At 51.7% G+C, this 232139-nt stretch overlaps 6 protein-coding genes, 1 long non-coding RNA gene, 3 other non-coding genes and 1 pseudogene across 38 annotated transcripts; 7 read left to right on the top strand and 4 right to left on the bottom strand.

The window, feature by feature from the left end:
- Positions 1-13313: 13313 nt before the first annotated feature.
- On the top strand, positions 13314-52575 carry Mmp17 (matrix metallopeptidase 17). 2 transcript variants are annotated; one of them, XR_012443399.1, is made up of 11 exons: positions 13314-13460; positions 21150-21282; positions 21493-21622; positions 22407-22690; positions 23346-23522; positions 24612-24711; positions 25561-25643; positions 25722-25874; positions 28469-28726; positions 29426-30882; positions 52203-52575. XR_012443399.1 is itself a non-coding variant. In XM_020181223.2 (10 exons), the coding sequence occupies exons 1-10, from the start codon at positions 13314-13316 to the stop codon at positions 29707-29709; spliced, it is 1749 nt and encodes a 582-aa protein (XP_020036812.2). In that variant the 3' UTR covers positions 29710-32047. The 2 variants fall into 2 exon arrangements, 1 of the variants encoding a protein (XP_020036812.2); XM_020181223.2 differs by lacking the exon at positions 52203-52575 and having other exon boundaries at positions 29426-32047.
- LOC141418770 (uncharacterized) lies at positions 20430-25726 on the bottom strand. The gene is made up of 2 exons (XR_012443400.1): positions 24041-25726; positions 20430-22766 (listed from the first exon to the last, which is right to left on the bottom strand). It is a non-coding gene; the product is annotated as an uncharacterized lncRNA (long non-coding RNA).
- Positions 52576-53534: 959 nt separating the features above from the next.
- On the bottom strand, positions 53535-53666 carry LOC141419106 (small nucleolar RNA SNORA51). Its single transcript, XR_012443770.1, has one exon. It is a non-coding gene; the product is annotated as a small nucleolar RNA SNORA51 (small nucleolar RNA).
- Positions 53667-55557: 1891 nt separating this feature from the next.
- On the top strand, positions 55558-81214 carry Ulk1 (unc-51 like autophagy activating kinase 1). Of its 5 annotated transcripts, none has more exons than XM_074061197.1 (28): positions 55558-55715; positions 56178-56270; positions 56351-56392; positions 65828-65860; positions 66061-66097; positions 68352-68525; positions 68620-68693; positions 68942-69043; positions 69895-69953; positions 70040-70122; positions 70523-70573; positions 70955-71043; positions 71676-71823; positions 72335-72395; positions 72596-72685; positions 73038-73148; positions 73476-73621; positions 73742-73828; positions 74207-74475; positions 75346-75539; positions 75868-75977; positions 76080-76223; positions 76887-77050; positions 77192-77364; positions 77439-77557; positions 77946-78103; positions 79057-79221; positions 79293-81214. In XM_074061197.1, exons 1-28 carry the CDS (start codon positions 55605-55607, stop codon positions 79329-79331), a joined length of 3126 nt encoding a protein of 1041 aa, XP_073917298.1. In that variant the 5' UTR covers positions 55558-55604; the 3' UTR covers positions 79332-81214. The 5 variants fall into 5 exon arrangements, with proteins under 5 accessions (XP_073917298.1, XP_020036809.1, XP_020036810.1 ...); XM_020181220.2 differs by having other exon boundaries at positions 55559-55715; positions 76857-77050; XM_020181221.2 differs by having other exon boundaries at positions 55559-55715; positions 76857-77050; positions 79086-79221.
- LOC141419132 (small nucleolar RNA U13) lies at positions 60615-60716 on the bottom strand. Its single transcript, XR_012443792.1, has one exon. It is a non-coding gene; the product is annotated as a small nucleolar RNA U13 (small nucleolar RNA).
- A 5070-nt stretch (positions 81215-86284) lies between the features above and the next one.
- Positions 86285-97553, top strand: Pus1 (pseudouridine synthase 1). Of its 3 annotated transcripts, XM_074060634.1 has the most exons (7): positions 86313-86362; positions 86655-86776; positions 87315-87525; positions 89767-89904; positions 92523-92625; positions 95858-96549; positions 97244-97553. In XM_074060634.1, exons 2-7 carry the CDS (start codon positions 86697-86699, stop codon positions 97289-97291), a joined length of 1272 nt encoding a protein of 423 aa, XP_073916735.1. In that variant the 5' UTR covers positions 86313-86362; positions 86655-86696; the 3' UTR covers positions 97292-97553. The 3 variants fall into 3 exon arrangements, with proteins under 3 accessions (XP_073916734.1, XP_073916735.1, XP_020036814.1); XM_074060633.1 differs by lacking the exon at positions 86655-86776 and having other exon boundaries at positions 86285-86362; XM_020181225.2 differs by lacking the exon at positions 86313-86362 and having other exon boundaries at positions 86603-86776.
- Positions 97554-99332: 1779 nt separating this feature from the next.
- Ep400 (E1A binding protein p400) lies at positions 99333-203428 on the top strand. 21 transcript variants are annotated; one of them, XM_074060723.1, is made up of 57 exons: positions 99333-99459; positions 105775-105924; positions 108235-108298; positions 111993-113357; positions 114866-114976; positions 128778-128868; positions 130509-130616; positions 131091-131476; positions 133509-133805; positions 134621-134806; positions 137559-137699; positions 138195-138273; positions 139519-139568; positions 140007-140064; positions 143541-143630; positions 147088-147195; positions 148772-148962; positions 149189-149366; positions 153094-153230; positions 155365-155534; positions 155838-156012; positions 156121-156257; positions 159576-159762; positions 161176-161342; positions 162712-162881; positions 163710-163952; positions 165693-165857; positions 167212-167370; positions 168277-168371; positions 168824-169077; positions 170168-170370; positions 170457-170626; positions 172081-172277; positions 173439-173550; positions 173863-174006; positions 175795-175953; positions 176117-176200; positions 176615-176749; positions 177079-177123; positions 177210-177363; positions 177790-178031; positions 178195-178368; positions 179617-179664; positions 181078-181214; positions 181335-181391; positions 183675-183753; positions 183870-184130; positions 185256-185301; positions 185393-185502; positions 192827-193034; positions 193154-193386; positions 194873-195088; positions 196075-196270; positions 196579-196703; positions 198528-198674; positions 200028-200105; positions 200752-203428. In XM_074060723.1, exons 4-57 carry the CDS (start codon positions 112026-112028, stop codon positions 201022-201024), a joined length of 9498 nt encoding a protein of 3165 aa, XP_073916824.1. In that variant the 5' UTR covers positions 99333-99459; positions 105775-105924; positions 108235-108298; positions 111993-112025; the 3' UTR covers positions 201025-203428. The 21 variants fall into 21 exon arrangements, with proteins under 21 accessions (XP_073916824.1, XP_073916823.1, XP_073916828.1 ...); XM_074060722.1 differs by lacking the exon at positions 108235-108298; XM_074060727.1 differs by lacking the exon at positions 108235-108298 and having other exon boundaries at positions 196096-196270.
- LOC141419078 (U6 spliceosomal RNA) lies at positions 109182-109301 on the top strand (annotated as a pseudogene).
- On the top strand, positions 171664-171795 carry LOC141419122 (small nucleolar RNA SNORA49). The gene has a single exon (XR_012443782.1). It is a non-coding gene; the product is annotated as a small nucleolar RNA SNORA49 (small nucleolar RNA).
- A 2772-nt stretch (positions 203429-206200) lies between the features above and the next one.
- Positions 206201-210710, bottom strand: Ddx51 (DEAD-box helicase 51). Of its 2 annotated transcripts, XM_020181238.2 has the most exons (15): positions 210395-210710; positions 210140-210282; positions 209630-209780; positions 209245-209390; positions 209090-209161; positions 208831-208937; positions 208616-208724; positions 208382-208527; positions 208058-208256; positions 207868-207983; positions 207678-207794; positions 207390-207491; positions 207147-207210; positions 206917-207051; positions 206201-206674 (listed from the first exon to the last, which is right to left on the bottom strand). In XM_020181238.2, exons 1-15 carry the CDS (start codon positions 210696-210698, stop codon positions 206648-206650), a joined length of 1938 nt encoding a protein of 645 aa, XP_020036827.2. In that variant the 5' UTR covers positions 210699-210710; the 3' UTR covers positions 206201-206647. The 2 variants fall into 2 exon arrangements, with proteins under 2 accessions (XP_020036827.2, XP_020036828.2); XM_020181239.2 differs by lacking the exon at positions 207390-207491.
- A 33-nt stretch (positions 210711-210743) lies between these two features.
- On the top strand, positions 210744-215778 carry Noc4l (nucleolar complex associated 4 homolog). Its single transcript, XM_020181229.2, has 15 exons — positions 210744-210945; positions 211064-211184; positions 211670-211776; positions 212315-212422; positions 212715-212864; positions 212964-213063; positions 213208-213242; positions 213551-213601; positions 213680-213791; positions 214061-214121; positions 214354-214464; positions 214608-214768; positions 215022-215104; positions 215421-215534; positions 215616-215778. Exons 1-15 carry the CDS (start codon positions 210757-210759, stop codon positions 215733-215735), a joined length of 1623 nt encoding a protein of 540 aa, XP_020036818.2. The 5' UTR covers positions 210744-210756; the 3' UTR covers positions 215736-215778.
- The last annotated feature ends 16361 nt before the right edge of the window (positions 215779-232139 follow it).

A 232139-nucleotide genomic window follows, 5' to 3' on the forward strand; every position in this document is an offset into this window, starting at 1 on the left:
CTGTCCCTTGGCCGGTGAGGCCTTTGATCTCACAGTGCGCACACAATGGGCCCTTCAGGTGCTAGTCCTGACTCCAGAATCAGGGACCTGCTGGCCTGGCCTGCCTGGGTTGAGTTCAGAGCAGCGCTTTTGTTCCAACACTCAGGAAACAGGTCATTTAGCCCTCTGTACCAGTCAGACTTCACTTTTAGCTGAGCCAGTATGGCAGAACCCAGAGACAGTATCTGGTTTCCTCAACATAGGTTCCTTCCCGGAGCCCTGCCCTGGTCGTGGAGCTCCCACACAGGACACATGAGCCCACTGGAGGCACATGTGGCTGGGCAGATAAAGTCGGGGGCCTGGGTAAGGTAGGCCTGTAGGTCCTCAGCAGCCTAGCCAGGTTCCTCCATGCACTGCAGTACCTTGTAGAAGTGCACAGTGCCTACCTGTTCTTTCCGCAAGACTGCATCAGCCACATCAGTTCCTAGACCCCTGCTTCTTCCTTCCCAGTGCTCATGACTGCATTGTAGCTACAACCCACACTGAGTGCTGAGGAGACCTCACAGGGCTTCCTGTCTGATCTGATTGGTCAGTTCAGCAGGGACAGTTCCTTGGACAGTCTGCAAGGCATGCCCCGGGGATATCTTCATACAGATGTCGTCTTTGCTCCAAGGACCCTTAGAGGCAGCATAAGTGTGAAGAGGTGAAGTCCTGACCAAGAAGGCACAAGCTTCCATCTTGACACTGACACCTTCTGTAAGGCCTCAGAGCCCTCAAAACGAGTGCCTTTCCATGTCCTCACCCGTTCAGCAGGATTTCACACTCGGCTTTGCCGAATTGGAAAGATGAAAAGACCTTTAAACTTGAAAATGCATTGCTTTTGCTTTTTGTGGCTGGCTATTTATGTATTCCTGTTGAGTTTCTAACCTAATTGTGACCACTCTACATACTAAGGAAGCAAGCTTTCTGTATTATTTTGTAAATGCCTTTGACTGACCCTGGCTCTTCTCTGGCTTTATCCATGGTTTTTCGCATGGAAATTTTTATTGTTACCGCCCTGTGTGTTTATGATGGCTTCTAGGTGGAGTCTCACTGAGGACAGTTCTTTCAGTGCCATGGCCACTTCTGTGTTTTGCATGGAATCCCCTTGTTTTGCTGTATCGTGCCATGGAGCAGGACCAGGCTTGTGAACCAGGATTAAGAGCCCCCTGGTGGGGGCTATGATGTAGCACAGTGGTAGAGCACTTGCCTAGCATGCACAAGGCCCTGAATTCGATCCCAGCAACAAAAAAGATAAAAAACCAAAAAAAAAGAAAAAAAAAGGTCACTGGTGGAGGTGTCATTTGGCGCAGGACTGTGAGTCACTCCTATCCTTTCTAGAGATTTTCTTTGGAGCCAAGCCTCCAGGGTGACACTACACAAGCTTCCTGGTATGTTGGTTTAGAAGTGTCCTGGGACCCTAGGGTGATGCCTGTCCAGGGCAAGTTCCAGAAGACCCCAGATGAACAGCTGTGTGTAGACCACTATAGCAGGGGTGGATGGAACCTGCTCTGGCAATACCCAGAGCAAAACACTGGATTGTTCAGGGTCCACATAACCAACCTTACAATGAGAGTTAGAGCAGACCCTAGGCTCCCCAGCACTCAGTGGCCTTCTGTCCTGGGCCTGCCTGAATGCTTTTCCCTTGCTTGTCCACACACTAGCCCTGAGTGGCTCTGGAGGTGGTTTGAGTTCCAGAGACAAACCTTGAGCCAGACAGAACCCTGTCCCAAGTAAAGCGGCCCCCACCTCCGTGGACTGGAGACCAAGCCTCCCGAGAGAGCTTGAGGGAAGTGGCTTGCCCTGAGGCTGGAGTGGCAGAAGCCTCGCCCCACACATACACACTTCTCCCACTGAGTCTCCTCGTCTGTAAGCAGTTGACCCAGGCTCCAGGGGGCTATAGGTGGCTTGCCTTCCTGTGTCACTCTAGTGAGTAGGGAATGCACCGGGAGGGCCCGCCAAGCTCCCACACAGCAAACGATTCCAGCCCTTCTCCATCCTCTCTCAGATCTGTAGTGGATTCAGGTTCCAGGGAACTGCTTCCTATGGGTACAGTATGGTCCCCAGGCTGGGCACACTGGCTCCCTGGTGTGTCCAACAGGGGTCAACCCCAAGAGAAATTGGGGTGCTACTACCTTGATAAAGTGCAGGGAGGCTGGCTGCAGGAGCCCATAGTTTGCTGCACTCCATAATATAAGATCCAGTGTTTCCACATGCGCTCTTCATTCTGGTCCTGGCTAAAAACATGGGAAAGCCCAGGTCCCAGGAGCCCAGTATTGGAGCCACTGTCCCATGAATCTACCAGGGTCTGGAACCTGTGCTCAGGCACGGAGTTCCCCTGAAGGCTGGCCTGCACTATCTGCATCACAAGCACTCAGGGCTCACTTGGGCAGTGTGAAAAGTTGCCTTAATTACAGGCTCATCACCGATTCATCGTGGATGGCTTGGGGAGCATGAACGGCAAGTGTTGATGTGGAGGACTGAGAAAGTAGTTCAGGGGGCTTCTTGCTTGCCAGGGCCTCACACTCTGGAAACTGAGACCTCCCAGTCATCACCGTGGACAGATCACACTGGGTTTTGAGGCCATGGCAGAAATGAGGCCTAGGTGATGCATTCACCAACTTGGGAATGACCCAGGTTCCCTTTTGGGTATAGCAGTCTTCCTAGCTCAAAACTTTGAAGTAGCCAGACTCTAATCCAAACCCCAGTCCCCCTGCCCCAGCCCTGTCAGCTTCCTTCAGACAGCTCTGCTTTGTGTGTCATATGTCCCCAGCTCCTAGGAGCGAGAACCAGGCAGCCTAGGGTTCAGCACATCAGAGAAGGCTGCTCTCTGCAATCTATGGCCTCCCACTGCAGCCACTCAGTGAACAGGCTTGTGGTGAGCGAGTCCCTTGCACAAGCATGTCTCTGGGCTGGGGCGCTAGAGAGAATGGCCTTGGCAAGTCCTGGAGAGGGCAGTGGGGAGGTGACAAGTGGGCAGGTTCCAGAGAGACAGGAGAGAGGAACCGTGAGTGACACTGGAGGGGGCGAGCAAGAGGAGGGGGAAGAATGAGCCATGCTGGTGGGTAGGGGTGAGGAGGTCAGGAAGAGCTGGTGGCCAGCTGGTTGCAAAAAAAGCCATGGGGACAATGTGTACACACCTGCTTCTCGCTCACCAGAAGACCCCAGTACCAACAAGCACACCCAGGCCTATTCTTCAGGAAAAGGAATCAAAGGGGAACTGGATGGTTGGTTCCAGGGCCACGCAGGAAATCCATAAGATGAGCCTGGGCACCTCGTGGGTCCAGAAAGTAAAATGTGCCCCAGATGATAGAAGCCCACTCAGGTGGAACATATCAGAGGGACTCAAAACCAACTGAAAGAGCTTCCCACCCCACCCTAGAGCAGGAGAGTTTGTAATTAATGTAGCATTAAATTTATGCAAAATGTAAGTCAATATCCACAAGTCCATGCTGATACAGAAATGACTGCAGAAATAAATGTGGGGACAGACAGAGGGAATGCTAACACCACGACAGCACAGGCCTGGGTAGATGTCCTCACGTCCGTGCGCAGCCAGAGCACAGGTGGTCCCCAGGTACAGTGGTGCTGCTTAATGACAGGGTAAGTTCCAACAGGTGTTCCTGTGTCAATTTCATCCCGCGCAAACAGACATGATGGAACGTAAACTGTAACATCACCAGGTCGCACAGTCTCACAGGACCACTGAGCACAGTCCCTCGTTGCACAGCGCGGACATGGCTGCGATTTGTACGGCCGGCATCACCTCCTTCAGAGAGCACAGGATGGATGGAGGAAGAGCGGCCGCACAGTGGAGACTCCCACAGACACTAGCCAGGTTGTCGTGGTCAACACCAACTACGGTGAGTCACGTACCCTTGATACATGAGTGTGGCCCTGTACCTCTGGAAACAGCCCGACCCAGGCTATGAGAAAAACATCAGACAAATCCCAGTTAAGGGACATTACAAAACCTGCCAGTCCTCGAAGCTGCCGAGGTCAGACACACACGGGAAGTCTGGAAAATTTACACCTAGGAGGAGGCAGGACGCTGGACGTCGTGGAGTCCTGGGCTATTGGGGAAACAGGAGTCCTGAGCCCGTGTGGGCCTTCAGCGTGCCGTGCCAACACACAGAAGAAGGTAGGAATCAGGTCTGGGAACTTTTCTGTTGTCCACAATTTTTCTGTAAATCTAAAGCTTGTATTTAATTCTGAACTTAGAATTTTTCTTGTATTAAAAAAAGAAAGAAAGCACACACACAAACTGCCTTCTAAAAAAGCAGCTGACAAACAAGGGACACCTGTGCACTGGCTGTCCAGGTATGAGGACAGGTATGAGGACATCCACCCGACCATACCATCTCCCCTGTCGTGTTTCCCCAGGGCTCCCGTGATCAGGCTTCAAAGCTAATTTTCCAAAATGCCTTCTGAAATGTTAGTCAAGTGTTTCCTCTGCAGCAAACAGCTGAACGTGGAGGTTGACAATTTAAGAAAGCAATATTTGTTTACTTTAATAAAGTCAAGGTGGAGAGTTTTGCTTCCTTTTCTCACTACCGTTCAGAGTAAGCACTTCTGGGACAACACACGTTAAGCCGCTCTAAAAGGCATATGAATAATGACGCCTGCGGTTCTAGGTTGAGCTCTGTCGACCACTGATCCAGGGATGTGGGCAGGGAGGGAGGACCTGCAGCTGCCCGCTGAGAGTGTCCAGGGGTCTGTGAGGTCAATACATTGACCAGGGCATCTAACTGAAGCCAGCACTCAGGCCTGCAAGGGAGCACGGCAGCCAGAGGGGTGGAAGGCCCAAAACAAAGGGGAGCATGTGGGAGGCTGGGAATTTGAGATGCTCCCAAGGAGGTACCAGGAAAGCAGAGCATCACCTGGCAAGAAGGGGACCCACGGTACTGTCCGCAGTAGCCAAGGTGGGTAGTCACGACCCATGAGCATATCCACAGGTGAGTGAGGACGGAATGGTCTGTCTACACCGTGGAATACTATTCAGTCTTAAAAAAGAGTGGAAATTAACACAAGCTCTGTCAGGGATGGACTGTGTCATGCTGCAGAAACCAAACCATCACTAAGAAAAACACTGCATGGTCCCACGTACGAGGTCCCAAGCGTGAAGCCCATAGAAACAGACAGTAGGATGGAGGGGGTGGCACTTGAGCCACTCTGCCGGCCCTTTTGTGTGTTGGGTATTTTTGAGATAGGGGCTCAATTTTTTTTTTTTTTGACTCTGGCTGACCACAATCCTCCTGATCTCTGGCCACCGGTACCCAGCTAACCACAATTTTTTTTAAATGTTAAGTCAACAGGAGGCTTAGGACCTGGATCGAGGTGGGTTTGTGGCAGGGACCAACTGTGTGTTGACATAGAAACAGAACTTTGGAGACAGCGGGGTGAGGAGAGACAAGACCAGGGCCAGGGTCAGCGTGGGGACCAGAGGTCAATCTAAAACGGTGACGTGGGCCAGGCACCCCCTCACGGGGTACTCAGGCCCATCTGACTTGGGTTTTCTGTCACACCCAAAGAGCACTGAGTGGAATTCATCCTTGAATGGAATTATGTCCCTCAGGCACAGCCTGTGACCTGGGCGCAGGTCAGGCAGGTGCTCATGTGGCACAGGCCCGAGCTTATGATCAAGGATGGCGCCTACAGAACCGCTACCTACCAGGACTGGGCCTCAGTTCCCCTAGAACCTTCTGAGTCCGGTGTCCCAGACCCACAGACAAGGCCCATTGTCACGGTCAGCAGATGGTGAAACAGCTTAGAGGACCCTCCTCTCCCTGTGGCACAGGGGCAGAGTTTAGCACTGTTGGAGCCTGATAAATCCTGTTAACTCACTGTTAACTCTAGTGACAGGCCTCATCCCAGGCACCCTTTAACGCTTATTTTTCCTCTAAACAGGCTAACACACTGGGGCCTGGGTGATTGACTCTGATTGACAGCTGTCACACCTTCCCTGGTGCCAGCTGCCTTGAGCACAGGACTGTCCGTCTCACAGCCGGCTGGACGGTCCTCATGGCAGCCCTGCTGCTCTGAACACTCCATGGACGTCTGAGGAAGCTGCACGGCCACCACAGCTGCTGGCTGCTGAGGCCCAGCTCTGGCTCCCGAAGGCCCCGTCCAGCCATGACTGGCACACAGCTTGTGCCAGACGTTTTGTCATCCCAGCCTGGGGGAGCTCTGGAGGACCTGCAGCCATTTCCACCCAGGCCAGAGGGGGCGCCCCTCCCCTGGTGGACCAGAGGAAGGAAGGGCTGTGATTGGTGCAGGTATGCATGCATGTGTGGGTGTGTGCAGGTGTGCGTGCATGTGTGGGTGTGTGCAGGGGTGCATGCATGTGTGCGTGTGTGCAGGGGTGCATGCATGTGTGCGTGTGTGCAGGTGTGCACGCATGCGTGCAGGGGTGTGTGTGTGTGACACTGGGTTTTGAACTCAGGGCTTCACACTTGCAAAGCAGGCACTGTATTGCTGGAGCCACACCTCCAGTGCATTTTGCTCTGGTTATCTTGGAGAGGGTGGTTTTGCAAACTATTTGCCTGGACTGGCCCCCAACTGCAATTCTCCTGACCTCAGCCTCCCAAGTAGCTAGGATTACAGACGTGAGCCACCAGCACCTGGCATTGGTGGTGTTTTCTTGCCTATTTTTCGTCTTTGTCATTAGCAAAGCAGAATGAGCTGGTAGCACAAAGAGTAGACGGTGATGTGGCAGCAGCAGTGGCAACGGCAGCAGTAACGAAAAGGGTTTGTCTGAGGACTTTCAAAGAGCGGCTAGGGCAAAAATGACTGGGGGCAGAGGTTGTGGAGGTAAGGGACAGTGAAAGTAGACAGAAGGCAAGAGAGAGTGGAGAACCAAGCCAGAGACAGGAAACTGCAGGTTCTGGACACAGGAAGAATCCAGGAGCTGCCAAACGTTAAGGGCCAAGAATTTCAAGACACCCAGGCCTGACACTGCCCACTGTGGCACTGAGGGTCTCAGCACCCACGGTCCAAGCAGGAGCTGTACACTACAGGTGCTGCCTGCTGCTGCCGCCAGCTGCTGCTGGAAGCCCAGGATTGCAATAGCTGCCAAGTGCCGGGTCACTGGAGGTGACAGAACAGGTGCAGAGGTCCTGAGGCCAGACAAGGGGAGTAGGTGGGAACAAGGGGTAGGGGGGACTTAGGTGGGCTGGGGAGGAACTGGGATCTGTCTTTCAAGCACAGTAGGGTTCCTCTGCAGGGTCTGAAGTATGTGGTAGCATTTCACTGGCCTTTGCAACAGACGACCCTCTTTTGATGCAGGGATCTGCCTGGAGGAGGCGAGGGTAGAAGCAGGGACCAGCTAGAGGGTGTCTTAGCTTCTGGGGCTGCCATGTCAAAATGCCACAACCCAGTGGGCTAGCAACAGAAGGTCTCAGTCTGAGACCACGAGTTCAAAATCAAGGCGTGAGCAGATGGCTCCTTCATACGCTCCAAGGACAAATCTCCTCTCTCCAGTTCCTGGTGATGCCTCATTCCCGGCATTGCTGGGCTGCGTCACATCATAGCCGCTTCCATCCTCATTTTCATAGCTCTCCCTCCTGTGTGACTTCTCCCCCCACTTTGTTTGGTTCTGTTTTTGAAACAGGGTCTTGTTATGTAGCCCAAGCTGGCCTTTAACTTGGGCTCCTCCTGCCTCTTGCCTCCCAGTGCCGGGATCACAGCTGTGGGCACCACACCCAGCTCCCAGCTCTTTTATCAGGACACCTGCCATGGATTTGGGGACCATATGGATAATCGCTCATCTTGAGATCTTTAACTTAATTACACCTGCAGAGACCCCATCCAAATAAAACCACATCTGCAAGTTCAGCGGACATGAATTAGGGGAGAAGGGGACTCGCCCCACTACAGGAGCGCTGGGAAAAACTCCCAGAATTCAGTGGACAGAGGCAAAATAGCTCTGGAGAATGCTCCAATAACCAGAGTTGGCAGAGCCCAAGAAAAGGAAGAATCTGAGTCCAGAGCCCCTGGACCTGGCCATGCCTGCAGCTGGCCATGCCTAAAGCCTGTTTTCCAGCTTGAGCTGTGTTTCTCTGGGATACCAGTAATTGTTTCCCCTCCCACAGGGGCCACAGGCAGAGGGGAGGACCAGAGACCTTTTCTGGATAGAAGATGAGGCCATGTATGTCACAGCCCCTTGCTGCAGTTACACTGTCACAGGTGACCACGAATCCATGGGGATCAAGTTCGTTTTTTTGTTTGTTTTTTGAATTGTTTTGGTGGGACTAGAGTTTGAACTCAGGACTTCACACTGGCGAAGCAGGCGCTCTACCACTTAGCCACACCTCTGGTCCATTTTGCTCTGGTCATTTTGGAGATGGGGTCTCAGGAACTATTTGCCCAGGCTGGCCTTGAATCATGATACTCCTGATCTCAGCCTCCCAGGCGTTACAGGCGTGAGCCACCTGCACCTGGCAGGAACCAAGTTTTTTAATGTGACCTCTAGCTGGAACACCTCCCAGCCAGTCCAACACATGTAAGGAGGAAGAAACCCAAGTGGCTGGGCGAAGTGCTCCCTGGGGACTCAGGACATGCTCCAAGATGGAGGCTCAACCAGGGGCAGCTCTGGAACCCAGAAGGGCCGGACACCAGCGGCCCTGTACACCTGCCCCAAAGCACACTCCTGAGACCCCTGCCCCACAAGCTCGGGCCTCACCCTGCCGACCTGTCCAGCTGTGACTCCTGCCCTCGTCCTCCTGGGTGTCTGTTGTGGGCTGGCTGTCCTGGCCTTCCAGGATTTTCCAACTTCAAATCCTCAACTCCAGCTGTCAGGTGCCTCAATCACAGGTCCTGGGGTCAGGGCCTGATGTCCCCCCATGCTCCACAATTGACTCTTCCTGGGCCCACCCACTACCACCACGCGTCAGCACGCATGGTCCCTGCTGTCCCCCCACACCTGTGCCTGCGTGTCTTGGTCTGGGTCTCCTGAAGACCCCAAGCAAGGAGTCCAGCGACAATGACATAACTAGGCATGCTGCCTGAGAACCTAGCCCAGCATAGATGGGAAAGGGTGATGGGGAAGGTGGAGGCTGCGGGGGTGTCAGCGCTGCCCAAGGACAGGAGGACCTGTAGCACCTCCCATCAGTATGAGCTCAGGGCTGCCAGGCATGGAGTGTCCCAGGCACTGGGCTTCCCAGAGTCCTGAGCTAAGTAAGACAGAGAGCAGCAGGTGCAGGTGGACAGGGCACCTGGGAGCCAGGTACCACGCGGGGTCAGATGGGGTCAGCCCAGACAGTGAAGGCTCAGGGTTCTGCCCAGCTCTAATCAGGGCTTCTCTTCACCTCCTGCCTGAGGCATCACCTAGCACATCCAGAAGCTCTCTGCCCTTGCACACACGTGAGCACACGCTCCCCGGGTGGTCCCAGAAAACCTACAGCCAGGGGTGTCCTTCCAGCAAGCCCCTACATGCATCACACACACAGACACACACACCCCTCCAGCCAAAGGTCCACGGCTGTCTCTGATTGGATGATGAGGGTCACATGTCCACCCTATGCAAGGGGGGGCAGTGCTGGCGCAAAGAAGTGGAGTCAGTTTCACTAAACCCTGGACTGCAGGGACAGAGAGGGGCCTTCGTTAAGGAAATGGAAGGTGCTATAGTCAGAGTGAGGAGAGTGGACAACAGGCAGGGCTGAACCCGAGCTCAAAGGCTATGTACAATACCGATGTGTACCAGGCGCTGGCAGCTCACGCCTGTAATCCCAGCTACTCAGGTGCAGAGATCAGGAGGATCGCAGTTCCAAGCCAGACCAGGTGAATCATTTGTGAGACCCTATCTCAAAAACACCCAACGCAGAAAAGGGCTGGTGGAGTGGCTCAAGGTGAAGGCCCTGAGTTCAAACCCCAGTACTGCAAAAAAAAGAAAAAAAGAAAAAAAGATAGATAGATGAGTGTGTATACGTGGCAAATATAAATACAGGGTTTTGCTTGGGGGAGGGGTCCTACTTTCCGCTTTTCTTCTCATGATTTGGTTTTTGCTCAGCAGTCTGACTGTGTTCCGGGGTCTAATACATTCTTCCTAGAGTCAGTGTGGGACTGGAGGAGTGGCTCCACGGTAAGGCGCCTGCTTAGCAAGCGTGAGGCCGGCAATTCGAACCCCAGTTCCACCGAAAAAAAGAAGAGCATCTGATCACATACAGAGTGTGTCCCGGATCTTTTCTCCAGTCCTCCTGATCTCGCCTCCTGAGTAGCTAGGATTACAAGCAGCAGTCACCTGCACCCGGACGCATCTTGGATTTTAGTGGCCTTCCAGGGGCAACAGGAGCACAGACAGCACTGTATGTCCTTGGCACACAATGACACACGATTTGGGTGAAGTGCTGTCTTGGTGCTTGGACTCTGCCCACGTTCAAGGCCCAACATGTGGTAGCAGCTTGAAGGGACCCCTGGAGCCTCGATGTCACCCACACCCCACCATGGAGTGACACATCCTCCCCAACTTCCAGCTAAGCACCCTGGGCACACCAGCCACACGTGGACCTTCATAGGAGGACCAGGCCTGCCCAAGGCCCGTCCCTAGGTTTGCTCAGCCACTGTCACCGGGGTGTCACTCTGACTACTGGTTAGCTCTCACTGAAACCTCTTTCCGGCACCACACACACCGCCAACCAGTGTTCCCTCTTCAAATCTCAAAAGCAGTAAGAACTGGTCAGGCAGTGAGTGGGGCTGGCCGGTACATTATATCCTTGCATCCTCTTGATCCAGCCTTACCTGCATCCACTCTCCCACACTGACCTCAGCACCTCCACCTTCCTCAGGAAGTCCCTCTCAGACAGGCTGATCAGTTTGTTCCCATCCCCCTGATCCCAGGACTGGTTCAGAGATGGACACATGGCTCACATCACCTGGGGAGAGGCAGCCTCCAAAGACTGGCCATAGAAAGACTGGCAGTCTAGACTGGACAGCCAAGCCGGGTGGATTTGGCTGTCATTGTGCCAAATCCACACCAGAAGATCTGGTCGTGTGTGACCTGGTCCAGACTCGCCTGATGTCAGCCTGCTCTGGACGTTCAGAAGAGCCACTGATTTCCTCTCCTTCACTGAGGTGGTTCTGCATTGGCACCGAGCAGTCCTTGTGCACTTGACCAAAAGTCAGGATGTGCCTGTGAAAGGCTCCTGGGCACCTGCAGTCTCCATCCTTCTTCACCACAAAGGTCTGAAGCAGGGCCACAGCAGCTCTGAGAACAACAGGGACAGGAGGGGCCACAGCTGGGTCAGGAGAGGGGAAGGCAGCACGACCACTCGATCCTCATCTGGCTAGGGCAGGGGCGCTGCTCCCTCAGCCCAGGTGTGCCCAGTGGAAGCCGCAGAGCAGCCCTGACAGCAGCAGTGTGATGGAGGGGAGCTCAGTGCACCCCAGCAGGTGGAAAAGCTATGAAGGGGAATGGATCTGCCTTCAAACTGACCCCTGTCGTCCTCCAAGATCTGGGCACAGCCTGACCCAGGCAGCTTCGAGTCACTTCCCCCACAGTGTCACCTGCTAAGGGTCTGATTCTGACCCTGCCACCTTCCAAAAGTTACTTAATTCCCCCTCTGGGCCTCAGTTTCTTTGTGTGCAAACTGGAAGGAAAGCTTGTGCGCAGCAAGGAAAATTTATTTCCATGCCCAGCTCCCGTAATTGTGAGCTATTCATCTTCTCCCTTCCCAGGCCGCCAGCGAGGCCCAGGGCTCCAACCGCAGCACCAAAACACAGACCTGTGCCACCCAAGACCGTCCGCATCAGGTGCTTCCAGGAGGTACCAGAAACTGCCACGCTCTCAACCGTACATGGAGCCCCGCACCCTCTGTCACCACCACCTCCCTCTCGCCCCTCCCACACTCACCCCTTTTCACATTCAACCCTCCCACGCTCACCCCTTCTCAGGCTGACCCCTCCCGCACTGACCCCCCCATGCTTGCCCCTCCCACGCTCACCCCTTCTCACTCTCCCCCCTCCCACGCTCACCCCCCCCCCGTACTTACCCCTCCCACGCTCACCCCTTCTCAGGCTGACCCCTCCCGCACTGACCCCTCCATACTCGCCCCTCCCACGCTCACCCCCCCGTACTTACCCCTCCCACTCACCCCTTCTCACTTTCACCCCTTCTCACTCTCCCCCCTCCCACGCTCACCCCCACCACGCTCACCCCTCCCATGCTCACCCCTTCCACGCTCACCCCTTCTCAGGCTGACCCCTCCCACTTACCCCTTCTCACTCTCCCCCCTCCTACGCTCACCCCCCCATACTCACCCCCTCCCACGTTCACCCCTTCTCAGGTTGACCCCTTCCGCACTGACCCCCCCATGCTTGCCCCTCCCACACTCACCCCTTCTCTCTCTCCCCCCTCCCACGCTCACCCCTCCCATACTTACCCCCGGCATTTACCCCTTCTCAGGCTGACCCCTCCCACTCACCCCTTCTCACTCTCCCCCCTCCCACGCTCACCCCCCCATACTCACACCCTCCCACGTCACCCCTTCCACGCTCACCCCTTCTCAGGTTGACCCCTTCCGCACTGACCCCCCCCATGCTTGCCCCTCCCACACTCACCCCTTCTCACTCTCCCCCCTCCCACGCTCACCCCCCCCATACTCACACCCTCCCACGTTCACCCCTTCCACGCTCACCCCTTCTCAGGTTGACCCCTTCCGCACTGACCCCCCCCATGCTTGCCCCTCCCACACTCACCCCTTCTCACTCTCGCCCCCTCCCATGCTCACCCCCCCATGCTCACCCCCTCCCACGTTCTCAACTCCGCACAGCCCCCGCTCACCCGTCCCACATTCACCCCTTCTCACCCCCTCCCACTCTTACCCCCCTTCCACCCTCTCCACCCCACGCTCTCGCCCTCAGGCTCCGCGGCCCACGGGCTCCACCATGCGCCCATCGTGCGCGCTGCGGCGGCCTCTAGGTCCCGAGTGACCGAGAACCCGGCCTCAGGCTCCGGGGCGCGGGTGGGGGACTGCGGTCGGCTCCGCGAGGGTGGTCAGGACCTCTGCACCCCCGCCGGCTCGCTCCGCTCCGCTCCGCTCCTCGAGGCTGTCCGGAGAACCTCCCGAGCGCCTTACGGCGCGGACCTGCCGTCCGGGTGCGGGCCCTTTAAGGTGGTGGGCGGGGCAAGGACTCATTAGCATTCATTAGCATGGCCCCGCCCCGGAGGCGGGCGGGCGCGCGACTCAGTCCGGCGGAGCGGAGCGCGGAGCTCGGAGCGGGCGCGGAGCCGAGTGGGGCCCGGAGCTGGCGGGCGGGCGCGGGGACCCTCGCCACCCCGCCGACGCGGCCCGGACAGCGACATGGGGTGCCGCGCCGCCCGGGGACCCGGCCCGCCATCCCCGCCGCGCCCCGCGCTCCGGCTGCTGCTGCTGCTCGCGCTGGCGGCCCGCGGGGGCTGCGCCGCGCCCGCGCCCGCGCCCCGCGCCGAGGACCTCAGCCTGGGGGTGGTGAGTGCGCGGTGGAGGGCGGGACGCTGCGTGGTGCCGGGGGAGACGAGAGAAGCCCACCTGTGCACCTCGGCGTGGTGCGGGAACCCGGGGCGCCCTGGACCCATTTCCTAGGCAGGGAAACTGAGCCTGAGGGCGCAGGCTGACGCTTGCAGGTCTGGAGGGCACCGGGTCCCTTCCCCGCCCCGCGCGTCCGAGGGCGCCGTAGCCGCAGGCGCCCTGGACGTGGTCGCCCATCCGGAGTCCGGGTGCCCGGCTTGGAGCATCCCACAGGGGGCTCCTGGCGGATGGGGACCGCGTCACAGCCACCGGGAGCCGCGCGCCGCGTGTGCTTCCCGACTGGAGTCGCGGAGGGCAGGGGCGCGCGCCCCGAGCCGGGGAAGCGCCGGGGCCGCGCATGTAAGGCGCCCGGAAAACCTGTGCTCCCCGAGTTTGTGAGTGTTGGGGAGCCGCCCCCAGCCCCCCACTGGGCGTGGATCTTGGCTCTGTTCCCCTGCGCTTCCTCCGCGAGGGCGGCCCGCCTTGTCCCACCTCGGCTGGTTGGGGGGACCCGCGGGCATCCCAAGGCCTCCGGTCCCCCCAAGCCCGGCTATCCCAAGCTGAGCTGGGGAGCCCTGCTAACCGCCGCACCGGCCTCGTCCCACACCTCTGCTGTCTGCCCGCCGGGCTGATGTCTCCTGGAGCCCGGAAGGTTTGGGTCAGACTGTGGTTCAGGCCACCGCAAGGCCCGCGAAGCCCGGCGAAGGCGCAGGCAGTGGGTTGAGCCCGCTCATGATGAGGGCCCTGCATGGGTCGCCGTTGTCCACGGAGATCCAGGGACCCGGGCCAGGGGCAGTCTCCTGCCCAGCACAAGTGCCGGCCCACGCAGGCAATCTCCTAATGGGGTCCTGGCCAGGGTCCCTTTCCACGGGCCATTGACATTCGGAGCTCCCAAACCTTCCAGCCCAGGCAGGTCGCCCTGATGGATTTCAGAGACTTGGACGGCACCTGCAGCCGCTTGTTTGGTAGGACTTGTCCCAGGGTCGGGTGAGAAGAGGGCAGTGATACCATCCCTCCTATCACTTCAGGTACCTAGGGAACCCCAGGAGCTACTTTCTGCCTTCCAAGCAGCGTCTAAAATAGGGGTGTCCCACACTCCTGCTCTGGGTGCCTTCATAGCTGGGGTTTCCTGGCACCCCGCCGCGGTGCGCACTTTGGGGCGTCCTGTTCCAGGGTCCTCTTCCAGTTCCCAAGGCGCTGGAAAAGGTGGTAGTTTTGAGGGCTCACGGAGATGGGATCAGTGCCTGCTGGGCAGTGGAGCCCCTGGTCCAGCCAAGTTGCTTGATCACACCCGGGGCAGTCGGGAAGTTTTGCACAGCCCCGGGCCGACAGGTTGGCCCGTGCGCTGGTACCTGTGTGCCTTGCCCCGCCCCCCGGCTTCTGGGTTCCTAAGCACCTGCAGGCCCCACATAGCAAGGGACGCGGCCCCAGCCTGGCCAGAAGTAGCAGAGCCCTGGTATCCACTCTGTGGGTAAAAAGGATGCCAAACTCAGAACCCTGTCCAGGACCCTCCACCCAAGACAGGCGGGACCCTCCCTGGTGTGGGAACCGTGTCTGGCCTGCTGCTTCTGTCTTGGTGGGGGCCGCCCTCTGGTGGCCCTCTTGGAGATGACACCTGAGAACAAGGGGCCCCGGGGCTGGAGGCCGTGAGAGGTGGGCGGGACCAGGGGGTGGGGGCTCCTTGACGCCCCTCCTGACCGCCCTCTAGGGGCAGCAGAGCCAGTATTTGGGTCTGGGCATCAGCTAAAAGGGCCCCTTTGTGTGTGCCACCAGGCTGTGCCAGACAGCGCTGCGCCAGAGGCCGGGAGGGGCCTCCCAGCCCGGCCCCAGCATGGCCTGTGCATAAAGCCTGGACCGAGGCCTGAGGCCAGCGGGTACAGACAAGGATGGCGCGCAGGCCGTGCTGGAGAGAGGGCAACAGGGGGTGCTGTAACCTCCCAGAATTGCTGCGCACAGCTAAGTAGGCCTGGGTTGCTCATTCAGTTTCCTGAGTCAGTAATGCCCACAGCAAAGGGTGCCGGCCCCAGGAAGGTGCTGCGGGGGAGGGGGTGAAGGGAGTCACATCCTGAGGATCCTTCTAGAAGCCAGCTGGGCACACCCAAGCCGTGGGTGTGTGGCTGGAGTTTTCATATGTTGGCATGCAGCAACCATCTCTGTGCCCTGCCTGGGAGAATGTTCTGCAGACTGCCTGAGTCTGCTGCTTCTCTCCGTCACCGGCTCTTACTTCACTGCACAAATGTCACATCCCATAGCCAGGCATGGCACAGACATGCGGGCTGTTTCTAGTACAGTGCCAGGATCCCGTATGCTGCCGTTTTCAGTGTCTGAGGGATCCTGCTGGAGAGCTGCTGCTGGGGGCAGACTCCAGAGTCAGCTCATGGTGGCAGAGTTTGGCAGTCAGCCCTCCAAAGCCTCTACTCCGAGTTCTACTCACACCAGCGAGGTCCACATGCAAGAGCAGAGTCTGGCTTTCTTCACTCAGGTGCACACCACCGCTAGGCTGCTGCTAAGACTCGGGGTGGCCCAGGCTGATGGTGGTGACGGGAGCTGGGGTGTGGAGCCTGAATGAGCTGGGTATCAGCTACTCTCCTGTCTTGGCCACAGCCAGTGGCTTCTGGGTCCCTTTGCTCTCAACTTCACGCACACAACCTGTGGCCCCAGGACCTGCATCCTTGCCCGACTTTCCCAGGGATGTCCCTTTGCACCCAAACCAAGGCAGCCAGGATGGTTAAACAGTTCCCCGAGAAGGAGAGCGTCTTTATGTCCCCTCAGCCCGTGACCTCATAGTCATCAGGACATGTTTTCCTGACGTAGCCCATTAACACAGACAGGTTCTGGATCCCCCGGCTGCTGCTCACCTGCTCTGTGACCTGGTTAATTACCAGCTTCTGTCTCCTTGTTTGCACTCTCCCAGCTCTCAGGCAAAGGGTGGGGAGGCTGGCACGAGTTTGGGACCTTGGTGGGCCTTTCTTGGGAATTCCCAGGGGGTACTTTGAGCACCTCTGGGTCTTGCCTCTGTTGACAGTGAATCTGAGCTCCCCCAGTGACACCTAAGTCCTTGTTCTGGGTACAGGTCAGTGCCCAGCACATGAAGGGGACACTTCTGTCACGTGCTGGCTGTGAGCTGCTGGGGCCCGGGCACAGTGTGGCTCCCTGCAAAGATGGGAAAGGGTGATGTGGCAGCTGCAGACATTGTGTCCTCTCACACTTGGAGTCAAGTCCCACTCCATTCCTGGCTGCCAGGCCCTGCACTGCCTGCTCTCCATCCCCCTCCAGCCTACCAGCCCCTTCCTGGGCCTGGGCCTGCTTTGAAACCTTTGCAGTTGCTGTTTCTACTGCCATGGATATCCAGGTATCAGGTCACCCCAGGACCTGAGCAACCAGGTCACAGCCCCTCCTTCAGGTCCTCTCCTCCCTCATAGCTCAGTGCCTGCCTACAGGATGGCCTCTGAAGGCAGACCACCAGGTTTCCAACCCCAGCTCTGTACTTACTGACTGCATGACGGGGTCAGTGCCTGGGCATTCTGCCTCAGTTTCCTTGTCTGTAAACTGGAGATAGCAGTAGTGCCCACTTGCGGAGGCTAGTTCACAGCTGTGGACAAGGGCATTAGCAAGTAGAACAGCTCTGTCCTCCTGTTGACCCTCAGGGGTGTGGGGAACATTGGCTAGTTCATGGCTCAGTGGCCCTTAGTTGTCAGGATCTCTTAAAGTGACTGTGTGTTCACTGTGTGCTCAGTCTTTGTCCTTCGTCCTCCCCTCCATACCATCTACTACTGGACAGGTCTGCCCTGGTCTCCCCAGCGCCCCACACACTGAGTGTTTGGGACAGGCACACAGGTGGGCAGAGGGAGATCTGGGGAGACACTGGGTGTCGGGTCACCCTAACCGCCATGCAGAGGAAGCTAAGGCCTGGCCAGTGCCTTTTTATTTTTTTAAAGGGGCCACATAGCCAAGTGGGTCAGACACAAGGCCGGAGCCATCACTGTGCACTGTGTGTGACCCTGGACCCCCCCCCCCCGGATGTGGAGGTTCTGGTGACACTGCCTTCCCAGGGGCCTGAGGGCTGTGATGGAGGTAGGGTGGAGAGAGCGAGGAACAGTTAGCCTGTGGTCACTCTGACCTCTGCAGCTATACTTATCCAGATTCTTGGCAGGTGTGATGCCCGCCAACAACCTCACACCTGATGTCCAGTGGGGGGGAGGGGAGGAAAGAGTGTGAACTCAGCCACTGCCCTGCCACGTCTTATGCACCTGTTTCCGCCCCTGTGAGATGGAGCTGAATCTCCCCAGGCTGGTGGCTCAAGTCAGAGAGGAGTGAGGAATGAGCTATGGCCTGGTGGTGGCCCGGCAGCTGGCAGGTGGCCCAAGCACCAGGGCAGCCCCTGGAGGCTCCTGGGGCCATGGACATTGTCCACCCTACCAGGGCTGCAGGCCGAGCTACAAGGGCACCAAGAGACAGTTAAGAAATCATGCAGCAGCCCCGGGGTGGTGTCTGTATCTATAAATTTGCTAAAATCATCGGAGGGGATTTTATGCTGTGTACATTATGCCTCGTTAGAGCTGTAAAATGATATACATTGTGTCAAATGGTGATAAATGTTACAGTGAGACAGGAATCAGCCCAACGTGAAACTACAAAACTGGAGGGGCTGGTGGCACAGAGCAGGGTGTAGATGGCATCTGCGGGCAGTCGCCTGCTTTCCCGTGTCCCTGGCCTCAGCACCTCATCTGCAGTAATGGCCCAGCTTGCAGGGGGACGGTGCAACATACCAGACACAGGATGGACCCCCTGTTCACCCCTCCTCCTGGCATCACCCCCTCCCCAGTGGCCTTCTGGAAGGTTCACCCTGTCATTGCTCAGCCTGCCTGCTGCAGCCTCTGTTGCCCTGGAGACAGCGGTCTGTCTCCGTGGTGACAGAGGAGGGAGGATGCAGGAAGCAGGCAGTCCAGGACCTCCGAGTGCAGCACCAGCTCTGAAGGTACTGGGGGGCAGGGGCTGGGGTGGGGTCACCAGGAGATGTGGGAGGTCTGCACCCCCAGGGGACAGAGCGGAGAGGGGCATGGCGGGGAAGGGTTGCTTGTTATGAGGTGTTGGCTAAGCCCAGCCCGTTCACAGGCTCCCAGCCTCTGGGTAGCTTTCCTCAGCCTGGCAGCCCAAGGCCCCTCGGCCTACTGCCACCCCACCAGCCTGTTAGCCTCGTTTGACATTTCAAATGTGTTAATCACCAGGCCAAAGTAACAGTATTACCGCGGGCACTTGAGGGCCCCTGAAGTGGGAGGACAGGGCATGGGGCTGGGCTGCAGGGACTTCTGTCTGCATGTCCATCTGAGGCCTGCAGCTGTTGGTACCCTGAACCCCAGATCAGCTTCTCCCAGGATGCTGGGCCCTGACCTGTAGGGCCTCAGGCTTTGTGGTGCCGGTGACATGGGACAGGACCCTGGGATTGCCAGTGCAGCCCCCAGCTCAACCTGCCTGTGTTGAATCCCATTCTATGCAGCCATAAACTGCTGTCCTAGCTGACAGGTGGGGAAGGCCCAGGAGGGGCAATGGTCTTCCCAAGGACCTTAGCACCCTACATGGACTCCCTGGTAAAGGAAGGAAGGTGCTCCGCACCTGACATCAAATGGAGTCTGGGGAAGCGCCAGAGGTACCAGGCCGTGGCAATCATGATGCCCTGTGGCCCTGTAACTGGTGGGCTTAACAAAAAGCCGGTACCGCAAAACGAACAAACCAAACACTGGAAAGGAAAACTGCAGAATCAAAACTTTCAAACGTTGCTGTTGGAGTGGCTCAAAATAGTAGAGCACCTGCTTAGCAAGTATGAGGTCCTGAGTTCAAACCCCAATAGCACCATCACCACAAAAAAAAACCAAAAAAAAAAAAAAAACTTTCAAACGTCTGTAAAACCGTTTTGCGTGCAAAATGTGTGCCGTCAAAATGTGTGTTTCACAGGGAATTCTCTCCGGGCATCTGAAGCAGCAGCAGAGTAGGAGGTGCTCAGCCTGTCCTGGGGTGATGGATGTGGCTTGTTCCGGTGTGTTGTGGAAGACAGGGGCAGAGCCCAAAGCTGACGGGGCAGGTCTAGGCCAGTGTCCCGGGCACAAGAGCCTTGGGATACCTCAGGCAGATGTCAGTTGTCACTCCAGGTGCTGCCCTACCGCAGGTCCACTGGGAGGGCTCTGCCCTTGGTTCATGGGTGTCTCCAGCTTTGCACGCTCACGGGCCTCCCACTGAGGTGCAGGGAGGTTCTGGGAGGTGTAAATTATGGAACACTGGGAGTAGCCAGTGTTACCTGGAGAGGAGGACCAAGCTGCTCTACAGGTATATTCAGATTCTATGCAAATCACTGAAGCTTTCTCTCCAGGTCAGTGGGGTCAGTGTGGCCTGTCCCTGACTGAGGCCTTGGAGAGTGTGGGGAGGTGGAGCCCTGTTCCTGCCACACCTGCCAGGCCACGAGCCGTGGTCATCACAGCTCAGGACAGGCCAGACAGGGGCTGCACACTTTCAGGAGCTGTGGGACCTGGAAGCTGCAGAAATGAGTCCAGAGAATTTTTTCAATGTCCATCAGAAAGAAAGAGGTCAGCAAGTTGAACCCCCAGCATGTCACCCGTGGTGTGTGCCTTTCTCAAAGCAGGTCCAGGTGAGAGGTGGGGCTCAGAGAGTACCTGGACCCCATCTTGCACCACCTGTAGATCTGCCTGGGTCACAGGCACAGTGACTTTTATTGTACCAGCACGTGGGTCGAGCGCCACCTGGTGGTTGAAACTGAAGCTGTGGGGGGAGGACTGTCCCCATGAGGGCAGAGACCCTTTTCAGCAGGTGATCCCTGACTTTAAATCCCTGACTCCGCTTTTTTAATCTTGGTGCTAGGGTTTGAACTCGGGGCTCACACTTTCCAGGCAGGAGCTCTTACCACTTGAGCCACTCTACTTGGTATTTTTGAAATAGGGCCTTGCTTTGTTTTGTTTTGTTTTGTTTTGTTTTTTGCCTGCTTTGACCTCAAACCATGATCTCCCTGATCTCTACCTCCCAAGTAGCTAGGACTACAGGTGTGAGTGAGCCACTGGCACCAGCCTTCTGTTTTGCTTTTTTATTTTGTTTTTGAGGCGGAGTCTCAAGCTTGTTTTGGTAGCATGTATACTAAGACTAAAGTAAGGTTTCACACTAACTTTGCCAGGGCTGGTCTCTACCTACACCACCCAAGTAGCTGGAATTACAAGAGTGAGCCACCGAGCGAGCTAGCCTAATTCCACTTTTTTCCTTTTTTTTTTTTTTTTTTTTTTGGCAGAACTGTGATCTGAACTCAGGGCCGTGCACTCGATAGGCAGGTGCTCTACCACTTGAGCCATGCCTCCTACTAATCCCACTGAAGTGTTTCCTGGGCATTTTGCTGCCTCAGGAGGAGGAAGGTGGGGCAGGGCTGCTGTGAGCAGTTGTACAGGTTATGCACTGCACAAGCTCACCTCATGTAAGAGGTGTCAAGTTTGTTAATTGACTGGAAAAGAAGCTAAGAAAGGTCCTTGGGGTGGGGCTGGGCAGTGGTGACCAGGGCTGGAGACGCCTGGCCTCTGCAGCAGTGTGGGCCCAAACAGGCTCCTCGTGGGGTGGAGCTGTGCCCTGGCCATCCCTCACTCTTCTCTTTGCCCCCAGGAGTGGCTGAGCAGGTTCGGCTACCTGCCCCCAGCTGACCCTGCAACAGGACAGCTGCAGACACAGGAGGAGCTCTCCAAGGCCATTGCCGCCATGCAGCAGTTTGGTGGCCTGGAGGCCACTGGCACCCTGGGTCAGTTCTGTGGGAGGGGCAGGAGACACCGTGGTCCACACCCCACCTGACTGCTCGGGCTCTGCTGCTGACCACAGCCGGCCAGGGCCTGGATCTTGAACGTCCTCAACCCTAGTTGGGGGTGGGGGCAGTGGGAAGGGCTCACCCAGAGACCTCAGGTGGACCTGCCGGGGCCCCAGCCCTGGCTGCTGACCTGCACCCAACCCACAGACGAGGCCACTCTGGCCCTGATGAAGACGCCACGCTGCTCCCTCCCAGACCTACCCCCTGTGGCCCAGGCACGTAGGAAGCGCCAGGCTCTGTCACCCACCAAGTGGAACAAGAGGAACCTTTCGTGGAGGTGGGTGTGAGCCAGGAGCAGGGTCCAGCAGCCCAGCATCTTGGTGCACTAGAACCCTAAGCCTGCCGTGATGTGTTCCCACCCACTGCGGTTTACTCTCAAGTGCTCTGGAAGCCAGAAGTCCAGAGTCAGGGTGTGGACAGACCAGTCCTTTCTGGAGCCTGAAGAAGGACCTGTCCTCAGCCCTCCATCTCCCACCTCTCCTTCTGCCTATATGTGACCGTCCCCTCCCTGGGTCTCTGTGTCTCCTCTCTGATTTTTTATAGGGCTTGGGGCCCACAAGCACATCCAGTCCTTGCCTTAGTTGCAGAGGGAGACACCCTCATTCCAATCTAGGCCACGTTCTGTGGTTGCAGAGGGTTCGAATTTGGTGGGACACTGACCCAGCACACTTGAACTGACCCTGTCTGCTGTCCCCTGGGGCCAGAGCCAGGTCGGAGGGGCTCAGCTGGGGCAGGGTAACTGGTGAGAAGATGAGGTTTGCAAGGGGCCAGGGACTAATAGATATCAGGCACCTGTAGGAAACTGACACTGCTGCTTGCCCTGGCGTCCCAGCCCCTGGACTCACCTCCCTCTGTGACCCTGTCCATGGTGGGTGAACTCCTGGTGTCTTCATGAGGCACCAGATCTGCCTTCTGGGGACAGGAGAAAGGCAGAAGGTCAAAGAATACCTCCTCTTGGCATGGGCACCCCAGCTGGGGAGGGCAGGGTGTCACCAAGAAGGGAGGCCCCAGGCAGGCCCCTGTGTTCCATGGCCTGAACCTTGGTCTCACCCCCACTCCAGGGTCCGGACGTTCCCACGGGACTCACCACTGGGCCGGGACACAGTGCGAGCACTCATGTACTATGCTCTCAAGGTCTGGAGTGACATCACGCCCTTGAATTTCCACGAGGTGGCAGGCAGCACCGCCGACATCCAGATCGACTTCTCTAAGGCTGACCACAATGATGGCTACCCCTTCGACGGCCCTGGCGGCACCGTAGCCCATGCCTTCTTCCCTGGCGACCACCACACTGCTGGGGACACGCACTTTGATGATGACGAGGCCTGGACTTTTCGCTCCTCAGGTACGCACGGGGCTGGTGCTGATGCTAGGGTACCTCAAGGCCTTCAAAGCCCCTGTGGACCCTACAGGCTCCAATGCTAGAAAGAGACACCCAGCTCTGTAGGACTGAGATGTAGCTATGGACCATAATGCAAAACCCCAAACCGTGTTACTTAGGCTGTGTTGTCTGCCCGGCCTGAGTCAGCCAGTGCCTGAGACCTGCTGGGCTGTGCCAGTCACCCAGGCTGACCCGGGACATCCATGGTCAGCCTGGCTAGGCCCCTTGCCCATCCATGGCCAGGACACCACAGGCCTGCCTGGGGGCCCCTAGCCTGCCTGTGGCCAGGGCACCGCTGGCCGACCCTGGCTGGCGCCCCTCACTGTTGACTCTCCCTGGTACTGGGAGCCCAGCACGCATACAGAATCTACCTGCGATACGAGAGCCTTGGGAACCCAGGTGTCCTGCAAATCCTGAAATATCCACCGTGGGGCCATGTCCCCTGTGTCCCCTACGTGAGGGTAACAAGAGCCCTCCAGGAGAAAGGTCCTACAGAGCCTGAAGGACCCTGCAGTGCCCACTGACAGGACCAAATCCCCCTGCAGGCAGTGCCACTGCGCACAGTCCTACAGCTCAGGAGGGGAGTGTCCCCTGGCTCACGTGGCTCCAATGTCCCCAGATGCCCATGGGATGGACCTGTTCGCAGTGGCCGTCCATGAGTTTGGTCACGCCATTGGACTGGGCCATGTGGCTGCCTTGAGCTCCATCATGAGGCCGTACTACCAGGGCCCTGTGGGCGACCCCCTGCGCTATGGGCTTCCATACGAGGACCGGGTGCGCGTCTGGCAGCTGTATGGTGAGTGTCCCTGGAGCCAAACACAGGCTGCCTGGACGATGGGGGAGGAACCATGCACCCAGGTGGTTGGTGAGCTCTGCTCACAAGCTGCGTCCTCAGCTTCTGGAACCATATGGACCGCGCTGACTGCTAGTAGAATAATGGGGATGGTGGACACACAGATGGGCCAGGCTCTCTGCCTTCCCACATCACACCTGGGGACCCCAAATGCTTACAGTCTCCTGACAGCAGCAGTGATGGAACCCCAAGCCCCAACACTTCCAACTCTGCGAGAGACAAGGTACCACCCCACATACAGAGAAAACACAGGCACCAGCAGTCAGGATAACCCACAGAACCATACAAAGCCAAGACAGAAGCAGTGTCTGACCTAGGACCCCTTCCTGTGGGACCCACACTGCAAGCGCTACCCATCCAGTTCCGTTACTGTCCTCACCCCCACCCTTCCAAAGGGGACCCTAGGCTGTTAACTGCCCTCCCCCGTCTGGTCGCCACGAATCCGAAGTCTGAGGGTTTACCTTTTTGGACACTTGGTAGAATCGTGCAGTGTGGGTCTGTGTCTGGCTTCTTCCTTGGATGCTGTTTTCAGGGTTCTGTGTGTTGTGGGGAGTCAGACTTGGCCCCTTTTCCCGGCTGGGTAATTGTATCTGTCTCTCATCTGGTAGGGGGGGGATCCCCCTTGGCTCTTGGGAATGGTGCCATGAACGGGGACACTTGAGTCCTCAATGGACCCCTGCTGTCTCCTCTCGGCCGTGCACCCAGGTGGTGGGGGACCCCCCGCCCCTGCCCCGGCTCTCGGAAATGGTGCCGTGAATGGGAATGCTGAGTTCTCAGTGGATCCCCATTGTCCACTCTCAGCTGTGCACCCAGCTGGTGGCCCTAGAGCTACTTTGCTTCCCAATGCATCTTTGTAGCTCCTGGCCTTGCCTAGCTGGTCCAGTCCCTCCTGGACACCGGCTCCATGGGGTGGAACCAGGTTGATTCGCCTGTCAGCCCAGCAGCTAGGCTCCCTTCTTGGGGTTCCTAGAGGGACTGGTAAATTAGCAGGGGTGGACCCCAGATTCAGTGTGGTTTTCCTTATCTCCACAGGAGTGAGGGAGTCTGTGTCCCCCACAGCACAGCTGGATGCTCCAGAGCCCGAGGAGCCTCCCCTCCTGCCAGAGGCCCCCAACAATCGGTCCAGCACCCCGTAAGCCATGGTCCTCATCACCACACACTGGTCTGCATGTCCTCATCCAGCACTGCCCTTCCCAGACCCAGCTGCCCCCAACATGGCCCAGAGTCCTGAGAAAAGCGCTGCAGTGTGCACTGACCCTGTCCTGTGTGATATTATGATACCGTGTTCTCTTGGGGTTTTTGTTTAAGTGTTTGGTTTTGGTGGGACTGGGGTTTGAACTCCAGGCCTTCACCTTGAGCCACTCCACCAGCCCAATTTTTTGTGATAGGGTTTTTCTAGATAGGGTCTTGTGAACCATTTTCCCGGGCTGGCTTTGAACCACAGCCCTCCTGATTTCTTCTCCTGAGCAGTTAGGATTACAGGCGTGAGCCACTGTTGCCCTGCTCTCACTGCTTCTGATTGAGAGTGGGCACCCACTCGTGAGGACGTTCCTCCGTTTCTCGAGCTCTCTGCCTGAGGACGTTAAGTTGTCCTGACTGTTAGTTATTATCAGTAGTGTTGTGAATTCCCTTTCTGAGGAACAAGGCTCAGAACTGGAATTGGGACCCCATGCCTGCAGTCATCTCTGTGGTAGATAGGGCCCAGTGGGCCTCTGGGGTGTGACACCCAGTCTCTTCCCACCGGTGGCCTGTGCCAGTGAGACTCGCCATGCTGTGTTCTGAGACTAGGCCTTTTCCCACTTGGGAAGGGGCAGAGGTACTCGTTCTAATTCTCTCTCCCACCAAACACCATGATGGCAGAAGCTGCAGTGGGTACGTGTGTTCCCTTGAAGGGTGCCTGTGCCTGTGGTTCTGGGTAGTCCCACTCTAGCGACGACCCAGGTCTGGAGCCTCCCAGCCCACCCGGCTCTCTGCCTCGCAGGCCCAGGAAGGATGTGCCTCACAGGTGCACCACCCATTTCGACGCCGTGGCCCAGATCCGGGGAGAAGCCTTCTTCTTCAAAGGTAGCACAGGGCCCAGGGGTGGGGCAGGGGGAAACACAGAGGGACAAGCCCCCTTCAGACACTCCCTTCCATCCCTAGGCAAATACTTCTGGCGACTGACACGGGACCGGCACCTAGTGTCCCTGCAGCCAGCGCAGATGCACCGTTTCTGGCGGGGCCTGCCGCTGCATCTGGACAGCGTGGACGCCGTGTATGAGCGCACCAGTGACCACAAGATTGTCTTCTTCAAAGGTGAGTAGGTCTCCCCATGCCTGCAGCCTCCCTGCCTCCTGCAGTCTGCTGGCTCTGCCAATGGTGGCTGCAGGAGGCCGGTCCCATGGTTTATCCCACTGGTCTAAAACACAGCACGGAGCAGCTTGCTCATTTGTGAGCTTGACGGATGTGTATTAAGCACCCACTGTATGCTGTGGTAGATAATGCAGGTATAACACAGAGGACACACAGGCAAAACCCCTCCTTCGTTCTAGTGGGGGCAGCAGGGAGCTCTGACAATAGCCAGAATGTTACCTGCGGGTGGTGTTCAGCACCACGAGAAGGAAGAGGTGACAGTGGAAAGCAGCCTGTTAGGGAAACACTCAGCTTAGGGAGCTGAGTCCGGGAAGCAGAGTCCAAGCCGGGAGAACAGCCAGTGTGAGGCCCTGCTGAGTGCAAAGCACCAAGAGGGCAGTGGTTGGAGCTGTGCAGGGGGCTAGGAGGAGCAGGGACAGGAAAGCAGGTGTGCACACAGCTGCCTCTACCTCTGTGACCCCACCCCAGCTCTGAGGAAAACCTGCAGCCCTTGTCACTTAGTCACTAGGGGTCATTTCTCTTGCATCCACATCTGAACCAGGAAAAGGAGAGCCAGGGTGGGGAGTAGGCGGGTGTGAGCTTCCTGGTCCCCTTCCCTGGAGGAAACAGGAACTCACCTCTCACAGCGGCGGGTCCAGGTCCTGAATCAGAGTGGCCAGGTGGCTTCCTGGGGCTTGAAGGAGCCTCTGTCCAGCCTCTCCAGTTAGGCCAAGCTGTCCTCCTATCTCTTCCTCCACCTGGGTTACCGTGAGGTCACCAGTCACCGACCGAGGCTAGTCCATCACAGTCCCTTCTGAGCCAAAGAGCCTGCAGGGACTAAGGCCACAATTCTGAGGTTCCAGGGTGGGGGTGCAAACTTGGGGTGATGCTGTTTGACTCGGTGCACCAGCTACTTCCACAAGCAAGGGAGGTGCTGACCTTTGAGGAGGTGGAGACGGTCCTCAGGCTTGCTCTGTAACCACTCCTCCCTTATTCACGTCACCCAGCCAGCCTTTGCAGGCCTGAAGCTCAGGGACCCCTCACTCAGGCTGGAGGCTGCCCACGAGGACCTGTCCGAGCAGCAGGGGACAACATGTGTCTAGCAGAGTCTCTGGATTTATGTTGCTTATATTTTGTGTCTGCTTCCTGGAGAGTCGCCTTTCAGAAATAAGCCATGCCTCCCAGGACTCCTGAGGTTTTTCTTTCTTCCTTCACATTCGTCCTGCCCTGGCTTTTTCTCAGCTGCTGTTCTATCCTTTTTTTTTTTTTTTTTGCATTGCTGGGATTTGAACTCAGGGCTTACACCTTGAGCCACTCCACCAACCCTTTTTTGTGATGGGTTTTTTCAAGATAGAGTCTTGCAAACTGTTTGCCCGTGCTTTGAACTGCGATCCTCCTGAGTAGCTAGGATTACAGGTGTGAGCCACAGACACCCAGCTCAGCTGCTCTTATTTTTGGTTTTTTTTTTGTTTGTGGTACCGGAATTTTGAACTCAGGGCTTTGCACTTGAGCCAACCCCCCTACTCCCCTGCTATATATTGGAGACTGTCAAAATTTATTTTGCCAGGCACCAGTGGCTCACACCTGTAATCCTAGCTACTAAGTAGTCAGAGACCAGGAGGATCACAGTTCAAAGCCAGCCTGGGCAAATAGTTCACGAGACCCTATCTCAAAAAAAAACCCTTCCACAAAAATAGGGCTGGTGGAATGGCTCACGGTGAAGGCCCTGAGTTCAAACCCCAATACTGTAAAAAAAAAAAAAAAAAAGAGAAAGAAAAAAGGAGCATCCAGTCTGGTGTGTATAAAGTCACTGTGGTGGTCTGGACAAAACGTGAAGCAGATTTCTCCCTCATGTTACTATTTCCTGTGTGGCTAGGAGAGAACCCTGGGGACAGACTGGAGGCCACATGGGCCTCCTACCCACAAGGTCATGTTAACTCCTCCCTCCTTACAGGTGTGTTTTTTGTTTGTTTGTTTGTTTTTTAGTATTTGGAATTGAACTCGGGGCCTACACCTTGAGCCACTCCACCAGCCCTTTTTTGTCTTTTTTTTTTCAAGGTAGGGTCTCCTTAACTATTTGCCTGGGCTGGCTTTGAACCGAGATCCTCCTGATCTCTACCTCCTGTGTAGCTGGGATGACAGGCCTGAGCACCAGCATCCAGCTTTAGCAGAGGGTTTTTAAGAGTCTTGCTTCTGTGTAGAGTCTACAAAGGTGTGAAAACCCCACTCGTCACTAGGCCTCTGACGGAGTGCCTTGCTGATCGTGGGGAACTGGAGAGGAAGAACAAGCATCTCCGGGTGGTCAGATGTTCCCTTTCTGTAAGTGGCCGCCAGAGCACAACTTGGGGGCACACGGAATGACCCATGCCACACACACAGTAGGTGCTCAGTAGACTCCTAGGCACTGTGACAGGTGGTGGAGGGGGACGGGGACCATATGGTGGTTGCTGTGCCTCCCACACCTGGGCAAGGGTGACGGGCACGGGGGAAGGCAGGGCTGGAGCCCCTGCCCTCGGGTGGGCCGAGCCCCAGCCCATGGCTCTTTCTCTTGCCCCCAGGAGACAGATATTGGGTGTTTAAGGACAATAACATAGAGGAAGGATATCCGCGGCCCATCTCCGACTTCAGCCTCCCGCCGGGCGGCATCGATGCTGCCTTCTCCTGGGCCCACAATGACAGGACTTATTTCTTTAAGGACCAGCTATATTGGCGCTACGATGACCACACGAGGCGCATGGACCCTGGTTACCCCGCCCAGGGCCCCCCGTGGAGGGGTGTCCCCAGCACACTGGACGACGCCATGCGCTGGTCTGATGGTGAGCGCCAGGTGGAGGCAAGGCTGTCCAGCCTCAGTTTCCTCATCGGTAGAACAGGGGTCACAGTGGGGTTGTTGGGAGGAACTGCCCAACCGTTGCCTGTCAGCGTGAGCACTGAGGACCCCTGACCCTCAGGAATCTATACCCTAACTCATGAACTTGACACCCCACACTCGCCATGCCCCATCCACCCTGGGTTTGTCTGCCTCTTCCCTGCTCACTCCCTCCACCCATACCCGCCTCCTGCTGCTTCTCCCATACACACTGGACCTGACCTTCCCCAGACCCCCACGACCCTGCCCCAGGCTCGGGCCCCAACGCGCAGCTGGGAGGGAGCTTTCCTGAGCTTCCTGGCTTCGTGTCCCCAGGCTCTGCAAACCCAACCACACGGAACTTCCCTACCCAGAGCTGGTTCTACCAGGCCAAGTGGGTGTCTCTGCCTTTCAGTGCTATGCTTTTACTACCCAGAACAGCCAGGCGCAGGGTAGATCCTGGATAAAAAACCCAGTAAAGGAAAGAAACTTGAGGTCACCATTCATCCCTGCCTCCCACAGCTCCAGACCTGTGTCAGGGTCTGCGACAGGCATAGCCCAGACAGACTGACCTGGCTACGGTGACCTCAGGCTCCCACCAACCCTGCACTCTGGTATCCCGCCATCCTACTGGGGCACCCAGGCTCAGCTTGCCTCTTCTCTGCAGGTGCATCGTACTTCTTCCGTGGCCAGGAGTACTGGAAGGTGTTGGATGGCGAGCTAGAGGCAGCACCTGGGTACCCACAGCCCACTGCCAGGGACTGGCTGGTGTGTGGCGAGCCCCCAGTGGGGGCAGATGGTGCAGACCAGCCTGGGCCCCAGGGCCACAGTGGTGCACAGAACGGCTTGGCTGCATGTTCCTGCACCTCGGCTGCGCACAGACCCGGGCCATCCACACCGCAGCTGCTACTGCTGGGGCTGTCCCTGCCTCGTGCACTGTGGGCACCCTAAAGCCAACGCTGGCCGTGAAAGACAGAGGAGCTGCAAAGGGCAAGGGCGCCCAACCAGTGACCGGGGGGGACGCCGGCATGTGCCGTGGGTGTGTCCTTCTCTGCTGCCGGGTGCCCTGTGGCAGATTCGCCTTGCACTACTTCCTTCTAGTCACCTTGCATTGCACTGTCATCCCACTGGGGCCTGCAGACCAGGAGCACAGCCAGGGCCTCCCCTGGGACTGGACGGACAAGTGACCTCACTGGGCATGGGAGTGGCGCCAACACCCTGCACTTGGGGTGATGGGACTGACAGAAGGTCTTCCCACTGTCCACTGGAACCTTCCTGTGCTGGGCTTCCCAAGTCCTCCAGAGACCATTGTGTCCAGTTCGTCCATGGAGACGAGGAGTCTCCAAGTGCCAGATTTCACCCGCCCAGCAGTCTGACCCGGTACCACCTTCCGGGAGCCAGAGCCAGCTCCGTTTGCATGAGGGAATGCCGTGCACACTCAGGACCTGTCTGCCACGTGCACGGAGCCAGACCCCAGGATTAGGATCAAGGCCTTGTCCACCCAGCAGGCCGCCAGCCTGGCCCACTGTTCTCACCCCAGGTTTGAGTGCAGGATCCCAAGCTGCTGCTGCTTCCTTCCAGACAGACAGAGCATGGGAGGTTGCACACCCTTTGCCTCCCGTGCCTCCCCCTCCCCGGCCAGGAGGGACCTACCTTCTCTCTGGGTGCTCTGACATGGGGACTTTCAGAGACATCAGTGTCCCTGGGTCAGCCTACCACAACCGTGCCCTTCACACAACCGCAGACTTCCCGCAGGGCCCCGAGGCTGAGTCCCTCTGGCTTAGGCCCATCAACCTGCTCTCCCTGGGGCTGTGGAGGGGTCTTCCAGCACCTGGAGCCGAAGCGAGGTTCAGCCAGGAAGAGGAGGATGGCTGGCGGTGAGCCACAGGTCCCAGGCAAGAAAACATCTCTGCACCTGTGACAGGTGGAACAGTGACGGGTTGTGTTGAGACCTCAGAGCAGCCAGGCGGGCGGTAGCATCGCTACCTGGAGCCATGCCAGTGTCACCTCTTGGCCTTGTGGAAGTAGGAGTTGTGGAGGAGAGCTGGCTCCTGAGTGACCAGAAAGGGCCTCTGATCAGGGGACGGAGGGAGGAGATGGAGCCCACGCTGCTCTGATCTGAGGGTAAGCAGCCACAGGGAAGGACCTGAGGTGGGATGGGGGCCTTTGCAGGGGAGAGAATGAGTCCAAGGGCAGGGCCACCCATGTAGGCTCAGAGAAAGTAAGGCACTGAGTTTGTTCCAGGCGTGACGGGAAATTAGCGATCACACACCACCAGCCATGTGGAGAGCAGGCGCCATCCCTTTCACAGGTGACAGAGGCTTCATTCCCCACTTCATACTTTCAGGTGCCCAGTGCAGAGAGAGGCTAGCCCAGAACCTGCTTTGCTGACCCCAGGGCTGGACTTGAGCTTGCCCTGAGATGAGAAAGAGGCTACAGAGCAGGCAGGCTCCCGGCAGTCTCTATGCTTCCCTCACCAAGCCTGGCCACACCTGTGTCCATCTGCCCACCATCTTCTCCCCAGAGCCATGAGCAGTTCCCGCCTTTCAGCCCAGACAGGACAAACAGGTCCAAGGCTCCCTCCCACTCATGGGGCCACCCTGCTCTGCCCTTCACCAAGCACGTTCCTGTGTTGTCCATGTTGTCCTGCAGGAAGGAGCGTCTTGTGCAGCTGGGCGGATGGCCCAGCAAGGGTCCTGAGGTCCTCTGTCACGTGATAGTGAGAACCAGGCCTGCAGGCCAAGGACCGTCCTGCTCCGGTATCTCACTGTCATTTTAAAGCCCAAACTCTAATAAAACTTTTCTACATGGACAGTGGTAGAGCACCTCCCTAGCTTTTGAGAGGCTCTGGGTTTAATCCCAGTGCCCCCCAAAAAATCTTTTCTACCCTTTCTGTCTTGGGTGATGAGGTAAACAGACACAGGGGGTCCTCTCGGAGTGAACCAGAGGTCGGGAGGGTTAGAGCAGGATCCTCTCTCAAGGACACAGTCCAGAGATAACCTGGGACTATCAGGCTACCAGATTCTCAGATCCTAGCCAGTGTCCCACAGCAGCTTCTCCAGGGAAGACCCCAACCCAGTGGCACAATGCTACAGTTTGTTCTTTGGCTGCCATGGCTGCTTGGTCTCTCCTGACCCCTGTGATCTTGGCACTCGTGAAGGTGGCAGGCCAGTGCTCCATGTTCTGCCCGTTTGGAGCTCCTTCAGCGCTAAGCCAGGTTCTGTGTCTTTGGTAGTGACATTCAGGATGGTGTGCAGTCACTGATTAAACCCAGAGATCTCACAAAAGACCTCCTGGTGCACAAGGTCGGCAGTGCTTGTTTCCTGGGGACACCCAGTTCCCGTTCACATGTGGCCACCACCTTGCTGTGTCCCCTCATGGCAGAGAGGGGGGTTTTGGGCCCTTCCTCCATTTACAAGGCACCATCCCACGTTCTCATTGAGCCCTAAGCACTAACAGAGACCCCACCTGCCAACACCATCACTCTGGGGACAGGGGATACATTCAGCCCATAAATGTAAGACAAGGTGGACCACAGTGCGAAGCTGCACAGCCAAAGCATGAAGAATGGAGCCACTTTCGGTCCCCCACCCCTTCTCCATAGTCCCCTGGGGTTCTCAGGTCGCGCCAAAGGGAAGTCACAAGAGTGGCTTGCATTGCCAGGCACTGATCAAGGCTGTACAAAGACACACTGGTCTGAATCCTTATAACAACCCCAAGAAGGGAGAAGGTGGCTACTTCCACACCCCACATAAAGAAACTGAGGCCTGAGGGGTGGAGCTGCTGAAGACCAGACCTGTCCGTGGGTAACGGGGGAGCCTGGACAGACTGATGGCAAGCAGGTTCCAGCCACCTGTTCCCCAGACGACTGAGACTGCTCTGCACTGGAATCCTAGAATGCCAAGCGGTACCATCCATGGCTGGAGCCTCCTCCCAGTACCCAAGGTTTCAGGGTGCCACGTGGGCCCCGAGCACAGCTATGAGCTGCTGTCGCACACCACGCTGTGTGTCTAGGCAGGACAGGAGGACCTGACCATGTCTGGAAATGTGAGGGAAAAGCCCAATGGACAAGCCCCAGTGCCAGCTACCTGCTCTCCCCTGGTCTGGCTTGGGAGCGTCTGGTTCTTGGGAGCATCTGCACTGTGGATGCAGGGTGAGAATCCAGAATTTAGGGCCAAAGCAGCAGTAGCCCTGATCTGTGTCTCTCCCCATTTCTGTCTCCCTCTCTCTGGTTCTTTCTGTCTCTTGTTTCTCTACCCATCTCTCTCTCCCTGTCTTCTCTCTCAGGATCTCCTGTTGCAGCTGTGTTCAGATAGCTGCAGGGCTGACAGGGCTGGCTTCTGTGCCCATCAATGCCATCTCTAGACTGGAGCCTCCATGTGATATGGGCTTCCCCATAGCTTAATGGCTGAGTGCTGTGTGAAGGTGCCTAAAAGTATCCATAACCTCCCTGTCACTTGATTACTCACTCAACAAACACTGAAGAAGCCAGGCAGAACATACTGTTGCCAATCTGTTGGGTGGAGTCCTTTTGCTCTACTAGCTAAGACTCATCAGAAGATAAATAGAAGCTTTCCGTGGGCCCCTGAGTGACCAAGGGCCAGGGGCTGAACTGGTAGAGCCAGAGGCTCACAGCTCCAAGCCCTGAGAGCCGGGGGCCACTGCTACAGGCTTTAGCAGGCAGAGACTCGTGGCTGTGGACGCTCAGGCTGGAGGCTGGTCGCTCTGGGCTCCAACCTCCAGTGGCCTGGGCGCTTGGCGGCTATTGCAATCCTGGGCGTCCGGCAGCAGTGGGTGGCCCCTGTAGTGTCACAGCTCCTGAAGGATCTTGGGTGCTGAGACCCCCAGCTAATACAGTAATCAGTGTTACAGGTCCAGACGGGTTCTGGGTGCTGGTAAGCTCAACTCCCAGGCCGAGGGTCCTGGGAGCTCTTTATTTCTCTTGCTGCCCCAGCTTCCTACCGCTCTGCAGCTTCTCACCTTCCCTGTCCCTGGGCTTTGACGTCCCCGTCTCCTCTTCATGGTACCAGCTCAAAAGCAGGCAAGCCCATTCAAGAGCAGCCTTAATTGGCCCTACAAGTTGAGCCATAAAAACAGCAACGGGATAGGATGCATCCTGCCTGACTTTCAGAGCGAGCGGCGCAACCTGCTTATATAGGGCAGAAGGGGGCGTGGCAAGGCTCTTTCCACCAATCACTGCTGTTCTGCAAATGAGGGACTTGTATTTGCACCAATCACAGACCTTCTGTCAGGCCAGCTGAGGAAGTGCGCCCCCTCTGGCCTGCATGAGAATAGCTGCAGGGTGATTTGCAGGGCCCACGAGCAAGCTCTCTGGGGTAGTCGCCCGTGAAGGAAATCTTCCCCGTGGTGGTCCTCTGCAGCTGAGTGACTTTGAGGTGTCCCAGCTGCCATGAGGGGAGGCGGCTGGCTGCAGGAGAGGGGCTGCAAGGCTGCCAGGAATAAGGGAAGTGCCTGTCACGTCAAATGGCTGCTCTTCACAGTCCTAATCGTTCCCAGACAGCATCAAAAGTATATAAGGCCAGGAGCAGCGGTGCACATCTGTAATCCCAGCTATGCAAGAGGCCTAAGTAGGAGTATAGCAGTCTGAGGCCAGCCTGGGAAAAAAGTGGGAGGCCCTATCTGAAAATTAAAGCAAAAAGGGCTGGGAGGGGGGCAGGCACCGGTGACTCACGCCTGTAATCCCAGCCACTCAGGAGGCAGAGATCAGGAGGATCGCAGTTCGAAGCCACCCTGGGCAAATAGTTCTTGAGACCCTATCTCAAAAATACCCAGCACAAAAATTGGGCTGGTGGAGTGGCTCCAAGTGAAGGCTCTGAGTTCAAACTTCAGCACTGCAAAAAAAAAAAAAAAGTGGAGGGGGTCTGGGGGCATGGCTCAAGTGTTAGAGCACCTGCCTAGCACGTGCAAGGCCTTGGGTTCAAACCCCATATATACGTACCTATGGGTGTTTTCTATAAAGATTTAACACAGAGCTAACAACCCTAATTTAACAGTGCTTAACCCTTTCCCCAGGAAGAGCTGGGTCCCTTTGCTCTGTCTCCTGTTGACTATGTAGGAAATCACTAACAATAAGGAAAATAAGTCAGGGAATGGGGCTGGGTGTGTTCGTTGGGGGCAGGAGGAGGTGACCTGACTGACCCGGGGGACCTGTGTGAGGCAGGGGAGGTGCAGGGAGCCACACACCTTATGAAAAAAGCCTGGGGTTTTCTTTGAGGTCACAGGGAGCCACTGCAGAGGCAGGACCCCTCTGCCTGCCGTGTTGAGAACACGTCCTCTTTTCCTCCAGGGAAAGAGGACGGTGGCTTGGATGGGAGACGAGTCACCGCCTGGTGTGTCTAGAAGACAGAGCCCACAGGATGCTGGGAAGCAGGGCAGGAGTTAAGATCTCAGGGAGGACCGAGACCATGTTCAGGGTGGCTAGAAGGAGGGGCTGCCATTAGGGCTGGTGGGAGGGTGGTTTGGGGGCGACTGAGGCCATGGCGTTTTCAGGCGGGGTTGGAGAGATGTTACTGTAGACTTCTCCCACGGAGAACCACAGACCACTTGTTCCACAAGAGCTTGGAAAGTGGACAGTCCCCAAGCTGAGATGGAAGCTGGGTCCCTTCCCTGACTAGCAGAGGTGACCCTAGAGGACTTGCAGGGGGAGCTGAGATAGCCCCTGACATCTCTCCTGGGGAGGAGGAACAGGAAAGGCACAAAGACCATGGAGACAGATCTGCTCCACAAATGGCACCCACAGCCTGTGCGCAGACAAAACCTCCTGGAAGGAGGCCTGCACTTGTGTTTAGGTAACAGCAGGTAAACAGCTGCTGCCTAATTGGTGCAGGGAGTGGGCCGCACAGAGTGAAGGCGCAGAAGCAGGTACTCCTCGGAGTCCTCACCTGCAAGAGCAGACAGGACCCAAAGACAAGCATCCCAAGTGATATACAGGGCTTGGGGAGCAGAGGGAAATGTGAGTAAGCAAAGGTCACAGGGCATGACTACAGGGTGACCCAGGAACCCCCAGGGGCCTCTGCAGGGTCTGGAATTGTCCAGCCTGAAATCCGACCTGTCACCTGTGGGTGAGATGGCCTTGGGCGGACATTGCATCACCCAGGGAGGCTCTGATGCAATCCGTTCCCACCTTGCAGCATGGCCTGCCCTGCCCTGACCCATCTGGACTCTGCCCTCCCAGTGCCCAGCCACGCGGGCCTCCAGCTGCCCTCTCCCTCAGGCAAGGAGAACTTCAGCCCTTCAGCCCGTTTCTACCTTGAACTTGCTGGCTGGTGCCCGGAGAGCCATCCTTTGGGCTTCCCTTCCCTGTTTGCCAACAAAGCAGGAGTTTTTGCTGAGAGCAGATCCCCCATCTGACTCTTGCATTTCTTGAGTGTTTGAATTTTCTTAGTTTTTAGACAAGGTCTCCCTGGGTAGCCCAGTGTGGTCTGGAACTCCTGGACTCAAGTGGTCCTCCTGCCTCAGCCCCTGAAGTGCTAGACACAGGTGTGCCCCACTATGTCCAGCTGACGCTTGTACTTTCGGCGGCACTGGGATTTGAACTCAGGGCCTCACACTTGCTAGGCAGGCACTCTACCACTTGAGCCGCTCCACCAGCCCTTTTCCTGTTGGTTTTTTTCCAGATAGGGTCTCTCAAACTGTTTGACTGGCTTCGAACTGTGGTCCTCCTGCTCTCTGCCCCTCCCGAGTAGCTGGGATGACAGGAGTGACCACCAGCACCCCGATCTTGTGCACTTAACAATGTGACCTTAACTCTCCGGCTGTAACAAGTGTGACAGTCACCTGGGCTGCTGGATTCCCTGCAATGTGTGTACACCTGGCACAGAGTAGTACTTCGCTGAGTCAGCAGTACAAACTTTTTTCACATGAAATCAGGATGTGTCTTAAAATTGACAATGGGTCAAAGTTCAGGGGGCAGCACTTTGTTCTCCACTGGTCCATAAGTTAGGGAAGTCTGTGGATGGATGGCATCAGTTGTGAAACGATGACACGAGTCACAAAAGCCCATTGAGGCAAAGGCCCTGAGGGTTCATGGACGGGAACCGGTGTTTAAGCAATTCCTGGGACTGGGGCCTCCATGTGCCCCGAAGAATGTCCCTGTAGCCCTCGGGCCCTGGGCTACCTGTGGACTGGGCCGTCCTGTGGTCTCAGAGGCTCCGTGGAGCCAGCAGACAGTCACAGAGGTGAAAGATGGAGAGTGAAGACCCAGCGAGGCCATCTCCCAGGACACGTGACTGGCTGGGACACTCTAGACCCCCGGGGGATCCCTGAGGAGGTAGCATCTGAACGGGGACCTGTCCTCGGGAAGGAGCTAGCCATCAAGGGCCTGGGGAGGAGCATTCCGGGCTCAAGGAGCAGCCCCGGCCCAGGCATCAGATTGCGGCAAGCAGGAAGACGCCACAGTTCAGGGTAGCAGCCCAGGCCCTGGAGCACAGCGGCACGGCTGGGGTCCAGCCAGGCTGCAGCCCCAGGGTTCAGATGCACCTGCCCGCCTCAACAATGCAGTATGTGCTGGTGGCAGAGGACAGGGGCAGCTCGGTGGGAACTGGAAAGGGCAGGGCACCTTGGAGGGGCGTCTCACAGGTCAATCTCACCTCTGACTGACCCTTTGAAAGGTGCCACCCGGGACACCAACCAGTGCCCAGTAGAAACTGGCCAAGCATCCCTCCAGGTAGAAACGGCTAGCCAGGCTTTAGGCCCAGTGCTGGAGGGAAACTCAGGCCCATTGCTCAGCAGAATGAGATGGACAACTCCAGACAGAGGCTTAAGGGCCATGCCCAGCTCCCTGCATGCACAGCAATGTCACTGTGAATGTGACCTCTCTGGGGACCTCATATGAGCGGGGTCACTCATCTTTCTGTACAGTTATTTTACTCAGCTTAATGTCCTAAGGGTTCACGCACATTGTAGCCTGTATTGGCTTTCTTGGGGGGACAGTATCAGAGTTTAAACTCAAGACTTTGCTCTTGCTAGGCAGACGCTCCACCACTTGGGTCATTTCACCAGCCCCAGTGCTGCCTTTTCAGGGCTGAAGTATATCCTGCTGTATAGATGACCGTATCATTTTGCTTACGGGTGGTTTCTCCCTTTGGACTTTTGTAGGTAACCCTGCTGTGAACACGTGTGTGCATGGTTGTGTTGCTAAGTTAATAGGCTTTTTATTTCTTGGAGCAGTTTTAGATCCATGGCAGAATTGCACAGAAAGTGCAGAGATCTCCCAGGTAGCCCCTGTCCTCATGCACAGGACCTCCCTCAGCATCAAGAGCCCTCACTGTCACTGTCACCCAGAGTCCATAGCTCACACTGGGGCTCACTCCCAGGATTGCACATTCTATGGTTTGGAGAAATGCACAATGACAGGTTACATGCAGAGTAGTGACCCTGGCCTCTGGGCTCTGCCTCCCCGCCCTCCCTCCTCTAGCCCCCGTCAAAGATAAATGAGGTCTTTTTCCTGTGTCCCTGGTTTTGTCTTTCCGAGGACATCCTGGGGTTTGAACTGTACGGTGAGTGGCTCTTCAGATTGGCTTCTTTCACTTCGTGAAACTCATTTAAGGCCCCTAAGCATCTTTTTGTAATTTGCTTTTTTTTTTTTTTTTTTGCTGGGACTGGGGTTTGAACTTACGGCTTCATGCTTGCAAAGCAGGTGCTCTACCACTTGAGCCACACTTCCAGTCCAGTTTGCTCACGTTATTTTGGTGATGGGGGTCTCGTTAACTCTTTTCCCAGGCTGATATCAAACTGCAATCCTCCCGATCTTAGCCTCCCAAGTAGCTAGGACTCCAGGAACGAGCCACCAGCACCAGGCTTCCTGGCTTTTTCTCACTGCTTTTCAGCACCTAATAAGCCCCAGTGTCTGGATGGACCACAGTCATTTATCTGATCAGCACTGAAGGAAAGATGGGACATTGGGGGAGGGGGCAGGCTGGCCCCACCTGTCTGACCCCACCTGCCCCTCTGGTCTCTGGGCAGCCACAGAAGAGCTTCACCCCAAGCCTGCTGGACAGGTTTGTTGCTCAAAAATGAAAATGCCAGGGACTGCCTTTGCCAGGAGCCTGAGCAAGTCCCTGGCTCTCTCCATTAATTGGCAAGAAGGCACTGCAGGTTGAGACCAGACATAGGGCCCTCTGGGGGCCCAAGAGAGGAAGGGGCTCCAAAGGCCCAGCCGGAACCTAAGGAGGTCACAAGTCCCCAGGAGTGCAGAGCCGAGTAGACAGGAAGCCACAGGACTGCCCTCCCACTGTCACCCATCCTAGGCAAGGTGACATGCCACATGGGCCAAGTTTCTAACTGCCAACAAGGGTAGAGTGACAAGCCCAGGAGGTCTGGAAGTGCTCTGTGTGTTTACAAAAATGGTTTCCACAAGCAGCTGGTGAGGACAGATGCCTGTTTTATTTCACAGTCATACAAATGCCCTGTCCCCATTAGGTGAGATCAGGGCAGGGGTGATCCAGGGACATCTTCCTGGAGAAGAGAGATGTTAACAGTAACACTGCGTACTAAGACCAAACTGGCCAAGGCTGCGGCTGTCAGGTGACCCCAGGGGAAGGACAAATTCCACACCCCACAGGGCCAACTGAACACTTAAAAGAGGCTCCCAAACGGCTCCTCAGGGTGGCCCCCTCCTCACCCTCAGCACACAGCAGCGGGCCAGTTAGTCCTCTGGCTCGGCTGAGCATGGTGGTGCACGCCTGTAATCTCAGCACTCAGGAGGCTGAAGCAGGATGATTTTGAGTTCCAAGCCAGCTTGGGCCAAATAGTGATACCCTGTCAATAGCAACCACCACAGCACAAAGAGAGGGGGCTGGCGTGGGAGGAACAGCACCTCAGGACCCACCCCAGCGATTAGAGATGGGGTTCCTCTCTGGACCAAGCTCCATCCTTCGTCCCCAGTCCCGCACTGGGGACCTCTGGCAGTCCAGGGCCACCTACGAGCTGCCTGCGTGTGCATGCATTCAGCGGGTGCTTTCTCTGCACAGAGGTTTGTGGAGCGCCACTCTGTGATCAGGTGTCTCCCTGGCACAGCACAGTTTGGGGAAGTTGGCCCCCCGGGGGGGCCTCCATCCTGGCCTCCTGCCGGGATGGGAGCCCTGCATTTCACAGAAGAAGAAATCGGCTAGGGGAGAGGGCACAGGCCCAGGGAGCTCCGGTAGGCAGGAATTCTCTGCAACCCCTTGGCACCAGGACCCAGCATCGTTCCGTAAAGTTGAACTTTGATTCTTTGCTATTCTGCCACCCCACCTTAGAGGTGACCCCAGATTGGTTCGCAGCCTCCCTTAGGAGGCAGCATCAGCACCACGAAGGCCTCGCTCCCCACGGCTTCCTCCGGTTCGCCCGAATCCCGGTTGTCAGGACACATCGGGGCAGATCTCAGGTCTCAGGTCACCGGGCCGAGTTGCTGCTGTTCATCACAGCTCAGGATGGATCTGACTACCCAGTGTCTTCACATCTGCAGTGGCTACAAGATTGTCCAAAAACAAAAGCAAGATCGTGACTCAGGCAGACACACAAGTGAAGAGGCTGATCGAGGAGGGGCCAGGCAGATGTCGTAAAGCTGGGCAAGAAAAGAGAGCGTTAAAAGGAGTGGAGCAGAGTCTGTTCCCCCAGGCGCACACACACACACACGCGTGCGCACGCGCACACACTCTGCAGGGTGGGAGGGATGGTAATTGAACGTGTATGGATAGGAACGTGCTGTTGGAGCCGCGTCCTGGTGCACACGCCTGTAATCCCAGCTATTCAGGAGTCAGAGATCAGGAGGATCGTGGTTCGAAGCCAGCCCAGGAAAATCGTTCGTGAGACCCTATCTCGAAAAAGCCTTTGCAAAAATAGGGCTGGTGGTGTGGCTCAAGGTGAAGGCCCTGAGTTCAAATTCTAGTACCAAAAAAAGAAAAAGAACGTGCTATTGAGCTCGTCCCCAGTGGCTCACGCCTGTAATCCTACCTACTTGGGAGGCAGAGATGGGGAGGATCGTGCTTCAAGACCTCTTCTGCAGGGTTGGCAGATCGGTTCAGGTGGTCAGGAATCTGCCTAGCAAGCATGAGTCCCTGAGTTCAAACCCCAGTGCTGCAAAAAAAAAAAACCTCTTGTCCAAAATAATCACAGCAAATGAACTGGTGGTGTGGTTCAAATGCTTTACAAGTGCAAAGTCCTGAGTTCAAAACCCTGTCCCACCAAAAAAAAAAAAAATGTGCTGTCTATCCGGTCACCAGCAACTTGCTTTGAGTTGTGAAATGGCTAAAAAACACAAAAACCTGGATGTTTGTCAGCAATTTACAGGTTTTCCTTGAAGCACAGATTTTTTTTTTTAGAGTAGATACCGTTGTTACGAAGCTAAAATAAAAGAGAGAGAGAGAGAGAAATAAAGAAAGGAGAAAAAAAGAAGCCAGGCTCCATGGGTCACATCTATAATCCCAGCTACTCTGGAAGTAGAGATCAGGAGGATTGAGGCTCCAGGCCTCAAAAAACCCAACACTTAAAAGAGCTGGGGCTCCAGTGGCAGGGCACCTGCCTCACAGGACTATCATCCTTGTACTCAGGAGCCCGAGGCAGGAGGAGCACGAGTTCGAAGCCAGCCTCAGCCTGGGAAAAGAAACCTGGAAATTGTGGAGTCCATCCATGCTCCCATACTTAGGCGTGTGCAGTGCAGGAAGGACTTTTTTTGTGTGCTGGGGTTTGAACTCAGGACCTCATGCTTGCTGGGCAGGCCCTCTACCACTTGAGCCACTTCGCCAGCCCCAGTGCCTGCTCTCGCCAGTGACTTCTGCAGGACTCGTTGCACATAACCTATGGTGACCGGATGGGGACTGACAGCCGGGAAGGCTGGCAGCGGGGAGCTGCCGGGGTCGGGAAACACTGCATCCTGAACTGCGGGGGGTGGTGTTTGTGAAACAGAATCAGGCCAGACCTTAACACCAGTGTGCTTAACTGTGGATCAGTGTCACCTCGATTAGATTAAAGGTGGCAAGGGGCTGGCTGGGTGGTGCTCGTCAGTAATCCCAGCACGCGATAGGCTGAGGTTGCAAGGAGATTATTTAGGCAGGAATACCCTGAGTACTTTTTGTCCCCCGTACTGTGTTTCTTCTTCAAAGAAAAATTACAATCTCGAGAAAGAATGGAGTTAAAAACCAGGCATGGTGGCACCCGCCTGTAATCCCAGTACTCGGGAGGTGGAGGCGAGAGAATCTCGAGCCCAGTGCCAGCATGGGCTACATAGCAAGTCCCTGTCTCAAAGAACGAAAGCAAGCCAACCAAAAAAAGGTAGTTGAACGAGCACCAGATTTCGTCATCGTTAGCATTTCAGTTTGGTGACTCATATTTTTATCTTTGCTGCAGCAATTTTAAAGGAAAACAAAGACGTCAGGATGTATCACTCCTGAGCACTCTGCATTTCACTGTAAGAAGAGACCATTTTCCTACAAAACACTCACAGTTACCCTTAAGATCTCTCCACACTCGTCCAGGGTCAAATGGACCCGCTTGTCCACACAAAAGTGCCTTACTCCGATTTGCTTAAACAAGAACCTGGTCCTCGCCCAGCTCAGCGGCTCACACCTGTAATCCCAGCTACTTTGGAGGTGGAAATCAGGAGGGCACAGCTGGAGAACAGCCCAGGTAGAAAGTTAATGAGAGGAGACCCCATCTCAGCCACTAACTTGGGCATGATGGTGTGTGCCTGTCATCCCAGCTATGTGAGATCCTGGTCTGAGACTGGCCCCAAGCAAAATGCAAGACCTCATCTGGAAAATAACTAAAACAGTAAAGCATATGGTTCAAGTGGTAGAGAGCCTGCCGAGCAAGTGTGAAGACCTGAGTTCAAACCCCAGTAATTCCAGTACTGCCAAAAAAAAAAAAAGGAAAAAAAGCTGACCAGAACCAGGTGTTGCATTTGGAAATCTGCCCTGCAACATCCCTTCCTTCTCCCTCATCCTCCGCCATTTTCTTTTTCTTTTTTTATTTTTTTGGTGGGACTGGGGTTTGAACTCAGGACTTCACACTTGCAAAGCAGGTGCTCCACCACTTAAGCCTCACCTGCAGTCCATTCTGCTCTGGTTATTTTGGCAATAGGGTCTCCAAAACAGCCCGGGGCTGGCTTTGAACCGTGATCCTCCTGATCTCCGCTGACCACCTGGCCTCTGCTAGGTGCTTCAAATCAAGTAGCCCAAGGTGAAAAGGTTGACAACAGCACACCGGGAACACCCAGGCTGAATCACAGATGGAGGGTGGGCCGGCCCGCAGGTGTGAGGCGCGGGGCTTGTCCAAGGAGGAGGCTGGCGTGGGCGGGGAAGATGCTCGGAAGGTGGATCAGAGGCCTGATGGTGACTGGCCGGGTGACTGAAGGAAGGGACTCTTGCCGGACATTCTGGTGAGCGACTGCCCGGCCCGTGAGTCACTGGATGGGCGTGAGTTACGTGCTCTGAGCGCTTCACCTTGGCAACTCAGTCCATGTGCTCAGGATGGCCCGGGATGGCGGGGTGTGTCTGTCCGGATAAGCCCGCTACCAGCCCATAACAAGCAGCTCCAGCAACTCACGCATGGCCGGGTGCTGCTGGCCCACCCCTGTCATCCCAGGTACTCAGGAAGCAGAGATCAGGAGGATCACGGTTCGAAGCCAGCCCCAGCAAATAGTTCAAGAGACCCTATCTCGAAAAAAAATCCATCACAAAAAAGGGCTGCTGGAGTGGCCCGAGGGGTAGACCCTGAGTTCCAGCCAAATATAAAAGAGCCATGCAGGGTAGTTTGTGCTCCTGTGGCCTGTCCCTGCAGTGCTTGCTGGGGCTCTGCTAAGTGTCCAGGTCATCCCCACACACCAGCCAGAGCTCACACGGGACATGGAGCCCAGCACTGCCAGAGCAGCTGGAGAGCTGGGCGGTCCAGCAGCTGTGTCCCCCGTTCTGTAGGTGAGGAAACCAGTTTAAAAAGAAGAAAAGGAAGCTAGAGGTAGAGCTCAAGTGGCAGAGCACCTGCTTTGCAAGAGAGAAGCCCTGAGTTCAAACCCCAGTCCCGCAAAAAAAAAAAAAAAGGAGGAAAGTTATGCTGCCCATTATTGGAAAGCAAAATGGAGCCCAGTGTCTCCGGCATCCTTTCTCAGCCACCTTCCCTAAGTCAGGGCCTGTCCCCACTCACCAGCTGCTATTATTTTATGGTACTATTTTATTTTTTCTAAGAACTTACTGCATAGCTGGCCTCCCAAACGCAACGCCCTCGTGCCTCAGCCTCCAGAGTACCGGGATTACAGGCACGTGCCGTCATGCACAGTCAGTTCTCTGAGATGCTATTCACGTAAGGTAAAAGTGCTTACTGAGCACATTCCTTCACAATGCTATGCGCACCATTTCCGTCTTGTTCTGGGGCATTCCTGTAGGCTGGAGCTGGAGCTCAGTGGTAGAGCATTTGCCTCCCATAGGCACAGCCCTGGGTTCGAGCCCCAGCCCCACAAAAAGCAACCAACCACCAAACATTCCAAATGAACGACCTCCAGAAGTGTTATCCACACACACTGGCCCCGTCTTCCCCCAGGCCCTGGAAGCCACAAATCTGTCTCTGCATTTACCTAGTGTAGACGTCTCACATAAATGGAACCGAGACACATCAGATCCTCCTCTCTCCGGGGCACTGGGGCAGGACTTAAACACTGTTAGAGCACAGTTAAGCACTGTTAATGTTAAAACCGGCTCTTTTTTTTTTTGGTGGGACTGGGGTTTGAACTCAGGGCTACCTGTTTGCAAAGCAGGCGCTCTACCACTTGAGCTGCACCCTATTGGCCCAGGCTGGTCTCAAACATCCTGATCTCAGCCTCCCAAGTAGCTAGGATTACAGGCACCAGTCACTAGCTCCCAACAAAAGACTAACATTTAGGGCTGGGGTAGTGGTTCAAGCAGAGTACCGGCCTAGCAACAGTAAGTAACCATTTTTGTGTTTCTTTTTCTTTTTCTTTTTCTTTTTTTTCAGTACTGGGGTTTGAACTCAGGGCCTACACCTTGAGCCACTCCTTTTATGGCGATGGGTTTTTTTGAGATAGAGTCTCGAGAACCATTTGCCCGAGCTGGCTCTGAACCTCGATCCTCCTGATCTCTCCTCCTGAGTAGCTGGGATTACAGGCGTGAGACGGGCACCCAGTTATTTTTCTTTTAAATAAGCTGAGGTGAGGTGCAGGATTCCACTGTAATACAGTGCTGGTGGGTTGTAACTTGGCACCATCTCTGTCAAGGTGACCTGCCCACTGCTGTCCATCTTTTGCTGGGAGTTTGAACTTAGGGCCTTGAGCTTGCTAGGCAGATGCTCTGCCGCCTGCAGCCCTTTTCGCTTTAGTTATTTTTCAGACGGGATCTCATGCATTTTGTCCATGCTGACTTCAAACCTTGATCCTTGACAGGCGCTGCTGGCTCACGCCTGTCATCCTAGCTACTCAGGAGGCAGAGATCGGGAGGATCAAGGTTTGAAGTCAGCCCTGGACAGATAGTTCATGAGGCCCTGTCTCAAATATACCCTTCACGAAAAAGGATTGGTGGAATGGTTCAAGGTGTAGGCCCTGAGTTCAAACCCTAGTACAAAAAAAAAAAAAAAGCAAAAACCTTGATCCTTCAACCTCTGTGTTCTGAGTAGCTGGAGTTAAAGGTGTAGGCCATGGTGCCTGGTTCTTTGTTTATTTTTGCTGTAGTAAAATGAGGAAAATAAATCAGGTGCTGGTGGTTCACGCCTGTAATCCTAGCTACTTGGGAGGCTGAAATCAGGAGGATCACCATTTGAGGCTAGCCTGGGCAAATAGTTCAAGAAACTCTTCCTTCAAAATAACCAGAAAAAAATGGAGGAGTGGCTCAAGTGGTAGAGCTCCTGCCTCGCTAGCATAAGGGCCCTTAGTTTGTACCTTGGTGGCACAAAAAAAAGAATAAATAAAGGGGGATCAAAGAGGAGCCACTCCCCCTGGAGTTCCAGTCACCAAGCTGGAGCAACTATTTACTTGGCTTTCCAAGAAATCAAGATTAGATTGATAACAGCCAGATTTCCCCAACTGGCTGACAATGAAGTTCGGTCTCCCTTCATCCTACACCCTCTAATCCCTACAAAGGAAACCAGTTATTTTTCTTTTCTGTCCCTGCCTTACAAAGAAAGCAACTGAAATGACCAATCTCCCTCCCTCCCTTCCCTTTCTTGTTTTGCTCTTGGCAGAACTGGGGTTTGAACTCAGGCCCTCATGCTTGCTAGGCAGGCGCTGTACCATTGAGCCAATCCACCGGCTTCTTTTCTTTTCTTATTCTTTCTGGGTTTTTTTCGGTACTCGATCAGTCCTTTCGTGTGATAGGGTCTGGCAAACTATTTGCCCAGGGCTGGCTTCAAACCTTGATCCTTCTGATCTCTGCCTCCTGAGTAGCTAGGATTACAGGCATGAGCCACAGGCGCCTGGCTTTTCTTTTCTTTTCTTTTTTTTTTGGGCGGGGAGGTGGGACAGGGTTTGAACTCAAGCCTTCACACTTGCAAAACAGAAAACAGGCACTCTACTGCTTGAGCCACACCTCTCTTGTGTGACGTCTTAAAGGCACACAGAGCCATGCTCCTGGGCAGGGGTCCATCAGGGAAGGGCATGGGGTCAGTACCAGGACTGGGGCACCTCAGAGCCTTTCTCCCTTCCCCCAGGCCTCTGGTTTCTAGGCCAGAGCCCTAGGACATCCCTCCCTCTGCCTTCCTGTCCTCCCAACCTGGCAAACCTGCTCTCCTGCCTCAGTGGCACCACCATAAAGTCCACACCTAGGCAGGTCTCCTGAGGAGCCGCCTCCCTCCTCCCAGCACCCAGCCAGCCAACCCCCAGCGTTCCTCCCGCCCTATTCTATGCTCCATCTGCACAGCCACCCCTGGCTAAGGCCACTGTTATCTCTTACCTGGACCAGTCCACAACCCCATAACTGAAGCAGCATCACCCTTTCTCTCCACAGCCTCCCTAGCAGCCACAGGACCTTTGCACTGACCCACTCTTTGTCAAAAAGTAGGTTGGCACTGGCATATCTACTAGCTGCTTTCCCCGACTTCCGCTGTCTCTTACGAAGCCACTCCCTCTGGTCAGTCTGGACTGAGCATTGCCATTGGGAACTTGAATGGGAGAGTTACATCTTTACTTTTGCTAACCTCCAACAAAAGCATGGCGTTCACTCCAGATTTCTCTAGGCAATGATCCAGAAAGGGGCAGCACCTGCTCTGTAGCACAAACACTACTTTATTTTCTTCATAAATTATCATTACTACAATTCTCCATGTTTGTTTCTAGATAGAAGAATGTTTTCTTTTCTTTCTTTCTTTCTTTTTTTTTATTGGCAGTACTGGGGTTTGAACTCACGGCAGTTTTGAGCCATACCTCCAGTCCATTTTGGTCTGGTTATTTTGGAGATGGGGGGGGTGCGTCTCATGAACTATTTGTCTGGGATGATGTTGAACCACAGTCCTCCTGGTCTCAGCCACCCAAGTAGCTAGGATTACAGGCACGAGCCGCCCGCACCTGGCTTTTTTTTAAGGACAGGATCTCTCTCGGGCTGGGAGTATGGTCAAGATGTATAGCGCCCGCCTGGCAAGTACAAGGCCCTGTGTCCAAAACCCTGTACTACCAAAAAAAAGGGGGGGCATCACAGCTCGGGTGGACCTGGAACTACTGACTGTCTACCCCAGTTGGGTCTTAAATGTGCCATCCTCCTGCCTCAGGCTCTGAAAGTTGGAATTACAGGAGTGTACCACTATGCCCTGCTTTCTTTTATTTTTTAATTCCCTCTACCAGGATGTAAGTTCTAAGACACAGGGACCTTGAATCTGTCATTCACTAAAAAAAGATTCAGGAAGCCAGGTGCTGGTAACCCTAGCTACTCAGGAGGTAGAGATCAGGAGGATCAAGGTTGGAAGCCAGCCCCAGGCAAATAGTTTGCCAGACCCTATCTCAATACACCCTTCACAAAAAGAAGTAGGGCAGGTGGAGTGGTTCAAGGTGTAGGCCCTGAGTTCAAGCCCCAGTACTGCAAAAAAAAAAAGAAAAAAAGTCACACAAGGCTTGACTGACCCATTGCCTGGGGCCTGGCCACTGTGTGTCAGGCTGAGTCACCCAGCAAACCACAAAGGCCTTGTGGCATCCTGCTCAGAACTTCTGCAGGGACCAGGGTGGCCATCTGCAGCTCTGGTCAGCTGAGGGCTCCTGCAGTTACTGCTGAAGTTCATACGTGGCTTGGAGGCTCCGGGCTCTGCATCCCTTGCTTCATCTCCGTCCAGGACATGCTGGCCTGGCCCCAGCCCCGCACTGGCAGCACTCTTGGATCTGGTGTGGAGAAGCCTGGTTGAGTGGGTGTCTTCTTCCACTCAGGGACTTGCTGGGCAATGGGCGGAGCTCAGCAAAAGCAACTTTACCAAAAGCTTCCCAGGTCCCCTTCCTCTGTCTGCCCCTCTTCCTTGTCCTCATAAACGTGACTGTTGTGAAGGAGAGTCCGTGGCTTTGCACAATGGTCTGCCACCCTCCCTCTCCGGTCCCATCACCCCAAGAGGACACCCTGTTACAGTCTGTGGAACTGGTAAGGAAACCCACCACCAAATGGGCAGCAAAGGACACTGTTACCCTTGGCCAAGAAGCAGGGAGGTGGAGTGATCAGGAAGGGACAGGTTAAAGAAGGAGGACTCTTCGTGTCTTTTCTGGGGTTGGGCAGAGATTTTCCCTGAATTTGGGCACCATCTTTTTCCCCTGCCCCACGGTGTTGGGGTTTGAACTCAGGGTCTTGCTCTTGCTAGGCAGGCACTCTACTACTCGAGCCACACCTCTAGTCCTCTTTTTGCTCCTTTTATGGTTCTTCCCATTGGAAGACAGTTGTCAACTGTCCTGGTGCTGGGGGTATCATTTAGCATGCAGAAGAGATTCTAATAGAGTCAGAGGTCATTTGGTGGTCACTCACAGCCCTCTTAGATCCACCCAGTTATGGCTGGACCACCTGAGCAGGGATTCTGGCCTTCAGGCACCCTGCCCTCAAAGATAAACAGGATTAGGGTGGGGTAGACATTCAGCCAGGTCACCCTGGCAGCATTCAGAAGGCGCCCATCAACATCAGGACCCAACCCTTCCCTCTGCTTCTGACTTCCAGGATTCCAGGAATCTAGGCCTGCTGACGTGCGGGTCTGGGGAACTGCAAGACAATGTGGATGACTTCTTTGTTTTGGGTGCTGGGAGTGGAACCCAGGGCAGGGCTTTGTATAGGTTAGGCAAGCACTGTACCACTGAGCCACATGACTGGAATGGCACATTAGAGGTCCCTTTGCCTCTGGCTTCCTTTGTCCTGTTTTTAGGTATTCACTTATTTTTTGGGGTGCTGAGGGTTGAACCCAGGGCTTCACACATGCTAGGTAGGCACCTGCTCTATCACTGAGCTACACCCCAGCCCCAATTCAGTGAGTTTTGACAGACCTCACAAACTCTGGATGGGTATCAAAACATCTCCATGGTCCCTTCAACCCTTTCCCAGTTAAACCCCTCCCCAAACAGCCAGCCACGTAGCTCCTGGAATCTCAGAAAGTGGAGCCACAGTGCAGGGGAGCCTGAAGTTCCCTGTACCCCTAGTTAGGGTGAACAAAAAGAAGCCACTTTAGAATTAGACACCCCCCCAACATCCTTGCAGGCAGCTTACTGACACTCCACCACCCACTGGAAGGTCCACATGTAGCCTCAAGGAAATGACAAGCCACCACCTCACCAGGGGTTCTGGAGCTGAGCAACCTACCTACTTAATTACCACTTATCTCCTCTAGCTTCTCTGAGCAACTTATCTACCTAGTTACCACTTATCTCCTCTAGTTTCCCCTAGCGATGGTTGAGTCTACTCTGGGAGAATTTTCCCACCCAGTGAGATTTCCCCTCAAGACTGCTCCCCTACATCCACTCCAAGTCTGTGGGCTCCAGCTCTCTTGCTGGGGTTCCCCTCCACAGGGCTCCTTCCTCAACAACAAACCCTGTGCTGGCGTTTGAGCTGGCTCTCTGCCTCTTCCATGCCTCTTTCCTTCCTAAAGCTAGTAACACACCCTGGGCTCTTCTGGTTGCACGTGTGTGCACACCACTCCTCTCCCCATGTTTCCTTGATGGACTTTCGGGCTGTGTCTAGGGCTAGACTATTAATGAATATAACCCTAGGCTGGGAGTGTGGCTCAAGTGGTAGAGTAAGCACTGAGTTCAACCCCCAGTACTGTCTAAATAAATAAATATCCCAATTGGTCTGGGCGTGGACCAGCAAGTGGGTCCAGAGCCCACCCAGAAGTGACGCTGGACTCACCTCCCTCGAGCCCTCAAGCTGCTACCACCCCAACCTCTGGGAGCCAGCAGGCAAATTCCCTCCCAGGCTGAGGACAGGAGCAGGACTGGCCCGTCCTCCAAGGCTCTCCTCCCTTCCAGCCTGGCTGCCTCCAGTTTTCTTCCCCAGCAGACACCTTCCTTTGTTTAACTGAGTGGCCTAAGTCCCTGGGATCCAGCCTGAGGCTCAAGGGAGCTTTTCAATCCCGCCCCCCCCAAAGCAAGATCAAGAGAGCAGGACCACATTTCAGCAGCCTTCCCAGGGCGGGGCTTGGCTGGAATTAGGTGGGGAAAGGGGGGGAGGCAGGTGTGGTTGGAACGGACGTTTTGTGTTCTACTTAATCCCCTGAGACTGTGCTCTGCCACAGGTCCTGTTTTCCACGCCCTGCTCTACCAGGGGCCTGGGCAGCACTAGCCACTGAACCCTTTGCTGACCTGCCGTGGATACATCCCCGCTTTCAGGGTGGGGAAGAGGGGTTGGGATGGGCGCCTCAGCCCAGCCAGCAGTGCTTTCAAAGCAGATCACCCCTGGGTCAATGAGGGCTGGGTAACTCCCAGGACAAAATGATCTCAAAACTGAAATGAGGGTGCAGCTGGCCCTTCACGGCCCTTTTCTTGATAGGCCCACCACGGATTGCGTCATGATTGTGGAATAAGGTTGGCACACTTTCTCACTAAAGGTCCTAAGTGGTAAAGACTTGGGGTTTCCTGGCCACTGGCCTTCTATTGCCTCCACTCACCCGGACTAGGTGAGATACCAAAGTGTCCCAGACTTCAGCAAATTCTGTCTGGGTCTCAATAAAACTTTACTTTCTAAAGCAGGCACTATCTATAATCCTAGCTACTCAGGGGGCAGAGATCAGGAGGATCGTGGTTTGAAACCAGCCCGGGCAAATAGTTGGAGAGACAAAGGGCTGGTAGTATAGGCCCTGAGTTCAAACCCCAGTACCGTAAAACAAAACAACTCCACCCCATTAAATAAAAGAACGCTCAATGGTAGAGCGCTTGCCTAACATATGGATTGGTTCCCGGCACTGCACACACACACACACACACACACACACACACACACACACACACTAAAGAAAGAAAGGAAGGGAAAAAAAGAAAAGAAAAAAGCACCCAAGCTCTTGAGTAGAAGCTTCTCCAGTAGGATGCACAAATGGCCAATAAACACAAGAAGTTACACACCATTAGCGACGGAAATGCAAATCAAAACCACAGTAAGATACTTCACGCCCATGGCTACTATTTTCAAAAGACACAGAGGGCTGGAGATACAGCTCAGAGCTAAAGTGCTTCCCTGGCAGGCGTTGAGGCCTTTGGTTCAGGCCCTACAATGCGATGAATAAAGACGAAAAGAAAATACCAGCATTGCTGAGGAAGAGGAGAAATGGGGACAGAAAATGGTGCAGGGGCCATGGAAGTGAGGCTGTTACCAACAGATGAATTATCCTGGGTGGGGAGGAGGCTCCAGCCAGGTACTGGGTAGAGCACTTGCCTAGCAAGCGGGAGGCCCCGAGTTCAATCCACAGTACCGCCACCGCCCCAATTTTTTTTTTCATATGATCCAGCAATCCCATTCCTGTCCACACATCCCAAAGAACGGAAAGCAGACTGTCAGCGTGGGGTTTTTGCACACCCATTTTCATAACACGGTTATTTATCTACTGGAAGTAACTGGAAAGTAGAGTGCACTCTCTCCACACAGAGGAATATTATTCAGCCTTAAAAAGAGATGAAACTCTGCCAGGCACTGGTGGCTTATGCCTGTAATCGTAGCTACTCAGGAGGCAGAGAGCAGGAGGACTACAGTTCAACACCAGCCTGAGCAAATATGTTGCTAGACCCTATCTAAAAAAACCCAAAAAGCCAGCACAATAAAGGGGCTGGTGGAGTGGCTCGAGCAGTAGAGCACCTGCTTAACAAGCATGAAGCCCTGAGTTCAAAAACCAGTACTGAAAGAAAGAAAGCGTTGCCTAGCACAGAGCAAGTGCCTGTGGTAGTTGTACTCTGTAAAGTTGCTGTGAACACTGAATTTACCAATGCTGAGCGACTGTTTCTGACCATTGCAAATTTAGTTGCCTGCTGCCGGTCAGTGTACAACCTTGTTTTGTGTTTCTTTTTCTTTCTGCAGTACTGGGGATTGAACCCAGGGCCTCCAGCATACTAGGCAAGTGTTCTACCACTTCAGCTAAGTCCCCAGCCCTTGTGTTATCAGCAAACGGTGTTCTCAGAAGATCTTGGTCCTTGTGCTCCAAATGGAAGACACCAAGCAGAGCACGTGGGTGGGGTGAAGCAGAATAGCTTTGTGGAGGGAAGGGGAGTCACCCATCCTGCCAGGTGAGAGAAGGGAGGAAGAAGGGCCAGGGTCTCATATTTGAACTTGGAGGTGGGGAGACGTTTATGTTATCACCTGGCTCCTCTCACCTGTGGGCTAGGGGAGGAGCCCTTGAGCCAAGAGGGGGAGTGGCCACAGACTATTCCGAACCTAGCCTGCCTTACTTGTGTTTTTCCTTTCCCGAGTAATTAATCAATTAAAGTTGTTACTAAAATTGTATGTAATTAAGCCATGTGTGTTTTCTTTTTTCAGTGCTGGGGATCAAACCCAGGGCCTGGTAACTTGCAAGGCAAATGTTCTCCCACAGAGCTGTATCCCCAGTCCTGTGTTTGCTGGGAGAGGGTAAAAGAAAAAATCAATGCAGATGCTTTCTTCCCTAGTTGGGCCCATGACTTTCAAATGCAAATCCCATTTTGCCATCCCACCCTGTCCTGACTTCTTACCAGGATCTTAGCCAGGTGGCCCAGGCCTGGCAGTTGGGTGGGCTCCTGAGGGCCTGGCTTGCTTCAGGCAGTCTTGGCCCTGACATCTGGATTCTTACCCATCTGTTCCTCAGTGTACAATTACCCTGCTTGGCCACTTTCTCCTGTTCACTGAAGTGAGAGGTCCCCAGGGCAGGGACTCTGTTTTCTGCTGTGGCAGTCCCTGCACTCAGTGCACAGTGTCTGCTTGCTTTAGGAATTCACTCTGGTTATTTAATTGTTTATATGAGGACCAAATGCGGATGTCTGGAATGCTGTGGCTGGCCACATGGCACCTACACCAGTGCTGGGCCAGGAGACCTCTGTCCCTTCCAGCCCTGGTGAACTGAACTCTGGCTCCAGTCCAGGTAGAGAACCCTGTGCTGTGGAGCTTGCTGTATGGACTAAGTGAGGTGAAGGGCTCGGGGTGCAGCCCATGGGTTCCTCTCAGAGTCAGGCCACAGCGGGTTGGACTGCCTTGGCAGCCAGGAGGTCCTGGCCCGAGAGCCTGTGGCTGCAGCTGTGTTTCCCTATTACTGAAGGCTGTAATCAAGCATTTTAGAGGGAAGTGATTGCAAGTAACTAGTACATAATAGCCTCCTCCTCACCTCCAGTACTGTTCTCCCAAAGCTATACTGTTGACACCTTTTTTTTTTTTCCTCCCACCCCATGTCTTCCCATTCACAATACAGATCAGGCTTAGGGCCTGGGCTGAGGTGTACATGGGGTGGGTTTACTTTCCCTTCTCTTTCTGTACAGTCAGTTTAAGAACACAGCCCGTGGTGAGTACCAGTAGCAATTGACAGCTTCTTATATGAGTGAGAATTCTGGCTGTTTGTCTTGCTGGCTGTGTGACTTTGGGCATATTACCTAACTTGTCTGGGCTTCAGTTTTCTCCTCTGTAAAATGGGGTATAATAGCAAGTTCCTCATGGAATCATCTTGTGGGATAACTCAATTAATATCTGGCTGGGTACTGCTGATTTACGACTGTAATCCTAGCTACTCAGGAGGATTAAGGGTCAAAGCCTGCCCTGGGCAAATAGTTCTGTGAAATCCTACCTTGGGGAAAAAAAACCCATCACAAAAAAAAAGGGCTGGCAGAGTGGCTCAAGGGTTAGATCCTGATTTCAAACCCTGGTATTGCAAAAATAAATAAATAAATAAATATACAAAATCAATTATCTGGAAAGAAAAAAAATCTGCAGAGAAATAGAAAAACAGCAATGCTCTTGGATTATAAAATAAAACTATAGTAATATAAAAAATATTACCTAACCTGTGAAAAGGGATGGGTTACCTGCCATTCTGCTTATAAAAGTGCATATAAGGCGTCAGGTCCAGAATTCACACACCCTGTGGTTACAGGTCACTTAAAACTACAGATACTAGCGTAGTATGCTCTTCTGCACATTTTTTTTTAAATGCTGGGTATCAAGCCCAGGGCCTGGCACTTGCAGGCAAGTACTCTGTTGCTGAGTTACATTTCCAGCTGTTTTTGCTTTTTTTGGAGACATGCAGCCCAGGCTGTCCTTGAACTTAAGATCCTCATGTCTCAGGCTCCCAAGTGCCAGGATTACAGACATACACACACCACCACTCCTGGTCCTGTTCTGCGTCTTGCCTCCACTTAATTATACGGTTCGGAGAACATTACGCTTGAGCAAGTAGATGTTTAACTCTGTGTCTATCTATGACCTGTTTATCATGCCATGGGACAGGCACGCCATACGTGGTCTATCTTTTCCTTTCTGGCAGACTTGGGGCTCTTTCCTAGGTTTCAGTGCAAACTTTTTGGCTGGCGATTTGGCATTGTGGAACGTATCTTAATCTCGGAGCTGGGGATGGAACCCAGCACGCGTTCTACCGCTGAGTTACATTGGAATTCATACGCATATCCTGTAGGGCGGCCATTCTCATTCTACCCAGTCTCCAGTCCTAAGGTCCATCTGTCACGTCCCACGTATTCAGCGACTTGTAAAGAGCAAACAAGCGACCCGGGCAGCCACCGGACAGCAAAGACAGACTGGAAAGACAGGAAGAAAGCCTCAGGGCAGGGCGACCCCCGCACACACCCCAGCAGGCTGGGCTATCCTCCTCCACCCGGGCCCCGCCTAACGCAACGGACACGCCCACCACAAACCCCGCCCAACGAAGACCACGCCCACCCGATAAGGCCCGCCCCGCTGATGACTCCACCACCTACGAGGCTTCGGGCTCCTTCAGGGTCCGCCCCACCAAGCCCCGCCCACCACCAGTTCTACCACCCACGAGGTCCTGGCCCCGCCCCCTAAAGACCCCGCCCCCTCCAGACCCCGCCCCCGCGCAGTGCGGCTGCGCCGGCGTCTCAGGCTCAGAGGCCCTGGCGCCGCGGCTCTTTTGTTTCCCCGCCAGGGCCGGAGCTGTAACCGCAGCCTGTGCGGGGTTGAAGCTGGAAGTCGGTTCGGAGTCGGCGTCCGGTCGGAGCCACAGTCGCAGTCGGAGTGGGTTCGGATTGTCAGCGTCGCGAGGCCGCCGCCGCGGACGCCGAGGGAGCGCGCCGCCAGGCCCGCGGGCCCGTGGGGCTGGGACCCGGCCCGGGCCTGCCCGATGGGGCGCGCGGCCCCGGCCATGAACCCGCGTCCGGCCCCGCGCCCCCGGCCCCGCGCGCCCGGCCCGCCCGCCGCCCGCGTCTCTGCCTGAGTCCCGCGCGCCCCGGCCCGCCGCTCACAGGCCCGCGCCCCCGGCCCGCGCGCGCCATGGAGCCCGGCCGCGGGGGCACCGAGATCGTGGGCAGATTCGAGTTCTCCCGCAAGGACCTGATCGGGCACGGCGCCTTCGCGGTGGTCTTCAAGGGCCGCCACCGCGAGGTGAGTGAGGCGCCAGCCCGGCCCGCAACCCCGGACTCTAGCTGCGAGATCCCGTAGGGGAGCCCAGCGTGGGAGCCCATCTCCGGGGCCCCTTAGCTGCCCAGGACTCTATCCCATTGGGGACCCAGTCCAGTACCCTACCCCACTCAAAACCCAGCCCTAAAGACCCACCTGCTATCCTGGTTACAAAACGTACATGGGACCCCAACCTAGGACTCCTACCTTGGGACCCCAGCTGGGGAGGGGGTCGTGGGGGAAGTCATCCTTGTCCCTAGCCCTGGAAATAGCCTTGAAACTGCACCTGGGCTCTGAGCCCCCAGCCTAGTCAAGAACCCTACCTGGCCTCCTCTGGGACCCCCGCTCCCCCCACCCCATGACCCTTATGTGAGCCATCTCAGGCCATGTGTGTGGCCCCAGCCTGGGGAGTGACCCTAGCCCTGAAGGTCCATGCTTGGTTTTCAGAAGCATGACCTGGAGGTCGCGGTCAAGTGCATTAACAAGAAGAACCTCGCCAAATCCCAGACTTTGCTGGGGAAGGAAATCAAAATCCTTAAGGTGAGCCGGCACCTTGAGGAGGGAGGAGAGGCTGGGCCAGCTCTGGCCTTGCTTATGAGAAACTTGGATTTTTGTCCTAGGAACTAAAGCACGAAAACATCGTGGCACTGTATGACTTCCAGGTAAGGCCACCAGCAGCTGCTGCTGCTGCTGTGGGAGTGGGGGAGGGGTGGTGTCACTCTCCCAGGAAGGAGCTGGGTGTCTGAATATAGACATGGGATGTCTCTGGTCTGGCCAGCTTTAAGGCCCTGTGGGACCCCAGAGACCTCATCTGTGGCTTGTCTTCTACTAGGTGTTTTGCAACCCCCTAGCTTTATTGGCTGTCACAGACACAGCAGTGGATGTGGGAGGCTTGTTGCCCTGACCCTGTGGTATATCTTCTCCGTTCAGAGTGGCCTGACTCTGGGAGCTCCCCTTCCCCATGTCTGACCCAGTGGCCCTGACTTAGTCTGGTGTCCCCGGCAGGCCCACCTGTCTGGGCTGGCCGGTTGTTTGTTGACATTGCTCCAGTGGCCTGGCATTGGCCGGTCTCTCCTGCGTCAGACGCCGGGAGGGGGAGGGGCCGCCGGAGATTCTTTCTTGCTGGCTGTTGGGACTGGGCCTGCTGGACTCAGCAGCCCATGAGGCCACCTCAGGTCTGTTTGGCCCAGCAGGCAAGCTGGCCGGTCGGCCATCCTCCGTGCTGCTCCCAGGCCCCTGAGCCTATCGGTGGTAGGGGCTGGGGGCCCTGGCTGCCTGGCTTGGGGACCAGGAACCTGAGGCAGGTCTGCCAGAATGCTGACTAATGGTTTTGAAACCTGTTTACTGGGGCCACGGGACCAGCCCTGGCTGAGGGAAGTTCCCGGCGCGGGTGTCTGTGTTTTGGTGGCCTCCTCCTTCCCTCAGCTGTCAGCTTTACTGTGGCCTTGGGGTTGTGACGTGTCATGAGGTGACATGTGGGCAGGGCCCAGGCCCAGTGTGACCGGGAGTACCTGGAAATCGCCAAAGACATTGTGTTCTGGGTCCAGGAGACTGCTCTTCCTGCCTGTCTTCCTTTTCCCTCCTCCCTCCCCCGGGTCCCTCCCCTTTTTCTCCATCCTATCTCCTCCATTCTTCCTCCGTGCTCTGAAGCTCGTGAGTCTCATGGGGACCAACAGCAGAGAGATGGGTTTGTTCTGCCTGGGGACAGACCCTCTGGCCCACACCACTGTGCTCCCCTCCTGGCACCCACATTCCTTATCTGGGCATCTACAGGACAGGCCCTCTGGGACTGGACAAATAGTGGATTGGACTCCAGGGATCATCTCCATAGCCCCTGAGCTGACCTGGGACCTACACCTCCCTCTGATGTTCTTCTGGTCCCTGCTCCATCCAGTTGGTCACACACCTGATTGTGGGCATCTGCCACTTCCTCTAGTGTTGCCAACACTATGGCTTCCTCTGCTCAGAGGAAGTGCTGAGAAATGCAAGCCGTAGCCTCTCCCTGGGCTCCAGGGACCAGAGCTTCTTGACTAGGTCTCTGTCCACTCTTACCATTGATATACGGGGATTTCTGTCTGGCATCCTTTTTTTGAGGGGTGGGGAGGTACTGGGGTTTGAACCCAGGGCCTCAAGCTTGCTACGCACGTGCTCTATCACTTGAGCTATTCCACCAGCCCTTTTTTGTGCTGGGTATTTTCATATAGGGTCTTCCGAACTATTTGCTCAGGCTGCCTTCAAACCTCCATCCTTCTTATTGCTGTCTCCTGAAGAGCTAGGATTACAGGTGTGAGTCACCACCACCCTGCTCTGCCCTTTATCCTTAAGACATATTTGATATGGACACCAGGGCCAGAAAAAAGGACTTGCTTTTAAAAATGAGTAATAAATGATTTGCCTAGAAAGTTCCCATATACCGCAGGAGAGTGTGGTCAAAGGTTATTCTCCCATCACTGGGCAGATGGAGTTTCACTGCCCTCTCCTTGAAGGCTTCTGGGTCTTAGGAGGACCATCACTATAAGCACACCACACCTGCTGTCCTCCACTGTGATTTTTTGCATTTGAGAATGTCTTCGGGGAGGTGAAAAGGCTCTGTTTTTTGTTACACTCAGTCCACATCAGAAGGGTCCCATGTTGATTTTCTGGAGCAGCCATCTGGAAGCTCAGTGGTTCAGAGCCATACTGCGGCAAGGCTGGATGACCTGGTTCCGGTCCTGGCTCTGCCATGCATGGGCTGCATGCATCTTGACCTCTTCCTCCATCTCTTCCTCTATCAAGTAGAGGCCATGAGTTATGAGGCTTGGATAAAAGCATATTCTCTGAGCCAGGCGCCGGTGATTTATGCCTGTAATCTCAATCTTAACTACTCAGGAGGCAGAGATCCAGGAGGATCGCAGCTCAAACCAGTCTGGGCAAATTGTTCTGGAGACCCTATCTTGAAAGACCTTTTTTCAAACAAGAAGGGCTGGTGGAGTGGCTCAAGGTGTAGGCCCTGAGTTCAATCCCCAGTACTGCAAAAAAACAAAAGAGAAAAGGGCATGTTTTCTGGTCCAGGGCCCACCTTGGAGGTGTTGGGTGCCATCATTGTTGTCATTCTCGTCATCCTCATTGTTTCTGTGTTGCATGGCTGGTGGTTTCTGGTTGATTTCATCATACCACCTGTTGATGGGATGTGAAGCTATTCTGGGATTCTGGCAAGTCTACATGTGATCATGCTGACTCCAGCTTTTTTGCTACTGTTGGTCCACAGGATGGATTCCTAGAAGTAGGATTCCTGGGCAAGAGGTGTGTCTATGTGATGTGGTTTGGGTGGCTGTTGCCAAATTGCCCTCCAGAGAGGCCATGTCAGTGGTTGCTCCCTCATCCCTGCGGGGAAGTCAGCTTTCAGACTTGTCCTGGCCAGGTAGGATGGTTTGAGTGTTGGAAATACACCCTCTGATAGATGTTTCCAACAGGCTCTTAGCCCTTTTCCTCTTGAGGCTGGATGAGATGGAGGTAGTGGCCTAGGCCTGAGTCACACTCCCTGTCTCTGAGTCCTGTGAGATGTTAGCTCAGTAAACTCTCAGTACCTCCTTTCTACTCCTGAAGCAAGGTAGTTTGAGTTGATGTGTGTTAGGTGTGTTGAACTGTGCCTGCTTAATAGAAGTGCTGTATTAAAGTTACTGTTACTGATCTGTACATCTTTATATTTTATATTTTAAGAAATTAGTTCTTTTATGATAGCTTGCAAATAGAGTGTCCTCCTTGTTATTTGTCTGTTGAGGTTATTTTTTTTCCCTGTGGTGCTGGGCATTGAACCCAGGGTTTTGTGCATGCCAGGCAAGTGCTATCCTACTGAGTTAAACCTCAGCCCTCTGAACCCTTTCTGAGTCCAACAGACCTGTGGAGAGGCAACTGGGACACCTGACCTCCCTCCGGAGGTCAGGAGGGGTGGGCTCGCTTTCATTTCAGTGCAGTGTGCAGTGTCTGAATGTTCTCATGCTGAGAGAGCAGGCGCTGCCTGAACCTAGGTATTGAGCTGTGGACACAGACCCAGAGTTTGCCAATGTGACAGCATTTCAGGGATGACCACCTAGAGACTGGTTCTCTGCAGCCATATACCTTGCTGGGTTGCCTGGAGGTGATTCACCCAGGTCTTGAAGACAGACCAGCTTACTGAATTCACTGCTGGCTGATGCCTGGGCTGAGGGGGTTTCCCGCAGTGACCACTGTGTTCTGGCCTTGTGTGATGGGGACTTGGCTGTGACCCCTTTCCTAAGAGTGGATGGGCTGCCAGGCCAGCCCTCCAGGGGGAGTGATGCAGGCTGAGGGAACTCTTGGATTTGTGCTCCAATCATGGCTGTGTGGAGGCCTCCGGGACCAGGCAGGTCTGTACATCACCTGCAGAGTTGAAGTGATTTTTCTGTTTGTGTTTTATAGGTTTTTGTTTTTGTTTTTTTCTCTCCCAGCACTGGGGCTCAGGGCATATACTTTGAGCCACTCCATCAGCCCGTTTTTGTGACGCGTTTTTTTCGAGATAGGGTCTCATGAACTGTTTGCCTGGGGCTGGCTTCGAACTGTGATCCTCCTGATCTCTGCCTCCAGTCATGAGCCACAGGGTCCTGGCTTTTGCTATTGTTTTGTTGTTGTTGTTGTTGTTGTTGTTGTTTTTCCGTGTGCTGGGGTTTGAACTCAGGTCTTTGTGATCTCAAGGCAGGCACTCTAGGGCTTAAGCCACTCCTCCAACCCTGTTTTTTGTTATTTTTCAGAATATCCTTATGTAGCCCAGGCTGACCTTGAATTTACGATCCTCCTGTCTCAGCTTCACCCAGTGCTAGGACTACAGGTATGTGCTACCATGCCTGGTTTAACTTTGTTTCATTAACTTTTTTTTTTTTTTGGTGTGTGTGTCAGAAGAGTAATGAATCAGTGTCATCCCAAGGGTTGAGAGAGGCACATTTCACACAGGTGTGATGACCTTGACTTCATGCTTACAAACCACAAAAGGGCTGGGTTTTTTTGTTTTTTGGCGATACTGGGATTTGAGCTCACGGCCTTACTCTTGCTAGGCAAGTGTTCTATTGTTTGAGTCACTCCACCAGCCCTTTGTTGTGTTCGAAATTTTCGAGAGGGTCTCACGGAACTATTTGCCCAGGCTGCCTTCAACCACGATCCTCCTGATCTCTGCCTCTTGAGTAGCTGGGATTACAGGTGAGCCCCAGTACCCAGCTGGTTTTTGCTGTTTAAGTTGTATATGACAGATTGGAGACTACAAAGCTCATGATGAAATGCATAGTGAGCTGCTGGTAGATAGGCTGCCCTCTGAAGCCACCTGTGTCCCTTGTTCTCCTCTCTTGTCTTCCTGTCTGAACTGGGCTCTTGACCCCTGCCTGGCCAGTCTTTGAACTTCCTGGAAGTGGAATCTCAGCCTTTGTTTGAGGGATATTCTGCCTCTGTAAGCATGTAATCCCTGCAGCGGGACTGTTCCCTGATGTTGGTGCCCCTCCTTGGATGGATGGTGGGGTCTTATCTTGGTGGCGGAGAGACCTGCTGTGGTAGGTGTCAGTGCACTGGCCAGGGCTGCTGGTCTCAGGAAAGACTACATGTGGACTTATGTTCCTGAGGACTGCATGCTCCCCTGTACTGGCTGCCTCTAGTGTTTCTGAGTGGAGTATTGCCCTGTGGCTTCTTGGAGGGGTCAGATCTCTACCCTACCGTGGCTGGTAAGCAGCACAGGGCTCAGGGACCTGCCTGGCTCTGCCGCTGAGCTCCCAGCAGGGCCAGTGATATCAAGGGGGCAGGAATAAGCAACAGTGGGCAGTTGCTGGGGGCCTAGGGCCAACGTGGGTGGACTTCTTTCTCTGGTGGGTCCTTCCCTTCTGGGATCTGTCCAGAGACCAGCTTGAGAAGGCTCAGTAGCCATGTCTACTGAGGCTGTGGCCCTGCCACCATCTGCAGCCCAGAGAATTAAGTAGGTCAGAGCCTGCCAGTGGTGTGCCTGCCATCCCAGAGCAGTGTTGGCGGAGGGTGGGAGCGGGAGCCTATTGAGCAAAGCACCTTTGTGCCCCTGGATGCGCTGCCGCCTACATGCCTGGATGCCTGTGCAGCTTCCCTGCTCCAGCAGACCATCCCTGTCCCCAAGGCTCTCCTTTTGAGGGATTTGTTGTGTCTATGAGAGGTCTTTGTTCATAGGGTAGGATTAACCAACTCCTTCAGGAGAGCACCCAGCAGAGGGGTCTGCTTTGTATCTGAAGCCTTGCTCTGTCCCGCTGCCAACTGTGACCTGCCAAGGGATGGCACCTGCCTGCTAGGTGGGGTCACATGCTGGGAGCCTGACGTTTCCACTGACAAGGTGTAGCCTGCTTGCTGCCTCTGTTAGGGTTCCTGAAAACCTGCTCTTGAGTGAGACATGCCTGCAGATACTGTCTGCCAGCAGTCTCTGGGATTGTGTGCTTGGCCTTTTCAGAAGTCTGTGCTTAAGGGTCCAGCAGGGTCCCTGCACTCCAAGGGAACTTGTGAAAACCAAATTTAGCTGAGCAGAGGCTGAAGAGATGGAACCCGATGCCTGTCTGGGTTCTGGGTTCTGTTTTCTGGGTTCTGTGTGGGCCCACGGGTAGAGGCAGGTCAGCTGTGGCCACTGACGCTGTGCTCTGGCTTCTGCCTCCCACTCTGGTCCCAGAGAATGCCATTTTCCACAGGGAGGGTGGCCCCAGGTGTACATGGTGGAGGGAAGAGGGAGGGCTTGGGACAGGCTCAGGCCTGCTGCTTTCTTGGAAAAGCTCCCCACCAGGCATCTGGCCCAGCTGGCGGTGTGGCTTGGCCCCACCTCCTTGTCCTTGGCAGGCTGGAGCAGGGTGATGGCGCTCTCCCAGTGGCTGTGTAGTCCCAGACAGCTACTGGCTTGACATGGCACAGGCCGAGAGATTGCGAGCCGGTGTGTGAGCCAGCTTGCCTGGACTGGCCCTGCCACTTTGCAGATTCTTAGCCTTGGTTTTCTTGTCTGTGAAGTGGGCCTAGTGAGCATCCCTGTCGCCTGGGTTACTGGGGGAATCATGGAGTTCCTTGAGATCTGATGAGGTACGAGGAGTAGGCCCTATGAATGCTTACTGATAGAGGACTGAGGCCCAGAGCCTAAGGGCCTGTCTAGAGCTGCTGGTCCAGGGGCAGTGGGGGAAGTTGATAGGGGGCCCTGTGTTGGGTCTCCTGAGGCCTTGGATGCTTTGTGTTGAGGTGGCCCCACCCTGCCTCATAGCTCCTCTGGGTCCTGTGCCCAAGAGCACCTTGTGGGAGAGGCTGACCAGGGACCAGGCCAAGTAGCAACATTGAGTGGGGTTGACTGCTGCCTAGCCCAGGGCAGTCTGGAGAATGGAAAGAGGCTGGATTGCCGGGACTTGTGCCTGCTGGGAGTCCTGGGGTCAGCCCACCAAAGTTTTAAGGAAGCATGAGCACAGTCTAGCACAGCAGGGTGGTGTGGGGGCAGCTGGAGGGTTCTCTAGGAATGCAGGCCTCTAGGGGGGGTGCCATCTGTGAGCCCCAAGGAGTGAGACCAGGAGCCTGGGGGTGGAGCTATGGCCCTAGCACTGGAGAGCAGTGGCTTTGTGAGGAGAGATAGGCAGGCACCCTGTGATGGGGTTGTGGGGGAGAGCCCTGGCTAGGATATGGGCATTGTGGGGAGCATGCAGGGCCCAGGGCCTCCTGCCAAGTTTCATGGGCATGAAGGGGACCTCATGTGAGTCTTACCTTTCTGGGGAGGAAGGAGGCTGCTTTGGGATCTCATAGTCCCTGGGTGGAAGATAAGAGGCCCCTGGCTCCGGCAGTCCTGGGTGTGAGCTCTGCGGGGAATGGCCCACCCTGCACTTATGTCTCTTCAGGTCTGTCTCTGTCCTTGCCACTGTCCGTGTTTGTCCTGGCTCACTGGGTAGGTTTTGGGCTCTCGTGGGTTAAGTCCTGGAGAGAAGGCTGATGATTAGGACAAGTCTGAGTCTCCACTCTGTCACCCTCCAGCTGTGCCTATTCTAGGGCAAGGGGCCCAGTCGTCCTGGTCGCCCTGGCTGTGTGTGGAAGCTTCCTGGAAAGGAGTGGGTGCTGCTGCTGCCTAAGCTGTTTCTGGGTCATTATCTTTATCACCTCCTGCCTTGCCCTACGCCCTCTCCTGGCTCTGACTCCTGCCAGGTTGTTGCAGCCTCTGGCTGTCCCTCTATCCTGGTCCCTGCCTCTTTGAGCCTTGCCTCTGCCTCTCAGTGGCATTAGAGCTCCACCTGCCTCTGTGTTATCTCTCCTCCGCAGCTGGCCTGGAAGGTGGAGGTGGGAGGTGGAGCCAAGGCCAGGGCTCCTTGGGTCACTTCACCTGGGGCGGGGCAGGCAGGTTCAGACAAGGACTCTGGGACAGCGGCATATAAGCACTGGTCTGCCCCGCCTTTGTGGACTGCCTGTTCAGCTTCAGGTTATGAAGCCTCCTTGCCAGGATGCACCTCTCTCTGGAACCTGGGAGGATAGGGGGCAGCACAGTGGGTCGTGTGGAAGCTGACCACCCCAAGCGCACCCTCAGCCTGCTTCCTTGCCCCCCACCCCTTTCTCTGGCACAGCTCTTAGTGCATCCTGTTTTGGCTGCAGGAGGTGAGCTGCTTATATTCACAGGGACTAACATGTCACACAGCTGGTATGTCACTCAGCTTCTGTCTGTTCCCCTAGGAGTATGTTCATATGTGGCCTTGGTCTTGGGAATGAACTGGGCAGGGGTCCTAGTCCTGCTGGCATGGGGACAATCTATTGCATGTCTGAGGGCATGCTTAGGACCTGGTGTTGACACGTGGGGCAGGGTGGCAGCTGGCTACTGGCGGGTGGGCTGTGCAGCCTGGGGTTGAGTGTGTCTGACTCCCACAGGCCTCTGATAAGCGCTCCTCCTGCAGCCCCCTCATAGTTCCTGCCCCTTCTGCTTCTAGAGCTTCGGGGTTTGTGGGTGCCAGCCACGTAGGTTTTGTAGTTTGAGGGACTACAGTTTGAAGTCTCTGTGAGGTGGAGTGTTGATCCCCTCCTAGAGTGTCCTGGGATTGGGGGTCGTAGTACATTCTGCTAGGCTGCACGAGGGAGACAGAGTGACAGGGGAAGGGCTCCCTCCTGAGGCTCCCAACTCCCTGTGCTCTGCTGGTGGAGCTGCCCTCCTAGGGAAGATACTGCCTACAGCAAGAATCATAGGCTGACCAGCACTAGCCTGTCTGCTTTGGCCCCTGGGCCTCAGTTTCCTCATCCATGAGACACTAGTGAGTGTGGCTCTTCTGGTTACTATGAGGAGTGGGAGGCACTGGGTTTAGAGCCTGGCACAGATGTAGGCTGCACCAACCAGCTGTGAGGAGGGTGCTGTTTTCTGGGCACCAGGTCAGGCTGCTGTGGGCTCTTGCTGAGTTAAGGAAAGCATGTCGCTGGTGCTGGAACTGGGGGTCTGTTTGAGTGGATGGCTGAGCAGTAGAGGGGGAAGCCAGGATGCCTTCACTGAAAGAGATGAGGCCGGGACAGGCATCAGCTTGAGCCTACTAGGTGGGGTCCGGGCAGCTGGATCCTGGCTGCTAACTCAGCCTGGCAGCCACAACTCATAATTTGTTGGTGTCTTTGATTCTGGAGCTGGAAGTTACACAGCTCCTGGCCTTGAGGCGGGGGCGGGGGGGGGGTGGCCGTCAAGGTCAGCCCATACCCTGGCCTGGACCCTTCCACTGAGGCTCTTCTTTGCCAGGAGTCACCATTCACAGGAGACAGGCCACACCCACCAGCTTAGTGCCAGGACCCATATTGCCCTCACACTGACCAAGACCTTCAGGCTTGGGGTCCATGCTCCACTCAAATGGTCCTCATTGGCTGCTGCTCCGTCACTCTGGTCCATATTTCAGATGGCCACGAAATGCAACCTACACCATCCAAAATCAACTTGGCCACAGGTGCCCTTTCTCCCAGGTGTTGATAAGGCTAATTCCTAACCCAAAGGGGCCACCAGGGCCTGACTGTGTCCACTCTGCCTGAAGCCTTGTGAGCAGGTGGCATGTGGAGAACTCTGTGGTTTGGAGCACCCAGAATCAGTGCCCCAATGGCATTTTCTCCAAGTGGCTCATGGCCTTTTCTCTGTCTTGCAGGAAATGGCCAATTCAGTCTACCTGGTCATGGAGGTGAGTTCTGGAGGGCCAGGCATATATCCATGGCATGTACCACAGAGGGAGGCAGATGGTGGGCTAGGGAGCAATGAGCATTGACCATTGATGTCCCCTGCTGGAGGTGCCCAAGGGCTCAGGGAGCAGGCGTAGGGGAGGAGGCAGATAGACTGAAGGGTCCCTAGCCACACTCTGACCTTGTTGCTGGTCTTTTGCAGTACTGTAACGGCGGGGACCTGGCTGACTACCTGCACAGTGAGTGGACACAGCACAACCAGGCAGCACTGCAGCCTGGGAGGGTGGCCCAGTGTAAACCACCTCCTGCTGATTGTGGCCTTGGGTCTTTCTCAGTTGTAAATATGAGGAGCCCCTGCCGTTTTTGACTGTTAGCACTCTGTCATCTGTCCTTCCACAGCTACTTATTGTTTCCAATGAGATTGGGGGTGGCTGTGACCAGACGGTTAGAAGTCAGAGGGTTCACTCTGTTTGAGGGGAGGACAGGGCAGGGATGAGCAGCAACGCTCAGGGCAGAGCCAATGAGGTGGCGTGGGTCAGAGCAAGTGTTGTGGGGAGGGGGTAGTAGGGGGTGGCAGGGAAGGCAGCTTTTGGCTCACGTGGAGTTGAGCTGAGTGATTGTATGGGGGGAAAAGCATTCGAATAGAGGAATTGGGAGGAGGGTGCATATAGCCGATCAGGGGGGCTGCCAGGAACAGAAGGGCCCAGGGACTATACTGGGGAGGACAGTGAATGGGTGGGCTGTGATGGGTGGAATTGACAAGACTCCTGAGTGTTGTGTGGTCTCTTCATGAATGGCGAAGGTGGACCAGGGCATTAAGTGAGTAGAGCATCCACAGAACCCTTCCAGAAGCTGTGGGTCCCAGGTAGTGGGAGTCAGGCAGAGGCTTGGCCTCTGGCCTGAAAACCTGGAGGATGGAGTGGGGTTCTCCATCTTTGTCTCTGGGGCTACTAACAGAACCTGGTCTTGGGAAATTGATACACAGCAGGGATTGATCACTTCCAGTCATGGGCTGCAGAGGCCCCAGCATCCCTGATTGATGACACCTTTGTGCTGAGGTCTGTGGCCCAAAGGGCAGACTGCTCTCTCAGGATGCCTTATAAGGGCGAGAATCCCAGAGGCTCACCTCCTGAGGGCCTCATCATGTAGGGGACAGACATTCATACCCTAACTGTGGGGGTAGCCTTTTTTGCTTTGGGGTCTCCTCCCTTTGCTGGGGGACTCTGGACACCTTCCCAGGCAAGGACACTGGCTAGTACTGGCAGGTCAGACTCGATCTTTGATGGCCCTATGTGAGTCTGCTGGGATAGTGCCCTTTGGGTGAAGGTCAATCAGGAAGCAAAGGGGTGTTGGTCCCTGTCTGCTAAGTATTTGCTCTTGTCCTCTGTAGTGAACATGCAGCCCACTGGGCCCATGAGCTTCAGTGATTAGGCTGTTCCTGGCCAGTGTCCAGGCTCCAAAGGTGTCAGGTTGGTCCCAGGCCAGCCTTAAGTACCACCTGCCTGCTTGGAGGGAGGGAGGCATGAGGAGGCCCGGTGGCTTCTCTCAGGGTTGGCAGGTTACATGAGGGTGTTTGGGAGCGTCTCTGTAGTGAGCATAAATATAGGCCCCTTCTGGCACTCCCCCAGGGTGAGCCTGGCTCCCAGAAGGGATTTAGGGGCCTGGATATTAGTATGAGGTGAACATCAGGTCTCTCTTGGGTGTGCCTCTGAGGTGTGTCTGCAGGGTGTGTGTCTATATCTTTTGAGGTGAGTGTCTTTGGGTTTCTCTGCCTGCCTGGCTGTGGGTGGCTGTCCTTAGGCTTTCCTACTTGGGTACCTGGCAACTGAAAGCCACTGCTGCTGCTGCTCCCTCCCAGGGGTTGTCTTACATCTCTACACCAGTCCTAAACCACATGGTGGCTCACTGGGGCCACTGGAGCTACCTTGGACATGAGGCTTCCCTGCTATCCTGAGCCCATTGCTGGTGAAGGCATTGTCTTCTCTGTCTCTGCTGTGCCTGCTCCAAGTTCACCTGCCAGCCACAGTGGGCCAGAACCCTGGGGACATGTCCCCAAACCAGTGGCTGGCCTGGTGCTTGCCTTAGGGGGTGAAGAAGACACTAGAAGGTTTGCATGGATGATCATAAACTGACAAAGAGGAGCAGGGCTGTCAGGAACACCGACAGCCAGCTGCTTGGGGCGACATGGAAGGGGAAAGGGAGATGAAAGGGACATGGGAAGACGTTTTCCTGCAGAACCAGCAGGTGGACTGAGGGGTTGCAGGACGAAGGGCTGCTAGCCCCTTCCAGCCCACAGGAGGGGATGGATTTGGCTGCTTGCAGGGATGGTCTTACCTGTGCTGTCTGCCTGGCGGGGCCTCTGGTGGGAGTCCCAGTGGGCCAGCAGTGGTGCCTCTGGATGTGCACACCTGTCCCTGTTGGGTTCTTCTCTGTGCACCTGGGAGTGTCCAGGGGAGTGCCGGCTTTGCTTGCTGAGCCCCCGTCTCCCCACAGCCATGCGCACCTTGAGTGAAGACACCATCAGGCTCTTCCTGCAGCAGATTGCTGGCGCCATGCGGCTGCTGCACAGCAAGGGTATCATCCATCGGGACCTGAAGCCCCAGAACATTCTGCTGTCGAATCCTGGTGGACGCCGCGCTAACCCCAACAACATCCGTGTGAAGATTGGTAAGCCTGTGGGGGGGCGGACCCTGGGGCCCATCGGGCGGCCTATCTGCAGCAGCCTGAGTGGAGGCTGTCCTGTTGTGTCTCTGTCCTGCAGCTGACTTCGGGTTTGCCAGGTACCTACAGACCAACATGATGGCGGCCACGCTCTGCGGCTCTCCTATGTACATGGTGCGTGGCCCTCGGTCTGCCCGCGCCCACACTTGCCACCTTGAGCAGGATAGGTTGGGGCTCCTTGTAGGGTGTCCGACCCTCGGGTCAAACCCTGTGTGCAACACTGAGTCCGTCCTGTAGCCTGGTTTGTGTGGCAGCCAGTGTGGTGGTGGGTTTATCAGGCCTGACTGCTGATGGGGTGCTGTGTGTTTCTTGCCTGCACATGTCCCTCTGCCTCAGCCCTGATCTATGTTCTGACCCTGCAGGCCCCTGAAGTCATCATGTCCCAGCACTATGACGGGAAGGCTGATCTCTGGAGCATCGGGACCATTATTTACCAGTGTCTGACGGGGAAGGCCCCTTTCCAGGTGAGCAAGCGCCCCCAGCCCAGAGGGTGTGCGTTGGCTCATGGAAGTCTCATGTGTTCTGCCTGCTGTGCCATCTCCAGCTCCCCACCATTCAGACACTTGCAGTCCAGAGAGTGGCCTTCTTACACAGGGCAAAGGCCAGAACTGCTCTGGTTGATCAGTTGAGTGTCACCTCTGTCTCCACCCATGTTACAGACCAGTGCCTTGTGTTTGTATAAGCTGGTCCTCCTTGACCATCTCTTTCTGAATGCTAGTTGTGTCCCTCTAAGAGGTGTTGTGACCCAGGCATAGGGTGTACACCCATCTGGAAAGCAGGATCCCGTGTCATAGAAGGGCCCAGGACCGTAAGCAACCCAGCAGGGTAGGGCTGTGTTTCCTAAAGTCACCCTGAGCTTTCCCTGCTGACCTGTCTGGTGCGGTTCCCAGCAGCCTCCAATGACTACCCAGGTCATTGGACTTCATCACCCACCCACCTCTGTTCCTGGGATGGCAGCCTTTCGGGCTCTCAGCATGTCCCAGCAGGTGGCTCAGTGAGGGATGTCCTGAGGGCCAAATGACCCCAAGCTCCTGGAATGCACAAAGTGCCCCAGCCAGCCCACCTTGAGTTGGAGCGGGTCCAGTGGCTCTGTCTAGCCCCCTGGCCACCCTATACAGTCAGTCCTCTGAACTCTGGTTGGAGGCGGAGTGTGGTCCGGTGTGTGGACATGAGCACGTGAGCTGGCCAGTGGTCCTGGCTGAGAGTCAGCTGGGGAGAAAGGCTCTGAGACCAGACACTGGCAAGTCTTGCTTAGCCAAGTTGATGCAGGAGGCAGGAATGCAGGGAGCTAGCTCTCACACTGCTGTCTCCACAGGCCAGCAGCCCTCAGGACCTGCGCCTGTTCTACGAGAAGAACAAGACACTGGTCCCTGCGTAAGCATCCGTTCCTGCTTCCCAGGTGGGTCCACTTAGGCACTTTACCAGTCTCAGTCAGCCCCATCTTCTTTTGCCCTGCCCAGCATCCCCCGGGAGACCTCGGCTCCTCTGCGTCAGCTGCTTCTGGCTCTCCTGCAGCGCAACCACAAAGACCGCATGGACTTTGGTGAGTGCTTGGTGCTTGGCCTCCTTCAACCCCACCTCCTCATCGCCCCAACCACTTGAAGCATTTGTTTGGGGTGGGGCCTGTCTAGGTTCACCTGTTGTCACTTTTCTTCCTCATTGGGCACTGCCTCCTCTGTAACCCTGCTCGAGCATGGGCACTGCCTCTGACCAACCTTAGGCCGGCCTAAGTGTGCAGCCTAGCTCTCTTGCCATGACTGCTGCTAGCCTCCAGAGACAGCAGCCAGTGGGTGTCCCAAGTACCCCAGGGTCTTTCTCCAGCAGCAAGGCTGTTAGACCCCAATGTCACAAGTGGTGGAGCTAGCTGGGGCTCCATCTCTGCTCCCCAGGGAGCTGGGTCCTGGCCCTGGGGGTCCTGAGGAATCAGTGCCTTCTTCCCACAGATGAGTTTTTCCGCCATCCCTTCCTGGATGCCAGTGCCTCTGTCAAGAAGTGTGAGTCCTCTGGGGGTCCCCGGGCTCTTAGTGGGGCCTGTGGTTTCCTTCTCCATGTCTGTAGATGCCTCTTGCTATGATTACCTTGAGCTGGTGCTCTCCCTTGGGGAGGGTGGTAGGAGGTGCTGTTACTTGTCACAGTGGTAGTGGTAACAAGGTGGGGACTGCCTAGTGCTGGTGCAAATCATAGCCATCGGGGATAGCTGGGCAGGGAGGTCCTTGCTTGCCCACCCCTCACACTACTAAGGGTGCAGGGAGCAGTGCTGGGATGGGCTATACTTGAGCTTGTCCTGTCCCTGGGCTGGCCCTGCTGAGCAGCCAATGTCCCTGCACTGGGAGGGGATGGAGTTTCCTTGCAGACTGATCCTTGCCCCTCCCCAGCCCCACCTGTGCCTGTGCCCTCCTACCCGAGCTCGGGGTCCGGCAGCAGCTCCAGCAGCAGCTCCACTTCTCACCTAGCCTCCCCACCGGTAAGTCAAGTTGCTTCCTCCAGCCTGCCCAAGTTTCTGCATTTAAGTCCTGAGAGATGGAGGTTATGTCTGTGAAAGTAGGTGAACAGCTTTTGGTACGGCAGCCATGGGGTCTTTTCCTAAGACCCTCACCCAGTGCAGGCCGATTCCTGGGATTAACCCTGCCAGCTCCCACTTGGACCCCCAGCGCCCCTCCCAGGGCTGGGGAGTATTGGCTTCCCCTCTTGGTGGCGTCAGTTACAAGACCAAGTCTTTGAGCATACCTCAAGGTAGGGCTTGAGCCATGTCCCATCAGTCTGTGGCCTGGCTCCAGGATTATTGTTGGTTCAGCCTTGTGCCCTCTGACCTCTCTCTAGGGGACTGTGCTTATCCCTTGGGAGGTACGGCTCTTTTCAGAGCCACGTTGAGCACTGTTGCCTGTTCTGTGAGATCTGAGTAGAACTTAGCATGATGTACCCTGGGCACTGAAGGACCTGCCATTGGCTGCATCCCCACTGCCTCCACATCCCTTGGTTTGCTTTTATAAAAGATGCATCACAACCACCTGAGCTATCCAGGGTTAGGATGGGATTGCCTTATCAGAGTCTAGGGGATCCCGCTCCTAGCTCACCAGCCTTTCCTCTGTCCTCTAGTCCCTGGGAGAGATGCCACAGCTGCAGAAAACACTGACTTCCCCTGCTGATGCTGCTGGCTTCCTGCAGGGATCCCGTGACTCAGGCGGCAGCAGCAAGGACTCATGTGACACGGATGACTTTGTCATGGTCCCAGCTCAGTTTCCAGGTTGGCCTGCTATGCAGGCAGAAAGTCCTTGTTATGTTTATAGTGGGGAGATTGATTGTAGGAAATGTGTGACATGGACCCTGTATATGTGCGCACATGTGAGTGAGGACATGGCCTGTGAATGAGGTTGGGGGTCTGACCTGTTTCTATCATGGGCAGTTGGGATGGCATCTTTGCCAAAGGTGGCATGGTTGGAATCATGACCCCCTTGTGGCATGACCCCTTGGGGAGGGTCAGCTGGCAATCAGTGGTCCCGCCTCTTCTCCAGTTTTTTTCTGCATACCTCCCTGTTCTTGTCCTGTACCTCATACTGGAAGCTTCCCTCAGCACTGTGTTTGCTGAGTGAAGATAAACAGACCCTGTGGGGCAGGCCTGGATGGGCAGCCATCCTTCCTGGACTCTATCCTCTGTCTGGGGAGTAAAGAGACATGGGTGCAGGCATGGGGAATTGGGGTTAGGTGGGCCTGGAAGAGTGGAGATGCCTAGTCCAGATGCCATCTCCTACCTGTAGGTGACCTGGTTGCTGAGGTGGTCAGTACCAAGCCCCCGCCAGACAGTCTGCTATGCAGCGGGTGAGCTCCCCAACCCCTCTGTTTAAGGAAAAATGGGCCTTCAGAATGACTGGCATCATCCCGGTCTTGTGTAACCCTAGCCTGGGGTGAGGCCATTCAGGAAGGATTAGACCTGCTGTGTCCCCTAAAGGCTGGGGTGAGGGAGGGTTTGGGGTCTGCCATGTTGTTCTGAAGGTGTCCCTGTCCCTTCTGCCCACTAGGAGCTCACTGGTGGCCTCTGCTGGCCTGGAGAGCCACGCCCGGACCCCATCTCCCTCCCCAACCTGCAGCAGCTCTCCCAGCCCCTCAGGGTAAATAGGGGCCAGGTGTCGTCTGGGTTTCCTTTTAAGGGACTGCCACCATCTGGAGGCCCCATCCTTGATCAGACTTGGCTGGATACCAGGACTGTCTGATATCCCACAGAAGGGCTGTTGACAGGAGGTGATGGGGAATACCAGTGAGGACCATCCTGCTCACTTGTGGGGTGGGGGCCAATAGTGCTGTACATGAGACCTTCACAGCAGCACCTATGGTGCTGAGCAGATGCAGGGTGGGAAAGCCAACTCTCTTTAGGTCTGGCTGTGGTCTGGGGGCCTTTCCCCTAGGGCATCTGGGCTCCCACCAGGCACCATCTCCAGTGGCCCATCCTGTCTCTTCCTATAGCCGGCCTGGCCCCTTCTCCAGTAGCAGGTCTGGCGCCTCTGTCCCCATCCCGGTCCCCACTCAGGTGCACAACTACCAGCGCATTGAGCAGAATCTGCACCCGACACCCCGGTGAGTGTCCCATGATCTGTGGCGAGAGCCCCAGCACAGCCCTGGGCTGTGGGGCATTCGTGCGTGAGCAGGTGTACAGTCTCGAGTCTTTTGACAACGTCAGGTGTCCTTAGTTCACAGACACTATTAACTCGGGCAGGCAAACTTGCCAAACCTCCCATAAAGTGCATGGGGGGCAGCTCCAGCTTGTAGGGGCTGTGATCTGGGAGGTGGAGTAGGGGAAGTGACTCCTGATGACACTTACTGGTAACGGCTCAGGGAGGAGCTGCACAGCATTGCTGGGCATGGCACAAGGTTGGGGCGTCACTGTGCTGGTCTTGTCTGCAGGTCTTCTGCCCTCCGCAGATCGGGCAGCACCAGCCCCCTGGGCTTTGCCAGAGCCAGCCCTTCACCCCCGTCTTATGGTGATGGAGCTGTCCTGACCAGGAAGTTGTCCCTGGGTGGAGGCCGGCCTTACATGCCGTCCCCTCAAGGTAAGCTGCAGCTCACAGCCTCTGAGCGTCTGTGGCCCTGCAAGGGCGCCCTCGGGCAGTGGGTGGGGCATGCAAGGAGAATCCACTGTCTTCTGGCCTAACCCTGGCACTTCTTCCAAGTGGGGACCATCCCCGAGCGGCCGGGCTGGAGCAGGGTGCCTTCACCACAAGGAGCCGACTTGCGGGTCGGCAGGTCCCCGCGTCCAGGTAAGTGCCGTCCAGCTGTGGGCCTGAGGATTGGGATGGGTGTGCAATAGGTGACCTCCCTTGTTTGGGCCCTCTTCATGTTCTCACAAGTAAGAAAAGTAGGGAGCCGATGAAACTGCTTCACAGCCTTGGGGATGTGAAGGACACCAGGTGGCTGGGGGCCCCTTCTCTACAGCTGTGTGGCCTTGGTACATTTCTTAGCCCTTCTGTGCCTGTTTTCTCAGGTGGGATGTGGAAACTAGATCATGGTCTCCTGGGGTGCTGTTTATGGAACAGGGGGTCCAGAGAGTGGCCACCTCAGAGGCAGCTTGTTTTATGTGCTTTCCACTTGCCTGCTGAGGGCCTGGAGGGTAGTAATGAAGACTGTCCCATCCCCAGGCTCTTCTGTGCCCGAGCACTCCCCCCGCACTGCTGGGCTGGGCTGCCGCCTGCACAGTGCCCCAAACCTGTCCGACCTGCACGTTGTGCGCCCCAAGCTGCCCAAGCCCCCCACGGATCCGCTGGGAGCTGCCTTCAGTCCCCCCCAGGCGAGCCCGCCTCAACCATGCCCTGTGCTGCAGTCCTGCCGGCCCTTGAGAGGTTCGCCCAAGCTGCCTGACTTCCTCCAGCGGAGTCCCCTGCCCCCCATCTTGGGCTCCCCTACGAAGGTAAAGCTTCCAGTAGCACCAAGCTCAAGGGAGGAGATGGTGGAAGAAGGCCAGGTCCCAGTGTCTCATTACCCTTCCTGGTCCCGCTCAGGCTGCCTGGGGACATACAGTGGGACAGGTAGTGGGGTAGGTCTCACAGAGGGCCAGGCCCTCCATAAGAGGCTGCCACATCTGGTAACTGCACCTTCCCTCCGGGAGGCCTTGACAACAGGGCTAGACTGCAGACCACCTTCCAGGAGCCCGGACTCTGCAGCCTTTTGGCTCAACCATGGCTGCTTCCCTGTGGCAATGTGGTACTGTGGCAGAACTGGCTGTTCACTGAGGCGTGTGGATGAAGTAAAGAAGTCTCAAACCAGGTGTAATGGTGTAGTCCTGCTGGCCCCTGTGTGGGTTACACCTGTAATCCCAGCACTCCAGACCCTGGGGTTTGAGGCTAGTCTGGGATGCACTGAATCAAAAAAAGAAAAAAGTCTCAGAAATCCATACTGCTTGAATGTGGTAGAGCACCTACTTGGCAAGTACGGAGCCCTGAGTTCAAACCCCAGTTCCACCAAAAAAAAAAGAGTTCCATATTGTCAGCCTAGGGAGGTTGTGTGGTCCATGCCTGTTGTCCTGTCTGCAAAAGGTGACCGTAAATATCAGCAGCTTCCTAGAATTGTAAGGGCCCTGAGTGTGTGCGTTATGCTTGTGAGCATTGTGTGTGCAGGTGTTGATCGTGTGGCGTGATGTGTTGTGCACGTGTGAGCGCACGAGTGAGTGTGCACGTGTGCTTGGCCTCAGGCAGGTGCGGCACAAACCCTCCCCGCTATGGTGTGTTGTCCTGGGCGTGCTGACAGCCCAGGTGTTCTCAACATTGTCCCTCCTTCCTAGGTCATACCCTCATTCGACTTTCCCAAGGTCCCTAGCTCCCAGAACCTGTTGACCCTGTTAGCCCGGCAGGGCATGGTGGTGACACCCCCTCGGAACCGCACATTGCCTGACCTCTCAGAGGCTGGACCTTTCCAGGGTCAGCCGCTGGGCTCCGGCCTGCGGCCCACTGAGGACACCCGGAGCCCCTTTGGCCGGTGAGTGGGGTGGTATAGGAGGGTTGTGACCCATGCTGTCCCACCTTCAGCTTCTGACCCACTAATACCATCCTGTACTGTTGTGGCTGCCCGGTGTGGCAGGTGTCGGGGGCCCGCCCCAGTGTTGCTCCCCTCCTGAGGCTCAATTTCCTTGTCTAAGATGGAACAATGGCGACACTCGTCTTTGGGGGTGGGCCTGAGGACCTGTGGGCTGGTTAGGCTGGAGCCAGCACCTTGTGAGGTCTAGCGTGCGTGGGGCAAGCAAGGATCCACGCTGCTGAGCCCCCCACTACCAGATCATTACTGCTCACACCACTGCTGCCATCAGGTCCTTCAGTACCAGCCGCCTTACTGACCTGCTCCTTAAGGCTGCATTTGGGACACAGGCCTCAGACTCGGGCAGCACGGACAGCCTGCAAGAGAAGCCCATGGAGATTGGTAGGTGAAGGGCCTTCTGGGGCGGGAGTCGGGGGGCTGCACTGAGGATGTGTGGGAGGTGGAAAGTCCCAGACCAGGCCCTGAGGCTGCCTTGTCCTCCAGCACCCTCTGCTGGCTTCGGAGGGAACTTGCACCCAGGAGCCCGCTCTGGAGGATCCAGCAGCCCGTCCCCAGTGGTGTTCACCGTGGGCTCTCCCCCGAGTGGGACCACACCACCCCAGGGACCCCGCACCAGGATGTTTTCAGGTAATGGTCGTGGGGCTCAGGCAGCACCATAGGGTAGGGTTCATTTTAGTTCAGGGTTGTTTTGTGTGTTCTCCACCCCCAAAGCCTAGGTGTGGGCACCCTTATCAGGGCTGGGGGTGTGGCTTGAGGCCTTGAATGCAAATCCCAGTACCACCAAAACAAAAACAAATGAACAAACCAACAACCAAGTGGTGTTCCCTGAATGAACAGCACCTAGGACACTGGTTTCCTTATCCAGCTGCTTAAAAAGGCTGTCCTGTTGGCCAGGGGTGTTTTGCTCCATGGGGGCTCCTGCCATCTTTGTAGTCAGGGTGCTGGCTGCCCTACCTTATACCCCCAGCATCCTCTTTCTCCCTGGTGCACAGGCTGCCCCTTCACTCCTCAGCTGCACTGCTCTAGCTGCCCTTATCTCCAGGCAGATCTGGGGGCAAGTGTTGGGGAGCCTCAGGCATTCCAGGGTGGGGTCTCAGCTGCTCTGGCCAGCTGTGTTTCCCTGTTACCACGTTAGGATGAAGTGAAGTATAAACCAAGGCACTTCTGGACCCTGGGAGTCAGGGGAGTCCAGAGGGGTAGAGATTGAAGAGTTAGAAGTGGCCTTGGCTGCTGTGTCCCTTACCGGCAGTCTTTCCACAGTGGGCTCCTCGAGTTCTCTGGGCTCTGCAGGCTCTTCCTCTGCCCGCCACCTGGTGTCTGGGGCCTGCGGTGAGGCCACCCCTGAGCTCCCTGCACTGGGCCATTGCTGCAGCTTTGCTGACCCTCTTGCTGCCAACCTGGAGGGGGCTGTGACCTTTGAGGCACCTGACCTCCCAGAGGAGACCCTCATGGAGGTGAGGCCAGGGCTCCCCTTTGGCTGGAGTTTGCGTGCTTCTGGTGGAGGGCTGTGTATCCCTGGCAGATCCCATCCTCCCACCTCCCCTTGCGTAGGCATCCACATCTCAGCCCCCTGCCTGACCTTTGGTTTCCCCCAGCAAGAGCACACGGAGATCCTGCACAGCCTGCGCTTCACGCTCGCGTTCGTCCAGCAAGTCCTAGAGATTGCAGCCCTGAAGGGCAATGCCAGTGAGGCGGCCGTGGGCCCCGAGTACCAGCTTCAGGAGAGCATGGTGGCCGACCAGATCAGCCTGCTGAGCCGCGAGTGGGGGTGGGTGTTGCCTGAGGGCAGGGAGGGCGGCAGCCTGGGGCCTACACTGCCTCTCACCTGCTCACTGCCCTCAGCTTCGCGGAACAGCTGGTGCTGTACCTGAAGGTGGCGGAGTTGCTGTCCTCTGGCCTGCAGACTGCTATTGACCAGATCCGGGCTGGCAAGCTCTGCTTGTCATCCACCGTGAAGCAGGGTGAGTGCTGTCACCCATGCAGCTGAGCTTGAAGCAAGGCAGGGTGGGAGAGCGGAGACCACAAAGGCAGATCCAAGCAGAGAGAGGAGCACCTCCAGCTGGGGTACAGAGGCCTCTGCACAGCCCTGTGCTGAGCACAGAGGACATGGGGTCATACGGGACAGACAGCAACACTGGACGTGATGCTTAGCCAAGGGGTAGGGAATGCTGGGGACTGGCTGTGATGAGGACAGTACGTGCTTACTCTTCCCTCCCCATGTCCCCTGCAAGTGCCATCCAGGCTGCTACCTGTGGGGTGGAGTCCGTGCGCCTTCTGCCTGTGGATCAGCTGGTCTCTGCAGCGGGTGCTGATCCCCCGCCCCCAAACCCCTTCCTCCTCCCTCCACAGTTGTGCGCAGGCTGAATGAGCTGTACAAGGCCAGCGTGGTATCCTGCCAGGGCCTGAGCTTACGACTGCAGCGCTTCCTCTTGGACAAGCAGCGGCTACTAGATGGCGTCCACAGTGTCACTGCTGAGCGGCTCATCCTCAGCCATGCCGTGCACATGGTACGGGCAGTAGGGCTCTGTGGGTATCTGGCTGTGTGGCTCCTCCTTAGGCATGCTGGGCCGTGGCACGGTGCTGTAGCTGCAGCCTCCTGAGGGCCCTGGTGACCAGGTTACTGTGCAGTTCCCCAGCCCTCAACCACTCTTCCCCGAGACTCCCCAGCTAACATGAGAGAGGCCTAGTCTCTAACGCTTGCCATAAGTCAGCCTCTGAAGCTCTGTGCAGGGCCACACAGCCTTGAGTGTGAAGCCTGTGGCTGCCAGGGTGCCTCTCTGCTCAAGGCCCCAAGACATTGCCTCTGGTTTTTTTTTTTTTTCCTTGTGGTACTGGGGTTTGAACTTAGGCCCTACATACAGGTTGAGCCACCTCCAGCCCTTTTTTGTGATAGGTTTTTTCCAGATAGGATCTTGTGAACTGTTTGCCTGGGCTGGCTTAGAACCTTGATCCTCCTGATCTCTGCCTCCTGAGTAGCTAGAATTACAGGTGTGAGCCACCAGTACCCCGCTAGGCCTCGGTTTTGAGATAATTGGTACTTGTAACAAATGTGTCTGTCAGAGGAAAGCCATGGGGGCAAATCTACCTCCCCCTGGGCAGGACTGGCCACTTGCTGCTGATACTTTGTGCTGTCACCACAGTGGCAGGAACAAACAATACTGAGTGAGTGCTTTTGAGCCTCACGGCCAGCACCACCACACTGACTGACCTGCAGTGGGGTTGAGGGCCACCGCCAGACCAGTCAGACAGCACATGGCCACACAGGGCTGAGCTGCTCGCCTGGCTCTGCACATCTACAGTTCCTAACTCCCTTGCTGCCTTGGCCATGTGGGCATAGCATTGCTTGTGCCCTCCACACGACAGCGCTCTCTGCTTGTCTACTACTGTGTGAGGTGTGCTGAGACTGGCTGGCCACTGGCCGCCGCCCTGGAGCCAGCCTGTGCTTTTGGCCCTTTGTCAGTGTCACGCCAGCTCAGCCCCTGCCTGCAGGTGCAGTCAGCCGCCCTGGATGAGATGTTTCAGCACCGTGAGGGCTGTGTGCCACGCTACCACAAGGCCCTGCTGCTGCTGGAGGGGCTGCAACACATGCTCACGGACCAGGCTGACATCGACAGCATTGCTAAGTGTGAGTGTGCCCTAGCCCGTGGCCTGCGTGGGCAGGCAGGCGCCTCCCAGCTCACACTGTCCCTCTCACAGGCAAGCTGTGCATTGAGCGGAGACTCTCGGCCCTGCTGACTGGCATCTGTGCCTGACCCTCTGCTGCCTGGCCGACTGTGTCTGAGGAGCTGGACCCTCTCTGCAAACGCTGTAGGGTGGGCTCTGTGTGCTGGCTGCACCAACAGGACAGGTCTGTCCACCTCAGCGTTAATTTGATGGTGCTGAGACTGTTGCCAGTCAGCTCCAGCATGGATGCTGGGTGGAGCTACGGCGTCTGAATCCTACAGCCTGGCGTAGCTCTTGCTTCCTTGGCTGCCTGTCTCTGCTGGCAGGTGGACTGCAGGATGCAGGGGACGGCTCCCTTGGTCTGCTGGGGTTGGAATTTTTGAACTTGTCTTCCCTGGCTGCCTCCTCCAGCAAGCAGGCACAGAGCCAAGAGGTGGCAGGCTGGCATATGTGGGCATCCGCCACCTTTGAGAGCCCAGGGAAACCTCAAGGACAGGCAGGGCCCTGAGACTGTGTTGCTGATTCCAAGCCAAAGGGAGCTTTTTCTCATGGCTCACTTGCCCTGTTACCCAGGAAAAGGGGAGTGGTCTCCCACCCCCCGCGACCCCATCCCACCATCTCTCTAGGAACCTCTCCCTCTGAGACCAGCCGCCCAGCTTTGTAAGTCACCTAAGCACTTTATGCAGACAGACTGGAGAACTCGGCCCCATAGCGGCCAATAGCGCAGACCGCTGGGAAGCCAGCTCTTGCCTTCCCAGGTGTTGGACGTGTGCAGATACACCTGCATCCTATATAAATAGCCCCAAGTGCACCACTGCCTGTACCTGGCCCTTGAAAGGGAGATGGACAGGCTCACCCACCAGAGAAGAGACAGTCCTCGTATTTAAATGTTCTTTTAGGGACAGTCGGTATGAAACACGAGCTTTGTAAACACAACAGCTGTTGTAATCTTCACACTTTACTTCTAAAATGTGTCTTCTTTTTTCCGCAGCTCATTTTTTCTTTAAAGAAGGAAACTTAGTTGTTTAAGAAATTGCTTTGAAAGGGTGGAGGACAGGTTAGAGTGGGACAGGAAGGGTGTGGAATTGCCACAGATGCCTAGCTGCCAGAGGTGGTGGCAACCAGATGTGTGGCTGAGGGTGTGACAAGGCTGCTGTCCAGGCCACCTGCTGAAGTGTATGTGTGCATCTGTGGCTGGCTGTTTCCCCACTGTCCTGCTCTGTGGGGTGGGCAGGCAAAGGGGAATTTGCAACAGGAAAGATAACACATATGCAAAACCTCCCCACAAACTTTCCAGACCGCCTAGATGGCAGGACTCTTGCGCCTGGTGGCCTTTGGGGTCTGTAGGCCTGTCTTCCGGGCTCCAGGGTGGGTGCAAGCTGGACAACTGCCTGGGCCTCTCTGGTCTGCCAGCCCATGGCTCAGCTTAGCTCTGCCCAAACCTACTTGAATGTATCTTAGTGTCCACGGGAAAATGTGGGTCTGTGGTTCCCCCAGCAAGGATTCAAAGTCACATGCCACATACACAAAACACGTGTGTTTTCTTTGCAAATACTTGAAATATTGCCACTGTGCTTGGACAAACGAGCATACATCGCCAAGACTGATTTCCTTTCTCATTGCCCCACAGCCACCTTGCTGCATGTAAGTAAGTGTTGTATTTATTGCTTTTTCCGACTGGGATTCAGAGCTCCAGGGGGCCAGGTGCAGGAGGTGCCTCGCCCACCTCCTGGGCCTTGGCTTCCTGGTGGCCATGTGCGTGGCTGCTTGCGTGTGCTTTGAGCAGAATCTCTTCTCCACAAGGTAGTAGTGCCCAGCCCTCCATCTTTTAAAATGAATTTTGTGTGAGTCCCCCCCCTTTTATGTTTCTCTGTGTAAAACCAATTTAAGGAAATAAACCGTTCAAACCCCAGTGCCACCAAAAAAAAAAAAGGAAATAAACCTTTGGAATTGTTGGTGTGGTGTCACTGGTCACCCTCATTACTTTGCCACTGTTCTTCGTGTCCATCTGTGCAGGATGGCCTACGTCACTCAGCGAGGCAAGGACTCTCAGGGACAGCCGGGTGGATTTGTTGCTGAGTCCTTCCTAGCAGGAAGCAGCCTCCACCACCAGGCTAAGGGGAGCAGGGGGCCTCTCAAAGGTGACAGCAGGCAGTGCAGCGCCTGGAGTGCAGCTTTCAGTTTTCTCAGAGATGCACCGGGAGGATATTTCATGGCGCCCCCAGACCACTCCCTCAGTCGCCTCAGTGGGAACCTTCTGTGGACACGTGCAACACACTCCCTCTTTTTTCGGAGATAGTTCTTGAACGCCTGTGTAGGCAAGCCACCCCCACCTCAGCCTGGGGAGTCGGTTCTTCCCTGGGGCTGCCTCACCAGCTCTCCTTGAACCCTTGGTCTTATGCATGCTTTGGGTGTGGCGTGGTGCTCACTCTGATGGCTGATGATGCTGGCCATCAGAGTGCTCATCACCTACCTCTTGCTTCTGTGTCTCATTTGGTGGAATGTCCAAGTCTTGCCCATTTTCCTGCTATTTTTTTCTTCAGAAAACAAGGTTCACCACCACACAACCTGCTGGTGATGCCCTCTGCCCAGTTTTGAGTTGAGCTCTTTGCCTTTTTATTGCTGGATTGAGAGGTTTCCTTTTTTAAGCTATTGTTTTTACAAGATAAAATTAACATTAGATTACTAAAAAGGCTAACTGCAATATTAAAAATGAAAGTTCATCCAGAGGAAATGGAGGGTGGAGACCTGAAGTTGGAGAGGGGACGCTCCAAGTGACCCTGAGGTACTTGCAGGAAGAGTCCAGCCCAGGAAGGTTCTGCCTGGCTGGCCTGGCTACAGCGTCGAGCTCTTTCACATGAGTGACAGAAATGGTGAGATGGTCACCAGGGTCGTGCAGTTCTGTAGTATTTATTTCTCTGGAGGAGTTTTGGTTTGCATAAAAACTGAACAAGGGCCAGGCACCGGTGGCTCATGCCTGTAATCCTAGCTGCTCAGGAGCCAGAGATAAGGGGGATCGTGGTTCGAAGCCAGCCCGGGCAAATAGTTCACGAGACCCTATCTCCAAAAAACAAAGTTCTGGTGGAGTGGTTCAAGGTGAAGGGCCTGAGTTCAAGCCCCAGTACTGTAAAAAGCAAACAAAAAACTGAACAAGGAGCAAGAGGATTCCCATCTACCCCTCTCCCCGCCCTCCCACTGGTGTCCCTTGCCATTAGCTCGTTACACTCATGTTGCAGCACCGTCAATACTGATACCTTATCATCCACAGCCCATGGGGTTGTTGCACAGTCTAGAGGGTTGTGGGTTTTTTTTTTTAATTTTTTTTGGCAGTACTGGGTTTGAATTCAGGGCTTTATGCTTGCCAGGCAGATGCTCAAGCACTTAAGCCACTCTGCCAGCTGTGTTTTTGTTTTGTTGAGATAGGGTCTCTATGTTGATCCTGCCTCAGCCTCCTGAGGTGGGATTCCAGTTTGTACTGCCATGCCTGGCTTAAGTTTGTGTTACCAGTTTTTTGTTTTGCAGTGTTGGGATTGACCCCAGGGCTTTGTGCATGTTAAGTAAGCACCCTACCACTGAACTACACCCCAGCCTTTCTAATTTTGTTTCGAGATGGTGGTCTTTGCTGTGCAGCATCCCACGGTCGGCCAACGTACGACAAACGTGTGTGGTGTCACGTGTCCTCTCCCCCACCATTGTATCACACAGAACACTTCACTCTCCCACAACTCCTGTGCCACACCTGTTCATCTGCACCCGTGGTGACTACTGTGTCTGTAGTTTGACCCCTTCTGGGGTGACACCGGTGAAATCACACAGCCGTTGATTACTCTCCCACTGAGCGCTTCCAAGCTTAGGGAGTTAGAAACAGAGCAGTGTAAACCTCCGTGGGCAGGAGCTTGAAGGGGGGGTGGCCTCGTGCAGAGCCTGGTCCCCTTGCCAAAGACCGCAAGCTGCACTTCCAGCACAGGCTCAGCGGGAGGGCCAGCCTCTGGTGGCCGCACAGGGGCTCCAGCCTTGAGTTCGGGCAACCCGGGGGCCTGTGAAGGAGGAGCACTGAGATCAGCTCTTGCATAGTGAGGTGACAGGGACCTCAGTCATCTTTCATTTCCACTACCTGACACACCTGACAGTCAGGACCTGTTAGGGTGGCTACGTTTCTGTCCCCCTCCCCAGAAAGCTGTGGAGTGGGAGGTCTGCTGGTGCGACTACCCACCGACCTGGAATTCTGAGTGGGTCTCACTGCCTCCAGCTGACTGGTTGAGACCATTTGCCCACAGAACAGGTGTGGCTGCCCTGGTGGTGGGCACACTGAGGGGCAGGAGACATACCTCCTGAGCTGCAGATACAGCAAGGCTCACCATGGGAAGGCAGGAGAAGGGATGCTGGGGTCCCAAGCTCCCAGGAGGGCCCTCACTCCTGAGAGCAGAACAGGAGGGGCTGTTTGGGCCCCGCAACTCACTGAGGGCTCTGTCCAGCCCTCTGCACATCCACTTCTGTCTGAGCCAAAGCCAAGATCTTTCTGTTGCTCATGAGGCCCCTGATCTGGCTTCATTTCTCACTACTGTCTCTGCCACCTTTGTTGTGGGGGGGGGCGATGGTACTGGGGTTTGAACTCGGGGCCTCACTTTCTAGATAGGCTCTCTACCACTTGAGCCCTCTCTGTCACCTTGTGGTGTCTCTAACTGCAGAATCTAGGAATGGTGTGTCCTGGTTCTACCGATTCCATCTGGAGAAGGAGCAAGCAGAGAGGCAGGCCTCTCCCAGCCTGGCATGCTTCTGCCCCAGGGTCCTTTAGTCTGCTGGGAACACACTTCTCCCACAACACCTCCTGCCCCAAATTCAAGTTTGTGGTCAGCTGAGTTATATTGCCCAGAGGTGTCCAGGTCCTGATACCTGGAGCCTGTATGTGGCTTTACATGACAAGAGGGACTCTGCAGATATGATTAGCTCACGCTAAGGATTTTTTTTCTTTCTTTTTTTTTTTTTTAGTTGGAGTCTAGCTACATAGCCCAGGCTGGTCTGGAACTCACTCTGTGGCCTCTATCCTCATGCCTCAGCCTCCCGAGTGCTGGGATTACCGGAGCCTGGGAGAGTATCCTGGATCAGCCAGGTGAGCCCAGTGGAATCCTATGAACATCTTTAAGGGAGAGGAGGAGACAGAAAGAGTCAGAGAGATGCAGAGATGTTAAGCAGAGGTCAGCCAAACTTCTCCTGTCTCTGTAAAAGGGCCGGGTGCCGGCGGCTCCATAGCTCATGACTGTAATCCTAGCTTCTTGGGAGACTGAGGTCAGGAGGATTGCAATTGGAGGCCAGTCTAGGCAAATAGTTCATGAGACCCCCATTTGCAAAAGAACCAATCCCCCCACCCCCCAAAAAATAATTAAAAGGATGCAGGTTGAGGGTGCTCAAGATGCATGTGGTGGTCAGAAAATGGAGGGACCGAGTCTTGGAGAAGGAATGGGCTCCAACACTAGTTTCTCTGGCAGTTGTTCCTCCAGGGATCTTGTTGGCTGTGAAAAAACTCACACCAGTCCTTGACAAAATGAGAAAAGTAAGAACAATGCATTGAGCTTCGCATGACAGACATTTTTCATTTAAAGGAAATAAGGTGATGGTAGGTATTTTTTCATTTTTTTTTCATTTTTTTTTGTGTGTGGAGAACTTCGGTTTGAACTCAGGGCTTCATGCTTGCAAAGCAGGCACTGTACCTCTTGAGCCACACCTCCAGTCCATTTTGCTCTGGTTATTTTGGATATAGGGTCTTATGAACTATTTTCTGGGGCTGGCCTCGAACCATGATCCTCCCAATCTCAGTTTCCTGAAAAGCTAAGATTACAGGCATGAGCCACTGGTGCCCACCTTTTCTTTTCTTTTTTGCGGTACTGGGGCTTGAACTCAGGGTCTTCACCTTCACCTTGAGCCACTCCATCAGCTGTTTGTTTTTTTTTTTTCAAGATAGGGTCTCAAGAACTATATGCCTAGGCTGGCTTCGAACTGTGATCCTCCTGTAGCTAGGATTACAGGAGTGAGCCACAGGTGCTGGGCTTTTTTTTTTTTTTTATATCATCCTGTGTGCACAAGTAAAAAGATAGCTGGGAGCTGGGAGCCGGCGGCTCACACCTGTAATCCCGGCTACTCAGGAGGCAGAGATCAAGAAGATTGCAGTTCGAAGCCAACCCCAGGCAAACAGTTTGTGAGACCCTATCTTGATAATACCCAAGAGAAAACAGGGTTGGTGGAGTGGCTCAAGTGATAGAGTGCCTGCCTAGCAAGAGTGAGGCCCTGAGTTCAAACTTCAGTAACACACACACACACACACACACACAAGCAAAGATTGAGCTGGAGGGTGGGGATGTAGCTCAGTGGTAGAGCACTTCCTCGAATGCACGGGGCCCTGGTTCCATCCCTAGCGCTGCAAAAAGAAAAAAAAAAACAGCTAACTCTGATGAGTCTCTGTGCCTGTCTGTGCCCAGCCTTGCTGTCTGTAGCATGAGGGCAAGGACGGTTTCCTGGGATTAAATGCGCGGGTGCATCAGGGGATCCCAGCAACGCCTGGCAACAGCAAGCTGATGTCACCGCAGACTTGCTAACAGGAAAGGCTGGTGGTGGTCTGCACCCTGCCCAGCCAGCGGGTGGAAGTGCAAAGACCAGTTGTGCCTGGTGCTGTGGGACTTGAGGCAAGGTGCCTTGCTCCTCTGTTTCTCTGGTCCTCTTCAGTGGCAGAGGGTGGGTGCGAGGATGGAACGGGTTAACCACGTGGGCGTTATCCGCTTTGATTACTTCTTCCTGCCAAGACTCGCACCCTGGTGCATTCGTAATCCGCACATCTCACTGAAGTGTGTTCCCTTTGCACCGCCAAGCCTTTCCCCAGCCCGGATTTTGGCCGCGGGCCTCGTGAGGCTCACGGAAGCGCCTGGACCAGCCGGGAGCCTGGGTTACGAGGCTCCGCCCACTTCCCCGCCCACACAGAACTGGCCACGCCCACTCACGTCCCGCGCCGCAGCTCTGCCCAGGAAGACTTTTGTCCCTGCTCGGCCGCCGTCCAGCGCGCTTCGGCTTCCTGTCTCGCCCACGTGGTCGGCCTCCGCCGGGTCCGCGGCGTCGTGAGTGGGTCGGGCGGGAGCCACGCTGATCTTCACGAACGGGCCGGGTCCCGAGGACAGCTCTCCGGGCGGGGCGGGAGGAGGAGGGACCAGGGAGGTCAGAGGTCAACTGGGGGTCAGGGGCGCCCGGGAGACCACAGGTCAGAGTTCAGGAGGGCGGGGCTGGAACCTCGGCGGGCCTGAAGAAGTCAGAGATCAGGAGGGCCAGGGCAGGGGCATCGGGGGTGGGGTGGGGGGGCGGGGTTCTCGAGGAGGTCGGGGTCAGAGTTCGGCAGGGGTCAGAGTTCGGCAGGGTTCCGGGAGGCGAGGGTCCGGCGCCTGTATCCCGCCGCGCATGGGCGTCCCCGGCCTGTGGGCCGCGCTGCTGAGAGCCTGGGGACAGTGGACCGCGCGCCTCGGCCCGCGCGCCCCCGGGTAAAGACCCGGCGCTGCCCGGCGCTGCCCCGCGCTGCCCTCCTCTGCCCACTTCCACCCACCTCGGCCCGCGCGCCCCCGGGTAAAGACCCCGCGCTGCCCACTTCTGCCCACCTCTGCCCCACGCTGCCCACTTCTGTCCACCTCTGCTCTGCGCTGCCTATCTCTGCCCAACTTCTGCCCTGTGATGCTCACCTCTGCCGTCTTCTGCCTAGCACTGCCCAGCGCTGCCCACCTCTGCCCCACGCTGCCATCCTCAGCCCCATACTGTCCACCTCTGCCCCACCCCCTCCCGCCTCTACCGACCTCCGCTCACCCCCTCTGCCCACCTCAACCCATCTCTGCCCACCTCTACCTGGCACAGCCCAGTGCTGAAAACCATTGCCCAGTGCTATCCCATGCTGCCCACCAGTGCCTGACCCTGCCGAGTGCCCTGTCCCGTTGGTCTGCCCCTGAGCTCCAGTGAGAGCTGCCAGGTGGCTCTGCACTGCCATCATCCTTGCTGCCTCCACTCACTCACTCACACCTGTCTTCTCAGCTGGCTCCCCATGGCTGGGAACGAGGTGCCCCCAGCGCTGGCCTCAGTCCAGCAGAACAGGAAGGCCCGCGGTGGCTGGGTCTGGCAGGAGACGCAGCATCCGCCCAAGAGGCTGAAGGGCAGTGAGGATGAGGAACCACCGCGGAAGCCGCCCAAACGCAAGATCGTGCTGCTCTTGGCCTACGCGGGGAAGGGCTACCACGGCATGCAGGTGAGCGCCACACCTGGACACGGCTGCCTTGGCTCAGCTCCTGCTGGCCCGGTGCCGCTGTGCGGCTTCCCACAGGGACCTCAGAGTGAACCCGGGGAACAGTGAAAACGGAGAACTGTGCGTGGGTCTCCCTGCCACGATTTAGGTCCTCGAACCCTGCTCTGAGAGTGACTGTGCTGGGTGTGTCTGGTCATCCCAGCACGGTGGTCAGGGCCAGCTTGGTGGCTGACCCACATGTGATCTTGGGTAAATGGGTGAGTCTGCCTTACTTCCTCCTTATTAGGACAGGCGTGCACAATCCTTAATGGGGTCTAAGAGACTAGGTTTACCAATGAGAAGGGCAGGGACTGTGGGCAACAGCCATGTACCTGGGCAGCAGGTGTTGCTTGTCCTGCATGGCGAGGGCTGCTGAGCTCCAGAAGGACACTGGGGAGGTCTAGCAAGCTGGCCCCTGGGTTCCCTACCTGGCACAAAAACTTGGCCCTGACCAATGCAGGTGGACTCTGTTCCTCCTTGTAGCCACCTCTGCGGTCACTTGACCCACACTCTGTCAACTTGTTTAAGGCTGGCCAGCAATGCGAAGTCATGGGCGAACTGAAATACGAGTCCCAAGAAAGTAAGGTGTGAGTTGAGCAGACAGAATACTGATTTTCACTCTGAACGATATGGGTACTTACTGATGTTATTATTGTGTTGCAATAGTGTTAGTGCTCACACAGTTCAGTTCGTGTCCTAGTCTACTTCCTTTTTTTTGGCGGTACTAGGGTTTGAACTCAGGGCTTTGCACTTGAGAGGCAGGTACTCTACTGCTTGCGCCATTCCTCCAACCCCTATCTTACCTTTTTTTTCTTTTAATTTGTTATTCATTTATTCACATGTGCGTACATTGTTTGGGTCATTTCTCCCCCCTCCCCTACCCTATCTTACTTTAAAAAAAAAAAGTATAAGTTTGCTGGTGTGGTGGCTCACACATCTGTAATCCCTAAGCTCAGGAGGTGGAAGGAGAAGGAACACAAGCTTGAGGCCAGCCTGAGCTACATAGTGAGACCCTACCCCCTCTGCCCCCCAATAAAAAGTATGCTCCCTAATTTTGTGACAGTTGGTAGATGGTGACAGTAGGCTGGAAAACATGGCTTCAGTCCGAGTTAGCCTCAGATGTTCTAGTTGAACCCACAGATACATCCCTTGCTCTTTGGGTGTCTGGTATGCTTTGTTTTCCTTCCTTCCTACCTCTTTCCTTTGGTCTCAATGTGCAACCTGGGCTAGGCTGGAATCCACTCAGCCTCTCCACAGTGTCAGGATTACAGTGTGTTGTGCTCATCTGCTTGACATGTTTTGTGGGAGTAATTTTGATTATGTAAGCCTTTTTTTTTTTTTTTGTGGGACCAGGGTTTGAACTCAGGGCTTCATGCTTGCAAAGCAGGTGCTCTACCTCTTGAACCTCACCTTAATTCTATTTTGCTCTGGTTATCTTGGGAGATGGGGGGGAATCTTCAGAACTATTTGCCAGGCTGGCCTTCAACCACAGTCCTCCCATCTCCACCTCCCAAGTAGCTAGGATGACAGGGATGAGCCACCTTAAGGTTTTTGCTGTAGGCTCTGTCTTGAGAACTTGGTGTCTTATCAGCTTCTGCTTGCCTCGGTTTCTCCACTAGGGAGATGGTGGGGTGATGAGCTCACAGGGCTGAGTGAAGGGTTGTTTTCCGACATTACATCATTTGAGAAATGTTCATGATTTTACACCAAGTAACTGGTAGGAACCTGCAAGGTAGACTCTAGGAGAGTCTTCCCCCTAGCGGGAGCCATGGTAAAACACATGTAGCCCTGTGTCCCTGAATTGAGAAGGCGTTCTGTGAGAATGAGGTGCAGGCGTCCCTGTTTTGGTCATGGGGTCCTGCAGACTCTGGACCAGCACTCAGTAGGCCAAGAGGTGCAGCGTTCGACATGGCTCTGGAAGCAGCGCTGTCCTTCTTGGTAGGCATTCACTCCAAGAGGTCCCATGACCTCTTGGTCCCATGAGCCAGGGTTTAAGAAAAGCCTAGAATGCCAAAGCCAGCCAAGGGACAGTGGGGAGGGTGAAGCCGTCCCCTGTGCTCAGAATTGGTCCTGGTGCTGGTCCTGAGGCCATCTGCATTGTGGATATGGCTGAGTCTGGTTGCCCCAGTGGCTTTCCTGTCTCCCCAGTGTGCAGCACCCAAGGCCCAGGCAGGGATATGAAAAGAATCTGTCTCCTTTTTCCAGAGGAATGTGGGGTCCTCACAGTTCAAGACCATAGAGGATGACCTTGTGTCTGCCCTGGTCCAGGCAGGCTGTATTCCTGAAAATCATGGCACAGACATGAGGAAGATGTCCTTCCAGCGATGTGCCCGCACAGACAAGGTAGGTGCTGCCTGATCCTGGCCTGCAGCTCATGGCCTTCTGTCCTAGGGTCCCATTGGTCAGAACTGCTACACAGGACAGGCCTGCGCCACAGGAGCCTAAAGCAAAGAATGGTTTGCTTTGCGTAGCTGAGAGGTCGGAGCATGACCGGCTTAGCTGTGGCTGTGTCTCGCTGGGCACTGGCAGAACTGTGTCCACTGGCCTTTGCTTCTTTTCTGTCAGCTCACCCTGCAGGTGGCAGGTGGCTGTGACCTCTGCTGTAGATCCATCCCCATCACCTCACCGGTGCAGAAAGGGTTGTGGCTGTGGAGGTGAGCCACAGTTGTAGTGTGGTGTTGCTGGTAGCCTCATTGAAAAGGCAGAGGAGTTGGCGAGGTTGCTCTGAGTGATCAGTGGCGTATAGCTGAGTATACGTGCTCATTTCAATGTGCAATCAACATAAAATGCGGCAGTAGCACCCTTCTCCCAGCATATGCTCTTTAAACGCAGTGTGTTCTCACACGCTAAGCTGCTACACTGACCCATCCCGTGGACGTGGCCATATGTGGCTGGTGGCCCAGCCCATGCACTCTGAATCACAACCTTGAGTGCCACTGTCCCAGCTTTATGTTCATCCTGTGCTCAGTTCCTGGCTAGTGTGGCAGCACATGCTGAGTGGCCACACTGCGCCATGTTCCTGGGCCTAGGAGTGTGCAGGATGACTCCCCAGGACTGGACTTGTGTCACCTGAGGGGACCTGCTGCGGGTAGGTAGAGAGCACATGGCTCTTCTGTAGCACACAGGAAGCATGATGGGAGCTGGTCACAGTGACGCACACCTGAAATCTTAGCACTCAGAAGGCTGAGGCAGGACAATCATGAATTTGAGGCCAGCCTGGACTACAATAGCGAGACTCTGTCTCAAAAAAATAAAAATGCCGGGTGCTCATGGCTTGTGCCTATAATCCTAGCTATTCAGGAGGCAGATCACAGTTCGTTTCGCTTTTTTTTTTTTTCTTCTCTTTTTTCTTTGTGTATGACTGCGGTTTGAACCAGGGCTTTGCACTTGTAGAGCATGCACTTTACCATTTGAGTCGTACTCCAAGAATTTCAGTTCAAAGCCAGCACAGGCAAATAGTTCATGAGACCCTATCTTGAAAAAACCCATCACAAAAACAACTGGCAGAATGGCTAAAGGTGTAGGCCCTGAGTTCAAACCCTAGCACCACCAAAAAACAAAAAGCAAGCACAGTAAGAATCAGAAACCTGATCTCTATTCTTCAGAACCTGGCCATTGAGGGTACCCGGCACTGTCCTGGACACAGAGTTTTGCAAGTCAGCACTCTTGTGGATTTGCAAAAAGCTTTGGCTCTTGTTCCTACACCCATCTAATTTTAAAGGTACACCAGTCCCCTGGACCCATGAGCCCAGGCCAGACCTGGGCATGGAGCCGCCCTGCACATAGGGAAGAAGCAGACCCAAGCCACAGTTCCCTGTGGGGCAGTGATGGTTGGAGCCATTTGTGGTTCTTACTGTTTTTCACTTTCTTTCTGCTCTTCCATTTGCAGCTCTCTGATTGTTTTCGAGGCAGAAGAGTAAAAACTCTCCTGAACTGATGGAGAGCACATTTCAGAACATGGTCCCTGCATTGGTTTCCTTTCTGTTACTTAGAAAAGCTTTAGTCTCTTTTTCTGCTTCTTTCAGTAGAAACCTTTGAGGCTGATTCAGCATCTGTGCACCCAGCCCCTTGGACACCACAGGAACATTTATTTATTTTTATTTACTTGGGGCACTAGGAATTGAACTCCAGGCCTTGTGCATGCTTGGCAACTGCTGAGCATTGAGCTGCACCCCTGCCCTAAAGCCTAAAGTGCACTAATTTTTTTTTTTTTTTTGGTGAGACTAGGGTTTGAACTCAGGGCTTCATGCTTGCAAATCAGGTGCTCTTCCACTTGTGGCACACTTCCAGTCCATTTTGCTGTGGTTATTTTGGAGATGGGGTCTCTTGAACTATTTGCCTACACTAGCTGTGAACTGTGATCCTCCTAATTTCAGCCCCCCAAGTAGCTAGGGTTATAGGTGTGAGCCACAGGCACCATGCTCAAGTTTGCTAATTTTAAGTGTAGGACTTTATTGGTTTCTAACCTATGCATGTGTCTGTGTCTCCAGCCCCATCCCCAGAAGGCCCCTCTTGGCCCATGCAGATTGTTGCCTCTCTCAAACCATCCCCCACCCCCACCCCCGCCATAGGCACTGTTGTGTTGTGACATAGATGGGACCCCCTTTCTTGCTGTGCTCTTTTTTTTTTTGGTGGTATTGGGGTTTGAACTCAGGGCTTTCTGCTTGCCAGTCAGGCATTCTACTATTTGAACCACACCTCCACCTCTTGCTGTGCTCCTAGTTCTGTTACATAGTGCCTTCTCCCTCTTCCCTCATCCCTGGGAGTCAGCCTCTGTGGGACTGTTTCCTTCTGCCCTCAATGCAGTGTTGGGTTCTGATGCCACTCACAGCAGTTGGTGTGCTCACCTTGACCGAGTGGCACTGTTTTCACACCTGCCTGACCCTTGGGTGCCAAGTGCTGTGTTGGAGGACCAGTCCTAGCTGGATCCACCTCTCCTCCATGCTCTGCTTTCTTTATAGGGTGTGTCTGCAGCTGGCCAGGTAGTGTCCCTGAAGGTGTGGCTGATCGATGACATTCTGGACAAGATCAACAGCCACCTTCCATCCCACATTCGGATTCTCGGTAAGCCTTGCAGCATGGGTGGTTGCAGTGAGACCCGAGTCTGTGTGCCGTGGGAAGTGGAGCAGGATAACCGAGTAGGTGCTTAGCAGGTGGTGGGTGGCTGTGATTCTTCATCCAGAGTTCAGTATTGCCATGTTTGTGAGAGCCAGACAGCCGAGTGGGCAGAGTCAGAAACCTTTCTGTGGCACTGCTGTGTTGCTCCATGGGTTCCTGGTCTTAATCACACACTAGCCATGAACATCTCATTTGTGGTTAAAATGGGGCAGCTGTCCTGTTTATAACAGGAAGGATTGGTAAATGGGATTTTTAGTCCCTTTTTGTAGTGCTGGAGGTTGAACCAAGGGCTCCAGGTTATATGCCTAGACCAGCCTCCCTCCCTCCTACCTTCCTCCCTCTTTTCCTTCCTCCTTCCCTTCCTCCCTTTTTCCTTCTCTCCCTTCCCTCCCTCCCTTTTTCCCTCTTCTCTCCCTCCTCTTCCTCCCCTTTTTAAAAAAGAAAAATCTGACTGCCTTGGCGTCTGAAGTGGTATGTACAGGCCACTTGCATCTCATCTAGCTTTGGCATGACTGTGTGCCTCTGCCCTCTTGCTATTTTCTCTGTGCTCTATCTGTTCATTGTTCCCATTTCCTTTCTTCCTTCTTTTGGACTAATGTTCATTTTTTTTTGGTGGAACTAGTGCCTGAACTTGGGGCTTTGGGCTTGCAAAGCAAGTACTCTACAGCTTGAGCCACACTTCCAGTCCATTTTGCTGTGGTTGTTTTGGAGATGGGGTCTAACTATTTGCCTGGGCTAGCCTTGAACCATGATACTCCAGATCTTAGCCTCCCAAGTAGCTGGGATTACAGGCATGAGCCACCAGCACCCAGCCTAATCAGTATTCTTTTTTTGGTGGTACTGGGGTTTGAACTCAGGGTCTCACACTTGCTAGGCAGGTGCTCTATTGCTTGATCGATCCACTCCCCCAGCTCTTTTTTTGTTGGGTGTTTTTGAGAAAGGGTCTGACACATTACTTGCCTGGGCTGCCGTGATCCTCCTGATCTCTGCCTTCTGAGGAACTAAGATTACAGGCATGAGACACGGGTGCTTGGCTTAATTGATATTCTTTATAATTTCATTTGATTGTCACCTGTTTTTGGCTATTATCTGTAATTTGTGTTTTCTTAGTGATTGCTTTGGAGTTTAAATGAAAAGCTGGCAAACTTTTTCTGTGAGGGTCAGACAGTACATCTTCCAGGCTGATGCACCACAGACTAAGCTCTTTTTGCACGTTTCTCTCTTTCCTTGACCACTCTTTCAGTCTCGTATCACAGGCTGCACAGAAACCCGCTGTGTATTGGGCACAGTTTGCCAGTCCCTGGTGTATTCTCTTTACCATAGTCTACCCTCCAGTGAATTAGGGGTTGTAGCATGCTAGCATACCATGCACAAGTCCCTGGGTTTAATCCCAGCATTGGTATCCCCTCTTCCCGCCCCAAAAAAACCCCAAACAATACAATTTATGCAAAACAACAGGGCTGGAGATGTGGCTTAAGTGGTTGAATGCCTGTCTAGGAAGTGCACCGAATTCAAACCCCAGTACCAAAAACTGCATGCTGTGGAAGGGCAGTGCTTGTGGCTCTCTCTTGGCCACTGTGCTGCTGTTGATGTAAATTTTACACACGTTACAAATCCTTCAGAATGTGTTTTTTGTTTTGTTATTTTTTGAGGCACTGGTGTTTGAACTCAGGGCTGCATGCTCACAAAGCAGGTGCTCTGCCACTGAGCCATGCCTCCAGCCCTTTTTGCTAAGGTATTCTGGAGCTAGGTCTTGCTTTTTGTCCATACTGGCCTGGACTGTGATCCGTCTATTGTATACTTCCCACAGTAGTTGGGATGACAGGTGTGGACCACTGTGCACAGCCATTGGTTGAGATGGGGTCTCACAGACTGTTCACCTGCCTAACCTCGACCCATGATCCCCCTGATCTTAGCCTCCCAACCTCCCAAGCAGCTAGGATTACTCATTCTTTTTATTTATTTTTTGACAATTTTTTAAAGAGCCAGGTGTGGTGGCACATGCTATAATCTCAGTACTTGGGACACTGAGGCAGGAGGACTGCGCAGTGATAGTGCTTTTTGTTTTTAAAGCCCTTCTGTTACTGAAGTATAATAGATGTACAATACACTGCACGTATTTAAGTGTACAGTTTCTTGGTTCTGGGATTAGAACCCAGCGCCTCACACATGCTGGCCAAGTACTGAGGCGCGTCCCAACCCCACGTGGAGTTTATGTAAATGAACTCATAAAATACATATTCTAGCTTTTGGTCTGTTTTCTGTTGCTCAGCTTATTTTTTTTCTCCAGTACTGGGGATGAAACCCAGTGCCTTGTGCATACTAGCTGTTACAAATAAAGTTGTCAAAAACATTTGCATAGAAGTCACTAATTACTTTGTCCGCCCTTGAGTTTTTTTTTTTTGAGGTGATAGGGACCAATTGCGGTGCCTCATGCACGTAAGGCAGGTGTTCTAACACTGAGCTACACCTCCAACCCTGTTTACTTTTAGTATAATTGTGTGTGTGTGCGACAGGGTCTCACTCCATAGCCTTGGCCTCCCATTACAGGTGGATGTCACCATGCCTGGCTAATGTCATGTAGTTTTGTTTTTGTTACACTGTCCCCTTTTTCTGCTCTATGAGGCTGTTCCCTCTCAGGAAGCCCCTCACAGTGTACTCCCTCCAAAAGTCCCCTTTGGTGCTTCTTGCCATTTATTTCCATGGAAGATACTTTAGTGAATTTCACAGATGGTCCCCAGTTTTGCTAAGTAGCCAATGTCCCTTGCAGTCCTTCAGTGGTCAGTGCTACCGTGTGACATGCAGTGGCGTTGGTGTGGCTGCCTGCCACACCAACTTCCCAGACCATGTGGTGCTTTTTCCAACTTGTTAAGGGCAGTGATGGCCGTGTGGCCGTATCTGTAGAAAGCCTGCAGCAGGCAAGTCTCTGGGTCTCAGCTGTCCTTTCCAGGTGACTGGTGGCTGCTGCCTGGAGGTCTGCAGGTACATGTTGATTTTGCCACAACAGCTCTGCTCTCAGCAGACCCCTTGTTCCAAGATTTGTGTCATGTGGACATAGAGCTTGGAGCCCACCATGCACCTGTTGTCAGCATTCGGTGCTTGCCTGGCGAGCTGTGTCTCACGCTGCTCTGACTTGAGGTGTTTCTGTTCACCTGCGTTTCTTATGTGCTGCCCCCAGGACTGAAGAGGGTCACGGGTGGGTTCAACTCCAAGAACAAGTGTGATGCTAGGACCTACTTCTACATGCTGCCCACCTTTGCCTTTGCCCACAAGGACCGGGATGTGCAGGATGAGTCCTACCGCCTGAGCCCCGAGACCCTGCAGCAGGTCAACAGACTCCTGGCCTGCTACAAGGGCACCCACAACTTCCACAACTTCACCTCGCAGAAGGGGCCCTGGGAGCCCAGCGCACGGCGCTACATCCTGGAGATGTACTGTGAGGAGCCCTTTGTGCGGGAGGGCCTGGAGTTTGCAGTGATCAAGGTGAAGGGCCAGAGCTTCATGATGCACCAGATCCGGAAGATGGTCGGTCTAGTGGTGGCCATCGTGAAGGGCTATGCCCCCGAGAGTGTGCTGGAGCGCAGCTGGGGGGAGGAGAAGGTGGACGTGCCCAAGGCACCTGGGCTTGGCTTGGTCCTGGAGAGGGTGCACTTTGAGAAGTACAACCAGCGCTTCGGCAGTGACGGGCTGCACGAGCCTCTGGACTGGACACAGGAGGAGGGGAAGGTGACGGCCTTCAAAGAGCAGCACATCTACCCCACCATAGTCAGCACTGAGCGGGATGAGAGGTCCATGGCCCAGTGGCTTAGCACCCTGCCTGTCCATGACTTCGGTGCCACAGCACTTGCAGCAGCCAGCACAGGCGCCAAGGTAGGACTGGCCCATAGTGTGCACACGTGAAGGCCTGGCAAACACTTGTCCCTATTCCCAGTGTATGCCTAGAGCCCAGAGAAGTGTCATTCCCCACAGTCACACAGCAGTGGGGGAATGGGCCAGGGCATGGAGCCAGATGTTCAGCCCCCTCAGGACATGCCTCCTGGCACCTCCTGCTTGCTTCCCCAACTCAGTGTTTTGTGACCCCAGGCACTTGTCACTGAGCTGGACAGCTGCTAGGCTGTCCTCTGGGTGTGGCTCCCTGACTGTGGGGCCTTGGGCTGTGTGTGTGTGTGTGTGTGTGTGTGTGTGTGTGTGAATATGGGTTGCTTGTGCCCCAGACACCATCTCCTAACAGCCTTTTGCATCTGTTAGTTAGGGCAACACTACTCTTTTGGTGTGGGGTCAGCTCTGGTGAGTGCTTGGCACTGTGCCCAGGACCTTCCCCAGGCTGAGCCAGCCTCAGGGTCAGGCCTGCTGCCACCCACCCGTGAGGAACCTGGCACAAGTGAAACTCAGCCACTGCATAGTGACCAAATATATTTTAGACTGAGAGGGGGCTGCCTGATTCGATTCTAGATGGCCTAGAAGGGCCAGTGATGGGTTGGTAGGGCTTGCCACGTGAGGGAATGCATGCATGGGGGCAGGGATGACCCCCACAGTCCTTTCCCTGTTTGCCCCTCTTCTGCAGGTTCCCAGTTCTCTGGAGGGCAGTGAAGGGGACGGAGATACCGACTGAGGCCACAGGAGCTTCCACTGCCATGGGCTGTCCAGAGGCCGGGATCTCTGTGCCGTGCCTGTCACCAGGACACTGGAGCTAAGAATTCTGGGGCCTGCCTGCTGGATGTGGCCTCACTCCATAACCTCAGGATCTTGAAATTTCATCCCTGCCTCAGTCTCATTTCAGCTCATGCTTTATGTGTACACACCTTGGCATAGAAAAACTATTTTTTTAAAGAAGTGATTTTCTTATCAAATAAATATAAGTTTTGCTTAGTGAATCCTTTTCCTTCTTTTTTATAATTGTCTAGAGAGGAGTGGAACACTGCTGTGTTAAGAATAGACAGTTGAGCCAGGTTCTGGTGGCTCACACCTGTAATCCTAGCTACTCAGGAAGCAGAGATCAGGAGGATTACAGTTTAAAGCCAGCCTGGGCAAATAGTTTGCAAGACCCTATCTTGAAAATACAAAATACAAAAAAGAGCTGGTGGAGTGGGCCAAGTGGTAGAGTGCCTGCCCAGCAAGCATGAGGCCCTGAGTTCAAACTCCAGTACCACCAAAAAAACCAAATCCACACACAAAAACAATAGACAGTTGGATAAGACAAAGATGGTTGGTTGAGGCAGGCAGGCAGGCAGGTAGGCAAGGTGGTTGGGTGACAAGGGGCAGGGAGGACAGTAATGGTGCACATCACCTGCTGCCACCATGCCCTGTTGTCTAATCCTATACTGTCTGTACCTCCTTGAAGTGGTTACCTTGACGTGGCCAGCCCTGGCTGTGGCTTCTGCCAACTTCTGGCCTTCTGAGCTGTGGGGAGATCCCAACTGGGCCCCCTGGTGTGCTCAGTGCCCTGACATCTCCCTGGCTGGCACCCCTCTCCTCTGGTTCAGTTCTTCCCCTCATTCAGTCCACTTGCAGTCCCTTCCTGCATGTGGCCTGCCCCCACCTCAAAGTGTCAGGTGGAGTTGCCCTTCTTCCCTATCTTGTTGCCTTCCTCTACTACAGGGCAAAGACTTCCCTCCCACGCCTGTGTGAGCCCCTCTTAGCTGCATCTCTCTGCCTCACCGAGCCCTGCACAGGTGGCTGCTCTCCTTCTGCTAACTGGTATTCCCCTTTTATGGGGAGAGTCTTCCTCCTTTTTCAAGTTTCTAAATATGTGCAGTGCATCCATCACTGCACTGCACAGCCTGCATTTCTTTCTTATTTGAAAATTATTGACAAGTGTCTGGTTGTGTTACCCAGGCTGGCCTGGGAATCCTGGGTGGCACTGGGTTTTGAACTCAGGGCCTCTAGGTTGCTAGGTAGGCACTCTACAACCTGAGCCATCCCCCAGCCCATCCTAGTCCTAAGAGGGTGAAGTGGTGTTTGATATGGGTTGTTTTGGTGGGACTGGGGTTTGAACTCAGGACTTGACACTTGCAAAACAGGCGCTGTACTGCTAGAGCCGCATCTCCAGCCCTGATCATTGTGTGTGTGTGTGTGTGTATTTTCTGATGGTATGGGTTTAGAACTCAGGGCATCACGGTTGCTGGGTAGGTGCTCTACAACTTGAGCCACGCCTTCAGCCCTGTTTTGACCGGGTTTTGCTACTTAGCACAGGATGGCCTCCAACTCCCAAGTGCTGGTGTTTCAGGCTGTACTCAGGCTTTTAGTCGTCGTTTTGATTTGCATTTCTCTAATGCCCGATGTGGCCACGCCCTTGCTCGCTCCGAGCTCGCTCGAGCCCGCCCCAAGTCTGCCCGAACTGTCCCGAGCCCGCAGGCCCCGCCCCACGCGGGGACGGCCACGCCCCGGCCCTTCCGGAACTCACTGGGGCTCCTCCCCCGTCCCGAATCCGCTCGGATCCACCCGAGCCCGCAGGCCCCGCCCCTCGCGGAGATGGCCACGCCCCGGTCTCCCCGAAGCTCGAAACAGCCCGCCCCGAGTTCGCTCCAAACCCGCCCGCCTTTGCCGCGGCTCCTGCCCCGCCTCGGGAGCCTTTCCAGCGGTCCGACAGCTGCTTGGCGTCCAGCGCCCTCCCTCGGTGGAGAGCGGCGCCACAGTTCCGGAGCTGCGCGTCCCTCCCCGCTTGCCGTAGCCGCCGCGCCGCCGCTTCCTGCGTCCGCAGACCCGGATGCGCCGAGCTGCTGTGGCGAGCTCGAGCCTCCCGCTGTCCGGTCGCCGCGGAGCGCGGCCTGGAGGTCCAGGGTGAGCGGGGCAGCGGCGGCTGGTGGTGGTGGTTTGTGGCGGGGAGGTCGGACTGGCGGGCGGGCGTCAGGCGGCGGGGGCGCTCGGGACGGCCGTCCGCGTCGCTTCGCGTAGGGCCCAGGCCGCAGCGGCGCTTTGTGGAGGGCGGGCGGGGCCGAGGGGGCGGCGGCGGCGGCGGCGGCGCGTTGTGCGAGGCTCGGGGGCCCCGCGTTCGAGCCGAACCCCGCGCGCCCGGCGTCCTGCGGCCTCCCGCCCCGGCCGCCGCACCGTTGCCCGCCCGCCTCCTCGCTCGCCCGCTCGCTCGCGTCGCCCGCGCTCGGCCGGCGGTGGGCGGCTTCCCGGGCGCTGCGGGACCCGGTTCCTCCGCCGCGCCTCTCCCCGCCGGGGCGCCGCCATGGGGTACGGTCCCTCCCTGGCGGCCTGCGCGCGTGGTATTCGGAGGACTCGGAGTTGTGCGGCGTCGGTGCAAGAAAATGGCATCCTGGGGGCGGCTGGGAGCGGCGGCGACGCCGGAGGCTTCGCCGTCCCCCTGCTTTCCAGCCGGGCCTCCGGCGCGCTCCCACCTGGCTGGGGTGCCGCACGCGGGGCCCCAAAATGCGTTTCAGAGCTGTCCAGAGAGAGGCCCAGGCCGCTTTCCTTATGGCCCCTTATTCTGTCCGTGCAACTTGGCAAAATCAGTGGGGATCACGGGGACATTTGATGCTCCATAACCGCAGTTGGTGTGACCCCAGGCCGTTAAAACGGTCGCCGAGCCCTCCCGGCCCCGCACTCTATGAGTCGTCTTCTCTCCCCACTGCGGGCCTTCCCTCGGTCCTGAGTCCCCCCAGCTGCTTCCAGGTCTCGGCAGGCTCCCCGCTCCCTCCCTCCCTTTTTTTTTTTTTTTTTTTTTTTGACGGTACTGGGGTTTCAGCTCCGGGTTTTACGCCCCACACCTCCAGTCCATTTTGCTCTGGTTAATTTGGAGATGGGGTCTCTAGAACTGTTTGCCCGCCTTGGCCTCAAGCCTTGGTTCTCCTGGTGTCAGTTTCCTAAGTAGCTAGGATTACAGGCATGGACTACCAGCACCCTGTTCCTCAGCGACTTTTTAATTCTTTTTTGGTGGGAGTGGGGTTAGAATGTAGGGCCTCACTTTTTTTTTTTTTTTGCAGTACTAGGGCTTGAACTCAGGGCCTACACCTTGAGCCACTCTACCAGCCCTGTTTTTTTGATGGGTTTTTTTGAAATAGGGTGTGGGGAACTATTTGCCCAGGTGGGCTTTGAACTGCTGTTTTCCTGATCTCTGCCTCCTCAGTAGCTAGGATTACAGACAGGTGTGAGCTACCGGTGCCCGGCAGCACCTCACTTCTCCAAAGCAGGTGCTCTGCCTCTTGAGCCCCTCCTCTAGCCCCCCTCTTACACCAGGAAAGGAGAGGACTTTGTGTGCGCACTATCACCGTTTAGTTTCCTCGTCTTTCTCTGCAGCAGCTTCAGTTAGGCATCCCATTCCCACCTCTCCGTGGAAACCATTTCTTCTGGGTTGCACATTGCCAGTCACCTTGAGTAGACTTTACCCTGGATATTCCTTGAGGCACCGTTGTCCTGTTCTGCTGCTGTCTGCTGACTGCTGCTCCAGACGGCTCTCACCCTCCTCCCCCCGAATGTTTGGGGCCTTGCATCCTCAGATCTCTGTGCACCTGATCCTGTGCAGGACTATCCATCACGCTCAACACGGCCTGTGCATGGATTCCCTGGCTGGACCCTCCCATCCTGCACTGCCACTGTGAAACTGCACAGTGTGAAACCTGCTTGCACACTGGATTGTCCAAAAGGCTACTTCCTTTCAGCTGCTTCAGTGAGAAAGCCTTACGGTGGCTGGAGTGTGGCTCAGTGGCACAGTGCTTGCCTAGCATGTGTGCGGCTTGGGATTTGGTCCCCAGCACATTACACACAATCCCTTTATAGTGATCTGTGTATTTCTTCCACAGGCTGAATCTGTTCTCTCAGCACTTTCCACATCCCTGTCAAACCTTACTGCTCTGCAGTTTACCCTCTTGAACTTGTGATCCACCTGCCTCGGCCTTCTGTGTAGCTGGGATTACAGGTGTGTGCACTATGTTCAGCTCAGTTTACTCTCAGTTTTCATCACTGCATGGTATTTTTACAGTAGAAACCAGATGCTGTACTTCTCAAAGGCCTCCATAGTTTCTCATCTCCCTCAGAAAAAAACAGAAACAAAAACCCAAAGTCCTTAAGTCCTTGAGCACTTAGGAAATACCGTGTATTGTGTGCGGTGCTGGGGATTGAACTGAGAGCTTTACACTCGCCAGGCGAGAGCGCTGCCACTTGAGACACAGTCCTTTTGCATTCAGTTTGTTTTTCAAATAGGGTCTTGGGCTTTTGCCTATCTGGCCTCAAGCCATAATCCTTCTCTCTCTGACTCCTGAGAAGCTGGGGTTACAGGTGTGTACCACCATACTTGACCCTGTTTGTATAAAGTGCTTTGTGCTTCTTCTGTGTAGTCACGTTCCAGCATCTCATGTCCCCTCGCTCCAGCCACACCTCCTTCTGGGCCTGGGCACATGCTGCCTCTGTCTAGAACCTTGCACAGTCGTGAGTCTCACCCACCCAGTCAGTTATTTTTTCACAGTCCCCTCTCAGACAGGTCTTCTCTCATCTCCCTGCCTAAAGACAGCTTGTTCCGTTTCCTGATCATTTCTTCCATTGCATTTAGTACCTGGTACTCTGCTCTGATTCTTCCCCTTTCTTGGGAGCAGGAACTGTTTTGTGTTCAAGTGTATCCTCCATGTCACAGTCTCTGTGACACATAGTATGTGCTCAGTATTTATTGGGTAAATAAATTAATAAACTATTTTGTTTTGGTGGCACTGGGGTTTGAACTCAGGGTCTCACACTTACTAGGCAGATGCTGTTACCATTTCAGCCACTCTGCTAGCCAGAAAAAATTATTTTCTAAACCAGGTGGATTTAGCAGGGAACTTGGCATACAGATGTAATTAAGACATAAGGTGACACTGAAGTATAGGTGACAGTTTGCTCTTGAGTTAGAGGAGGAAAGCTGGCGCTCTGAGTAGGACAGGGCCTTGCAGTAGGTGGGCTCATGTGAATGAGGGAGCAACTGTGCCCAGCTGAAGGCTTAGGTGGTGGGCCTTGCATTCCTTTTGTTCCTGGTGGTGGCCTTGAGGTTTGGTGTCTCTCCCCAGGGACCATCCATAGATTTTTTTTTTTTTTTGCATTGTCGAGTTCTCTTGTATGTACTCCTGGTTTTTCTTTTTGCCTCTCAGCTCCCAGTTGTGTTTCAGGGTTATCTTGCCTGAGAAGGAATCTTTCCTTTTCTGACCCAGCTCAGTCTCCAGGGCCCACAACAAGAAGTAGATCATCCGTTCCCACTGAGGTTCTATAGTTCATGTTGGTGTTCAGTTGTTGGGTTGACCTGTGAATCATTGGCTACAACCTGTGGTGCATGCTGGTGGAGTGAAAGAGCAGGGACCCAGCCCTGGCTCCCCACCATGTGCTGGGGGATGGAATTTCCACTGGTTGGAGCCGGCACCCTTTGCCTGTAAGCAGCCTGTTCTGTGGTTTTTGTTTTATTTCCAGTCAACAGGCATTGTTTTGGGCCATACTGGGATTTGAACTCAGAGCCTATTAGTTGAAGGCAGGCACTCTTACGGCTTGAGCCATACCTCTGGTCCTTTGCTCTAATTATTTTGGAGATTGGGTCTTGCTTTTTCACCCAGTCCAGCCTGGACTTTGATACTCCTGTTTGACGCTTGCCACTGTGCTGGATGACAGGCACATGCTACCATGCCCAGTTTTTTTCCACTGAGATGCGGGTCTCACAGACTTTTTTGCCTGGATTGGTGTAGCTAGGATTAATTACAAGTGTGAGCCACCCACACCCATTTGTTTTTTTCCTTATGGTACTGGGGTTTGAACTTGGAGCCCTCAGGCACTCTACCACTTGAGCCACTCTGGCAGCCCTTTTTTTTTTTTTTTTTTTTCTTTTACAATTTTTTTAAATGCCTTTTTAAAGAGCTAGGTGTGGTGGCACGTGCTGTAATCTGAGCATTTCAGGACACTGACACAGGAGGATCGCAAGTTCAAGACCAGCCTGGGCTGCACAGTGAGACCCTGTCTTTAAAAAAGAAAAAAAGCTTTTGCTAGACCTGTGGCTCAAGTGGTAGAGCGCTTTCTTAGCAGGTATGACACTCAGTCCAAACCCCAGTACTGTTAAAGAATAAAAAGGTTCTGTAATTGAAGTATAATAGATGTACAATACACTGCACTACACTTAAATAAAGTGTACAGTTTCTTGGTTCTGGGGTTAGAACCCAGGGCTTCATGCATGCTGGGCAAGTGCTGCACCGCCGAGCCACACTCTAGTACCGTTTACTGCCCAAAAACTGTGTTGTTTTTTCCTATCATGATTTTTATGTGAAATTCAAAGATAAATTAAGGATTCAAGGAATTTTACAGTGGACACCCACCACCTGCTTCCTCTGAATTTCTGTCCCTACTTTATCACACATCCCTCTACCATCCATCCACCTTTTTAAAAGCATTCTTATGCATTACAAAGCAAGTGGAAAGCATTTTTTTAAACATGTTCAAATATTTTCATTTTGTTTTTAACTCTTAGGCAAAGGTAATTTCTATGAGTTTTGTTGTCTTTCAAGTTACTTTCTTTCGGGAAGACAAAGATGGCTTGAAAATGGCCCTTGAATGTGGGTTCTTAGGGAATGAAGGTAGAGAACATTCTGTGAGCGGGAGTTGTAAAGAGTGATGGTGCTTTTGTGGGAGGGAGGTGTTTTTGTGGCTAGACCTGGAGTGGTGGGGGATAGGGAGCTGCAGGGCTTTCTGGTATAGCTGTTTCCACTTAGCCCTAGCTCTTGCTAAGCTGCCTTTGCGTAAGAAGACATGATGGCATTTCATGGGCACATCCAACACCAGCTGACCAACACTGAACATGTCAGCTGGCACTCTGCAGGCATGCTCTGTGGGCTGGTGGAGCATGGTTTACTGAGCAGGTGAACCTCTTCCTCCATGCTTGTGTTTTTTAATCCTGTGTGGCCATTTGTCAGGCTGCCAAATTTACCTGTTTTGGCTTTCAGTGGTATGAGTGTATTTGTCTGTCAGCATCTTGGTTTGTAAAGGTTGAATTAAAATTGACAGTTAAAACTGAGTTAAAGTTGATCATTTGGGAAATGCAGACCCAAACCAGTGTGAGATACCATCTCACACCAATAAGAATTACGGTTACCCAAAAGACAAAAAAATAATAGATAATGGAAGATGTGGAGAAAGGGGAGCTCTGATGCATTGTTTTTAGGCATGTAAAGTAGTACAGCCAGTATGGAGGTGTCTTAAAAAATTAAAAATGGAGCCTACCATATGATTCAGGAGTCCCACAGCTGGTATGCGTCCAAAGGAAATGCAGTCAGCACTTGTTCCCAACAACCACGATAGGGAATCAGCCTAGGTGTCTGCAAATGGATTAATGCTAACGAGAATGCAGTGGAGTGTTACTCAGCCAGGAAGAGAATGAGCTCTTGCTGCAAAATGGATGGAACTAGTGGACATTGTGTTAGATGAATGAGCAGACACAGAAAGCCAAGTAACACATGATTGTGCTTATTTGTGGAGTGTAGGGCTAATCTCATAGGAGTCTAGAGTAGCATAGTCTCTAGAAAGCAGGAGGTGGATGGGAGGGGGATTGAGAGGCTGAGTGATGGGTGCCATGGCACACTTAGATGGGAAGAACTTGTTCTCTGCAGCATCCTGGGATGAATGCAGTCTGCAGCATTCAGGAGGCATATTAAAGGAGCTGGAAGAGTGCAGGGTTCCCACCACTTAGAAATGATCTGGCCACGGTCTAATTGTCACAACGTGAGTGCCCCATAAGCCTGTACAAGTACTATGTGCCATTTAAAGAAGCTGAGTTAAAATAGGAACAGCCAATTTAAAACTTGCTTTGCTGTTGGTGGTTCCCTGCACTGTATTTTTGGGAAGTACTTTTTTCCCCCGCTTGTGCTTTCTTCCTTCTTTCCCTCTCTCCCTTCCTTCCTCTCTTTCTCTTTGTTTTGTTCTCTCTCTCTCTCTCTCTCTCTCTCTCTCTCTCTAACTTGACTGTAAACTCATTGAGATCAGGAGCCATTTCTTTAAAAAAACTGAAGTGTAATTTACATGCAGTGAAGCGCAGTTATAGACACTGCCTCCCTCCCCTGAATTCCCTTGTGCCTCTCTGAAGTCAGCCTTCCCCACATTCAGCCCCTTTCGTGTTCTCACCTCACCTCTGTGTCTGTGGTTTACCTCTTCCAGAATGCTCTGTGAGTGAGTGGGCTCCTGGCTCTGCCCCTCGGGCTAGTTTTGCCCGTGGCTGTTGGGTGTGGCAGTCGTGCCTTCTGTCCTCGACTTGCTGATTGCTCCCTGTGTGGCTCTACCACAGGCTCGTCTGTTCATCAGGCACAGGTCAGTAGTAACATTTTGATGTATTTCCATGGATTGTTACTGATATGTGTGTTGGTGTATGTATATATATCTGTTTTTTTTCTTGAAATAATGGGGTTTGAACTGAGGGCCTCATGCTTGCTAGGCAGGCCCTCTACCACTTGAGCCACACCTCCAGCCCTTTTATTGCATTAGTTATTTTTCAGGTAGGGTCTTTTGTATTTGCCCATGGCTGGCCTCAAACTGTAATCCTACTGTCTATGGCCTTCTGTGTAACTGGGATCACAGGCATGTCCCACCAGGTCCACTTTATTGATTGAGATGGGGTCTCACTGACTTTTTTTTTTTTTGCCCAGACTTGCCTTGAACCATGATCTTCCAGATGTCTGCCTCCTGAGTAGCTGGGATTACAGGGGTGAGCCATCATGCCTGGCTGTACATTGGATTTTTGAGACATGGTCCTCACTATGTAGATTAGGCCGGCTTCAAACTCAAATCTTGCTGCCTTAGCCTCTAGAGAACTGGGATTACAGATGGGTGTCACCATGCCTGGCTTGTTATTGATATTTATTTGCCTTAATTATTTATTTTTTATTGTTAGCGTTGTTAATATTTTTAATGTGGTAGTAAATGCGCTGCATAATAGTACTCCTCTCTGTGTTACTACACATTTCTCATCTGGAACTCAGAGCTTTTTGCTTTTATTGTATTATTCTGCAGTGAATTCACTTTTTTCCCACTACTGGGTTCACGTCCCAGCCCTTTTTTGCTTTAGTTATTTTTCGGGTAGGATATTGCATTTTTGCCCAAGGCCAACTTTGAACTATGCTCCTCCAACTTCTGCCTCCCATAGCTGGGATTATTGGCACACCACCAACATTCTTCCTTAAACCAATGCTTGCTTATTGGTTGAGATGGTGTCTCACTTTTTTTTAGAGAGTTTTTTTTCTTTTGGTGGTACTGGGATTTGAACTCACGGCCTCATGCTTGCTAGGCAGGCACTCTAGTCATTAGCCGTTTTTTGTGTTGGGTATTTTTGAGCTAGGGTCTCGAGAACTGTTCGCCCTGGCCGGCTCTGAACCATGATCCTCCTGATATCTGCCTCCTAGGTAACTGGCATTATAGGTTTGAGCCATGCTGCCAGACCCCCTTTTTTTTAATGCCTGGGCTAGTCTCCATCCTGAGTCATACTGATCCATACTGATCTCTACCTCCCAGTAGCAGGGATTATAATATATGAGCCACCAAGCCCAGCTCTGCAGTGAATGTTTTTTTTTCACAATATTTTGAATCAATAGGTTAATTTCCTTAGGATAGATTTCCAGAAGTATGATCACTAGGTTAAAGGTTTGGGGTCACTTGGTCCCTACCACATTGGCACTGACTGACTGTAGTTCCCCTTCACTAGGCATTTTTTGGGCTGAGAACTAAAGAGCTCTTTGTCTTCCCAACTTGCTTTCCAGTTGCTCCCCACGTGAGCAGGATCAGTGCCAGTTGTTCTGTGGCTTATGTTAAAACCAATTCTGGAGCCAGACTCTGGTGGCTCACACCTGTAATCCTAGCTACTCAGGAGGCAGAGATCAGGAGGATCACCGTTTGAAGCTAGTCCAGGCAAATAGTTCCCAAGACCCTATGTCAAAGATACAAAAAAGGGCTGATGGAATGGCTCAAGTGGTAGAGCACCTGCCTACCAAGTGTAAAGCCAGTACCACCAAAAAAAAAAAAAAAAAAAAATTAAAGGAATAGAAAATAAAACTGAGTCTGGGGAATGTTTTGCATTGCTTTCATTAGTGGTAAAGCTGCACCCTCTCCTCCACACTGCTAAGCTGGTGTTTATCTCCTTCGCTAAGGGTCTCTTCCTGCCTTTCATTTCCCACTGGAGTTTGTGTTTCTGACTACTTGCATGATGCTTTCCACAGTGTTGCCAGTAGTCCTTTGTCACACTTACTTCAGATGTCCTTTCCAAGGTGGGTCGCACTCTGGGCCGTGCGCATGGTAGACAAGCACTGTGCCATGCAGCTGCATCCCCAGCCTTACTTTTGAAATTGTATGTTTTCACTGTAACCTCATTATTTTTAGGGTTAGAAAACTGAATATCTTGCAGAGATTTAGTAAGTATTCACATTTGTATTCTTCGAGGTTTTCTGTTCTAATTTTTTTTACATTTAGTATAAAGCTTGGAGTGTTAGCTTATTAAAATGCTTAGTTTATTTTGAATTTTGTGATGGGAGTTTATGTTGAATTTTTTTTCCATGATTCAGTGTGTCATCATAACTTTATATCTCCATTCTTTGCTCTGGCTTTGTGAATTATTTTACCTTTTTTTTTTAGTGGGACTGGGATTTTGAACTCAGGACTCCATGCTTGTAAAGCAGACACTCCTTGAAAAAAACAGGTATTCTACTGCTTGAGCCACACCTCCAGTCTGTTTTGCTCTGGCTATTTTGGAGATGGGGCCTCAGGAACTATTTGCCTGGGTTGGCCGCACACCTCAACTCTCCTGATCTCAGCCACCCAAATAGCTAGGATTATAGGCATGAACTATTGGCACTCAGCCCCAGCTTATGAATTCTTATATGTGGGAGACTTTCTTTCTGGCCCTTTATTCTCTCTTACTGATGGCCTTGATATTCTGGGTATTTTCTAAGAAACCAACCCTAAATGTATCATGAATGTGCCTGTTCTATTTGTGTGCCACTTGCACGCTAATCTCCCTTTGTAATGCTTGTTCACAAAGATCAGAAACTGTGTTAGCTCTCCATTGTTGTGACCAAATACCTGAGAAAATCTGCTTAGAAGAGGAAAGACTGATTTTTGCTAATCTTTCGGAGGTCCAGGCCATAGTCGCTTAGCTCTGCTGTCTCTGCGATTGTGGTGAGGCAGAACATCATGGCAGGAAGGACATGGTGGAGCAAAGCTACTCACATCATGGCCTTCGGGAACACAGAAGGAGTGAATGTAGGGAGAGAGCAAGGCCGGAGACAAAATATGCCCTCAGAGGAACGCCCTAGTGACCTTCCACCTGGCCCCCCATACTAGTTTCCACTACCTCCTAAGTGCCACCAGGTGGGGACCAAGCCTGAGCGCATGGCTTTTGTGCACCTTTCAAATCCAAACCATAACAGAAACAAAAGCTTGTTTTGAAAGTGGTATGTGGTCAAAAGCTTCTCCCACCCATATTCATAAATGATACAGTTTTGATTTCATAATATACTCCAACTTGGAACTGTAAGAGCCTTAAAAATTTTGAAACCTTTTCAGGTTATGAAAGATTTCTTGTGCTTGCTTTGGCAGCACATATATTAAATTGGAGTGATAGAAAGAAGACTAGCATGGCCCCTGCACAGGGATGATACGCAAATTCATGAAGGGTTCCGTTAAAAAAAAGCCATTTTTTTTATTCCTTGTCCATTTTCTCATAGAAGTAAGCAGTGGTGCCCTTTTGTCTTGGGGGCAGAAAGAGTCCCTTTGATCCCTGTCTACCCAGGTTCAGGTGGCAGGAACCCTAAGGAGGTAGGGAGCTGCCAGGTAGGACTTGAGAAGTCCCAGGTCAGGCTAGCTCCCCCTTGCTGCTCCGTGCCAAGCTGTGCCTTCAGGGTTCAGATTTCACCCTTGTGCTTTTCCTGAAAACTTGGATGGGACGGAGTTTTATGCCTTCATGGCGGAAGTCAGCTCATCCAAGCAGCAGCTTTCCTTTATATAGGACACTGTCCCAGCTCTCGGAACCCTGGCTCTGAATTGGGTGCCATGTGCCATCTGTCATTGGATTTGCACCATTGTTTCTGTTGGAAGAAAGATACTTCTGTGCCCGTGGCCCAGCATGGTGGGGAACAGACAGACTGAGAGCCAGCCTTGTTTACCATCAGCTTCCTTACCTCCCTGCAGACATTGCGTCTCTGGCCCACTCTGGCCCTAAATTGTGCTTGCCCACTTCATCTTTTGCATCTTCGTGTTTTGTTGGCCTACTTTCCTCACTGCGGCCCCTCCCCCTAAACTATTTAGTCCGTTCATACTAAACCACTTTTGGGTTCTTAACCTCTTTGAAACTCTCAGAGAATTTTTAGACCTCTCCGCAGGAGGTTACCCCCTGGAGTGAGAGCGGGGTCCCTGCTTTGTCCCGTTGAGCCCTTTCTTTTGCAGTTTTTCCTGCTCATGTGCTGTTGTGGAGGATGTTGAGCTGAGGCTGTTTCTGCTTTCTGCTCTAGGACTTCATTTTGTATTTCAGCCTGTCAGGCTCTCAGGGCAGGGTCTCATTTGTCTCCCAGTAGCATAGGGTTTACATGTAAGCCCTGGCTTATGGAGTGAATTTAGAAGGGGGAATGGCTGCACTCCAGGCCATGTGGCAGCTGATTAGAACTGCAAGGTATGGATGTTCTCCTCTGGCAGATGCTGGGTAGCCATAGCAGGCACCATCCTCTGTGGAGAGAGGTAGACAGACAGCTGTGCTGCAGAGAGGGGCTCAGCTAGAAAAGGGTTCCCTGGTTCAGAGTTTGGGTGCCAGGTTCATACCCTGCCATTCAGCCTGATGGCTGTCTTTGTGTTTACCATAAGGGCTGGTACCTTAGTCAGCTGATCTCTCAGATGAGGCAGGGGCAGTGCCTTCCTCATGGGATGGCTGTGAGGGTTTGTGGGATGGTGTGGCCAAACATGGCTTCCCTTTAGCTTGGCTGTTGCCATCAGCAGTACACTGGTTGGTCACCTACCTGCTCTTCCTGGACCGTGTCCTGGGTCCTGGCTGAGCACAGCATGGACTCAGAAGGATGCTTTTCTCATCCATATTGAAGGATAGGTCTCCAGTGTTGTCTCTATGCATTTTTTTTTAGGACAATTTTTTTTTTTCCGATACTGGGGTTTGAACTCAGGGCCTACACCTTGAGCCACTCCGTCAGCCCTTTTTTTTGTGATGGATTTTTGTGAGATAGGGTCTCATGAACTATTTGCCTAGGCTGACTTCAAACCGTGATCCTGAGTAGCTGAGTAACTAGGATTACAGGCGTGAACCACCGGCACCAAGCCAGGATGATTACTTTTACTATTTTTTGTGGTGCTGGGGATCAGATCTAGGTCATCATGAATGCTAGGCAAGTGTTCTACCACTGAGCCACACACCATCCTGATTTTTATTATTCTTACACACAGAAACTGAATAACACATTTAATACAGTTTAGTGTTGAGCTTTTCTTTCAACTTTTGCCTTTTCCAGCTTGGCAGTGAGAGTCACAGATTTTGGACCCAGGACACTGGGTCTCCAGTGGTGATGAATCCTATTGTGTATCGCTGTAAGAGAAAGAACTTCTTCATCTTTTGAGTTAACTGTGTGAAGGCTCTGGTGGCCTCACCATCCCAGCCCTGCCTTCCCCTCAGTGATTCAGTAGGAGACCCCATCTTGCTATATAGTGAGCAGGAAGACATCCAGCTCAGTGGGATCCTTGCCATATGCCGTTACCACCAGCTGCGTCCACCTGTTGTCCACAAAGGTGTTGATCCCTGCTCAAAGGACGGGTGGCCTCTTAGTGGGTATATGCCCTTTGCCAGCAGCTTTCTTTTCAGCAGTCTCTGCGTCTCCTGTTTTGTCCCTGATCTTGGGGGCCAGCTTCTGCAGATGGGCAAGTGTTTGGCATCCAAGTCCTGGGTGAACTGGTGAATCTTGGGAGGCGCTTTCATCTGCTTACAGAGAAGAGCCCTTTGGCACTGCAATAGATGTAGTGGGCCATTGACAAATGAGTGAGGTTCCTTGGGCTGCACACCCTGTCTAGTGCCAAGTTCTTAGGCCTTTTCCAAATGGATTTACCACCTTCTTGGCTTCCTGCTTCATGACAGCAGGGACTTGAGGACTGGAGCACATCTTCTTTCCTGGGCCTTCTTTCCTCTTGGCATCTTGGGTGGCTGGAGGGAAGATAGGGGAGGGAGTTGTGCGTAATAAATAAGCAGCTTCCTGCATGTTGTTTGAGATGAGTTAATAAGAGGGGCTCTTGTTTGAATCAGACGCCAGTGTCGCTTCAGTGCTGTGAAGTGGTGATCATACTAAATGGTGATCAGATGATTGTATCTGCTTCTCAGTAACTTGATTTTAATTTTGACTTTCTAGAACATTACATTGGATTAAAAAAGAGAAGTGATAATGCACCATGGCAGCGGTCCTCAGAATGTCCAGCACCAGTTGCAGAGGTCCAGGTCCTTCACTGGCAATGAAGAGGAACAGCCGGCCCATCCAAACCTTCCCCCATCCCCTGCAGCACCCTTCGCTCCATCTGCCAGCCCATCTGCACCCCAGTCCCCTGGGTACCAGATACAGCAGTTGATGAGCAGGAGCCCTGTGGCTGGACAGAATGTGAATATCACCCTGCAGAATGTTGGCTCCGTCGTGGGAGGAAACCAGCAGATCACGCTGGCCCCTCTGCCACTTCCTAACCCCACCTCTCCAGGGTTCCAGTTCAGTGCACAGCAGAGGAGGTTTGAGCATGGCTCTCCATCATACATTCAAGTTACTTCCCCCATGTCCCAGCAGGTCCAGACACAAAGCCCTACGCAGCCAAGCCCTGGGCCAGGGCAGGCTCTGCAGGGTGTGCGTGCAGGTGCCCCAGGCCCCGGGCTAGGGATCTGCAGCAGCAGCCCCACTGGAGGCTTCGTGGATGCCAGTGTGCTTGTGAGGCAGATCAGCTTGAGCCCATCCAGTGGTGGGCATTTTGTGTTTCAGGAGGCACCAGGCCTCACCCAGATGGCTCAGGGAGCCCAGGTTCAGCTCCAGCATGCTGGAGCTCCCATCACGGTTCGAGAACGGAGACTGTCCCAGCCTCATGCGCAGTCGGGAGGCACCATCCACCACCTGGGGCCCCAAAGCCCTGCTGCAGCAGGAGGAGCTGGTCTGCAGCCTCTGGCCAGCCCCAGCCACATCACCACGGCGAGTCTGCCACCTCAGATCAGCAGCATCATCCAGGGCCAGTTGATCCAGCAGCAGCAGGTGCTGCAGGGGCAGTCTCTGAGCAGACCTCTTGGCTTTGAGAGGACACCCAACGTGCTGCTCCCCGGGGTTGGGGGCGCCTCGGCATTTGGTATGACGTCCCCACCGCCACCCACCAGCCCTTCCAGAACCACCATGCCCTCAGGCCTTTCCAGTCTGCCCCTCACAACTGCAGGGAACTCAGGTGTGAAGAAGGCCCCCAAGAAATTGGAGGAGATCCCACCAGCCTCCCAGGAGCTAGCACAGATGAGGAAGCAGTGCCTGGACCACCACCACAAGGAGATGGAAGCTCTCCGGGAGGTCTTCCAGGAGTGTCTGATTGAACTGTTCTTCCTGCAGCACCTTCAGGGTAACATGATGGACTTCCTAGCTTTTAAGAAGAAGCATTACGCCCCACTGCAAGCGTACCTTAGGCAGAATGATTTGGACATTGAGGAAGAGGAGGAGGAGGAGGAAGAGGAGGAAGAAAAATCGGAGGTTATCAATGATGAGGTAGGAAATAGCTTAATAATGTAGAGGACCTGTATGGTGCAAATTAGAGCTCTTGCAACAGTAAATTACAAGTAACATTTGAGCCTGGGGTGTTGTAAAGGCTTTGATTTCATAATGATCTAATGGGGAATAAAGTTTGAAGATACAGTTTCTCTCTTCCTTCATGGAGAGGAGGCACCATTCCAGTGCACCTGTGTCGGGCGTGGTGCCTGTGACTAATACCTTCTCAGTACCAGGTGTTGTCACTGAGATTTGGAACCCCTCGGGCAGAGAGCTCAGCCAGTGTAGTCCAAGTTTCCTCACTCTGTCTGGGTGTATGGTCCTTGGCTGACACTGACGCTGTTGATAGCCTTACAGGGAAAATTCTGCCATCAGAGTAGGGAACTTAGCGCCTCTTGCCTGGTTTCCAGGTTTCACTTTGTACTTACATAGGTCTGTACATGATTTCTAAAAAAGGGATTTAAATCACCAGCCATAACTATAAGCCAGTAGGTATGTTTGTGTGGGATTTCCATAATTAAAATATGGTTATTGTGGCAAAACTGAGTTTTTTTTCAATCTTTAGCTCTAGACTTAGATTTGATATATTAGATATTTTAAACTCACACTTTGCAAACATCTATTGAGTGATACTGAGATAGAATCTTAGTTTACTTTTTGAGTATGTAGAATGGGTGCACAATGAAGCCCGCACCGTGGTGGTTCCTAAGGGTCTCTTATTTGTGCTTCCTGAACACTAGGGTGATAGCGCACTGTACTGTGATGCACTGTATTTTGTGCCTTTGTGTTGTGTAGTGTACACTATGTTGGTAGAGCTTATTTTGTTCTATGATATAGATAAAATAAACCTTTGTCAGCCCTGAGCAAAGAAACCAGTTTTTGGTGAGCAAAAGCTCGTCTCTTTGCCCCAGTGCCCTCACTGGCATCTCTGGATGTATCTGTGTGGCTTTGCCATCTGTGTCTTCTTCAGTGCCCTTCCTGGGATGGACCGTTTTTGTTTTTCAGAAGGTCTATTTTTATTATTTCAAGGACTTCACCTTCTAGTGCTATGAAACTGTGGAATCCAGTTCTCTTTATGTTTGTATACCAATGTTGTCTGTAAGCTCAGTCCCCTTATCTGTACTTGTACAGAAACAAGTCCCTTCAACAGTGTCTGCTGAAGTAGACCTTGGCTTGTGACCCCACATAGTGCACAACTGTGCTGAGGTGCAGATGGCCCAAGAAGCTGGTACTGTATTTGAGTCTGTGTGCCACTCCCACTTTCAAGTTTGAAGTTGCAGATCTAGGATGTTGCCTGTGATTTTAACTGGACCTCTTGAAGATTGGCAGTTGTTAGATTGTTATGCTATGAATCTGTCAGTCAGTCTGTGTCCTTTTATAGGATTTGATGCAAAAACATTCTATTTTTAAACACCTAAATTAGTGAGCTGTCAGCAATGAAATTCTAACAAAATTTTGAGCAGTCTTAAAAATCATGTTGCCTTTTTTTCTCAAAATATTTCTCTCAGGTAAAGGTTGTGACAGGCAAGGATGGGCAGACTGGGACTCCCGTTGCTATAGCAACCCAGCTTCCGCCAAATGTTTCTGCTGCTTTTTCATCTCAGCAGCAACCATTTCAGGTACTTTTTGATGGTTCTAAATTGTAGTCTCATCCCAAACGTTTCCTTCATCCAGATATTTTAACCTTCGATTTACTATTTGCTCTTCAGCATTTTTTTTTCCAGAGCCCATTCCTTATTTTTAAAAAGTAAAAAAAGTCTTCTTGCATATACAGTTATGAAATTAAATTGCATGAGCGAATGACAAACACAGACCTTACTGCATTACTTGTGTGTGTACCTGCAATGTGGTAGTAGCTTTTAGTGTGCATGTCATCTAGTATTCAAAGTCCCCTTGATCGTATGCCCAGGACTCCTGTGTGCTGTGTGTTTAATGTTTGTTTTTCTTGTGTCTTTTACCTGTACTTTGAGAACAGTGCAAAACAGAACAAGAAAAAAAGATTTAAGCAGATGATAATTTGGTATTTGCCTTAGCTGGAGGAAATACTGATGGGAATACCCCGAGACCATCAGGACTGCAGGCTTCTCAGTGGAGGAATTGGGAATGTGAGCTAGTAATGCCAAGGTTTTAAAACACATACCAAATTCTAGGAGATTGGGAATAAATTCTGCTGGGTTCTGAAAGCAGTTTTCATCCTTGGTGATATTTTTTGTTTTTTATTTTAATTTTGATAAAGTTTCAAACACATTAAAGTTGTAACAGTCATACAAAAAACTCCTCTGTGCCCTTTCTTTATCAATTGTTAACATTTTGCTCCATTTGCATTATTTTCATTCTGTCATACATGTGTAACACCATATCATACTCTTCTTATCCCCTTTAAGGATAGGATAAGTAGGATGTGTTACCTTATCCCACAATACAGTGACTAGTCAGGAGATTTCATAGTAATTGGTACTCTCCTGTGAGCCACAGTACATATTTAGGTTTGGTCTCTTGCCCTGAAGATGTCTGTTACGGTTTTTCATTAGCCCAGGTTCTCCCACAATGCACAGTTGTCAGGCCCGTCTGGCCTTCTTTAATGTGGGATGGTTTGTCAGCCATTTGTGAACTTGATGCTTCTGAAGGGTACAGACCAGTTACTTTGTAGAATGCCCTGCTACATGGGACTGTCTGTAGGACTTCACACTTACAAAGGAGGTGCTCTATTGCTTGAGCCATGCCTTCTGTTCAAGTCACGTATTTTGAGAGGATTACCATGCAAGTGATTATGTGCTCATCTCAGAGTGTCATGTTAGAGGCCTATGGTGTCATCTTGTCCTGAGAATGGTGACGTTAACTGAGCACTGGTTAAGGTGGTGTTCACCAGGCCTGTTCAGTGCACAGTTACTTCTTTTTCCTTTTGTGAAATGATAAGTAATGTGGGACTATAAATGTCCTGTATCTCCCTAATCCTGCTAATTCTGGCATCTGTTGATGAGTTGTGTCCAAGTCAGTTGCTCTGTAAAGATCCCAAAGTGGAATTTTCTGCCTTCATCATTCCTTCCACATTTATTAATTGACATCCTCTGTCAGGCTAGAATTTCTTTTCCTTCATTGTTAACATTCAATCATGTATGGGATGCTCATTTATTTTTATTTTTTATTTTTTTGGTGGTACTGGGGTTTGAACTCAGGGCCTCACACTTGTTAGGCAGGCGCTCTACCACTTGAGCCACTCCGCCAGCCCGACGGATGCTCATTTTAATCAGTGAATTGTATGTCATGATAAGTATTTGTTTTTGTTTATTTTAACTTAATTTACATTCAGTAAAATTTACTCTTCGTTGGTTTGTATTTCTGTGAGTTTTGACAGATCTGTACAGTGTGTACCCCCACCAAAGTCAAGAAACGGAACAGTGTTTCAACCCCCAAAAGTTCTCTCACGCACTCCTTTGTAACCAGGCTTCTTCCTCCCTTGGCTCGTGTTCTCCAGCTCTGAGATTGCACCTCCCCATGTTGAGGTGCAGCCTTTCCAGACTGGCCCCTGTGCTTTGTGCATTTACCAGTGCTTTGCTCTTGTCGCTGAGTGGTGCTCCTTTGCGTTTCATGGGCCCAGTTTGTTTCTCTTTCACCCTTCGATGGATACTTGAGTTGCTTCCATTTTAGGGATTCACGAACAAAACTGCTATAAGTGTTTACATGAGTTTTTTTTTTTTTTGTATGAACTGGCATTCATTTTATTCGAGTGAATACCTAGGAGTCAGATTGAGTTACATGGTGACGTGTGTGTTCAGTTTTATAGGAAACTGCCGAAGTGTTCCAAAGTCCCTGTGTTGTTTTGTGTCCCAGTAGCAGTCTGTGAGTTCCCGTTGTCCTGCTTCCTCTGTAGGACGCTCTGTTGTCAGTTTTTTAGTCACTTCGATAGGCGCACAGTAGTTTAGTGTGCATTTGTAAGACTGATGATCTTTCACTGCGTTCTTTCACTGTATGTCATTTCTCACCCATTTGGTTTTCATCAAATTGGTTATTGCAAATGGAAAGTTTTTGCATAGTTTGAATATCAAATTTTTTGTCATAAGTGCTACTTGCAGTTTCTTTTCCCTGTCTTTGGTTTACCATTTTCTTCTTTTAACACTGTCTTTTGCAGGACAAATGTTTTAAATTTTGTTAAAGCCCACCTTAATCAGTTGTTAAAAATGGATTGTGCTTTGATAGCTAAGAACTCTGCTCTATCTGTCATAAAGATTTTCTGCTTCTGGAAGTTTTTTGTTTTTAAGATAAATTTTAATCAACTCAATTCTCAGGCTGAGAAATTCCCTTTTTTTTTTTTTTAATGTGGTACTGGGGTTTGAACTCAGGCCATACGCCTTGAGCCATTTCACCAGCCCTTTTTTGTGATGGGTATATTCGAGATAGGGTCTCGAGAACCTTCGAACTGTGATCCTCCTGATCTCTGCCTCCTGAGTAGCTGGGATTGCAGGTGTGAGCCACTGGTGCCCAACCCTTTTATTTTTTCATCATCACTGGATGTCGAATTTCTGTACCTTCTTATTTGGGGGAGGGGTCATATTGGTGTTTGAATTTAGAGCCTTGCACTTGGCTAGGCAGGTGCTCTGCCTCTTGAGCCAAGCCTCCAGTCCTTCTCTATTTGTTAATGTGATTTGTGAATTGTCTTCTTGAATCTGCCAAGTGGCAAATTACCTTAAATTGAGGTATAATTTGCATGGAGGGAATGCAGAGTGTGCTGAGTTTTGACAAGTATCTGTAGAACTCACATGGTAGTCATGATGTTCACTTTTTATTCTTTCCCTTTTTTTCTCTGGTGGGGCTAGGGTTTGAACTCAGGGCTTTGCACTTGCAAAGCAGGTGCTCTTCCACTTGGACCTTTCCACCAGCCCTTTGTGTGTGGGGTGTGTGTGTGTGGGGGGGGGTTTCCGAGTTAGGGTCTCGGACTATTTGCCCGGGGCTAGCTTCAAACCATATCTCTATCTCCAAAATAGCTAGGATTATAGGCGTGAGCCACTGGTGCCCAGCTGAATATAAGCCTCAAATTGGAGATTGTCAGAAAGTTCATGAGTGAGGAGCTTTCCTGTCAATTAAATATAATGCGTTTTGCACTCATAGGCCTCACTGATACATATTTGCCTGAGAGCAGTAGGACCCAAGATGGCAAGGCAGTCTTTGTATATTAATGCAAATATATGGAAAGATGCTCAAAATCTGCTGTGGAAGTAGAGTCCTCAGATTTACTGTTAGACTCACTCGACTGCCAGAGACTTTGAGGGGAGTCTGTAGGATTCTCACTCACTGTTAACAGTTTTGGCTCTTCTAGGGAAGGCGAGTACGCAGCACACCCTGTGACCTGGCAGTGTTGTCAGGAAGTGCTCTTGTATGTGGGCAGCCAAAAGGGGTGTTGGCAGCAGAGCTTATTGGGGCTGTGTCCACTCATGCAGAGGGGCGCTAATCACAGGAAGCATAGGAGACCCTGGCATGGCACATGCACATGGTGAAACTCAGCAAGGCGTGGAAGGACAGAAGTGTAGACCTACTCCAACAGAAAACTCATAGAAAACAAAGCCAGAGGTGGATTGCATATAAAACCTATCTGTGATGACACTCAAAGGGAATGTGTTTTCCTAATTTTTTTTGAGGTACAGTTAACAAATAGAAGTATGTATATTTAAGATGTACAAAGCTGTGTCTCATGCCTGTAATCCTAGCTACTTGGGAGAAAGAGATCAGGAGGATCAAGGTTCAAGACCAGCCTGGGCAAATAGCTTGCAAGGCTGTATCAAAAAAAATCCCAACACAAAAAAGAGCTGGTGGAGTGACTCAAGTGGCAGAGTATTTGTCCAGGGCAGTCTTTCATGAGGCTCTGAGTTTAAACCCCATTACTACTAAATAAAATGAAATGTACAAAGCAGTATTCTGTTTTTGGATTGGTGGAGGGAGGAGTTCATCTCAGAATGCAGCCTAGGCTGGTCTTGAATTCTTGAGTGTCCCTGCCACCTCAGCGTCCTGTGTGCTGGGACCACAGGTGCACCTCTCCCTGGCTTAAAGTGATGATAAGATGGCTGTACAGTGAAGTCATTTCCCTAATTCTGTTAATACATCCATTGCCTTACATACTTAACCTTTTCTTAGGGCTTCACACTTGCAAAGCAGGCACTCTGCCACTGAGCCGCACCTCCAGTCCGTTTTGCTCTGGTTATTTTGGAGATGGGATCTCACATTTGTCCAGGTTGGTCTCAAACCTCAGACCTCCTGATCTCCGCTTCCCAAGTAGCTTGGATCACAGGCATGAGCCACCAGTGTCTGGCTGGTAAGAACATTTAAATTTTCTTTCATCTAATTCAGGTGTACAGTGCAGTGAACAACTGTAGTCACTATGCTGTACATCAGGTCTCTAGAACCTACTCGTTTTATAACTGAAAGTTTTATGCTTTAGCCAACATCTCCCATCTCCTCATTGCCCAATCTAGCTCCTGGTGGCTACCTTTCTTTCTTTTTTAAACTTTTTAAACTTTCATTAACAGTTCAGGGATTTCATGTGAAAATTCCTTATTTGCATACAGCATGTTTTGAGCAAGTTCACCTGCTTATCCTCTAACCCCTCTCCCTCCCTTTTAAAAACAGTATTTGGTGGGTTTCTTGATGCTGTCTCATACATACCTATGTAACACACTTTGATCCTCTTCTCCTACCCTCTCCATCTCCCTTCCGCCTCTCATTGAAATCTCCCCCACAGTGTCTCTTTTGCACTCAGATTCACTATTGCTATTTTTATTGTTTTAGACCTAGGTTCCACAGATGAGTGAAAATAGACGATGCTTGGCTATTTGAGCTTGGCTTATTTCACTCAATATGTTGATCTCCAGTTCTCATTTTCCTGCAGATAACAGAGTTTCATCCTTCTTTATGGCTGAGTAATGCTCCCTTGTGCATATCGACCACATTTTCTTTATCCATTCATTGATTGTTGGGCACTTAGGCTGATTCCACCCCTCGGCTATGGGGACAGTGCTGTGATACACATGGGTGTGCAGGTGTCCCGCCTGTGTGTCGATTTGCACTCCTTCAGATCTGTGCCCAGGAGTAATACAGCACAGTCGTAAGGTAGTTCTGTTTTTAGTTTTGTGAGGACTGTCCATACAGATCGCCTTAGTCCAGCCACTAGTCCCTAGTCCAGCCAACAGTGTATAAGGGTCCTCCACCGCCCCTTCCCCCAAATCCTCCCCTGACCCTGACTGGGGTGAGGTGGAATTTTAATGTAGTTTTGATTCGCATTTGCATTTCCTCTTTCTTCCTTTCTTTCCTTCTTTTTTTTTCTTTCTTTCTTTCTTTCTTTCTTTCTTTCTTTCTTTCTTTCTTTCTTTCTTTCTTTCTTTTTCTTTCTTTCTCTCTCTCTCTCTCTCTCTCTTTTTAAACATTGAATTACTGTCCTTTTGATACTGAATTTTTTCCTTTTGGCTGTACTGGAGTTTGAACTTAGGGCCTTTACCACTTAAGCCATATCCCCAGCCCTTTTTGAGCTCTTTGTATATTCTGAATATTAATCCTTTATCTGATGAATAGCTGGCAAGTTTTCTCCAGTTGTCTTTTCATTCTGGTAATTGTTTCCTTTGATATTCAGAAGATTTTTAATTTTTAAAACCTTTTTAATTGGGTACAATCCCATTAGTCAATTCTTGCTTTTATCTCCTGGGAAATTGGAGTCCTGTTCAGAAAATGCTTGCCTGTATCTTATCATCAAGAGTTTTGTCTAAACCCAGTACCACCAATAAAAGGTTTTGCTTATGTTCTCCTGTAGCAGTTTCATAGTTCCAGGTCTTATGTTATGGTCTTTGGTCCACTTTGAATCGACTCTGGTGCGGTGTGTGAGACAGAAGCCTGGTTTCGCATGTGGGTAACCAGTTTTCCCAGCACCGTATGTTGAAGAGACTGGCTGTTCTTCAGTGTGTTGTAGGTTTGTCAAAGATCAGATGGCTGTAGCTGTGTGACTTCATTTCTCACTCTTCTGTTCTGGTCCATTGATTGTCTTTTTGTGCTAGCTCCGTGCTCTTTTTGTTACTGCGGCTCTGTAGTGTAGTTTGAACTCTGGTATTGAGATATCTCCAGCATTGCTTTTCGCTCAAGATTGCTGTGGCTGTTCAGAGTCTTTTGTGCTTCCATGTGAATTTCATGATTGATTTTTTTATATCTTTGAAGAACAACATTGGAATTTTGATGGGGGTTGCATTGAATTTGTAGATTGCTTTCGGTAGTATCACCATTTTCACAATATTAATTCTGCCAGTTCATGAGCGTGGGAGGTCTTTCATCTTCTGGTGTTGGCAGCTTCTTTTTTCAGTTATTATTATTATTTTTTTTTTGGTGGTACTGAGGTTTGAATTCAGGGCCTACACCTTGACCCACTGTACCAGCCCTTTTTTGTGGTAGGTTTTTTTGAGATAGGGTCTTGAGAATTATTTGCCCATGCTGGCTTAGAATCACACTTTTCCTGAACTCTGCCTTCTGAGAAGCTAGGATTACAGGTATGAGCCACCTGTGCATGGCTTGTTTTATAGTTGGGGTGTTTTACTTCTTCAGTTAGTTTTATTCCTAGGGGTTTTTTTTTTTTTTTTTTTGAGACTATTTAGAATGGAATTGTTTTCCTAATTTCTTTCTTAGCCAGCTCATGTTGGTATATAGAAGAGCTTCTGCTCTTTGCATGTTAACTTTATATCCTGCTGCTTTGTTGAAGGTGTGAATCAGATTGAGGAGTTTTTTTGTGGTCTTTAGGACCTTTTAAGTATAGGATCATATCATCTGCAAATAAGGATAATTTGACTACTTCCTTTCCTATTTGAATTCCTTTTCTTTCTTTTCTTTTCGTTTTTTCTTTTTTGGTCTTATTGCTCTGGCTAGAAATTCTACCACGATATTGAGTAAGAGTGGAAAGAGTGGGCACCCTTGTATTGTTCCTGCCCCTAAATGAAATTATTTCAGTCTTCCTTGTTCAGTGCAGTGTTGACTGTAGGTTTGTCAGATAGCCACTACTATGCTGAGATACATGCCTTTGGTTCCTAGTTTCTTCAGAGCTTTTATCATGGAAGGATGCTGACTTCTGCCACAGGCCTTTTTTGCATGTACTGAGATGACCATGAGATTTTTGTACTTGGTTCTGTTTATGTACTACATTTTATTTATTTATTTATTGCGGCACTGGGGTTTGAACTCAGGGCTTCCTGCTTGCTAGGCAGGTGCTCTACCACTTGAGTCACACCTCCAGCCCTATTTATTTGTTATTGCACATTCTCACTGTGCAGCCTGACCTAGCCTGGAACTCGAGATCCTCCTGCCTCGTCTTTCTGACTGCTGGAGTTACAAGTGTGCTCCACCACACCACATCCATTATGCTGTTTCTAAGAGTTCAACTTAGTTTGGCCTTCCTCCATCCCTTGCTCAGAGATGCCACATACAAATACACTGCAAAGCGTTGTCTTTCTTTGCATAATGTCCCCCAGTTTCATCCCTGTTGCACACATGGCAACATTTTCTTCTTTATTTTTTCATTTTACATTGCTAAGGATTGAACCCAGGGCTTTGTTTTTTTTTTTGTTGGGCAGGGTGGCGTTAGAACTCAGGGCTTTGCAGTTGCAAAGCAGGCAGTTTACTGCTTGAGCTACACTTCCAGTCCATTTTGCTGTGGTCAATTTGGAGATGGGGGTCCCCTGAACTATTTGTCTGGGCTGGCCTTGAACCACAATCCTCCAGTCCTGACCTCCCAAGTAGCTAGGATGACAGGCGTGAGCCACTGCTTTGTACATGCTACATAAGTGCTATACCCCCTGCTCAGGATTTCCTCCTTTATTATGGCTGAATAGTATTTTATTGTATGATACAGTATCATATATAGTGTTGTCTGTTGACAGACTGGGGTCGTTTCTAGGGCTTGAGATGTGGTTCAAGCTGTAGAGCACCTGCTTAACGAATGTGAAGTCCTGAGTTCAAACTCTAGGACCACCAAGAGAAAGGAACGAAGGTGGGGAGGAGAGGGCAGGGGAAGTGGAGAGAAGGAAGGGAAGGAAGGAGGACTTAAGTTGTTTCATACCTTGGCTGCTGTGAAGAATGCTGCAGTGAGTCTGGGACTATAGATACCTCTTCCAAGTGTCTATATGCTGAATCGGGTTGCTGGGTCATAAAGTGGCCCTATTTTAACTCCTCGAGGGCCTCTGCACTAACTTACATTTCCATTAACAGTGATTCTGATAGTGAGTACCTTGTGGAGAAGGGGGCAAATGGAATTTTTAAGGTATGAGTATATTTTCTTTGTTTCTTTTTTTTTTGTGGGACTGGGGTTTGCAAAGCAGGTGCTCTACCACTCAAGCACACATCCAGTCCATTCGCTCTGGTTATTTTGGAGGTGGGATCTCGCAAACTATTTGCCTAGGCTGACCCGATCTCAGCTTCCTAAGTATCTAGGATTATAAGCAAGAGCCACAAGTGCCTGGTGGTATATTTTGTTTCTTAAGCCACGTGACAAACGCACATGATTGCTTTATTATTGGCCTTTTAAGTTGCATGTCATATGATTTTTCCATTTTCCTGCTCAACACTGAATCATGGCAGATTTCAAATACCAGAAAAATTGAATGGGTTGTTCAGTGAATGATAGCCTATTACTTAAATTGTGTGATTAATTTTAATATGCTTTAATGTCACATACATGTCATTTGTATGTGTGGTAGATTTCATAATAAAATTATTTGAAAGACTGAAAGAAAAACCCAAGGCACCTCCATTTTGAGATACAGATTTTTGAGGTAAATAACAGTGGATGTCTAAGGAAATAGAAAAGACTTGAAATGACAAATGTTTCTTCTTTCTGCTGTGTTGAAGAGTCTCAGTATAAGTTATTTATAAAAACTGTAGAATTTTCACACTTATTAATGAACTCTCAGTAAATTTAGAATTGTATTCGTTTTTCTGTTTCTAAAATGGTTTTGGGTAGCACTTGAGTATAGAAGTGTTACATATAAAATAATACACACATTTGTTTGTAAAAAGGAACTATTTTAAGTGGAGGGTATTTTTTTGTCATTTTCCTGTTAGAGAACATGAGTTGTTATCTGTAATTCCATCATCCTGACAATGTTTTTTTTTATTCTGCTGCACAGATACCAGTTGAACAGATGTATTTACACTTTGTATTTTCATCTAATTTAACAGATACTCCTTCCTTTATGTTTGCTGTCTCGCAGTGGTATGGCTGCTTATACTCTATCACTTTTAACCACTTTTCTGATTTTAGGTTCTGCTGTTCCATCCTGGAAGTGTTCTTAGGGTAGCATGTGAATCAGGAGAGCATTAACACCTTGTGGGGCTTGCTGTGTACACACTTTGTGTTTAGCCTAAAGTGCAGCTAGACATATGTGAGTAGTCCTGGCCTTACTGACCTATGCAGCCTTAGCAACCATACGAAGCATGGTTAAAAAAAAGTTTAAACAGTTTCAGGATGAGTTTTGTTATTTGCAACTGGTGTCTGTGCTTATCAGACTGATATGAGTTTTCAGTTTTGCCAGTGTGCTACTTTCTGTCTGTTTCCAGAAGCTTCTGAGATGGGTTTGCTGTGCAGGTACCACATGCAGAACAGCACTGCTGGTGTTACACAGTTGTTCATGGTTTGCAGTCCATCTCGAATTGAGTGTTTCCCTGTGGTTATGGGACCATAGCTCAACTGTTGTGTTTTTATATTATCTTTCATACTGTTCACATTTTTATGCACATAAAAAACATCATAGAGTAGCATCTCAACTTGTTTCAATGTACATGCTTTAATAAAAGGAGGCATAAGAGTTTTTTGCTTGCACTTTCCTCAGTTATTCTTATCCAGGGTTTGATGTAGAAAGACTTCTTTTAGAAGCTTAATGTATGCAAGACAGTAAGTCACTGAATTTCCCTCCACTTACGTACTTACATATGTTCTTTTAAAGTCTTCAGAAAGGTCACTCTCTCCTTCCTTGATCCCTTCTGACAGAGCACCAGTCTTATAAAGGGCACAGTCCAGCCAGGGTACTGTTAATTAATTTAATTATTTGTTTCTTTAAGTTGGGCAGTAGTGTTAATGGTGCTTGGTGCAGTCTGATCAGAAGATTCTGGTTTTTGCATTCCAAATGGAGAAAGCCAAGCAGAGCACGTGGGTGGGGTGAGGAGGATAGCTTTATTGAGAGAAGTGGAGTCACCTGTCCTGCCAGGTAGGGGAAGGAAAACAGGAAAAGAGGGCACAGTGGGTGCAGGTGGGGTCTGCCAGCAGAGACGGCATGCTTTTCTTTTTCAGGTGTCTTTGAAACCTACCCTACCCCATGGGAGGGCAGGCCCAGGAGGTTCCCACCCAATAATGAGTGAGTGGGGAGGGGGGTGGGCAGATTCCAGTCAGGTGCAGGTGGTCTGGCCATCCCCAGGAAACCCATGAACCCCAAACTTTTCCTTCTTCTAGCCTGCCTCAGTAGAAGTTGTCAGCTCCTACTGGTCTGAATGCTGCCTGCAGAAGGAGGCAAGTCCATTCCTCTCTTATGTGGCTGACAGTTCCAGGTTGTGTCTTCTGTGGCTGCACATCTCTCACTTAATCAACTTTTTTTTTTTTTAAGCAGCCCTGGGGTTTGAACTCAGGACCTTGTGCATGCTAAGCAAGTGCTTTACCACTTGAGCCATGTCCCCAGCCCCATCTGTTCTTTTTCATGGTGTAGCTTCTAGGCTTCCTGTAAATAATGATATTACGTCTATGAGTAAACTCTATTTTGGCATTATTTCTCTTAAAAGAGCACCAGATGGAATGTGGTGGTTTACTCTGTAATCCCAGCACTCGAGACAGAGGGCAGAAGGATCTAGAATTCAAGACTAGCCTTGAATACAGATCCTGTCTCAAACTAAAGAAAACCCCAAATAACAATAGCAAAAACAAAACAAAACAAAAAACACCCAGGATGACATTCCTGCCAGAGTGTACCTCCGTGGAGATTCTTTTTCAGCCTTCTGATGGTGGTTTTTAAAAGTGAAGTTTACATTTTAAAGGCAATAGTTATTTTACCAATAATACATTCAGCCTACAGAATAAGATAAAATTAAAGATCATTCTGGAAAACAAGGTATGTCTGTGGTCCGGGGAGTCCTTGCGTTGTTTGCAGAGCAGTTCACAGGGGCAGCCTGTGTGTTCCAGCCCTCTGAGCAGCAGGCTCAGTGCAGCCGCAGTCAGAAGGTAGTGGAGAAGCTTGCCAACCTGTCAGGGTCCCTGAGCGAGCAGAGCTTTCTGATGTAATGGAGCCCAGCTTGTCAGTTTTGCCATATGGGTGTCTAGTCTTCCAGCACCCTTTACTGAAAGGCTTTTGGTTCTCAATCTGATTGCTCTGCCTTTTCAAAATTGGCAGCTTTTGAAAACCATGAGACTGTGTCTGTTGGTCCTTTGGTGGCAGCACACATCCTGGTTTGTTGGAACCAGTCTCATGTCACAGGCTCCTCTGCATCCCTGTGCTGCCACTGAGCACATGCAGTGAGTCTCTCCTTCAGGTGTGTGTTTTCTACTTCTGGAATCTCTGCTTGGTCCTCTTTTAAAATAGTTCCTATTTTTCCATCAAGATTTCCTTTGGCCTTGATTACACTATATTTTTCTTTATGTCTTGGGCATACTTATTAAATCCTTGTCTGTTAATTCCAGTATGTGGGCCATCTTGATATTGAAGTCCATTGCTTTCTGAATGTGCCATGTTTCCTTGCTTACTTGCGGTTTTGAATTGAATCTGGACAATTTGGGATGATTTGTACAACCCTGGCCTCTGTTATATTCCTCTGAAGAGGATTGATTGTTTTAATATTCCTAGCTAACTTTTCTTTTTTTGAGACAAGATCTCTGTGTAACCCAGATAGCCTTGAACTTGTGATTCTCCTACCTCAGTTTCCTAAGTGCTGGGATTACAGCACTTAGTAACCATGCCTACCTCTCCTAGCTAGCTATTGAATTGAAACTGCATATTTGGTCTCCTCTGTGTTAGGTGGAACCTGATATCTTGATTTTATATTTTGGCCTCTACTTGTTGTCTGTCTGCTCATGGTGACAAGCCAGCCAGATTCCTAAAGTCAGTTCTAGACAGATCAAGGAGAGGAGTTAGAGCCTCCCCTCTTCAGCACTTCCCTGTCCTCTTTCATCCAGGGAGACTGTGTCCTGATTTGTGCACTTCTGCAGAGTGCAGCCTGGAGATTGCCTCATGCTACACTCCCACTCCTCTGGGAACCTTGCTGGACTCCAGGCTTTCTCCCTCCTGTACTGCCTGCTAGCTTTTCATAATTTTCATATTTTACTTGGCATTTATAGTTACTTGGAATGTGTTTGGTCCGATAGAAAGTACTTGGCCATTTCTGGATACAAAAGCCTTTTATTAATTTGTTTTCTTGGACTGGGGGCATAGCTCAAGTGGTACAGGCTCTTAGTTCAGTCCCTAGTATTGCAAAACAAACAAACAAACACCTTTCTTTTGTTTCTGAATTTCTTTTCTGTTTTTTTTTTTTTGTGGGGGGTGGTACTGGAGTTTGAACTTAGGACCTTTTGCTTGCTACCACTTGAGCTACTCCACCAGCTCCAAAAACTTTCTTTTGATTACATAAGTGATAAAGTGATATATGTTATTTCTGAGCATTTGGAGAATTTAGAAAAGTGTACATGCGTGAGAGGTAACCACTTGTTAGCATGTTGTGTTTTTAAATCATTCCTTTTTTTCTCGCCCTCCCCCTTTGTCCACCCCCCATGACCATTTCTATTTCCATGGTTTTGCCTTTCCCAAAACATCACATCCAGGTAGTTGGGACTTGTAGCCTATTGAGATTGGCTTCTTCCACTTTGTGATTAGACACTTAACTAACGCACACATTCCACATACCTACTTACCATGTAGAGTACTAACTAAATATACCATTTTGAAGATCCAAGTTGGATTGTTATTAATTGCAGTCCCAGTAGTAAGACAACTAGCCTTTCCTTTTATTACTGAGCTTTCCTGTTGTGAAGTTGGGTCAGATAGTGTGATTGCTTAGGGGAGGGGAGCCAGCTATAGGCTCAGAGCTGAAACCGAGGTTTCCCAGTTTAGCTCTTTTCTTGTCATTTCGTGTCCAAAGCTAGTTAGTTTCCAAAGGACTGTAGGTTTGCCTTGATTTGAAATTCCATTTAAAACAAGAATAATGTATCTTTACAAGTCCCTTTTTCCCTCAGAGGTAAGTTAGAGCCTTAAAGTATATATTATACATAAATATACATTGCAAGTGTATATTTAAAGATCCTGGGTGGATGGCATTTCTCTTATAAAACGGAATGAGGTCAATGTTTGGAGCAATTATGATAGTTTTAGTTCATATTCATTCTTGCAGTGCCTGTGGGTAATCAGAATTTTACTGTGTCTCTTTGTTTTTCAGCAGCAAGCCTTGGCAGGGAGCTTGGTGGCCGGGGCCAGCAGTGCGATGGAGGCCGACCCATTCAAGAGGCAGCAGGCGATGCCGCCCACAGGTATGTCTCGGGCACAGGCTGGTGCGGCCAGCACTGCAGTGGCAGTGTAGCTGCACGTGGTTCTAAGAGCTTACTTTCCAGTGTTAAAGTCAGCTTTATTTATGTGTGTTTATATGCATGAAGTTTTCAGTTGATGACTTACTCTCTGCTTTGATTTTCCATGGACCATCATTTGCTATGATTAAATGTAGCCATCATCCATATACTTTTTGAAGGTTGTTTTTTTTATTAAGTTATTTTTTAAAATGGATTTTCTTCAAATTATAAATATGACGACAAATTTTTATGTGAGAGACTTGGGCAGTTGAGGGTGGCTTAAGGCTGCCTCTGGCTTGTTGCCTGTCTCTTCCCAAGTCACAGTGGGACCCCTATCCATGTTTTGTAGATTCTTAGACATTCTCCTGTGCTTGCACAAGTGTTGTTTACACACGTGTCATTCTGGAAAGGGTGACATGGGTCATACACATGGTGTTAGAGCTTTTCAAAAGATTGACTTAGTGGCCGCCTTTCTGAGCTGTGCACCTGATTCTTCTGGGGGCTTCCTAGCATCCCATCACATGGCTGATTCCTTTTGTAGAAGTCAGATTTTACAAGTGTTTGCTTTTCTCTCCCCATTTCTCTGCTACAGTAGCAGAGGATTGGACATCTACTCTCAGATGTTTCTGCCACATGCCTGTCAGCGTATCCAAAGGAAGTCCCCAAAATGAACTGGCAGGTCAAAGCGCCTGTGCAGTGAGTGGTGGTGGTACTTAACTGCCCCCAGAAGGGCAGGGCAGTTCTGCTTCCATCAGGAGTTTTGCTTCTCTTGCTTTTTTGTTTTGTTTTGTTGATTCTGGGGATGGAACTTAGGTCCTTGTGCTTTTTTTTTAGCACTCTGCCACCTGAGCCACATCCCCAGTCCTTTTGCTTTCAGTTTGCTTTTCATGTAGGGTCTGGAGCTAACTTTACCTAGTCCTGCCTTGAACCTCCATTCTCGTGTCTCCGCCTTCTGCCTAAGCTGGGACTACAGCTAGGTTCCAAGCACACCTGACTTGTTTTTGAGATAGAGTCTCACTAACTTTTGCCTGGGGTGGTCTTGGACTGTAATCGTTTTACCTCTACCTCCTGAGTATCTGAGCTTACAAGTGTGTGCCACACTGTGCCCAGTCTTCGCTCTCTCACATTTTGACATTTTATTTAGTTCAATAAATCTTTTAATCTGGTAATGTAAGGGTAAAAATTATATCTTTTGTTTTGATTTGGGTAGTTTTGATTTTAAATCAGGGTGCACAGTATCTTTCACTATTTGTGAACCATTTGTGAATCTTTGTGTGGCTAGATGTTCATATTCTGCCCATTTTCTTCCTTTGGTTGTTGAGATTTTTCGTATTATTTGTAAGCATTTTCAGAATGTTGAATAAATCAGCCTCTATCTGTCATGTGTTGCAATGTCTCTCAGTTCTTGCTTGTTTTTTGCCTTTTTAGGATGCTCTTTCTTACGTTGGCAAAATTTTAATAAAAGACTATGTTTATCAAGCTTATCCCTATGGCATATAAAGGCTTCCCTGTTCAAAGATTATGAAACACTTACACGTTTTTTTCTACTACTTCTGTGGTTTTATTTTTACGTGAAATGGCACCTTTCTTGAAAATTATTCTAGAGCAGTCTAAGAGGCCTCGACTTGAAGTGGGTCATCCAGGGGTAGTTTTCCAGCACCCAGGGGCGAATGCAGGAGTCCCTCTGCAGCAGTTAATGCCGACAGTCCAAGGTAAGCCCCAGCACAGAGCCAGCGCTCTCAGCTCGTAGAGGGCATGCACGGAAACCTTGCGGCCAGCCCAGCCCAAGGCTGCGCAGTTGAGTGAGCTCATTTGGGGATGTTTCTCTGAGCCCCAGTCAATACAGGATGAGAAAGCCCTTGGAGACATGTTCTTGCCACTGTGGTGGGAGCCATGCACCTCCTTGCCATTGTGCTTTCCCGCAGTTTTACTCTTGTGTTTTCCTTAATTGCTGCTGTCATGGGGTGCCCTGTGGTTATTTGATGCTTGTTTTGCTTGGTGCTAACTTGCAAAGGTCAGACACCTCTACTTCCTTCTTTGTGTGCTCATCTTGGCGTTAGATCTGATGGGAAGCTAGCTTCTATTTGAATGTGGTGATCCTCTGGATGTCAAGTGAGTGTCCTTGTGACTCACTTGCTGGAAGCTGCTCTGAAGTAAGCGTTCTGGGGGTCTTTCTTATCTTTCAGGAGGGATGCCCCCCACTCCTCAGGCTGCACAGCTCACTGGACAGAAGCAGAGCCAGCAGCAGTATGACCCTTCCACAGGACCTCCTGTGCAGAATGCCGCCAGCTTACACACCCCACCACCGCAGTTGCCTGCAAGGCTGCCTCCGGCCAGTGTCCCTGCTGCAGCCCTCCCTTCTGCCCTGCAGTTTTCACAGCAGCCGCAGGTGGTGGAGACTCAAACTCAGCTCCAAATCCCAGTGAAGACTCAGCAGCTGAATGTCTCTGTCCCTGCCCCCCAACCCAGCCAGATCCCTGTTCCTCCTCCACAGCCTGCACAGCCGGCCCTCCATGTTCCAATGCCTGGGAAAGCACAGATACAGGCTTCTCAGCTTCCGTCCCAGACACAGGTACTCTGTGGACATTTTCTGTCTTGTTAGGTGTGGAAGAAGAGGGAAGCAGTCTGCAGAGGCAACATGCCTTCCTCAGAGAAGCTTATCCCCTCATATGACAGTTGGTTCAGTCAGCAGTTGCAGCATATTTGCATTTGGCTCTGTAATAAGTCATTAAAATAATAGAAAACCATTATTACTGTTGCTGTTAGTATGGGAAAGCTCCACGTGTTGAAGCACACTGTGCCAAGGGTGGCCACCCCATTGATCTGCCAGTAACTCTCAGGTGGTGACTACTTAACCCATCTTAGAGGCCATGTGACTGGCTTAAGTAACACAATGAGGAAATGACAGTCCAGAGCTTGACCATAGCTCTGTCGAAGGCAAAGCCACATTCCTGCCCAATCACCAGGCTTCCTCCACAGGTGTTACCTTTTCCACTGTTCAGATGCTGCAGACTCTGAACACTTGAAGGCATTACTCATCCGGCCTGGTTTACATCTGAGTATATAAAATACCCCTTCTCTACCAATCATTTCACCTACATGTGTTTTGGGAATGTTTGTAGTGACTGGCTTCAGTTTCTGAAGACCTGTGACATACTGAAGCTTGAGCACTGAGAGCCTAGCGGTGGTAGGAAGGAATTTCAGAGAATTATCAGTGCGTGGTAGAGCCTGCTTGAGAAGTCTGCTTTTCCTCTCCTGTCCCATTAGGCTTTGAGTTCAAGTTCATCGTGATTTATAGCCAAGTCTTAAGTATATAAATAGAGTGCTGGCAACAATCAATAATAGCTATCACTTACCTGTCACCTGTGAAGTGAGTTGTCTGGCACTGTGGTAAGGACTTCATTGGCATTAGTGTACTTTCTCTGTCTAGCAACCCCTTGGAGTAGCCTCTGTTTTCCCATTTTGCTGATAAAAACTCTGAGGCCAGAAAGGCTCACCACCTTGTCATGTCACTCTGCCAGGAATTGGTGGAACTTTGAGTGTGGGCCCACATGGAAGGATCTTGCACTCCACTTTGGGAAAGGGCACTTCTCCCAGGGCACCTGAACTCTGCTGCCTTACTTTATTCAAACTTTATACAGGTGGCTCTTTTTCTCTTGGAATCACGTGCTGGCTTAGAGCTGTGCTGTGGTTTTTCTTAGATTAATTTACCTGCCTTTGTCGTTAGGGGGATCAGTTGTGGAAAATGATTTTCAAGAAGCTCTGTACAAAACCTGTAGTAATGCATTACTTGTGGGTTAGCCAGCTTTCTCCGTAAAGGGCCAGTTTTGCTGCTGAAGGCGCAGCCACAGACCACACATAAGTGAACAGACATGGTTGCATCCTGTGAACTATTTCCTAACAGATGTGCTACCCGTGGTTTCTGGGTCTCTGAGGTAGGGAGATTATTGGAAACACATGTGAGGGTCAATGCTTATTCTTAAGAGGGTCTTCCATGTCTTCTGTACCTTCGTGGTTCTGACTGCCAGGCCAGATTGTCAGTCCATCCCTGGCCCTCCCCTCTCTGTAGCTAGCCTTCTCCCAGCAGAGTTCCTTGGGGAATTTAACTCAGTGTTTTCAGGGTGGTCGGAGGCCCCTTTAGTTTTGTCAGCCTCTGGATAGTACAGGAGGGTTTTCTACCCATAAGGTAGCCTGCCTGTCTGAAGAGCTGCATTTGGTATTTACTCTTCAGAGAAAAGATGCAAAGTGAACACGTGGTATTTTTCTATTACAAAAAAGCTCATGCAGTTAGACTTCTTAAAAAATTAACTTTTAAAATAGAGAAAGAACTGGAAGAAGCAAAAAAGGGAAAAGCTTTCGTGAACTCTAAGATAATGTGAGTGCTTTCATTAGGTTCTGTGGAAGTAAGATAGTTTAATATTTGTAGACATCATCTAGTCTGGTTCTTAGTCGTGGTTGTGGTGGGATTTCGTGCTAATGTGTTGCCATGGAGAGGAAAGCATTGAACATGCTGGCCTCTGTCACCTGAGCGCTCTGGTATTTGGGCTCTGTGGACATCTGGAAGCTTTGTCTTGACCCTGCTTCACTTGTCTTCTGCCTGCTAGACGGTGGCATCGAACAGGCCCCCCTTGGACTCTGTCCAGTCCTGCCAGCGGTCTCTGCCCACTTCCTCTTCTTCCTCGTCCCTTGTACCTGTGAGTGGCTCAGGCGCAGGGCCCTCGCCTGCATGGTCCTCACCAGTGAACAGACCGTCCTCAGCCACCAGCAAGGCACTCTCTCCCATCACTTCCCGGTCTCCAGGGGCTGCAGTTCCGGCCCCCCCTAAGCCACAGAGCCCTGCTCAGAATATTACCTCATCCCAGGACAGTCCTCAGGACAAACTGGCAGGACAGATGGCTCTGGTAAGCACAAAATGTATCCCGTCCTTTGGGTTTGCTTTTGCTCTGTTGACACAGGCTTCACCCTGTTGCCCAGGCCGTTCTCTGACTCCTGGGTTCAGTGATCCCATCTTATCCTAGAGAGTGCTGGGACTGCAGGTGCACACCACTGAGCCCAGCATGTATTCTGCTTTGTGATACACAGTTGATTTTTTTTTCTTTTTTTTTTTTTAAAGGATGTACAGGTTTAAAACTTAACACCTGGTTGTATAGATGAAGGAATATGGTTTGTGATCATTAGAAACCAAGACTAAACCACATGGTGTAGCCCATCCTGGGCTGGTTTTCAGTAGCCACAGATTGGGGGTGTTTGTGTAGGGCTGATGCTCAGTGCTAGGCAGGAAGAATCGAGCATGGGACTTGTCAGCTGGCCAGGCCCTGCAGCCCATCCTCAAAATACAGGCACTGTGGGATGACTAAACATTGATCTTGTTGAACTTCTTTGGGAATTTGAAAGAAACACACATGTCATAGCTCAGTGCTTCCCATTGTCTGGTTTTCACACACGATCCATACGTGGCCAGTCTTTGTTGATTCTTTTGTCTTCTCAGTTATTCTGAAGAAAATTCCAAGGATCGTATTGTTTACCTTTTAAATACTTTGGTATAAACATTGGATCTTGTGAGGTTTTTTTTTTTTGCAAGTCTTTCCGTTCTTTTTAGTACCTAACCAAGCCTGTTACGTGGTAGGCTTTCAAATTTTGAGGTCTGAATTAATAGAACACACTTAGTAATTATGTGCTGACCCCTTGCCTGCGCCCCATACTATCCCCCTTACAGGAAAACCAGATCCATCAGAGAATAGCAGATTTAAGGAAAGAAGGTCTGTGGTCCCTACGGCGGCTGCCAAAGCTGCAGGAGGCCCCACGCTCCAAGTCTCACTGGGATTACCTGCTGGAGGAGATGCAGTGGATGGCCACAGACTTCGCCCAGGAGCGCAGGTGGAAGTTGGCTGCTGCTAAGAAGGTAGGTTGAAACACAGGCAGCTATGGTGCTGTGCTCTTTGGTGTGGGGATTTACAGTGCTGTTACTGGTGGACAGGCCTGCCTCCTGGACTTAGTCTAAGGGCGTTGACTCATCATGTCTGGAAAAGCATCTTTCTCTTGTAGACAAGGGAACCATGACACTGTGTGAATTCAGGGCTCTAGAATAGACCGTTGGGAATAGGCATGGCCTACCATGCAGTAGTACTGCCTCAGAAATTGGGTTCCTTTTCTTACCAGCTTGCATGACCGTGGGTTTGATGCCTGCAATACTCCAGACCCAGGATCTTGTCCAGGGCTGATCAGGTTGCTGTAGAAGCTAGAGTTAGGAGTGCAGATGTCTGTCAATGAGCATCTGACGCCCCTTCATGCCTGCCCTGGCATATCACTTCCTAGCCATCTGGCCTACCCTTCTCTGGTTCTGGCTGAGAATTTGTTTCCTTCTTTCTTTTCCCATAGCAGACAGTCCTTCAGAGGCTCTCTGGAAGTGTGACTGCTGATTCTAGAAAACAGTCGATAGATTTCTGCAAATTTCAGGCCTTAGAGTGGGACAGAGCCGTCTTTTCATTGTGTGAACAGCTGCGGCCTGCTGCATTGTCTGTATCATGGGCCATTGTCTTCATATCTGGGGCCTAGATGCTCTCTTTACCTTTTCTATACTGCCAGAGTTAGAGTTAATGCTTTGTCCTCTGCCATGTGTATTTCCCTCCTCTGAATTCCCTCTTACTTTCCTCATCAGTGTTAGAAAGGGAAAAGCTGAGCCCGCAGGGGCAGTGAGGTTTGGACAATAAGGAGCCTCAGGTCAGGCCCACAGGCATTACAGAAAAAGCCCACGTTCCTTAGTAATCTTTTCTTACAGAGGAAAGTAGTCCTGGATATGTGGGCATGTGCTAGACAGGATGAGGGATGGGTGTGTGGTAGATGTCAGGTGGGGCCTGGTTGGTGGGGGTCATGTGGACTGAAGAGCAGCACAGATTCCATAGGCTGTAGGGTGAGACCTGAACTGCACCCAGCCCTTCTTCACCTTTCCCGCCTTACTGGTACAGGCAGGGAGATTGCATGGGTATCCCACCTCTGATAATGATGGCATTGATGAAGGAGAGGCCCACCAGAGGATTGGTGGGACCTAGGGCCCTGTGCAGGTGTCCCTGTGGCGACTGAGTGCATTTTTGTCCAGAATGAGGGTGGCAGCCACAATTCCTATGTGCTCAGTGCTCTGAGTGGGTTCTCACCTTCAGTTTCTCCTGCCCCTCTTTGCAGTGTGCTGCTGGCAGGTGCATAGAGTGTCAGCATCTAGAGCTCAGGGTGACAACTCACAGCAGAAGTTTAAAAATGTGACTCACACTGGGTGTGGTAGTACACGCCTGGGATCCCAGCACTTGGTGGGGCGAGGCAGGAGGCTGATGAGTTTGAGGCCAGCCTGGGCTACGTGATGAGACCTTTCTCAGAAGAGAATAAATAGACCAGGCACAGTGATTCACATCTGTAATCCCAGCTATACAGGAAGTGAAGATAGCAAGATCATGGTCTAAGGCTGGTCTTGAGCAAAAACCTTGAGACCCTATCTGAAAACTAAAGCAAAAAGGGTTGGGGGCATGGCTTGAACATGGAGTGCCTGCCAAGCAAGCATGAGGCTTGAGTTCAGTCCCCAGTGCTGCCCCTCTCTCCGGTGTATATACATACAGTGGACTCTCGGTGTCCATGGGTAAGTGGTTCCCAGGTGACCACCGTTGAGGAACAACCATGAATGTTGCAGTCTGAGCAGGCTTCATGTGCTATACTGCAGATGCTTCATTCATTTTTCCTGTAACACTGCCCAGCTTCTGTTAAAGACATGTCCCCTTCTAGCAAATGTAAATTTTCACTTTATCACTTAAACACACTAACTTTTATCGTGCTTTTGGGGCCCTGTTTTCTTTCTGGGAGACAAATTTTCACAAAATTAAGGACCAGGAAATAGCACATCATGATTATTTAAACACAACTGACAATAACACAGGGCTGCTTGAGAGCTTCTCCACATCAGCTGAGCTGTGTAATGTGTGTGTGGGGATTTCACATGTGTGCTTTGAAATTTCTTTACATTGATTGATTTTGACAGTGCTTGTTAAAACTACATGTAATCTGCAAACAAGGCAGCTCACTGTGCAGACAGACGAGTTGTTAAAATGTGGCTGCATTTGTCACTGTGCAGACAAATGTGCGAATTGTTTTAAAAAATGCGAGTCATTCCAGCCCAACAGTTTTCACCCCAGGAGCTCAGTAATGTTCACTGCTTTCATGCAGTGAAACATTCTGTGGCCTGTTAAACATGATGTTGATTTCTGTTTGTTGATTGGGAAGACGTTAACCATGTATGAAATGGGGAAAGAAAATTGTAGAACGGTATAGTCAACCATATATGAGAAGAGTATATTTAGAAAAATAATGCTTTGTAAAAAAGTTGGTGGTGTTTTTGCTTGTACCAGCACTTCTCCTGGTGTACCTGAGAGTGTGGGAGGATATATCTGATAGCATGATATGTGATTTTATTTATTTATTTATTTATTTATTTGGAGACAGGGCCTCGCTGTGTAGCCCAGGCTATCGTGGAACTTGCAGTCCCTCCTGTCTGAGCCCCTGAGTGCTGGAATTCTAGACCACCACTTTGAGATTACCTTAAAAATTTATGTATCCTTTTTCTCATGGCAGGACATAAAGTACAACATAAAATTGTTGAACTTTTTCTCTACTAGCTTGTTAGAACTGTAGCACGTCGTCATGAAGAAAAGAAGCTTCGTGAAGAAAGAGGAAAGAAAGAAGAGCAGAACAGGCTGAGACGCATTGCTGCTTCCACTGCCCGAGAGATAGAATACTTTTGGTCAAATATTGAGCAGGTAGCTTCTGGGTTTAGACCAGTTCTGAGCTGGGAGGCTGCATGCTTCCGGGAAGAACCCCGGCAGCTAGAGCAGTCGTTGTCCTTAGGCAGTGACGCCTTACTTGCTCCTTGCTGTGCTGTTGGTCCATTAGAAGGTGAGGACGAGCCCACTCTTGCCTCCATGTTTCTTTGTGCTCGAAAACACAGGGCCAATGGCACCCACAGCTGAGATGAAAGCTATGGTAAGGGCCCTTGAGGCAGTTCCTCGAGTTGTATGGGCCCCTGAAGGCAGCTCCTTTCTCAGGAAAGCTGCTCCCATGCACACATGCTCTTGTTTTTAAAACTTTTTGTTTTGTTTTTTAAATCTTACCATCTAATAAAATTTGGTAGGATATAATTAGAAAATAAGTGGAAAAGCACCATCCTGAACATTTCTTTCTGAAGTAATGTAGATATACGGAACTTGTGTGATTTATATCCTTAATAACCTGCTTATTTATTTCTTTGTGTTTAGGTTGTAGAAATAAAACTACAAGTGGAATTAGAAGAAAAAAGGAAAAAGGCCTTAAATTTACAGACAGTGTCCAGGAGAGGTATGGTCCTAAAAGACCCTTAGGGAGGGCTGGGAACACAGCTCAGTGGTGGAGCACAAGCCTAGTGTGTGTGAGGCCCTGGTTCACTCCCCAGCACTAAAAAGAAAACTCCAAAAACACCTGAACATTTTCAGCTGGGCGCTGGTGGCTCACACCTGTGATCCCAGAGATCAGGAGAACTGTGGTTCAAAGCCCACCCAGGCAAATAGTTCACAAGACCCTATCTCAAAAAAACCCATCACTCACTCACTCACTCTCTCTCTCTCCCTCTCTCACACACACACACACACACACACACACACACACACACGCACACACGCCACCCCCCCCACCCCCCCAAAATATCACAAAAAATGGCTGGTGGAGTGGCTCCAGGTGTAGACCGTGAGTTCAAATCCCAGTACCACAGGGAAGGAAAAAAAAAAAAAAACTTCACCATTTTCAGGTTATACTTTGTCCAGATTCCCTGTTCATACAACATCGTTATACTGTGGCTTCCTGTGGATTCACAGGACCTCCTGGAAGCATCTGGTCTGCCTGACTTTTGCATTTTTCATCGTGTGGCCAGTCTAGTTTTCCATTTCACCGTCCATTTCTCTCTCTCTTTTTTTTTTCTTTGTCTCATTTTTATCAGCATCTGGTCATTGTACAGGGGATCCGCTGTGATGACTCTGAATAGCTTTATGTTGTCCATTGGTTAGATTGTCGTGTCCCCCCCTCCCCCGCAGATGCCACTCTAGTTTTTTTCTCAGTTCTTTTGCCAGTGTGAGTCAGCACATCCAAGTTGTTCAACTCTGGGATGCTCTCAGAATTGAGGTTCTGGGCTGTACCTGTGGTCCGTCTCTGGAAAGTGGGAGACATAGAGGCATCTGCTGGGTATGGGTTCCTTTGGGATCTGATGGTGTGACCTTTGCATCACTCTTCTTCAGATATTCTTGTGGCAGCTGCCTTCAGTCGTCTGCATCCCAGGCATTTGCACAGGTGGCATTCACTGTCTAGTCCTCAGATATCCTAGGGCCGTGGCGAGGGCATGATGTGTCTTCGTGTTACTGGTGAGGAAGTGGCCCTGCAAGAATGGTAGAACTGTGAGGTGGGACCACCAAGAGGATGCAGATCTTGGATCCCTGCCCTCGCTTGTAGGTGGGCAGCCACTGTGCAGCCGCATGAGTAGAGATGCATTTGCTGAGTTGAAGACCATCCTGTCTCCACGGCTTCATGAAAACTAATTATGTTTCTTGTCTCTAGGAAAAGAGTCAAGACTTAAGGGATTGGAGGCATTTCCAGAACATTTCCTGGTAGGTTCAGGATTGTTACTACTCTCTATCACAAGAATGGAAGCAAAGTGAATAAGATGCAGTGTTCTAATACAGTGGAGCTATTTGTTTTTATCTGGAGAAATTCATAGGTTATAAATATTATTCCCAGATGGAAAAACCCATTAGTCCCTGTTGTAATTAAATCAGTCTGCTTTGAAAGTGAACTGGCATGTCCGAGCTGAAGTTTCACTTGGGTGTGAATTTGGCAGTTTGGAGGATACAGCTGAACACAGTGATTGTGACCTTTACTCATCCTCTCTCTGGTGTGTTTGCATGGATTGTGGCTGAAGACGGCTTAGCCTGTGCCATAGGCTCCTACACTGTCATCTTGGGGCATGTGTTAAATAGACACTTCAGCCTTGGCACCCGTTCTGTGACTTTGAATCTCACGTCTGTGATTTCTGTTCTGTATTTCAGGATCCAGGGATATCTGGAAGAAAAAGAAAAGCTAGCACATCTTTGACTGATGACGAAGGTCCGTCCTCATTCCCCTCTTGTGCGGACTTTTTCTTCTCAGGGCTCTTGAAATCACATGTGGAATGTGTACTCTGTGCTGCCACGCCACAAAGCTGTGGTGACTTTAGCCACAGTCTTGTTATTTTAAACTGGTCGGCAAGTCAACCTTGGTATTTACCCAGGCGTCTTCTTGGATGTTTTCTTGAGCAACAAGGCAGTGTCTCCTTTTGTGAGATCTGGAAACCCAGGTACACTGGTACCAGATGCTCAGATGGTGCAGAGCTGAGTCTATTCCTGTCCTCAAGGGATGGCCTTGGTGTGTTGGGGTGGAGCTGCCCATGTGGAATCGGGCATGCTCACAGCTCATCACTCCTAAGGTGGCCAGGCTGTGGCTCTTCAGGAGCAGCTTCTGTGATTTTCGGTGTCAGTACCTGACTCAGAGTGGAACACAGGTGTGACTACCAGGGGCAGGCTATTGGGCAGAGCCTGTGGCCATCACCTCTCACCTGTTTGCAAACCCATGTGATGGTGACAGAAGTCTTTAGGACTGGCCCCTGGCTGTAGGGACTGAGGGAAGAAGCAGGATTAGGTTGTTTGAGGAATTGTCTGACAGGATGCGGTATGTCAGGTTAGGCCTTGTGGTCTCAGTGGCACTGTGGCTTGATTGGCTTGACTGACAAAGTGTGTAAACGTCCAGACTTTGAAAGCTTAATGTTGTGTGTGTTGATTGTTATTTAGAAGTTGATGGAGTTTCACCAGATTATTGGTGTAGTTACTGTCTGTTAGGATTGAGTTCTGCTGCAGAAGACACAAACATACTCCTAATAGGGGCTCAGATGCACTCGGAGCCTGGGATACATACTGCAGTGTTGGCACACATCTTGTCTTCTGTCTGTCTTCTGTCCTAATGCCATCCTGGGATGGAAGGTCTCTGTGGCACAGCCCATCTCCTACAGCTCTGCTATTGTCATTGAAGCTGGCAGAAGGGGCAAGTCAGAGGAAGAAAATGTATGCCTTGGGCCTTCAAGAAAGAAGCAGCCGTCCTCCTGGAAGGTCCTAGGGCAGGCTGCTACTTGTCATTGACCCATCTGTTGCTGTTGGGAGGCGGGTGTGTGTGTCTCAGTGCAGGTTGCAATGGGCTTGGTGACTGAGGAAGGATCGGAGAGCAAATGCTTTTGGTGGCTGTAGTTTTGACCACATTCAGTGGTTTAAAATGATTTCTTCAGATATTTAACTGACTCGGGGGCACCCCTGATGTGGATGGGGGACAGATTAGTTTGGGGGGATTAGAGAGGTTCGGTAGGAACTACCCTGCATGATGTGCAAGGGGTAATGTCTGTTTAAATATTCATTTGTTTATGTATTTTTGCTTGTTTGTTTGGAGACAGGGTCTTAGTATGTAGCCCTGGCTTTCGAAATTGAGAGTCTCTGCCTCCTGAATGCTGGAATTAATACATCAATGCCTATAATGTATGTGCAATCACACCTAGTTTAGCCTTTTTTTTTTTTTTTTTTTTTTTTGGTGGGGCTGGAGTTTGAACTCAGGGCTTTGTGTCTTGCAAAGCAGTGCTCTGCCACTTGAGACACATTCTCCAGACCTTAGACTTTTTTTTTTTTTTTTTTTGGACTCTACTGGCGTTTGAACTCAGGGTCTCACACTTGCTAGGCAGGTGCTCTTACCACTTAAACCACTCCACCAGCTCTTTTGTGATGGGTTTTTTCAAGATAGGGTCTTGTGAACTAATTGCCTGGGTCTGGCTTTGAACCTCAATCCTCTTGATCTCTGCTTCCTGAGTAGCTAGAATTACAGCTTACTAATTTTTGAGGGAGATTTTCCACTTTTTTCTTCCTGATATTGTTAGATTTATTTTCTGTTCATCTTTGGATCTTACAAATAACAGTACCATTTGTATCTTTAACCTGTAAAGCTGAGTAGTCACAGGGCTTTCTCCATCTTTACCTTTTATGCTCATGTCCTGTGGAAGATGGGCAGTGGTTTTAAAGAATCACATCAGACCTAGAGCAGTAAGGATTTCAACTGAAATGGAGATCAGAGATAAACATCCATTCTACACTGGAGTGAGTGCTTGCTGTGTGCTTTGCCCCCAGGGCTGGCATTCAGATTCAGCTAATATTTAGCTAATACTGTCCTGCTCTTGTGGTACAGGTGGCTCTCCCAGGCAGGAACCAGAAACAAAGTGGGTGTTGGCTGTCTTGTCTGTAAAATAATCAGCTCATTTTTTCAGAGTGCCTTTCCCAGACCTGCAGTAGCCCTGTCAGAGCTGTGTAGGTTTACCTGTCTCTCATTCTGAGGAGCACATTTGTATATTGGACTAAATACACATTTGTTCATTTTTCACATGTTGTATAAACATGTTTATTTGACTAAATTTTATTTAAGTCCTAAAGATGCCTTGGCATTCTGAGATAAGCCAAATTCACCACTTTATATTCACTTTATTCTTGGAGACGGCCTTGTGATTATATAGCCCAGGGTGGCCTTGATCTGGTGATCCTCCTGGCTCTACCTCCAGAGTACTGGAACTACAGGCATGTGCCTAGCCATTCTTCTCCTTTTTTTCCCTTTTAAGCTGTCTTCTGTGGCAGCTGAGGAGTGGTGGTATGAATTTCCAAGAGGAAGGGCTGCCTGGTTCTGTGAGGTGCCACGAGGCTGTTGTTTATAGTCAGAACTGGATGTATCCAGGGGTCTAGGGACTTCTGTGTTGTGGCCTCTGCCTTGGCAACCTTGGTGGTTGGTGGAGGTTTTGTAGTCAAGGACTGAAGAGTTTAACTGTGATCTGGGGGAAAAGGGTTGAATTGTTTACGTGTGTACTTTGTTATAAGGGAAGAGGCAGAATTATATGTCAGTGTTGACTGGAAGGAGCCAGCTGAGAGGACTGCTGCTGAGGGAGGCAGGCTACAGCTTAGCTGGCCAGGCTGCCTGTGGGGAGATGGCCTGTTGGCAGAGGGAGTTTTGCTTCTGTGATGCTGGTGGGTTCTCTTCTGCCTAGAGCCCAGACCCTTGTTGTGCAAGAGGTGCAGGGTTTAGGGTTGATTCTGTAGAGAGTGGGCATGACTGAGCTGGCTGCTGTAGAGTGTAGGAGAGCTTCAGAGGGCGCACACTGGGCTACAGCCCTTCTCTTTGAGATGGGTGGTGAGGTGTTTATGGGGTCCCAGGCAGCATGCTTGTGGACTTTTCTGCCGTGGGCCCTGCAGTAGATGGGAAGTTTAACAGCACTCTGTGTGTTAGCCTAACTAAAGTCTGTCATGTATTGAAAACCCAGCGTTGTCATCCAGTCTGAAGTGGAAAGGAAAATAAGTTCCCCGTTTGCTGCTCAGTTAACACACCATCATTTCCAAGTTTAACCCGAGCAAGTGTTCAGCTCAGTTTCTTTAATAGCTATTCAAAACGGCTTTGAAGCTTGATAGTGTTTAGGAACTTTGAGATGTTCAAGTGGAGTCTTGTTTGCTCCTGACCTCTGATAACCATTTCAGTGGAAGATGAAGAGGAGACCATTGAAGAGGAGGAAGCACATGAAGGGCTTGTAGACCACCACACAGAACTTTCTAACTTGGCCAAAGAAGGTAGGCTTTCATTATTGTGTTGAAAATTGCTTTTGTTTTTTGTTTTGGTGGTACTGGGGTTTGAACTCATGGCTTCACGCTTGCTAGGCAGGTGCTCTGCCTTTTGAGCCATTCTGTCAGCCCACATTGAAGATTGCTTTTTGTTAAACATTAAATAGGTACACGAGAACATTTAAAAGATACATGTCAGATATAAATGATAGCACTTGGTTGAGCACCACTGTAGCTAGCAGTGCTGCCTGAAGAAAAACAGTACTCTGGGTCCTCCCTGCTGCACAGCCTCCTCTGTCATGGAGGTCATGACCATCCTGGACCTTGTGCTGCTCACATTCTTGAGTCTTCTTGCTACCTACTCGTGTCTCCTTAGTGTTCTGTTCTGCTTACTTCAGCACTGTCAGAGTGGGATTGTGTGGCAGGTGACTCTCCTGGTGCTCAGTGTCTGCTCTGGAGGTTCATCCAGGTGGTGGGTGTTGCTGTAAGCACATGAATTTCACTGTCACAAGTGCTCCACCTGTAAGCATGTCACAAGCACTGTGGGCAGGGCTCAGTTCCAGCCTTGCTGCTGTGGGTGCTCTTTTGCTCTGGGTGTGCGTGCAGGTGTGCAGCAGGCTGGTGAGGCACGCTCAGCCTGCAGAACCGTGACTTGCATGGAACCGCGTGTGGTGTCCACCTTGGAGGTTTCTGCCAAGGTGCTGGTGAGAATAGTGTCTCCTGGTAGTTCACAGCCTTTTCTCTTGACAGCTATCGAGGGAGAACATCTTTTCAGGTGCTTCCTCCTCCGTCTTTGGCCCATTTTGGTGTTGGGTTTTCTTTTCCTTATTGGCCTACTGTGTTCTTTCTATGTTGCAGACACAGTTTCTTTGTCAGTCATGTGTTCTGTTGACCATTCCCCAGTTTGTATTGTCTTTTCATTCTCTCTATTGTAACTTTTGATGAAAGATGGTATTAATTTCAATGTGCGTGAACGTGTGTTTTTTTTTTTTTGGTGCTAGAGATTGAACCAGGACCTCAAGCATGCTCACTACCGAGCTCCTCAGTCTTTGCACACTGTGGTTGTTTTGTTTGCTTGTTTGTTTTGAGACTGTGTAGCCCAGGCTGGCCTTGCACTTGTGATTCTTCTGCCTCAATCTCCCAAGTGCTGCTATTACAGGCATGTGCCACCATGCCTGCCTTTCTGTTAGTGTTTTCTAAAACAATTCCTGTACTACCCCTTTTCTTGGTGGGGAAGAGTATTTGATTCCACTTCCTGTTATATAGGGAGGCAGAAGAGCCTCTGGCCCCCTTGGTGTCACATCCCTGTGCTGGTGGCTTCTTGTACTTGGATGTAGCATTTGTTATTTTGACTTTACAGGTTTATTTTGAGGTATTTGGGTTAGAACTCAGGACTTTGCACCCTTGCTAGGCAGGTGCTCAGCTGCTTGAGCCGTTCCGCCAGCCCTATAGTCTTTTGATGGACATGTGGAAAAGCTTAACTATCACAAGTGTATGTCCAGTTAAAGTGCCTTTCCATTTTAAGTAATGGTGTGGCACTTTGAATGTGAATCTGGGTCCAAGTTGCCCATTGTTCTCTGGAAGTCACTAAAGTGGGAAATTAATAGGCATTAAGCTCTCCATATGATTTTTAGAAAAATCAAGCTAGTTCATTCTTTGACCCACCCAGTTTGACAGTGTCTGTTCTGAATTCTTTTTGATACTATGAGTTTAAGATGGCTGATCATTTGCTAGAGGACAGTTTGTGCACTTCTGATTTCTAGAGATATCCAATTAAAATACTTTATGAGGGTGGGCATCAGTGGCTCATGCCTATAATCCCAGCTACTCAGGAGGCAGAGATCAGGAGAATCATGGTTTGAAGCCAGCCCAGGTAAATAGTTCAAGAGACCCTGTCTCGAAAAACTCTTCACAAAATAGGGCTGGTAGAGTGGCTTAAGGTGAAAACCCTGAGTTCAAGCTCCAGTACTGCAAAAAAAAAAAAAAAACTTTATAAATCCCCTGTCCTGTTTTTTGCATGGAATTTTTTCCAATTCTTTGCTCGTAGTGGTTTGAGATTTTAGTGTGAAATTTTTTGTTTGTTTGTCGATACTAGGGTTTGAATTCAGGGAGCGTCATGCTTGCTAGGCAGGCATTCTACTGCCTGAGCAACTCTACCAGCCCAGTGTGGGATTTATTTTAAGCAGTTAGGGTGTTTTATACGAAAAAAAAAAAAAAATCTTAGAATCTTCTTTTTTTTTTTGTTTTTTGGAGGGGGTGTATTTTTTTTTTTTTTTTTTGAACTAGCATCTCTCTGTGTAGTCCAGGATGACCTTGAACTCACAACCCTCTTGCCTTCATCTCCCAAGTGATAGGATTATAGGTGTGTACCACCATGCCCAGCTTAAAGAACTTAAAACCTTTTACCATATTTTAAAAATATTTTTCTTGCTTCTTTATTTTTAACTAAAATTTTGTATTTTTCTGTATTATAATCATGAGTTATTTCTAACAGTGGCATTCGTTTTCTTTTTTTGGTACTGGGGGGTTAAGTTGTACCCCTAGTACCCCAGCAGGGCCTTCATTTTTCACACACACACACACACACACACACACACACACACACACACGTTTTTGGTTTTTTTTTGTGGTTGTGGGATTTGAATTTAGGGCTTCATGGTTGTGAGGCAGGCGTTCTAATGCTTGAGCCGTGCCTCCAGCCGTCATTTTTTATGTCATTTCCAGATGTGACTGGCCTCGTGCTTGCTCAGCGGGTGCTTTATCACTTGAGTCACTCCTCCAACTTTCTTCTCTTTCTTTAATGAATGAAAATTGAGTTTGACATTTCATTTCAAAGATGTGTGCTACCATGCCTGGCTCATCTTACTTCATAAAGGAAATATTTATACCTTGTATCTGTTATGGGCAGCCATGTTAATCTTGGGAGAAAATAGATGTGCTTTTAGATGTTGCAAATTGAACATCCCCCATCTGAAAATCCAGAGTCCGAAATGCTTCAAAATCCAAAACCTTTTGAGCATCAAGAAAATAATGCTCAAAAAGATTGAGACTTGGGACCAGACATTGTGACTCACAACTATAATCTCAGGCTATCTGAAAAATAAACTAAAGCAAGTGGTAGAACGCAAGGCCCTGAATTTAAACCCCCATACTGCCAAAAAAACCAAACAAACAAAAAATGCAAAACTTAAGATTTTGGAGCCTTTTGGATTTCAGATTTTCTGTTTAGGTATGCCCAGCTGATAAACTATGGAAATGTCCCAAAATTTGAAATACTCAGAATTTATTATTCCTATGGTTTCAGGCATTTTGGATAAGATACTTGTATAAATGGTTTCTGAGGACCCATCTAAAGTGACTGGCCACCCTTTATTCTTCTTGCTATGGTTTCTCTTGCTGCTTTCTCTTTGTACTTAACTGACAATTGTCATAAAATAATGGTGTTTCTTCCTGCAATCCTTTCCAGCTGAATTGCCCTTAATTGATTTGATGAAGTTGTACGAAGGCGCCTTTCTACCAAGTTTTCAGTGGCCACAGCCAGAGCCTGACCATGGAGAGTCAAGTGGAGAAGAAGGTTTGTTTCCAGCATTGCAAAGAATTTAGGTGTAGGCCAGGTACCGGTGCTCACGCCTGTCATCCCAGCTACTCAGGAGACAGAGATCAGGAGGATCGCAGTTCAAAGCCAACCCTGGCATGTAATAGTTCAAGGACCCTATCTCAAAAAACCCATCACAAAAAAAGGGCTTGGTGAAGTGACTCTAGTGGTAGAGTGCCTGCCTAGCAAGCGTGAGGCCCTGAGTTCAAATCCCAGTGCTGCCAAAAAAAAAAAAAAAAAAAAAAAAAGAATTCAGGCTTATAAATGAAAGCCAAAATAGGCACAAATAAAGGCTTAAAATAAGATTTTAAAAATTGTTTTAGTTTTATGAAGGAAAGAATTGGCGAGATATTTAATATGTGATTGTGTGTGAGTGTGAGTGGTGGGCATGTGTGAGTGAGTGTGTGTGGTGTGCATGTGTGTGTATGTGGTGTGTGAGTGAGTGCGTGTGGTGTCTGGTGTGTGTATGTGGTGTGAGTATGTGTGTGGGGTCTGTGTGTGTGTGTGTGTGTGTGTGTGTGTGTGTATCTGTGTGGTGCTGGGGTTTGCACTCAGGGCCGTGCTTGCTGCTTGCTAGGCAGGAGCTTCACCACTTGACCCAGGCCCCAAGCCCTCCTTGCTTTTGATGCTTTTCTAATTAGGGGCCAGCCTCTACCCATACCCTCTGTGTCTCTGGGGTCACAGGCGCACACCCCCCGCCCAGCTTAAAGGTTAAGATGGAGGTCTTACTAACTCTTTTGCTTGGCCTGGCTTCAAACTGTGATCCTCTTGAGCACCACCTCTTCAGTAGCTGGGATTATATGTGTGAGCAACTGTGTCCACTGTCATTTTTTTCAATCAGATAAGCTTTATTTAAATTCTGTGCTGTTATTGTTACATTTATTGGAGCTCGGGTGAAGGATGTGAAAGTGTTTTCCTCTGCATGTGTAGGAGCTGTTGATTTTTATCGTATAATTTCTAGGCTGTGCTGTGTTTAGCATATATGTTTTGAGTAGTTGTCTTGAGTTTTATTAGGCATTCTGGACAGATACGTAGAATACACAAAAATGTCTACTTTTCCTTTTGCTTGCTCTGATTATCAGACACAAGGGCATGTGAGCAGGGGTGGGACCGTGAAGAAGCGGCCGGGACAGGTACTGAAGTGTCTCCATGGAGTTGGGTCCTTCAGGATCCTGGGCTCACAAGGACTGGGGGTGTGGCAGAGATGGGTCTCCCCTTGTTTGCAGACTTGGGAGGGTAATAGTGGAGGGGAAATCCCTGCAGCACACTGTCCATGACACCAGCTCCATCTGACAGACCTAGATGTGGGCAAGAGGCTCTGAGATGTAGGCAGGTGGCTCTGAGAGCTTCCCAGGCTGCTCTTGAGTGGGGCATTCATGAGACTCCTGCTCACTGTCCAGGGCTAGTATAGATGTACAAAGTGATTGCAAGGAGAAAGCCAGTGCTTCATTAGGTATTGGAAGTATTCTTACTTCCTATTTGTTCTCTTCCTTTTTTTTTTTTTCAATATTGAGTCTTACAAAACTCACTTCCATCTGTTCTACTGTTGCTCTAGATGCAGAAGACTGTCCCAATGACCGGGAGAGCCGGAAGAGCTCAGTTCTTATAGACTCACTCTTCATCATGGATCAGTTTAAAGCCACAGAGAGAGTGAACATCGGGAAGCCCAACACCAAGGACATCGCAGAAGTCACGGCTGTGGCTGAAGCTGTCCTGCCTAAGGGCAGTGCCCGGGTCACCACTGCGGTGAGGCATGGGGTCATTGTGTGCAAGTTGTAAGGAAACCTCCTCCTACTTCCCAACAGGCTCTTTGTTACAACTGTAGAAGTGTCCAGAAACTTCCTTCTGTTTTCCGTAGACCATTTGTGATGGCCAGTAGGCGTATAATTTGACTTTTGACTTCAGCTTTGAGAAAAGAGTTTTGCCCGTTATTTTGACAAGCAGTCATTGTTTGGCTGGTCTGTTGCTGCAGGTGAAGTTTAATGCTCCGTCTCTATTGTATGGCGCCCTCCGTGATTATCAGAAGATTGGCCTGGACTGGCTGGCCAAGCTCTATAGGAAAAGTCTCAATGGCATATTGGCAGATGAAGCAGGACTTGGCAAAACAGTGCAGATCATTGCTTTTTTTGCCCACCTTGCTTGTAATGAAGGTAAGAGTCTTATTTTTTGAACAGTACAGAGACTTAATAGGTGATAAAATCTCTGAAGTGAGGACCTCTCACTTAGCCTTCTTTTTTTTTTTTTTTTTTTTTTTTTTTTTTTTTTTGGTGGGACTGGGGTTTGATCTCAGGGCTTCATGCTTGCAAAGCAGGCGCTTTACCACTTGAGCCATACCTCCAGCCCCTCACTTTAGCCTTCTTACACTCTTCTTTGCGCCTCCTGTCCTTTGATCTGAGCCAGCATTTGGCTTAGAAATACTCTCTGCACACACTTGTAGTCCCAGCACTCTGTAAGCTTCACTGAAGTCTAGGAATTTGAGACTAGCCTGAGAAACATAGTAAAACCCTGTCTCAAAAAAAAAAAAGTTGCACAAACAGGTAAAAAGTTCATTTGTAGTTAGAGTGACTTAGTATTATTCAGAATGTAGTGTACAGTACAAAGACCAGCAAGTCTGTAACTAAACTTTGTGATTGAGATGTCACCCATAGCCTATGGGCAGCAGAGCAGGTGGCATGGCCTCCAGTATTAGTTGGGAGCCCTTGATGGTACCCATTCTAGCTCCCATATCTCTGTGCTGCCACGTATATGCTTCTCTTGCCTCCTTTTCTGCTGAGCTTGCCTCTGAGCAGCATTTTTTTGTTGTTTTTTTGGTGGTACTGGGGGGTTTGAATTCAGGACTTTGCACTTGCTAGCCAGGTACTGTACCGCTTGAGCTGCAACTCAGTCTTCTGAGCAGCATTTCTGATGTGCAGTAGTCTGGCTGCTCCATGGGGCTCAGCTGCCCTGCAGTCTGTGCCTTTTTGACTCTTTCTACTGATACTTGCAGGCGCACTGGCCTCCCGTCGGATCTGTAGGATCAGTTCCCCGTCCTCTCCCCTGCTGCTTTGGCCTTTGGGTCAGCCCTTGAACGTTCTGTGCTCTGTACCTCTGGGGCTGGTTGCTGTTTGAGCTGGCTGCAGAGGAGTGCAACTGTCTGACCCAGTACTCTGTCTCACTTTTTTCTTCTTGCAGAAGTTTTCCTCAGTTCCAGAAGCAGATTCACCTAGGCCCCTGTAATGGTGCCAGGAAAATTGGAGGTGTCTTGTCCTCCTGCACTGAGTGTCAAAGGCAGGGATGGACACTGAGTCAGGAGGGCTGATGTAGGACAGTGATGTCAGCTGGGAGTTGAGAGTTCAAGGGATAGGGTGGGTCCTAGGTGGCCACCAGTCCTTCACTTTGGGAGCAGTTTCTTCTGAACTCCTTCCTTCTGCAGTGCCACAGTCTTCCATTCATGTTACTGAATAGTTCTTCACCCATATCAACCTCATAATCAGTTCTTAAATACATACAAGTAGATCAGCTTCTGGGCTCCGTGCTTTCTTCCATTGATTTCTTTTTGTTTCTGACCCAGTATCACAAACTTTTAAATGCATACCTTAACACAAGTCATACATATAGTTATGTCAAGATGGAAAAGCACCTTGCCTTACTTACTAGTTTGTTATTTAAGTGAAAAAAGTGTCAGCATACTTTACTACATTTGTAATAACAGTGTTCGTCTTATCTACACGGGGTGTGCTCTAAGACTCCAGTGGATGCCTAAAACCTGCATAATACCAAACTCAGTGTATATTGTGTTTTTTGCTAAGTTGACAACTTTCACTTTTTTGCTTAAAGAAGCACTTAGTGGCTTCTATTCAGCGTATCTCAATTGCCATCATTGCTGCTCTTGTGTTTAATTGAGTAAAATAGGGTCACTTGAGCATAAGCACTGCAGCAGCATAACAGTGGCTCTGCCAGCCCTGATAACAGGCAGGTAGTGTACCCTGTGTGCAGATGCTGCATAAAGGCACAGTGTGCATCCCGGGGATTTCATCATGGTGCTCAGAATGGTGTGCAAGTTAATGCTTATGAATTGTTAATTTCTCAAGTTTCTCATTTCATGTTTTTAGACCACGGTTGACTGGCAACTGAAACCTTGGGTAATGGGCAACTACTCTAGTTAACACTGGAAGTACTCTAGACTTCTAAAATATGGGACTTTATCTCACTAACTGGAGGAATGAATTTGTTGAGTTAGTCACTCATCCTCATTCCCTTATCTGATGGCAGCCAGGCCAGGCAGATTTTAGTCCCTGAGGATGTCCACTTGCCTAGGAGGAAAGACCTGCGGGAGGAGCCTCAGGGCAACGGGGGCAGTGGGTGTAGGAGCTGCAGTACAGCTTACATGTCCAGAGCAGGTTGAGGCCATATGAGGGCTTGAAAGTGCAAGAACAGTCAGAAGTGTGAAGGGAAAGCCCTGCAGTCTCATGCAGTGTGGCTCTGCCTCAGTGACAGGCCTGTGTGGTGAGGGCTCAGTCTACTCTGCTGGTGTCCACAGAGGGCCAGAGAGGATATGGCTCCATCAGGAGTCTGGTGAACAATGTGGCTGCTGGGCCTAGAGGGTGCATGTCTGGAAATGCCGGGAAGGATTCTGTGGCTGGATTTACATGACCTGCTCTGGAGAGGGATTTGTCCACACTGCACTATGGTCTCCCATCCCTCTGGCTAGGTTGGTGTTTCTGGGTAACTAGAAAACCTCAGGCTTATAGTTCTCCCAAGAGCAGTGTTGATGAACTATAGAAACGATCCCTGGAATTACAGTCTTACAAGTGTTTATTATTTGGATTTTAGTTAGGAAATGCTGATAAACTTACACAAGAGGAAAAGTACTCATGAACTGTACACTGGGTGCCCTCTTTTTTCTTTTTAAGGGAGAAAAAAGTCTCTCTTGTCTCCTTGGTGGTGACCACGGGTTAGCCTAGTGTGTGTCCTGCCCAGTTTCCTCAGTGTCATTGACACTTAGACACATGTACATGACCACTTTTCATCTCCAAGGGTGGACTCATGGGCTACATACGAGATTTTCAGTTCTGTTTGTCATTTTGGGGAGAATGGAGTCTGGATTTGATTTGTGTTTCCTTGTAAGTTGATGTGTGGGTCCGGGGATGTGGCTCTGTGGTAGGGTGGGTATATGTAGCATGGGAGAGGTCCTGAGTTTGATCCCTAGCACTGCAAAAATAAAACAGTTTATTATCCTCTGGTGGGGGTGTGTGTGTGTGTGTGAAATTTCTGTTCATACCCTTGGTTCTTTTTCTTTTGAGTGGTTGTTTTTATAGGATCTGTAGCAGTGCTTTGTAGATGTGGGAAATGCAGGTATTATTTGAAGTCAGTCCTTTCTGTCATTAACTTGATTTGCATTTCATTATGGTATAGAAGTTGAAATTTTCTGTGTCTGTTATTTTCATTAATTTTTAAAATTCTGTTTTCAGACTAAGCTAAATCACTGGGTGGGTTGGGTGTGCTCTGTCTAGAGGCTGGGGTCAGCCAGGACTAGAAGCCCTCACCCTGGGAAAGGACTGGAGAAAGGCTTCAGGCCACTGAAGTCCTGTGCCAGTAGCTTTCTTGTTTGTAAGAATTCTTCCCAAAGCCCATAGTAGAGGTTCACCATGGCTTAGAGTAAGTCCTGATTGTGTTTGTGACTATTCTTTCCACAGTGGGGAGGGCCTGTCCCCCTGCAGTGCAGTGGGGCCAGCTCTGGGTAGTGTGATGGTGCTAGAGTGCAGCGTGTTCCCTTGGCCTCTGTTGCTTTTCCTTGTGGGCCACCTGCTTCCTACCTTCTCCCATCAGATACGGTGCCAGGTGCTTGGACTTGACAGATGATGTGAAGTGGAAAATTCCTTGTCTTTTCTTTTGCAGGTAATTGGGGCCCCCATCTTGTTGTTGTCAGAAGCTGTAACATACTCAAATGGGAACTGGAGTTGAAACGGTGGTGTCCTGGACTCAAAACCCTCTCCTATGTTGGCAGCCACAGAGAACTCAAAGCAAAGAGACAGGTAACTCTGTGCGTGTGCGTGTGCGTGCGCGTGTGTGCGTGCGCGCGTGTGTGTGCGTGTGTGTGCGCGCGTGTGTGCGTGTGCGTGCGTGTGTGTGCGTGCGCGTGTGTGTGTGCGTGTGTGCGTGTGTGTGTGTGCGCGCGTGTGTGCGTGTGCGCGTGTGCGCGTGTGCGTGTGTGCGCGTGTGCGTGTGTGTGTGCGTGTGTGCGCGTGTGTGTGCGTGTGTGTGTGTGTGCGTGCGTGTGTGTGTGTGTGTGCGCGTGTGTGCGTGCGCGTGCGCGCGCTGCTGGAAATGAACCCAGGGTCTCACTCATTTTAAGCAAGTACTGTGCTACTGAGCTCTAGCCGGGTGTATTTTAAACATGAAACAAAACTAAACGGCAAATCATCTTAATCTTTGTTGTTGTTATTATTTTTGATACAAGATCTTGCCATGTAACATAACCCAGACTGGCTTGGAACTTTCGATTTTCTTGCCTCAGCCTTCTGAGTGCTGGACTCACAAGCTTGTGCCATGATTCCTGGCCCCGTCTTAATTTTTACAGGTGAAAAATTTCAGTTTGAAGACAAGCTTATTAATGTAATTACTACATACGGATCACCAATTTGTGAACTGTCAAACCCATAACTGGTTCTAGAACTGAGCCCCTTGAGAGCATAAAGATCACAGGTGACTCAGTTGTTCCTTGGGAGGTAGCTGCTGGTACATGGGGCTCTGTCTCCCATCCCAGGGACTGTGGTGTTCCCTAGAACTGAGGTGCTCACTGGAGACACATTTGAAGAATTTAATTGATCTGTGACTGTGCTGCAGTGGTAGAGGACATGTCTAGCATGAGAGAGGGCCTGGGTTTGATCCCCAGCACCACAAAAATAAATGAATAAAAATAAAGAGTTTATGTTTTTCTGCCTCAAGATCCTACTGATTTCCACAAGTGTAATGGAGTGGTTGCGAGGCCTCTTAAACTCTGACTTATAAATCCATATTATAAATCCATAATATAAATTCTGTGGGTTGTTCACAGGAATATTTGTGACTGATAGATATTTCCTTTTGTCCTCTAGCACTTCCTAGTGCTAGGCCATAAGTGGCTGTGTATTGGTCAAGAGTTTTTCATCACACAAAGATTTGACTTACATAAGATGGTTTTATGTTGAATAGTGTTTACTGGACAAGTGAGTGCCTGGAAATGTATTTTCTTTTTTTCTGTTTCTTAGTCTTTTTCTCCTGCTGTAAAAGAATGCCACAGGGCAGACAAGTCATTTATTTATTTATTTATTTGTTTGTTTGTTTATTTATTTATGGCAGTACTGAGATTTGTACTCAGGGCCTTGTATTGCTAGGTAGACATTTTACCACTTGAGCCACACCCCCAGCCCTTTCTGCTTCAGTTTTTTTTTTTTTCTTTTCAGATAGGGTCTCATATTTTTTGAGCAGAGCTGTTCTAGAACCGTGATCTTCTTCTCTGTGCCTCCCACAGAGCTGGGGTTTCAGGTGCACACCACCACATGTGGTTTGTTAGCAAGGTGCGCCACCATGTCTGGCTGAGTAGAAGTTTATTCCCACAGTGCTGGAGGCCGGGCACTCAGCACCAAGGTACTGGCAAGTTTGGTGTTTGGCAAGGCCTGGTTTTGTTCCCGAGGGGACTCCTTGCTGCATCCTCACATAGTGGAAGAGAAAGGGGCCTCAGCTGGTTCCCTACAGCCCTTTAATTCATTTGTGAGGGCAGAGAAGACCCTACCTCTTAATACCACCTCAATGGGGATTCAGTTTTTCAACATGAATTTGGAAGGGACACATTCAAACCATAGCCCTGTCACCAGTTATTATCTGCTTTTAAAAAAGCTTATGATGTTGACATTTGCATTTCTTATCCTCTCTCTGAGCATGTCTTTCTTTAGTTAGATTACACTCTATAAAATGTGTTCCTCTTCAGGATCTTCTCTTTATTTTTCAAGTGATGGTTGGCAGTGCTTCCAAAGCATTTTGTTAACTTAGATTGTAGAGGAAGAGATAAGAATATTACCTCAGCCATTTTTGTGTGGAATCGTTGAGAAGGGCAGGTAGGTGGTTAGCAGTGGGTCTGGGCTGCTGCTGAGGATAGGTGGAAAACGAGGGCTTCTGTCCATGCTGCAGGAGTGGGCTGAGCCCAACAGCTTCCACGTCTGCGTCACGTCCTACAAGCAGTTCTTCAGGGGCTACACTGCCTTCTCACGGGTGCGCTGGAAGTGCCTTGTCATTGATGAGATGCAGCGTGTGAAGGGCATGACCGAGCGGCACTGGGAAGCAGTTTTTACCCTGCAGAGGTCTGACCACCATTCAAGTACTGTGTGCTACCTACCATCCCTGTGTTCTTTGTTGTTGTTACCTAAGGATTCTTGTCAAGAAACTTAGCTCAGTGCACATGCACACAAACTGCCTTGTAGTGATAGAAATTACCCTTCACCTTTGTCACGGCATGCGGGGCTGAGGACACTCCATGGGTCCTTTGTTCAGTCCCTTCTTCATGTGTACCTATCCATCAGTTCCGTTTTCTCTCACATTTCCAGAGTCATGTTCAGCCACCTTCATGTATCTAATAATTCCAGCACTGCCCGTTTTATTTGCAGCCAGCAGCGCCTGCTTCTGATCGATGCCCCACTACATAACACCTTTCTGGAGCTCTGGACCATGGTGCACTTTCTCATCCCTGGGATCTCCAGGCCTTACCTGAGCTTTCCCCTAAAGGCCCCCAGTGAGGAAAATCAGGATTATTATCACAAAGTGGTCATAAGACTACACAGGGTATGTCTGCTTCTGTGACTCCAGCTGATCGATCTAAGATACATTGGCCTTATGGTGAATGGGCTCATGGCATTTTTTTGGGAGGAAAACAGTCATTGTTGTCTCTAGGTGACACAGCCTTTCATTTTGAGAAGAACTAAGAGAGATGTGGAGAAGCAGCTGACCAGGAAATATGAGCATGTTCTGAAGTGCCGCCTTTCCAGTCGGCAGAAGGCCTTGTATGAGGATGTCATCCTGCAGCCTGGGTGAGTGAGTGCCGGGTGTCCATGTGCCCACTTGCCATTGCCCTCACTGTAAACTGCATATGTCCTCTCTGTGGGAGCTCAGTGAGGACCAGGGACTGGAGCCAGGACTCCGCAGTCTCCCAGACGTCTCCCTTTCTCTCAGGGTCCTTCTGGTCCACACACAGAAACTGTTCTAACCTCAGACTTGTTGCAGCTACACAGCTTATACATGTAGCATGCTGTCCACTTTGCTTCTGCTGCTTCCTGGGTCAGTGTTGAAGTGTTTTTTGTGGACTTAGCCAGGAAAAGCATGCTGGTTGACCAGCCTGTCCTTACCAAGCAGCTGCAGCACCTTCAGGTTAGTGTGACCTGGCTGAAAGATGGCACACTGACTGTTTGGGGGCATAGGCCAGCAGGGCACAGGATACATGTTATGGAATAACATTTTATGACCACAGCAGGCCACACCACACCATGGTTGCTTCTCTAACTCCCACACAGCCAGGCACCTCATGCCAACAGGTGGGCTCACCTTGATCCCTCCATGGCCTCTCAGTGGCTGCTTTGGTTCTTTCTTTTGGGCTCTCTAGTTCCTACATTTAAAGAAAACAAACATCAAATTCCAGAGGATTTTATATTTGTTGGTTCTCAGGACTTAACACCTGCTTTGTTTCCCCAAAGGTAGCTTAGAAGAAATGTTTGTGGTGCTTACCTGCACAGCTCCGGGTGCCACCTCACAGCCTCTCAGGGGTTATGGCATCTGGTCCTGCTCCCTATCTGTCAGGCCAGCCTCACCTGGTTCTTGGGTTACCACTCTGTGTGGGAAAACAGTGCAGGGTTCCCGGGAGGTGCCACAGCAGAGCATACAGGTGCAGAATGATGGCACCAGCATTTGCCTTGTCTGTGGGCCGACAGTGTGGGCTGCACCAAGGTTGGTTGTGAGACCTGGCAGGTCTCCTGATGCTTCTTACCTGTAGTATTTGGTGTGTCCTCTGGTCTCTGAGGATGAGGTTTGTGTGTGTGGATTCCTCACGGTAGTGGGTGGCATCCTGTACACCTTCAGGAAGTAGTTTGGCTGTTATTGCAGTGTGTTTTATAAGCTTATTGGGAAGTTTAGTACAGGACATAAGTATGCATGCTGCCAGATTTCTCAGGCAGTCCACAACAAATTGCATTGATAATATGACACAGCCTGTCATTTAATCTAGAATAGGGGCAATGAAACCACACCTCTTCACATTAGCTATGACCAGCCCTCTAGAACATTGTAAAAACTGTGGACAGAAAATGCTTTGCTGCATTGCTGCAGCTCTGGTGTCAGATCCTTAAATGAAATGTTGGTGTCACATGCCAGCTCTAGTTGTTGATACACAAGTTTGGGTGGAGGGAATGCAGCTTCTGTGGAGGTCAGGTGCCATCACCAGCACTCAGGGGATGGGCTGGGATGTAGCTCGGTGGTACAGCGCTTGCCTAGCATGCGTGAGGCCCTGGGTTCGATCCCAGCACCAAAAAAAGAAAAGACAAAAAAAAAAAAAAAAAAAAAAAAACCTCTCCCCAGCACTCAGGGGAAGCATAGCTCAAAGTCCCCTTACTTTCTGAGCTCTCCCACCAGGCAGAAGCTCAGAGAAGCTGTTGCCTGGGTCGCTGGCTCATTGATCTTTGGAGTCAGTTTGCTTGTGTCTGAGAGTCAGGGGCACTGAGATCCACTGGGCAAAAATGGGTCTTGTTTCACTGATGTTTGGCTAGTTCTGTGGTGTCTGCTCCCTTAGGGGAGGGAGAAACTTCCTCTTCACATTTATTTTCTTCCTCTCTGAGTTGGTAAATCGAGTGCTGGTGCATTAGATCTGCATGCACCCCACTTTTTGCACCTAGGAACCAGGTTTCTAGGTGCTATCAGTCACGTGGACATCCGGATAGTATGCTGCCGCTGATAACCTCAGGGTCCTCACTTGATGCTGAGTGTCCGGTATCTGGTCAGCCCTCTTTTTGTACCACAATGCCAGAGAGATGTAGGAGTGGTCTGTCTAGGCCCTGCCTTTGTCGCCATTTGCTTGAGCTCCTGGCTCTTGAGGGAGCTACCTTTCTGGACCAGTGCCCCAACCTGTGCTCTGAATCCCATTCCTTCTGTGGAAGCTTCTGTATTTCTTTGTCTTTTAGCCTTTCTCTTGGAGGTTCATTCCAGCATCAGTTTTTGTATATATAAACATGGAACTGTTCAAACTTTCCCTTGACTGGAGGTGTGGCTTTAAGTGGTAGAGCACCTGCTTAGCAAGAATGAGGCCCTGAGTTCAAATCCCAGTACTGCCAAAAAATAATAATAAAATAAATTCTCCCCTTAATCCTTCCCTTCCTCCTCTGCTCTCTGGAGCCAGCTGTATAGGTTCTGTCTCTGCTTATCCCAATTTCTGTGCCCACCCCTTCTCAGCCTCTGTGCAGAGAGGTTCTTTTACAGAACTGAGAACTGGCTGTGCCAGGGTCCACAGTGACTTCAGGCTCTGAATCTCCTGTGGCATCTTTTCTTGGTAGCACCTGTCCCAGGGGCTCCAGCGTGACCCACCTTGAGCTCATGCTATCTCCTGAGCCTCGTTCTCCTGTGCCCCTTCTATTGAGGATATGGTACCACCAACCAAGTATTTGGATTAAAAAGCTGCAGTGCTTTCTCCATAGACCAGTCATCCCTCACTATGTACCTCTGGCTGCTAGACGCACTGTGTTCTACCTGGGGCAGCCTCTCCTCACCCAGGTTCACTACACACCATAGCCCCCTTCTGTCTCCTCCCCCGTTCCAGTGTGCTTTGTGGGTCTGTGTCTGCCTCCCACTGCAACTGCAGCAGCGTCTAGTCCTCAGCCTGATCACTGCCTTGCTCTGCACTGTGCATTCTCCCTGCAGGGTTGGGCATTGGCAGTTCTACCTTGAGAGCCTGGGAGTGTGCTTTCTGGGTTTCTCTCATCCTTTTCCTTAGCTAATTCCTCTCATTCCTTAAAGTACTTCTAGAATGACTCTGCTCCTTAACTTCCGTAGAACAGCCTCTTCCTGGTCTTGGCAGAGTGACTCAAGCATTTGCCTAGCAAGTGTGAGGCCCTGAGTCCAACCCCAAAGCCATCTAAAAAACAAAACAGCCTTTCCCCATCAGAAGGGGTAGCACCAAACAGAGAGAGCTGCCCACTTCTGACCTCTCAGTCTGGGCTCTCTGGCAGGATTTCTTGTTCAACAAAGTCTCGGGGAAGCATGCTAGTTACTATGTTTCTGGGATTAGGAAAGTAGATTGTGATGAATCTTGAGTGGTAAATACATTTGCCATTCGGACTGAACTGCCCTGTTTGTTCTCCCATGAGCAGGACACAGGAAGCTCTGAAGAGCGGACACTTTGTCAGCGTCCTGAGTGTCCTGATGCGGCTGCAGCGCATCTGCAACCACCCAGGGCTGGTAGAACCCCGGCTGCCTGGCTCCTCCTATGCAGCCGGCTCTCTGCAGTACCGATCAGCCTCTCTCATCCTCAAGGCACTGGAGAGAGAGTTTTGGAAGGTAGGTGGAGGATTCAGAAAGCCGAATCACTACTTGAAGTCTTTGTAGGCACGTGGTAGATAAAACCCATATATACTTGTATGTATCAGTTTTCAAGCCCTCTCCCCTCTTTCCAGGGCCTCCCTGGCCACCACAAGGCTGTTTTCTATGTATGGATATGGTATGTGGATGGGATCACATGTGGCCTTTTGTGTCTGGCCTCTTTCACTTACTGTATTCTCAAGGCTCTCCATCATTGTAGTGCACACCAAAATGTCACTCCTTGCCGAGCGCCAGTGGCTCACGCCTATCATCTTAACCACCCAGGAAGCAGACCATCAGGAGGATTAGTTTGAAGCTAGCCCCAGGCAAATAATTCATGAGACCCTATCTTGAAAATAACCATCATAAAGAAAGGGCTGGTGGAGTGACTCAAGTGGTAAGAGTGCCTGCCCAGCAAACATGAGGCCCTGAGTCTTAAAAAAAAGAATGGTACTCTTTTTTAAGGCTGAGTAATATTCTCTTGTGTGAGTACCATATTTCATTTCTTTTTCCATCAGCTGATGGCCATCTGGGCGATTTCCAATTCTGGCTGTTGTTAGTAAGGCTACTGAGAATATTCCTACAGAGTTTTGCATGCACATGGTTTCTCATTACTCTTGGGAGTACACTAGGAATTGGTCACTGGGCCACACAGTCACTCTCTGTACTTCTTCTTGGAACTGCTGACCATGCCACTGTGGCTGGACCACCTGGCTCCCCACCAGCAGTGTGAGGGCTTCCCGTTCTTCACTCTTCACCAGGACCCTCTTTTTTGGCTGCCACCCTTCTATTAGGTGTGAGGTTACTTTCTTGTTATCCAAAGCCTTGAGATGCACGGATTGGTGGTGCTAGGGAAGAAAGGCATGTGCTCCTGTCGGGCACAGCTCTGCACCTAGGCTGGCTGCTGTTTAACTGAAAGCATGCTCTCCAGCAGTCTCACTCCATCCTCATGTGTCCATCTGGCACTGAGGTGGTCTCCAGTTGTCTATAGAGTGAGTCTTGGAGGGGTCACTTCCATACCAACTTTCACATGCACCAGCGCATGTAGGCTCGCTCGCTCAGCCCCTCCCTCCTCCTGAGGAGGCCTGCTGCCTCCATGTTGTCCAGATTCAAAGCTGCCTGACTGTTCTCTCCTCTAAGCTCCATTTTGTCTCTCAGTGCTCCCTGGGCATTTGCACAACCTTGGAGGACCGAACACCATAGTTTCTGTTCTGCAGAGGGGAGTCAGGCCCCTAAGATGCATGGCCTGCAACAGCCCTAGCAAGAGAGGGCATGGGATACCACCTGGGCAGAGCCTGCTCACTCTGGCTCCACACTTCAACAGGCTCCAGTTCTTGGTCAGGTGTTCCTTGTACCACTTCATGCAGCAAGTTTTTTTCCTTTCCTACTTAGGAAACGGATCTTTCCATATTTGATCTCATTGGCTTAGAAAATAAAATCACTCGCCATGAGGCTGAATTGCTGTCTAAGAAAAAGGTGACTCGGAAACTCATGGAGGAGGTCTTTGTCTCACCACCCTCGTCAGCCCGGCCAGCAGCAGTGAAGCTGAAGGCTAGTAGGTAAGTGGGCTTGGGTTAGATGCAGTATGGGGCTGGCTTGTCTTGTTCACAGACCTATGCCAAGGAGCTGCTACTAGTTGGTCTGGCTCCCTAGGCTTGGGGTTATGAATCCCTCACAGCTCCTCCCCGCCAGGTGACCCCCAGACTAGTGATGAAGAGGAAGACCATGGTCTAATTTGGTTACCTGATTCTCTTGGGAATTTAGAAATTCCCAAGAGAGCATAGCCACATCCAGACACCCCCGGGGCAAGGGTGGCTGCTTACTGTTCTAAGGAGTGCCCTTGGTCATCTTTAAGTAGGCTTTGGTATTTGGAGGACATCAGTGCTGAGTTTAGTCTGCTGTCTGGCATGGCCAGGCCAGGCTCTGAGAGTGGTGAGGGTGTAGGACGTGCTCATGGTGTGGTATCACGGGCAGGCAGAGTGTTCCACAGGACCACAGTGAAGGTATTGTCCTTATAGTGACATTACAATAATGTACATGATGGTTTTTGTGAGTTCATGAAGCTGGGAGGGGTAGATAATGTTAGATGATGAACTCAAGATACAAATGACTCAGGACTGACTATACCCAGTGACTAGGAGTAAGCAAAGTCCTGTGCTTGGGTGAAAAAAGAAAAGAGGTATTTGAGAGATAAAGGGGCCAATTCTGTGATTGCTGGCCCATCCCCCAGCTCTTCTGTACCCGGCTTCCCTGGGACCAGTGACCAGTTGCCCTCATTTTGGTGCTGGTAGCAGCAGTAGGTTTCTACTCAGCCTGCACTGCTCAGGGAGCCTGTACACAGATGAGTCTGTCAGTTTGTGCTAATTTGGGCTTCATTAAAGGCTTCAGTGGCTATCTCTGCTGCCATTCCTATTTTCTAGGTAAAAAAAAAAAAAAGGCAGGCTCCATTGTGGTCATATTTGGAACGGCAGCCTAGCTGGGCCCTCTTGCGGCTTCCCACTGTCACTGTGTATACCTTCACAGCTGCCATTTCTGCCCCCTCCTGAGCCTCCTGTTATTAACACTGTTTCCTGGGGGGTAAGGGTGGGGTTCCTTCCACCTTGCTCTTCACTCCTAATTGTGGTGTCATGGATGCTCTGTGCCAGAGGTATTTTTTTCTAATCCACATTGATGTGTACTTGAAAACTAAGATATCTTTGTCTTCATACACCCAAGAATCAGGGAGTGTGATTCTGTGCTTTTGAGTGCAGGGTTTGTCAGCAACTCCCCCAGGCTCAGAGTGATCATCCTGTAGCAGTATGTAGAATCCTCCCTGCCCTACAGAGTTGGGGACCCTCAGCTGGCCTCCAAGGGCAGTCCTTGTGAGCTTGTGCCATCTGTGGCTTAGTGACACTCGTGTATCTTCCTGCCTGGGCAACCGGCACCTAGGTTGTTTCAGCCTGTGCAGTATGGCCAGAAACCTGAGGGCCGCACCGTGGCATTCCCCAGCACACATCCACCTCGGACGGCACCCACCAGTGCAGCTGCTGCAGCGCCACAGGGCCAGGTTCGAGGACGACCACCGATTGCCACATTCTCTGCCAACCCAGATTCGAAAGGTATCTCACCTAGCTGGAGTACTCTGTTGTGGAAGGCTGTGGGAAAGTGTGTAGCACTGTGTTCTTGTCCTACCACATATCATAGCCACTGCTGAGAGGGTGCAGGGGCCGCCACTGCCTTCAGAGGTCCCATGTGCAGCTCTCCAGGTGTTGCAGACTTTTTTTTGTTTTTGGTGTTTTGAGACAGGGTCTCACCATGTAGCAGAGGCTGGCCTGGAACTCTGTGGTAGCCCACACTAGCCTCAAAGTCTTCAGTCCTTCTGCCTCAGTCTCCCAGGTGTTGGGAGCAACCACGGCCGGCTGCAGATGTTTTTACTTTCTGTGCTGGGTTTTCTTTGTACAAGAATGTTCACTTTTAACTGAGTGAGTGGTGGTGGTGGTGTGTTGGCAGAGTGTTTCCTTTGTGTGTGTTAAGGTCGTTCAGGAAACTTTGGAGAAAACTTGTCATGTTTGGTGTCATCATTTCAACTTACCTAATGGTTACTTTAAAGGAGGAGGATAGGCTGAAGTGCAGAAAAGGTCATAAAAGGCATTCTAGCCTCCAGCTGTTCACATCCATGGTGTGCTCTGCGATAAGCAATTTCTCTGAAAAGACTGAATGAATGCTGCTGTGTTTAGAGAGCAGTTTCTGACCGGGCTGACTCCTGGGCCTTCTCTTTCCCCTGAGAAGTGTATCCTGCGTGCACTGATCAGCTCACAGTCAGCCTGACTCATCGTTTGAGAAACTGAAGTAATGTTTGTATAATTTCTTAAAACTTCGGGTGTAAAATACTGCGTTTTATGAAGAACCTCTAACAGCTTTGCACAAACCAACCTTATTGATTTCAGTGGCAGCAGCCCCGTTTCAGACCTCTCAGGCTTCCACCGGTGCACCTCGACACCAGCCCGCCTCGACCTCCAGCACGGCAGCCGGTCCACCCCATCCTGCGAAACTGCGGGCTCAGACCGCTGCCCAGGCCTCCGCCCCAGGCCCACCCCCGCCCCCGCCCCAGGCCCCCTCGCTGGCTGCAGGGCAGAGCGCGCCGCCTCAGCGGCTGGTGCTCACCTCACAGGCCCAGGCCCGCTTGCCCAGTAAGTGGCCTTGCCGACCGGCATCTGCTCTTGCTGCCCTGAAGCAGCGTGTCAGGAACACGGGATATCTGAAGAGCCTTTGCTGTCCACTGCTTCTGTCTATTCTTCAGCCCAGGCCTAGTCCTGCCTGGAACCTGACACCTGCTAGAGGGCGGGGCCTCTCTCGAGGTCATCGTCCAGGGCCCTGCTCCTCTCTACTCTTTCTCCTTACCCCTTGCCAGCTCTGCTTTCATCCTGCACCTCTGTGCTGTACTGGTGTGTGGGGCTAGTACTGCCACTTAGTGTCAGCCAAGATTCTGTTCCAGGAGCCCATGGGTTCACCCCAGGGAGCATGTGGTGAAGCTACGTGAACTAGTTAGGTTTTGAGACACTAGTTACCAGGTTTGGAACTGGAATGAATCGTTGCTCAATGGACATGTTGTAATAATGGATCAACTAGAACACCACAAAGTTAACCCCAGTCAAACCAAAAAAAAAAATCACAGTGCTATTTCTCCAATATAGAACTTTTACTGCGGCCAGTCAGATTAGCATATTTTCAGACCTCATATGGACCTTCATTCATCCTGTGTGGAAATTATCCTAACATAAAATGTATGGGTTATGTTGTTTTCATATGCCGCCTTAGGTATGTTATTTGTTGTATAAAAAATTGTGCTTAGGCCTTCCTAAAGAGATGGAAGGGAGAAGCAGTGGAAGAGACACTGAATCCGCCCCATCTCCTGTTCTGAGTCTCTTCACTGCTAACAGTAGAGAGTAGCTGTCCTAAGCAGCAGATGAGGGGAGAAAGCCCTTGCATCCTTCACACTTCCCTAGGCTAGAGATAAGGTGCTATCGTGTGGGAGGGATCAAGTGAAGGGGGCAGAATCACTCTTCGTGTCAACTGGTCTTCACACACCCTACAGACCAAGGAGGGCTGGTTGGAGATTGAAATGTCTGTGTCCTCTGTTTTCATTTTACCTTCCTCGATTACAGTTATTCTGTAGGCAGGGCATCTCTAGATAGCTTCCAAGTCTTTTACTAACTTTTCTCTTTATGGTACCACTAATATTTCTGGCATGGACTTTCTTGGGAGGAGCATTTGGTCTTGCATATCACCTGTCAGTAAAAGCCTCTAAGATGCTGCTCAGTTGTGGCTAACGGGAGGACAATTTTGAGTTGGGGGCATGGTGACATTGAGTAAGATTTTTAAAAAAAAAGCATTGTGAAGTCTTACATCTTTTCATGGCAAATGTTATAGACTGGATCCTATGATCTTATTCAAATTATGATTTATTTATTTAAATACAAATTACGGGTGTAATAGAAGCTCATGACTCATTCTTTTGTATCTAGTGAACTCTTTACTTGCCCATGTGAGATAAGTTGAATGCTGCTTCAGGTTTTGAGAACCTCTTCTGAAGAGTCTCCAAATTTACTACAAGTATATTTCTGCTATTTGATGCTTGCTTTTTTTGTTTTTTAAATCATTCAGGGAGAAAAATAAAATGTTCCTGAATAGTTTGGTTACTATTAATATATCTAAAATCTTACCAGTTTTCATTAAATAGGTCAGCCACTAAAATCTGATACATTAGTTTTTTCTTTTCTGTTAAAATGATTATTTTCTTGAAGTGGTAGAGAGCAGTGCTTAAAGTTCAGTTTGCTGAATGTGGTCATTATTTACAAGTAATCATTGTTGCACAGCAATCCCAAACTTTCCCCACAATGGTGTTCACCTTTTCCTCTGCATTTCAACAGGTGGAGAGGTAGTGAAAATAGCTCAACTGGCGTCCATCGCAGGGCCTCAGAGCCGCATTGCCCAGCCAGAGACGCCTGTGACACTGCAGTTCCAAGGGAACAAATTCACATTGTCACACAGCCAGCTGAGGCAGCTCACGGCAGGCCAGCCCCTTCAGCTGCAAGGTAAAGGAGGGTAGTGACAAGCATGCCACTGTTAGCACCATTCCTAAGGCCCTGTCCCATCTAGTGGGGTGACTTGGTGAGCCATTGGACCCCTGTAAGCTGCAGGTTCTTCGGCCAGGAGTGGTGTGAACTAGTCTTACTTCATAGGGCTTGTTGAGGAGCAGTGAGATGACATTGACAAGTCACGTTGATACACACTAGAATGAACAATAGTAAGTTTTAGTGACAGCATCTGTCCTTTGAAAAGAGTTCCTATTTTCTAAATCACAATAAAAATGTTTGCTGCTTCCTGACATGAGTGTGAGGTCAGTTGTTCTAAAAGTGACAACTCGTGATTTATCTGTAAGAAATTATTTTCTTTTACATACAGACATATTTTGTTTCTGGGTTTTTTTGTTATTGTTGTTGTTGTTGTTTAATCTCAGATAGATTCCTGCTATATTGCCCAGGCTATCCTCAAACTCCTGGGCTCAAACCGTCTTCCTGCCTCATATAGGCAGACACCACCATGCCTGATTAGATGTTTTAACTTTTAATTCCCAGACTTCTGGCTAAGAGCAATGTGCTTCTCATTACTGCTTTTAGAGAAATGAGGGAATGAATTTGAGTAGCTCCTTAAGTTTACTCTTCAGTCATTATGTGGCAACAGCTTTATCCACTTTAGCTCCTCTTAGTGCTGGATGTGCCCTTGCTTCTTTTCTTTAGGTTAGGCTTCAGAAGTAGTGTTCACAACAGCTGTGGCCAGCGCCTCCCTGCAGCTTTCCTGTGAGGTGCTGCCTAGGTCTGCAGAAGGATGGAGGCTTTTACTGATAGAGAAACCATTTCACTTGGTTTCCTCTCTCCAGGGTTTCAGATGTCAGGTGCAGGCCATCCATGAACACCTCTTGTTTCCTCCGCACAACCTTGGAGCATCCTCCCAGAGGCAAGGTTTAACCTCTTTAAAGAGCAGCTGCAAAGCCACAGGCACCTGGACTGAGCCATGTTCCTTCTGGCAGTTCTTCATCCCACTTGCTGTGGTTGGCAAATGCCCACATGGGTCTGTGTGACAGTCACACAACCGTGGGACAGCCGTGCAGCCCCAGCAGTGTGTGCTGAGGCACTGGAGTGAGGTGCTGGAGGGGGCAGTGACGCTCTTCCTGATGTCAAGCAAAGCACCTGCTCCTCAGGTGCTGTTGAGTTGGGGATGGAGTATTTCCTCCTCAGTAACCAGCCTTCACATCGGTTTGCTTGTGCACGGTGACTGTAGGTCCTCTGTGTACAGGCTCGTTGTGTGTGTAACATTTGGCAGTGACTGGTGTGTGCCATAATGCGCACATGCCTGTGACTGACGCTTCTGGTGGACGTGTGATTGCAGGCAGTGTCCTCCAGATCGTGTCAGCCCCTGGGCAGCCCTACCTGCGAGCCCCTGGCCCCGTGGTGATGCAGACCGTGTCTCAGGCGGGCGCTGTGCATGGCGCCCTGGGAAGCAAGCCCCCGGCCGGTGGCCCCAGCCCCGCACCCTTGACCCCGCAAGGTAGGGTGTTCTGAGCAGGAGGAAGGCTTGGTGTTGAGCTCCTTCCTGACTCTTCTGAGTGATTGGGAGGCGTTGTGCGTTTCTGACTATAGGCCCTCCGCGAGTCAAAGCCTCTCTGTGACTGGTTCCACAGAGGTGTTGTGGTATCAGCTTGGTTTGTTCTCTTCCTCTTTTTGTTCTCAAAAGTACTCATTGTATGTTAACAGACCCCACTTTCCTGAGTTTTTCATTTTGATCTTATTCTAACAAGAGTCTTTGGGAACTATGAGAAATTTTGCTTGTTAACATATCACAAGTACATTTCCTGACTACACTTACAGTTCCCTGGGAGTGGTTTGCGGGCCACTGTGCATACAGGAATCGAATTCTTCTCCAGCTGGCCTGTGTCCCAGCTCCTGCCTTGCTCTCGCCAACTTCTCCTTGAAGGCCCCAGCCTTGCCTGGATGTGCTCTGTCCTGGGAGCTAGTGGGTGGTTTTGACGTGTAGACATGGCAGGGAGTATCAAGTGGCCAATGCACCTCTGCTTGTGGTCTGAAGCCCTGGTCACTCACTGTGTGCTGGTTGTTCAGTGGCTTTTGCTCAGTTCCAGTCCCACCTCCAAGTCTGGTGATGCTGGTGGGGCCTCTGCAGACTGTGTGACACTTTGCCTGGGTGGGGCAGGGCAAATTGTGTGCTCTACCCTCTCAGTCACCCAGCACAGTCCTGATCCCAGCTGTGGCGATGGCGTCCATGTGCCAGTTCCCACACTCCCAGAGCAAGCTCCTCTCACCGTCTTGGGAATTTGGAAGCCAGCTACTACACACTGCCTCAGAGATGGTCAAGTGCCTGTTCTAGACAGCCTGCCTCTGGGACTGGATCCTGTCCACATTTGCATTCCTTCTCAGCTCTTCATTTTTGCATTTGTAGTTGGTGTTCCGGGTCGAGTGGCAGTGAGCGCCATGGCTGTAGGAGAACCTGGGGTGGCCTCCAAACCGGCCTCTCCTGCCACAGGGCCCACCCAGGTAAGGTGCTTTGCTGTTAAGGATGTGCATTTGTTGGCAGATTGCAAGCTGGTGGTGTAGAGGCAGGTGGCTTTCAGAAGCTGCTTGTGCATGTGTTATCAAGTGAGGGTTCCATGGGTCCTTATCTAGTCAGGAACCTCATCAGAGATGCAAGTGCTATCTGAATTACAGTCCTGATTTTAGCATATAGTCAGAGATGAAACTGGACTCTGTGGGTGTAGACATTTTTTTTTTATTCCTCCATGTGTCTTCCTAGGCACGGAAGTGCTTTCTGTGTCTTGAGAAAGAAGAGAAAGCTGGCTCTCTCTGCTTTTTTCTATCACTAGTTCCCACAGAACAAGGACTGGATTTGAAGTGGACGCTGTACACAAGGGATCCGAAGGTGTCTGATAAAGAGATAACTTGCCGTGTTGTTTCTTGAGTAACCATTTCTCATCATGTTTTTGGTAAAGGAAGAAAAGACCAGGCTTTTGAAGGAGCGGCTGGATCAGATGCATTTTGTCAATGAACGACGCTGCTCCCAAGCCCCAGTGTACGGCAGAGACTTGCTGAGCATTTGCTCCCTTCCTGGTAGAGGATCTTTTGACAGCAGCCTCAGGAAGGGGCCTGGGCCAGCAGGCTGTTATATGTCACCCTCAAAAAGTAAGGGTGATCTGATTTTGACACTGAATCAACGCCAGGAATCACTCCAGGATGTTCTTAACAGGTAAGTTTGCGTATACGCAGATAAACATTTTAACCTTTTCTGTGTTTCCTCACTATGTCACGCCCCAACAATTTTCCTTATTCTTTTTCAGATGTTTTTATTCTTGTCCTCATTTCCCCGAGTTGTCTCTTAGGAGTCTCTTCTTGGGGTCTTTCATACCAGAGTGGCTTGTTTATGTGTCCCTCGTAACCACACGTATGAGTGAATGTTGCAAGAGCTGAACTCAGAGCTGGTAAAAAGTCCCAGTGGGCCGGATGCTGCAGCTAGCCTGCACAGTTCCTGCCAGGCCTCGTTCTTCACTTCCTGGAGCTTTGATCTTGTGTGCAGTTCTCTGCGTGCTCGTGTCTCCAGGCTCAGCCTCAGGACTGTTTTGTTCCTCTTTCTGGTCTGGCTACATTAGCTTGTTACTCCCTGTCCAAGGGAGGCCTTGCTGCCCCAAGCTCATCTCAGAGGTTCAGGTCCCCTGTTCTGCTCTTTCAGGTTCTTTAGATAGGCAGGATTAATAGATAGGAGAAGAGGAAAGTGCAAGTGTTCCCCAGGTTGAGCAAGCTGCCTCCTCCTAGACTGATAGGCAGCAGCCTCTCGTTCCACGCACTTGTCTCTCCAATGCTTGTTCGTAACGCATCATAGATGACTTTTGTAGTTGGGAGCAAGTTATCAAAAACCAAACTTCAGTTCACCTCTGCAGGGAGGGCTTTCCTGGTGCAGGTGACCTGAGGTTGGGAGGTCGTGTCGTGCCTGCCATGGACTCGGGGTCCTTCCTCCTTGAGGCATAGTGCTGCAGCAGTTCTGGGGTTCACGATTCTGTCCCCAGAATCCAGCTGCATATGAACTTCAAACAGAATGGGCATCTGTGAACCCATAGACTGTGGTCCAGGGACTTCCCTATGCTCCTTGTTGAGGCCTGTGCTGTCTGAAGTGGTCCTGGGTGATACTCATCGGGCAGGACTGTCAGGGTTTGCTCCTGTGCTGTGGAGGATGGTGCCAGCCTGTGGTGACTGACAGGTGCCCTTGCCACTTCTTTTGACACATACACTTCTAGAAGGTCCTGGGTGTCATGTGGTGACCCCCCATTCTTTCTGATCCTCAGGGTGGCCTGTGTGATTCCTCCGGTGGTGGCTGCACCTCCCTCCTTGTGGGTGGCAAGGCCACCCTCACTATACAGCTGTGGGCTTCGGGCCCTGAGGCAGCACCTGAGGGAACATGCTGCCCCTTACCTGTGGCAGCTGCGGCAGCTGACTGCATTGCGCTCACTGCAGTTCCCTGAGCTGAGGCTGGTTCAGTTCGACTCAGGTATGGCAGGCCCTGTTGGCAGGGTTCGTGGAGTGCCAGTGTGCTTGCTTTGTACTATGAGATACTCTTGGTGTTTCATTTCCTAGGAAAGTTAGAAGCTTTAGCAATCCTACTTCAGAAGCTGAAATCTGAAGGTCGTCGGGTGCTGATTCTATCACAGATGGTTCTTATGTTAGACATTTTAGAAATGTTCTTGAACTTCCACTATCTCACCTATATAAGAATTGATGAAAACGCCAACAGTGAGCAGCGGCAGGTAAGGAATAGCTGACCTTATCATCACTTGTTCAGCTACATGACCTCTAGTCACTGGTGTTTAGCCTCATTGCTTGCTATGTAGATTCTAGGCAGAAGAGGGGGCACTTCCAACATGTTTGAACTCTAGTTATCTGTGCTCTCCCTCTGTGGTTTATCACAAGCATATTATAAGATAAGTGTCTGGCCAGCTAGGCCTCTCAGCTGGAACAGGTGAACTGCAGTCACTCCAGGACAGTGCAGGCGTCTTTCAGGAGGCAACCATGGAGCACAGACATAGTGCTGTTCAGACTCACTATAAAAAATGCACAGAAATAATGTGCCCATCTTTTGCTTACCACTTTTGCTGAGGGTTTTCTAATTCTATCATGTACAGTGAGAGGCCCTCTCTCACAGTGCTGGTGAGGGCATGCATTAGCATAACTTTGTAGAAAGCAGTGTAGTGGTGTGGATTGCTGACCTCCGCGACGGATAGCTACTTCAGCTAGTGGTTCCACATCCAGGACTCTTGTGCAACAGAAGGCAGTGTACCACTTAAAGATTTGTGCACACGTTTATTCGCTGTAGAAATGTTTCTCCTAAGCCACAACCAGGAGCAGAGTGAATGCTCAGTAGTATAGTGAGGGGACAGAGGAGGTCTGTGGCCATATAGCTTGACAGTGTCCTGAACAAAAACTGTCCTCTCAGGCTCCGTGCAAGCATGGGCGCCTGGCATAAGGGTCCTGAATGCAAGAAGCGGGTGCTGGTTGGGGCTTGTGTTGTTTGCTGTGTTCCACAGCAGACTCAGGGCTCCCACACGGTGCGAGGATACGCACAGACACACTCACAGACACACGCACAGACACACACAGACACATGCACGCGTGCGCCTGGAGAGAATCGAACCACTTTTCTTCAGAGTACGTAGAGAGAACTTCTTGAAAGAAGAGGGCTGGCCAACTCAGGTTTTGTTTTATCGTGGAAATAATTTATGGAAGAGAAGTATTCACAGTGACAGTTTAGCTCATGGTTCCCAAGGGCTAGAAGGATCTCTTTTCATGTCCTCATCCTTACTCCAGGGGCTCTTTGTTGTAGAGTGCCCTGGCATTGCCTGAGGATAGAGGAGAAAGCACTTCTCCCTCCCCAGCAAGACTCTGCTTTCTTGTGGGGCCTACAGATTGAGCTGACAAGAAATACAAGATGCATCTTGTTTGTAGCTAATACCTGTGCTGCTTGGACAGCACACAGAGATGTGTGGTAAGTAGAATGTGGTCCATGTGTGCAGAGAGCTACATGGACCACAAACCGAAGTCACTTTGTAATTGACAGTGGTACTAAGAGTACCTGCTTAGTATGTGCAAGGCCCAAACACACACACACCCCAAAATGGGAAGATTAATTGACAGGTGTTAGAAAGCTTCAAGGTTCCCCAGTATTTTCCAGGAATACCAACCTATGCATCTTTTTTCCTCTCAGGAGCTGATGAGGAGTTTCAACAGAGATAGGCGGGTTTTCTGTGCTCTTTTCTCCACCCACAGCCGTGCCACTGGCATAAACCTAGTCGAGGCTGACACTGTGGTATTTTACGACAACGACCTAAATCCAGTGATGGACGCCAAGGCCCAGGAGTGGTGCGATCGAATTGGAAGATGCAAGGACATTCACATATACAGGTGACCACCCCAGGACATAGCTGTGGAAATAACTGTCAAGAGAAGCTTTATGGAAGGTGTTTGTACAAAAAGTACCAGTGCAGAAATGAAAGAACCAAAGATCATACTCTACAGTTTAAGTTTAGCAGTTTCTATGGTGTTTGGTTTATATTTTTTTTAGTTTTTTCTCTTTTGGCAGGACTGGGTTTTGAGCTCAGGGCACTTATTAGGCCAGCGCTGTGCCACTTGAGCCAAGCCCCCAGCTTGACATTTGCTTGAATTATCACTCAGCTGTCAGCCTGCTTGCCTTCAGTGCTTACATGCTGCGCCTCTTCTAGAACGCCTGGCCCTCAAGGGGAGGGCTTGTGTGACTCTTGGGTATCTGCTAAAAGAATTTACATCTCTGTCATTACAATCAAGCATAAAAATTGTAGCTGGCCAAATGTAACTAGCTGGAGAGAGTGTAGAAAACGCCACAACATGTCTTTAAATTTTTGGAAGTATTTATTACAGTGTAACACTAGTCTATGTAATGAGTACTGCTGCGTAATCAATCAACTGTCCCTGAGTTGTCCCTGAGCTAGAGAAGAGGCTAGGTCACTGTTTCCCAGTGCAGGTAGGCGAAGGATGAACAGTGTCTAGGTAATTAAATCTTGGAGGAAGATACCCTAAGCAGTCAGTAGGTGGGAAAGTTGTTTGTAATTCTCAGGACAATTGAAGAGTCAGGTCATTCTTACAAGTTGAGAAAAAAAGTAAAAGATGCTCTTATTTAAAAAGGGGAGGGAGAGAACTTAGGAAAATGAGAAGTCAAGCCCAGGTGGCAAAATAGCATGAAAGGATAGCCATTCACTGGTGGGTGGGAAGACATACTCGTTTAATGTGTTATAAAATGTCTCTAGACATACCAGGCAGAGAGCATGGCAAAGGGAAGCTGAGCCTGCATCAGGCCCTGGTAAGGGAGGCTTCCCTGTGTTTATGGGGCACAGGGATTGGCCCAGCCCTCCTGAAAGCAACCTGGCAAGTGCAGAGGCTTATGGGACTGGAGCAGAGGTGGGGCGGGGTGAATGATGGCAGTCTAGCAGATGCTGGACAGAGTATGGGGCAGGGACCACCTTTCTCCTGCCATCTTCCTGTGATTCCAGATGACATAGTTGTCATTGTGTCTCTGCGTGTTATTTATAGGCTTGTAAGTGGCAATTCTATTGAAGAGAAATTGCTGAAAAATGGAACTAAAGATTTAATCCGAGAAGTGGCTGCTCAGGGAAATGACTACTCCATGGCATTCTTAACTCAGGTATTCATTCTTAACTCCATGGCATTCTTATCCTCAGGGTAGTGCACCTGGGAGACTGAGGCAGGTAGATGGTGAGTTCAAGGCCAGCCTGGGTTACGTAGACCTTGTCTCAACCCTCCCTGCCCCGCCCTCCCGCCCCCACCCCCCCCTCCACCACCAAAAAAAAATCCTCAGGGTGAGCTAACAGAATCATCTTGTTTTAACATGCACTAATGAGGAGTGATTGATGGTTTTCATGGTGCATTAATCTCAAGCTTAAGCATGAGATTGTGCCTTTGATTCTGGAGACTAATGGGCTTTTTATGTGTTCAGCGAACTATCCAGGAGTTGTTTGAGGTTTACTCTCCCATGGATGATGCTGGCTTCCCAGTGAAAGCTGAAGAGTTTGTAGTGCTTTCTCAGGAACCTTCTGTTAGTGAAACCATTGCACCCAAGATTGCAAGGCCTTTCATAGAGGTAAGCAAGTGTATATGTGGTCAGCCCTAAAGACTCATTTGAAAGGAGCATCCCGTTTGGGTCCTGAGCTTGTGTGCTCTCCCAGTGTGGGTATGAGCACTCTTTCCCAATCTGTGATCCCTATGCCATGCCCCCCGCACCCACCCTCACTCCTAGTCTTCTTGCCTGTCTCCTTCCCTCCCTCACTTGCTTATCCATCCATCCCTGGCAGTTTTAGCTATAAAGAAGTATAAAGGGAATGGTGGAAGAGGTGCAGGTCTCATGACTAGCACAGTTTCAGCCCCTATCCTTGTTTTCATTAGCACTTTTCAAGCTCTAGTCAATTTCCCTGACCCCCGTCCCTCCCCCCCAGTCAGCTTTCTGAGCTCCCTCTCTGCTGACTGGAACAGCCACTGACCCACGTGGCCACCAAACACTAGAAATGTGGCTAACTTGCATTAGTATAAAGTCAGACTTAAAGTGATCTGGCTACAGGGGTGACTTGCTTATCTTTGGTGTAAAAGCTGTGAGCATTAGACAAGTGTGCAAGGCCATGGCCCCAGTGTCCTATGACAGCCAGAGCCCCTTGCTGCTCTCACCTTGTTCTCACTGACTGTAGTGTCATATGGCCAGTGCCTCTTCTGTCTGCCCCCAGCCGCTCCTTCCCAGAGGCAGCCTACTCTTGGTGTGCTTGACCACAGTTACCCAGTTTGAATTTGATCTGAGTAGAATCCTGTTCTTTGCACCTGGTTCTTGTTCTGTGTGTGATAATTTGGCTGCCCTCTGTTGTGTGGCGTGCTTGCTGCATGAACACATCACGGTTTGTCTGTCAGATGTGCCGTCCTGGCTGTGACTGTAACCTGGAGTGGAGCCCCCATGGTAGCATGTGGGTGTGTGTGAGAGGGCACTGCCTGGAGGTACTCCAGGGCATGCTGGTGGCTGTTCTCAGCAGGGTCTGTGCTGGGCTGCTGCTCCACCCAGGACTGAGCACAGCTGAAGGGACTATCTCACATGGTGGTTTCACTTTGCTTCTTGCTATGGGTAATGAATTTGAGCGCACCTTTTCACACCCTGCAGTGATGGGAATGAACCCAGGGCCTCACATACTAGATAAGCACTGTACCACTGAGCCTTGCGTCCAGCCCCTGTATACATTTTTTGTGTGTGGGATTTGCACTCAGGGTCTCCCAGTTGCTAGGCAGATGCTCTACCACTTGAGCCATACACCCAACCCTTTTTGGTTTAGTTATTTTTCAAATAGGGTCTTGCTTTTATTTATGTCCCAGCTGGCTGGGACCATGAGCCTCCTACTTATGCTTCCCTCACAGCTGGGGTGACAGGCATGCATCACCACGCCCCAGATTTTATTGGGTGAGATAAGGTCTCGCTAACTTTTTGCCTTGGATGGCCTCAAACTTTGATTCTCCTGATCTCTGCCTCCTGGGTAGCTGGGATTACTGGCGTGAGCCACCATGCCTGACTACTTAGATACTTCTATACCTGGTGAAATCTTTTCCCTATTTTTTTTTAAGTTGAGTTTTCTGTTTTTCATACTTGCTTGCTTCTTTTGTTTTATTAGACAGTCTTGCTATATAGTCCATGCATCCCTAGAACTTGTCCTCCCTAATGCTGGGATTGTGGCTTTCTTCTCGTGCCTTACTGTCCCACATGTGTATGAAGATGTCAAGGAATGTGGGAAGTGCCTTTGTAGAGGCCCCGTGACCACGTGCAGTGCAGGCTTAACTTAACCTTGTGAGCCCCTTCCTTTAGAGAGTGCACTGCAGTAGTGTCAATACAGAATCCCTTTAGGCCCTCAAGAGCATTGAGTGTCTGGAAGAAGATGTGCAGAGGTCCACAGAGGAGGTGGTGCCTGGTTCCAGTGCTGGTGTTGTGTCCTCAGACTCTGATGGCTTGCCGTGTGATGAGGAGCCCTCACAGATGGAGGAGCTGGCCGACTTTATGGAACAGGTTTGGTTTTTTTTCTTTAAAGTATTAAGATATTTATTTCTTACTTTGACAAAGAACAGTCACTCTCTGGATTCAAACATTGGTGAGATGATTGTATAAGTTACTTTATTGGCATGTGTTAACTGCCTGTTAACCCTGCTCAAAATACCTATTTTTGAAATAGCTTACGCCAATTGAAAAATATGCTTTGAATTACCTGGAATTGTTCCATACAACCATTGAGCAAGAAAAAGAGAGAAATGGCGAGGTAAGAGAACCAACGTTTGACCACTTTAGCATGCAAATAACCTTAAAATCTTCATTGCTGAATTTGATTTGGTGTATACGCAGCTTTGTTAGACTAAGCAACAAACCAAACCCAGCAGTGTGGGGCTCCCCTCACTTAGAGCGAGGTCTTGAGGACCCCGCACAGGCAGCTGTGATGCTCACTTCCTGCCTCAGTGTCTTGGTACTTGGTTCACAGTGTGATGTTCAATAAGGAGTTACATATTGGGGAGTAGAAAGGAGGGGGAAGAACTTGTGTTGCAGTGAGACCTGAGAAACCCTTTTGTGGCTCCACCTGTGAATGGTGGCCGGTGCCTGGGGAGTTGGTGTGCAGCAGGCACCCAAACCATGCTTGCTCTGATCTTGAAAGTCCCTTTCTCGGTACTCTTCCTGCCAGGATGCAGCGATGGCCTCGGTGAGAGATTGGGAGTCCCGCAATGCCCAGAGCTTCCAGGAGAGGGAGGCCCAGCTACAGCGAGAGCAGGAGGAGGCAGAGCTTCTCACCTACACAAGAGAAGATGCCTACAGCATGGTACGGTCCATGTCTGCTTCTACCCCAAAGGACAGCTCTCAGCTTGCTTGGCTTGTTCAAATCCAGCATGCGTGTTCATTCATGTTCCCACCTAGCTCATGTTCCAAAAGCAGTTTCTTTATAACTAATGTGTTGTTTGAGATCTTCAATTAAGATACTAGCTTTTATCTGAACTGGATTATCAGCTATGAGTAAAACACATTTATAATCTTGTAGTCATAATGATTGGACTTACTTGGAAGATTTAGTAAGTAGGAAAGTAAATAATTTGTGGCATAGAGCATGAAGCCCGGTTGTTTTGAGTTTGAAACTTGCCTGTGTTCCCTCAGGAATATGTCTATGAAGATGCGGATGGACAGACAGAGGTTATGCCGGTACGTACGTAGCTCCTCGCACTCTGTCTTGAGCACCCAGCTTCTTGTAGCTCCACAGCTCATGGGCCTTCCTTTTGTCTCTGCAGCTGTGGACGCCACCCACTCCCCCTCAGGATGACAATGACATCTACATTGACTCGGTTATGTGTCTCATGTATGAAACTACACCCATCCCAGAGGCTAAGCTGCCTCCTGTGTATGTGAGGAAGGAGCGTAAGCGGCACAAGACAGACCCCTCAGGTGTGCATCCTTTGGGCCTCTGTGCCTACAGGTGTCATTGTGCTTGGTGGAGGGTCAAAAGTGGGAACCAGTTGTCCATCTGTCACCTCTTGTATCACGTTGTGTGTCTTAACGTTTCCCATGAGGATCCTTGATAGTTATAGCCCTCATTAATGGTAAGCTTAGCAGGTAAGCCAGGCATGGTGGTACCTGCCTGTAATCCCAGGACTTGGGAGGCTGGGGCAGGACGAATCCTGAGATCCAGGGCAGCCTGGGCTACGTATCAAGGCCTTGTCTCGAGGCAGAAAAGAAAATGGTTGCACCTTTAACAGGTACTTCCAAGGGCCCTTGGTCCACATGTCTCTTGGCTGCCCTCTTGTTCCTTCTTTTCCCTGCTGGCATGAGGTCTCCTAGTGTCCTGTCTTGCTGAAGTCAGCCCCCATTCAGCTGCAGGCAGGAAGAAGAAGCAGCGGCATGGGGAGGCGGTTGTCCCTCCACGGTCCTTGTTTGATCGGGCAACCCCAGGCATGCTGAAGATCAGGAGAGAAGGCAGAGAGCAGAAGAAGAACCTGCTGCTGAAGCAGCAGACACCCTTTGCCAAGCCTCTGCCCACCTATGTCAAGCCCTCAGGGGAGCCAGCCCAGGACAGCCCCGAGTGGCTCATTGGTGAGGACTGGGCCCTGCTGCAGGTGAGCATCCTTGTTGTCTCTTTTGAGAGCACTCATTCAGGATTGGCTTCTCTCCATGTTTTCATTTGTGTGCATGTGATTGCCTTGCTGGAGTCTTTGGCTCAGGACAGAGCTTCTGGTCTGCAGCTTCTTGACCTGTTTGACCCGAAACCCCGTCTTCCAGGCTGTAAAGCAGCTACTTGAGCTGCCTCTGAACCTCACCATCGTGTCGCCTGCCCACACACCTAATTGGGACCTTGTCAGTGATGTCGTCAACTCCTGCAGCCGAATCTACCGCTCTTCCAAACAGTGCCGGAACCGTTACGAGAACGTCATCATTCCCAGAGAGGAAGGGAAGGTGAGCCTGGCCTTGCTCTTTCTGGGAGGACTCAGGCCTGCTCAGTGACCGCAGCCTGCGGTGCATTGCCTGGGTGGCTCACTTGTCCCCGTGGGCTGTGGTGGGACCACCTGGTTCTGTGAGTTCCCTGGCATGAGACAATGGCAGCCATGGAGAGAGACACTGTACTTGTTAGGATCACGGTTGGTGTTAGCAGCAGACCCAGTCCAACACCAACATCCGTGCTACCACTGCCATTTGGAGAACTGTCATCCAAGCCTTGGTCATAGTTTTTTTTTTTTTGCAATATTGGGGATTGAATTTAGGGTCTGAAGCATGCTAGGCAAGCACTCTACTCCTTGAGCTTTGCCTCCATCCCAGCTCTTCTATTTATTTTATTTTATTTTATTTTTAAAGAGTTTGGATAAGTAAAAGAGAAGACAACTTCTCTTTGTTTTAATGATTAGCTTAAAGAAGAGTCTGTATTTCCTCTATTTTGATGCTGAATTGGCGGTTTTACAAGTACAAGTAGTTTGTGTTTGAGGGTTAACTGACTATTGTAAATGTCCATTTACTTACAGCACAGCCTCATCATTGTGTCTTTCATCTAGGAAGCCCGCTGTGGTTTGCACCCAGCCCAGATGAGACAGCACAGCTGTCAGGGACGTGCAGCCTCCACCCGGCTTTGCCTCTTTTCATTTCTCCATCTGACTTTCTTCACACACCTCCGTCTTTTCTCCCTAGCACAAATTGTACAGTCTCTGTCATGCCAGCACTTATAAATGTCCTGCACCCTTCTGGGGGACTTGCCCCACTTCAGTGACAAACGCTACAGCAGGTGTGCAGAGTATACTACCTTTCTGCCTACCTCGGGCTTCTGTCAGCATAGGAGCTGCCAGACGTCAGTAGAGGCAGACATTAGTCCTTGCGTTAAATTTGCTGTTTTGTTACAGTTGGTGACAATGACGCTCTCTGCATATGAGTTGGCTTTGCCTTCAGGATGAGGTCTCCACATAGACCTTACTCTGTGACCACTTCAGTCATCTCAGTTTTCATCTCTAAAACACTTGTCTCAGAGTAAAGCATTTGTTTGCTTTTTTGTTTGGAATAAAAAAGCAAACCGCCTTCATGATACCATTTTGTGGTGCCTCCACCATGAGACTTCCTGAAGTCTCACATTCACTCTTTTATGTTTTGGAAGCTTTTATAATAATAGCCGTTACCTTAATATGGAAAAAAATAAAGCTAAAATTTTTTCTTCTCTTATAGCTGATTTGTGAAGCTAATCCAAAGAAAAAGGCACAAAATATTTATAAGGTATGAAGGAGATGTTCTGAGTGAGTTGGAAAGCTTTGTTCAGAGCCTGTGCGAAGAAGCGTAGCAGGAGTTCAGGAAGAGTCTGTGTTTCAGTAATAGCAGAACCCTGAAGCCAGGGTTTTCTCAAGTGCCTTTTGTTCCTATATGTAGAGGATTGGCTTCTTCACCTGAGGGGGTCACACAATGACTCCTCCGCAGGGGACGTCCTGAGCCTCGTAGTTGCTCACACCCTGGTTGTGGCTGGGTGTGTGCGTGGATAGGATGGCCACAGGCTTGTTATCTGGGAGCCAGTCACAGCCAGAGCCAAACAGTTTCCTTCACCGAACACACAGTCCTTCCTGCCTTTGGCTTTGGCCTTCACTCTGGCGGTGTGTATGACATACCTCATCTTATTCCTCTCCCTTCTCCTGCTTCCCTTTGCCTGATTTTATTGTCATAGGAGAGTGCTCTATGTATGGGAGAGTGCTCTAGGTTTGGGACAGTGCTCGGGAAATGGACCTGTGAACCTACAGCCTTGGTGTTGTAGTTCTGATTCTTTGGCATTCCTTCTGAATTTAAGACGTTCCTCTAGCAACCGACTACCCGTGCGTATGCACACGTGTGTACGTATACCACACCCACACCAGGACTGTGTCACTGTGCATGCTCTGACTCCAGTCTTGGGGTTGGTAAGAGTTTAGAGATACCAAGGAGCAGAAAGAGCCCCAGGCCACGAAGGGGCCTCCCAGCTCTTGTTCTGACTCCTCACTGGGCAGCTCTGTGACCTTCACAGACTGCATTCCTGGTGTGGCACTTCTCTCTATCGGCGAAGGAACTGCTCTGAAATTCTGTGGAATGCCAAGATGTCTTGGGAGCAAGTAGGCGACAGCTGAGTGGCCTTTGTTTAGCTGTGGATTTATGCAGAAGAGGTTAACAGACACTAGTAAAGCCATAGCCAAAACACATTTAGACTTAAGTTCCTGAATGTCACCCTCCCCGCACACTGTGGGTGGAGGGAGGAGGGGTCTGTGGAATTGGCACTTTTCCCCACTTCACGCCCATGGGTATTGGACCTGACAGGTGAAGGCTTGCAGCTGGCCCCACCCCGTCACTAGCTGTGTGACCCAAGTGTTCTATGTAACCTTTCTTTCCTCAGCTGAAGGGGGGAGATTCCCTCTAGGTTAATTGCGAGGCTCACCTGAATGAGGGCTCCCACACATTGGGGAATATCACCAGCCACCAGCCAGTGACAGCCACTCAGTATTGCTTCTGTTGTACTATGTCATACCTCAAAAAGATGGGAAGGGAGAGGAAATGGGTTCAGCCATGTGGAGCTTAGCCGCAGGCCTCCGAGTCAGTGAATGCTGTCTCCAAAGCAGTCGTCCTTCAGGCCCGTGGTCCAGCCTTGATGAACTCCTGTCCATTTTGTTTCAGAGTAAGAACAACCGTCCACTCCGCACAGGTCAGATCTATGCCCAAGATGAGAATGCCACACACACGCAGCTGTACACCAGCCACTTTGACCTGATGAAGATGACTGCCGGCAAGAGGAGCCCCCCAATCAAGCCTCTGTGCGTGCAGGCTCTTGCTCGTGAGAGTGCGGCCGTGCTAAACGAGAGGCGAGGTGGTGGGCGCTTCCCTCCACAAGTTTTCCCTTTGTCTAGTAATTGCTGTCTCTTTCTGTGCTGCAGGCTTGGTATGAATCCCTTTCAGAAGAACCCTAAGCACGCCTCAGTGTTGGCAGAAAGGTACGTGTGTGGGGGGGGCACATTTTTCACCATTTGAAAATGGTCCGTCTCAGTGTTCAGTGAAATTCAGAAAGTTAACTGTTGTACAAGTGGTATATCCCAGGCACTAGCTTAAGATGGTGCAGCATCCTGCCTGGGAGATCACGGCTTCCTGCTAAGCATGGGCACGTGGAGAGCCTGGATCTATAAGGGCATGGCCGTTGTCCCTACTTGCACTCTGGCAGGGACGTCACTCACAGGCACAGTGGGTACACTCCAGGGCTGTGGGAGTCATCACTTCAGGAGCTTTCTTCTTTCCTCTGCTTCTCCTCAGGCATAGGTTTTGTTGGTTGTACCTTAAAAATATATCACCTTTAGAGGTAGAGGTGTACTTGCTGTAAGATTTAGGAAAGGCAAAAAGATGAATTGATGGGTAGATACTGAAGTGGGAAGATGTGAGGAGGTAAACATGGTAAACTGAGATGGAATCTGACCTGGGCACGTGGGTATCAGCAGTGTCATACAGTTGGCTTTCTGGAACCAAATGTTTGGAAGGAAATCTCAGCTGAAACAGACACCCCCACCCTCTGGCTCAAGCGCCATCACTATCTTGTGCACACTGGTCGCTTCCTGCATAGATCCTGATAGCCTGCAGGGCTCTCTGTCTCTTTCTGCACAACTGCAGGGAATGGTCCTTTTCAAAGAGAGTTGGCTCATGGTGTATCTGTGAGAGCCCACAGTGGCTCCTTCCAGCCATACCCCATACCCCATTATGTCCTGGACCCTGGCTTTTGGCCTTGTGGTACCCTACCTCCAGGGAAGGAACACCCTGTTGAAAATTACAGTTTCTCTTGATAGTACAGATCACCTTCAGAGGTACCACATATGCTACTTGTTTGTTGTATCGGAGCTCTGTGGACCTTAGGGATCTAGTGCCTAGAAGCATGAAGCCAGGCTGACTCAGTACTTGTCAGTTAGGTGGGTGAGTTCAATTTGCTGGTGTTTATTTGTAGGTCATGGGCTAGCATAGCAGTAGAGTGACATGACAGGTACTGTCCTGTCCTCTTTGTACTTAATGGGAGGATCACAGAAGTACCAGATGGAGATGTTCCTGAGCTCAATGAAAGACACAGGACAGGCTCAGGGTGAGGAGCCTCAGTACCCTGGGGATTGTTGAGATACTTACCCCGGGGAAGTGGGTGGGGGTGGGGATGGCAGTCAACCCAGTAGACCTTGTGCAGAGGCAAGGCAGGGCTGCAGGAGGCTTTGGGTCACACGTGGGCTGAGCAGAAGATCTGCACAACTGGACATAGGTGTTCATTCTTACCTACTGTGTAGCAGGGGAAGAGCATAGAGCATCTGGGGTGCTTGTGGGAGGGGTATGTCTGTGGGGCTGTTTGAGGGGCTTGTCCGGGGAGTGATGGGATAGCTGGAGGTGGGTTCTGGGTTCCTTGATGTGCTATGGGAGATTTGTGGGGGTATCTGGAGCATATCCTTAAGGGGGGGCAATGCTCGCTAGTGGATGCCTGAAACTGTAAATAGTACTGAATGTCATTTATGTTCCGTTTTTCTTAAGTAAAAATCTTAGCACTTTTTAACTTAAAGGGAACAGTATGGCATCTCTCTGGCACATAAGAATTGCTACCATCACTGCTCTTGCATTTAGCTGTTGTTAAGTAAAGTAAGGGTTATTTGAACACAAGCCTGTGATACAGCAACAATCAATCCAGTAACTGAGATGGTAGCTAAGTGATGAATGGCAGGTAGCACGTACAGTGTAGGAGAATTTGACAAAGGGGTGATCCATATCCTGGAGGAAGGGGTGGGACAGTTGAGTGATTTTCATCACACTACTCAGTAATACGCAATTGAAAACTTGTGAATTGTTGCCAAGCAGTGTCTCACACCAGTAATCTCAACTGCTTGGGAGGCAGAGAGCGGGAGAATTTCAGTTTGAGGACAGCCTGGGCAGATTTAGTAAGCCCCCCATCTTGATCAGTAACTCAGACGTGGTGGCACAGGTCTGTGATCTCAGCTATGCAGGAATCTATAGGTAGGAAGATCATGGTCCAAGGCCCACCCCAGTCAAAAAAGGTGAAACCCTACCTGAAAAATAATTAAAGCAAAAAGGGCTAGGGCTTGGCTGCCTAGCAAGTGAGGTTTAAAGCCCAGTACTGTCAAAACAAAACCCCCCAAAACTGGCTATTTCTGGAATTTTCGTGTTGTATCTTTGGACGTTGGTTGACAGGTCATTGAAACTGCAGCTAAGGGTACTGCATTTCTCACTCTGCTTTTGTCTTTCAGTGGAATCAACTATGACAAGCCACTGCCTCCCATTCAGGTTGCATCTCTCCGCGCAGAGCGAATTGCAAAGGAAAAAAAGGTGTGCAGTGCTCCCGGCCCTCAGCCCGTAGGACTGCGTTGTCATAGGGACACAGTGTTGGCCCTGGGCTGGGTCCCACTGCTCCAACGTTATCTTTTCCCACCTGACTCTTCTAGGCTTTGGCGGATCAACAAAAGGCTCAGCAGCCGACCGTGACACAGCCGCCCCCCCAGCAGCAGCAGCAGCAGCCACCGCCACCCCCGCAGCAGCCACCGCCACCACTGCCTCAGCCACAGGCGGCTGGCAGCCAGCCGCCTGCAGGGCCACCCACTGTCCAGTCCCAGCCTCAGGCCCAGGCGCAGGCTCAGCCACAGCCTGTGCAGGCCCCACCAAAGGGACAACCCACAATAACGACCGTGGGCAGCGCTGCAGTGCTGGTGAGAGCCTCTGACCCCCTGCCATGGCCTCCAGACCTCCCTCTTTGAGGAGGGAGGGTGGAGGCGTGGTCTTGCCCCAGGGCAAGTGCATGCTCTCACCTGGATCCCCCACTCTCCTCCAGGCTCTCAGCTAAGCAATCTCACTGAGTTGAGGGAGAGTCTGCTTTTCTGGTATAGGGAGTGGGGCATGGAAGAACTGGATCCTGTAGAACACGCGCACGAGGAGCTCGTCCCCTTTACTCCCTGCAGACACATAGAGCAATGCTGTCCATGCCAGGGTGAAACAGCCACAGCAGGCCACCTTCTCCTGAAGACAAGCCACCCTTTTGCTGAGGATGTATACACATGTGCCCACTTACACTCCTAAGTTCTAAAGTGCACAAACAGTGCAAAGAGCAGAAAGGCAGAGGTGTGGTCCTGCAAGCCATGGTTGTTGACATCCACACCTTGGTGTGTTCCTTTACTGTGTGTTGTGTTGGCACAGCTCACAGACTTTAAAGTCACGTGTGTAGAGTCACACTTGCAGAGAACAGGTTCCATGCTCAGTTGGTGGAACATTTTGGATTAATAGCCAGGTGTGAAAGTATTTTTGATGTAGAATTATTTCCTCCATTAGTTTTTTCTTCGAATTGCATTTGCCCGGTGGGATTTTTGTGACATTCTTCTTTGTTCCTTCAAACGATACATTACGAAACACCTATGTGGTACAAAGTCTGTCACACTAGCAAGGTGGGCAGTACCCCTGCTGCTGGAGCTTACATTCTCACGGGGAGCTGGCACATGGACTAGAGCAATCGTTTTAAGTGTTGTCGGGGAAGAATCGAGGTTGGTAGTGCTGGCTGGTTAGGAAAAGCCTTTCTGAGGAGGTAGCATTGGAGTTGAAGTCTGCACAGCAGGAAGTTGACCATGAGAAGAATGGAAACAGGCACAGAGGCTTGCGTGAGGGCAGAGTGGTCAGTGTGGCCAGGCCAGGTGACACGGGGCAGCATGCACAGGAGATGGTTGTGGTTCTGTGAGTGCACTCAGGACTTTGGATCTGGCTCTGAATGAAGGGGAAGTTTTTGGAGGGTTTTATGCCATGAAGAACTTGGCCTGAAATTCACATGAGTTTGCTTTCTTAAATAGGCAGGAACCATTAAAACATCTGTCACTGGGACAAGCATACCAACAGGTAAGAATGGTACAGAAGTGTTGAAATGTTTTGGTTTTTTTTTTTTTTTTTTTTTTTTGTCCTCTTGTCTCATACACATCTTCCTCCACAGGCACTGTGAGTGGGAACGTGATTGTGAACACCATAGCAGGTGTCCCTGCTGCCACCTTCCAGTCCATTAACAAGCGTCTTGCTTCGCCCGTGGCTCCTGGACCCTTGACTGTAAGTTGACCCCGTGCTTAGGGGAGAACCATGATGACTTTGTGTTTGGATATTCCAGTGGTGAAAAGTACTGATGTTTATAAGATAAATAGCTTGATTTTTGTAAAATAAGTAGCTGATGAATACAGTGGTTTTAGATTGTTCAGTTGTTAAAGGATGGCTTCTGTTTTGCATGTGTGGAGATCAGAAGTTTCAGAGAGGAGGTAGATGGGGGTAAGGGCACATTGCCAGCCATTGACACAGTGCCTCTCAGGTGTGCATCACTGTGCCTGTGTGGGGAGGCAGAGGTGAGATGGTCACTCTTGGAGGGGCACTGCTCTGGAGGAGGGGACACAGCAGTGTTCGAGGGCACAGCTTGGGTTCACACACATTTTCAGAGTGTATGGAGGCCAGCAGAGCCAGGAGAGGGGCTGCCGCTCTGTGGCAGTGCAGAGGCCTTACTGTGGGAGGCAGGATTAGTCCCACTTGGGTGGAGACGCAGAGCCACAAGGCATCTGAGTATGTGGTCAGAAGACCCATGCCAGGGTCAAGCCACCTGCTTTTTGACAGCTCACTGCAAAAACAAAACAGAGCCAAGATTGTGGAGTCTGAATGTATATCCTGACTTCCCAAGTAGTTGGACCCAAAGGCAGCATGTGGCTCTCAAAGTGGCTGTGCTCTGGAAGAGAATGTCCCTTTGAGGTTTGGAGAATGCCTTTCACAGGGTGGCATGATGTGAGAGGAGACACACATAGATGGACAGAGTTGGGTAGAGTTCAGGAGTGGTTGCACATACCTGGTGTAGTCAGTAGATTTCCTAAAAGTGCCAAGGAAGTCAGTGGGAAAGGATAACCCTTACCAAATGCTGCTGGAACAATTGGGGTAACCATAAGTAATACAACTAACCTTGACCTATGATTCATGCCCTATATAAAAACCCATCAAAATGGATCAGAAGTCTAGAGCTAAGAGCTATAGGTAACAATCAAGACATTTTGGAAGAAAGCGTAAGAGAAAATGTTCCCATGTTGGGTTAGGGAGACACTTTGTAGGGAGTACCAAATGCCCACATGTGGAGGAAACATGAGTAAGTCAGAGTTCATCAAAATTAAATCTATTAAATCCATGAAAAACAGTATGAAAGTGAAGAGAAGACAGACTAAAAGAAGATCTCCACACAGCACGTGAAAGAATGAGTGTGTGGGCCACATGAGGTTTCCGTCTCAGGAGGAAGAACATGGGCAGCAGAGGCAGTGGGCACTTCTCCAGAGAAGGTGAATGGTGGTGGCGAGTAAGTCATGGACAGATGGCCCAGCTTTCTGTGCCTGCCAGTGCCTTGTGCTGGTGAGGATGCAGAGCCACAGAGCTTCCTACCGCCAGTGGGGCAGGGATCTTGCAGTCACCCTGCTCAGCACTTCTGTGACTTCTGCAACCTAGCAATTCTTCTAGGGACTTCCCTGAGGTAAATGAAAGATGTCCACATGAGGAACCTGAACATGAAAGTTTGTAGTGGCTTTGTTCATAATTGCTAAAGAGAAAGCAGGCCAGATTGTCCTTCAGCTGGCTAGTGGCATAATGGATTGTGTCTGTCCACACAGTCTAGAACTACCCAACAGGACACGCGTAAACCACAGCACATGCAATGGCAGGATGGATCCCAGCAACTTTTTTTTTTTGTAGCATTGGGGAATGAATCTAAGACCTCATGTATGCTAGGACAGCTTGATGTCCTCAGTCCTTTTTTTTTAGATAGGGTCTCCCTAACTTTGCCTGGTTCATTGAACTCATAATCCTCCTGCCTCTGGCTCCTAAATTGCTGGGGTTACCAAGTGCACAGAGTTCTGAAAGATTTCATACGCTCCATGATTCCGTTTAAGTAACGTGGTGGAAAAGGCAAAACTTTAGGAACAGAAAACAGACAAATAATTGCTGGGTGCTGAAGGCGAGGGAGGGATTTGACCAAGAGAGGGCCATGACAACTTCAGGGGCAACGGCAGAAAGTTCTGCTGGATCATTGTAGTCACATGGCTTCATGCATCCACCACAGTTCATAGAACTGTATTCCTAGAACATATGAGCATTACTATAAAAAGTTAAATCCTGCTGGGCACCAGAGGTTCACACCAATAGTCCTAGCTGCTTGGGAGGCTGAGGTTGGGAGGATTTCAGTTTGAGACCAGCTCTGGTACATAGTTCACAAGATCCCATCTCCAAAGTAATCAGAGCAGAATGGACTGGAGGTGTGAGTCAAGCTGTAGAGCACCCACCCCCTTGGCAAGCATGAAGCCCTGAATTCAAATCTCAGTCTTCTCCCCCACCCCACCACCAAAAAAAAGTTATCAATCCCTTAGGCAACAGAATACATACAAAAAGCTTCTCTAGCATATGACCTGAGATTATTTTATTTATTTTTCTTTCAGTTTTGCAACAAACCACTTGAGGCTTAATCATTTCAGTAAAACCGAAGCTATATGTAATAACCGAATCAGTACACACGTATTGGGAATACTCCGTATGACCAAGACTACTGTTCCTGTGGGGGTGGGAGCCAAAGTCGTTCTGTTTGGAGCTTTAAACTAAGAAGACCTGTTTCTTTGTGATATTTCAGGATGCAGTATAAAGTCACAGCCCGTCCCTTTTTTCTTTGAGCATCTCTTAATCTACAAGATAGAAGTTGAGCATCCCTAGTCTGAAATTCCCAGACCTAAAATGTTGCAAAATGCGAAATTTGTAGAGCACCGACATGGTATCACACATGGAAACTTTCACCCCAGGAAACTGTTTATTGAACAAAGTTGTGAAAGAAAAAAAATAGTGTAGAAAATGACCTTCAGGCGTTTATGTGTACAAGGTGTATATGGAACATAAATGAACTCTGTTTTTAGACCTGGGTCCTATCCCCAAAGTAATTCACTGTGTGTATACACATATTCATTTTCCTGCCAGGTGCTGTGGCTCACAGCTGTAATTCTAGCTACTCAGGAGGCAGAGATCAGGAGGATCGTGGTTCAAAGCCAGCCCAACAAATAGTTCTGTGAGACCATATCTCAAAAAAAAAAAACCCTTCACAAAAAAAGGCTGGTGGAGTGGCTCCAGGTGTAGGCCCTGAGTTGAAGCCCCAATACTGCAAAAAAAAAAAAATCCATGAGGATTTCACCGGGGATTCAGGGAAGCTTTCAGGAGAAGGGAGCATGGGCTTCAGGCTAGGAAGTTTGTTGTCTTGAGCAAAAGGTCAGAGGTGTTTCATTGAGTCAGCAGGTGGCTATGTTTGGGTGGAGCACAGAACATAACAGCCAGTGCTGGTTGCCTCAGCCTTTAACAGGCTTTCGTTGAGGCTGGTAGAACTAGGATTGGAGATCAGGCTAAGTAAAGACTGGATCTCATTCACCTGGGTGGGTGCTTTGAAGGATTGGGGCAGAGGGACGTCCTAGGAAAGGGAATGTGATATTTATGTAGTTGGTGAGCACAGAAAAGGGCATTGAAATCCATTCCAGTAGTTCAGAAAGAGGACTTTGTTTCTGGTAACAGGCAAATTAAGTGTTTTTATAAAACTCAATTTTTAAAAAATTTAAACAAAAGTTATTAGAAAAAAATTTGAAAGTCTTCTTAAGAGCTTCAAGGAATTGAAAATAAATTGGTAGTGATCAGGCCAGAATCTAAGGGCAGAAGAAAGCAGAGGATGGGTAGGCTGCTTCTAAGCTATATTTGACTCAGGAATGAATTTCAGCGAGGGTGGCATTCAAATCTTCCCCAGTGCCTGGCCCTTGTGAGGATTGCCCAAGGTGGAATCCAGAGGAGACTGTGAAGACACAAGCTAGATGCATGAAGAAGTGTTCAGCTGCCCTGGTCATAAGAGATACAGAACAAAACAACTCTTAGATTTGGTCTCTCCCCAGTTAGAACGGCCGTGTTCAAGGGCAGTAACAACAACAGATGCTGCTGAGGCTGTGAGGAAACAGGATGCAGGCTATGCAACCACTGTGGAGAACAGTGTGGAGACTCCTCAAAAAACTGCAGCTAGAACTGCCATGTGATCAGTGATACCATTCCTGGGCTTCGACCCGAAGGAACGTAAGGCAGAATACAGGAGAGACCTGTACACCGATGTTCATCACAGCACTATTCACAATAGCCAAGCTCTGGAAACAATCCAGATGCCCTACATCTGATGAAGGATCATGAAATTGTGGAGTATACACAATGGAGTTTTACTCAGCCATGAGGAATAATGACATGTGGTGTGATAGTACATAGATGCAACTGGAGGACGTCATGTTAAGTAAGCCAGGATTAGAAACACAAAAGCCACATGTTTTCTCTCATACGTGGAAGATAGAGCCAAAGATAAACACATACACAAAAACATCATGACCATGTACAAACTCATACGTAGAGCATGTGTGTAACAGTGGAACTGCTCTACAGAACTCGGGGAAAGAGGGAAAGGAAGAGAGAATGCTAGGGCATCAGTAATATTACACAACTTAAGCTGTGAAGGTGGAGGACACAAGGATGTGTATCGAAAGCTACTGAAAAATGGCGGGTGGGAGGTAAAGGGGTGAGGGAGAGTAATGGAAGGGGTTGAACAGACCAAAGTAAAGCACACCCACAGTGGGCACCCATTAAGAAACGCCTTTGAACATCAACTTAAATATTAATAATGAAAAACAGGACTGCAAAATAGGTACAGTGTGTATGGTGAGGAGATACTAGTGGGAGGGGGAGGGTGAAGGAAGATTAAGGTGAGGGTGTATGGTTGATAGACTTCACGTTCCCATATGAAACAGAACTAAGAAACCTCTTGCGGTTGCTTTAAGTGGGTGGGGAGGGGGTTGAGGGGGAGAAACGATGGGGACAACGTAATAACGCATAATTGGAATTGTCACTATGAATCCCCCCTGTATTATGAATATATATATATATATTCATATATATATATAAAAAGACACAAGCTAGGACTGTTTAGGGCAAGAGTGAGCCAAAAGTGAAATCTGCCTTTGGAATAAAAGGAAGGTTCAGCTGGGCATGGTGGTGCACACCTGTATTCTCAGCACATGGGAGGCTAAGACCAGAAGATGGTGAGTGAGGCCACCCTCGGCTATGTAGCCATACACTGTTTCAAAAAAAAAAAAAAGTGCTTGTGTTACATGGAAGGCAGACGTGGGGACAATGCCTGTAAGTTGTGAAAGAAAATAAACTCTGGTGTTCTGTGTCTCTTGAAAATGTCTTGAAGAAAAAGGACAAAAGACATTTTCAAACAAAAAATTAATTACTAGTAGGTCTTCAGTAGATGATACATTTCAGCCAGAAGAAGGAAGCGGCTCCTAGTCTGAAGGTCCTAGAAACCACAGGAAGGCAGAACAAAGGGAAGGGTGGCTATGGACTAAGGGGATGAAATTGGCTCCAAAACAGCAGTAACTCACTGTGGGGCTAAAGGTGAAATCCATTCACACAGTGTTAACACATGTGAGTTTATGGGTGCAGAAAAGTGTTAGAATGTTAAAGAATGTGAAAATACAGATCTTTGTGTTTTATAAGTATTCAGGTAAGCCTCCAAAAGAGTAAAAGTGGAATATATGACTCCCAGACACTGAAAGGGGAAAAGGGGAAAAGGGATCTAGAAGAAGGCAAGAAAGAATAAAGAAGCACTGGCCTTTGGGTGACAAGCGGCTGCCCAGAGGGCATCTTCTTCCTCTGCTGCTGTTAGGATCTCTGCCTCTGATACTAAGCAGGTGGCAATTCCTTTTTAGCATTCTTGACCAGGGAAAATTTGACTTTTTGTATATAAGGGTCAGTGTCGTTGACCAGTTCTGGAAGATCCCTATACCTTGAGATGCTGGTGTGTTGACTAACCACTGTCACCCCCACTCAACCTTGCATAGCTCTTCAGTTCTCGCACATGTCTGTCTTGTCTCCTCAGCTCATTTGTTGTCCCTTCGCTGTGTGGCACTCAGCCCATTCATGAGCACCCACCCTAAGTTTGGTGACCATGCTTCTCATTTCCAGATGTTGTCGGTTTCCTTCTAGACACAACTTCGCTTCCACTTAGGTTCATTAAAAAGAAAGTGTAACTAACAATCCCAGTCTCAGGTCTTCAAGGCCCTGCCCACTGTTTGTGTCTCTACTGGTTTTTACTCATGGTGCCTGTCATCTTGTGAGCTTGGTTATTTGTTTACTGCATGCTGGTTATTTTTCTTGAAAATTATTTGTGGAGATTCTAAGAACCTAAGTCAGACATGGAAGCACAGTCTTCCAGAGGGAACTAACATTTGCTTCTGCTCAGCCACTTAGGAACACAGCCAGTCCAGGTCTGCTGCATATGACTTGAAAGGGGTTTGAGACTCTTAAGGCTACCAACTTGAGCTTCAAATGGACAGAAGAGCTGACTGTTCACAACTTATGGGGACAGCCCCCACCTCTGTCTTCTGCTCAATGCAGAGACAACTTTGTTTTGAAACAGTGTCTGGCTATGTAGGCCAGAATGGCCGTGAACTTGCTATATTGCCCCAGCTGACCTTAAACTCATTTACAATCTTCCTTGTCTCTGCCTCCCACGTACTGCAATTACAGGTGTGCACCACCATGTCTGGCCGAACTTTCCTTTTACCCCAAGGGTTGATTTCACTTCAGGCTCACTCTTGCCCTAAAGAGTCCTGGAAAGTGCAGAATACCATGCTCCATTTAAATTCACACATAGAAGGAATAAAATGTAGAAGGGTCAAAACTTAAGTAGTTTAGGAAGGGATAGTGAATATCTGAACTCAGATAGCTGGCTGGGAGAAGCAATGCATTGAAGAGACATTTCAAAGGGTTTATTGTGGCATGGGGAAGGTGATGAGGCAAGATGTGCAGTGGGCTGAGCACCACATTTAGCCCCTTTCCCTCCTAGCCAGAGGGTACAACTTGGGAGAGGCAGTGAGGATGCTCTCTGAGTTTCAGGCAGGGTGAAGTTAGGATGCACCAGCCCCCAAGACCCTAAGCGGCTGGCCAGGAGATGCGGGGCTACAACTTCTGCCCAGCTTTTGGACAGTGGTGGCGAGTTAGGGCTAGCTGTGGTGGGAACATGCATGGAACTTGTCATGTTCCTAGGGCAGTCTGTGACTGAAGTGAGAGGGCCATGTTAGTGGGAACATTGTCCTGAAACCCCTTTCTGTGGCTAGTCTGGTTTGCCACAGAACATTGCAGTTCTGAGTTTGTGTGGAATCATTTGTTCTTAGCACTTTGTGTGTGAAAAGACAATTCCAGAATGTGCCCCACTCCTTAGTTCTGGAGTCTGGGCACTCTCTTTTCCTCCTCTGGAGGCTGTGTGAAGTAATGTGTTGCATTCCTGCATTTTCCTTTCTAGACATCAGGAAGCTCTGCTCCCGCCCCAGTGGTCCACACCCAGCAACGCGCAGTTGGCTCCCCTGCCTCTGCAGCCACTGACCTGGTGTCCATGGCAACGACGCAGGGTGTTCGAGCAGCCACTTCTGTGACAGCCTCAGCCGTGGTCACTACCAACCTGACCCCTGTGCAGACCCCTACCCGGTCTTTAGTGACCCAGGTGTCCCAAGGTAAGGGGGACGTGGTGTTCCCTGTGTGGGTTCTGCAGTTGGAGCACATTGGAGCTTGGAGCTTATTTGTCCAAGGAGAAATGAGGATGGGAAGGTCTCACCAACAAACCTCTTCACAGCCACAGGGGTTCAGCTTCCTGGAAAAGCCATCACTCCTGCCCACTTCCAGCTCCTCAGGCAGCAGCAGCAGCAGCAGCAGCAGCAGCAGCAGCAACAGCAGCAGCAGCAGCAGCAGCAGCAGCAGCAACAGCAGCAGCAGCAGCAGCAACAGACCTCCCAGGTGCAAGTTCCACAGATGCAGGGCCAGGCCCAGTCCCCTGCACAGATCAAAGCTGTGGGCAAGCTGGCACCGGTGAGTGCGTCCCAAAACAAGGCAGACATAACACGGTCTGTTTGTAAGGCAGGGCCTTGTTACATGGGTGCAAGTCCAAGTGTATTTTGCAAAAATCTAGCATTACCTTTAGGTATAAACTGTGTTTTGTATTTAATACAACTCTCCATCCAGTAAGGCTTGGATCACGCTTTTGACAAGTAAGTTTGGGTTTGTGCAGAGCACTTGCAGTTCTTAATTCTCCATTTACAGCTGTATGTTCTTGTTCCGCTTTCTTGTGCATTGAATGCCATAAGTTCATTCTCAAGAGAGGACCTAGAAGGCCCACTCGGTACCATTCTCCACCAGATGGTACTGGTGAGAAAGTGCCCCCTCACAGCTTGTAGAGGGCAGGGGTGGGACCTGGCTTCTTTGGGAATAGCTCATTACAGCTTCTTGGGCTGCTCATTTGAACACTGGTGTGCTGGTTTTGCCTGTCTGTGCACCATCTTGCCATCACTTATGCAGATGTGTTCATCTTAGTAGAAGGAAATGGTATTTTCCTGTCACAAGTATGTGACATTAAAAGAAACCAGAAAATCACATACAGACCTGCTGACTGTTGGGCCTGTCACAGGGCCTGATCTTGTAGAACTTCTGGTCACAGGCTAAGGACTTACTATAGCTGAGCTGAGGCTTCCTCCCCAAGGGTTGGGAGCCAGGGGCATGCCAGTTGTCCATCAGTGCTCTGCTGTCCTTCTGAGGACGCCTCATGGCCACCAGGCACCCACCTCAGTCCCCGTGAGAAGCAGTAATACAGTCAGGCTGCCCCACATGGGATCTGCTGTGTGTGCTACTTTAAGTCAGCTGAAATGCCACAAAGCACAGCATTCGGTTCCGCAGTCAGCATGCCGTGCTTCTGGCTTCTGGTGCTCTGTGGACACGAGGCTGTGTCTGTAGCATGGATGGCCCAGTACTGCTTTTTTCTGTCACAGTAGAGCGTTCCCTCCTGCAGTGCTAAGCGAGAGAGTTTTTGTGCTTAGGAGTTCCTGGTCCAGCAGATGTGAATCGCTTGGTACGTGGTGCTGGCTCTCACCCAGCACCAGGCCTTCTGACCTGCCTGGACCCAGCTGTGCAGACACGCTTCTCACTCTCAGTTGCCAGGGGCCCCGCTCTTCTGCTTGCTTGCCTGGTTCCTTTATTCTTCACCCCACCATCTCCAAATTCAGTTTCAAAAGTCATTTTCATTTCCATCATATTTGAAGAGACTTGATAGGAGCAACTCAGTATAATTTTTTTTTTTTTTTTTTGGGACGGGGGTTTGAGCTCAGGGCTTCGCACTTGAAAAGCAGGTGCTCTACTGCTTGAGTCACACCTTGAGTCCTAAATTTTTCTTCTTAAAAAGCCATTTGTGTGTTAAGTACCAAGTGTGCACCTTGGTACTTAACAGAGGCGGAGGACCACCCTGGAGTCAGGATGTCTGATTTCAAGAGGGGAGTGTGAGTGCGTGCCTTTATTTGGGTTTCAGGAACACATCATCAAGATGCAGAAGCAGAAGATGCAGCTTCCACCGCAGCCTCCCCCACCACAGGCCCAGCCGGGGCCTCAGCCACCAGCACAGGTGCAAGTGCAGCCTCCACAAGCCCCACAGCAGCAGAGCCCCCAGCTCGCCACCGTCACGGCCCCGAGGCCTGGGGCTTTGCTCACGGGCACCACAGTGGCCAACCTTCAGGTGGCCCGGCTTGTAAGTTCCAGTTAACATGTTTGTTTTCCAAAAGCTAGGGCCTCTGCAGTTGAGTTAGACTGTTACTGCTGTAAGTGAGGCACAAGAGGCAATCTTCTCCCGAGAGCCTCAGTCATCCTGAGGATGAGACACCGAAGGTATCTTGCACGGCAGGCACTCTCCCACTTGAACCACACCTCCAGCCCTGGCGACCTATTTTGAAGTAGATTTTAGTGAGAAAGCTTCAAAAGTGTGAATATTATTTAATGCAACATTCCTTCTACCATCCTAAAGAAGCACCAGGGCTATTACGAAGCAGTGAGTATACACGATTGTTTCAGGAATGACAGGAGATTAAATGTCTAAATTACAGAGCGTCCAAACAATGGAACATCAAGCAATTTGAAAAGTATTGTAAAGGAAAGAAAAACAGGTTACAAAATACCTGTGACTCACCCCTTTATACATATTTCTCACAACAGGCACACAGATAAGAGCAGTGTCTAGAAGGTAAATACCAATTTCAGTGTTTATCCTTGAGTAGTTGTGGGAGTGTATTTTTAGGTGACCTCACTTTCTGTACATATAAGAATGAACCTATTTACAGTTCCAGTTTTAAAAATGTAATTTTAATGAGAAGATGCTTGATAGCAAAGTGGTAGATTTGGGAAATACAGCAGTGATCTTGGAGGAGGGGGTGCGACCTTGAGTGGTAGCCGGGGGACAGGGCACAAGCAGACCCACTTGGGTAACTGGTGGGGTGCAGAGCAGGAGGGGAGCAGAGGCAAGCATCAGAACACTGCAGCCAGGCTTGTGCAAACTCTGTCCCCAGGCATTAGTTAGTGGTGGGTGGCATGTGGGTTATGTTTTCCTTTAGTGTCACTGCCACTTTTTGACTTTGTCAAGCTTTGCAAATTTCTCACAGGCTTGAGTTCTTGTCAAGAAATGTTGAAAATGATTCACAGTACTGAATTTCTCTGGACTCTCCTGTTATTTCCACTGTTTAGACCCGGGTTCCCACTTCTCAGCTGCAGGCGCAAGGGCAGATGCAAACTCAGACACCCCAACCAGCTCAGGTGGCCTTGGCGAAGCCTCCGGTAGTGTCTGTCCCAGCAGCTGTTGTGTCCTCGCCTGGGGTCACGACCCTGCCCATGAACGTTGCAGGGATCAGCGTGGCGATTGGGCAGCCGCAGAAAGCAGCAGGTGCCTGCCCCCATCTCCTCAGTCTGTTCCATCCTGTCCTGACACCCCTTTCATGCCTGTGTTGTTTAGTGTAAGTTCCCTCACAGACTTCCAAGTCAAGTTCTGGTGCAAGTTTACCAATTAGCACTGGCATTTCCCTACTCTTACTTAGTCCACAAGCAGAGGCTCATGAAGTTTATCAGGCATCAGGGTCTGCCTTGGTGCAGCCCCAGGGTTGGTTTTCTGTATAAAGAGTCTGAGCAGAGCCCTCTGTGAGTGAGCACAGGCCTCCCTGGGCCTGATGCTTTGTGACACAGGTGTTCTTGCAGGGCAGACCGTCGTGGCCCAGCCTGTGCACGTCCAGCAGCTGCTAAAGCTCAAGCAGCAGGCTGTCCAGCAGCAGAAGGCCATCCAGCCACAAGTCGCACAGAGTCAGACTGCCGTCCAGCAGAAGGTACGGGGCCCTCCGTGGGGTTTCTCCTGGGCATCTGGGCTGAGGAAGAGGGTCTGGAGCACACAGCTGCATCAGGCCAAGGGCCCACAGAGGATGGCAGGACTTCAAGGGAAGCTCCTATGGGCCCAGTCAGCGTTGCTTGTTGATTTATGTCCTTTTTGAAATGAATTATGGCTGTGAGGTGACGATGATCTAAGGACTCAGCCTGGAGGGTGACTGGAGGTCTGGGAAGATGACTGGGCTCAAGCCCTCCACCGGGAATGAATTGCCTGACGAGGAGGCACCTAAAAGGCTCAGGGAAGCAGGGGCAGGTCAGTGTGCGGCCACTGGGACTCATGCTCCAGGCCACCCAATTTGTACCCCTCCTGGCTTGCAAGGGAGGATGGGTGAGGCGGGGACTGGAGTGGCAGAAATGACTGCTCAGAGGAAGGCTGCTGGGAGCTCAGACCTCCTCACTAGCCAGCACTGTGTACATGGACAAGGGGCATGCAGTGAGATGTCCCTGTTTCAGGGGCTCCTGCTCTTAGGCTCTTATTGGTGGCATCAGCCCCAGACCCCCTTGGCTTGCAGGTGGCTGGCTTCTCGTTGGCACTCACCGTGATCTCTGTGTATGTGCTGTTTTCAGGCCTGAAGCTAGAACATGGCCTGATTTGGAACAGGGGCTGCCCCAGTGCGAGCTCCCGCACTTCTCTCTCCTATACACTGAACACCAGCTGAGAGCATGGTATCTTGGTGCTTACCCCCTGAAGGGAGTGTTAGCTGAGGAGCTCAGGCCAGGGAGAAGGAGGGCTTGCCCAGCATGGCAGGGCTGACAAAAGGTAGTGGGTTGAGCAGCTGACTCCAGTGGGACCCAGGGTCCATGATTACACAAGCTGGACCACTTGGACCTCTAAGTCACTGTCACACCACGCAGAAGACCTGCTGTGAGGGTCTGGGAAGGACGGAAGGAAGCATGCTGGTGCCTGGCAGTGGCGAGCTTTGTGGGAAAAGTGGAACAGAAAACGAGATAGAGCTGTCCTTGGGAATGCAGGCGTGCACGCAGAGGACTCAGTACCCCCAAGGGGTACTGAGGATCAGGGTCTGTGCACACAGGGGCAGCAAGGGCTGAGGTACCTGCCCCGTTGCAGCTGGACAGGTGTCATCCTTATTTGGGAGGTGTGTGCACCCCACCTCTTGGAGGTGTCTTCTCTCTGTGTCAGGCAGTGTGAAGAAAGAAACACCTGCAGAATCACCTTCCCAGGCCTCAGGAGTCCTGAGGAGCAGAGGTGGCCTTGTGGGCGCCCAGGCTCTGGGAGGCCCAACAGGCGAGTGTGCTGCCAGGCCTGCTTCACCCCTGGAAGAGTAGGAGACAAGCCTTGCCTGACATCTGATTTATGTTATGAGTACAAGGCCGTGGCTTACACGGCAAGCACATGGCCATATCATGCATGACCTGAATAGTATTCAGTTTTCCTGGCAGAGAAGACTAGAAATTTGATTGACTATAGGTTGGGTCAAGTTCAGTCACTTGCACAGGTGAACACTCCCAAGTGCTGAGGAGGGCAGCACTGAAAGCCTCTGTGTCTGTGCAGACACACTCCCCAAACAGGGAAAAGGGAGCAGGTCGGCCCACTGTAGAGGCTGAAGTGGCACCTGGAGGAGGGTGCTGGCAGGTCCAGGACAGAAGGACAGGGCAGGACTCAGAGCCTGAAGTGGTCACTTGTGGGGGTTGGGGAATGTTGTGAGGTGCTGGGGCCACATGGTGAAGACCCCCGAGGTTTCAAAGGGCCTTCTATGCAGGTTTTAAGCATAGGCGTGGTTCTTACCCAGCTCTCTTTTCTTTAGCTGACTGCTCAACAGATTGCTGCTCAGGGCCCCCAGCAGAAGGTAACCTATGCCACGCAGCCAACCCTTAAGACCCAGTTTCTAACTACGCCCATCTCCCAGGCTCAAAAACTGGCCGGGACTCAGCAAGTGCAGACCCAGATCCAGGTGAGCAAGGCACGCATCCCACAGATGGGAGGGCTGTGTAGCCGGGATTATGGGTATGAGCCTCTGGGTGAACCGTGTACATTGCCATTTTAATCTGCAACTTTGCTGGGCTGTCACATTTGAAGAGTTGGCCTGTACCCAGCCCTTTCATCTGTAAGTGAAGCAGTCTGCTTCACCACATCCCTCCTGCCCTGTTCCTTGTCTTCTTGCCTTCTGTGTCCACAAGGACCTGAGCACAGAGGTGGCTAGGAGATGTCAAAACATTCACTAACCACACTGAACATGGCATTTTCAGTTGTTTTATTAGTCATTGTGCCTTAGGGTGAAGACAATTGTGTTCTTTTCTAGTTTGGTAGACCTTTTTGGTCCTTTTTTGACATTGTGGGTTCATCCTTCCTCCCTGGAAGCCACCTGTAAGTCCTGTCCAAGGGCTGCAAGTGCTGAGTTCCAGACTTGATTCCACAGGCACTGGAGCCTGGCCTGTGCGTGGCTGGGGGCCCAGCAGTCTGATCTGGAATATAATCAGGTTTTTTGTGTGGCTGGCTTTTTGAGACGGAATCTCAAACCCAGGCTGGTCTCAGTCTCACCATTCTACTGCCTCTGCCTCCTGAGTGCTGGGGCTACAGGTATGGCCAGCACAACTGGCTGAGCCTGCTTTTGTCCCTGTTCTGTAAACAGGAGACCAGAGTGAGGGGCAGGGCCTGTGAGGGGCTGTCACAGAGCCCTCCGGGAGCCTACATTACTTCATAGCTAGTATTCATGCTAGCTCAGATCGCACAACTGATTCCAGCCCCCTTAGCATCAAGACAACAGGAGGTGTGCAATGAGATATCTGTGGAAAGAAAGCATGGCGGAAAGTTTTGTTTTACAATAGTGAGCTCTCAATTATGAGTTACGAATGACAGGGTAGCCACTCTCCAGACTGGAGCTGGAACTTGGTGTTCTGATTCCAGACCTCTCTGTTCCCACTTAGCTATGTCTGAGACACGGTGCCACTTGCTACAGAGGAATGTCATCCAACCCTACCATGAAGCAGAGCCTCTGAGAACTCACGGAATGATAAATGCTTAATTCCTTCCCCAGTCTTAATTCTTTCATCTGAACTTGGAGCAGTTTTTATTGAGAAAAAAAGTTTGAGAGGCTGTAGCTTCAAGCGGTAGAGCACTTGGGAGGCCCTGAGTTCAATCCGCAGTGCTGCCAGTGATCGAATGCATGAATAAATTAATGAATGAGTCAGAAAGCTTAAGTTACGGCAGATTGCCAGTTAGGAAGGTGGTTAAGTGAGGTCCCTCACCTTCTCAGTGGGCACACTTACGACTGACTTCTGTGTTTGGATGTTTTGTTTCGTTAAAGGTTGCAAAACTTCCTCAAGTTGTTCAGCAGCAAACACCTGTGGCCAGCATCCAGCAGGTTGCCGCTGCCTCTCAGCAGGTAGGATGTGGGAAATCAAGGTAGCCCAATCAATCACGTAGGCTTTTTAATAAACTTGACACTTGTTGGCATTTGGGGTTTTATCCTGAGGAAGCAGAGTGTTTCTGATTAGAGAATCATTTTTGATTCTCATGATGGCCACAAAAATATTAGCTGTCAGGGCAGAAGTTGCTGTCCTTACTAGGAGAAAGCAAGCATCATCTGGGCCTGCCTGGGCCACTGTGCTGAACGAGACTCCTGCACCCAGTAGGCACCGTGGATGTGTCCCGTGACACACAGCCACTTCCACAGACCTAAGGACTTTGCCAGAGGGGGAGCCTGAACACAGACATGCTTCCCCTTCCTCACAAAGGGACTTCTTACCATATCTGTTTATGGTGCAGAGAGCAGCACTGTTTTTAAATTTTTACTTTGTGCAAGCCACACTGGCATAGGACTTGAGGAGCCCGATAGTGCCAGACCTGCCCACTGACTGCTGGCCCCGCTCTCCCTGCTTCTCCAAGGCTAAACACTGCACCGCTTCCTTCCCTACTTGTCCCATTAGAACCCATAGGCCTGCTGGGTATGGCTGACGCTTCTCACATTCATTGCAGCAGGCTGGCCGGGGCTGTGCTCTGGTGACATATGTGTTCTCCCCCGCCCCCAGGCTTCTCCACAGACAGTGACACTCACACAGGCAACAGCGGCAGGGCAGCAGGTGCAGATGATTCCCACGGTGACAGCCACTGCCCAGGTGGTGCAGCAGAAACTCATACAGCAGCAGGTGGTGACAACAGCCTCGGCCCCACTCCAGAACCCTGGTGGCCCAAGCCCAGCACAGGTCCCAGCCAGCTCCGACAGCCCAAGCCAGCAGCCCAAGCTGCAGATGAGAGTCCCTGCTGTGAGGCTGAAGACGCCCACAAAGCCCCCATGCCAGTAGGTGGGAAGGCGGGCCCACCAGGCAAAGAGGCCTTCCAGACAGGGAGCACCAAGCTGCTTCTGGATTCTCGTGGAGAGCACCGTGTAAGACAGGCAGCCCTGGGCAGCCGCTGTCGGCTCAGTCCTGTAACATTCTGTTAAAGTGCACTGAGCTGCAGGAAGAGTGGTCCTTCCTGCACACACCTGTCCACCTGTCTGTGTATGTGACGAGTTGGGAAAGACGGTGATGCTTTCCTGATTGCCTCCTGGGCAGTGGTACTGTTTTGAAAGCAACATGATACGTTAACGTGTAGTATTCGGCATATCCCAGAAACCACTGGGCATGTGCAGTGAGCCCTAAAATGCTCTGCTGCTAACACGTGGTCTTTGGCACTGTCTGCTGTGATCTGAGCAGAAGACACATCGTCAAGGAAGAGGAGCAAATACAGCAGACCGCCTGAGACTGGTTGCTCGCTCCCAAGACACCACTGTGGCTTTCCCTCCCTCATTCAGTGCTGTTTGTTTTATCTTTTAAGGGAAATACTTAGTACTGACACCTAGCTAAGTAGCTGATGTGCTCCGGGCTTGCACGTGAGGGCTGTGACCTGTGATTGGATCTTCATTCCAAAGATCAGCCAGTGTGGCCTCTAGCCCTGCCACAGTGGGTTGGCTTTCATTTGAAGGATGTTTTTGGGACTGACACCATCTCTGCACACCCATGAAAAGCATCCAGCTTTGGCCATAGCTCATGTTTGGACCTGGCATGCCAGACATTTCCAGGGAAGCCTTGTGAGGCTCCAGTGCCACACACATGCTGTTAGGTTGCAGATGGCACACTGAGTATGTGGTAGGTGAGGTGGCTTATGGAAGCTGGGAGTAATGTCACAGACCCCTTTGCTACCTCCCTGGCCAGGGCTTGGCCTGGAGCTCTGAGGTCCTCCTCACAAGGCATTCTGTCCATGGATCTGGAGGTGGACCCAGCAGGGCCAGCCACGTATGCCTCCTGAGCGATAGTGCGCCTATGGTTCTGCCAGTCAGCTGCTGTGGCAGGCCTGCAGCTGAGGGGACAAGGCAGGCCAGTGTTCACTCATGCTCATTCTTTATTACGACAAGGTAACACCTGCAGCTTTCATGGGCACAGCGGGCTGATGGTGGCCCTTCACCTTGCGTATTCACCACAGCAGAAGGTCTTACCCATCACTGTTCTGCAGCCATCTGTGGCCGGGTTACACCACTGGTCCAGGAAGTTGGCCTCTGTTGGCTTGTGCACCCTTGACACGGCACCCTCCTCGCAGTGTGGGTGTGTAGTGTTTTCACTGTAGCTGCTGTTCCCATCCCGTCGCATCCGGCCTGTGTGGGCAGGGATTGACTGAAGCCCATCTGAGCCCCTGATGCGAAACTTGGAAAAAGTTGAGGCCAAAAGCAGAAGGGATTTCACATCTGTTACTTGAATGCCTCAACCCAATCTGTGGCTTTCTCATAAACAGCCCATTGTCCTGGCTGGAGTGTGCTGTGCTGGGGAGCATGGCCTCACAGGGCTGTCATGTGACCTCGGGTCTGGTTCCCAGCTGCTTGCTCCCTGCCCTTGTCTTCAGATGTGCAGAACTTGTCAGCACCATGCACTTCATTCTTTGTCCTTCTGCCATGTTGGTCGAAGGCTGCATCACTAACTTAAGCAGGTCCTAGGGGGAACTGCCCATGTTCCCACTGAGAGCTCTTGGAATCTGAAACTCTAGGGCATGGTACCTTCTCTCAGAGCAGATCTGTTACTCTGAACATCTGCCATGTGGTCTCTTGCTCATCCTCCTACCTGAGCACCTCCCATCTTTGGAGTGAGTTTATGCAATGAGTCCTGCGTAACGTGGACAGAGGTGTTTTTACTGTCACTTGATTTGGTGACATCCCTGCTGCTCCCACCAGCCTGGGTGAACCTGCTTCTTCCAGCGCTCCTTTCCTGCCTTCCCTTGCAAAGGTCAGAACTGCTAACTGAGAAGAAACTTTGAGTCCGGGAGGGGTCATCTTGGCCTCCTTGCCAGTCAGGGTCATACCAATACAGAGGGCATGAGTCAATGAAATTATTAGAACAATATAAAACAGCAGCCAAGCTACCAGACTACCTGGGCCTCATGGTGAACAGGACCCAGCCATTCTGTAAGCAGGAGGCCTTTGTTCTAAGGAGAAGTAGTCCAGGCCATTTTAAAGTTCCCCAGTGGTGACGCAAGCGGCTGGTGATGCCTGACGGACGGGAGCATCCTTTTTGCAGTTGTTACTGTTTTTGTTCACTTTAAAACCGGATAGCTGTTGTGTTTCAAAAGACTGAAATTGTAAATACTTTGTAAACAAGCATTTGTACTTGCAGAGTAGGATTTTAAAAGGCTCCGAAGTCCTACCAAACAAAAGGCCAAATAAAGTGGTCTCTTTATATACTCTTGGTTCTGTCTTTGATAGAACACTAGTTAAGCCAAAATAAGATGCTGAGTGTGTTCACTTGCAAATGAGCAACAGGGTTTGGGGAGGGTGGGCACCAGAGGAGGATCTAAAAGGAGTGGGCCATGCCCGAGCTCCTCTTCTGCAGGCACTGTGCGTGTGTGTTGCAGGGCCTCATGGAGCCAACTGCGGCTGCACACTGAGGTGGTCCTCGCTCTCAGGACTGGCCACTGCCATTGCTCCTTTCTCTTCTCCTTTGCTAAAAAACAGATTTCTAATTGCACAACATTCCTTAAGGGCTGATAGAGCAGCTCAAGTGGTGGAGCGCCTGCCCAGCAAGCATGAGGCCTGGAGTTCAAACCCCAGTACTGCAAAACAAAAGAAAAATTCCTATTTTAGATATAAATGGCATCATTCTTATCAATCAGTCAAGGTGAAGGTGACGTGCCCCCAGAAGCCCACGGTTGGTTCTGGTGTCTCCTTTTCCCACCACAGAATTGGGAGTGCCCAGGGTGTGAGCCTTGAAGATCTGGCTTCCATTTTTCATTCTACACGGGAAGGACCACAGGCCCAGGGTGTGCTGGGTACCTGCAAGTGATAGTGTGGCCATAGGACGTGGGCCAGTAATGGGGCTTTTGCCAAGCTGCCAGATGCTGGTACTGGGAGGACCCACCTGTGAACACCTGTCAAGCCCTCTGCAGCTGGTGACTGCACTTGGGGATCCTTTCCCTAATTGTCACTCTGTATAAAGGTTCCCTGCCATGGTCCTGACTACGCCAAGTCTCTGCTCTTTTGGCCTGGAGGCTGCATCTGTGTACAGCTGGGGTGGAGGACTGCACAGGGGGAAATGTCAGACCCTAGAGTAGCTCCTCTGAGCCCAGCAGTTGTGAGCCTCCTGCTCAGAGGTCATCACATGACAGCTATGGCTAGGGCCCTCAAACAAACACACCACCTTTACCATAGACCTACCATGGTGAGGCAGGCTAGGAGGAGGAAAAGTTTGGGGCTCGTGGGTTGCCTGGGGATGGCCAGGCCAGAGCACCCTCACCTGGCTGGGAACCGCCTGTCCCCCTCCCCACTCACTCATTATTGGGTGGGAACCTCCTGGGCCTGCCCTCCCATGGGGTAGGGTAGGTTTCAAAGGCACCTGAAAAAGAAAAGCATGCGTCTCTGCTGGCGGACTCCACCTGCACCCACTGTGCCCTCTTCCTGTTTTCCTTCCCCTACCTGGCAGGACAGGTGACTCCCCTTCTCTCAATAAAGCTATCCTCCTCACCCCACCCACGTGCTCTGCTTGGCTTTCTCCATTTGGAATGCAAAAACCAGAATCTTCTGATCACGGACGGCACCAGCACCGTTAATACAGCTGGCGTGGGAAGATGGCTCTCCCTGCCATCACCAGCCTGTCCCTTCCTCTGTTGCAGCTGCCCTTTGACCTTCTGCTTGGGTAGCTAGGGAAGCTTTTCACCACATAGATCTGAGCCTCTTGCACCACAGTGGGATAATTCCCAGAGCCATGTGACCTGGACCCCGTTGCCATCTCCAGCCTCAATTGTCCCCCTCGCTGATTGTGCACGGTCTCTGCAGTTGTCCTCACCTGGCTGTGGCAACTGTGCTCACCCACTTTGTAAACCACATCTCTCTTAGGCTCTTTCCACACTCCAGATTGTTTGTTTCAGAAATACAGTTTGATTTCTACTTGCAGTTGTCAAGAACAAAATCACTCCCAAGCTTGGCGTATAACCAGCAATTCCAGCACTCAGGCGGTGATTGTATCTTAAGCCAACCAGGGCTATGTAGCAAGACTCAAAAAATTAAAAATCAGTCACCCTTCTCATTCACGCGTCCTAAAGACCTTGGAGTGCAGCTCCTACCTAGTCACCTAATGCCCAGTCCAGCCCTCAGCGTAGCTTCTTCCCTTGCCCAGGACCTAGACCCAGACAGGGGGGCCCTAAATGATCAGGAACTCCAGGTGACATAGCCCCTCCCTAAAATTGCTGAACCCCAAAGCACTGAGCACCAGCAGCTCATCTTCACTGCAGCTTGGGCAGCTTAGAGCAGCCAGAATCAAACATTAATGGTAAGATTATCTTATGAATCTTAAAAGTATTGTGTCTGTTCTTGTGCTTACCAAGGTTATTCCAGTACTGGAAAGTATGTCTGTGCATCCCAAGCACCCATCTATCCGTTTGCTTTTAAGTCATCTGCTCAGATGGAAAGCCAACATATGACCTTCAGGACAGTCCTGGAGATTGGTGTGAGTGCAGGGAAGGTACTCTGGGTACGGGGGAAGGTGAGCCTGACTCTCAGAGTGGAAGTTACAATGTGTTTGCCTGAACCTAGGGCCAACAGAAATTTTCCAGATGGTTACAGGGAGGGGGGAAAAAATTTTAGGCAGCAGTAACAGCACCCACAGGGGTGGTGCAGGACATAAGGCAGGTAGGTCCAGATCCCAAAGGGATCCCCCCCTCTCCAAGTCCCAAATTCCCAAGGGCCAGTATTGTAAGCCGTGCCACTGAGGACAGCACCTGCGGTGTGTGCCGAGTGCTTTTCTACAGACCTAGGATATCCTGTGAATTAGGGGGCAGCTGGAGGGGCCTTCAAGAGGAAGGTGACCCATTTGTGCTGCAGCCATGGGGGCCAGGATCAAGGGAACTCAAAGGTATAAGCTCCATACCTGAATCATTTTCTCTTACACAAGTGGAACCAATCTGTCCCCCACCCACTTTTTTTTTTATTATATAAAACTAAGAAAGAGCCTTTTTATAAACAAACAGACTAGTGGTATGAGAACGTTCTTGTGTGACACCTGGGTGCTACCACTGTGGAAACGCCTTTGAGGCCACCCTCCCCGTCCCCGTCCAAATGACAGCAGGGATGGGCTCACTGATGCTTTCTGCAGACAGGGAGATGCCAATTCTGCAGCATCAGCTCCAGACTAATCCTGACCCTTATCACGCACGAGGCAACTGTCGTCATTCTCGCTGGAGCGTTTCCAGAGACCAGTGGAACCCAGCCACAGTGGTGATGTCACAGGCCTGAGCCGAGTGCCAGGCTGCTTGGAGAAAAGGGCTGTTTGCTCTGGCTACTTCCTCAGAAGCCCAGAGGAACTCCATCTTCTGCTCACACAGCACCCAGTGTGCAGGGTTTTTCCGGTCAGAGAGTAGATGGTGACTAATTTCAGCAGGAGGATCCCTCCATTTCCCAAGAGCCTCTGCCTAGACCGCCTTCAATTTTTGCTCTTCCTGCAGGAGAAAGGGGGACTTGACACCGTGCCCCTGCTATCTGCAAGCCCCCAGCCCAGCTCCTGGGAACCCGAGGAGGAACAGGCTTGTGCTCTCTGGGAAGGATCTTCGCAGCCTCAGGCCAGGTGTTCAAGGGTACACAAGTCCTGCCCTCCTGCACCTCAAAATGTGTGACAGTGTCTGCTCTAGAGCTCCTGAGGTTTGATTTGTAGGACCCTCACCCTGAGCTTAGTGGTCCTCACCTTGACAGTCCTCTCCAGCTGAGACAAGGCCTCCTCATACCGAGGGACTAGCGGCTGCAGGAGCTCACTGGAGATCTCACAGCGCACCAGCTCAGGCACCCCAGCTTCTGCCAGCATCCGGAGGAACTTCTTTTCCTGTAAGGAGGGGTCTCGTGTGGGAAGTGTTTCTGGACCAGTCCCAGCACCTCTAGCAGCAAGAGAGTCGTGTGTGGAAACCCACACAGCCTCACCTGCACTTTCAGGAGTAGTGTGAAGGCCTGTCCTGTTTTTCCAGCTCGGGCTGTTCTCCCTACCCTGAAATAAGACACAGATGTCTTCAGAAAACAGCCTTGACCCTTTAGGAACCGAACAAAAGGACGGCTTCTCTCTCCTGTCCACACCCCAACCAAACCTATGCAAGATGATCCCACATGTGACACTCAGCAGCTCACAGGCCTCGGATTCCCAAGAGGCCATGGTGGGCCAGCCCTCACCGGTGCACGTAGGTCCTCAGGTACTGAGGGGCATCGAAGTTGACCACCAGCTCCACACCTTGCACGTCGATACCTCGGGCAGTGGCGTCTGTGCTGATGAGGCTGATGGGATACACGCTCTAGAGTCTCCGATGCCCAGGAGCAAGGACACCCACACCTGTGCCTGCCTGCCTCAGGGTGGGGGTGGGGGGAGACTCCAGGGCACATTTCCAGAAGCAAGTGCCCTTCAGAAAGACCCCAGGCTGATGGATAGCTGGGGCGAGCACCTCACCCTTCCTAAGTACTCACAGCTGAATCTTGCCCTGTTCAAACTGCTTCAAGATCTTCTTCCTCTGGCCAGGTCCATAGCGGGAGGAAAACTCAGCCACATTCACACCTCCGAAAGCTTGCACTAACAGGAAGAGCCTGGGAGAGACAAAGCCAGAGCCAGGTGGTGCCAGGGCCTCAGCCTGCCTCAACACATGCCCCAGTAGCTTACCTGTGGGAGCTATCTCGTGAGTTGGTGAAGCACAGAGTCCTTGAGAAGTTCATCCCAAGGACCAGGCGCAGGACAGCGAGTGGCTTGGAGCTGAGGCTGCAGGGCACATAGTGGTGCTGTGGGAGATGGCAGAGGCTGGGTAGGAGCTGTGGAATTGATGTCCCCTAACCTCAGTGTCTACTCAACTTACCGTGAGCCCCACAGGAAAGGTGTACTTCTCCCCCAAGTCCTCGTCCACCTCGACATCTTTGTCTTTGAGACCCTTATGCGCCAGGCCCGTGGAGAAAAGCCGGGGCTGGTAGAGACCAAGCTGCTGTAGCTTCTCAGGGTTCTGGGTTAGGGTAGCTGAGAAAAGCAGCTTCTGCAGAGGCATCTGCGGGTAGCAAGTGCTGGAAGGCAAGGGGAATGCTGGCAGGATGGGCTCCTCACAGCACCCTGACTTACCAGGCAAGGACAACCATGGGACTCACACATCCTCCCCTTAGCACTGAGAAAGGAGTGCAAGGTGGGGTACCTGCGGGCAGTCACAGCCTGGGGCTGCCTCCTTTGGAGCAGGGCACAGGGGTCCACAGGGTCCCCACTATGAAAGGCCGCTGCCACCACCCGTGGCAGCCAGGACTGATGCATGCTGTCTATCATCCGGTCAGCCTCATCAATCACCTGCAGGAGGCAGGAGCCAGGGTTGGCTGGAGACACCTGCTGAGGTCAATCCTCAGTTCAAAGCCAGGCTTCAGGGTAGGCAGCCTACCAGAAAGCGCAGCTGTTGGAGACTGAATCCTGGGGTCTGGTCGATGTGGTCCACTAGGCGGCCAGGTGTGGCCACCACAATGTCAGCCAGGCAGCGGTAGCCATCTGCTCTACAAACCAGTAAGACTCAACCCAAGAAAGTTCCTTTCAGGACCTCTTCACAACAAGCACTGCCTGCTTCTTAAAACACAACCCCATCCAACCCTGAACACCTACGTCTTCTGGACGAGGCTCTCCTGCTCCTTGGCCAAAGACTTCTGTCCAGTAACCAGAGCAACACGTAGAGGAGTGGCATCTGTGTAGATGTTGAACACTTTGCTCACCTACAGGAGAAGTCTGTCACCAGCTGGCCAGGCACTAGCACTCCCCACACCTAGCAAGGAAGACCCTGGCTGCCCTTGGGCTGGGCACACAAATGCCTGCTGGGGCAGTTAAGGCTGAAGGTGCAGACTTCCAGGCGTGGGGGTAGATGTACCTGCTGGGCCAGCTCTTTGGTGGGCAACATGACCAGGGCACGGATGTGGCAGACCACACGATGCAGCAGGGCCTGCAGGGAGAAAGGGCCACCCAGGTGAGCAGGCTGGCTCCTTGCCGTGTCTAGCTAGAGGGGAAGGGGACCTTCACGCTCACCTGTACCACAGGGATGACAAAGGCCAGTGTCTTCCCACTGCCTGTTGGGGCAGAAACACAGAGGTCGCTGGGCGGGTAGCCACCTTTGCCAATCAGAAATCCACCGGCTGCACTCTCAAGGAGGGCAGGAATCACAGCCGCCTGGACTGGACCAGGAAGAGCGAAGGATCAACTTTATGTCAGAACCAGTCACTTGTCCAGAACACGTCTTGCTCAAAGAAAGTACTAGGTGGGGAGAATGGGGTGTGGGAGGCCCAAGTGGTCACCAGAAGCTTGACACCAAGGTGCACTTGAACACGAATGTGGCAGGGCTCCTGAGCCAAGGCCTTCAGCCTGGACGGAGCTCTCCACGATTGTCCCCCACCACCTGCCCTGGACTGGGCACCTGGAAAGTAGGAAGAAATCCCATGTGCTCGCAGCTGCTTCTGCAGGTCAGGGTGCACCTCGGGGATGGCCTCGATTGGAGTGAGATCCTCCGTGACGTTCCTCCTGACACCGCGTGGCTCAGCCAGCCACAGTGGCAGGAAAGGCTGAACCTAACCCAAAAGGAAAGAGAGACAGCATTCCACAGTGCCCTCCAGGCCGGGGTGGCAGAGCAGAGCGGGCAGGAACCAGGCTGGCTGCCCGAGAAGGCTCTGACCAGTCTCCATTCTCCTCAACCCCTTCCCCCAACTTTCAGCGCCCCTCATACGACTAAGGAAATTAAGGAACAGGCAGCAGACGCCCTCCCCTGAGCCCACCCCGAGACCTCGCATCCATCGCCCCAGGGGAGCCCACACTCTCACCGCCCGGTTCTTACGTCCGAGCTGCCCTGCCCCGCACCCCGCAAATCTCAAGCTCGAACAACTTTCCCCGCGCCCCAGGATCTCCGCACGGCCTCGCCCGGGCAGCTCACCTTGGGCGCCTTCCTCCTCGTGAAGCCCCCCAGCACCGGGCCGCGGGCCTGAGGTTCGGCCCCCTCCTCTGGGGGCCGCTCCCCTGGGGTCGGCTGGGCCTCGGCTCTCTCGGCGCGCGTCCCCGGCGCCGTCTCGCTGCTCCCTGCGCGGCAACGGGCCCCGGGGGCGTCAGCGCCGCCGCCCGCCCCGGGAGGGAGGGAGGCTCCACGCCCGGCCTGCGACGTCCCGATCACCAACCTCCTCCAGCCGCCCACCTGGGTTCGCGTCCTCGCCGTCCGCTTTCCGACGCTTCGCCCGCCGCGCGTCGGGGCTCTGTGACGCTGAGCCGCTCGGCCGCCGCCTCCGCCGGGGCCGCCGCCGCCGCCGCCGCCTGCCCGCCGGCTCCGCGCTCTGCACGGCCGTCTCGGGCTGTCGCAGCTGCTGCCGCTCGCGGGCCCGGCACTGCAGCCGCTCGAGCAGTGCTCGGGCCCGACCGCGAGCTCCAGCCTCTCCCTCGGCTTCGGCCTCCGCCGACCCGGCCTTGGGGTCCGAGTACCGCGCGACATGAAAGAGCGCCATAGCCTCCAGGGGCCGCGCGCACGGCGATGACGTAGCGCCGAGGAGACGGCGCGCCGGCATGACGTCACGGGCGCGCCGGGGGCGCAGACGTAGGCAACCCTTACTCTGCGCGGTCGGCGGCAGCATGGAGCGGGAGCGAAAGCAGAGCCCCGCGGACGCGCGTCGCACGCTGGGTCGCCTGCTGCAGGCGGTGCTGGCGAGCCGCGCCGAGGCCAACTCCGTGTTCGACATTCTGGCCGTGCTGCAGGTGCGAGACTTGGGTGGGGGCTGCGCTTCCAAGGTGTTGAGAGCGGGTGGAGGGTCGGGGTGGGAGGCGTGAGGTCACGCCGGGGCTAAGGGTCTCTCCGCCCGGCCTCCCGCCGCAGTCTGAGGACCAGGAGGAGATCCAGGAAGCGGTCCGCACGTGCAGCCGATTGTTTGGGGCCATGCTGGAGCGGGGAGAGCTATTCGTGGGCCAGCTGCCCTCTGAGGACGCGCTCAGGACAGGTGAGCTTCGCGGAGGGAGCGCTGTCTACACGGGACGAGCGCCCCGAGCCCTGTCATACGACGGGCGGCTTGTCAGAAACACATCAAGCCCACTGTGGGACCTGGGTGGCTCTTTGGGGGCGGGGCGGGGCGTGATACGGGGATGTCTGTGCCCAGGTTTAAGTGAGCGTGAATGAGGTGTTGCTTCTCCGCTTGTGAACTGTTCCAGTTAGTGCGATACTGTCACTTAAAACTGGGGCTTTGTGTCCCAGTCTTTGGGACACCCCAGTCCTAGGTCACGTTAAGGGATGGCGAGCTGGGTTGGGGGCAGTGCAGGTTTAGATCTGCTCCCTGTGTTTGCAGGGCTCAGGGAATGACTGGTACTGAAACCCTAGGTGGGGTCTGGGGCTGAGGGCAGTGGGAGGGTGGGACGGGGTTTAGGACATTGGACCCACACCTGGCATAGGTGAGCATCATGTGGAATGATCCCCAAACCCTGCCCGCAGGGTCCCGCGGAGCCACGCGTAAGTACAAGGTGTGGATGAGACACCGCTATAACAGCTGCTGTAACCGCCTGCAGGAGCTGCTGGCCCACCCGTCCTTCCAGGTCAAGGTGAGGCTTGGGGTTGCTTTACCTTTGTCCATCCACCTCCAGAGCTCTCCACAGAGCAGAGGATTCCTCTTTCTAGGCTTCTGTGCTTAAGGGTGTTTTCTCCTCAGACACAGCCTCCACTACTCTCCATCTTTTCACGTGTGGCTGTTTTGTTTTATGAGGTCACATGTCTGGTCCTGAACATGCAGAGTTCGTGACCGTGATCTTAATGCTGAGCTCTGCTCTTCATCAGGCACCATTCTGGCACTTCCTGCTTGAGTGTGAGGTTTGCAGAGGCATTCTCGACACTCGGTGACATACCAGTGTGCACTCGCAGGTCAGATCCTATTCCCAGTCCAGTTTTGATTCTAGACCTTACCCACGTCCCACAGGGCACGGAGGCCCAGATCATGGCTAGCAAGGAGTAAGATAAGGCAGGACGGTCTTTCCCCTGGCCCAGTTCTGGGCCAGGTTTTGAGGGGCCCCTAGGCTGGGGTGAACTCTGTGGGGCCATCTGGAGGGTGGTGGTGTCGTGGCCATTCTGCCTCTTGTTTTCTAGGAACTGGCCCTCAGGACACTCATGAAGTTTGTACAGCTGGAAGGAGCACAGCCCCTGGAGAAGGCCCAGTGGGAAGGCCACTACCTGTTCCCCCACACTCTTTTCAAGGTGAGGGTCACATTGGCCATAAGTGCAGGCTCACCCTGAGCAGGGGCTGTCTGAGCAGATGGTTGGAGGAACAGGCCGTTTCTCCTCACCTTGCCTTGGGAGCCCTGAGACACTAACCACCCACTGGTCTCTTGGGAGCCCTGAGACACTAACCACCCACTGGTCTCTTTGGAGGTCTTTTGGCAGTGGAGAGGGGTTTGGGTGTGGCAGGCAGCTTGGCAGGGCTTGGCACCTGCCTGGCGCTGCTGGCACTGTTGGTGAGGAGAGGCGGCTCACCACATCTCTGCCCCAGGCAGTGGTAGGAGGTCTGCTCTCACCTGAAGAGGACCACAGCCTGCTCATCTCCCAGTTCTGCCAGTACATGGAGTATGATGATATTCGCTACCACACGATGCAGGCAGCCACGAGCACCACGGCCCGGATCACCAAACAGCAGACTGAGGTGAGCGATCGGGTCCCATTGTCATCCTGTGTCACAGCACTGCACGGAGGCAGATGGGTGGTGGGGTCCGGCTAGGTGTTCAGGCCAGGCTTCCTGCAGGTGCCCATCATCTTCTGGAACAATGCCTTCGCGCTGCTGTCTGCTGTGAGCTTGCCCCATCAGGAGTGCAGTGTCACCAGCTTCTATGTGAAGCATGCAGGTGAGTGTCCTGGGCAGGTTGAGCGGAGGCTGGCCCTGCACCCTGGCAGGAGGCGCCGCAGAACAGGGTCTGAGTTTAGCAGCCCAGTGAACTCCTGCCTCCATCTCGTGTGTTGTGACTGCTCGCACCTTTCTGTCCTTGCAGAGCTGTCAGACAAGTGGAAGGTCACTCATCTGAAGGTGAGACACTCCCAGAGGCTCACTTGCCTTCCGTGTAGATAGAACACCAACTGACGTAGGCAGTGATGTGTACCTTGTGTTGTCACATCATGCCACTTCCACGTGTCATTTTGTGATCGGCGTTAGACCCGAGCATTCTGTACTTCCTGTACCTGCAAGGGATGTGCTTGTTCCTCTGACCCCTGGCGCTCAGGTTCAAGGGCTTGCATGTGGTCATGAGGAGGGGTAGATGGCAGGGCTGGCGAGGGCCTCCTCCCCAGCGCTAGGGTCGGAGGGGAGGGTGTGTGCTCAGCCTGGCCCAATTGCAGGAACACAGGAAGGCATTCCAGGAGATGTGGCTCGGCTTCCTCAAGCACAAGGTAGGACATGGTGGGGTAGGGGCTCCCAGGTCTCGGGGGGGTAGCCAGCTACACCCTGACCACCTGTGATCTCCCCAGCTGCCCCTCAGCCTTTATAAGAAGGTGCTCGTGGCCATGCACGACTCCATCCTGCCCCACCTGGCGCAGCCTACCCTCATGATTGACTTCCTAACCAGCGCCTGTGATGTGGGTGAGCAGGGGTAGTGGGCCTGGGTTGAGCTTATGCATCTTCTGACTCACAGAACTCTGTTCCATTCTCATGTGTGTTTGGGTAGTGGCCCATGGGCAGGGGCCCAGCTTTGGAGCTGTACCAGTTGCTGCCTTTTCCAGTTGCTATTAATCCTGTGGGGGGGGTGGAGGTGTGGGGGGTTCGGTTGGGGGGCGGGGGTGGTAGTGGATCATGCCTGGGTCTCACGCCCAGTGACTTGGCTTCCTGCATCGGTCTCTGTGTGTCTGCAGGTGGCGCCATCAGCCTCCTGGCCTTGAATGGACTTTTCATCCTGATCCATAAACACAACCTGTGAGTGTCAGCTGGGAGTTGTCATTGCTGGGGCTTCCGGCCAGCCTACCTGTCCTTCCTGGCCTCCCTCCCCTAGAGGGTCAGGACACCGGGGAGCCCATGGAACTTGCCCAGGGGTCATTGGGGAAGGAGAGGAGGGGGCTGAGGTACTGGCTCCCCTGGTCCCTGGCTTGACCTTCCACCCTCCACCACGGCCAGCTCACCCGTGCATTCCTGTGTCCCCCTCTCTCAGAGAATACCCTGATTTCTACCAGAAACTTTATGGCCTCTTGGACCCGTCCATCTTCCACGTCAAGTATCGGGCCCGTTTCTTCCACCTAGCTGACCTCTTCTTGTCATCCTCGTGAGTGTCAGGAGCACCAGCCTGGCATCAGAGTGGTGTGGGCCGTCTGGGCCGCTGCAAGGCGCCCTGCTCTGTGGGGCTATCTGGGGGTTGGAAGACAGGCTAGGGAGCCCTGAAGTCTCACACCTCGCCTCCCTGTCTAGCCACCTCCCCGCCTACCTTGTGGCCGCCTTTGCCAAACGCCTGGCCCGCTTGGCCCTGACGGCGCCTCCCGAGGCTCTGCTCATGGCCCTGCCCTTCATCTGTAACCTGCTTCGTAGACATCCCGCCTGCCGCGTCCTGGTGCACCGTCCCCAGGGCCCTGGTGAGTCAGGCTGGGGCCACAGATCCCTCCTTGTGACACCCCCTGCTGAGTCCCAGTGCACCTCCTGTGGGGAAGGCCAGGTCCACAGACTGCACCTGTGACACCCACTGTTGTGCCCTGGTGCACCTGTGAGGAACGCCAGGACTGCAGGCACCTCATCTGTGACTCCCTGGTACACCACTGTGGGGCCCCTCCCAGCTCCTGCAGCCCCAGGGAGAGGAGATGGCCGATGAGATCTGGATCTTGTTCCTAGAGCTGGACGCTGACCCCTACAACCCCGACGAGGTGGACCCGGCCAGGAGCCATGCCCTGGAGAGCTGCCTGTGGGAGCTGCAGGTGAGGACCCCATGCGCCTGGGCCCTAAAAACGCTAGAGCCCCTGCCAAACAGGCTTCAGCAGCCCCACATCACCTTGTGGGAGCGTGGGGCTGCCTCCTGCAGTTGCTGCTGTTTCCCTGACGAGGATCATGTCATGACAGCACTGCTCCCTCAGTGGCTTGGTTTCACTGGCCGCACCCAAATCAATGAAACCAAGGGGGCTGGGCTCAGGGATGGTTCTCACGGAGGCCTCCTGCGGGGTGCCTGGCCGTGTCCAGTGGCACAGGCAATGTGGCTGCGTTGACAGTACCTGTGTGTCACCCTCTCCCCACTAGACACTCCAACAGCATTACCACCCTGAGGTGTCTAAAGCTGCCAGTGTCATCAACCAGGTGTTGTCTGTCCCTGAGACCAGCATCGCCCCGCTCCTGGAGCTCACTGCCTACGAAGTGAGGGCTGGGGCACGGGGGTAGGGGCAGGGCCACGGGGTTACAGAGCACTAGGCCTAGACCATTGCTTCTTCCTAACAGATCTTTGAGCGGGACCTGAAGAAGAAAGGGTCAGAGCCAGTGCCTCTGGAGTTCATCCCAGCCCGAGGCCTACTTGGCCGGCAGAACGACCTCTGTGCCCAGTTCTTCACACTCAGCTGACCCTGGCCACCTTGTTCCCGCCCAAATAAATGATTTTGTAGGAGAGCGTGTCTTGGGAGTGTGGGCCTTGAGAGGGGCCGGGCTTCTTAGGCTGGGATGCAGCTCTGCCAGGCAGGGAGAGGCTGCCAGGGTCCTCTGCCTTCACTGCACTGCAGGAGACGAGGGACCTGACCTCTGGGCTGGGGCTGGGCTGGGTGTTGCTGCAGCTGCTGTCCCAGGAGCTCCAGACCCAGGACTCGGGGCTCTGACCCCACCCCTGAACGTCCTGCTGTGGTTGGTCAACCATGCCCATGTCTTCTCTGCCCTGCCCTGGTCAGTTATGGGGCGTGCGTTTGTGTGTGGTCGATACCCCCAACTGGGGAACACTTGTCCTGGGAACTGCCAAGGTTGCAGGCACGTGACTAGAGTTCCAAGGGCACGTGTGGGGCCCGATGCGTCATCGGAGGCTTCTCTGTCTCTCTGGGTGCTTGGAAGTTGCAGCTGTTCACACTAGATGAGCCTGGTTTCCGATCGAGGAGAGGGACCCCACGTTTCCTGTTAAAAACCCCATTATTCAAGAACAGAAGAGAACAGCGAGATGCCTGGTCTCTTGCGGGGGTTGACGGAGGCACAGGCAGTGGCCTCATTGTTGGGCGCCCTTCGCACCACTCCTGTCCTGTGCTGGCACAGCCCCCTGCATGCCTTTCCCACCCAGAGTGGTGGTCGTGACCCTCGTCTGGCGTCTCCAGGATCTGGCAATTTTGGATTCCAGAGAGCTGCTCTAGTTGCCAGATTGGTCACGGACCCTACGGGGTTTTTTTGGTGAGGCAGGTTTAAACTCGGCTTCATGTTGCAAAGCAGGAGCTCCAGTGCATTCTGTTCTGGTTATTTTGGAGGTGGGGTCTCAAGAACTTTTTTCCCGAGCTGACCTTGAATTGTGATCCTGCTCTCAGCCTCCCAAGTAGCTAGGATTACAGGCATGAGCCACAGGCTCCTGGCCACTGCCTCTATCCTTGTGGGGTTTGTCATGAGGCTAGCTTCCTTTCTTCCCACCCTCCAAACCGCACTGCACTCAGGCCAGGCTGGCTCCCGCCCCACTGGCCACTCCCGAGTTCAGTGTTTTCCTCAGTTGCTCCCACAAAGCAAACCCTGGTTCGAACGTGGCCATGGGGAAACTTGGCCACCCGTTCGCAGCCACGCACACCCACACTGCAGGGGGCCCTCCACCTCCACCTCCACTGCACCCTTGATTACTTAAATGTAGTACAACCTGGGAGGCCTTGGGTGTGCTGCGGGGAGGACGGTGTCCTGAGCGCGTGCAGCCACCAGAGGCCACTACAGCTCTCAGAACCTCTGGGGTCTTCCTGCACACTTGTGGGTGGGCCAGGCCTGGGGATCTTTCAATAAATACTCCTAGGCCAAATTAGAATAAGCTTGTAAATCCCAAAACACTCTGCATGTGGGGCTCCTGCTTCCTGAGGCTGCGGTGTGAGCTGTCTGCAGAGCTGCCCTGCAAAGGTCACTGTCACTGCTCAGACCATACATTAGGCCGGGAGGTGCTGGGTACCAGGGTCCAGGGGAAGAAGGTGGATCGTGGCAGCCTGTTTGGGAAGAGTGGTCACCAGCTCAGATGTGGTGCTTTTGTCTTGATCTTGGGTAACTTTCCTTCCTCCATCTTGATCTAACCTGGCCTGCACGGGATGCCTGTGCAGGGTGACTTCACTCCCTCTTTGGAACCCTTGTGGCTGCTCCAGTGCCCCCATGCCCAGCGCAGGCCAGGGCACTCCTAAATCCGAGGCCTCCTCGTGCCCAGAGGGTATTCACCAGGAATTCATGCCAGGCTCCAAAGCCCATCCGAGCTGGGACACAGTTCCTGCTATGGTGCCCTGCATCGCCGCTTAACTCTATGCTGGCCACAAGGTCAGGTGACATGGGACAACTAGAGTCAGAGGTACCATCGGGTAGGTCACTGTGCCTTCAGTCACCTCAGTGTCTTGGGTTGTGTCCCCAAAAGACGAAGCTCAAGTCCTGACCTCCAGGGCCTCAGAATGTGACATCACCTGGAGACAGGCTCTTCCAGAGGTAATGGAGCAGAAGTGAGGTCGGAGAGCTCTGGCCACGTGGCTGGTGTCCTCATCACGAGGGGACTGGGACAGAGAGATGATTGAGTATGCAGGCTGAAGGGAAAAGCCACAGCAGGGGCCAGCCTAGCAACGCCTGGGCTTCGGACTTCCTGCCTCCAGGACTGAGTAAAGGACCAGATCTGAGGTTCTTTGTTACAGCAGCCATGCTGACAGATACACTTGGACAGCTGTGGAGATGGACCCTATCCAGATTCCAGGGCTGTTGACTCACCCCATCCTTGGCACACCACTCATAGGCTCCACATCACCCCACGGGGGACCTCTGTGGAAGTGACCAAGCAAGCAAAACCGGCTTGTGTGGCAGTAGGGCTCATGGACAGCTTCAGGTATAGGGGGATCCAGGCAGTCATTCATCCACACCCAGCTCTTGGCTGTTTGTTGCGCAGTGCCCTGGGGGGGGCCTGCTCTGTCTGCCAGGCCCACTAGTGGTGCAGAGCTCCATGGGGTGGAGGGAAGCAGGAGAGGTGAGGGCTGGTAGGGCGCTGGGCTTCCCGCCCACCCCTCTGCGGGAGCCAGGCTGGCACTGGGGCCACGGAAGGGAGTTATAGATTCTGCTGAGCTTGGGTACCAGATGCCAGCAGCAGCTCCTGACAGCCCAGGAAGGACAGTGCATGGGGCAGGGGGAAGACTGGCTGATGTGGGTCTCTGACCCCCGGGAGCACCTGCTGGGGCTGGGACTGACAGGATGCACCGCAGTGCCTCCGGGACCTATTCGCGAGGCTCCCCATCCATGGTGGACTGTAAACGCCCCTGGGACCTGGGAGGGTGCAGAGACCTGGCCGCCTGGTCGGCAAAGCCCACCACCCTGAGCAAGCGTGAGAGCTTGGCCTCCAGTCGCCCTACCCAACCCCATCCTCTGCAGATGGATGCAGGACCAGACAGGTTTGGCCAGCAGTGGGAGGCAGTGGAAGGGGCCAAGGTCATGGTATCCCCAGCACAAGGGTCTGAGAGGGTGCTGACCCACAGAGGCCCCCTGAAAGCAGTGGGTGAGGTGTCTCTGCCACCCTGGGCAGGCAGGACAGTCCAGCCTGTGTCCTCTTGCTCCTGACCAGTGCGTTACGCGTTCCCTTCCTCTCTGTGCCTCCCACAGCGGCCTCCTCCCACACTCAGCCCACCGCACTCCACCCACCCTTGGAGCCAGCCTGGATCCTCAGCGGAGGCTTCATGCCGGGGTCTGGGTTGTATTTGCAACAGAGAGACATCTCTTCCGAGCCGGAACCTGGGGACTGAGGCTCCCAGGATCAGACGTGGCCAAGCCATTTCCTGAAGCTCCTGATGGAGTAAGATGGGGCCCATGCACAGTGAGCTCTGTCTTTTTAAAAATACTTCAAGATTTTTTTTTCAGGCCAATGACAAAGGCCTTTTTAATGTAGGTATGCCCCCCACAAAATTTGGGGCGTACAAAATGTACAAAAATTGAGGTGAAATTCACACAACATAAAAGTAACCATCAAATGTGGTTTTTTTTGGCAGTACTGGGGTTTGAACTTAGGGCTTCCTGCTTGCTAAGCAGGCACTCCACCACTTGAGCCCCACCCACAGCCCCAAAGTTATTTCAGGGGACACATTTATAGCCGACTCGCACCTGTGGTGTCAGCTGCTGGGGAGGCGGAGGCGGAGGCGGGAGGAGCTTCTCAGGCCTTTTTGCTTTTGTTTGTTTTTAAACAGGATCTGGCTGTGTAACCCACCCTGGTCTCAAACTCACGATTCTCCTGCCTCAGCCTCCTGGGTGCTGGGATTACAGCTGTGAACCACCACACCCGGCTGGACTGACCCTCTACTGTGTCCCCAGGAGTGTGTCTTTTCTGGTTCCCCAGTGCACGGTGGGACAAAGCCTCACAAAGCGTGTGTCTGTCTGTCTGTCTGTCTGTGTCTCCCACTGGGAGATGGATGTGCTGCCAGGCATTCAAGTCATACTCACATAAGCAATGAAGACGGTGGCTGGAGAACGCACCCCGGTGATAAGGGATGCTCAAACACTCAACACGCATTTAGCAAATCAGCTGCAGATTTGCTGCGTCAGCCGGCACAATTCCAAGCTGCCAGTCTGTGTTTGAAGCTTCCGCGGACGCTGCCAGCCGACAAGGGCTCTGCGCTGGATGGTGGAGGCGGGCGGCTGCCCCTCTGGGCCAGTAGCTGGTGGTGAAGTCACCGGCTCTGCTCCTGACAGCAAGGAGGCTCGTCCCCACAGGTCCTCAGCTGTCTGTGTGCACCGTGGGCTGCTCAGGCGCTGTGGCCATCCGGAAAGTTACTTCAGCAGTTAGTGGCACAGACGGACGGCCACATGTCACCTCCATGTCTCTTCCTAGGTTGGCTGTTCCTGATTCGGGCCCCTGGCTCCTAGCTAAGTCATCTGCAGAGACCCCATTTCCAAGCAAGGTCATATCAGCTGGTTCCGGGTGGACATGACTTCACCCCAGTAGAGTGCATGGACGCTTGGCGGGGCCCCAATGTCCAGGTGGCACTGCTGGACTTCGCGGGTGACTTGTCTGGGACAGACGCTAGGGTGAGTGGGGATTCCGGTTCCAGGCCTGGCGGGGCCTGGCCTAGATGGTGCTGGGTGGTGGGAGGTTCTCTGTCCTCTGTGGCCACTTGTGCCCAAGTGACATCTGTACTTGATCCTCCTCCTTCTGACAGCAGGGTGGCCTCTGCTGGGTTTGTAGAATTAAGTATCCCTGACTTCTCAGGCTGTGGTTTAATTACAACTTCAAGTGACCACCGGTCCGTAAGTTTCAGTGTTGGGTTGGGGGCTGGAAACTGGCCTTCATTGGCGGGGCTGGGGTCCACAGTTGCCTGCCCCGCACCTCCTCTCGTGGATCTGCCAGCCTGTCAATGCCATGAGTCCCAAGCCCAGCTGGGCCCAGCTCAGTCAACAGCTCTGGAGCCTCACGCTGGATCCACATGGTTCTGGAGCACCGGGTTTTCCGGAGCTGAAGGTCATGTGGCCATTCAGGTTCGTCGTCTGCTCCTCCCGCTCCCCCCGGAATGGCAGCTGTCTGAGCGGGACTCTGTTCTGTGCCACAGGGTCTGCCAATGGCCGGTGTCTGCACTTTCTCCCTCTCCTACTCTGCTGTCTGTAGGCATCTGTGAGCCCCCCGGGGACCTCTGCCCTCTGCTGCTGCCACCTGGATGCTGTGCCACCCAGAGCACAGCCCTGGCTTCCCACGGGTCAGAGCAGACCAGGGATTACAGGTCATCACACCCAGATGACCCCCCAAAAATCTTAATGCTTAAAATACGACTCGCTCCAGGGACGGCCGGGGGTGTGTTGAGCCCGCCTTGTCTCCATGGTCGTCACGGGGGAATGAGGGGTGTGGGCATCAAAGCAGCACCACCACCTTCGGGATCTTCCCCAGGCCCAGACAGCGAGAGCAACAGGTGCCACACCATCCCCACTGTCCCCTCCTTACAAAACACAGCACAGGCACCAGGAGGAGCTGTGGCTCACGGCCAAAGTCCTGGAATGCTTGTGAGGCAGAGATCAGGAGGATCATGGTTTAAGGTCAGCCCAGACAAAAAAATTAGTGAGACCCCCCCCCCCATCTCAACCAATAAGCTGAGCGTGAGGTCCACGCCTGTCGTCCCAGCTGCACGGGAAGAACAGGTAGGAGGCTGGCATAGGCAAACATTTAAAAAGCGAGACCCTATCTGAAAAATAACTGAAGCAAAACAGGTCATGAGTGGCTGGCACAAGGCCCTGAGTTCAAGCCCCAGTGCCACCAAAACACCTCCCCAGACAAAAGAACTGCCCCAGGTCAACCGAAACAAAAAGACCCCACAGCACGGGTCAGTGGGCATCTGGTCGCTCACAGTGGGCATGGACGCTGAGCTGCTCGGAGCTCATGGGCAAATCCTTCACATTCTAATTGTCTCTCCAACCTTAGGCCCTGGTGGCCTCCTCGGGGCTCTCACAGCTGGTGCCTTGTTCTGCTGCCCAGGGTGTGCCCCGTGTCCGTCCCCAGGCAGCAGCAGAATCCTGGCTTCAGTTAGGACACAGCTTGGCAGAGAGCACATGGGACGTCCGGCCCTTCCCAGCGAAGGCCCCACTGTGGGCAGAGCTGGCCGCCCCACTGCATCCTGCCAGGCCTGTGCGGTGTCACCTCCAGCACTGACCATGGTCATGGTGTGTCACTCAGGTTTGGTTGGAGAGACTGTGTCCTTTTTGGATGTCTCCCCAGTCCTCCCCTCTGGCCACCAGCCACCAAGGTACACACAGCCTCGGGCACACAGCTCGAGACGAGGCCCAGGGAGTGCAGGGGGCCCCAGGCCGGGAGCCTGGGCCCTGCCTGCTGCGTGGACTCTGGACGCAGCGGAGCCGGGCATTTTATCAAATGCAGCAATGGCACTCCAAGGAAGAATTACCGTGCCAGAGATATTTCCCTGCTGCCGCAGGCAATTTGGGTTTCATTTAAAATTCAATAACGGCTCAGCTGTCCTCCCAGGCAGCACGGGGGCTGGGGCCAGAAGTTAGGCCACGTCTCCCAGACCAGGCCATGCGGCTGCCTCCCTGGAGAGGCATTGACTAGCCAATGTTCCTACCCAGATCCCCTCGATTTCCCCGTCTCCCCCTCCCACCTCCACACTGCCAAACCACAGCTGTCTTGGCCCAAAAATGATGGATCTGGACTGGGCGCTGTGGCTCACATCTGTAATCCCAGCTACTCAGGAGGCAGTGTTGAAGAGGATGGAGGTTTGAGGCCAGCCCCGGGCAAATAGTTTATGAGACCCTATCTCAAAAATACCCATCCCAAAAAAGTGCTGGTGGGGTGACCGAAGTGGTAGAGCACCTGCCTAGCAAGCACGAGGCTCTGAGTTCAAACCCCAGTGCTGCCAAAATAAAAAGTAAATAAAATCACTCCTCTGCAAATGTTCACTCGGGGATCTGTCCAGTGCACACTGCTCTGTCCCTCTCCATCTCCCGCTGTCCCTCCTCTGTCCCCAGCCTGCTCTGACCCCAGCAGTCCTCTCCCACAGGTCAGGGCTTCCTAACTGGCAGATGGAGGCACAGGCGGCTTTTTGTTGTCGTTTGTCTTGTCTTTTGTTCACTTGCCAACACCACCGAGCCACCTCTCCAGTCCTTGGATGGCTTAACTTCCCTTTCTGTAGAACTTTCCCCAATGATTGGGGGCAGATTCGAGCTTGGACGTTGGGACTATGGCAGGTGCCCCGCAGCCACGGAGGACCTGAGCGGATGGGAAAGGGCGGTGGGGTCCCCTCGTCCCCTTCAGGAAGCCCAGGATGGGAGCGGGTTCGGCAGAGCCACCTCACACATTAAAGAACGAAGCAAAGCTAAACAAAACTAAACTTTCCTAGCTTTTAAATCCAGCAGCTAATTTAAGAAGGTGGAAGTGCCGCGTGGAACCCGGAGGCGTTGGTTCGTTTCATGGACTGAAACCTCTGACACTGAGCCCAAATCTGTTTTTCCCCTCCCAAGGTGTTTGGTCACAGTGACCGTCTTCTGAGTGGCTCTCTGGATCGTATCCAGGCATCCATGTGTTGTCGTGTCCTATTTAGGTATCAATCTGTGCTCTTAGACGTCACACCTTCCAAAACTCTGAGCCAAATAACCTCTAACCTTCCCTTATAAATGACCCAGTGTCGGGTATTCTGTTACAGCAACAGAAGGTGGTTTTGGGAGGCGGTTCGTTTCCTGAGGACCCCGAGGCACCTGGGCAGGAGCCTGGTGTTGAGAGGAGCTTCCCAGGCCTGACCCTGTGGCTGTCCACGGAGGAGGGCGGCAAGGGTCCCCTAATACTGTGGTTTTGCTGTGGCAGGAGTTCAGGGTCTCTGGTGGCATTTAGTTACATCTTCTTACCTTGATTTGTGACTTGGGATTTTACACAGAATCTTAAAGATGTAACCGGGTGGGGAGGCTCTGAGCGTGGACCGGCCTCCTCCGGGCCTGGTGAGAAATACATCAGAATCTTCACTTGGAGCCTGGTGTGGTGGTGCACGCCTGTAATCCCAGCACCCAGAGGCTGAGGCAGGTGGATTACTAGTTTGAGGCCAGCCTGGGTTACACAGTGAAGCCTTGCCTCAAAAAAGAATGTTTTTTGGACCAGATCCTCGTGGGTGCTCGCCGCACCCCGAGGAACTTTCTGCCCTCTGTGGGCATCGCGGGTGGAGTGTCCTCTGAGCAGCCAGGTGCTGGCCAGAGTCCTCACAGAAGAGTCCCAAGGGCCAAGTCACAGGAAGAGGCCCCAAGCAAGGACGTGACTCAGGACATCTGCGGTGTGGCTACCTCTCCTGGGACTGCTGACCACCCACCCTGGCTGCTTCTGGGCCGCAGGGGGAGAGAGGCTCAAGTGGGAGCCGAGGTGGAAGGACCAGGTCTCCCGGGCCCCGCCTGACCTCCTCTGTCCCCTCCCAGACTCTAACATATGAAAAGGTTCCTGCAGCCCTGGCCGGGTGGGGCCCTGGCCACCTGCTGTCCCCCAGCCATGCGCAGTGGTGAAGTCAATTTCGTCGGAAGCCCGCTCTGGATTGATTTGTAGTTAATTTGGAGTTAATTCCGTTTCTTCCCCCGGGTCCATGCGTGGGACAAGTTCTGATCGGAGCGGTGACTCTGGCCCCGTCTGGGCTGGTGCGGGCTCGGGCCGGGCCGCGCCGCGTTTAAGGAGCACCGCGTCCTAACCCCCTTCCCGCACCACCGAGCGCCATGAGCGCCCCGTCGACGGTTACAGGAACTCTCGCTGCCCCGCCAGGCTCCGCGCTCGAGGGTGACTCGTGACAAACGAACTGACTTGCAGACCTAACGAGCCGGCCAGTAAGTAAGTCACCGCCGCCCGGTGACCGATGGCCAAGCCGTTCCTGCCGCCCCGCCTCAGCTCCGTCCGTGAAACGCATCTGTGTGGCCTGCTGCTCAGAGGCAGGTGGGAGCCACCCGGCCACCTGGGCCCAGGTGTCCTTTCTGTCCAGCCTGCTGAGGTCAGGCCCCGCCTCACCACCAGCCCCTTCCTGGTGCTGCTGGGCAGGTCCCCTTGATTCCAGGGGTGACTGGACCCCGCTCAGCCCCAGCAGCCCCTCACGGGTCTCCTGTGCTCAAAGCACAGGACTCCTGCCGTCCTGTGGGTCAGAGTCCACCATGGGCCACCTCCAGGGACAGCCCACCCTTCCTCTTCCCGTTTCTGGGTTCCTGGCCCAAGTTCCAGCCTCCGAGCCAGCCGGGTGACATCGCTGATCTCTGCTTCTACCATATCGCCTCTGTGCTCGGCCACTTCTGCCGCCTTTCTGTAAGGACTCTGGGAACAAGTCTGGAGCCCACTCAGACCACCCCTGGCAAATCCTCCTCCCGTCGGGCCCCACAGGCCATCTGTTCCTCCCAGCCCCTCTAGGGACACCCTGCGGTCAGCCCTGCTGCCCCCTCGTGCTGGGCATCACCTGCCTCCCACGGGACAGGACTGCGGTAATGTCTGTCCAGAAGTAGCGTCTGGCGTTGACGAGCCTAAAACTTGCTCTTTCTGGGCCAGGTGCTCACATCTGTAATCCTGGCTACTTGGGAGGCTGAGATGGGGGTGGGTCACAGTTAGAGGCCAGCCTAGGCAAAAAGCTCTCGAGACCCCATGTCAACCATTAGCGGGGTGTGGTGGTGTGTGCCTGTCATCCCAGCTACCCAGGGAAGCATAAATAATAGGATCACAGTCCAGGCTGCCCCGGACATAGAGCGAGACCCAATTTCAAGATGGGGTGTCTGCCTCATGAGTGCTGAGTTCAGACCCCAGTACAGCCCCCTCCCCCCGCAAAAAAAGACTTTGCTTTTCCTGTAAGGACTACGTTTCCCAAAGCAACTGTAATTCATTTTCTGGGATTGACAGGAAATTAGAGGGTAGTGGCACAGGGGAGGAGCAGCCAGGCCGAGGAGCTGGGGACGCCAGCAGGAGAGCCCATTAGCTGACTGTCAGGGCCGACAGAGTGGTTTGTCTTCACGCAGCAAATGCACGGCTGTGTGTCGGTCCCAAACCCGAGCCGGGGGACAGAGCGGGAGGGGCGTGCGGGGAGGGCAGCGGGCGGCGTGTGGGCTGCTGAGGCCCAAGGCTTTCCTGGCACGAGGTGGGTGCCCTGGGACTCCACTGCACTCCTGCTGCTGCTGGGCCCTGAGGTGCCCTCTGGGGCTGAGCAGAGACCACTAAGCCCCCCACCCTCCATGTGAAAAAGACTTGTTTTTTTCTTTTTGGTGGGACTGGGGTTTGAACTCAGGGCTTCACACTTGCAAAGCAGGCGCTCTACTGCTTGAGCCACTCCTCCAGTCCATTCTGCTCTGGTTATTTTGGAGATGGGGGTCTCGAACTATTTGCCCAGGCTGGCCTCAAACCACCATCCTCCCGATCTAAGTCTCAAAAGTAGCCAGGATTACAGGTGTGAGCCTCTGGCACCCGGCTAAAAGTAATTTCTTCTTGGGGCTGCGGATGTAGCTCAGTGGAAGAGCACTTGCCTAGCATGCACAAGACCCTGGGTTAATCCTTAGCACCACAGTGAATAAATCAATAAAAATTTAAAAAATAATTGCTTCTTCTTATAGAGCGTTTTCCATTCTAGAATAGCCAGAGAGGTTATAATTACAATAATCATAGCCCCGTTTTAAAAATGACTGGCACGTAATAAAATGACACCATTATATAATTCAGTCATAATTATGGAAAAGTTTTTGGTTTTTGTTTGTGTCTTGCTTTGTGGCCCAGGCTGGCCTGGAACTCACAGTCCTCCCACCTCAGCCTCCTGAGGGCTGGGACTATAGGTAGGCACCACCATGGTCAGCTGCTATTCTCTTGTTACAGGTAATTCAGAAGCAAAATTAAGATGCGAAAACGTCTTTGCAACTCAGTAGTGCCATGAAGTCGCTGCAGTGTTTGGATCTGTCTGCTCCGAGCCTTTTCGCACGCCTGCACAAACACGTATTTTATTTACTAAATAAACAGTACTTCTTGAGCAAAATCTGCCTTTCTTGAGGTAGGATTTGCATATAATAAAATACACATTTAATTTTTTTTTGTAGTTTTCTTCCTTGTGAAACGACTTCAGACTGCACCAGCATTGCAGAAACAGAAGCGGGAATCCCCCTGCGTGCTCCACCCGGCTTCGCCGGTGTTGTGTTTCCCGCAGGCTCACTCCCATTAGCAGGCATCCCAGGACCCACAGGTGTGGCCTTCTCACCTCTCCAGATCTTCTTTAAGGTGGGACCTGGATGTCCCTGGTCCTCCCCTTTCTCTTACGACCTTGTCATTTTAAGGAGAGCTCTCAGGTACTCTGCACAGCACCTCGAGCTGGGTTTGTCTGACTGATGCTTCTCCATGTTAACTTCATTGCATCCACTAGTGTGGTCGTGCATACCTGTAATCCCAGAGCTCGGGAGGCTGAGGCAGGAGGATCTGAGTTTCAGGTCAGCCTGGGCTATATAGCCAGACCCTGTCTCAGAGAACAAAAACCAAAACCAATCCCCACCCTGAAAAAGTTGAGGGGAAGGAAAGCATGGAGGCAGAACGGTGTCCCCCCACCCCCAAACACACTTTTAGGTGCTCGGCCATCTGTGCCCTCCGCTAACATGCAGTGAGCTGGGCCTGTGCGGCTACTCGGACTGAAACATCTCCAAGGTGACAGCCACCCGGGCTCAGCTCCACCAGGTCCTCACTGTGGACTTGGGGACAGGGGTTTTGCCTCTCTAGACCTCAGTTTCCTTATCTGCAAGCAGTGTCGATGGGAAGCCCTGGAGCCAGATGGAAACACAGGTCACCGTGGTTATTAGGGGGACGGTCCCCAGGGAACCTACTGCACCACCGAGCCCCTCGGTGTTTCCGGTTCTGCTTCAGCTGCAAGCGTGGGATGAGGGCGGCCACTGGGGGTGGAGAGGGACCCAGCGCCGTGTGGATCGGTCCCCTTGCAAACCGCCTTTCCCAGCCGCCGTCCCGTTGTCTGTCTGGCTGCTCTGCCCGGACTGTGCGCTGTGTGTTCTTTCAACCACACGTGGCTCCTTCCTGTCAGGCCAATTTTCTCCTGTTACAGCTTTAATTAGCTTTCTGCTTTTGGGGTTTTCCTTTTTAGGACACGGATCATCCCCATGCCGACTCCTCTTGGAGTGTGCTGAGCGGTTTATTATTCTTTCCTTGCTGTCCTCGCGAGGTGTCGAAGAAATCTCTGACCCGTGTGGCGTCCCCTAACCGTCTTTTGCACCCGAGCCTCGGTCGTGAGCAGGGCTTTTCTCTCTCGGGTGATTTTTCGTGTTCTGTTGGTGTCGTTTGAACCTCATTGTATTTGTTTTTGGGGGAGGGCGGTACAGGATTTGAACTCTGGGCTTTGCACTTGTGAGGCAGGTGCTCTACCTTTTGAGCCACACTTTCAGTCCTTTTTGCGCTGGTTATTTTGGAGACAGTGTCTCGATTTTTGCCTACACTAGCCTTGACCAAGATCCTATTTTACACTTCCCATGTAGCCGGGATGACAGGTGTATGGCACCATGCCCAGAGAACTTGTTTTGCTGGGGCTGGCTTCGAACCCCGCTCCTCCTCATCTCAGCCTCCCAAGTAACTTGGGATGACAGGCATGCACCACTGTACCCAGCTATTGCTTGGTACAAACACGTCTCATGAATGTGTTTGCTCTGGTTGGCCTCTGGTTGCAATCCTCCCAATCACAGCCTCCTCCCAAGTAGCTAGGATTGCAGACGTGAGCCACCAGTGCCCGGCCTTAAGTTGAACTTGACTGAGCCTTGCCAGGGCTCGGGCTGCTCAGCCACCACTTAGGCATGGAAGATATACCGCCCTAGTCGATTTGTATTAGCACAGATAAGCCATTTAATTTAATTTAAAAATGACTATTGGGTGCTTCAAGACATAACAGGCATCTCATCTTATTTTCCTGGGCGGTTAACCGTGAGACTTATCAAGATTGTCAGCTTAATTAACGTCGGCCGGCTGGAAAGCTGTTCTTATCAGGCACAAGAAAGCCACATGACTGCACGGACCCTGAGTCCAGGGATTCTGGTCCCGCGTGGGTAGCTTCTCTGGGGCCATCTGGGGATCTCTGGACTTGGGGATGCCCTTGAGGTCCTGCCTCCGGGATGCAGCCCATGTCTCCCTTCCTCTCAGCTCCATCCTCAGATCCCCAGGCTCTTGGGGATCCCCAGCCTCCACCCGCTGCTCTGAAGCCCCAGTACTCACTAGTCAGTGCTTAGCCCTGGAAAACGCCCCTTACCTTGTGATGTCCGCTCAGGAAACGCGTCTTGTTCGCTCTGGGATCCTCCTCACCTTCCTGGGCTCCAGTCCAATGGCCTCCCCAGCCTGGCAGAGGCCTGGAGCACCGGGAGGTGACAATGCCTTCTGCACTTCTGCTGTTTGTCACTGGGCCTGTGATCTCGGATGGGAGCCTCTCGCGCTTCTTGCTAACTTCCAAGTGAAGCTTGGGGCTTCCTTCGTCACCAGCACAGTTGGGTCTCATTGCTGGTGGTGGCCTGTGCCAGAGTCACCGAGGTCACCACACTAGTAGGTACAGGGTCGTCACTGCTGGGGACAAACAGGGCTGGGCTCCCTTGAGTCTCTGGTCACCACAGGGTCACAGGTCATAGGCATTGGTCTTTTTTTTTTTAACTGATTTTTATCTTGTCATATTCAATTTTGGAATTACATATCTAATCATAAATTTTATTTTTATTTTTTAATTTTTATTGTTTTATTATTCATATGTGCATACAAGGCTTGGTTCATTTCTCCCCCCTGCCCCCACCCCCTCCCTTACCACCCACTCCCCTCCTCCCTCTCCCCCCCCAATATCCAGCAGAAACTATTTTGCCCTTATCTCTAATTTTGTTGAAGAGAGAGTATAAGCAATAATAGGAAGGAACAAGGGTTTTGCTGGTTGAGGTAAGGATAGCTATACAGGGCATTGACTCACATTGATTTCCTGTGCGTGGGTGTTACCTTCTAGGTTAATTCTTTTTGATCTAATCTTTTCTCTAGTACCTGTTCCCCTTTTCCTATTGGCCTCAGTTGCTTTAAGGTATCTGCTTTAGTTTCTCTGCGTTAAGGGCAACAAATGCTAGCTAGTTTTTTAGGTGTCTTACCTATCCTCACCCCTCCCTTGTGTGCTCTCGCTTTTATCATGTGCTCAAAGTCCAATCCCCTTGTTGTGTTTGCCCTTGATCTAATGTCCACATATGAGGGAGAACATACGATTTTTGGTTTTTTGAGCCAGGCTAACCTCACTCAGAATGATGTTCTCCAATTCCATCCATTTACCAGCGAATGATAACATTTCGTTCTTCTTCATGGCTGCATAAAATTCCATTGTGTATAGATACCACATTTTCTTAATCCATTCGTCAGTGCTGGGGCATCTTGGCTGCTTCCATAACTTGGCTATTGTGAATAGTGCCGCAATAAACATGGGTGTGCAGGTGCCTCTGAAGAGAACACCCGCAGAGTGGGAGAAAATATTTGCCAGCTACACATGAGGCAAAGGACTGATAACCAGAATATATAGGGAACTTAAAAAACTAAATTCTCCCAAAACTAATGAACCATTAAAGAAATGGGCAAGTGAACTAAACAGAACTTTCTCAAAAGAAGAAATTCAAATGGCTAAAAAACACATGAAAAAATGTTCACCAGCTCTAGCCATAAAGGAAATGCAAATTAAAACCACGCTAAGATTCCACCTCACCCCTGTTAGAATAGCCATCATCAGCAACACCACCAACAACAGGTGTTGGCGAGGATGCGGGGAAAAAGGAACCCTCTTACACTGCTGGTGGGAATGTAGACTAGTACAACCACTCTGGAAAAAAATTTGGAGGCTACTGAAAAAGCTAGACATTGATCTACCATTTGACCCAGCAATACCACTCTTGGGGATTTACCCAAAAGACTGACATGGGCATTGGTCTTGACATTACATCTTGGCCATCGGGGGAGGGGCTCTGTGTGCGGAGGGAGAACGGCCAGGCCAGAACGTAGGCTGCAGCACTGTGGAAGTATTGGGCCCATCTGCAGAATGAGGGTGCAATGTACTGGCCCCTCAAACTCCTGCCCACGGGCACCTCAGAACCAGATCTTGTTTGGAAATAGGGTCTTTTTGCAGAGGTGATGTGAAGATGAGCTGCACTGGAGTGGGGTGGGCCTTAATGCAGTGACCCATGTCCTTATAAGCAGGGACACAGGCCCAAGGAGACACACAGAGAAGCCACATCACATGGAGTCAGAGAGTGGAGTGCTGCAGCCAGAAGCCAAGGATGGCCCACGCCACCGGAAGTCAGAAGAGGCCGGTGGATCCGAACAGGAGCCTCAGAGGAGCCTGGCCCTGGCCACAGCTTGATTTAGGATTCTGGCCACTGGATCCTTCTTTTCTTTCTTTTCTCTCCCTCCCTCCCTCCCTTTCTTCCTTCCCTCTCTTCCTTCCTTCCTTTCTTTCTTGCCATGGGATGAAATTCAGGGCCTTATGCCTGTGGGGCAGGCACTGACCCCTGTCCACCTCCAGCCCAGGACACTCCTGTAGCTTTGATGCACACAGCAGGTGGCCTTTCCTTAGGGAAGCCCAGGACGGAGTGCAGGGGTCTATGGGTTCATAAGAGGCCCTGAGGCCTGCAAGCCAGCTCCTGTGGGCAAGGCAGGATTTGGCAAGTGAGGTCCATCGCAGGCTGGCACAGAAGCAGCCATGTGGAGATGGACATGCAGAGATGGGGGAGGTGTCCATGGAAAAGGCCAAGAAAGAGAAAGGGGGCTGCAGATAGCCCGTAGCTGGAGGTGGGGATGCCTCCGTCAGAGCTGGGTAGCAGGCTTGTCCATGCCTTGATGGTAATTGACCGCCACCTTGACCTCTGGCCATGGGAATGAATTCCTGGATTATGGTGCCCAATGTGGTGCTTCTTGGCAGCTGCCCTAATGGCAGCTCCCCACCCTTCCTCACTGGACCTCTGCTCCTCCTTGGCTGTTTCCCTCCGTTTCGAGGCATTGGGACACTGACACTGATGGGCTCCAGGCTCTGTCTTCTTCTCTTCTCTGGCTAGTCACTCTTTGGTGAGTCTGATTCCTTCAAAGGCCACCCATCCCAGCTCCAACCTGCACCTCTGATCACAGAATCACTGCCACCCCATCAAAGCCTCCCCTGGGCCAGACCCCCAACTTGGTTGAGGCAACTGTCCTTTGTTTTATATTTATTTGTCAGTACTGGGGTTTGAACCCAGGGCCTCGTGCTTGCCAGGCAGGCGCTCTACCACTTGAGCCACTCCCCTTCCCTTCCCTCCCCTTGCTTGTCCCCCCAGCACTTGCCTCCTGGCTGTGCTGAGCAGGCACGCACT

Source organism: Castor canadensis, chromosome 18 (genome assembly GCF_047511655.1).
Source record: "Castor canadensis chromosome 18, mCasCan1.hap1v2, whole genome shotgun sequence".
NCBI lineage: Eukaryota > Metazoa > Chordata > Mammalia > Rodentia > Castoridae > Castor > Castor canadensis.

Coding starts and splice junctions, on each gene's coding strand:
- Mmp17 (XM_020181223.2), top strand. CDS start 13,314: ATGGGGTGCCGCGCCGCCCGGGGACCCGGCCCGCCATCCCCGCCGCGC. Junction 21,283..21,492: donor GGAGGCCACTGGCACCCTGG/GTCAGTTCTGTG, acceptor CCCAACCCACAG/ACGAGGCCACTCTGGCCCTG. Junction 25,875..28,468: donor CAAGATTGTCTTCTTCAAAG/GTGAGTAGGTCT, acceptor TCTTGCCCCCAG/GAGACAGATATTGGGTGTTT.
- Ulk1 (XM_020181220.2), top strand. CDS start 55,605: ATGGAGCCCGGCCGCGGGGGCACCGAGATCGTGGGCAGATTCGAGTTC. Junction 70,574..70,954: donor CAGTGCCTCTGTCAAGAAGT/GTGAGTCCTCTG, acceptor GCCCCTCCCCAG/CCCCACCTGTGCCTGTGCCC. Junction 72,396..72,595: donor GACAGTCTGCTATGCAGCGG/GTGAGCTCCCCA, acceptor TCTGCCCACTAG/GAGCTCACTGGTGGCCTCTG.
- Pus1 (XM_074060634.1), top strand. CDS start 86,697: ATGGGCGTCCCCGGCCTGTGGGCCGCGCTGCTGAGAGCCTGGGGACAG. Junction 89,905..92,522: donor GATGTGCCCGCACAGACAAG/GTAGGTGCTGCC, acceptor CTTTCTTTATAG/GGTGTGTCTGCAGCTGGCCA. Junction 96,550..97,243: donor CAGCCAGCACAGGCGCCAAG/GTAGGACTGGCC, acceptor CCTCTTCTGCAG/GTTCCCAGTTCTCTGGAGGG.
- Ep400 (XM_074060723.1), top strand. CDS start 112,026: ATGCACCATGGCAGCGGTCCTCAGAATGTCCAGCACCAGTTGCAGAGG. Junction 170,371..170,456: donor GCTGGTTCAGTTCGACTCAG/GTATGGCAGGCC, acceptor TTCATTTCCTAG/GAAAGTTAGAAGCTTTAGCA. Junction 181,215..181,334: donor AGCCCCCCAATCAAGCCTCT/GTGCGTGCAGGC, acceptor TCTGTGCTGCAG/GCTTGGTATGAATCCCTTTC.
- Ddx51 (XM_020181238.2), bottom strand. CDS start 210,698: ATGGCGCTCTTTCATGTCGCGCGGTACTCGGACCCCAAGGCCGGGTCG. Junction 208,257..208,381: donor CAGGCTGTGACTGCCCGCAG/GTACCCCACCTT, acceptor CTTGCCTTCCAG/CACTTGCTACCCGCAGATGC. Junction 207,984..208,057: donor CCTTTCCTGTGGGGCTCACG/GTAAGTTGAGTA, acceptor CATCTCCCACAG/CACCACTATGTGCCCTGCAG.
- Noc4l (XM_020181229.2), top strand. CDS start 210,757: ATGACGTCACGGGCGCGCCGGGGGCGCAGACGTAGGCAACCCTTACTC. Junction 214,122..214,353: donor CTGATCCATAAACACAACCT/GTGAGTGTCAGC, acceptor CCCCTCTCTCAG/AGAATACCCTGATTTCTACC. Junction 215,105..215,420: donor GCTGCCTGTGGGAGCTGCAG/GTGAGGACCCCA, acceptor TCTCCCCACTAG/ACACTCCAACAGCATTACCA.